Source organism: Lepisma saccharinum, chromosome 7 (assembly GCF_977018435.1).
Source record: "Lepisma saccharinum chromosome 7, izLepSacc3.1, whole genome shotgun sequence".
NCBI lineage: Eukaryota > Metazoa > Arthropoda > Insecta > Zygentoma > Lepismatidae > Lepisma > Lepisma saccharinum.
The window spans coordinates 8,945,800-9,234,157 of NC_139235.1; the positions used below are offsets into that span (position 1 = coordinate 8,945,800).

The window sequence follows — 288,358 nt, forward strand, 5'->3', positions numbered from 1 at the left end:
GGCCGGGCCAGGGGACGGGGCCCTCTCTGCCGATCCAGCGCTGTGGGTAGGTACGGTGCAAAAGGGTTCGCACTGTGCCATCAAAATGTGCAGGCGCTCCATCCAATTGAAACCACATACGATGTCGCACGTTGAGGGGTACATCTTCTAGCAGCTCTGGAAGGACTGATGCAAGAAAGGTGCGATAGAGGCGGCCATTTAAACGTGGTGGCAGCAGGTATGGACCTATAATCTGTTCATCGATGATACCTGCCCAGATATTCACTGCAAACTGGGTCTGATGGTGCACCTCGACTGCTGCATGTGGATTTTCATAATCCCACACATGGCTGTTTCGGCAATTGAAGATGCCCTCACGGGTGAATGTTGCCTCGTCCGTGAAAAGCACATGGCGCAAAAAACGGGGATCGTCGGTACAAAACTGCAACAGTCGTTGACAGAATTCCACACGTCGTGGGTAATCCCCAGCCTGCAACGCGTGGACTCGCTGTGGATGATAGGGATACAGCAGATCATCATGAAGGACACGCCACACTGTCGACTGTGATACTCCCACTGCACGTGCAATGCTACGGGTGCTAGTGGACGGTGTGTCGTCCACGCGAGCAAGTACGTCCTCCTCGACCGCCGCGGTGCGCACATGTCTTGGGTGACCGACATGATGGCCTGCACGTAACACACCCGATTCACCAAGGGTACGGTGCACATTCGAAAACAACCTGCTGTCGGGTTGTCGCCTCTCCGGATACCGTCCGCGATAAAGGCGTGCAGCTGCTCGGCCATTGCCATCTGCAAGGCCGTAGACAAAATGCATGTCCCTCAGTTCGTGCACCTTTCATTAGCAATAACGACTACGTACTATGTACTATTCCTATCTGTAAGTGCACCTTTGCGTGGCAATAAACCTCCTGTGCCCGTAGTTGCTGTGTTTGTCCTGCTGGCGCACGACCTCTGTGTGACATCCCCTCGGTGCTGCTACGGGGAATCCCTCGTCCCGCATTTGTTGTCTCCTTGGCAGGTACCATTCCCCGTCCGGTCCTCTTTCTCTTTTGTTGCACCGTGCTTTGTTCTTGCTGCGGTGTCTCCCCACTGTGTTTTGGGGACTCCCCTTGCGCTGCACCGCCAGCGCCGCCATTTCTGCCCTGAACCATGTACGCGTCTGTTGCCTGTCGAGTGTCACGGACCACTTTGCTTGCATTCTCGGTGTGTTTTTATATCCTACGTCGTCCTCCCGTGGTTCTGCAACCCCGCACTACTTTTCTCGACTGCACTGCTTCAGTCATGGTGTTTGTTTCCCGCTGTGCAATTGTTACTTCATGCTTCATAGCTTCTTTTCTCCCTACCGTTGTCGATCGCTACCCTTTCCCTTCACTTGTCTTGCGGGACACTCCTATTTCCTTTGTGGAACCCCATGCGCATGCGTTGCGCAGCTGCCGCCTAGTGTTTTTCGGATGGGCGACTTTGGTGTTCCTTTTGACTTCGTTTGTTCCGCCTTTCTATCTTCACTGGTACTGGCTGTACAGAGGTGTGAAGTTCATTTTCACACGTTTTCGGCGTTGTCTAGCTCCTCACGGAGGCATCTCTCGGCAAAGTGGAAGGGGAACTTTCGTCTCTATTTCATGGGAGGTATCTGTGGTTTTCGTTTGTACTATACCTTTAGAATCACCCTGTATATATATAAAAAAAAATATACTTTTAACATGAAGATATCCAATTTTTTTTTCCCCCAAAGTGAGGTTAATAATATGTACTTCAGCCATTTTACAATGAGCCCGACCCTGTGGCCGAGTGGTTAGCACATCGCGCTGCGACGCCAAGAGTCCCGGGTTCGAATCCCGGTCGGGCTTGGTTGTTTGTGAATGTCCATTCATCAATTTCATCATTTCATCACTCATCCCCATCTTCGCAAATTAGCCAAGAGGCACAAAATGCGAAGTAAAATAAACTAAATCAAATCCAAATCAAATCAAATCAAATCATTTTACAATGATGGCGCTGAAATTTAATTTATTATAATCAAGCTCTTAAGATGTAGATCTCCAATCTTTTTCCAAGTAAGGTAAATATTCTGCAGTTCTGCAATTTCCTGTTGATGGAAATGTCTCAAAAATATTAAAAAGTACAGTTATTTTGGTCAGTGTTGTTCATCTTTCCTATAATCTTACATCTTGACCATGTGCGTCGCCAGAATTTTTTGCAGTAGAAAACTAATAAGTACCTACATACCGTGGTTATAAATGTTATTATACAATACTAAATATTATAAACTAACAAAAATAAATTTTATTCGTAATAATAATAATCATTATTATTAATATATAAATGGGGGAGACTCGATCCACCAAACGAGAGGATACCAGCACAACTATTTTTCATTACTTCTTTGCATTTTATGCAGTTAGTATCTGAAATGCATTCTGATATTAACTTTTGCACGTCTCGTTCAAGAAAAGGCTTTAAATGTTAGGGGGAGTTTTCTTTCATAAAGTTTGTTGTGTGACCTCTCACCTACAACTGCAATTCTTAGAGTTTTATAAATTGTAGAACCATTGGATGAAATGGTAGAATATAACCTTGTTGGTGTATTTTTCACTCAATGTTATCCATCCAATGCATTTTTACTTTTACTATTTTCTTCGAATACTATCTAAATTAACTTTATTTCTGTTCTTAACTATAATAAGAGTATTAAACTTTCTTTAAATGAACAATTTCAATTTCCAGGGGAGGGGGTTCAACGACCGGTTCGACCCCCCCCCCCCCCCCGAAGCCCATGATCTCGACGAAATTATGGTATGCTTTGTGCCGATTTGCCAAATGCTGCGTGACGTTGCATGCGAAAATAGTCCCTTCTTTAATATTTGCACAGTAGTGTATCTGTTACAGATACCGTAACGTGAGAAAATAACTGTTACTTTCAACAGTGTTACAAAAATAGTGCTCTCTAGTTCTCTCTCTCTCATTATCTTGCTCCTTTTCTTTCTCATTCTATCCTTGTAGTTTTCTCTTTTCTTCTCTCTGTTTTCTTTTCTTCTTTATTCCTCTCTCTCCATCACGCATTGTTTCTTTCTCTCTTTCCAAGGTGCGCAATCATTGAAGACTGGTGGGAGAGGAATATCTTAACACAGACACACACACACGTTTATATATGTGTACATATTTATTGTTATTATATATGAAAGTAAATTACTGAATATTAAAAAATATGTATGTTTTACGTATACAAAAGAAATTCATTTTTTACTTTTATATACATATCAGATATTTATAAACTAATTCCTCTACCAACTGGTTAATCATTTCAATAAATTACAGGTTTAATGATGTATGAGTTTATCTTTAGTTTTTGCTTTCTATTAATATAAATCACATATATTTCATTGCCATAGCTGTCTTGCATTCTTGCTTTACTCTAATTGTGCACAGGCAGAAATCTCTCTCACAGAGACTGACAATATTCTTCTTTCTTTTGTGTGTGTGTTGTCGATATTATATTTAGTAAAGTATATCTGTATTTGAAGTCAAAGCTAATTGTTTATCTTTGTTGTTACAATAAAAACTTTCCCCCGGAAATTTATCGTGTGAAGGGGATTTTTAGGACAAGATTACTGGTGGGGAAATCAACCCTGTCTCCCCAGGATTTCACACCCTGTTTCTCTCTCTACTACATCTTTTCTTACATATTCTAGCCCTTTCTTGCTTCTTTCTTTCTGTTTCTGTTGCTTCTCTCCTCTCTCTCTCAACTAGTTTCCGTTCCTCTCCTTTCTTTATACTTCTTACTACTCGTACTTCTTTGTTTTCCTGCATATCTTTTTCTCCCTCCCTCTCTCTCTTAAAATTTGTTTATGATGTGACTACAGATAAATACGAGTGCAGCAAAATACGGGACGACTCGTGTCGCATTAACACTCCACCAGGCTACGCTGGAGACCCTGCTTCGGATCCAACCTTCAACCGGCCTTGAGGCTGGACTAGTCAATCGAGGGGTTCCGAGTTCGATACATAGTGGTTTGGATCCCATTTTAAACTGTAGGTTCAGTCCCGATTAGCCTATGGTTTAACATTGTGGCAAGCAACAGCTGGGGGGTGCTGTGTAAATTTTCCTCCATGGGTGATACCCCTTCCCACATCTTTCCACTTCGGACACTTCTCTTTGCACTCATGACCCAGTAAATAAAAAAAAAGAAAGAAGAAGCGACAAAACTGGTGCATTCACGTCAAAACTACTATGACCGTAATAAAGGAACCTTGTTTGATTGATTGATTTGGTGTTTTAAGTCCACTTTATGCACAGTAAGGCTAATCGGGACTGGACCTACAGTTTAAAATGGGATCCTAACCACTATGTGCCTCCACCGTGTATCGAACACGGGACCCTTGATTACAAGGCTACTAAAGGAACCTTGTACAGAATTGTAGACACTTAAGGAAGTGGGAAGAAAAATCCAAGAACTCGTATTTTATGAAATAAAAGTTATAACAGACCTATTGAGAGTGTGTTATGGTTTTTATTACCTTATATTTACATATACTTATCGCCTTCCTCAAGCCATCATTTTTATACAACATAATTGCGCTGTTAGAAAAAAGTTGACAAATACTGTTATTAAATACTTAACAGACTACAAATGAAAAAAAAACGACTCTTCCCTTGCAATAGGAAAACGAACTAATGCACAGATATTGTTATTATAATGAAAGTTCACTACTTGCTAACATCTGTTACTACTTCCAGTAACAAAATAGTTGACAGTATTGTTTACATATTCTCCTTTGTAATCAAAACAGCCATTCTCAACCGTACAAAATCCATCTTTAAAATTTCTCAAACTCAAAATTTAAAATCTGAAGCAAGTTCACTGGAATGAAATAATTATTTACATGAATCTGAACAACAATATACATAAAATAAATTGTTTTTAGAAATAAGATTTTACAAGGAAATACATTAAGGAAGTTGACAGATTACTAGTAGGTGAGTTTAAAAATCAACGTGTAATAAGTTACAGGTGTAAAGAATCGTTTAACAGAAATAGGTTTTGCTTGTTGAAAAATGCTACAATAGAATAAAGACAAACAAGTTAAGGCCTTTGGTCAGAATCAGACACTGAAGCTCGTATGACTAGCACAAAACAAAAATCACTATACATAATTTAGAGACAAGAATATTAGACATTTCAATATTACCTTGCATGTTTTAGGGTAAAATCTACATACTTAAATAAAAAATAACTTAGAAATGAACACGACAAGTGACAATAGTCGCCTATTGCCTACGTATAAAAGTTATTCGCCATTTTTTTCCTGCTTCGAAAGCACTCTACGATTATGAAAATATATTAAACTCGTAGCTTGGTGTAGCAGTTATCAACAAACTAAAACATGTAAAAAACTAAGAGTGGCTAAATACAATCTGTACATAAATAATTTGAACATTTGGTATTCAATGTTCCTTGTGTCGAGAAAGGTGCCTGAGCAGAAGCCCATGCACGCTGACGTCAAATGCTTCTTTAGCCTCGTTTCATACAGCGTTCCTGCAAATGAACGACTCCCTGTGCCCTTGCACAGTGAAGAGGAAGCAGCCTTGGGTGCAACTGAACGTTCATTAAGTTGATAAGCAGTCCGAAAGTCTTCGCATCCGTTGTGGGACCTTGTGAACCAGCACATGAACAGATCCTGATGCTATCTTTCGAATTGCATGCTCCGTAACCACAGGTTTTCCACCACAGTATCTCCACCGTTTGCCATCAATCCGTGGCGTTGGGGTTCGTGTAGCTGAATCCGTGAAATTGCGTCTGATCCATTGACTGGAGAATGTCCTTGTCGACAGGGGTCAACCTGGCCTTCTCCATAGTAAATGCAGTGTCGAAGTATTTCACATCTAACGGGTGTTGCTGAAATTACAAACATAACATCATTTCTGTTCATATCAATAGAACCCGAGAAAGATGCAAAAAGTATAATAATCAGTGCCATGTACCAAAAAAGTTTTGGATATGTAAATATACACCGTGTCCCAAAAGGTACTTTACAACTTTGATGTGATACAGCACAACTTGTAATTAACATAGAAGAATAAACTTTGTTGTAGGTGATTCACCAATGCCTAAAGTTGTTTTTGTCAGGTATTGAATAAGATGGTGCACCACTACACTGCGCCTTATACGTGAGAATGTCCTGGATGTACCGAAATTGAGTGGAATTATTGGTCTCGTATGAATAAACCACCTTCAGTGATATGTGGCTATGCTATAATCATGTTTTAGGTAGAAGACTTTTCAAGGAGAAGGGGCTTAGCTTCGATTGTAAGTCCATTTTCTGCTCAGATAAGCTAATCGAGACTATACCTACAGTTCAAGGTGGAATCGGAACCATCGTGCAATGTGCCGTCGCCGCGGATCAAAACCGGGATCCCTTGATGACCAGGCGACAGCGTTATCACTAAACCATCGGAGAGTGGGTATACCTTTCTACTTCTAAATGAACTGAGGTGATGAGGAATCGTGATCGATGATGACGAAGTGACAAACGCAAAGGTTGATGCCGTACAAAGGACTTAAACCGAAAACGTCTGGTTACACAGCCTGGCCTTTATGGCAACGCGAGAACGCCGAGGGTCATTGAAACACACAGGTATGGTGTAAACGTTGACAACGAAATTCACCAAGTCATGGTGAACGAAGGTACACCGATAACCTACCTGACATTGTTACGAATGCTTAACGTATCTCTGCGTGTTTTCTCTCTAGTCATCCGAGCTTGCGGGAAACAGCAATATGCCAGAATGTAGTAAAAGCACTTTCTAAGCCGAGAAGGTAACGAGGATGACTTTGCGAAATACATGAACACAGGAAAGTACGTGTTGTGATAACGCTCTGTCTGATCGTTGGTAATGTGTCTGTAATGTCATTTTAAGTGTTCGGTTTTTGTTATTGAATTTGACTTTCCTCAGACTTTAAATTTTCCGAACCGTTTATCATCCCTGTTGGGAGACAACAACAGTGTAGAGTTCCCTGGGCATATAGCACCGTGCCATGAAGGTACATTTAGGGGATGTGGGGGTAGGACCTCGTACATTCTCAATTCGGCCATTTTGGAGGTGATGTGATGAGCACCACGCTCCCCCCGAGTTGCCCCCAGGTACCCACTGAGGCTGGGTGATCCCCAGAGCCGCTTTAAGCGGATACAAGGCCAGATAAATTCCGACCTTAGATGACCCACATCGGGAATCGAACCAGGGTCTTCCTTCCACTCTCCCGCGTGGAAGTCAGACGCCCCACCGACTTGACCACCGCTGCTCTAATTCCATATTACAAAAAAATATTTTTCAGGAACCGACAAAGCATCAACAATGGATTGTTTGATTGCCAACTGCCAACTACAGTGTCTTAAAAAATATATTTAGCTTTTCGAGAAGAGCTGCTCTCTTCCAAATTTTCAGCCAGACGCAGTTAAACAAGCCATGTATCAGATTTATAGATTTGGTTTTCAAAGTGGAAGTGTTCCACCTCGTAACAACTGAGATTTGAAAGTATGCGTACGCGCGTGTGTGTGTGTGTCTGTGCGTGCAATGTTTTTATGATTTTTTGGTTGCGAGTTTGTGAACCTTAACGTCCGATGTTGGAATAAGAGGAATTTCCCAAGTAATCCAGGGGAAATTTATTAAGTGTCGTGTGAGCATATTTATCATTATACATTATGCCCTCTCCAATAATTTCGTGATAACGTACGTTTTCTCATACTTCTGAACTCTTTTTTTCGTTTTTGTTAATACACTTTCAAAATTATAATTCCCGTAAATAAGAAAGCTCTAAAATTTAGGTGCAAATTGTAGTCATGGTTTATGACATAAAAATCTCATTTTTGGAATTTTGAAAACTTTGGATTAAATGGTTCGAAAACATAACCTGCATTTTACACTCATTTTACATTCTTGGAACTTGAATGTAATGTCAATTTCAATTTCCAGCAACGTGGTGGGTGTGATATCCAAGACTCTAGTCCGTAATAAACAACTGTCATGAATAATGGCACACAGTATCAAACAATATTTCCATTGCATAATGGCGTGGGGCTTTGGCAGCCTGTGAAATATCATAAAGATAAAATAAAAATTGAAAAGTCCTTACCACACGGGGCTTGAAGGGCGGCTCGAGCTCCATCCTCTCCAGCCGGTACCAGTCGATGTGCTTGAAGAACGGCTGGTCGCAGACGTCGCCGTTGGGGCAGCCCGGCGTCCCCAGTCTCTTCGCAGCGTCCTTCTCTAGGAGCTGCAAAAGGGAAAGACCATTCAAGCGTTAAGAAATTGAAATAAAAACTTTCCCTACATGATTACTGGTATCAAGTGTCTATGGGTGAAGTACATTTTTCTATGACTACACACAATGGCAAAAGAAATTCTCCATCTCCATTTTCAGTCAGTCTGTTTTCAACAATGTGATGGTCATTAATTGAAATAAACATCTGCTTCACATCAATAGAATTCTATATTTTAAAACAACATAGGAAATAGAATAAGCAAAGGAATAACACTAGTGATGGACAATTTGCCTATACTGATGGATAGATTCTCTCGGCCTATCGACCAGGTGAGTTGTGGAAAGCTTTCGAGATCAAACGTCTAGAAATAGAAGTCTACCCTAAAGATGAGAGTGGCGTTAGCTGTCGAAAGCTTGGAATCCTTTCCACAACTCACCTAGTCGATAGCCTAAGATAACACGAGTTTCACCATTCGTTGTTAGGATACCTACTATTATCTTTGCCGTCGACACCATATAGTGTTCGCCACTGCGCACATACAAAACACTCGATTCCTTTTCTTTCTTCTCTTTTCCTCTCTCTCTCTCTCTCTCCTTTCTCTCCATTCTTTTTCCATTTTCTTTTCTTTCTGTTGGTCAATTTAATCCCAAAATTATCGGGTGTTTTAGTAATAAAAATAGAAACACGTGATGACTAGACAAACTACTAACTTTATTATGTTCTTATTTCTTGTTATTTAGCGTCGCTTTCCTGCCACCTTTGGCAATCGCGACGATGGGGCGGAGTGATGATTAATTGAAACAGATGAAGGGGCACCGAAGAAAGAACTCGCAGGCCAAGACGAACTCGGAAAAGTTGGTGGCGAGATAGAAAGCACACCGTTAGAAAGGTTTGCCTTCTTCCACATCAGATTTTGTTCCCATAAGGAATGTTCGTGGCCTCGGTAACCCAGATACTTCGGCATTGAGATCAGGAGTCAAGAACTTAACATGATTGGCCATCGAGCTTGCAGTATAATAAGAATAACGAAGCTTATCATTCACTGAAACGTAAAAGCAGCATGTGTAAATCTACTCACACTAGTATCATTTGGTCCAAAGTACGTTGTCGTCAACAGCTGTATTTTCCCTATGACGTCATGGCGATAACGTCATCGAGATTTTCAAAAGCACAGTTAATGTATAGTGTCTAAATGAAACATACAATTTATGCAATAAGTCCAATAAGAACAAATCACCAGGTAGAGACCCGATCCTTGCATACTCCCGACCGAGACGAGCTCGTTCTATTTTCATTCATTGATTGATTTGGTTCTTCGCTTTTTGCCACTTTTGGCTAATCGCAAAGATGAGGATGAGCGATGATATTGATGGAAGGACAATGACAAGGAACACCCATCCCTGGCGTCGAACTTACAGCTTGTAGAGAGAAATGTTCATTGTATAGACAATTTACAACTCGAAGAAATCACACCACACGTTTACGATGGGGACGGGTGAACGATATATGTTGCTGAGGCCAGAGAGTTATTCGACTATATAAATTTTCGACACCATCACAAACTATTAACACACATCTGTTCAGCACAATTACTCTAGTTTGCTTGTTATCGACGAGGATTTCCGCCCTGATTATATGTCTGTGGCTCTTTTGCCTTTTTATTTCCACTGAAAGGAAGTCAAATTTATAGCTGGCGGCGACTGGGATCCAAAAAACTGGGTGGCAGATGTCTTGAGGGATCACCCTACAGGAGTATGGACCGGGATACAATATAACAATAGAACTTGCTTTCAAAATAAAAGACGGATTTATACCAGGGAGAGCCAAATGAAAAAATATATATATATATTTTTTTATGAATGAGTCACTGCGAAGGTCTTTCTACCCATCTGCCTGCTAACTGGGGCCATTGTCGAAATTCCTCGCCCATTCGTAATAGAGATATTGAATTTTCATTTGCCTGAGAATTTCCGTAAGTTTTTGGCTTCCAGGGGGCAAGAAACCTCAGCTACTCACTGCTGCAAGTGTGTGTGGATGAGGCGCCATCTTTAAAATGATAAAAATTGCGTTTTGAACTTGATCAGTGTTGCAGCGTTGAGGTCGCTTTGTAAATAACAGTTGATGCCTCATGTAAATTTGAGCTTTTTAGGTTTTCATTTGACTTTTCCTAGTGGTGACTCAGTTGTTAGCATATGCAGATGATGTAGACTTACTGGGGGATGATGTGAATACAATTAAGAATAATGCTAAAATATTTTTCAAAACTGCTAAAGAGATAGGTTTGGAAGTTAACAAAGAGAAAACTAAATATATGCTTACAGGCCGAAACCAAGTGTTAGTTAATAATCAAAATCTAATTATTGATAACAACTCGTTTGAACCAGTTTCCAATTTCAAATACTTAGGAGTAATATTAACAAATGAAAATTATATTAAAGAGGAAATAAAAAGTAGGTTTAATTCAGGAAATGCATGTTACTTCTCTCTTCATAAACTTTTGTCTTCTCGTTTAATATCTAACAAACTAAAAGTTAAAATATACAAAACAGTAATTTTGCCTGTAGTATTATATGGATATGAAACTTGGTCCCTTACATTGAAAGAGGAACATAAATTGAGAGTATTTGAAAATAGGATCCTTAGGAAAATCTTTGGACCTAAAAGGGATGAGGAGACAGGTGAGTGGAGAAGGTTTCATAATTTAGAACTACATAATTTGTATTCATGTCCAGATATTATTAGAGTGATTAAATCAAGAAGACTTAGGTGGGCAGGCCATGTGGCACGAATGGGAGAGGAAAGAGGAGTTTACAGGATTCTTGTTGGGAAACCTGATAGTAAGAGACCTGTAGGAAGGCCAAGACGAAGATGGAGGGACAACGTTGAGATGGACCTAAGGGAAATCGGTAGGGATGGAAAAGAGTATATAGAACTTGCTCAAGATAGGGAAAGATGGAAGGCCTGTGTTGCTGCAGCCATGGACCTTCGGGTTTAAGAAGGCTAGGGAGTTAGTTAGTTTAGTTTTCCTAGTGGTACGAAAACAGCATGAAGGGAAACGAGAATGCAATTTCTTGTCAGTTAAAATATAAATGTGATACTCACCAGCACCAAGATGCCCTTGGCCTCCTTGGTGAGGAACCGGGGGTAGTAGGCCTGCTCGTTGCATATGGACCAGAAGAGCTCGTCCTCGTCCCCACCGTTGAAGGGCGACTGGCCAATCAGCATCTCGTACAAGAGGACGCCGAACGACCACCAATCCACGCACTGGTTGTACTTCAGGCCTTTGATTATCTGGAAAGAATTCATTGATTCTTTATATTTTACTTGGCATTTTTGGCTAATTGCGAACATGGGGATGACAAGTGATAAGATGGAAATGATAAAAGGACATTCGCAAACACAACAAAAACACCTACTTGTCTTTTGTCCAATTCTATCGTAAATTTTCCGAGACTTTACATTGGTTGATTTGGGTAGGTTTTCATCTTGATTTTTCTATAATTTTTATCAGTAGCGGCGGTTGGGTGCTAAAACTGAGGGAGGGGGGAGGACAGTTTATTTTCTCTTGGTAGACAAAACTTAGCATTAAGAGGCCATAGTGCGGGGGGAAAGGTGGCAAAAAGTGGAGGGAGGGCCAACTGAACCCTCTCGCCCCCCAAATCGCCGCCACTGATTTCTATCCGAAGGAAGGAAAGGGAAAATTTCACACCGTGCCATAAAGGCACATGGGAGGGGGTTGGAGGTAGGGCCCCCACACATTCTTGACCTCTGAAATTTTTGGAGGTTATGTGATCAGCAATACGTTCTTGTATTCATTTATTTGTGGCTGGGTGAACCCCAAACCCACGTTATGCAGGGACAGGGCCGGAAAAATCACAACTTTAGATAACCCATCCCGGGAATCGAACTCGGGTCTCGGTGGCAATCAGATGCACCATCTACTGAACCACCGCGGCTTCTTTTATGCGTATGCAGCCTATGTAATTTTGCAGCAAGTATTAATTGTGACGATAGAGATTAATGATTAACTGACGAAATAGAAGAAAAAACACATAAGTGTTCTTTGCGAGTGTCCCTTTATGACAATTCATAATTTCATTCAATCAGGCATTTGCATTGTAATCAAGGGGTGCTGGTTTCGATCCCCGGTTTGACACATTGCACAGTTGTTCTAATCTCACTGTAAACTGCAGCCAGAGTCACAGTTATCCTATCTGAGCATAAAGTGAAATTAAGACTAACTTTTTTTGTCGAGGAATGTTTCAGTAAAGTTGCCGCCGCATACAAAGCGTACGCTTGCTGCATTCACTCCGTCTGCCAGGCTGGGTTTCGAGGGCCGGAGAAAGTGCATCGTCGTGGGCCGAAGGGCTGCATGCCAACCTGGCTGTATTGCCAGCAGGTGCCAGACCTCCTCGGTATATTTAGGAGGATAGGACCTTCTAGAAACAATGACCGACTTCACGGGAGGGCATTCCAACAACGTTTTTCTTTGAAGCAATGTTGTTCGTCCAACACTACTATTATATTTACACGTTCAGAATAAAGTACCTACCGTGTTTATGTGTATTCAGGGTGTCTACCAGTCAAGAATGTCAAGAAAAAGTCAAGAAATCAACAGGCAGGTCAAGAAAGTCAAGAAATTATGCTTATGGTCAAGAGTTCTTCTTGCTATATTTTTACAGTTTAGTGAATTTACATTGTTATACAGTATACCTGTACTGGGATTTGATAAAATTGAATATTTCGAAATCTAAAATTGTATTGAGATGTGGTTGAGATTTGTTAACTTCATTTCTTAAGAATTGCATTCTTGTATGCGTGAAGTTTTGTAAATATAAGTGGCCGCCTTCTTCAGGAAATTCCCTTTCGAGTGCTCAACAAGAAGCACTCAACTTTTCGCTTCTCAGAAGCCGAGATTGTGTCTCATCCAGCGTTCTCTGTTCCATAGACTTCCCAGCCAATATAATAATCTGACAAGCCAAATATACATTTTTGATAATCTGGCACATTTTAGAAGACTGTTGACTAGAAGTATGTGTATGTGAGTCTCTTCAACAAATGTATATAAGTTTAGTTCATGTTATTATTTTTCTTATTTTATACTATTATTTTTGTTGTTATTTTCTGTTGTTAGTACGTTCCAATGTAAAATGGCTAACGCTGTATTTGGAATATTCTATTAAATAAATAAATAAATAAAGTAATGTGCCCATTCCCAATTTTTACATGCAGCAAGTCTAAATCTCTTGTTCAGTTTTCATCTTAACCGACCTTGTGGGAGGGGTTTTTCATTGAATAGAAATATATATTGTCTAAAATTCCAACTATACCTAAGTAGGGGTGGATTAAATAAGTGTTAAGAAAAAGGGGAGAAGGTCAAGAAAAAGGAAAGAATTTTGGGTTTGTTATTTTGGTAGACACTCTGGTATATCACGGTGTCTATAATTTCGTGAAAAAAATATACGTAGCTTTTCCAGACCATGAATCATTCTTTCCGGACCATTTCGTGTACAGTCCAGCGTTGCCACAATATGAGGGCACAATTTCCCTTTCCAGGGGCAAAATTTCCCTTTTTGGACCAATTTTTCCTTTCACCTAATCAAATCATACAATAATAATATAATAATAAATTAGTAGTGGTAGTAGCAGTAGTAGTAGTAGTATTTCCGTTGGTCCATGTCCATGTGAATAAAAAATGTTAAATTTTTCACATAATGTCACTTTCATTGCTTCCTGACCAGATGTCCCAGGTTTGGATCCTCGTAAGGAATCCATTTAATCGTTAATCCCCTCACCGTTACTATTATCCGAAGGTGCAGAAAAGCGATGTACTTACCAGAATTATAAATAGATACAGGCTATATTCAAGGGAGCAAAAAAAAAATGAAAATGTGGAAATGAAACTGGAACTTAACATATACTGTAATAATGTAGTCAGATGTCTTAAAATTTCTCTGAAATTGTGGTATTTTTAATCGAAATTCCCTTTTCCCTTTTGGCTAAAATTTCTGTCCGAATTTCCCTGCAAAAGGGAAATTTCCCTTCATGTGGCAACACTGGTACAGTCACCGCCAATAAAAATGGGACACCTATATCCTGAATTACTCGCTTTCCTGCAAGGTGCTATGTGTGCTCTAAGAAGGTCTATGAAAATTTGCTGTTAAAATCCACTTGACGCCGTAGAGTTAGGCAACATACACAACGCCTTGGAGAAAAGCGAGTGTCCCATTTTCATTGCCGGTGAGTGTACGTGAATGTGTCAAGAAGAAAATCACACTATTTTAGCTAAACACTCACACTTAGAATCCCGCATGTAAAGGTAATAATGTGAAGAGGAATTCCACAGTGATTGGCTCTTGGATAAGGGGAGGGAAGGAAGTATCAGGGGTGAGTTTGTATGTAATAAAGGGTGTCCGAATAAGAGCGACGGATTTAATATGCTTAAGAAAATACAGCATATTTACAAAATGACAAAATTTTTTACATCATTACAACGGGTAAATGTTCCGATTTAAGAATGCGAAGTTTGATTTTCGAAACATGTCTTGTGGTTGGGTTGGTAACACTGTTCTTGCCAGTTCCTTTATCAGTGATTGTTGCAGCTTAGTTGACATGGAGTGTTAAACAAAGGAATAATGAGTTTTGATAGAGAAAAATCATTACAAGAATGGCGAGTGTTATGCAGAGTGTTAGGAAGCTTCGTGCAATCCTTGGACGTGAAAGTGCGCCTAGTGAGAGAGTACATTTCGCAAGTTGATCAAAAAATTTGAGGAAACAGCTTCGACAGCAGACATTAAAACGCCGCTCTCTCGATCTAGTCGGGGGTCATATGCCGGCTGTCATCTTTCATTCTTAAATCGGAACATTTACCCGTTATAATGATGTAAAAAAAATTGGCAATTTGTATAAATATACAGTATTTTCTTAAGCATATTAAATCCGTCGCTTTTATTGAGACATTCTTACTTGAAACTTATTGCCCAATGATTAACACAGTGTTATTTTTCTTTAAAAAGATGCCACTGCCTCTTTACCTGCCTTGCGCACGCCTCTAGGATAGAAAATGCTGTTTTTCAAGGGTTCGTATCGTCGAAACGAGGCCTCAAATAGCAAAGAAACGTTAGCAAGAACAGTTTGTCTTCACCTGTACACACTGAAAGCTTGTCGATGTTGTTCGGCAACATCCTGCGTTCATTAGTATTGGACTTGATTGCCATGTGAGTATTTCCTCCAAACATTTATAAAATGTGTTCGAAAGCTTGAGCAAACGGAAAGTACATCACCCAGGAAGGTTTGAGAATCAATGGAACACAGTGATGTTGTAACGACGACAGTAGTTGTCAGATGTTTATCTTTCATTGTATCTCAAGGAGTTGCCACAGACGGCGATTAGATATGCTACTACGCTATACATTGAGAAATAATTCATTCTGTTTCCAAGTCTTTGGGCGTGACAGGGATCTGCGCATTGGGTATTTTGCAGTAGATAAGAAAAATAAATGTTGGTGGCGAGAGCAAAGCTTCTGACACCCATTGTAAAAGATGCAGAGCACACGTTTTCGCTGTTGCATGCAGGACTTTCCGAGACTGCTGCAGGGAGAGCATTTCGGTCGATCGTCTAATAGTTCGCACGCAAGACGCTAGATAGCGTGCGGAATCGAGAGCTTCTTCGCTCGAGCGAATAACGCTCGAACAAGCAAAACGAGCGGTATTAGTACTTGTATAACCGTAATTTGTCTGTGGTAGTGGGTTCTCAAATATGAATCGTGAAACGAAAGACGCAGTGAAATTGAAACTTAAGTGAACATAGTTATCATCTCCATCTTGTAGTTTAGTGTATCTTACCAATACACAGAGATATATATACTGCTGGACAAAAAAAACCGGACACCTTAATATTTGACATCTGAATTGGAATTACTTATGAATTACGCTCTCAGTTAAGTATTGAACAACTGAACATTCATTATTGAACATTTTCCATACTTTTTCCGTTTATTATTTATGTATTTATCTACTCGTATTTACTTATTTGGAACACCTACTAGGCTCAAAATCAATTTCATGCAATTTCGTTTTAATTTATTGATTTTCAATTCCTGTTGATGTTATTTTGTTTAATGTCTAGAGAGCCATGAATTTTGGTTCATAGTAACCATAGTAACAGATATTATTGACATTGTCATTGCTGGTGTTTTTCTTGCAAGTGTATTGTAAGTTTGCTAGCTTGAAAATGAGACGTGAAGAGGTAATAAAAGCAGTAGCTCTTCGTGATGATGGTCGTAGTGTGCGTTATATTGCTAGGGTGCTAAATATAGCACGAATTACTATCCATGAAGCTCTCAGACGGTATGATGCAACTGGTTCCTATGGTAGAAGACCGGGTTCTGGTCGGAAAGGATGCACAACAGCACCGGAAGATCGTTTCATGCGTATCATAGTCTTAAGAGACCGTCGTACGACTTCAAATATTGTGGCACGGCGTTTGAGAAATGTTCATAGAGCTGTGGTTTCTTCACGAACAGTTCGTAGAAGACTGAATGAAAGTTGTTTATCATCTCGGAGGCCGGCTACAGGTCCCAGGTTGTTAGCACGTCACCGGAAGCGAAGACTGGAATTTGCTACACAACACTTACATTGGAATGTGGAGCAGTGGGAAAAGGTTTTATTCTCCGATGAGTCAAAATTCAACCTACGTTCATCAGACGGGCGTGAACATGTGTATAGAAGACCTAATGAGCGTTATGAACAATGTTGTTTCGTTGAAATAACATCCTTTGGAGGCGGTGGTGTCATGGTCTGGGGAGGTATTTCTTTACAAGGACGTACAGAGTTGGTTCTTGTAGAGAATGGAGCAATCACAGCTCGCAGGTATATTACAGAATGTTTGGCAGATCATGTAGTACCATATGCACCATTCATAGGCCCAGATTTTGTTTTTATGCATGACAATGCGCGTCCTCACATTGCGAATATTGTCACGGAGTACCTGGACGAAGTTGGGATTACGCGATTAGAATGGCCACCACAAAGTCCGGACCTAAATCCGATAGAGCACGTCTGGGATCAACTGAAACGACATATCAGAAACCGCGCAATAGTTCCAGAAACAATTGAAGAGCTAAGACGTGCTATTCAAGAAGAATGGGAGCAATTGGACCAAGAAATGATTGCCAACCGTATTCGAAGTATGCCACGGCGGTTACAAGCTGTAATTGATGGCAGGGGAGGTAACACCCGCTATTAGACCCCACCAGTACCAGTTAACAATATTAAAAAAAAAAAATATTGCTAAGATTTTTTTTGGTAGTTTTCTGTAACTTTCGTTTATGTTCTAATTTAACTTATTAACAATAAATTTTAATTTGCTTTCTGTTGAATATATTCAGGTTTTCTTATTTCCAATAATTTCTGCAACATTTACTTAGCCTTCGAATCAGAATTTATGCCTTATCACAAAAAATGCAAGTGTCCGGTTTTTTTTTGTCCAGCAGTATATAAAAATGATATAGATGCTTATGGGCTTAAACTACCAAGATTATTGTCACATAAAAATGATATTCCATTGTATTCGTTCGAGGGTGGGAGGCGGGCACGAACTAGCGAAAGTGGTCTCATGCAGTACTCTCGTCCCTACACATTGGAACGTGCCGTGAAGGCACATGAGCTGGTGGAGGTAGGGCTCCGCACATTCACAACCTCGCCCACTTTTGGAGGTAATGAGCATCACTTTTCGGCTGCCTTTACTTCTCGGAGTCGCCCCCAAATATTCGGCAGAGGCTGGGTGAACCCCAAAGACGCCCCCGACAGGGACACTACTGGAAAAATTCCCACCTGAAATCAGCCACCCATAGAATCGAATCCGCGTGTACCCTGTAGCAGTCCTACTTAAAAAAAGAAAGTGTTTTGACATCTTCGTTTTTTATTTCTTAAATATTATTCACTTTTATTTTTTAATTTTCATCAGGAACACAAAAATCCAAGTTCTACTCGGTATTCGATTGATTGATTAAATTTATTTTCGCTTTTCTGCAACTTTTGGCTAATCGCGAAGATGAGGATGAGTGATTATATGATGAAATGGAATCCAGACGCCAGAGCCTAGTTAGTATGCAAAACGCGCCAAGGGATGCCTTCAGAGGAAGTCACCCCTTACACCCTCACAAAAGTAAAAATAAAATATCATCAATAAAATACATCAATTGGGCGGCGAAGCGCTGTTCTGCAGTCTTCTAAATTCACAAGGTTATGAAATCTGAACTCACAAATAATTCACATCGTATCAGTTCATACACTAGTATATTGTTTTTAAATTAAAAATTTAACCTTCATCCTACGAACAGCAAATTCCATCTACACACACACACACACACACATCTTTATATTACATCACTTCTCTTTCTACAGAAATATATCACCCTATTCTTTACTTTATATACACTGGTACTCTATGAGATTAGATTCTATGTATCTATGTACTCCCTGTATTGTATTTTACTTAGTAATAGTTTATTTTTATAGGTTATTTCTAAAGTTATTGTTTGCATTAATATTTTATACCGAAATATTGCAAGTCTTAACTGTACACCTATTAAGATAATAATTATTATTATTATATTATTATTTTTTATTATTACATATCTGCAGTGGAGTGGAAACGTTTTTGATTTGGGAGGGGGTTCTTCAAAGCTCAACCTACACACACACACACACACACACAAACTCAGATACAAAATAAAACCACGAGTCATTCCATTTTAGAGCATGCCACATAGTCTTGTTTTAAAAATAACATTTGCATAAACTTATACTGGCAATAAAAGAAGCAAAATTCAGAAGATAATTCTGACTTTCCTTTATAAATAATATAGTTCTTTCCAAGATAGTTTTTAAAAGGTCTTAAAAAAACATTTACAATTCAGGAACAGATAAGATCTAGGCTTTATTCCATAGTTTTTCACATATTTTAAACAGTTTTATTTGCTTATAAGTTTTCGAAGGGCACAGGTCAAGTGAGGTGATTAGTACCACAATAGTAGGTTGACGGTTGTTTTGATTCCTTTGAATAGGGAAAGGAACGTTTTTGCGTTGGGCAACCGCAAACAAGATTCCTTGCGTCTTGCGTCCGTCAAACAAAAGGAACCCAATCAAAAGATTTATGGAGTTAAGTACCTCTGGAACGTCGGTTCCTGCGCCACAGCATATTTATAAGAAATAAATAGTATATTAACTCGTGCAAAAATATACTTTACCTCAGGCGCCATGTAGTCCGGGGTTCCGCAGAACGTGTCCGCCGTCCGGTCCAAGTAGATTTGCACCTTGCACATCCCGAAGTCCGCTATCCGTACGTGGCCGTCGAAATCCAGGAGAATGTTGTCGAGTTTCAAATCTCTGAAACAACAAAGCGCAAACATGTTAACCTTAGCTGAAAATCAGAAATTTTTGTAGAGGTGGTCAAGCCATTTATATAAACTCGACTAGAGAAACAATCATAAAATAATTACTTTAAACTAACAAACTATTTTATTGTCATTTTGTCGTTGTTGCTGATGTTGTTGTTGTTATTACATCCTCATGGAGGGACTTCGATGCACCAGATGGGTGTATATCAGGAATTTTTTGTCTTTATTTCTTCAGATTTCATACATTGGTATTCTAAAATGAAGAGTAATTACAATGGGCGTCACCAGAAATTTTTGTATGAGAGTTCAAGTCGTTGATATAAAATTGAATAATATTGTGTCCAAACTATTATTAATGTTATAACTGGGGATATATTTCTGCTCAATAACCAGAGTAGTGAATATCCAGCGAGTTGTTCTTCTTCACTGTTTTACTTACACTTCACGCCTTTAATATACTAAAATTTCTGTCTAACTTTACACACTTCGTTAAAGGAAAAGCTTTAGAAGTTAGAGGAAAATGGTTGTTATGAAGTTTACGTTTTCTGACATCCACAAAAAATCTCAGTTTTGAAATACTGAAGACTCATGTGGTAGAACACGAAACATGAAATTCTCGCCTGGTTCCTGCATTTTAAACTAAATTTTTAGAGGTTTTCGGTAGGTTATTTTGTTTGAATACAATTTAACTATCACAATCATATGCCTTTTTTATAATTTGACATGGACAATAGCAATTTCTGGGGGTGGAATGGAGTTGACATACTTGTTCGACCCTCTCGTCATGTCCATGTGACCAGGGCACGGGCGTTTAACTCCCGATTAGCTTATCTGTGCATAAAGTTGACTTAATCTCAAATTCAAATAACACGCAAGGGAATAAAGGCAGTTCCAGTATGAAGCCCTCACCTGTAGACGATGCCCTTCTTGTGCAGAAACTTGAGGCCGGAGACGATCTCCGCCGCGTAGAACCTGGCCCTCTCCTGCTCGAAGCGACCGCTCTGCTGAATGTGGAACATGAGATCTCCGCCGTTCAGGTACTCCATCACGAAGAACAGGTGCGACTGCAAAGGAAAAAACATTCAAATCATGGATAAGCACCATCTAAGTGCAGACATCTGCAAATATGGCAATGTTCAGAATGCCTGCGTATGGTTCATGCTCAATTAAAAATATCCAGTGTCTACCAGTCTGGAAATATTGGAAAAAGTCAGAGAATTTAATTTTTCTGGATTGGTTGGCTAATTTGGTTATTTTACTTCGCTTTTGTATCACTTTTAGCTAATCGCGAAGATGAGAATGATTGATGATATGAAGTGCTCGTGTGTAAAATATGGTAAGTGACATTTTGGTCATTTCTGAGTTCATTAAGAAAAAAGGTTATTAGAAGCTATACTGTAGATAAATAGTTTTCGTGTTGTATTTACCAATTTCAGAAGGTCTCACTGAGTCCAATGGAAATTGTATGACATGACAATTTCACTCGAAAATTGAAGGATGGCACATTTTACTATGTAACTCAAACAATGACCAAATGCCACCATGTTTTACACCCGAGCCCTTCATATCATGAATTGATGGACACTCACAAAGGACACTGTGCAGGCCTGCATTCGAACCCGGGACCCCCGATGTCGTAGCGCGCTGTGATATCCACTCCGTCAAAGAGGCCGGCTACATTTTCTTGAAAAATCATGGGAAGTCACGGAAATTTTCTCTTTTCCTTAAAAATCAACCTGGTTGTAGTAGAGAATGCTTACAAGTCCGTAGTAAAAAGAAATAAATTCGCCATGGCAGGTTTCACTCATCCAGTGGGAAATATGCAAACGGATGTTTCGCAGTCAGCACAATCTTCTGTTGGACTTATGTGCTGATCTTATGTGTTCGTGATTCCCCATTCATCGATTTAATGTTATTGTCGCGAATATACAAAAGTTGCATAAAGCGAAGACCATTAAATGAATTCAAACAAACTAAAATCTCTGTCCACAAATGCTATTTAACTGCCACACCTTGGCTTATTACAAGATTTGGATCCTTCAAAATATTTTCAATACTCTTTTTTGGATTACTTCGAAATGCTTCTCCTCAATTCCAAATGGTTTGGTCATTAACATTTTTATTTGTATAACAATGATATATTCCCACCCAAAACAGCCTGGTTTGTAAGGGTTGATCCTTTCCGAAGATGCCCAAACGTCAACCTCCCTGCCACGTAGTACACCATTGACTGTATTTTGCAGACTAGCGAGGCTCTGGCATCTGGATTCACAGTCAGTATAATTATCTGTGAGACTCTTGCTGGGCATCGTCCATATAAGTTTGTGATTCTCCTCTAATCCTCATCTTCGCGATTAGCTAAAATTGACAGAAAAGAGAAGTAAAATAAATCAAATCAAACCAAGCCTACAATCCTAGCTACGATTAAAGAATATACGACGCAAATCAAGGAAACAAATAAACAAACCCATTGTCTCAGTTTCTAATCAAAGAAGACGGGCCCTAGCAACTGCATGAGGTTTATTTACGATACAGCGAATTGCAAGCAGCGTACCGAGGGATCTAGTTGAACGCTCCCGTGCCCAGCCGCAGTGGCAGGTTGCCATGCTCCGTCTTTCGGACAAGGTTGCCCACAGTTCCTTATCTTCGGCTGCAACGAACAACCAATAGTTCTGCGCAATTGTGCTACTCCCCTTTCGAGGAAAAATCCATACACTCGCGGCTCTGCTACACAGAAGTAGCTAGAGATCACTATAATACGTCTTGGGCGACAATAGAATTTGCTGCCTCCTGTAACATGGGGTACGCTACGACGCCAGGAATCAAACATTCGAATTCCGGCCGGGGCATGTGTGTTCTCTGTGAGTGTCCCTTCATAAATTGCATCATCCTCATTTTCGCGATTAGCCAAAAGTGGCAGAAATGCGAAATAAAGTAAAACAAATCAATCAATCCTAGTTTGCACTTCTTTATTTTAGATTCATGCTAAAATCATTCCGTGGGATAATTTACAACGTGTTACTGAACACAAATACTGGGTAATACAATACTATTTCTAATAGAACGACATTGTAAAAAAATTATGTATGTGCTTTATATTTTTGAAAACAGAAACGCGTATATGCGTGTGTTTAATCGTATATTTTTACGTATAAAACATGATCCGTTATTTAGGTTCCAAATCGGAGAATCGACAAAAGTCAGCAATTGAAGTGGAAAATGTTAATGATATGTTTGGTATAGCCTTGGGGTTTTCTGAGAGGATGCTTTGTAGAAATTTTGCTATCCGGTGAGATACCATTCCCCCAATTTTTTATTTTATTTTTTTATTTAGTTTATTTTACTTCGCATTTTGTGCCTCTTGGCTAATTTGCGAAGATGGGGATGTACACATGTACAAAAACATGTACTTATTCCTTTAGGCCCCTCTATACACCTGCCAAATTTCATGGAAATCGGAGTGGGACACAGGGGTCAGATACCCGCGCCAATTTGTCTTCATCTTGACATTTGATGGGGTTGCCCTCTAAAACAGTTTTTTAGCCGAAACAAGAAAACACGTATTTCTTCCTTTGGGCCCCTCTATACACCTGCCAAGTTTCATGGAAATCGGAGGGGGACACAGGGGTCAGATCCCCACTTCAATTTGTCCTCATCTTAACATTTGAGGGGGGGAGTGTTGCCCCCTAAAACAGTTTTTTAGCTGAAACACAAAAACATGTACTTCTTCCTTTAGGCCCCTCTATACACCTGCCAAATTTCATGGAAATCGGAGTGGGACACAGGGGTCAGATACCCGCGCCAATATGTCTTCATCTTGACATTTGATGGGGTTGCCCCCTAGAACAGTTTTTTAGCCGAAACAAAAAAAAACACATATTTCTTCCTTTGGGCCCCTTTATACACCTGCCAAGTTTCATGGAAATCGGAGGGGGACACTTAGATAACCTCCCTTGTAAGTGTATTAATTACAAATCGCGCACGCGCACTATATATATATATATATATATATATATATATATATATATATATATATATATATATATATATATATATATATATATATATATATATATTAGCAAGTAACAATATGTTATAATCCGAAAAATTTTAGGATCCGGAAGCAACCGGATCCGGATCTGGCCATCCCTAGTTTGAACCAGTCGAATAATAGTTTTGATTTAGGTGAAAGTCTGGATATTTAAAAGGTGGTATCGTCTAAGACGAAAGGCAGATTCGCCTCATGATAAACATTAAACTCAGCAGTGTCTGAATTGCCATCACAAAATGCTGAGTAATGCAGTTCAAATACCTCCTCCCAGGGAGACAGATAACGACACGGAAAATAAAGAAAAAATGCTGCGCACTGCGAGGTGCGCAGAAGCCAGCTCTCGTTTGAAGGACGTAACTCAACGATTCATAGTTGCTCTTCTGGGAACCTTCCGTGCACATGGTGATAAAACAACCAGGAAAAAAGCACAAGGAAATAAACGGGGAAATTTATGGCGATGTGGAAGTTTATTTTGCATTTCGTAACAACACTTTATCGCGTAATCCCATCACTTGCTGTCACGAGCTAAGCAGAATATCTTGAGTAGATGAAATGTTGAAAATCGACTTGCGAAACTTGGACTAAGCTTATGGCGTAAATATTTCAATTGAGAAAGGGACAAAAGATATTCACAATACCTTAACGAACCCAAGTGAAAGGTGACACGATATGGGCAAGGACGAATTTTGGGTGATGGTCCAGGGGGGGTCTGAACCCACCCCCCCAATACGAAATACTTACCAAATCCAAAATTAAATGAACAAGTTACTTGTTTACTGTTGTGTAATATGGAGTTGATTTATTTCCGCAGAATTTACATTAATATAAGTAAGGAGTAAATTGTGATTTGTACAACATAGCGTTCACAATGTCTGCGAAAATTAATGCGTACTAATAATAATACTAATAAAAATAATGATCAGGAACTTAACTTTACGCCAGCTGAACCCAACAACCTTAGGGGTATTCAATAAATAATTCATTTAAAATTGTTCTTGCCATTGATTGAAGCATTCCACCCAATAACGCTGCATGGCACATTTCAGTGAATGCGAGAACAACGGATAAAACATGTTGTATGTTACTGGACCACAGAAGAAACAACATAAAACCTTATGCAAACACAGTAGCAATCTTTATGACTGGCCAGCTTGTAGCTAGTAGAAGCAGGGCCGCTGCATGATTTCACTGGCGACTCAGCACATTCCCAAAAGTGCCATACAGCGTTATTGGGTGGAGTGCTTCTATTTATTTGGTGGGACAACTTTATTTATACAAATTTTAGTGATTTTAACTAGACATAAGGTATGTAATGAATACATTCTATTGTGATATCATCTTTATACTGGCTCAGCTAATAATAACAAAATAATTAACTGACCAATGTTATTATTAATAATAATAGACACAATAATGTTCTTGAAAGGTATGAGGTAGGTTTCCCTACCATATTTCGTCACAAAATGATGCGAAATGAACTCAAACACGAAATTTAGAGTTTATTTACCGACACAATACTTTCTGAATTGTCCTTTGAGTTATTCAAAATCGCGCAAAATTGATTAATTCTGCTGTAAATTATTGAGAAGCAAAACACTCCTTTGGTTAGGAGTAAATGTTACATCCTGATAACTACATAAATGTGCTATCAGAAAGGAAATTTGTATTTTTTTGTAATAAGTACATTTTTAAGTAAAGGGTTATATTCTCCATTTCAACACAGAAATGTTATTTTATGTACCGCTTTTCATCCTAAAATGTGCCCAGTTTTTGTTATCAAATTCTTGATATTTTTTATTCACCATAAATATGTGGCTCTACTGACCGCTTACAAACGACCTGATATAAATGTTTGATTGTTTTTTTTGTATTATGGGCACATCGACATATAGGCTATTTTTGCCTGTTACAAAATACAGGAATAAGCCCCTGAAATGAAACAAGTTGAAAACTTCCTCTCTCAGTTTTTAAATCTAATACATTCATGCATCACAAGAAATAAGACTATACTATCTCCGAGGATAAAATATCAATGCGCTAGTTAAAAGCTGAGGCTGTAAAGAGCAACTCGGTACAAATAAGGACAAACATAGGACAACACGACCCCAGAGATTATACTGACTGCTCTAGGCGCCAGTGCCTCGTTGGCCTGCAAGACTGTAGTTACTCGGGTGTAGTACTGGGAAGTGAGGTTGACACTCGGGTGTCTACACAAAAGATCACACCTTATAGCTTGAAGATAACAAAGGGAAGCCTCACCTCAGTCTGGAACGTACAGAAGAGGTGGCACAGGTAGGGGTGCTTGGTGCCCAGGGACAGCACCTTCCTCTCGATGAGGGTGCACTCCACGTCGTCGTCCTCCAGCACCACGTCCTTCTTCAGGCACTTGATGGCGTAGTAACACTCCGTCCCCTTCAGCTCCGCCAACAGCACCTGCCGCCAAAACAACAAAGGACTTAGTGAGACAAGTTGGTGGAGTAGCAAACATTTTACATGGATCATTATAACATCTGTAATATTTATACCAGGACGTAACTTTGGGGGGACAGAATCAAATTTGGGACTATACTTTCGGAGGACAAAATGAGAAAGTTTTATATCCCATTAAAATAGCGTCCACGGCTATTTTACTAATAACATAAATTTGCGAAATCATAAAGAATTACTGATTACTTTGCTTCTTAGGTCCGAGGATTAACAAAAGTACCATTAACATGTACTTATTAATAAACCTGCAAATTGTGTGATGGCAAGCGCCCCCTTGCGCCCGCCAAGTTCTCATGTGAGGGTTGGCACAATTTGTGTTTCTTTCAAGAAACATATAAAACAGTGTTTTGTCTTAAACATGTTTTAAACAGTGTTTAAACCAGGGCAAAACATGTTTTAAACAAATAAAACGTTTAAAGAAAACTTATTTTCTAAGAATAATGGTTGGTTGATATGGAATCTGTTAATAATCCAAGAAGGACCGTGTTTCTAGTTATAAAGTAAGCACTTGACGAACTTCTTAAAATGACTATTTACGTTACTCTTAAATCTCCCATGCAGTCTGTTCGAGAAGGTTCGACCAATCCAAGCATGCCAGGCCTCACTCTATTCCCGTGGTAGCCACTTTGTTTTCCTAAATGTCACATTTTATTGTGAATGCGAAAAAAAAAAGACATTAACAAAAACGTACGTTAAATTATAATATTTTATAGACTTAAAAAAGAACGAAAGACATAGACCCACTGGTACTCATTACGATGTGTTTCTTTGTTAATTGAATATAAGTTTTCGGCCCATAGCCGTGCGCACGGGTGGGGGGGAATGTATATTGTATATTGATGGACAACAATATACCATCGAAATTTCCCTTTTCTAAAAAAAAAATCCCTCAATTTGCAATGATGTATGGGTTGCCTCAACTCCGTCACACGATCTCCAATGGAATGGGTTTGCAACACTACATTTGCTAAAACACCGATCGCTGCGTTCACGGCTTTCCTAAATGATGCAACCTCCCTTGGCCAACCTCCCCTCTTGGCCCAAACCAAAAGACCCAATCAGCGTCCTCTACGCAACTCCTGCAACAGCGTCATAGGGAGTGAAAATAACATTGTGTTCAAGTCCTGAGCGCGGCTGGATCTACTCGGGTTGATATCACTGATCGCAGGATTCTCCACCATCTCCCTTGGTTGAGCGGCGTGGGAACACTTGATGTTTCGAAGGAGATAGAGTTCAATAAATGAGTATAATAATAATGATTTGCATTACAGATTTATTTGGGTATGCACGTGCGAATGCAGAAGCCGCTACTGGATGGGACATATTTAAATTGAAGAAAGATAATGTACATTATTAAGGCGAAGATGGACAATTACGCAACAGGCATGCATTTATTCCAATATCGTCGGAATGAGCAATGCTACTAAAAGGATCTCCGCCAGAAATGAAGAGTATGAATTTCTCCCCATGTGGCAAGTGGAAGCTGTTTCCTAAGTTGATTATTAAGCCTTATACGATTCTTGAAAAATATGATGAATTAGTATTTACGGAATCCCATGTATTCTTTATGGGACATCAACTTCAACTTCAAGTTACGGCTCATCAAATGGGAGTTTCGACTTTTCCTACTACTATGACATAGTTCAACGTGTCCTTTTCCGTCCATGTACTTTTCTACGTCATCGGATGTTTGATATTCCAGAGAGAACGAATAAAATAATGGTCCCATAAGCCTAGTGCATTTCTCCTTGCCTCCTACGGCCATCCTGGCAGTGTTGCCAAACCTGATGTGCATAATAGAGCTACATTTCACCATTAATATAGCTAAAGAGGACTTTCAAGGAGCTAGATTAACGAAGGCTGCATAAAGTGCCTACTAGGGTAATTTTAGTTGTCAGAGGGGTAGGGGTGCTGCTATTACCGTTAGCTTTAAAGTGATGGCAATTTATTCTTTCTTAGTTTTCACCGCCTAGATTTGGCGGCATCACCCATCTCAATAATCCAATGATGTTAATATAAAATCGAAAATAAAGGGTTCCCGGATAACAAAATTGTCATCTTCATCTTAGCCACAGCGCTATATATAAAAATACATGGGGAGGAAAGAAGAGGTGGGTGACGCAGCCTATAGCTATACGAATATCACGTCACGTGCAAAATGTACACTCATGGCAAAAGTTGGCATTTTTGGGCCGGAGCCAGTGGTGGCATCATAGTGGGGCAGAGGGCGGGTGCCACAGTTCACAGTCAAACGAGTGCACGAAAGAGCCAGATCTGGCTTCAAAAGAGCGAAGTTGGCAAGAGTGATCAGCAGCTGCCCCAGCGAGAAATACCAAGGGGAAATGTCCCTCCTCGCCTTAAAACACGGCAATTACACAAAATACTTTCAATATTATTTTCCCTTACAAACCATAGCAGTTTATCGGTATAGCGTTGTGAGTGATTTTTGTCAGGTCGTCGAATGCTGAATTTTCTATAGGTCACGAAAGAGACCAAACAACACATCTTCTCTCGTGATCGATTAAAAAAATCAATTAGGGTATTTAGATTTTGTAATAAACATTATTTTCTTTTTTTAAAAAAATCATGAAATATAACTCTGCGATCGTCTCATTACCAGGAAAAGGTGCGTCATAACTTGGATTGCAAATGCAATCAGCAGAAACGAGCAGGACTAATTGGGTGGGAATAACAACCCTTCTTCTGGACGAGAGTCCAAAGTGCACACCCATAGATCCAGACCACCAGCCGCCACTGGGAATGACTACTAAAGAAAAGTACACGCAACTTACACCAGCTTTCGAAAATCAAAAACGATTTAATTTGACTACTAAGCCAGAGATATCGGGTTCGAATCTTGGCTTGACCATGCGTGTTCCTTGTGTTTGTCGTTTCATCAATTTTATCGTATCATCTTCGCGATTAGCCAAAAGCGGCGAAAAAGCGAAGTAAAATAAACCAAATCCTTCAATCAATCAATGACTTAATTCGATTTTTGTTACTTAGCGTCGTTTTTTGTCACATTTGGTTAATCGCGAAGATGATACGATAAAATTGATGAAGCACGCTGTGATAACCACTTCCCAAGGCTGTTTGATTTGGTGTTTTAAGTCCACTTTATGCACGGAATTGGGACGAAATCGGGACTGGACCTACAGTTTAAAGTGGGATCCGAACCACTATGTGTCTCCACAGAGTACCGATCCGGGACCAGGGTTTTCAAAATTTGTGTTACTTTGAAAGGAACCTGTTTTAAACAGGAACCGAAAAAAACATGTTTTAAACAAATAAAACGTTTAAAACATACTGCCAAGAAGGCTTATTTTCTAAGAATAATGATTAAATAGAATCTCTTAATCATCCAAGGATGGTCTATGTTGTAAACGCTTGGTCTTTTTATTCCTGTTTCACCGTCCTTGAAAGTTTTACACGAGTGTTTCCGTATTTATGGACCACCCTGTAGATTGGTAGAAGGAAAGTTGAAACTATTTACCTTGGGTAGTTTACATTCACATATGGAACGTCACTGACCCCAGATAAGGGGTGAAGTCAACGTTCTTTCAAAAATACACATTATGGTGCTTGCTTTATTGAACGGTTTCAGTGGATAATGGATAATAAACCTCCAGGAAGGAGATGAGGCCTTGCTCGAAAAGGTTTATCCACTGAAACCGTTCAATAAAGCAAGCACCATAATGTGAACGGTTTCGGTAAATTTTTTTTGCCAAGGAAAAACACTTTTCTCTAATAATAACTTGCGAGAAATTCAGTATTAGTAGCAGTGCACTTTTAATTAGCCTCAGGATAAGTTCCTGGTATTGGAAATACGTTTTGCAGTATTAAGATAATATTTAATGTAGCCTAAGCTCTTGAATAAATTTTTTATCGGTTGGAATATATTTAAATATTAATGTAATAACTGCACCTGCGCCATCTGTTATTAGAAATTGAAGGTTTCTCTACGACCAGTTTTGAACGAAGTTTTGAAATCAATGCTGGGCCAGAAACTACATGTAATGTGTAAAATGGGCAAATATTAATTTTGGATTCGGCTAACACAGTTTTTGAGATATTTCGTTTACAAAATGGGGGAGAATATCACCAAGCAAAGATATGGAAATAAAAGGCAACTTACAGGAGCAACAATAGATAGCAGCACTCAACAACTTCGTAGCGGAACAACTATTTCGGTAATGAACATAGGCGTGCGCACGGGGGAGGCAAGAGGAGCAATTGCTTCCCTTAATCATGGACGTTCGTAGGTTTTTTCACGGAGGGACAAATAAAGTATTTTTCCATGGGCCATATTACCCTGATAATAGTGTTGCCCCTCAAAAAACACCACTTGAATTAGAAATTATCGCATTCCTGTATCCCCATTATATTAATGATTTTAAATCCCCCCCCCCCCAACCTTGGCCGGTAATCAATTCGGCCACTGAACAGATTTCTGAGACAGCAACACTAAATGGCACAGTTAATTCTCTTTTAGTTTTCGGTTCTTACAAGCACATAAGTACAATTTTTGTGGTAACGTTTCGGGAGAATCCTTCATCAGACATTTTTCTTGTTTGATTAATGCTACAGTTATAACAATATAACATTAATCAAACAAGAATAAACGTCTAATCAAGCGTTCTCCAGAAACGTTACTTAGAAAATTGTGTTTTATGTGTTTGTAAGAACCGAAAACTACATACATCTACAATGCAAGCAATATACGAGTACATACAAGATAAATGACAGATTGAAAGAAAGAGTTACCAAACACACGCATCCCGCAGATTGTCAAGTATCAAAATGTGTTCTAAAGAAGTCTTTAAAAAGTTTAAAACACTGTTTAAGATGTTTAAAACCTTTGTAAAAACAAAGTTGTGTGTTTTAAACAAGTTGTTTTAAACACTTTTGTTTTAAACATACCAACCCTGATTGATATGATCAAGAATAGTAAAATAATATTGAATTAAACGTTGTGATGGGACAGTATCCAACTCTAGGTCTTAGATTATGGCGGATATTTCAGTTAGAGGGGGATTGAGCATTAAATTGAGGGAGGTATCCAATTCTTGTGTAGGGTCTATTACTATTGTATTAGACTCTTGCGGAAATTCTGGTGTGGAGACTGAGAATTAATTTTTTGGAGGAGACAATATCCACTCTTCAATATCAACAGTAAGTCTAAAATTGGCATGGAAATTTTGGTAGGATTGAGTATTAAATTTAAAGGGGGAACAGCATTGTCGGCCATTGTGCGAACTCAACAGAAAGCACAGAACAGGCGTCACTCGTACACAAAACAAAGAAACCACACTTGTGCTGCACCTACCGGTCAAGTTATGTACTAAAATATCGCCGAACCACATAGAAACAAGCAAGAATTTTAATAATTATTTTTTTAATTTTATATAATAAAATATAATTTTAATCGTTATTCGCGATTTCAGCGCAAAAGAGGAAAACGTGTATATATACGTTCTCCGCGCCGAAAGGGTTAAGCCTGATATTATATTTGTGAACAAGCCTAGCCATAACTGACCTAGACATAATGATTATATCCCATAAATTATTTTTTAATATTTAATTTCAAGGGTACATAGATAATAAATTACGAAGGTATCAAGTAACATTTTTTTTAATTGAGACATCGACTTTTCTTATTACAGGAAATTACATGAACACGGTCTCAAGGAGGTTAAGAACCACAATAATATTAAAATGTAGTTTTGTTTTGACAATGATTAGGTAATGACACGCAAAACCAAAAAAGAGCCCATGGACAAACCATCGGTATAGAAGTGATAATGAGTTTTATTATATAAACATATACACGACACATAGATAAATAAAATAAATATTTACTTTAGCGAGAAAGTTATTCAGTACTACTTCTGATTGTTTCTAGAAATATTTGCACTGACCCAGTGAGCTGGGCATCACGGAAATTTCCAATGTTGGAATTTCCAATTGAACAATAAGAAAGGTATCAATGGGGAAGAATGCACCGAGATGATAAATATGTGATGTGGGATTTCCATGATAAGTGCTACTTCTAGGGAAATAACCAGCAATCGAATAAGATAAGAAAGCGACATATTTTTTTTAAGGGGGGCGAAGATCAAGAAACCTATATTGGCAACCAGGGCAATGCCAAGAGAGGGCCTTAGTGGGCAATGGTCCATCCAAAGTCAAGTTGGCCCCCTGTTGGACCAACCTGTCAGAATGTAATAGTAAACTTTCATGATAACATTAAAATAAAGAGTGTATAATGGGACCTCTGGTTTTGAGTTGCTCTCGATTGACCTCTGGAACATGAAGGTCAACGGTATAGTATGATTTTTCCACGTTTCCTATTAGCACAATATAATGCTAATTAGTTTTTAATGTAATTATTACTATATCGTGTAAAATAGGATAGTACCTAAAATTTAACACATTGTTCATTTGAATTTGTATATTTTTTACTCCAATACTTACATTTCATATTATTGGGAAAAATTCCTTGTTTGAATTACTTAATAGCAATACGAATACATTTTTTTGAATATGCGGTCCACCCGAATCTTTGACAGCCACATAGGGGTTCACCCACCAAGGAAGATGTGGCGTCACCGAGGGTGGTAACGGTGTCGCTTTGTAAGCAATGGTTCTGGATTCGATATCCAATGAAGGCACATAGTGGTTCGGGTCCTACTTTAACCTGTAGATCCAGTCTCGATTAGCCTATCTGTGCATAAAGTGAACTTAAAACAAACTTCCATAAACTTTGCGTGTGTGTTTCTGAAAAAGAAAAAACACAACACACACACACACACAGACACACACACAGACAAAGATAGAGAGAGAGAGAGAGAGAGAGAGAGAGAGAGAGAGAGAGAGAGAGAGAGAGTGTGTAAAGGAATAAATCAACCAGAAAATGGAAGAGAATAAAGAGTAAATGAAATAATCAACAGGAGAAAGAGATAATAATGAAGAAGAAATAGGTTCTAAAAAACAAAGGAAGGACAAATAAAATTTAGTGGAAAATGCATAAAAAGTAAAGAGACGGAAATAAATGCAAAGAAAGAAAATAAAGTGTGAGAGAAACATGTTTGCGTGTTAGTTAGCACTGAAACTTTCGCACAAATTAGCCGTGTATTTCCGACTGTATGTAAAAAATAAATGGTATAAGTAGCCGATGTTAAACTTGAAAATATATATGGTAATTTTAAAGTGATCTAAAAAATGTAGCAGCCTTCACTATAGAAAATGCTGAAGGGCAAAAAAAAAATGAAACAAAAAGTTTCTCGTCAACGATTTCCTTGTCCACATCTGGGGAATTCATTTTTGTTCATCTCAATGCGGAATGTTAACACCTTATTTCCGAACCATCCCTGAAATGTGTGGCCTGACCTTAAATGAGTTACTTTCTCAATGAGTAACTCTGTTACTTTCTCTCGGAGAGAAGTAACTGTAATTCAGTTACATTTAAAAATTAACTTTCCAAACACTACTAAACATTGACAGCCTGGTGCAGCATGATAAAGCTTCGTTTGTATGTATGTGGTTATTTTGCGACGCTTTTGGCTTTATCGCGACGATGAAGGAATAAAATTTTTACACCCTTCAAAGTATAGAAGGAAAACCTTATTATTTGCGTTCCTTAAGCTAAGAAAAGGGGTGTAGGTTGTAAAGGAACTTGGACAGGACAAACAGAACATAAAGAAAAAACTTGCTCAGAGAGTGAAAATGGTCCATGTTTCTCAAAATATCTAAAAACATTTGTTAAAATTCTATCATCATCTAGGAGATTGATAGTTGAGGAGGTTAAAAGTTCGTCTCAGGAAATAAAAATCGGCACATTTGAGAAGGATGTGCCGAACACTTAAAGTGAAGATGAATGATTTAGATGATATCAGGCGAGACGACAAACACATACAGAGGCGCAACACGGATTTTTGTCTGGGGGGGGGGGCAAGTACCAGGATAAACGTACCAATAATAATAAAAAAATAATAATGATTTTAATAATAATAATGTTAGTAATAATGTTATTATAACATTATTATTATAATTGATTTGCTTTATTTTACTTCGTTTCTTGTGCCACTTTTGGCTAATTTGCGAAGATGGGGATGAGTGATGACATGATGAAAATGATGAATGGATATTCGCAAACATACATGCCCAAGCCGGAATTCGAACCCAAGACCAACATTATTATTACTATTAGTAGTGGTTGTATCAAAGACGTTATTATCCTCGTAAATTACGCAAAAAGGGGGTAGAAGTTTGTACCAGAGCATTTGTCTTCGAACAAACGATTTGAATTATTTTTTTAACACCTTCTATTTCACTTTAACAACGGAAAATAAGCACATATACTATTTTTGAAAGACAGAAAATGTTTGAAAAATGCATTCCAAATATAATTCTTATTTACATTAACATAACTTTCATGCACGATATATGTTTCACATATATGCAAGGTGGAGTGACGTGGACACTAAATTGTGTACGTATTCAAAGTTTCTTTAATAAATATTATATCAGCATATATTATTTAACGGTGGAGGCACATAGTGGTTCGGAACCCACTTTAAGCTATAGGCCCAGTCTCAATTGCCTTTCTATGCATAAAGTAGACTTTTAAAAAAAAACACAAATCAATAATTTAATTTACAACTTTTCTTCATGTAGACCGTTCGGCACCCAGGGCTGTCTCCCACTGTCCCCTACCTACGGTTCTGAACTTGATAAGACTAAGAAAACTACATAGGTACTGCGAGCGAAGCGAGCAAGAACATATTACGAATTGTAATTTTATTTGCATAAAATTTGAAGTTATGGTCGGTAATTGCCCCCTGTAGGTACACTTGGTCGTCAATTTTTGCCCCCTTTGCCCGGGGGAGGGGGGTAATGCCTTCCCTGTGGTTGCGCCACTAAACACATATGGACGACTCCTGGCGCCCGAACTCGTTAGTCTGCAAGAATGCAGTCGAGGGTGTGCTGCGTGGAAGAGAGGTTGACATTTGTGTCTCAGCCCGTTAAATCCCAATAATAACTGTTGTGGTAGAATATTTGCACTTAACCTTGAAACATTCGCTTGGAGTCTTTGCCCTGCTCGACAGGAGCGGTGATAATGTAGCCGACAGAAAAATCAAGTCATGTTGTTATCGTTTGCCAGTAATGATTACTTTGCAAAAAGCAAGAAAAAAAGAAAAAAAAAGTCACATTTCGCATCACCTCATTTGCAGGGAGATAGAGTTGTGATATTTTCGTAAGATAAAGCACCTGTGAGTGCTGTAAGGATTATGAAAGCTTAAAAAGAAAGCAAAATGTATTTCATTCATTAATAAATGTAAGGTTTAGGAGTTACCATAAGGTAGAAATGTTTGAATAGAGATAGGGAAAAGGAGAGAGGGAGAGAGAGAATATGAATAGAGATAGATCGAAAGAACGAAAAAGAAAGCACGAGAGAAAAAAGGGGAGAAACCAATGAGACAGAGAATGAAAGAAAGGAAAAGAGATGAGAAAAGCGTAAGATAGAGAAACAAAGATAGAAAAACACACACAGAGACAGAGAGAGAGAGAGAGAGAGAGAGAGAGAGAGATAAATAGTGAAGCGACATAGAGAGAGATGAAATAACGAGAATAAAGAAGCAACATAGAGAGAGAAGCGAGACAGAAAGCCACATAAATTAAGAGAAACATAGAGACAAAAAGAAGCGAGACAGAGTGATAGAAATAGAGAAGGGGGATAGAGACAATAAAGAAGCGAAATAGAAAGAGAAATGAAGAAGCGAGACAGAAAGCTATATGAATTAAGAAGAGAGAGAGAGAGAAGTCAAACATAGAGAGAGATAGAAATACAGAAGTGAAACAGGGAGAGGTAGAAATGTAGAAAGAAATGAAGAGGCGAGAGAGAGAGAGAGAGAGAGAGAGAGAGAGAGAGAGAGAGAGAGAGAGAGAGAGAGAGAGAGAGAGTTGCTATTTCAAGTTCAGATTATGCACACATAGGCTAATCGGGTCTGAACCTACAGTTTAAAAGTGTAAGAGAGTGAGAGAAATAAAGAAGTGGGACAGACAGAAGAAGAGAATGAGAGATTGTACAGGAGAAAACGATGCAGAGAATGGAAGGGAAAAATTAGCACAAAACATTATCAAGAAGGAAGAAAGTAAGCAAGATTATATATAAAATGTTAGGGGTGTGTAAGGGTTGACCCTTTCCGAAGACTCCCGAATGTCAACCTCCCTTCCATGTAGTACACCCTGAACTGAATTATGCAGACTAGCGAGGCACTGGCGTCTGGACTTACAGCCAGTATAGTACACTATACAGTACAGTACAAAGTCTGCGAGAAACAGAATTTCATCAGTGGTTGACTGCATTTTCTTTGGGAAGTTCTCTTGTTGACTTCTAGCCACATTTAAAACCTTGCATTCTGTTTTCTTTCTTTTTTTTTGCCTTTTGCCTGTCCGGATTAAGCGAAGTCCGGCTTATCGGGGTCCGGATCAACAAGATTTTACTATATATTAAGAGTTAGAAATGAATGCTAAATTTTATAAAGAAGATACAGAGAAGAGGGGGAGAGAGGTGGAAAGAGAATACAAATACAGTAAAGAATGACATCATTTTTCCAGGCAGCAGGAACGTCTAAAAAAAATAATATTGTAAAAGTCAGTGCAGAAGCAGACGCGCGAATTTCTTTGTATCCAAAGTCCACCCAGATAAAGAATTTATCTCTGACAAGGGAAATTGGTCGATTAAGCCCTCATGATTTGTCAACCCATTCCTTTTATCTTTTCAATTGCATCTCCTCAACTCTATAAGTGCCAGAGCACTGGCAAAAACGCCGTGCACAAACACTCGTGTCATTAAATGACTCTGGTTAACCTCAATTTCTTCATGCATCTATAGTGAGTATCTGTGATTTTGGTTGTGCAAACTCTTAAGTGTTACGTTGCATTACTATAAACGATAGCAATGAATAGTTCATTAATTGGTGTATAATCTACCTCGCACTCGAGTGCAGCCACAAAAAAGCTCTTACTCAACCGTTTCTCTAAAAAGAAGTGTAGCACTTGATATGTACTCATTTTAGTTTTCTACTTGAAGTGTTACTATCAGTTACATCCACTACCTTACGCATTTTTTTCCCCCGAGGGACATAGAATTGTAAAGGTAGATGTTACATAGCTGTGTTCTGGGGGAGGGAGCGCGATAAAGTACAGGGTGTATCATAAGTAATAGCGCAAACTGACACAGTTGAAAGTACACGATAATAGAAGCAAAACATTCTCAGTAAACATGGGTCTGCAAACGAGCCGTTTTCGAGATAATTGCAAATGTGTGGTTACAATCCGCCACTGACTTCATTGTTTGTAAACGTTGTCCTAGTTGGTAGAATGCTAATAATAATGTTCTCTGAGGCGCTGATGTACCCTTGTAAATGTGCGACTCTCGGGGTGCTTTCGAGCAGGGCATTTTTCTTGGTAGTGCAAGCACAGCCTCCCGTGCTTTGATGTTAGCCAAACCATAGCCTACATGAAATGCATATCCGCCGCATTCTCTTCGTTGCTGTAAGGTTCCATTTTCACTATGCAGTACAGGACAAGTGACGTGACTCCCACAGTACCCTAACGCAGCTTACATCACTTAACGCAATGTTACTAGTAGTACAGTGGCCCCGGTTCAACGCCCGAAAATGAGGCTCGGTGAGGCTCGCAGTGTTGCCAACCCCTTACTCGAAAAAATCACCAAGGTTTTTATCTCGGTCTAACCTAATTTAAAGCAAAAAGCTGGCAATACTGCGAATCTCACCGAGCCTCATTTTCTTGCAGTTGCCAGCTCGAGCGAGGCGTAGCCTTTTACGGTGTATGTTAACGGTTTGCTCTCGTAAGGCATGAGCCTCATTTTCTCGCAGTGTTGCCACCTCACCCCAAGAATATTCCACCATGATATTTTACAGGCGAAGCTAACCTACAAATGGGAGTTGGCAACACTGGCAACATCAATTGCGGTTCAGTGTTGCCAACTTACCTCAAGAATATTTTACCATGTGATATTTTACAGGCGAAGCTAACTTATAGTAGTAGGTGGAATGGTACGTTCTGGCTGGGTCTTTTGACCTACTTTTGAAATGACAGTGTTGCCAGCTCCTCACTCGAAAAAATCACCAAGGTTTTTGTTTTTGGGTATAACCTAACCTCAAGCAAGGAGCTGGCAACGCTTGAGGCTTTCTCGCAGTGTTGCCAACTCACCCCAAGAATATTTCACCATGTGATATTTTACAAGCAAAACTAACCTACAAATGGGAGTTGGCAACACTGATTAGTGGGGGGGGGGTAGCCGGGATCACCAGCATCAATTGGCGATTAGTGTTGCCAACTCACCCCAAGAATATTTCACCATGTGATATTTTACAAGCGAAGCTAACCTATGAATGGGAGTTAGCAACACTGATTAGTGTAATCAGCTTAGTTGAGCGCCATCAATTGGCGATTAGTGTTGCCAACTCACCCCAAGAATATTTCACCATATGATATTTTACAAGCAAAGATAACCTACGAATGGGAGTTGACAACACTGACTAGTGGAGGTGCACGGGTTGACTGCCATCAATTGATGTTGCCAGTGTTGCCAACTCACCTCAAGAATATTTCACCATGTGATATTTTACAGGCGAAGCTAACCTACAAATAGAAGTTGACAACACTGGTAACATCAATTGCGATTCAATGTTGCCAACTCACCTGAAGAATATTTCACCATGTGATATTTTACAGGCGAAGCTAACCTACAAATAGAAGTTGACAACACTGGTAACATCAATTGCGGTTCAATGTTGCCAACTTACCTGAAGAATATTTCATCATGTGATATTTTACAGGCGAAGCTAACCTACAAATGGGAGTTGGCAACACTGACTAATAGAAGTGGCCAGGGTTGCGTCCGAATCAGCAGCAGATGTCACCTAGAGCGCTGTTCCATCCGGGACTCAGCCAATCTCTGTTGTCCGAATTTGCGGTAGACGTGGAGTCGGAGGGAAGAGCAGAGAGGCGCGACAGATGCACGCTTGAACTCGCTGTGACGCTGCGCTTGGCAGCCATATTCTAACTTTCACTTTGTACAGACAATATTTACTGATTAGAGGATGTAAAACTCTATATTTTAATATTTTATCGATAATACTGAATGCAGAAAACATAAATGATGAAATAGCGTGTTATATTTTTAATGTGAGTAGTTAGGTGGAAATCATTGTCATGTTTGTTTGCGCCCCAGAGCGCGGTGGGTGAAGTTCGGGCTGACACCTGGCGGGAAAAGTGACAGCCGTACTACAAGGGGACATGCAGATTCGGACGACTTGGACGCGACTTCGAGTGTACGCGAGAGCAACGGGGGAGAACGGGATGGAGCGCTTGCCAATGTATATTGTGATTTTTGTAAACCTCTCTCGCGGGAATGATGTGCCACACACGCGCGCGCGTGCTTCTTATTATTTTTGTATTGTGATGTAAACAAACAAATAAATAATTGTTTTTTTTTTTAGGATTTCTGGCCTCTATAACCTCGCCAGGGTGCGTGGGTGCTCAACACCAGTTCTAACGGTCATAGCTATCAAAAGCCCAATGCCTCTGTAGAGTTTTGTGAGTTATTATTTTTTTAATTTGCGCATCGAACTAACTTATATTGGATTTTGATCGTAGTGTGCAGTGTTAATTTGATCAGAGGTGTCTTATCGGCTGGATTGTTGTTATTCTGCAGCACTGTCGAGGTGAAATCCAAATTGTACATGTGCTTGTTGAAATGTTTTTGTATGCGTGGAAGGGTGTGCTTGGACCAGTGGGGAAATTTATTTTTCGCACCGAGGTTTGTTGCGGAAGTTTTTGTGCTTGAATTGTGCGAGGGGGTTGTTGTCGAAGATTTGTCCAATAGGAGTTGGCAACACTGACTAGTTGCTTCACAAATTTTTTGTTTTTTAAATATATGATATTTTACAGGCGAGACTAACCTACAAGTTACAAGTTGACAGCGTAATCTTCTATAAGATGATAAGTATGCAATAAGATGAAGAAGATGCTAACTGGCAATAGCGGTGTTAATGTTTCCAGCTTTCTACCCCCTCTCACCGGGTCTTCTCCTCTTATGGCACAGTGGTATTTAAGGATTCGATACTTGCACAAGTGGTTTTTGAAACTGTAGGTCCCCCCTCTCTGATTAGTCTTAATTACAGGGGGGTTTTTGTAAACACCATGGGGGTGAAAAAAAAAGCATATTTTTGTTTTTCCACATGTATGTATGTATGTAATGTGATTTGTGTGGGGGTTAAAATTTTGAATTTATGGCTTAATTAATCTGCATGAATGCTTAATGTTTGATTTTTTTATTTCTAGTTTGATATGAGATACACATAATTTTATTTTTTGAAGTATAGTTAATATTACCTAGTTTGGGTGAAGCTGTAACATACAACTAGCGATCGACACGACCACCTGACACACAGACAGAGAGAGTGTGAGCAAATTCAAAGTGTGATCTATTGTGAACTAAACTAACCTCACTCACCCACCCACATATAATCTTACAGGTAACTCAAAAAGCAGAAAGTAGCATATAGCATGACAGGTCGATCTATTGTAAACTAAACTAACCTCACTTGCCCACCCACATATAGCCTTACAGGTGACTCAAAGGCAGAAAGGCAGCTATATCACTTGTAAGGGTCAACACACAAGATCTATTGCAAACTAAATTAACCTACGACATAAGCCATGGACACATCTTCCAGATAGGGTATAAGCAACTCACCTCTTGCAACTGTATAATGGGGAAAATTAACCTACAGCTGGCAACACTGTTTGAGTTGTTTTCGACGTGCCAAACTTATATTTTGCAAATAGGCTAAAGCTAATCTTCTACAGCTAGAAGCTTGAAACATATACCCTCGCAGATTATGCCAACTTACCTCATGTAAAAATATTACCTAGTAATATTTTCAGCTGTGACATACAACTAACGATCGACACGACCACCTGACACACATACGGAGAGAGTGAGACTGCTTATATGCAATATATTCCTATACATGTACTGGGTTTAAAAGGTAACTTGCAACAACTATTTCACTCACCCCCTATCAAAATCTCCTAACCACATGTTTTTGATACTTGCTGCCAGAACATGGTGGTTTTAGACTGTAAATTCAACCCGATTATTCTATTTGTGCATGATGCCTGCATTTGGAATATTTTATTCTTGGCATACGGTATTTTGCGTGCTCCAGTAATTTTGCGCTCGATTCACGGAAGCTATGACGTGTATTTTCTGTTTCGCGAACATGCGAGAATTTTTCACAATAGATAATATATTGCAAGAGCGAGTTGTTTGTGTATATAAATCTAGTTTCGGAAATGGACATGAATATAATGTCAAAAATTATTGCATAACTTAAAAAATATTGATATTTATTGCACTAGCAAAGGTAAATGTGGAATGCCCTGCCCCCTCAGCTGTTAGGTTAAACACCATAAAAATTTTATTACTGATAGCAAGCATTCTCATATTGACAAAACAGATCTAGTAATGAACTGTCTTACAAGTCTCCCGAGTGAAGGAATATGATACCACTATAAACTGTAAACAAGATATGCAGTCCCTCGCATGAGATGTACGAGGCTTATGAACCTCGACCTATAGAGTTGTACAATGGATGTTTTTTTAAGCATAACGGTGTGTTTTTGCTTATTTCAATGTCATCGAGCGTGCATGTAAAGAAGGGGAGAGAAAAAAAAAGGAGGAGGGGTTATAACAGATAATTCATATTTCGATTTTAATATTTTTGCTAGTCACGATTCATCTGCTATCTAGAAGGACACTGGACGATGGCTAAAAGCGAGTGAAGGAGAGAAATGTTATTTTTTTTGATTGTGTGTGATGAAATAGTTTTAGATAATAATAGTAGGCTAATAGAATTGTAGAAAACGGCTGTATCGTGATGCGAGGTTGAAAGCAATTTCGAAAGCAGTCTCGGGCATCTTCGTGTTCAGCCAACAAGGAAAATGCACATGGAGGGTGCAATGGTATTGTCCATGGATGGTTTTTCTGAATAAACATACATATCAGTTTTCGCAGTCTCCAGATGGGACCGGAGCTTTTGTTTTGGTTGGACAAGGGGGTTCAGATAAATGCATGGACATCAAAATAAAAGAAAAAAATTTACTCCACCGCTCACATGTATTGAGTCTTCCAATAACATACCTCGCGGGGGCGTACCTACATGTATGCAAAATATAGTTAATGTTTTATTTCTCGAACCTGTGGTCTGTAGATTTGCTTTTGTTGGCAACAGAAACAGAAAAAATGGCACCATGTTATTGTATACTGATATGGGTGTACTGTAATCACAACAATTTTTCTAGTTAAAAATCTATGTCGAAAAGCAATGTTGGGTGACTTGTCTGTGTTGGGTCTTATTAACAACTTCACAGCTGTACCTGCACAACTCATCGACTACAAGGCAACAATGTTAGGAAATGTGTGCATGGCTCCGAGAATACAATTTAAAATCACTAATGTGGCATGAACCCCCTCCACTTGTGTGTATTTGAATATGCGAAAATTAGACATTTTGAATAATCGAGGAGAACAATCACAAAAACAGCTTGCACCGGTATGACGTGTTCAAACTTCAGACGATTTTTGTTAATCTACAAAAGCTAAGTGCGAACGGTGATCACTACGAAAATTGGTGAAAAAAAAAAGCGAGGCTATTTCGGCTAATGGCAACGATGAGGATGAATAATAGTTGTTTTGATAAAATTGACGAAGTCAATATGCCTAGCCTAAAATAAAATTCAACAATTAATGTTAAACATTTGCCACTCTGAAATGGCGACGGCTATCATCATAACATTATTTGTTTCTAACCTGTCCATATTGGCCCTCTCTCTACCCCTCCATAAATTCGATTCGAAAGGCACAATTATTCCAGTTTTTTGAATAAGACTTGCATATGCCCTTAGAAAAAAAAAACAAGAGAAGAAATAAATAAATCAAGTCATGTATATTTTTTATCCCCCAACTTTCTTCCACAACACCGCACGAAGCCTCGAGTTTCGGATATTGTTGTTGTGCGACAGGATAGGATAGATGAACCGTATGTTTACCGAGGACCAGACGTAATCAAATATTTTTTTTTTGAAAAGATAGTTGAAGAGGTTGAGACTATTGGCAGCCTCTTACGCGAATCAAAACCAAATGCTCCTATTATCCAGCGATGAATTTCAATCTCACAATAACATTGAAACGTGTCCGGTGTGCGATCAAAGGTTTCACCGGCGAAAACCGGAAAGTAATTTCATCATAATTATTTTACTGGAAACTACATCGGTGGAATCTGTAACATAATGTAATCATGTATGTGTTTGATAATCATATATCACTTACTAGAACAATTTTCAACGTTGAAACGTTTCGGTAAACGTTCTTATACGTTCTTAAACGTTTCAACGTTTATATAAGAACGATAAAAAAAACATACTGTAATACTCATCTTCACGATTAGTCAAACATAGTATTCATTCGCTGTACATATTTTCCGTACTTAAATTCTAATAGTAACAAAAACCTTCCATCTCTCATTTTATATTTAATTCTGTGCAAATCACATGCCTGGAAGCTTGCGTGTATCACCCTCACTGTTTATTCAGATTTTGACCTTAACTATTGATCATGCATTTTTTTATTGCATATTTCCCATGTCAACACAAAATATATATTTTCTCTTGAATTAATTTTAACAATAATAATGAAAATTAGAGAAAGAGTAGAGAGAGAGAGAGAGAGAGTCGTCCTCCGTAGCTGAACGAGTTACGGCGTTCACTCGTCTTGAGATTGTTCGCTGCGAGACGCCATAGGTTCGAATCCGGCTCTGCTCGGAATTTATTCGGCCTACGTATAGGGCCGGTGGCAACCCACCATCGTGAGAAAATTGGGGGAGCTATGAGTGACTGGTGTAAGCTGGTTTCAGATATCTTCTATAACGGCTGAGGGTTCGTCGTGCTGACCAAGATCACCTCGTTGCCAGTTAAAGATAACTCTAGGTAGGATTCCCCATCCAAATTTTTGTTTCGTGTTCATGGCGATGGTAGTGCCCAATGCTGCAACTTTTTCTCGCAAAGAAGCATCTTTGCTCATGACCCTCCTGAAAGCGGCATGCTCCAATTTCTTGTCTGCTTCGTGACGTGCATCCAAATTCGTGTGCGTGTTGTAAGCAATATCGTAATCTTTGCATGCGGCGTCCAACAGATTCACACCCTTGTCTCCTCTCTCCAATCTTTTCTCGAGTTTGGTACCCGGTCCGCAGTATTGGTAGCCAAGTAAATGCATCTCGAAAAATAACTTGTTGATGATGTCGTTCACGAGTCCCTTTCCTTCGGCAACGTTCCAGAATCTCGGAGGCAGCATGTTGATAATTTTGATCAGGTAGCCGATACCTTTGTCGTCGTTCACGATGAAGTTGGAAAGTTTGCCAACATTGTAATTGGAGAGTGATGTTACCCCTACAGATTTTACTTCACAATAGAGGTTGTTGACACTCATCGAGACACACACCCCAGAAGACGACGGGTGGATGGATAGTTGTGTATGCCAGTCAACAGTTGGGCCTACAATCAGTTTAGTTGTTTTAAATTGTGAGTGTGTGTGTGAATTGAAACACTACAATTTCTTACCAAGTGGTAATATATCGACATCTTGTAATCAGTGTGTCCTATTCCGAATTCCAGTCAGGTCGCATAATCAATGTTTCAGATTCCATTTTAAACATATCCCGAGTCGTGATTAGCCTATGTGTGCAAAAAATAATGTTAAAACAAACTCTTGACCTCAATAATACAAGTTGTGTATTTTCTTTCAGCTGTGGTTCCCTCTTTTTTTCGCGAGAAATAACAAATTAACCTAATCATTAACTCAACAAATAAAAAATGCATCTCTAAATTAATTAATAAAAACTGTTATTACACCCAAACCTCTATTTTATCGTAAATATAAATAAAATATCATCTCACGTAGTAAAAACAATGTGAAAATTGTTCTAGTAAGTGATATATGATTATCAAACACATACATGATTACATTATGTTACAGATTCCACCGATGTAGTTTCCAGTAAAATAATTATGATGAAATTACTTTCCGGTTTTCGCCGGTGAAACCTTTGATCGCACACCGGACACGTTTCAATGTTATTGTGAGATTGAAATTCATCGCTGGATAATAGGAGCATTTGGTTTTGATTCGCGTAAGAGGCTGCCAATAGTCTCAACCTCTTCAACTATCTTTTCAAAAAAAAAATATTTGATTACGTCTGGTCCTCGGTAAACATACGGTTCATCTATCCTATCCTGTCGCACAACAACAATATCCGAAACTCGAGGCTTCGTGCGGTGTTGTGGAAGAAAGTTGGGGGATAAAAAATATACATGACTTGATTTATTTATTTCTTCTCTTGTTTTTTTTTTCTAAGGGCATATGCAAGTCTTATTCAAAAAACTGGAATAATTGTGCCTTTCGAATCGAATTTATGGAGGGGTAGAGAGAGGGCCAATATGGACAGGTTAGAAACAAATAATGTTATGATGATAGCCGTCGCCATTTCAGAGTGGCAAATGTTTAACATTAATTGTTGAATTTTATTTTAGGCTAGGCATATTGACTTCGTCAATTTTATCAAAACAACTATTATTCATCCTCATCGTTGCCATTAGCCGAAATAGCCTCGCTTTTTTTTTTCACCAATTTTCGTAGTGATCACCGTTCGCACTTAGCTTTTGTAGATTAACAAAAATCGTCTGAAGTTTGAACACGTCATACCGGTGCAAGCTGTTTTTGTGATTGTTCTCCTCGATTATTCAAAATGTCTAATTTTCGCATATTCAAATACACACAAGTGGAGGGGGTTCATGCCACATTAGTGATTTTAAATTGTATTCTCGGAGCCATGCACACATTTCCTAACATTGTTGCCTTGTAGTCGATGAGTTGTGCAGGTACAGCTGTGAAGTTGTTAATAAGACCCAACACAGACAAGTCACCCAACATTGCTTTTCGACATAGATTTTTAACTAGAAAAATTGTTGTGATTACAGTACACCCATATCAGTATACAATAACATGGTGCCATTTTTTCTGTTTCTGTTGCCAACAAAAGCAAATCTACAGACCACAGGTTCGAGAAATAAAACATTAACTATATTTTGCATACATGTAGGTACGCCCCCGCGAGGTATGTTATTGGAAGACTCAATACATGTGAGCGGTGGAGTAAATTTTTTTCTTTTATTTTGATGTCCATGCATTTATCTGAACCCCCTTGTCCAACCAAAACAAAAGCTCCGGTCCCATCTGGAGACTGCGAAAACTGATATGTATGTTTATTCAGAAAAACCATCCATGGACAATACCATTGCACCCTCCATGTGCATTTTCCTTGTTGGCTGAACACGAAGATGCCCGAGACTGCTTTCGAAATTGCTTTCAACCTCGCATCACGATACAGCCGTTTTCTACAATTCTATTAGCCTACTATTATTATCTAAAACTATTTCATCACACACAATCAAAAAAAATAACATTTCTCTCCTTCACTCGCTTTTAGCCATCGTCCAGTGTCCTTCTAGATAGCAGATGAATCGTGACTAGCAAAAATATTAAAATCGAAATATGAATTATCTGTTATAACCCCTCCTCCTTTTTTTTTCTCTCCCCTTCTTTACATGCACGCTCGATGACATTGAAATAAGCAAAAACACACCGTTATGCTTAAAAAAACATCCATTGTACAACTCTATAGGTCGAGGTTCATAAGCCTCGTACATCTCATGCGAGGGACTGCATATCTTGTTTACAGTTTATAGTGGTATCATATTCCTTCACTCGGGAGACTTGTAAGACAGTTCATTACTAGATCTGTTTTGTCAATATGAGAATGCTTGCTATCAGTAATAAAATTTTTATGGTGTTTAACCTAACAGCTGAGGGGGCAGGGCATTCCACATTTACCTTTGCTAGTGCAATAAATATCAATATTTTTTAAGTTATGCAATAATTTTTGACATTATATTCATGTCCATTTCCGAAACTAGATTTATATACACAAACAACTCGCTCTTGCAATATATTATCTATTGTGAAAAATTCTCGCATGTTCGCGAAACAGAAAATACACGTCATAGCTTCCGTGAATCGAGCGCAAAATTACTGGAGCACGCAAAATACCGTATGCCAAGAATAAAATATTCCAAATGCAGGCATCATGCACAAATAGAATAATCGGGTTGAATTTACAGTCTAAAACCACCATGTTCTGGCAGCAAGTATCAAAAACATGTGGTTAGGAGATTTTGATAGGGGGTGAGTGAAATAGTTGTTGCAAGTTACCTTTTAAACCCAGTACATGTATAGGAATATATTGCATATAAGCAGTCTCACTCTCTCCGTATGTGTGTCAGGTGGTCGTGTCGATCGTTAGTTGTATGTCACAGCTGAAAATATTACTAGGTAATATTTTTACATGAGGTAAGTTGGCATAATCTGCGAGGGTATATGTTTCAAGCTTCTAGCTGTAGAAGATTAGCTTTAGCCTATTTGCAAAATATAAGTTTGGCACGTCGAAAACAACTCAAACAGTGTTGCCAGCTGTAGGTTAATTTTCCCCATTATACAGTTGCAAGAGGTGAGTTGCTTATACCCTATCTGGAAGATGTGTCCATGGCTTATGTCGTAGGTTAATTTAGTTTGCAATAGATCTTGTGTGTTGACCCTTACAAGTGATATAGCTGCCTTTCTGCCTTTGAGTCACCTGTAAGGCTATATGTGGGTGGGCAAGTGAGGTTAGTTTAGTTTACAATAGATCGACCTGTCATGCTATATGCTACTTTCTGCTTTTTGAGTTACCTGTAAGATTATATGTGGGTGGGTGAGTGAGGTTAGTTTAGTTCACAATAGATCACACTTTGAATTTGCTCACACTCTCTCTGTCTGTGTGTCAGGTGGTCGTGTCGATCGCTAGTTGTATGTTACAGCTTCACCCAAACTAGGTAATATTAACTATACTTCAAAAAATAAAATTATGTGTATCTCATATCAAACTAGAAATAAAAAAATCAAACATTAAGCATTCATGCAGATTAATTAAGCCATAAATTCAAAATTTTAACCCCCACACAAATCACATTACATACATACATACATGTGGAAAAACAAAAATATGCTTTTTTTTTCACCCCCATGGTGTTTACAAAAACCCCCCTGTAATTAAGACTAATCAGAGAGGGGGGACCTACAGTTTCAAAAACCACTTGTGCAAGTATCGAATCCTTAAATACCACTGTGCCATAAGAGGAGAAGACCCGGTGAGAGGGGGTAGAAAGCTGGAAACATTAACACCGCTATTGCCAGTTAGCATCTTCTTCATCTTATTGCATACTTATCATCTTATAGAAGATTACGCTGTCAACTTGTAACTTGTAGGTTAGTCTCGCCTGTAAAATATCATATATTTAAAAAACAAAAAATTTGTGAAGCAACTAGTCAGTGTTGCCAACTCCTATTGGACAAATCTTCGACAACAACCCCCTCGCACAATTCAAGCACAAAAACTTCCGCAACAAACCTCGGTGCGAAAAATAAATTTCCCCACTGGTCCAAGCACACCCTTCCACGCATACAAAAACATTTCAACAAGCACATGTACAATTTGGATTTCACCTCGACAGTGCTGCAGAATAACAACAATCCAGCCGATAAGACACCTCTGATCAAATTAACACTGCACACTACGATCAAAATCCAATATAAGTTAGTTCGATGCGCAAATTAAAAAAATAATAACTCACAAAACTCTACAGAGGCATTGGGCTTTTGATAGCTATGACCGTTAGAACTGGTGTTGAGCACCCACGCACCCTGGCGAGGTTATAGAGGCCAGAAATCCTAAAAAAAAAAACAATTATTTATTTGTTTGTTTACATCACAATACAAAAATAATAAGAAGCACGCGCGCGCGTGTGTGGCACATCATTCCCGCGAGAGAGGTTTACAAAAATCACAATATACATTGGCAAGCGCTCCATCCCGTTCTCCCCCGTTGCTCTCGCGTACACTCGAAGTCGCGTCCAAGTCGTCCGAATCTGCATGTCCCCTTGTAGTACGGCTGTCACTTTTCCCGCCAGGTGTCAGCCCGAACTTCACCCACCGCGCTCTGGGGCGCAAACAAACATGACAATGATTTCCACCTAACTACTCACATTAAAAATATAACACGCTATTTCATCATTTATGTTTTCTGCATTCAGTATTATCGATAAAATATTAAAATATAGAGTTTTACATCCTCTAATCAGTAAATATTGTCTGTACAAAGTGAAAGTTAGAATATGGCTGCCAAGCGCAGCGTCACAGCGAGTTCAAGCGTGCATCTGTCGCGCCTCTCTGCTCTTCCCTCCGACTCCACGTCTACCGCAAATTCGGACAACAGAGATTGGCTGAGTCCCGGATGGAACAGCGCTCTAGGTGACATCTGCTGCTGATTCGGACGCAACCCTGGCCACTTCTATTAGTCAGTGTTGCCAACTCCCATTTGTAGGTTAGCTTCGCCTGTAAAATATCACATGATGAAATATTCTTCAGGTAAGTTGGCAACATTGAACCGCAATTGATGTTACCAGTGTTGTCAACTTCTATTTTGTAGGTTAGCTTCGCCTGTAAAATATCACATGGTGAAATATTCTTCAGGTGAGTTGGCAACATTGAATCGCAATTGATGTTACCAGTGTTGTCAACTTCTATTTGTAGGTTAGCTTCGCCTGTAAAATATCACATGGTGAAATATTCTTGAGGTGAGTTGGCAACACTGGCAACATCAATTGATGGCAGTCAACCCGTGCACCTCCACTAGTCAGTGTTGTCAACTCCCATTCGTAGGTTATCTTTGCTTGTAAAATATCATATGGTGAAATATTCTTGGGGTGAGTTGGCAACACTAATCGCCAATTGATGGCGCTCAACTAAGCTGATTACACTAATCAGTGTTGCTAACTCCCATTCATAGGTTAGCTTCGCTTGTAAAATATCACATGGTGAAATATTCTTGGGGTGAGTTGGCAACACTAATCGCCAATTGATGCTGGTGATCCCGGCTACCCCCCCCCCACTAATCAGTGTTGCCAACTCCCATTTGTAGGTTAGTTTTGCTTGTAAAATATCACATGGTGAAATATTCTTGGGGTGAGTTGGCAACACTGCGAGAAAGCCTCAAGCGTTGCCAGCTCCTTGCTTGAGGTTAGGTTATACCCAAAAACAAAAACCTTGGTGATTTTTTCGAGTGAGGAGCTGGCAACACTGTCATTTCAAAAGTAGGTCAAAAGACCCAGCCAGAACGTACCATTCCACCTACTACTATAAGTTAGCTTCGCCTGTAAAATATCACATGGTAAAATATTCTTGAGGTAAGTTGGCAACACTGAACCGCAATTGATGTTGCCAGTGTTGCCAACTCCCATTTGTAGGTTAGCTTCGCCTGTAAAATATCATGGTGGAATATTCTTGGGGTGAGGTGGCAACACTGCGAGAAAATGAGGCTCATGCCTTACGAGAGCAAACCGTTAACATACACCGTAAAAGGCTACGCCTCGCTCGAGCTGGCAACTGCAAGAAAATGAGGCTCGGTGAGATTCGCAGTATTGCCAGCTTTTTGCTTTAAATTAGGTTAGACCGAGATAAAAACCTTGGTGATTTTTTCGAGTAAGGGGTTGGCAACACTGCGAGCCTCACCGAGCCTCATTTTCGGGCGTTGAACCGGGGCCACTGTACTACTGTTACTTCTGCGTTTGGGATCGAACCAAGAACCTTTAGATTGTATTGGGTGGTGTAGTTACTTATCATTCATCTTTCAGATGGTTATCACTCGCTTAGCCTAAAGTATAATGAATGCGAAAGGTTACATCCAAAGTTATGGCACAAGAATTCACACGTACAGTAATTAAGCTTCTGTACTCTCCATGACTGAACAGATATGGATAAGAGGATAATACTTGCCTCACAAATAGATGAATGTTATTCCATAGATTGTCCTCTCAATAATGGTAATTGACACACATCTGACCTTCCGGCCAGAGTTCACTCTCCTCATGCACCACTGTCCAATAATCGTCCCTCCAACTTCCTTGCTCTGTCCCGTCCACTCGCCAACTGTCCATTCTCTCTCCCTTCCAACTCTCATGCCACATACGCCTTCCAAGTCAATCACCCGACCTTTGCCTGATTACTTATTCAGCATTCCTTTCTCTGCTATGTTAAGACTTGACACTTCTTACCCAATACCTTGGGTACGATACGGTACGATTAGACTGTGTACTGATTGTATCCATCCTGTTTGATTACAACGCCACCTCTCGGAAATGTTCTGTTCTGTAAACAAAGAGCAAACCTCGGAATGCGCAAGGAGTAAAGCACTCGGTGTTTACAAAATGCAATCAGTGACGGCTTCTAACCACACATTCGCGATTATCTCAAAAACGGCTCGTTTGCAGACCCATGTTTACTGAGACTTCTTTTGCTTCTATTATCGTGTACTTTCACCTGCGTCAGTTTGCGCTATTACTTATGATACACCCTGTATAAAATATTTCGTAATTACCATTTTTAAAGTTCGTTTTAATGTTCAAAGACAAGAATGGTAGTCGGTGGTTACTTTAAGGGGAGTTTGTATTTACAACTTTGGATTTCCCCCGAGTTCTTTCTGCTTTCATTCAAAAATTTATATTTTCCCAAAATTTCGGGACGGGATGCAACCCCATCAGCTCACTCCTGAGTAGGACAGTGGTTAGAGTGAACAATAATTTTGACTTTTTCTTTGTTGTGGGAAGTTGCTTAACGCAAAATATTAAATTAGCTACAGTCACTGGCGTACGAGGGATTGTTTTTCGAGGATGGCTGAAATTGTAAAGGTACATACTTGCATTCTAGGAGATTAAACAGAATAAAATATTTCCTACACTTGGAGCTCTTCACTCTAAGCTCTAAAACTGTGCTCAAAGACAAAATAGTCATCGAGAATAATCTTGACGAGAATTTGCATTTAGCACTTTGGTTTTTCCAGCCTCTTTTGATTTTCTTTCAGTTTCGGGGGAGCTATAGCCCTACTAGTTCCCCCTGCGTACGGTGGCTACAGTATGGGGATGATTAAAAAAAGATCTTGATACATTCTCAATGCAGTAACTATTTAAGGAATGAACGGATTGGTGCAGACTTGCTGGAAAGTGTCTCAAACTTTCTTTGCATCAAGTTTGTCTCGCAGAACTCAATCACACCAAAAACATTTTTCTATGTGCGTCGTTATTTTTGCTCACATGAAATGCTACGAAATTAGACGAAATGAAAGTTTGATATGTTTCCTTTCCATTCATGTATGGTACGTTAATATATTGCAATTCCTTAAAGAGCCGTGGCGTTGTGAAAGTGACAAATGGTGCAAATTAAACTTTAGCTTTTGGGGAAGCGGATGTCACCCATTCCTGGGATCCAGTGTATCCAGTGTAACCAGAAAAAACATTATTATTATTATAATCATTAACAATAACTGTGAAGAAAACATTATAATATTCCACTTGACGCCCCCCCTCCCAAAATAGAGGAAATTTAAATTTAAAATTGAAAAGAAAACCTCCAAAATTATTTTCTAGAAAACTTTGCATGTAGTTCACAATCGGTGTCATCATTTTAGTTACTGTAATTGTTACACTCATGTATTTTTTGTGAAGAATGGAAGCATTTCATCTTTTAAATTAAGGTTTCCAGTATTCAAAGTCATTATTATTTATTATTTTTCTGGTCTGACATCATTGTCTTTGATCTTTCCTCTCCTTTCCGTTCATGAGCTTTGTGAAGTTATATTAACATATTACTACAGTAAATATATATTTAAAAAAATACATATATATCAAAATATTTCACCATTGAAGTTGTGTTTTAGTGAATTAAGGATTTTTTTTAAAAAAAATCTGAAGTTTCAAATTAAATTCCTTGCATATTTTTTTAAAAAAACTGCAAAAGTGGGGCAGTGTAGCGAGTAACCCACCTTTCCGAAGCTCCCCTTCCCCAAAACCTTGAGGAACTGGAAGTCCTCGACGATGTACTTCCGGAACCTGGGGATGGTCTTGGCGGGCGGCATGCACTTCTTGTACTGGGCGCTGGGCTCCTCCGTTTCAGAGTCGCTGCTCGCGGGGGTCTCTGCCACCGGCCCCTCCTCCGACTTCGCTTCGCTCGACGCTGGCGGCCCTGCAAGGGAAACAGGGCGTCAGTCTCTCGAAACACAATTCAAAAAAGCACTAAATAAGTTAAATTCATTCACGTAATACATGATACACTCATATACTAGATTTTTCACTTCCATTTGACAGATATAATATAAAAGAAGAACAAACTCAGTACAATATAGAAGAAGAAAACACTGATGGAATATAGATTGTTAAATATCATTATTTAACATGTGGTGTATGTGTACATATATATGTTTGTATGTTTGCATATAATTCGAATTGTATCAACAAAACGCAGCCTACACCTGAAATTGTAGGTTAATTCTGTAGAAGTACAAAGAAAAATAAATAAATAGGCCTATTAGTAAGGATGAAGAATGTAGACATGATCTGAATTGTCCATAAATTCTAATCTTGTTATTTTTGTTGTTGTCTTTGTAACTTATTTGATTATTTTTTGTTATGTAGCGTCGCTTTTCTACCACTAATCCAATGAGGATGAGTGATGATATGATGAAACTGATGAAGAAATACATACAAAGAACACCCATGCCAGGATTCGAACCCGGAACCCCTGGCGTCGTGCCCACCACTCCTTCACAAAGGTCGGCTAGGTAACTTATTATTGTTGTTTTTGCATGTGTAGGGTAAGTTGTAATGCAAATTTTATTTTGAAAGAGTTTTCAATTAATAAAATAATAGTTTATGAATAGTTCAATAAAAATGACATGCCTATATCCTGAAACACTGGCTTTCGTGAGTGGCATTGCGCATACAGCGGTGGAGGAACTTGCAATTGAAGATTTGCTACTGAAGTGTTTCATCGACATAGAGTTAGGCAACACACATTACACATTCGAGTGGAGAGGGTATTTCAACAAGCGGGGTGGATATTTTAGGATGTTTGTGTTCAGCTTTTATTGCCGATGTTCACTAATCATAACACGCCAATTACAATATAATTTTCATTAAGTCCAATTCAAAATTTCAAAGTATCTATCGAACCATATATGTGCATTTTCATCACAACGTGTTTGAAACAAAATATTCTTGAAGGTAATTACATGCTCAATGACCTCCCTCTAACGAAAAAAGTTGGTATCTTATCGACTAGAAGCTCTTTTTCGAAAATCACAGATCAACCATCACAAAAAAGGCAATGCATATATACTAGGTCTACTGTACAGATTTACTGAATCTGTACAGTATATAAGTATAAGTTTATGAGTATATAACACTTTCCACATACTTCAAAACATTCGTGTCCCCCATTTTAGAACACTGTTCACCCATATTGAACATGTCTGTCAATTCTTATACCTCCAAAATAGACAATGTTCTCAGTTTTTTTCCTCTCCATTGTTTGATTTAGAGTGCATTAGTCTACTGATTTACTATTGTTTTTTTCCTGTATAAAATAGCTGCTGCTGTACTCGAAATTTCATTAAACAATTTTAAAATTTTTATTGTTATTTTACAGCTTACTTTAAACATAATACATTCTGAAGCAGATGTTCTGAGGTAATGAATAAAATAAAATTATTATACTTGAAGAGTATATGACCATCCATTGCGTCGGTGTTTTATAAGAGTTATATTTTCAGAGTTATTTCAAATAGTGGTGATTTGATGCGATTATACGTATAATTCATGAAAAAAAATGTTCACTATACTAATGAAAAACCATGAGCAGTTGCGTGTGAATTTGATTCGTTCATCCAAGACAAGAATAATAAAAAAAAGGTTTTTCTTCCCGGATCCACTTTATTCTTGTTAGTCTATGGTTGCCAGTCACTCGTTCCGAAACTGAAAGCCATGCTTGTTTCTAGGAAGCAGCCTAGGCTCACTGAAGCAGCGTTCACGGCAATAAAGCAGACCTCTTCCGTTTGGCGAAAGACGCGGGAATCTGTTTATGTTTTCCCGTTTCAGAGAAAACTTGGCTCCCGCCGCGGCTTGTTTAATCCTTCCCTGTTTCCAGTAATTTCCTAACAAGCACTTTCAAACAGGGTTGCCAGAACCAGAAGCCACAATTCTCTTTTAAAGGCGCAAAAATTTCCCTTAATCATACAAATTTCCCTTCATCCCGGGGAAATTTAAATCGCCTTCACAACTGCTGTTCTTATGAGTAGCAGCAGTCGAATTGTTTATTATTGTTTATCTATACTGAAACGGAAAAACAATACTTCACAGAAATGTTAGGACTTACTGAATGGTTGAAAATAAGGAGAGAATATGAATATCATTTATTGTCGTGCAAATTGTAAACTTTGAGAGAAATATACTAAATAACGTAAATAAACGTTAGGAATAAATTAGTTGACTTACCAGGGCGGATAGGAAACATGAATATTATTTTAAAAATGCATTTCTGATGTTATTTATTTAAATCGAAGTTTTAAAAAAATCACAGTTCGTGATTTTTAACAAGAGAACATGAATGAAGTTGCTTGTATGTTTTTCGGCACAGTGTGTGTGGTTGTTCTAGGTGTTTTCTGATTATACCTTTCCTTTCTATAGTCCTTACAGAGAGAGTTGTACTGTGCATCAGAACTTCCCATGTAAAATTTTCACATTAAAACAAACAAAAAAAGCATATTTTTTATTTACTGATCCGTTGTTTGGACAACAGCATTCATTATGTTGCCTTGCTTCTCCTGAATCAATCAGTATTTGTACATATTTCAACACAAAATATTTGCTATTTTTGTTCATGAAAAAAAATATTGTGAAGCATCAGGAATTTTGTGTGTCACAGATGAGTTTACATGTACATTTTCCTATTGTATGAGCTATGAGCTTCAACTTTCAGTACTCGTTGAACTTTGAAAATGTTAGAGTATCTTAGGGTCTAATAAGTATCATTAAATGATTAGGATATTCATGTAGTTTCAGGAAAAGTTATTGTGAGATCTAAAAATCATTTTTGTACACAAATCTATAAATTATTATTTTTAATTTGAAAGTGATTTAAATCATTTATTTAAAAAAAATAGCACACGATTTAAACTTTGTATTAAATCACGATTTAAATTAAACAACCTTGTGACTTACTATTATAACTTTCAAACTTAGAATGATAATGGGAAGATATTAATAGTTGCACCAATACAAATAGAGGCCAGCATAGTCTGCCTTTTACCTACCCATTGCCCGCTTGCACGCGATAACAGGTTTACCTGCTCGCCTGCCCACGGCAACGAGTCGACTTGCGTCTCTACCCGGGTTCTTGGTCTTCAAGGCGCTCTGCGCTTACAAGGTACCTGGGCATTCAACAAGACCCGGGCGCCTGCAAAACCTGCTGGAAGGAAACAGCCCTCCGGCAGCGTGTCGCTCCAGGTGTTTCATCACCACGTGGACGGCTGCAGCCAGTGTTGCCTACTTACGTAGCTACTAAATCCTACGAAGTCCTAGGAGGAGCTTCTTCTCCAAGGAGCGATTTCAGTTCAGCGTAAGCAGTTTTTATCTTATTGCCAGGAAATGCACGCAATATTACAGTTTCATTTATCTAAATGAATGATCGAGCAAACAAAAATCTCCTCACTGAAAACTAATTGTTTTTCATTGCATGGTGCCTTAACCAGGCACGCAGTGGCGCAACCAGAGGGGGCAGGGTGCATTGCTCACAACCTTGGACGGAAATTGTCTAGCGGAGGGGTCAGGGTGGGGGTCAAACATTAAAGTACAAGTCTCATCAAGTTCAATGCCGTAGCAAAGGGGTAGCGGGAGTCGGCCCTGAGCGCCGAACGATCTAAGTGAGAAAAGTTTTAAAACAGAGAATGCTATGGCGGCCCGTGATATTATTTGCTATTAATGTTGGTTTGTTACGAGTTGGATGAATTAATTATGTAATACGTCGCTCCATGTGAAAAGAAAATATTGTAGATGGAAATTTTACATGCCATATGTATGTACATTCGGAATGCATTTATCATGCACTTTCTTTCTTTCAAAAATAGTTTGTGTGCTTGCTGCGACGCCAAGGGTCCCGGGTTCGAATCCCGGTCGGGCTTGGTTGTTTGTGAATGTCCATTCATCAATTTCATCATTTCATCACTCATCCCCATCTTCGCAAATTAGCCAAGAGGCACAAAACGCGAAGTAAAATAAACTAAATCAAAATCAAAATCAAAAAAGTTTGTGTGCTTGTTTTCCATTATTAGCTAATGTGAAATTGACGTGTTGAAAGAAAATATTTCTAATCCTCTGTTTCAACACAAATGCGTGAGAACCGACTTCTACCCCCTTTTTGCGTGATTTATGAGGATAATAATGCCTTTCATGCTACTTTATTACTATTATTGTGATTGTTGTTGTTGTTACGTTTATCCAAGTACTTGCCCTTCCCCCCCAAACGAGAGTAACGGCAATGCCCCTGGCTGGCTACGGCCCTGGTGTTCGCAGTAGAACAGTGTGTTGTTCGACTCGCGACCTCAGCGTCGAACGTGACATGTTTCAGTCCTGCCCTATATCACTATATATACGTATATTGGTTATTTACGACATATACTTATGGATCCTGTGCCACGGAAAACCTATTTCAATGTGTGTGTGTGTGGGGGGGGGGGTAGCAACATTCGTAAATCTCATTTCATTGGTGATGTGGCTTACGAAGCTTTGAGTTCCCTTTTTTAAGTAGTGAAAATCTATTGCAGTTGGCAACACTGCAGAACGGTGTGGGCCCGGTGCAGTTTCTACTCGAAGCAACTACGTCATGCAGAAGGAGGGGTCTGCAGTTGATGGAAAGAACGAACTGAGACCTACTAGGTATCGTAAGACTGCGGGTACCCGGCGGGTCTACAATGCCTGCCAGGAACGATCTGGGCAGGTGGGCATACAAGCTGCTCAAGCGAGGGTGTTGCGCAGGTTGCATGGCATTTCAGGAGCGATGTCTCGCGAACGGGTCTGCTCCAGGTCTTGTGCAGGCTTCTAAATACAAATTTATAATTATCATTATATGTAGTTCGTTTATAACAGAGAGAGATTACGCAACGAAAGAAAAGGAAACGTCTTTCAAACTTCAATCTGCTTGACTTTAATATGGAAGTCGGATATCTTCAAATTTACCTGCAAACCTTATATTTTTTCATGACTTTTCTGTTCTCCCCTTAAAATCCTAGAGAATTTTCTTATGTTGAGGGAAATTTCCCTTCGTGTGGCAACACTGCATGGCGCTGGGTGGCAGCCAATGAGGAGGCGGTTGTGAATAGTCTGCTTGATAAGAAAAAGAAAACAAATCGTTCCTGGCAGATTTCACACTTCCTGGGACCTGTGGCTTTGTAAAATGTTAGATTGACCACTCCGCCATAGAGCCATACTTTTACTTGAATAGGCTAATCGAGACGAGACTAACAGTCTATGGAATCAAAGCCTTTAAGCGTGCCAAGCAGGGATCGAACCCTGGACCAGAGCAAGAGAACGGAGAGTTAGGGAGCTTTCAGACCTAAGCGACAAGCGATATGTGTCAAGTTTGAAAGAAACATTCAGGATTAAATGCATTCAAACCGAAGCAACACGATAAGTTGCACCTGTCGCTTGTTGCTTGCCTGTCGCTCGGACTGGGCTGTTTTGTTAATATAGTGCATCGTGTCGCCTCGGCCTGGTGGTCGCGTATGCGCATTGAGTTTCTTTTAGTGAGCTTTCAGACCAAAGTGGCAGGCGACAAGCGACACATATGGTTCGGGAACGAGTCAACCAACAGCAACGTTTCACACCGTAGCGACATGACACGCCGCACAAGATTGCGTCCAAGCTGTGAAATCCTCAAGCGACACGTGTCCTAAATGCTCCCTAAGAAATGTAGGATTGAAGATAGAGGAGAATGAAGAGAGAAGTATGAATATAAGAGAAGGAGAGAGGTGGAGAATATGGAAAGAGAAAGTAAGAAGGAAGAGAATGAGAAATATGGATAATTGAGAGATATAGAAGAAACGGAGAGAGAGAGAGAGAGAGAGAGAGAGAGAGAGAGAGGAAGAATATGGAAAAAGATAGAAGGAAGAGAAAAAGGAATGGGAATAATAGAGAGAAAGAAGAGAGAAGAATGGAGGAATGGAAGATGAGAGACAGTGAGAATATGGAAAGAGATAGTAAGAAGGAAGAGATAGAGAAATGGGGATAATTGAAAGAAAGAAGGGGGAATGGGCCAGTTGATGCCTTAGGATCTGCTGACAATGTAGCAGCTGAGCAGTGGATCATTTAACAAAATCCCGAGTCCTTGGGTAGAAAGGAGAGAGGGCAACACCTGCTTCCGTGTCACAAGGATAAATTGAAGAGGAAACTGCATTCCTATTCCGCGTGGGTCTTCTCTTTGGCTCCAGTCTCCTGTTCCCTTGCAAAATATCCACCTCATGCCAGGACACGAAACATAAAGGAGCAGATGGGGACGGAAATAGAGCTGCAATTTTCATTTTAGCTTGTGTCAGCCATATTTTATTTATGATAATGTTGTCCAGCTATGTGCGGATCATTTGGACAGAGCAGGCCAGCCCGTTCTGTCTGTGCTCACGTGGCATAAAAGGATGTTCACCCTTGAGAACAGACCCCTCTGCTCACTCTCGGAAGACTTGTGAGGGTGAGTATAACTTCGCGAGGTGAGGATCAGAGTGTGAGAGGGTAAAGTGGAAGCATAAGGGTGAGGTAGAGATCGAACTGCTAAGTGTGCGTGGGGTGAGGAAGGGGGGGGGGGTCAAAGCAAGGCCATGAAGTGAGATCGACATCACGGCGTGAGAGTGACGTCACTTCGCGAAGGTAAAGGTGCATGTGGATGAAAAACAGGCTCAGTTCTAAGGGTGAGGCAGATTGTGAAATGACCACCTCTCGTCATGAAGAGTAAATAAACTTTTCCCCTTGTTTTTCTGCTTTTGTTTCCCCATTCTTTTTCTTTCTTCTTGTGTTTCTCTTTCATCCTGTTTCATTACTCTTTATATATCTTTCTCTATTCTTTATCTTTCTTTCTCTTTTCACTAGCCTTTCTCTTTCCTCCTTTTCTAACTTGCTTCCTCAGTTTCTCTTTCATCTGTCCTTTTTCTCTATTTTTCTTTCTTATTCTCTCTTTTCTGATTTCTTGTGTTTCTCTTTCATCCTGTTTCATTACTCTTTTATATCTTTCTCTGTTCTCTATTCTTTCTCTTTTCACTAGCCTTTCTCTTTCTTTCTTTTCTACCTTGCTTCCTCAGTTTCTCTTTCATCTGTCCTTTTTCTCTATTTTTCTTTCTTATTCTCTCTTTTACCCCGTTTCTCATTTTGTCCAGGGCTGTAGTCGAGGGTATATACCGTGTACCCTCTGGCTAACATTAAGGTAAGGTTAATGGTGCCCCTGTGCATGTGCGCACATATGGGGTGATGTGGAGGTAGAGCTCCACATATTCTTGATCCCCCCCCCCCCCAAGGTACCCACTGATACGAGGCTGGGTGGGCCTCAGATCCGCGGAGAAACAGGAAAATGACTGAAAAAAATCCTGGTCGAGATCACCTGTCCTGGGATTCGAATCCGGACTTTCCGCGTGTTAGTCGGATGCTCTATTAACTTTTCTTTTTGTTTCAAAAGAATACCTTTAAGCGGTAGTACTGTATCCCCGTTAAACACTTTTTCGCAGTTTTTACATACACGTGTATGTCAATTTTTACTAAATCCTCTGTTTCCGCATTTTTTTTTTTGGACAAACACAAACATTGATATCGGAACCGGGATTCAAACCTGATACCTCTGACTTCGTAGCTCGCTGCGCTGACCACTCCGCCACGCAAGCCGAGTTCAACTGAGGTTCCGCGGTCGCCGATTAACTTTAATCATTAGCATACACCTTCTACTTTCGTCTCGTTTATATTTATTTATGTTATTTGGCCATTATTCCAGTGAGATTAATTTGGTCAGATATGTACTTCTCGCGTGATGGGGAATATAATGTTGAGAAGACCAGCCAGTTGATCGGTTGAAGTCTATATGAAGATATGGCTGCTAGACTACTACGCTGTAAATGACACTGGCTCAGTTTGTGCAAAACGTTCCGAGTGACAAGCGTGGTGACGTGTCAGAAGACACACACTGGTTGGAGTGTTTTTGGAAACGAGTAAGTAAAAAATACTTTCTTGCTCAACTAAAGTATAGTGCGGCCTTCAAAATATTTCTTGCCCGTAAGTGTAATCAGGGGCGTCACCACCGGGGGGACGGGACGAGGGTGGGATCCAATCTGCCCCTCTAACCCCCACACACATACAGGGATAAAGGGACAGAGAGAGAATGAGAGAAATAAAGAGAGGTACAGAACCAGAACAAGAAAAATAAAGAAATGGAAAAAGAGAGGATAAGAGAAATAGAGGAAGATAGAAAAACTATAGACAAAAAGTGCTGTAGTCCTAAAACTTTTCAGAGGGTGGAGATCGTCTTTCCAATAGCTTTGGGTTACGCTCCCAATATGACTGAAATAATTTTTAACTTCTACAAAAAAATGCCATTGAAGCACATCTAAATGTGCCTGGGTGCTCATAATTGGGATAAAAGAAATAATCAAAGGCGCCAACCAAAGATAAATGTTCGTGGGGGGGGGGGGCACAATTTGTATTAACTAACTAACTTTCTAACCTTCTCAAACCGGAAGGTTTATGGCTGCAGCAACACAAGCCTTCCATCTGTCCCTAACCTGGGCAAGATCAATCGAATATTTTCCATCCTTACCGATTTCCTTTAGGTCCATCTCAACGTTATCCTTCCATCTTTGTCTTGGCCTAGATTGGTATGAACAATATTTTATATATTATATACACGTGTGTGTATAATATCTGTCCCTCTACGTTAATTTAGTTGGGGCATAAAGTACCTTGCACCTCTATGGACATATTATAATAGAGAGGATATTTTTAAAATAAAAAAAAATATGAAACGCATATTTTAATGACTCCATTTAAACATAAAGGCTACAGTACAGCATGTTTTGTATTTTATTCTCTTCTTGATATTGCTTTCGTGCATTCTCAGTTTTTGTCCGGGACTGAGGTTTCAATTGAATTTCTGATCAGAGAACGCCGTCGGAATCCTTTCTTACACTTCATCGCCTCATCTGTAAGTCACGTGATAAATTGGCAAAATGTTACTGGTTAATTTTTACACTACTCCTACACTCAAAATGAAAACTTGGAAATAAATACTTTAAAGACCGCGCTATACTTTAGTTGAGCAAAAAAGTATTTTTCCTGAAGTTGTTTCTACGCGTATCTGTCTACTCGAAAACATTAGGACGTCGAAGAAATGCTGAATCCAGGATGATACAACTTCGCAGTAACTTCTTGCACATGTGTGTTGCTGTGAACATGGACGGAAGCCAAAAATAATTCCCATACAAGTTGTGAGATAGACTTCCTAGTATCGGATCGCCAACACTTCTTCCACATTCCAAAGATAGCTCGAAGAAAGCGAGCGTGAGGTGCACAAACTGCATTTAGATGGTCTTCAGCTCCTGTGGGGCAGTGTTGCCATAACCAATGAGCACAAAATCCCTTTCCTAGGAAAAAGTCGCCATTGATGCAAATAAATTTTACCTTCATTTCACAAAACTTTGTAATTATTTAAATTAACCAAACAACATGTAAATTTGCAAAAATACTAGGATTTATTTAGAAGAAAGTAAAAGAAAAAGAAAATAACGGTAACAAAACCTTGCTTTGATTGATTGATTTGGTGTTTTAAGTCCACTTTATACACAGTAAGGCTAATCGGGACTGGACCTACAGTTTAAAGTGGAATCCGAACCACTATGTGCCTCCACCGGGTATCCAACCAGAACGAAACCTTGCGAAAATATATAATAAATATGAAAATTTTCATGACAACAATTAATATTGCGTCAACATTAGCTGTGTTATTACAATAATTTTAAGATGTGACCCTGATTGAGTTTTTGTTTTAAGTCCATTTTATGCACGGATAGGATAATCAGACTGTATCTACAATTTTAAGTGCCATCCGAACCAGCATTTGCCTCCACCGTGAATCGAACCAAGGACCCCTTGATTATAAGGCGACGATGTTATCACTACACCACCTGGGAGTCCTACAGGTGACCTAAGGACACGTAGTACACCCTGGACTGCATTTTGCAGACTAACGAGGCTCTGGCGTCTCGACTCACAGCCAGTATAATTCTCTGCGGAGCTTGTGCTGTGTCCTGTCGATGTGTGTTTGTGATTACCCTTTCATCAAATTCATTTTATTACTTTTCATCTCCATCTTCGCGATTGGCAAAAAGTGTCAGAAACAGCAAAGTAAAATAAACTAAATCAATTCAATTTTAAAAGTTGGGTAACGGAAAATTATTGATTGTTCTTAAGCCAAATTAGAAATTTCAATCAATCAATTTTTGAACAATTGCATTAGGTTATTTTATGTCGCTTTTCTGCTACTTTTGGCTAATCGCGACGATGAGGATGAGTTATGGTATGTTGAAAGGACACTCACAATGAACGCCCATGCCCAGCCCGTAATTCGAACCCAGGAACGCTGGTACCGTGGCGAGCTGTGCTAACCACTCCTCCACGGAGGTCGACATAAATTATGCGAGAAAAGACTTTCGCAGTTCGAAAGAGCTTGAATTTATACATGACACGGATGTCTTGAAATTTCCATGGAATTTTGATATTTTTCATTAGAAAAAAAAACCTTTTCACCTAATGCTTTACTTGAATTTCACTCTCAGTTGGAAATTTCCCTTCACGCGACAACACTGCTGCGTGAAGGGGATTCCGAAGCTATTGCATCGCTGGCTGTCGCGAACCGAGTAATGCAATGTCCTGGCGTCCGCTCAGCCAAGAACAAAGTGTTTGATTGCGGGGACGGGTGCCAAAAGGCAGGACTCCCGTAGATGCCGACAGCAATTTGTTCCTCTGAGACGTCAGAGAGGAGCTGAGAGATAAGATGTTCCCAGAAAAGAAATTACCCGACAGGACATTTTTAATTACTTACGTGTTTACTGCAGTTGACTGTGCAATTCGGTATATTTAGGATTTTCTTAGTATTATGTTAGGTGGATAGTTGTAATACATGAAAATGGCTTTTATATTAATTAGGTTAAGTAATTTAAATGAAACAATATTACTAGGTGATAGGTTAAAAGTACAGTAAATGTATGAAATAATAAGGTTAAGAATAGGAGAATTTAATAATCGTACCTTTTATATCAAGGAATATTCAATTTTAATTCGATATTCATTTGTTTTGCAAGATGGGGAACTACGTAGTATATTAATCTGAAGGTAAAAATAGTACATTTCTGTTAAGGTCTTGTTGAAGAAAAGTGTTATTCGAGCTCCATGATATCTAGTTGTTTAGCCTGCGCGTAATTCAGTTGTTAAATTACTAGGATATAATACTCTTCCTTATGTATTGGCATACTACCAACGTCGTCGCATTATAATGAAGGGAACCCGGGTTCGATACTTGGTGGAGTGGTTCGAATCTCACTTTAAACTGTAGTTCCAGCCGCGATTAGTATTTCTGTGCATAAAGTAGACTTACGAAAAACAAATTTAACACAAGTAAATTACAGAAGATGACGTAATTGTGTAATTTCCCAAAGCGGTTATTGACTAACCTGTAGATTCTCATTTGTTGTGCGTACATTCTGATCCAAATTAGTATTTTGATGAAGTGATTAATGGAAGTTGTTTTCATGGTGGTATCGTTTGGATTCTGTGTGAATAGCGTGTTGAATTGTTTGTTTTTCTAGTTTGAGATCTAATTAATTGAAGTTTGATTTGAGAATAATAGTTCTAGAGTTACAAGATTAAATCTCTCTATACATTTTACATTTGATATGTGAAAGAGAAAAGCGAAATAAAAACGCTTGTGATTTCCCAAGATGGCTCAGGATGTGAAGATTAATGAAGAAAATGTAATGCAAGCAATCCAGAGTGATATGAATGTGATTATACCTGAACAGTTAGCGGAAATGGAAGTTAGTGATAAGACTTCTTTCAAAAGAGGTCGATCTAACGAAGAATGCACGGAACCTGAAGTGGAGAAAAACCCAAAAAATCCTAAAGTAAGTGCAAGTACAAAGGTTGGTGTTGCTAAATATAGAAATGAGGCATATGATATGTCTTTATATTATGAGGGACATCAAGGCCCATATATCGTGTTGGTGGACAGTACATTACCTGGATCACAGAGCTTGAATACGGTAAAATTAGGTTATAATTTGTGTAAGGAGAAGGTTGATGTTGAATTCGTTAAACAAAGTGGTTTGAAGCAGGCAAAATTGACATTTCGTACAGCTTATGATGCAAATAAATTTGCTAAAAATGAATTCATCAAGGAAAAATACCATTTAGAAGCCAGAATTCCTAAAGGTCTTTTAGTCAGAGAAGGATTAATATATGGTGTACCTACCGACATCCCAGTAGACGAGATAATCGAAGACATTAGAGCTGAAGTTCCAATAATAGATGTAATAAGGATGAAGAAAACTTTTTTCAATGAAGAGGGGGAAGTAAGGCAAGAACCTACTAAACTGATTAGTGTAACATTCCAATCTCAACAGTTACCAAAAGAAGTGAAGTTGTGGAGACAAATATTTGAAGTGAAGCCAAAAGTAAGATCTGTGATTTTATGCAAGAAATGTTTCCGTTTCTCACACACACAAACACAGTGTAAATCCTCTCCCGTGTGTTATAGATGCGGTCAAGCGGAACATGGAATCTGCAATGCCAGTCCTAAATGTATTAATTGCAAAGGAAACCACTTATCTACCGATAAGTCTTGTGTAAGATGGGAGCAAGAGAGAGAAATACAAAGGCTGATTGCTTATAACAACATCTCCTATCAAGATGCAAGGAAACAAGTACTTTTTGGAATTGATCCACGAAATGAACAGCGAACATATTCGACCTCTGCTAAAGACTTTCCTAAATTGCTAGAGATAAGAAAGGAATCAATGAACAAGGAAAGCCCTTGCATATCAGAAAGTCCTACTACGATCAGATTAAATTCTGTTACAGATTGGGAAAATAGAAGAAATGACACATATCTGAGTAACCTCTGTTGGAAGAAAGTGCCACCAGAATCTGACCGGTCTTATGAAAGTTTTAAAAAACAACACGGGGAAAATTTTAGACTGCATTCTGCTTCACAATTGAGGAAAACAATTAAACCTGTTTTGATAAAGGACAAAAATAAACACAAGGAACCACAAATTGCGTCAACATCATCAGCAGTGGCTAATTCAAGTGAACCTGTGAGCACGACGTGTTCCTCTAAGGAACAGGATAGAAAATCAGATTCGATTGGACGCCGGACAACAGCGGAGAGTCCTTCTCAGAAAGAATCGCTAGTAAATCTGCTACATCTAATAGCTGAACTTACCACAACAATTTCAGTGAGTGATGATTTATTATATATTAGGAAAATAATCTTAAAATGTAACGAAATTTCTGTACAAATTTTAAAACTAATTCAAGACTTACAAGATTTCGGGGACACCCCTTAATTTAAAACAACAATGTGTTACCAGCAAAGAAAATACTTGCCATTAATAATACAATGGAATTTAAGATCCTTCTCTGCAAGGAAACTTCAATTAATTAAATTAATAGATGAGTGTCACCCGTTAATTATTTGCGTTAGTGAGGTATGGGGTTTAAAATCAGAAAATATTCATATTGCTCACTATCATAGTATATTAAATGATTATAATGTGGGAAATAAGGGTGTGGGAATTTTTGTTCATGAAAGTGTACCATTTCAGCAAATTCAGTTTAATTCAACACATGAATTATTTTCCAAATATAATGTAGAAGTGGTCGGTATAAAAATTCAGTTAAACAACTTACTTTATAATATTATTAGCTTGTATATTCCATCTCATTATACTTCGCAACAAATACAGAGCTCTCATCTAAATTCTCTTTTATCTGGCTTTCAACATCCCTTTATCATAACAGGAGATTTTAATTGTCATAATACATTGTGGGGTGATCATAGAATTGATACTTTGGGAAAGACAGTTGAAGATTGGATGGATTATAATAACTTGACAGTTATAAATGATGGATCTCCAACACATGTTCCACCAAATGGAAATAATATGTCCTCTATTGATCTAACTTTAATATCTGATAATCAGTGTTTTGATTTTGTGTGGGAAATAGACTTTGATTTAAGAACTAGTGATCATTTTCCATGTTTCATCACGCTAACATTATCTCAAAAATTTCCAAAATTAATAAAACAAAAAACAATTCGTAAGTGGAGCGTAAAGAGGGCAGATTGGATGAAATATAATTCAGTTTTAGACTTAAAATTTTCAGCTAAAGAATATCAAAACCAATATACTGTACAATATGAAAAATTTGTGGATATAATAACTCAAGTTATGGATTATGCCTGTCCCCGACTAAAACCGCAATATGACCGAAATTTTCCTAAAATAGATTGGTGGAATGAAGAATGTTTTCAAGCAAAAAGGAAGCGAATACAAGCATTGAAACAATTTGTAAGTGCTCCTTCACCTGCAACTTTGATAAATTTGAAACGAACTACTGCAAAATCTAGAAAAGTATATATAAAGGCTAAGAGATTTTCATGGCAAAAATATTGCGAAGAAATAAACCCTAACACAAAATTAGACGTCATATGGCGCAAGTTCAGATCACTTAGAAAAGCACATGTAAGTCGGACTTTACCTTTGTCCACTGAATGGAAAACCGATTTTATTAATAAAGTCATTCCTACACCCTTTACATCAGCCTGTGAACCTCCTAATATATTCTACACGTTCTCATCTACATCAAAATACTCAAAGGGGTTCACATCCTTTATCACTGTAAATGAAATTCATGAAATTCTTCAAGGGTCTAAAGATTCTGCTCCTGGCATTGATGGAATTACGTATTCTATGGTACGAAATCTTCCACAGAATGCACTAAGCATGTTATGTAAAATTTTCAATCAAATATTCCTATCGGGTAAAATTCCCGTTGCATGGACCTCTCAAATTATTATGCCAATTCTAAAACCAGGGAAAAACCCTTCGTTGGGTCAGTCATATCGCCCAATAGCTCTAAGTTCCGTACTGGCAAAAATTTTCGAGAAGCTTTTATTAAAAAGATTAGAGTGGTTTATGGAAGGTCAAAAGGTATTTTCTTCCAGACAAATGGGATTTCGTAAAGGTTATGGAACCCAGGATGCATTAGTAACATTATCTTCTCATATTTATAGCGTTATTAAAAGAAACCAATCAGTACTTTCAGCCTTTATTGATATTCAAAGTGCATATGACAACGTAGATATTACTATTCTATTGAGACAACTACAATTACTAAAAGTGCCACATTGTATACTCATAATGACATGGAAATTGTTATCTAAAAGACAACTTTATTTTCATTTTGGTTCACAAATGGTAGGTCCAATATATATTGGACAAGGACTACCACAGGGAAGTCCTCTTAGCCCATTATTATTTAATGTTTATTTATCAGATATTAAAACAATAATAGATTCCCCATTTCAGTTTCTACAATATGCTGATGATGTATGTATATATTTAGACTCAAACAATCACTTAAAAGATTTTTCAATGTTTGAATATAAATTAATAGAATTTAACGAATGGTTAAAGCAGAAAAAATTATCAATATCTTTAGAAAAGTCCAAAATAGTAGTATTTAAGCATAAGGGTCTTCAAAATATTTTCAACATTATTCCTAGGAGATTACAAATTCCAATTGTTTCACAAGTAAAATATCTAGGTGTATACTTTGATGCTTCATTATCATGGCAGTATCAAATAAATATGATGAAAAATAGATCCGATAAAATATTTCATTTATTTAAAGCTATGGCGAATACCAAATGGGGAGCACATCCTACCAGCATGCTTATGTTTTATAAGAATTATTATCGAGCAGTATTAGATTATGGATTAATGGTCTTGTGTAATCTTCCAGTAACAAAACTTTCTCCACTAGAAGTCCAGCAACGAAAAATTCTAAAAAGATGTTTGGGATTAATGAACAGTACTCCTAATGTAGTGGTATATATGGAGTCAGTAGAATGTTCGGTTTCTGTGAGGATAAAGTTAATCGCTATAAAAATGTTATTTAAAATTCAACATTCACCATGGCATCCTTTCAATGATGTTTTATTAGATCTTTTAGAGCTGCATGATTCAGGAATAACCAATGATAAATCAGCTACGCTTTGGGTACAACTATTTAGTAAATATCATCATGAATGTAGTCAAGTACTCATAGCAAGAACATTGCCAGTGTACTCGTTAGAATTTCCCACACAACCAATTCAAAATATATATTTCCCGAAATATAATCATTCAGCTGAGTTTAGAGAATCTTGGAAAGACTTTTATCACTTATATACAGATGGGTCTAAAACTGAAAGTGGAGTAGGAGCAGCTCTTTATGATACTGAAAGAAATATATCAAAAATGTTTAGGTTACCAGTGGAGGCATCCATATTTACAGCAGAAATATATGCGGTATATCAAGCTTTGATTTATATTGGTACAGTTCCTGAACAGAAATTTCTAATACTAGTTGATTCCCAAAGTGTTTTACAAGCAATACAATCTAGTTATAAAAACTTATTTAAAATATCACCATATGTCATCAATTGTATTCGTGCAACTAATAGCTTAATATGCAATGGAAAAGTAGTTCATTATGTGTGGGTAAAATCACACATTAATATTTATGGAAATGAACAAGCAGACAGATATGCAAAACAAGCTGCTCAATTGAATGAAACAATCCAGTTACCATTGCATTACACAGATCTTTTGCCGAGGGTTAAGAAGAAAATTTTTGAAGAATGGAACTTATGGTGTAATAATTCATTACAAAGTGTTGGTGAAAGTTATCGTCCTTATGTTGATTACACTAGGAAAAAACCTTGGTTTTATAATTGTAAAGGTTCAAGAAATGCAATTGTTTTAATAAATAGACTAAGAAGTGGTCACGCGAGAACATATCATCATTTATTTAAAATACACATTTTAAAATCTCCGAATTGTGACTGTGGTGATTTAAGGGGTGATGCTCATCATATTATTTTGGAATGTCCAATTCACTCAGAGAAAAGAAAGACCTTATATAAAACTTCGTCAAAAATTAATGTTCCTTTTCCCATTAATATGACTTCAATGTTGTATGCTCCAGATGTTAGAATTGGATATGTTATACTTGCTTTTTTGAGAAAAGCTGATATAAATTTATAATATATTTTTGTTACTGAATGAGTTAATGTAGTTATATAAAATTGTATTTAAGAGCGTTTATGAACTTTGTGTGTAAAATCTATATTAAAAATGTATCTTATGTACTTATAATGTATACTGGGCATAAACAGCCACCTGTAAAGCTGTAAGTCCAATAAATCTTAGTTGAGTTTAGTATTTTGATACGGGGTAAACTGAAGCGTTAGTCCGAAATAAATTATAACAAGATGTTATTAATTGATTGTGGTAGATTTTCAATCTCGCCACCGAAGTTCCTGGGTTCGAATTCCATCTTGGGAATGGATATTCCTTGTGAGTGTTCCTTCAATTTCATCTAAGCATCATCACTCATGAGTAGGGAACGGATTTATATGTAAATACATATTTATGTATGAAGCAGAAATCAGTTATATTTTGTATTATCTTTGTGCATCATGGCATTTAGACTCGAAAAATTCCGTTTTTATTGGTAACTGTCTATTATAGCCCGAACGGATTTCTTCAAATTTACAGGAGAAACTACTTACTGAAATAACTTTCTGTATTATTGTCGAGGTTCTTGAAGGTATTTTCTTTCACGGAAACTAAAAACTTCACCATAGAATGCTGCAGAACAATAAATAATCAGTTGTTACGTAAGGAACTTGCATCTTCTGTAACATTAGGCCGTTGTTTCCATTATGTACGTGCAGATGGAGCGAGCGTCGAAAGTCACGCGGTCTCGGCAGTGTTTCCAAACGTGCCTTTTTTTTTTTTTTTTACAAAAAAAATATATTTTTTTTAACTATGCTTACCTAACCAAACATAACCTAACCTTGCCGGAAATGGTCCGTGGGGCTATCGTGAATGGTTTTTGGGGCTATCCGTCAATGGTTTGTGGGGCTATCGTGGATGGTTTTTGGGGCTATTGTGAATGGTTTTGGGGGCTATCGTGAATGGTTTTTGGGGCTATCCGTCAATGGTTTATGATGACATAATAAACACGAAAGTAGGTATTTTTCGGTTAAGAACACTGCATTCCCACTCCAAATCGCACGACGCGCGATGATCCATGACGAGTGCATGCCATATTGTCTGTTACCCAAGCATAACAAGGAAGACAAATAATGACTTGTAATATGAAAAGTTGACACTATTTTATGGAAAAAGTCATAACCTCACCTTGAAGAATCTTCCGCGATGCAGAATAGGTAAGTATCAATGCTAAAAGTAAGGAAATAAACGAGCGACAGATGTTCGGGCTTTACTAGACAAGTACCTTTTTATTTTCTATATTTGTACATATATTCGGTTTTCGCTCATATTTTACATATTTTAGTCATTTTTACATATCATTTCCATATTTCAGAACATTTCTCAGCATATCTATACTCCATATTCACGAATAGCTACACGTCCCCCTGTGACCGAAAGAGAGTGTGTGAATTTCTTGCGAATAACTTACAATTTGAAATACACTCCCATTATTTCTTGCGATATTGAACGCAGTTTTTGTCAAAATAAATCCATCTTAAAGAGACAATAGAAGGAAATTCACGTTCGAACACTTAGAACAAAATGTTGTTATTCATTGTTTTGAAAACAGAAAATTAAAACACAATTTGTGTTGTTTTACAATTAATGTGAAAGGAAGCATATTGTATTTTATGTAACTCGTGTAGTGTCTTATATTATTAAAAAAGGTAATTTTTTTTTACAATTTTAAGTCCATAACTCGATATTTTTGGTGAAAATAACTAAATGTGTTACATATTTAGCACATTTTTACGACATATAAATCCGTTCCCAGCTCATGACGAAGCACTTCTGAACTACAGAAACAACAAGGAACAAGAACAACACGGCAGCTACGATGGATTCATTCACATTGCGATATCGCCTGAATTCCACTCCACTTTTGCTGGTCACCGTACAATCACGACAACCATCCCGACTATTTCGTTCGCGTGTCCACGGAAGCTGCTCGAAAAGACGCGACTAGAATTTTTCTCCCTGGACACAAACTGCCAACAGATTCCTTGTTGATCTTCCTCTCGCACCGCAGCTCTCTGCATTTGAAGAATGCGCTAAGGTTCGACGCCAGAAATTCCACATTGTGACGTCGCAAGGAATTGTGCGTCAGGTCTACGAATAGAAAGAGGAATATTTCTTTGGCGGTATATTCCTCTCACAACAGAAATTCACAGCTAGATCTTTAGTTAATAGTTTTTTCAAGTAAAAAGAAAAAAGAGAGTAGTCTTTCTCTCCATCTCTCTCCAGAAAGGGAGTGGGGTTTGTAGGGGTCCCTAGAAAGAAACAACCTGGTGAAGAATTGTCGGCCAGCGACTTGACAACGCCGAGACCAGACCCTTCTACATTGTCGAGACGATTGCTTCGGTATTTTACTTCGATTTTCTGCCACTTTTGGCTAATCGCGAAGATGATGATGTGATGTGATGAAGGGACACACAAAGAACATCCCTGTCGTCGTAGCGCACTGGGCTAACTACTCCAGAAAAGAAAGGCAGGAAGAAAGACAGAGAGAGTAAAAAAGAAAGAGGGAGAAAGACACAGAGAGGGAAAAGAAAGAGGAAGAGAGAGACAGAGAGGAAAAAATAAAGAGGGAGAAATACAGAGTAAAAAGAAAGAAATAGTAAGACAGAGAGGGGAAAAGAAAGGGAGAAAGACACAGAGAGGGAAAAATAAAGAGGAAAAAGAAAGAGAATGACACAGAGAAGGAAAAAGAAAGAGGGAGAAAGACACAGAGGGAAAAATAAAGTTGGAGAAAGACACATAGAGGGAAAAAGAAAGAGGAAGAGACACATAGAGAGAAAGAAAGAGTAAAAATAAAGAGGGAGAAAGACACAGAGAGTAAAAAAATAAAGAGGGAGAAAGACACAGAGAGGGAAAAATAAAGAGGAAGAAAGGCAGAGTAAAAATATAGAGGGAGAAAGACACAGAGTAAAAAGAAAGAGGGAGAAAGACAGAGGGGGAAAATAAAGAGGAAGATAGATAGAGAGAGTAAAAAGAAAGAGGAAAAAGACACAAGGGAAAAAATAAAGCTGGAGAAAGGCACAGAGAAGGAAAAGAATGAGGAAGAAAGACAGAGTAAAAATAAAGTAAGAAAGACACAGAGATGGACAAAGAAAGAGAACGAAAGACAGAGAGAGGGGAGAAAAGAAGGACAGAGAGAGGGAAAAAGGAAAGAGGAAGAAAGAGATAGAGGGGGAAAGAAAGACAGAGGTAGAGGGAAAAGAAAGATGAAGTAAGATAGAGTGAAAAAGAAGAACAAAGAGAGAACGAGAAAATGAACGTGAGAGAGAAAAGAGAAAGTATGAGAAAGAAAATAGAGAGGAAGAAATAAAGTAAAAGGAGAAGGAAGAAGTAGAAAGGGGGAGAGAGTGAGTGAGAGAGTAGTTGTTTAGGAATTGAGAATAGGAAGAGCCGTTCAGAGTCAGACAATGCCAACCGCCTCACGGCAGCCTGCGAGACAAGAAAGCGTCGCAAAGATAGACTTGAGGGCCGCCGAGAGCCACAAGTCACATCACCGCCAGGCTACTCTCGTCGGCCCGCGACTTGACATCTTCCTGAACGGTTGCACGACGCTCGCTCCGCATCCTCTACGCAGGAACCTCGAAAACTTAGAGAATGATTCCAAACCTGATCATACATGTGAAACGCTTATTTTTAGATTTCGGCGGCCATATTGACCACCATATTTAATGTTATATGACTAAGTGGGTCGTTTTAATTTGTTATTTTCTTAATAGAGTTTTAAGCTGTAACTTTCATGAAAGTAAGATGCCATGAATGATAAATAACTGCAATGAAGTAACAGGGTTCAGGAATGGAAATATTCGTGATGACCGAAATTTTGATGACGTCATTACCAACAAACGAGAGCTTAAAAACTTGTGGTCTTGAGCATTTCACATTCAGGAATAGAGAGCATGTTCTCCGCCAGAAGTGAAATAATCTACCACTTTTCCTTACGTTTCAACCGCACTAGTAGGGCTGTAGGTATATCAGCTAGCAAACAACCACTACTTTAAATCTAATAACTCCCTTATGGTTATTGGTAGGGAAAACGTCCAGGTATCCTCGTAAAGTCCTTAAAACGCTCTACAATTATAATGTCAGAATGTTCAATAGTATATTATAATTATTTAGTAATGTTATAATTATTTAGTAATTTGCGAAAGAAACGTTTAAACGGTAATGAAAAATCCAATTTTCTTCATTTTTGCTAATATATCTAGTATACATAATATACTTTATTTAATAAATTCCAAAATTGATTTTCTGTCATTTGGGGGAAAAACGAAAGTTCTATCACTATTATGTGAGAAGTTATACGCGTTTAAAGATTGCAATTCAAATTCTGAGGGCGGCCATATTGATGACGTCATATATCAGAAACCCGCAACGGGATTCTTTGGGACTTTTTCAGAGAAAACAACTCAAGTAGTACCACATGCTCCAGCAAGTTTAGTTTCATGTTTTTTAATGTCCAGGTTAAACTCTAAATGACTGTACTATTAGCATAAATACACTACATTTAACCTAAGAAAGTATTTAGCCTGACACCAAGGGCTTCTGAATTGGATAGGATAAGTGAGATCCGAGAAACACACAGTTCCTCCCAAATGAATACCGAATTACGGTGTCGTAACATGTTTGAACGGCTGTAAAACGCCAATTTCAGACGCGAGGTGACGTTACCGGTCATTCTCGCTCGCGACTTGCTTCTGTTCCAAGTCAATTGAGCGCGAACGCTTAAGAGAACACGAGTCTTACGTAAGGGAGCCCACGCTCGCCTATTATTGGTGCAGAGGGCAATAAAGCACAGTTCAGAAATAGTTTACACAATCACCTTACTTCCTTATGGTCCAACAGCCGCCATCACCATTCGGCGTGTTTGGAAACAGCCAGATTTTAAGAGACAAACTGCCAATTTCTCTGTTCGAATGAGGCATGAAAGATCGCTTGCCAACTCCGCTTTCAATAGACTCTTGCTCATTCTGTCAGCAAGTTTCTTCTGCCTTCATGTTTTAAATCCGCTATATGCATAGAAAGGCTAATAGGGACTGGACCTACAGTCTAAAGTGAGATTTGAATCTCTCGCGTGCTTCCATCGGGTGATTTGGTTAATTGTATTAACGTTTATCGATGCATAGTAATAATTTTAAGGCAGGGTGCATGGAGACTGACCCAAGTAGTCATTGAAAAGGTACAAGGCAAAACTAGTTGAAACTAGGTTCCCTATCTCATATTGGTACTTGGGTCAGTCTCTACCCACCCTGCCAGTTTCATTTAAGATCCCGGAGACACCCTGTATATTAAAATTACAACTCTATATGTTATTAAATTTAGTGTGGTAAATAAACTTTATGTGTATTATGTAATTAATTTAATTCATATGAAATCAATAATTAATTTATAATTCATATAAATTTTGATTAATTTGGTTTATTTTACTTCACTTTTATGCAACTTTTGGCTAATCACCAAAATGAGGATGACTATTTATATGGTGAATATAGGAACAATCACAATGTACACCCATTCCCAGGTCGGGATTCGAACCCGAAACTGCACTCCAGCTTGGAGGTCGGCAAACACGAAACTTAATTATTATGTATTTCGGTCGTAGTCGTGCTAGAAGCATTGTACATCGAGAACGGTGCATATTTTTAACTGTTAACTGTCTGACGCCATTGCAAGGTCTTGCAAGTCTTGCAATGCACTTGGCCTGGCTGCTCCAGTGGCCCCATTGCAGAAATTGCACCCTCAGCAGCGGCTGAGGTGGGAAAGAAAAATAAGGGCCTTAATTGCGGACAGACTCCCAGGTAGAGCGAGGAGAGGCGTTCACGGGAGGCTGCATGCACCTGTGACACACTTACAACAAGTGGGCCACCGCATTCGTCACCACGAGACGGAGCGAAGCGTCGGACACTGCCTGACCCAAACAGGGAATCTCTCCTCGCCTGGCACATTTGGGGTGGTGAAATGGGGGACATGTGGACATGGGCGCCAGTCGGTCGACTCTCTTGAAACTGTTATTATTAACTTTAAATTACGAAATAGCAATAAACTTATTATATTGATAGTCAATAACAGAAATAAAGTTCAATCAATTAGCATTCTGCCAGAATATTAAAAAAAATAAAAATTAAAAAAAATGAGCTCAAAGAATTGATTGAATTTCTGCCACTTCTGGCTAATCGTGAACAGGGAATGTTGGAATTGATGAAGGGACACTCACAAAGAACACAAAGAACCTTTGTCCAGGCCGGGATTCGAACCTGGGTCCCCTGGGTAAAGAATTGAGTGGAAAACGCAGGAGTCAAGTCAGAACTCCATGTTGGTAACATTTATTATTCTAACTTGGATGCATTTTTCTTAGTTTTTAAGTCAACTTTATGCACAGAAAGACTAATCGGGACTGGACCTTCAGTTTAAAGTGGAATCCGAACGACTCTGCAATGTGCCTCCACAAGGTTTCGAACCCGGAACCCCTTGAATACAAGGTGACGACGGTAACTTGGATGTATTGTTAACAATAAATGTAATACAAGACAGCCATTGATAACAATTAATATTGTTACTGCTATGATGAATGTAGCATGTATTGGTAACGTGTGTGAAAAGATACGCATTGTTACATATATCAAATATGAGTTCCATCGCTGGAAGCGCCAATTTGTGAAATATGGTGCTATTTTACGTAATGTTTTACATTGTTTTGTAGTATAAGCATCAGCAGTAACGTTTGCAGTTCTAATAACAGTTGCAATTGTTTAAGAGAAAGGCAATTCTGTGTTGCTAACCTATATTACCGAGCCAGGGCCACATGGTGTGTCATGGTCCTTGTGGAAGGAATTTAGGACTTCGTTGTTTCTGTTGGCAGCAACAAGTGCACCGCTCGTTCCGCTCCGTTCCGTCGAATGGCTACGTTTGCCACTTCCAAAGAGCTTTCTCCGCTCCTTCGTGTTACAGGCGTTCTAAGAAACGATTCGTCCGCTGAGAATATAAACGCTCTACACACAATTTTTCATTTTTTCAGAAGAGACTTATTTTTTTACCATTGCGCTGAAAGTGTGTATCGTTGCAAGGGCAGATACATGAAGCCTCTCTAGAAAGTACTAGTTGTTTGGTTAGGTATTTATAAAAAATAAGGTAAAGTTCCCTTGCACATAGCACCGTGCCATGTAGACACGTTTAGGAGATGTGGGGGTAGGGCCACACACATTCTCGATCTCGTCCATTTTGGAGGTGATGTGATCAGAACCACGCTCCGGCCGCCTTTACCCCCCCCCCCCGCGTTGTCCCCAGGTATCCATTGATGTGGGGGCAGGGCCCCACATATTCTCGATCTCGGCCATTTTTGGCGTGATGTAATCAGCACCACGCTCCGGAATTAATTATTGAAATTTCAGGTAGAACAATTGTACGCAATACTAACGTTGATCTGAGAGTGCCAGTGTTCTATATACCAGATAGAACATTACATTTTAGAAATGAGATTAGGTAGTTGTTCTGTAATGGAGATCAAACAATCTCATTATAAATTTGTCATTCGATAGCGATAAAATAAATGAATTCAATCAATCAACTATTTTGATTCCACTTTTATTCAAAAGTTTTGTCTGTTAACAACAAAACTAAGAACCGAAGTCCACTACTACTTCTAAGCAAGTCACTGAGGTTAGCATCCAAGTGGTTTATCTCATACTCAGAGGGTGCTTGTGGTTGGTTGAGGGAAATTTTAAGGTTTCATTTGCTGTTGAGGTTTACATTCTCGTGCCTGCTTCCAAATTTTGTAGATGAACAAAAACACTCTCAATATATCAATATTGATTGTATGTAGGCATCAGACGATAGCAGAGATGAAACAATTGCATCATGAATAGACCACAGCCAAAATATCTCTATTTATTTACAATTTGGAGCGTACATTCTCAATGGATGCATTCTTGAAGTCGAGCAATGCGTAGTATGTATGTGCAATGTGAATCCAGAAATTTACAATTTAGTTCCGTTTGTATCCAATATTATACGTTAACTTATTTTAGCATTATAAATAATATATATATGTGAATATAAAGTATTTTTTTGAAAATAGAACAGTCAAAAAATGAATTTTCTATTTATTATAATGTAATTGAATTATTCATATTGCGGTGTTGAAATTTTTCGGTATGTATTAAGCAAGGATAGCAATACAGTAGTTACTTAAATATATATTTTGTTCGATAAATTTCAAAGTCCTTATTGCAAAATACATTACAAACACTTCTCACGACACGAGAAGCTATTTACATCTTCAATAAACATAAAACTTCAGTTTTGACGGAAATTTGATTGTTCCATTTCTCTTGCACAACACGAACGTCGTGGTACTTAATTTTTTTCCTCTCCATTATACACAAAAAATCAACGGGCAATTGTAATACTCATACTAACAAACATCAATTATCATTGTTTGTTGGACTTACAGCTTTACATTTGGATGTTCTTGCCCAACATACAACAGAAATCGGTTATTTAATCTCTGTCTTTGGAAAGTTAATAGAGTTCCACAATGAATCGAATTATGACATTGGTATTTGTAAGGGGGGGGGGGGTGGAAGGGAGTAGATCGGCCATTCTGGTTGTAATTCATTTGTATAATTTATATAATATCGCGATGCTTCCCAAGAGGTCAGTGGGCTTACCTATCCTACTGAATAATGTTCAAATACAACGCTAAATTAGGATAACAATCAACTTGTTACATCATTAAATTTAATAAAAAGTTATAAATAATAAGACATACAAATAGTTCTGAGGAGGGAGGACGTATCAACGATGTCAAACTAATTATTTTAATATAACAAAACATTATTCGTGAATTATTTTTCTATAATTTGGCTAATTTAAAAAATAAAATTAATTAATTTACGAGTCAAGTTTCTGTTTTTGCAAATTTTAAATGATCCGTTAAATGCGTAATATTTACTGGTTGTGCGGTGCACTCGCTTGGACGATATTCTGTGTTTGTGTTACATGTATATCAATTAGCTTCTATGCATACTAATAGAGATTTTTTTTGGAAATGAACAGAACACATCTTGAACTCGAACCGCGCAAAGTACTGATTAATGAACGAGATTTGTTCTATATGCAGGAAAAGCAACATCAGCTGACGTGTTGGCACCCGCCCAAAATACGCGTATGACGTCATGTCCTCCACTACAGAGATGAAATTGGAGAAACGATTACCACATCTGTTTCATGCGTTGACACAGCCAGCTTCCTTACGGGCTGCTTGATGTTTTAATAAGATGTAGGGAGGATGATAAGTTACATGTGCTTACGGGTGCGTCAGCATAGATGTCATTTGCTCCTTTAAAGTGACCCAGACCTTTTCCGATGCAAATTGGAAGAATAAAGCTTATTTTGAAACGTTATTTTTCAAATAATTCTTCATTAGCTGTAACATTATTTCATTAAGTTATTTTTCGCCCGTTTATTTAGCGGTTAACATAACTTAGTAAGTGGTATTTGGGGATATAAGGAGGGGAAATGCCTGCCTTCCAAGTTACAAATAAATAATGTAGAGTCAATGAATTTTGAAGTACTGTGTACTTTATACAGGGCAATTTTTATAGACACCCACAGGGCACCCAGTGGCGGAACTGTGCCAGGATAAGCCATCCGGTTTATAAAGGGCGTTGAAAGTGTGTATAAGGCCTACAGACCTAGTGAGTCCCAATGCATGTAAGAGCATAGGAAAGAAATCCCCGAGCTTACCTGTCCAGGGGAATTCAATAAGGGCCTACCACGTGGAAGAAAGGATAAAAAATCATAAAGACGGGGGGGATTAGATCTCCTCCAGAAAATAAACATTCGCAATCAGAAAGGAGGATTCACCCTACGTTACCTTGGGAACAGACCCAGCTTTAGGGGGATCCTATGGGGACTACAACCTTGCCTCCATACCCAAGGGAGTCTCCACCGGGTAAAAATAAAAATATAACTGTAATTAGGCGACATAACTTGACCTACAAGCAGCGCTTGGAGTGGAAGATGTTAGCTGGGGGGGGGGGATATTTGCACAAGCCTTGGAGTTAGCTGGAGGGGCGGATGCTCCTATCAGGTGACAATGAGAAAGTTGCTTTGCGAAAATTTTGCTAGCTGGGGGATACCATCCCCCACATCCCCTCCCCCCTCACTCCGAGCATTGCTAAAAGTTATACTTCAAATAGGGGCACTTACGACAAGTGTGCAATGTTAACTGCATGGTCACTAGCATTCAGAGGATATTGTAAGTTCCGTATCAATCAATTGGAAATATCCACCAGCTGTTTCTCGTTCCATTGGGGGGACACTCCTCCACGCCCGGTGCAGTGAAACTTCATAAAAACGCCAACACAAAGCCATCTGCGCTTGTGCCAGCGCAGCACGGGCTATTTTGAAACCTCAGCGCCGCAGCGTAGAAGGCACCAGATACCTGCCCCACCTTGCGATACGGAGCTTTTAAGCGCCTGGCTGCTTTGGGATAAACAAGACAAAAGAGGCGTCATTTCCTGTCGTCACAAGAGACTGGCGCCTCTCCATAAAATTGTAGCTTTTCAAAAGTTACTTTAGTTACAGGTACGCTGTTACTTTTACCTTATGCGACATGTATTAAACAGGAATTACGGGCGGACTGTGTCTTCATTGACGACCGTAGAAACCTAATATTAATTAATATAATTTGATTATGTAGCTATAAAAATAAATCCCTCTACTTGAAAATTAATGTTTCTTTATATTTTTTACCAGCCCATAATTTTGCTAATTACTGTCGAATTCGAAAGACACGCATACATTAGAAAAATAATGAATAAACAAATATTTTTCTATAGAATTTTTAACTCTGGAGGGGACGCTTCAAAAAAAATTTCAAACCGTTATTGAAAGTTATATTGTAAAATGTAGTATTTTGTATTCGTACACAAAATTTAAGATCTGTAAAGCACATTTCAGAGAGTAAATAACGTTCAGAAAAGGATCAAGAATTGTATTGGCTGTGATATTGAAAATCGATTTTTTAAAACAGCTTTCGACATTCCATTGCATTGAAACTCGAGTGCGTCATATCTCCAAATTTATATAAGCGAAGTTAAGAAAACAGAAAGAAAATATGAAGAGTTCTTCACAAGAAATTTAGCTTCGTGCTGCACGCTGGCTGTTAAAGCGTTGTATTGGGTCACAGTTCGCTGTGGAACAGATTTTCTCAACCTCTGGGTGGAGCCCACTACCGGGTCCTTGTATCAATTAGTATACTTGACCGCGAGAGGTTCTCCTGAAACAGATTTTCTCTAGCCAACATCAATAAAATAAAATTAATAATTTAGTTATCATTTAGCAGTTCCCCCCTTTCACCCCACTTTCTACCCCGCATAATGGCATTAACATTAACATAAACATTAGCCTTGTCACTGTGAAGGACTTTTAATTCAATGGAAGCGTCACACTGTAAATTGTTCGCGACAACCATTCATAATGCACAGCTCTTCATGGATGTATCCGATTAAAATAATGTGCAATGGCATGCGAACGTCTCTCCATACACGTCACTTTGATCTCGATGCATTACCGAAGCGCTAAACAAATTTTAAGGCATTTTTCTAACACCTCGAAAAGGAGCAAATTGGTACAAGAATTCAGTCATAACTTTTTACTGGTTAAAGACACGTCGAAAAAACCTTCACCATTGCATTTCTCGTGAAATTCTAGCCCATTTTGATATGTCGCACGACCCCCTTCCCATTTAAAATTCTGAAGTTGAATTCAAGATGGCGGACATCAAGATGGCCGCCGACCGTGTGGGTGGCGTCAATGTGGTTCCCCCTTGGCCAGATAACGATTGGTCATCGCCAATTTCAAATTCCATGCCGCAGTGGCCTTGTACTGAGGGTGTTAAGGGACTTATTGAGCCACCCTGTATAATTGCGTTCCCAGTTTTGGCAACTAATCGCCCCTACTGTCAGTTAGCCATAGATTTCCCAATTAATAGTATTATTTCGAATTTTACGGTGTTCAAAATGTAACATGCCACTGAAAATCAGCACTTTTCAAATTTCCAAATTAATTTTATGACTGACCTGAGGAAACTAAAAGGTTTCATTGGATCTACTGGTTGACAACTAATTTAAACCCAACTTTATATTTGCCAAAACGTATAGACATAAGCTAACTATTACTCTTTATGATTACGCCACTATTTATTTACTAATATACAATTTGAAGGAAACGCGTTCATTGGAACACTTAGATTCTTGTTTAAATTTAACAAACTATTATCTTCAGAAATCAAAGAGCGATTAGTTGAAACACTCGTATATCCATTTCTAGACTACTGTGACGTAGTGTACTCTGGTAGAATAAATAAAACTTCGCAAGCAAAAATTCAAAAATGCCAAAATGCGTGCATGCGGTTCATATTTCGCATCCCAAGGCGTGAACATATTTTACCTTCCATAAATAATAAGAATATCCTCAATATGTACCGTAGGCGACTACTGCACACAAATTGCCTTATATATAGAAATTATTAATTCTGGCAGGCCATCGTATCTGGCAGACATGTTGATGCCTCGCACCAGTATTTACAGTCACCATACAAGAAACAATTTCAAATTTAACCTTCCACTCTGCAACACGCAGGCACATCAGTCGTCGTTTTCATATTTTGCTGCAAAAATATGGAGTGCCCTACATAAGAGCATGTCGAGTATATCTAAAATAGAATCTTTCCGTAATGAAGTAAAGAATTTTCTCCTATCCGAGCTATATGAAAGCCATTTGGCAAGAAAAAAAAATAGCTTTCTTATTACTTCTATAAAAGTAAATTACATACATTTTTCTTTATGGCAATTAGAAATTAAACTTAGTTATCTTCCTACGTGTGGTTTATCTTCTCAATTTCAAATAAAATTCTAAATTCTGTAAAAAGATCAAGATATTAACTCATTTCCACTACAGTAAAACATTCAGAAACAATAAAGAAACATGTTAGAAAAATACTCATAAATCCATAGCAAACCATATCCCAACATAGTAGCGATTTTTTTAAACCTATTTTATTTCAAATTATTCAGTAATAAGTTAAAATCAGACAATATTGTAAAAAAATTGTTAATATAAAACTTTGTAGAAATTATGTCAACTTGTATTCAATTCTGGAAAGAAAAAATATCAATAAAGAATGAGGTGAAAAATTATCATGACCACTATGGATACTTATCCAATATATATATAGCCCCAATCCCACCACTCACTCACTGACTCACTGACATAAATGTTCTCCATGAAGGAAGCCCCGGAGGCGAAAAACGCTCGATTACGACCCCCCATGAAATCGTCCCAAAATGCCGAGAAAATTAAAAAATCGCTCAATCGGCCCTTCCTTAAGGGTGAAAATGCCCTTTTTTCACGTCCTTGGCAACCGTTGCCACGGGCATTTCTTTTGCACACATTGTTTCCTTCAATTCTTAATTGTCCAGCTACATTATATTTCTCACAGATAAGTAACACACAGATGAATCAACTCCTGGTTTTGAAAAGGTGCCTCAAACAAGGGTGACATCTACATAAGGAGTTTCAGCCCAGAATCAATTACTTACGTATATATTGGTAAACTCAATGCGAAAATGTTATCTACATCGTGGTTCTTTTAACTAAATGTTTAAAGATATAATAACAAACAATTATTTAGAGTTTTTGCCGTGCTTGTTGTTGTCCATGGAAACGGACGTTGCTAGGGAACTTAAAGAACGTTTATTTTCACCCCCAAAACTACTGTAAGGGAATTATGCTAGACTTTTCGTATTTCAAAACATGAGCGTCAGAATTTATTATGGAGGAGAGGTAGGAATTTGGTGGGAACGACGGAAAACAATTATTTTTCTATTACGTTTACAAATGTGAAAATGTCAAAATACGTAAATATTGCATTTTCAATTTAATGTCGCTATTGAATTCATCTATGTAAGACATCCAACTAATAATCTTGAAAGGGTTATTACTTACTCAGTTTATTATTAAGAAAATATACAATAATACTTTGCATATTTGTACCTTATTAGAGCCCATACACACATAGAGTTACTTTCTAAACTTTTCAAATTAGCGTACTTATACACTTGTTCCCCTTCATCCAATACAACATGCAGACATTTTACCCTATCTATAATATGATTACGCCCACAATGTGGCCGAAGGTCACGCATGCGAGCGTACAAGACGTGGCCAAAGGCCACGTCGAAAGTACGCGAGTACTTCTAATAACCTTGGGATATAAGATGGCTGAGGCCTGAAATCGAAGAATTGTAAGTAGTATCTTATTTCTTTATCCCAGGTTGCGTTTGTGTTTTACCGAAGCAATGTGACGTGTAATATTCGTATATTTCGCATCAAGTGCTTGAAAAACGTCATAGAGCAGAGATTGTGTTCAAATACTATGTAACTTGTACGTTTATGTTTATGTTATGTATTTTGTCTACATATTTTTCTTTCATTTTTTATTTTACTTTTATTTTTATGTTGTTGTCTTTTCACAAATTTTGTATAATTTTATTCCTACAACATTTATTACAATTACTTGATCAACAATAGCATTCTGTAACTAAAATCGTAGGCTACATTTAATTGTATACTGCATTAATAATGTAACCACATGTGTATAAGAATTGTAGATTTAAATGTAATCTATGACACGGGTTAGGTGGCAGAACAGCCTCAGGCTGAACCTCGTCCACGCAAATAAAGAATTTGAATTACTATTTAATGTATATGATTTAAAAATATTGTTGGGATCGGAGCTACGACTTCTAAAAAAATAATTTACCGGGCGCGGTCTCACGAAGATTTGAGAACCACTTCTGTATAACATCAAATAACTAAATTGAGAGATGCTTGAAGAGAAAAATCTGCAGTGATGGTTATTGAAGATGAATATCCTCGATGTAACATGCTCCAGGGACCGTGAACTTCACATCCGTTTTCCCAGGGGACTCACCTGGAACACACCATCACATCTCACCCGAGCAATTATGCAGCCAAGAATGTGGAAAAGCCTCTCATGCGACGAACGTAAATTTCTCCAGATCACCCCCAATGGCAGTTGGCCAAATTCGCATTTACCCCCTGATTTATACCTTCGAATGAAAGCCGGCGGTTAGGACACGGCTAGTTCTTCCCACACGTTCAATCAACCAGCGAGTGATCTTGTTGAAAACCTAGTTTTCCCTTCGCGGTGAAATATTCCTGCGTTCAAGTATTTGGTTCATGTCAAACAGTGTTTCAAATTCCAATCGGAATGAAAGAGAAGATTGCTACACTGTAGACGTATACCTTGACAAGGGACATAAAAACCTAACTAGCACTTCATTTCACTTGCCGGGAGACGGAAACGATTTCATTTGAACAAGGAACTTGTGTGTTCCTCCGAGCGGGTGTTTTGCCAGGATTTTCCTTATTGAGGGTCATAAAAATTTGGAAGGATGTGAGTTTTCCTTCACATTTTGCCATGCTTTCAGGAGAAAAAAACATCAAAATTCAAACTTGTTCCTGTTAAAGTACTCGTGATAAAATATAGAATTCTAACCATAAATATTAATAAATATGACCTTTTGAAATATTTTATCTTATGATAACCTTATAGCGCTCTGAAAAAAGTCAGAATCAATCAGAAGGTAAACAAACATTCTAAACAGAATTATAACCTTTGATCACCCACTTATATTGGTGTTATCCAAAAGTTATTTTAAATTGAGTAAATATCCGTTCCTATATATAGATGGTGGTCAAATTAACATTAACATAATTCATCTCACATTTTTATAAAACCTTGACATTATCTGGCATCAAAACTATCGCTAAATCATTGATCTGAAATGTACAAATACTTCCATTGTGTAATAACAGCACAGAGTTCGAATCCCGGCCTGGGCATGGTGTTTTTTGCGAGTGTGTTTCTTCGTCAATTTCATCATATCATCACTCATCTTCATATTCGCGATTAGCGAAAAGTAGCAGAAAAGCAAAGTAAAATTAAAAATCAACCAATCAATCAATATATACAGAAAAGGTACGGCAAGTTTGCTTGTTTGTCTAATAACTAAATTAAAACAATTCGTAATGTATAACGTGCATCGCGTTTATTATATGTACAGGTTAATTTGTATTCTATCGATATATGAACAGTTTTACGTTCTCTATCATAAAATAAGGCCCTTCCGATGATGGTAACTTCGTTGCCTTGTAATCACGAGGTCCCGGGGTTGTTGCACTTTGCATAGTTGTTCGAACCCCACTTTAAACTGTAGGTCCAATCCAGATTAGCCTATCTGAACACAAAATGTGCTTAAAAGAAACAATGTAGCATGAAATTAAATGAAGGTATCTACTGATTTGCATGTGCAAAGGAACTCTCCTTCGCTGTTGTGGGGCAACATTGCAAAATTTGTTGGTAACAGCTGGTGAGAAATGGCGAACAAATGAAGATGCCACTCAAAGCAAAAAAGAACACGAAAGGGCCAAAACGAACTCTGTAATTTAAGAATGAAGTCCATCACATATAATTGATGATACTGCAGTTTTCTTTTCTCAGTGCAAAGGAATACTTTTTCCTCTGCTGTTTATCTCGAGTCCTCTTGAGGGAAGAGAAGCAGATGCTCCTTCAGATAGGTCAATATACCACCAGACGTTTGCATGCTACGCCTTCCTTCTCTTAGAGACACACGAAAATAGTGGAGCTAAAAATAGCGCTGACTCTAAAAGCTATTAAAAGGCGGTATGTACTCTGTGAGACAATGCACGGCCACAAATAAAGCTTCAATCATTTGACTCGCTAAAAATATGAGCCACCCATGACATAGGTTTCCAAATCTTGAAAATCAATAAATAGGGCATATTTAACTAGTTTTAACCGCCCAATATGTAAAAAATAATAATTATAGCTGTTGGTAACAATAATCATCATAACATTCATTGTACTTAGAAAAGCTCCATTCGTAAGTTGATATTTATATTTTATCAATACTAGCAACCAATTTGATTAACACTGGATTTTTATTCTATGACACATTGTACTCAAATTCTTCAAAATATAATAACATACCACAGACATTACCAATTGTAACTCTGTAGTTAGGGAGAGACATTCAGCACTATCAACTTATTTAGTAATATTTTTTTTTAAAACTAAGACTTGCCCATTGTATTATCAAACACATTCATGTTTATGGAAATCACTATAAATAACATGCAGATTCATACTCACCTTTATACATTAGGCATGTTTATTTTATGCAAGATCTATCATGCTAATTTTCACATTTTATAGAAAACACACACAACATGCTGTTAATGAAATTTGTAAAGCGTGAAAACTTCTAAATTCCTATTTATTCGTTTTCCTTTATGTATCCGTAAGAATTAATTTGCTTTGCGTGTTGAGACCATTCAATGTACCGGTGGGAAACGTAAATGCAGTGAAGGTTTCAATGAAATTGGTTCATGTACCTAAAGTACTTGTCATAACCTGAATCTCTCTGAAAAAACATCCACGCGCGAATGACTACATGACTTCAAAATGATCAATTGTTTCTGTTACTGCAATCAACGAGGAAAGTAAAATACAACGTCAAAATATAGCCACATTACAACCTTTATTGTTTCACAGATCTAGGGCAAAAGAAACTAGATTGACAACAAAGTAGTCACCAAACTTCTCCGCTAGATATAGTGCACGCTTCAAAAGCTTCTAATGCAAGGCGAATGGTAGAGATCTTGCACTTATAAATTTAATAATTTTGATTATGTTTAAAGATAATTTTAGAAATCATGATGCGATGAGAATAGCTTTTAATTTAAATTGCGCCACCTTGAATGGGGGTGGGGGGGGGGGTGATGTGGAGTGATACATAACATATAAGTGCGATCATTCACAGAAGCTATGAAGTTTGTGACAGACTTTGATAAGCCGATTTCAAGGGAAACTTTCCTATTGAATTGAATGCATTTTAATACATGGAATTACGGCGAAATTCATAACCTTTTCTCGCAGTATGATAACCTATGAAAAGTACTATTTTCTCCTTACCTTTTCGCAGCGACAAAAGTGCTTCCGCCAATAGCTTCTGGTTGACTCCGCAAAGGTTAGGCATATGTTTCTCACACTTCTTATGGCAGTTCACGTCGCATGCTAGAAACAGCAAACGGTTTTAGTAGCCTAGGGTTCCCATAGCAAAGCAGGAAAGAGTTACAAATAATGGTCTATTTCTTCCACGTTTAACATATTATGCTTACTATAATTAATACGTAAATTTCTAAATTGATTGGGCAGATTTTATGATAATCCTACTATTCAATCTGATAGAACTCAAAGGCGAAATCCGAATAATATGCATTTGAAGTTAACTGATAACATAATGAATAACGTGTGACCGTCCTCAGGAATCCAAAATTCGATGTTTTCTAATACTTTATCATGAATACGTTTACCTTTAGTCGGCGTTTGTTTGTTTTGATAGGTAACAGTTTTATTTAAATGGAAATAACACAAGCATGAAAGATGCATATGTACTGAAATAAAACTATTAATGGCGGCAGAACTAAACGAGTAACCCGTTGATATTTTAAAGAAAAATAAAATAATAATATTGTATTCGTACTCCTTAATTGCATGGTAAAAAAGGTAAATTTCCCCGTTCATATAGCACCGTGCCATAAAGACACATTTAGGGGATGTGTCGGTAGGGCCCTACATATTCTCGACCTCGGCCATTTTGGAGGTGATGTGATCAGCAGCACGCTCCGGCCGCCTTTCCCCCCAGGATGCCTCCAGATACTAATTGATATAAGGCTCTGTGAGCCGCTTTATGCGGGTACAGTCATGGACAGTTCTGGGTTGTAACGCTTCCATTGAAAGTCAATGGGATTGTTACAACCCAGAACTGTCCGTGACTGTACAAGGCGGAAAAATTCCGATCTTAGATCACCCACCCCACTACCCCATCGGGGAGGTCCAATCATATCACATACCGTGATGTATGCAGATTGCATAATAGGGCATATTACAAAACCCTGTCGCTTGTGGCAGTCAGAAGCCCTACCGAATAGACCACCGCAGCTACCTTAATTGCAAGACTTTGATTATATGTTACGTAGCTTTTCTGTCATTTTGGCGAATCGCGACTACGGGGATGATTCGTGATGAGACAGAGCAAGGGATAATCACGAACACTTGTAGACGACACAAAACAAGCCCCAAACAGGATAATACTGACTGTAGGTAAAGGCGCCAGAGCCTCGTTAACCTGTAAAAAATCAACACTGTGTGTGCTACGTGGAACAGAGGTTAGCATTTGAGGATCTTCAGCGAAAGCCAATCCCCTGTACACCCCCTTAATTGCATGAAGTTAAGCAATACTTTTAAATTTCATAAAATGTTTAAATCTATGATTATACTTTATAATTATATTTTCATGACTTGTGAAAAGTCATACTCGTTGACTGTGTAAAGAAAAGATATCCATCTATACAACTGATGTAATACATTATTGTAAGAAATCTGTCGTAGTAACACTAAATGTTATCGATTGTTTGGGCGTATGTGTTTCTTGTTTTTGTTGTTTTTAATTTGCATATTTATTAGTACAAGTGTACTTCACAAGTGTAAAGAACATGAATTCATGACAATTATTATAATGTGCATAATAGTTATTCAATTATATCATGAGTTTTGTTTTAAGTCCACTTTATGCATAGATAGGCTAATGGGGACTAGGATTGGAGTTTCAAGTGGGAAATGAACTACTATGTGCATCCGCGGGGTATCGAATCCGGGATCCCTTGATTACAAGGCAATGAGTTACCACTACCCCATCGGGGAGGTCCAATCATATCACATACCGTGATGTATGCAGATTGCATAATAGGGCATATTACAAAACCCTGTCGCTTGTAATAAGGTGGTAGTGCGTTCAGTACCAGGTGGAGACATTTGGATGGTTCTGCCCTATATTTACCTGTGGTTTAACAAGTCCCGGTTAGCCTATTCGAGCATAAAATTGAATTGGAAGGCACTGATCGTAAGAGGTTATACAACACGCACGAATACAATTTTACAGTCGCTTACTCTCTAAAACATGATTCGTTCTAGTTCTAGAAGATTTCACTAGGAACCAGTGCCGGCCATTAGAAGGGGGGGGGGCAGTTGCCCTCCACTTTTTGCCTCTTTTACCCTCTCACTATGCTAAACCTTATGTACCAAGGGATAATAAACTATAACTACCCCTCCAGTTTATGCACCTTGTCCTCCTAATTTCGGAACCCAATCGCCGCCACTGATAGGAACGAATACTGGAATTTGTTGCTCTTCGAGTGCGTGTTAAAGGTAGAGACGGTACTGAAACAATACAAGGATTGGTCTCTTTGTCTCGTCTAGACGAGACTGCGACCTTCGTGTGAAAAATTGAGATGAAAACAAGACGAGACCGTCTCGAGACTTGTCGCGACTAAACCGAGAACAAGACCAAACCGTTCGAGACTTGTCGCGACGACAAGACAACAACCGTTGTATATTCTCATTACGAGTTTTAATTCTTAACCATTTGAAGCACGCATGAAACTGATTATTTTCAAATGTTTCAATCCATGTATCTCCATGCTGGACTTTAGGCTTCTCCAGAACTAACGTTACAAATAAGTAAATACAGTAAAGAACGTCAGTGGTAACGGAAACTGGTACTGCAAAATATTACAGTACAAAATGTGCAGTGCACATTTTTTCGCACCTTGTCTAAGACTCTTATTCTTTCCCTTGATTTGAGAGCATCAGATTTTTTTTCAGAAAATATATTTAATTGTGGACTTCCTGTATATATTTGTCTATTTTATGCAGAAATATAACTCACAAACTAATTTAAATCCGCTTGGTCGTTGAAGTTTGAAAATCCCCGAGGAATAACCTAATCCCGAAATGAGGATAACTGAATGAACAATTTGAACAACTATACGTATATTTAATCTATTAAATACATTCACGGAACTGTTAAAATTTGTAACAGTGTCGGCACATATGGCCATTTTGCATACGAGGAAAAATTGCATTATCGAAAATCTTTAGCTAAGAGTTCAAAAGGGAGTGTTAAAACCCTTGACAGTGGATAAAAGTGCATGTTTGTAAAGAGACCGGCAGATGACGTACACAGCGCATTAAAAAGGCGAAAATAGACTAAAAATCTTTCTCGGATACGTGTTTCTCAAAAAGTTAAAAACATTTGAGGCGTTTCGGAAAAACTTATTAACAGCATATCGGAATGTTTCATGCGTGATTTCCGAAGTTTTTTGTTGAGTTCGCACTGTGCCTCACAACTTGAAACGCATTTCCCTCACAATGCACGTTTGTTGAGTTCGCCCTTCGTATCCACAACGCCTGATTTGTTAAAACACTCTCATCATCTCCCAACACGGATGATGAAAATATGGAAAGTTACAAAGTTTGTCTAAGGATACTAAAATCGGGACATTCGATAAGAATCTGCCGAACACTTAAAATAAGAATTTTATATATTTTGTTTCGCGGCTTAATAGATACGGGAATTAATTCCTTAGGTAGAAATACCTCGCGTAATATAATTCGGGTTAGTTCTGATACAACAAAATAAAATCACATGCAAAAGCGCCGAAAAAGTAAAAAAAAAAAAATCGTGCAAATATTTTGAAAAAAGTTTCTTTCCAACATTACCCTTCTTTTTCGAGCCGCAATTTCCTGAATCAGACGAAGGACGACTCTCGAACCCAGAGTCATCGGAGGAGGTGCTGGTTCTTTGGGCAGGTTCCTCTTCATCATCATCTTCATCATCTGTTTCTTCTTCTTCTGTCTCCTCTTCAGTTTCTTCCTCGGATTCGCCAGAACTTTCTTCCTGCGGACTTTGGACGCGTTTTTCATCCGTTTCTTTCTTCTGTTCTTCCGTTGGCGGTTTTCCCACTTCAAGTGAGGTGGGGGTTTTTCCTTCGGAATTGCCCTGAAGTGTATTTGGCGACGTTTGTGTTGCTGACAATTTTCGGATTCCTTCGGCTTGTTCGTTCACTGGAAGGTTATCTTTGTCATTTGGCTTTACGACAACTTCGATCTTTTCTTGTGATTTAACCTTGGAAACAGACTGGCTCAAACCTTCCGCGACGTTCTTTTCGGAAGAAACACAATTTTGTGCAACCGGTTCTGTTGTCTTGGTATTTTTTACGGGAACTTTTTCTGGTTTTGCGACGGTTTTTTCTTGCTTCTTTGCAAAAAGTGCGATTCTTTCATCTAAAAGGTTGCGTTTGAATTTCTTCGAGTCCACTCGTTTTATGCCTGTTATGGTCTTCGTTCTTCCATCTGGCGGTTTTTGCGCACCCGCATTTTTGCTTGTCTCTGCCGCAGATGTAGTGATTTCCTTGTCTTTAGATATTTTATTTGTTTCCTCTGCATTACTCACCACCTGAGTATTGTTAATCTTCCTCTTTTCGATATCCGTCTGTGACGCAACAGGTCCCGCTTGAACCTTCGGAACAGAAGATTTTGTTTCGACAGTTTGCTTCTGTTCATCTGTGACTTTTGAAACTGTGGAGTTGTCTTTGGTTTCCACCTTGGCAAGCGCTTTGTTTGTGTTTTGTTTAAGTTCTTGCTTTGGTAAACTATACTTCTTTCCTTTCCCTGTAGTGGCAGATGCATCTTCTTTCTCATTGTCAGGAGGAGCACCACATTTTGTAACTACCGGTTGCGTTGGTTTTGGCTTTGAATCGACACATTTTGGTGCTATCTCGTTTTCTTTCAGAGCAGAATGTTCATTAGGTTTAGCAGATTTCTCTGCTTCAGTTTCCAGAGATGGAACGGAAGAATCTTTCGATTTCTTTGCCTGTTCCTCTGTTTTCTTCAATGGCGTAGGAGGCGCGAATTTTTCTTTCAAGTTGAGGTCTTTCGCAACAGTCTTCTCAGCACTAGGAACGGCGGGCGTCTTGTTTGCATTTACTAAACCATCTTTGACCACAACTTCTTGCATCGGTTTTGGCCCAATACCTTTGTCCTTTTGTTGCTGCTCCTCTGGCTTTTTACATACTGTAGGTGTAAAAGTGGACGAGGCACTATTTACCTTACTGTCTTTTTGTGCTTTGTTATCCTTTTCCTTCATGGTGACAACAACTGCTTTGTTCTCCGTACTTGTATTATCTTTCGAGTAATCTACTTGTTTTGGTTTTTCCAACGTTGCTGGTTCGTCGATCTTCTTATTCAACGTTACGGGTGCATTGGACTGAGCGCCTTTGGGCACAACGTTGGAAGTAGACGTCGTAGGCACGGGTAGTGCTTTGCTTCCGGTACCAAAAGCACCTTTCACATTTGTTTCTTGTGAAGACGCAACCTTATTTTCTGTTCCAGCAGAAATCGGTGGCTTAGTCTGAGGAGGCTTGGGGCAATCCACGGGTGTTGAAGGCCGAACCTGTGGAGAGGCCACTGCGTGCGTTGAGTTCAACGGTTTGCTTTCCTCAGGAGAACTCTTTATATCTTGGCTCTTCGTGGCAGCGAGCGGTGTTTTCACTTCGGTTTTGTTTGCTGGAGAAACAGTGGTTTTTGACGTTTGCAGGCTCGAAATTTCTTCTTTGTCTTTTTGCAAAAGATTTGTTTTCTGTGGCTCACAATCCTTCTTCACGTCTTTCACAACAGTTTTCGACTGTTGTTTATTAGCGTCCGCAGTCTTATCTAAACCAACCACCAAAGTGCTTACAATGTCCTTTTTGTCTGTAGGTGTCACAATGTCTTCCGCGTTGTCAGAGTGACGAGATTTTTCCTGGATTACATCTGTGCCTTTCGTTTTTGGCGTACAACCTTTCTGAACCGCTTCGACTTTGTCATTTTTCCGCCTCTCAACATCCGAACATGCCTGAACAGGCTCTTTACGGGTCTGTTTGTCTTGAGAAATGTTTACCTTTGTTGCGGTAGTCGGGGGCAATTCTGATCCGCTTGTAACTTTATTATCTGTCGCCGAAGGTTTTGCAATTGTCGGAAGGATGGTAGACGTCTTGTCCTTTTGTGCGAGATTGGAATGTGGTTTCTCTGAAAAGCTTTCAACGCTCCACGAGATTACAGTAGCTTTCACCTGAGGTTGAGGTTCATTGTTTTTGTTTTCAGAAGCTGTTGTTTTATGCTTAGATGCAACTGGCAGTTTTCCTTTATTCGTATCAACAGGAGCAGAATTACCCTTACCCGTATTTTGTTGCTGCTTTTTTCCAAACAAATTTTTCATCACCCAGTTACTCTCCTTACCGTTTCCTTCCGGTTTCAAGTTCTCCCCCCCATTTTCTTTTCCTTTACCAACCTGAGGTGTAGGAGCAGGAAGTTTTGCATTTCCCTTTTGTGCCCCAGTTTTCTTTACCTGCTCCTCCGCAGTGCATTTGTTTGTATTTGGAACGTCCACTTTCGTAACTTTGTCTTTTTTTAAGTCTACCTGAGGAGCTGAGGCGTCCGCCAGGCTGGCTGGCTCGGAAGCTTTTGCAGACGGCTTCGACTTTTTTTGCACCGTCATGATGATGGAATCCTCCTCTCCCGCCAGCGAACTCTTCCGGCTAGAATCCCCGCTCTTCGTTTCAGGTTTTTTGCACTTCGATTTTCTCTTCGCAGTTTCATTATCTTTCTTGTTGTCGGTAGGTATTACATGACGATGGACAATGTCCAGTATTTTCTGAGCTTTCATGCGAGCGGCTAATTTAATCTCTTCAGCAGCGGATAGTTGTTTCTTTAGCGACGGTTTTTTCTTCTGTTTGTCGTTAGACGTATCGTGTTTCGCTTCTTTTGAGAGCTTTTCCAACGTTTCTGCTGGTTCTGTTTTGTCTTTAGGTAATTTCTCTTCCTCGACGAACACGTCTGATTCCAAAGTGTCCTCATCATCTTCCTCGCTGGAAGAACCGGTTTCGGTAGAGTCTTCTTCCTCTTCCTGAGAAATTTCTCTACCGGTTGGGGCTTGGTTCTTTTTCTGGGTTTGTTGGGGTGTATTGTCTTTTGGCAGTGACTCTCGACGGTCAGTTGAGGGTTGCTTTGTCTGTTTCTCTCCCTGCAGTTTCTCCTCAGCGTTCTTCTGCGTTTCTTCCCATTCTCTTTTCTTCTGCTTCTGTTCCTCGAGAACCTTATCTTTCGCATCGTTGTATTCGCGAATCATAAACTTCTCTTTCAACCGCTCCCCGGGTGTCTTTTTGGCCTTTTGCAAGGCTGGGTTATCCTTGAGCTTCTTCGTGTGAAGCCTGACGACGGTGCGTCCCCTCTTGATAGTCCCATCACGTGTCACCTCCCTGGGACGCATATTTCTCGGTGTCGTAACGTCAATATCCGACGTGTCGATGTACACCGGCCGCGATGGTGTGTACGACGGAGGGATTCGACGTCGAGGGGACAACATCCCGCGTCGAGTGAGGTTCGGCGAACCGAGCAGCGTGGAATGTTCCGATATCGTCGGCAGGGGCGAGTAGCGCGCCACGCGGGACGTTGGGGACCCGAAGAGGGTCGAACCGAGTCCTCCATAGTACGAAGAACTTCCGAAACCGCTCGTAACGAACGAAGACAAACCGTAAGATCTCGGAACGGGGATGGGGTTGTAAGTGTACGGCGGGGTGAAACTTGAAGGGCTGTAGAAGGATAACCCTCCGAACATCGGCATCTTCAATCACAGCACACACAACAACGTGTCTAAATACACACTGGTAACGGCGGAATACAAAAGTATGAAAAACACTACTTGTTCACTATTGTCACTGCGGTGTAATTTCTGGCGAAAAAACGCTCATTCCTCCAAGTCGTTGAAATTCTTCTTCTGTTCCAGCAGACACACGGACGCCAGGTAGCGTCGGGGGAACCTGACGCAGTGACTAAGGCAAAGCAACATCAGGCCTCGCACACAGACACTTTCCGAACGAGTGTCACACGGACGTACAAACCGCTCTGCACCACGTACACCGTTTCCTTGTCCGCAGCGACTCGAGATTCTTCACTAAATGAAGCGCCTGGCGGTGTTGGTCCGCTGCTGCGGCTATTTTCGTTTTGTTTGTGACGTCCTCGGCTCGGGTTGGCTAGGCCCCGCCTAGATGAGATGCAAAGCCGACCAAGGGCAAGAAAAGGCACCTGAAATAACCGCCCGCGTGCGACCGCGGAGGGAAAACAATTACACGGTGGGCGAAGCGATTCTTTCGATTTCGTTCAGTATGTCAATTTTCCGTCATTTCGTTCGGCTTGGTCCAGCGGATGCTGCTGCGACCAAGACGCTTCATGTCCCCTTTCTCCGATGCAGTCGGAACTTTTGATGGAGGACCGATGGTTCTCGGAACACCTGCTCGCGCTCGGATGATTTCGGCCAAGGGTCGTCGCCCTCGACAGGAGATGAAGAGCGAAGTCACCGCGACGTGAAACGTCTTGTGGATGCGCCAGCACCCAGGCCATTTGCTCCCGTCACACGTTACAGCACAAAGCTCTTTGCGAGAGAAAACGCGAACAGATGTCTCGCGAAATAAAATATGCTTAATCAAGCTAAGAAGACAAGGCCTTTATCCAGTCTCAGTTAACGTTACTTGAAAAGAAAACTGGAAGTTATTTTTACAGTTCGTGGTATAAGAGCCGTAGCAACTCCAATTTATCAATATTACAGGAAGGAAGAAATAATCTATTCTTAGGAGTATACCTGAATCTAGAAAGAGTAAATTGGAGATACTTGACTCCACCTTACTGCTAAGGATTAACAGTGAAGATCATGGACGTCCGCAGGATTTTTTCCAGGGAGGGGCAAGGAAGAATTTTTTTCCAGGGGGGGCAAACAAGGCATATTTTCCACAATAATAGTGTTGTCTCCTCAAAAAACATTGCTTAAATTTGAATTTATCATATTCATGCGATAATTAACACATATTATTGTGGCTGAAATGAAGTTATGTGTAAAAAATATATAATTTTTGGTTAACTTTCATTTTCCAGGGGGGCACGACCCCCCTTGCCCCCCTTCCGGACGCCCATGGTGAAGATATGTCCATCTAACTCCAAATGGAGCTCTACAGAGGAGTTTATTTAAACAAAACTGAAAACAGCATTTTTGGAGTTACGTTACTCTGATTCTCACACGACGACTTAATATATTCCAGACTAGAAAATAGCGGGCTGTTCCTTCCTTTACTGGTGACTAACTAATCAACACTAATTTTAATTAACTTTATAATGAGCCTCATCATGTAGAAATATGAAAATACAGAGGCACGAAAATCTAAAAAAAAACAAAAAAAACAACATCTTATACGAAAATTACATTGTGCAAAACATTTCCTTGCAACAAATGTTTGTACATGAAAAAATGAAAGTTAACATTTTACTTCTACTTCTTTACCTAACACTCTGGCATCCGGAACCCGAAGTTTTATTTCCTCATAAACTTATATTTTACGCCTGTCTGTATTTTGGGCAAAACTGTTGACAATCCATAATATTCTCCTTAGGTCCATATTAATATCGTCGTTCTTGGGTTTGTTCAGGTTCCCGGTATCTACAGGCCCCTGGCGTCAATTACATCAAGTCGCGAGAGGTTCTCCGGAAGTTTTCGACTTGCAGTGCAAGCAAGCAACCACCTGGAAAGGCGGCCTTTCGTTCTCGAGCTATAAGAGGAAATCCTTTCTCTCGCTTCCCGCCTTTAAATTTAAAGGTTCACGGAGGGGCACCAATATTTATTACGAGATATATTGAAATGGAAATATTCTGATTGATTGTAAATTTTCGGTGCCCGAAATGGAACATGCCAATGAAAATCACCACTTACCAAATAAATTTAATGATATTGGCGAGAGGAAACTAAAAGATTCCACACGTATGTGTGTGTGTGTCAACAAGGCTAGACAATCGAACTACTCTCTATGATTATGCCGTAATGTAATATTAATAAATTAAATTAAATTCTAAATTTTAAAAAAAGTAAAGTGCTCCCCTGTGATTTGCACTACACCATGAAGGCGTACAGGGGGTGTGGGGTTAGGGCCCCACTTTTTCTTGACAACGGCCGAAGGTGGGGGTGATGTGATCAGCACCACGCCCCTGGCCGCCTTTCCCCACCACCCGGGGTTCCTTCAGGTACCCACTTTATACGCTGCTTGGTGGGCGCCAGAGCCGCTTGAACAGGTGGAAAGAGTCCCGGTTCTCCCCAACCGGAAGAGAACCCGGGTCTCTCGCATGGTAGTCAGACGAGACTATTTTATTCTAAATAAAATAAATTATAAAGTTAAAAAATAGAAACGAGTTAAAGAAATGAATTTACCGGGCCGTAAGTTCACGAAGGTTGAGAATCACTGATCCAAAGCAGTGGAAAATAGAAGAAACAACAAAAAATTGTGAATTTCATTCTGGAACCTCCATAATGTGTACTGACATTGAGATTCTGTTATTTTAAATCGAAATTCCTTATTGCCAGAATTTCCACGAAATTTATCCTTCATTTGGGAATTATAACACCATTAAGCCTTGTTTCCATGATATGAAAAACTAAATATGCTGACCAAGGCAGTGATTTATTTTATTAAAAACATAAACTAAACGTAACGTTTCAACCTTCTAGCAAGGTCTTCTTCAGACTCTGCACAAAGTACAAATGTAACAAGGTACAAAAACAGGGCATTATATATACAAAAACATTACTCCCTCCAGACTATTAGAAAGTTGTACTGGAAAATTGAAGGAGGGCAAGGAAATAGAGAAGAAAGGTGAAGAAGACACAATGAACTGGAATGGGGGACTGAAATTAAACAAAGAATGGAAGAAGGTGTTAGAAAGAGTGGAAAGGACAAGAGAGAAAGAGGAGAGGAGAAGGAAGAAAAATGAAGGAAAAAGAGCGTGAGATAAAAAATCCAACCGCATTCTATATGGAAGTAAATATGTTTAGCCTTTTAGGTGAAAGTACAGTTGACAAGGGAAAGCCACTTGCTAGAAAGTTCCAGTACAACTTTCTAATAGTCTGGAGGGAGTAATGTTTGTGTATATATAATGCCCTGTTTTTGTATCTTGTTACTTTTGTACTTGATACAGAGTCTGAAGAAGACTTTGCTAGAAGGTTGAAACGTTACGTTTAGTTTATGTTTTTAATAAAATATATTACCTTGGCCAGCATATTAATTTTTCATTTGGGAACACTGGTATGACCTTTCGGCAATTCCATCCTAATCGCTGGTAGCGACGCCGCCTTGTAATCAAGGGGTACTGGGTTCGATTCCCGGTGGAGGCACATAGTAGTTCGGATCCCACTTTAAACTGTAGGGCCAGTCCCGATTAGCCTTAGTGTGCATAAAGTGGACTTAAAACACCAATTCAATCAATTCAGAACCATCCTCATCGCCACGTAAAGTGACAGAAAAGAGGCGGGAAATAACAAAAGTGCAAATACGTTCACCTTTGCTTCGTCTCTCGGCAGTTCCCTTTCGTGCCTCGTGCTCCCAGTTGGGCAACTCCGGAGGAATCTGTGTAATGGTGCCACCGACTGGTGTTGGTCGCCCACCCACGCGAGCCCAAGATAGCCAAACAGGTGGAATCCCGCTCCGTTGTGTTTCTCTTGGGTATTTACGCGGGACGGGAAGCGTGAGGTCACCAATAGACTCCCACATCTTCAGCGAATCGTAGCCAAGACCCTGTCGCTGTGGTGCCTCTCCTCTGTGTACGGGAGAGAGGGGCAACCTGTCGCAACGTTGCTGTGTACTTCATTGAATACATTTTGCTGTTAAATGAGAAATTTACAAAAATCTCAAAAAGTAAAACTTCTTTTATAATTGGCCGAGTCTGCTGACACGCACGTGTCACCAGTAAGAATGAGCGTCAAATTTGCTCCTGACACGTAATTCGTCTGCTAAAAGGATGTTACAAATCTTAAGAACAGATGAAGACGAGAAAAATGCAAGTTTATAATTAGTGGGAATGAATGTACAGGTAATTTAGAACCTTTTTCTTTAGAAAGCATTTAGCGATATTATTTTAATGCTAACGGAACCTAACCTAACTACGAGAGCATTTAGGTTTATTATTAGAAGAATGCTAAGAGACCTAATCTTAAAACATTTATGTGAAAGTAATCGCTAAAACTTCACAGTATGTGTTACAGACGTAATTGCATACATAGCATGATGAAATCACGATAAAACAAAAACTGAGTTTGCTGCCACGCGCATCTCTTTTTTAGGTTCTAGCAGAAAAAGAACGTGGCAGCAGACACTACCTTTATAATTATATAAAACAGCTCCTGCGTAGCCAAATGGTTTCCGGTGGGAGTCCCCCTCCAAAAAAAAGATGTCGACCTCCGTGGCGGAGTGTTTATAATCCCAGTGAAGATATGGATGCTTGTCCAAGTCCTACAAATGAGAAAATGGATATTTGAGAAAAAAACTGACGTGAAAACCTGAGAAATGGAGTAACGGTGGAAACTATCACTTAGGGCAGTGGTTCCCAAAGTGTGCGCCGCGCCGCCCTGGGGAGCCGTGGGTGGCTTACAGGGGCGCCGCGAAATGTTGCACTATTTTAACTGACACTTATACCAAATATGTGCTTATTTAGTACTTTTTACACATGAAATGTTTCTGACTTTGAAATATGTATTTATTTTTTAACTTAAGGCAAGCAACCTAACCACAGTAACTTGGCGCTGCAAGTGTTAGATAGGACTACATTCTGACTTGCGCGCCGCGGGAAAATCTTGAAACACTAAGGGCGCCGTGAAACGAAAAAGTTTGGGAGCCCCTGGCTTAGTGAGCACAGCGCGCTACGTTCGAAGACATGGATGTTTGTATTTGTCTGTCCTGTATAAAAAGTAGAGAAATTGAGTTACATCGATGTGAGATTGTTGTGTGGGGGAAACTGCCACTTAGAAGTTTATTAGTTTTCCTTTTAATTGATAAAAATAAATGGTTATCGTTCTTGCCTTTGGTGCTAGCGGTCCTCGTTCGATTGCCGGCGAGGTCAAAAATTTTCGGTGTTGACCCAGCATCCGAGGACAATTGGAGCGATACTTAAAAATAAGTAGCGGACTATGGTCTTAAAAGTCAGAAAACATCGGCAATGGGGCTCGATGTGTTGACCACGCTTCACCCAAAGACAGGATCTCAAAGGGTTGTTGCGCCACAGAACATACTCTTAACTAGATTAATAATGACTTCAACGTTTCTTCTAAATATTGCACTTAATTACATTTATTTCATGTTTATTCATGCCCCAGGTATCTAACCAGGGACCCATTGATTACAAGACGACAACCCCTACGCCATCGGGGAATTGTTTCTCTCTTATTCCATTGATGGGGACGCGGTGGTGAACTCGGTATGGAGTCTGATTACCACGCGAGAGACACGGGTGGGTGATAGGGATTTTTTCCGACCATTTTTCATGCTTAAAGCGTGACACTCAATCTGTAACATACTGGGGTAACACCGGTGCTAAAGGCTGCCGGAGTGTGATGCTGATCACATCACCTCCGCATGTGACCGAAATCGTGCATGTGTGGGTCCCTACCTACACATCTCTATGTGCTTTCATAGCATGGAAACGACCACGGGATAACGCATGCATTAATGGCAAGACTAGTTCCCGACGTTGGAAGCTGCAGCCCCGATACTCTTGCAAAGGGGTGAAAATAAATTTTAAAGTGTCACAGAAACAGGACACAAAATTGTAAAAATATTTTTTAAAAAATAGAGCTAACTATCTTATATAATTCTGTATAAGGGTGAGTCAAAAGTCACAGGAGACAGTTTATTTCGGATCGGAAACAGAATGAAAAATGACATATCTGAGTACTGCAGCAAAAAAGGGGTGAAGAGGGGCCCTACCTTTCAGGATATATCTGTAACATGGCCGCCATCTTGGATTCAGATCAAGAATGTCAAATGGGAAGGGGGCATCAAACCAGGTTAATACTTTCTGAGAAATTCATTTTAGATTTTCCATATGTGATATGATACAAAAGGTATTAACACAAAAGGTGAACATGATCTTTGTTTGCTTCAGGTAACTGGAAATTGGACTGTCGTCTTCTTTTACGTTATTTTAATTACATTCCTTAAAGGAAAATAAAGTGTTTCCAGTAATTTATCCGCGAACAAAATACTTAATTTCTCAATTCAAAAATCTCTCTCTTTCGTCTTAGCAATGCTTTACCCATAATCAGTTGCTACCCCAAACTGCCGAGGTCACCGCATGCCACTGGAATGCCAGAAGCAAAACTCACAAAATTTTCGAATTGAAAAAGTCAAAATGCCAGACTTTTATTCATTAATTGCTAGAATTTGCCACCAGGAGGTCAAGAAATTAAGAGCACTGCTAATACAAAAAGATTCTAGCAATAAAAGCAGCCTGGCAACATCACGTCAGACAGGTGGTCTGAGGTCCGTGCAAGGTAAATATATTCAGCCCCTGACGAATATTGGACAACAGACGCATCACGTGACTCCCAGACCAAGGTCCGCCGTAGCATTATTTTCGGCTCTTTTCTGTCTGACTTGGAATCATGTCAGACTTCGGGCGAGAAGGAATCCTCCATCATCAATTAAACCTGCGATGGTCAAAGAATATGACGCGGGCCGCAGAGGGGCGAGACAAGAGCGTGGGAGGGAGCTTTTTATTCCCATCTCGCGCCGTATAAATAGCCATGATGGAAACTGGGGTAACCAGAATAAGACGCTGGCTTGGCAGAGACTTAAGAGCTCTGTCTGGGTTCAAGGTCAAGGATATTTCAAGGCTAAATGAGGTGGATGTTTAGTTTCAACGCAGGATACCTCAGGACTATGAAGAAGTTTGGAAAATGGATTCCCAAACTCCCTTACACAGAAATATTTGTAATAATCAGAATTGTCTTGGTTTTTTAAGGCCGAATCAGGAATCACACGGAACTGGATATCCAGTTAGTTGGCGCTGAACCGGCTACCTGGCCGGATGTGATGGCTGCCTCCTTGACTGGTTTGGAGGAATAGGCCATGTTGTAATTGCTACTGGCTTTCCTCGACTGGATTTTGTGGAACAGCCAATCAGAGCAAAGTTTGGGTATGTGAAGATAATCTGTGAGTTTGCAAAGGGGAGCTTTTTGTCTGTGGTTTCCGAGTGTTGGCTGTTTTTGTTAGTTTCTCGATAAAAAATAAAAGCAACGAGATGACGTGAAGTGCATTCTTGTTCAGTTCAATAATATTTAGATATTTATGCAAAGCGACGATATGTGCACGTGACAAATAAAATTAGCTGAAAATGAAAATCCTTATTATTACAAATGTATTAAATGAAATGATTTTTTTAAAAATTGTGAATGAATCCTGCGAATCTCATGTATGAATATTGAATATGCATACCCAAGTTAGTTAAAAAGCTTGTTCGGTACACATTGATTACTATATTTTTTTCGAGGCAATCTCTAGTCCACGATTTTCTTTATAATTTTTAATAAAAGCACAAAGCAGTAATTCTCCTATAACGGTCTTTAAATTCCTCGTCCATCTTTACAGTACAGATTGTCTGCTCTGAGCAATGTCTTAAGGGAACAAAAGTTTATCGACAAGTACGATGTAACAAGTATCGTGTGAGGCGAAAACTAACAAATGGGTAGCCAGTCCAGCGCCAACTAAGGCATTCCTACTGGAAATCCAGTTCCATGTGATTCAGGCTTTAGTTATGTTATTCATTCAGTCAATGTTCTCTGTCCAGTCTTACGCCTTACGATTCATATCCATTGTCTGTATATTTGTACAGTGAGATGCATTAAGTATTACCGAGCAAATTGTCCATTACAATGTCCACACATGCACTTTATATTATCCAATGAGAGCTTCAATATTTGAAACAACTGACCAGTGGCGTAGCAACATATCGCGAGAGCCTGGGCGAGATTAGAATTCGAGGCCCCCATCATCCGGTCTTTAAATTTGGATTCTCAATGTGAATCAATACAAAATCTTCAGGGATACGTCAGCAAATTATCACATTTAAATAATAATAGATTAATGAAGAAAATGATATTTAATAACTTCACTCACCCTAAAATTGCATTTCTCTGTTTTCCGGGAGCTGAAATATGAAGCTGTAGGAAGGAAGGAAGAACTGCTTATATTATCCATTGCCTTCTTCAGTTGCAAACAATACAAGCATTTAAATGCCTCACACTTGCTTCGTGGCAGTTGGAGGTGCTTTGTTGATAACATATTAAGAAATAATAGTAGACTGCCAAACAAAGACCTCAATCAGGGAACAGCTAAGAGTAAGAGAATGGGGGAAAGCGAAATATATCCAGGTTGTGGAAAAAAATGAAAGATGCGCACTGGCATGGTTCAGATTAGGGGGATGGAAACAACTAAAAAAATATAAACGAAGCAGGGGAAACGAAATGTTCTTTGTGCGATGGGGAGGAGACGGACGAGCATATCCTACTGAACTGCCCTTCTACACGTGACCTAAGGGACAAATGGATGAAAAACTTAACAGGTAGGGAGGTGATAGAAGTGCTGGACGACAGAATAAAGATAAAGGAAGCGGGGCAGCAAGTGGGGAAATACCTTGGAGAAGTAAGAGAACGGCGGGGGAAAGCTATTAGAGAAGCCAGCGAAATGAGTGATCATGCTCCAGCCGAGCCATCTTTATAGGGTAAGTGTGTGTAAAGTAAAATGTATGCGTTTTTTGGTGAGAGTGCAGGAAAAGAGAAGTGAGGCGAGGAAGAAGGAAGAAAGACTGGAAGAAGAACTGTCGAGGGAGGGGAAGAATGTGTATATAGGGGACAAAATAAGAGACAGCTTAAAAGACAACTAAATGTAACAAAATATTGTAGAAAAAAATCAAAACTAAGTAGTGCGTACAGCCTATGGCTAGCAAAAAAAGAAATAAATCAAAATTTGGTATTAAAATCGTGAGTGCAAGGTCGAGAGAAAGAAAAAAGACAAGACAAATTGCTTTTTATTCCAGAAATTAATAAATGGGTAAAAATGTCCACGCAAGTTATGAATTTTTGCGTAAATTTTTCACATGAGAAATATGACAATAATTTTTACTTTTTCCGGGCCCCTTTAGGCTTAGAGCCTACCCGCCTGTATGTTACGCCCCTGATTTGACGTATTATAACGTTGAACTAGAATTTAAAGCCAGATAGTCTTTTCCATCTTTTTTCTCTTCACTTCTATTTAATTCATTTTATTGTATCAACCCCATGAGACGCGAGGGCCCGGGCATTCGCCCACTTCGCCCATCCCTTGATACGCCACTGCAACTGACTATTTAATGTTAGAATAGTATATTCACGAGTATTCCGTGAATCCTAATCTTGCACCGAAGACAGTTTAATAATAAATTATTTTTAAGTACCGGTAATATCGGCATATATTTTTTTAGAAACTTCACATAATTGTGACACACCACTTTTTTGGTTAAAAGAATTACATAAAATCTGCGGCAATTATGCCGTGAAATACGGTACTCCAACATGGGCGGATAAGATCCTCAAATCTTGAACCCCCTGTGGGCCCCTTCTATTTTCTCTTCTGGATAAGCTTCTGCTTTTTGGCCGATGCAGCCAGTGCCTTGTTTGACGTCAGAATGGCACTTGTCTTCCTTTCACCCATGTGTAGCCCATAAATCAAAGGCGCCGCAGCATCAAGGAACTTCAAAGATGAGCCCTTGCCTCTTATAACGCCAAAAATCCCAAGACGTGCATAAAACATCTGCGGAACAGAAGGCCCTGGAGTCCAGAGAACGTCAAAGCACGCGTTCGCAAGTTGATGTTGATGTTGGCGACAATATAAGGCAGGAAATGCGCCGTAAATTTCCTCAGACGCGTCTCCAAAATATTAATCCGTCAATCTGACCAGAACTCGAAGCATAGTTTGTCATAAAACACGAAATATATGTCGGAAGAAAGGCAACGACCTTGAAGTAGGATTTGTCAAAGACATTCAACATCCAGATTTCCATTATGAGAGGAACGAATAATTACAATTCGAAATTCGGATGGTTTCTTTTTATATTTTTGTTATTTAACGTCGCTTTTCGGCCACTTTTGGTTCATCTCGACGATGAGAATGAGATATAATAAGATAAAATTGATGAAGCAACTCTCACAAAAAACACCCATTCCCAATCCGGGTTGCGAACCCGAAACCTCTGTCGGTGTGCAAAGGAATTCGAATGGATCAAAATATCCGTTAATTCGAAATTCGGATGGATAAAAATATCCGAGACGCTCCCGCCTAATTCAGTATCAAGATTCTTAAAATGTTAAATTTAAACAAAATACTTTTCTAATAACATGATGTCAATTTTGTTATGACATAATTCTGTAATCCTTCTTTATGCTTACTTCTCTTATAGTCTAGGATTGTTACAAGCATAAAAACACAGTTTTTGTTGTGACGCTTCAGGAGAACACACGCTCCCTTCATCAGACATTTATTTTTATTTATAGTTTGATTAAAGATACAGTTATAACAATGGTTTCAAAAAATAACAAAAACGAATCAGTTATACAATGGATTCTATCAATGTTACATTGTTGAAACATAGCAACTTAACTGTGAAGTAAGCAGTCCATTTTTATTATTATTTTAGATTAAACTTTTAATCGCATTTTTTAATTGATAATTAATTTAAAATTAGCAGGGGAAAAATACATCCATGGCAATTCAGAATATTCTCGTACAACAATGGATATTTTTTTTCTTAATACTTTCATGAATGAAGATTTTCAATATAGCGAAAGAAAATGACTTTAACACTAACAGAATGAGTCAAATCAAAAGACAAGTTACAGGAAAACTAAAGGCAAAAAGAAAAGCGGACAAAGATGAGAAATCTTTTGCAAATAAATTAGTTTGTATTCCATTCCACAAGGGATTTTCACATAAAATTGCAAAAAAGTTTAGATTTAATTTCAAAATTGTTTTTAGATCACCAATGAGTTTGGAATGCGCATTTAATGAATACAAAATAAGAAAATCTGTACCACTTGTGGAACCACGGGAATATATAATATAAGTTGTTCATGTTCGAAAGATTACGTTAGGACAAACTAAGAAAAATGACAATAAGATGGCATGAACACGATTTGGACTTTATGAATTTAAACCCAACAACAGGCTTGTCAGCTCACATCATCGAAAGAAGCATTAAGAAGAGAAGGGTTTTGAAAAGAGTGACGGGAAACAGAGAATTGAATGTCTGGGAAGCTTCGTTCATTGCAGAAGAACACTGGAAGAAATTAAATAATGAAAATGGTAACAAAGTCGCAATATGGCGTTTTTTTTCACATGTGGAGTAGGCCACCATCTTTAAAATTTAACGTAACGGAAGACATTAAGAATCTCCGTTAAAGGGATGATGATTTTGAATTGCCTGATGATGATGATATTTGGGATTTATAATTTTAAAATGTAAAAAAAAAATCATCTATATTAATAATAAAAACAGACTGCTTGTTTCACAGTTAAGTTCCTATGTTACAACATTGACAAGATCCATTGTATAACTAATTCTTTTTTAAAGATTTGTAACCATTTTTATAACTGTATCTTTAATGAAACTAAAAATAAATGTCTGATGAGGGGCGTGCGTTCACCTGAAACGTCACAACAAGAAACTGTGTTTTTATGCTTGTAACAAGCGTAGACTACAAGAGAAATATATCTGCAATGCAAGGAATGCGTATATACAAGAAAATATACCTTATGGTTATTAACTATAGTGAAACTGCCGTATCTCCCGGCGCAGGACACGCCTTTCTGGCAGTGGCCCTCTGTTGCCGCATTTACCTACGAATGAACTTGTTTTCAAACAGCCAATTATACCTACCGCTGCCGCCATGTTTGGGCAACAAGCGGCAGCATTTAAAACCCTCCTCCCCGAAGCAGCTAGCAGGGAAACAGGATTTTGTAATAATAATAATAAAAAAAAAAAACCGTTCTGCGCTGTGAATGGAAACCGGTTCGTATGGCGGCAATACTATAACTTGTATGTTTTATTCTCGGTTGCTAGGAGATGTTAGTTGTTTACAGATATTATGATGTATGCTGATTAAAACATATATGGATTCTGTTTTTGTGCAATTTTAACAAGTGTTATTGAAGAAACGTTTTTCGAGACTAATATTATTACTACCTGAATCATTGTTTTCCTTAAAGTGCACTTGATGCAGTACTAACGTCAGTGGAAGTAAATTTTTAGTGTTGACTTACAGTAAACATATAAGTTAGTGTGGACGCTTATGCTATTCCATCCAGTGCCTTAAGGTTTATTCCACGTTTGAGGTGGCTGGCGTCAGAGTAAGCTGTGAACGTCTCACTGTTCTCCGAGTAAGGAGTGAAGGTAAATTTTTACCATGGTAAAGCCGGGTGACGTAGCAAGGAACTACTTCTGTAAATACTCCATTAAACGGTACAGACTCCAGATATTTTTTAATCGGATGATGGATGGCAACCAGCGGCGGTTCGTGGGTGCAAATTAGGTGAAAGGCTAGTAGGAAAAATTGGGTAATGGAGAAAATAGGTCAATAGTTACACATACGTATTAGAAAATGGGGTTTCCACAGCGGTGGATAGGAAAGGGTGGGTGGAAGGCACGGCCACCACGATCGCCGGACCTGACGCCTTTAGATTTTTATTTCTGGGTCTACGTCAAACAATGTGTGTATCGTGATCGTGTCAACGACGTTCATCATTTGAAAGAGAGAATGAGAGACGCTGTCCAGTCTGTTACACCTGAAGTTCTGAGTCGTGTTTGGCAAGAATTGGAATATTGATTAGATGTGTGTTGCAACGTCCGCGCGCCGGAGCACTGCAAACTACACCACGGAGCGGTGCAAAAGTGTACCCATATATGCTAGCTTGTAGCCAGCCGAAGAGATGGACTCCAAGTATCGCAGGGCTTGCGAGGTTTAGTATGGAAAGGTCAAAGGTCAACTTGTAAAAGTTTATTTATATTTATACACACATGTAAATAACCAGTTTAGCACATACGCTCTTAAATCCTTCTCAGTGAGGTACCTGGGCAGTATTAGTATTCTTATCTAATTTAGGGGGGGGGACCAACTAGTACAGGTAACCAATAGGAACCTGGGTAGCCGTCACGTGCCACGCCGTCTGGGGACAACATGCGAAAGCGTCAATAGCGAGGGACGGGCCAAGGGGCCCGCGGTTTCACAAAGGTGTTGGTGTGAAAGGACGCCGCAAAGTCAATCCAGCTACGACAAGGGAACGGTTCGGTCCCTTGGCATGTCCAGTCAGTAGCAAGAGACGGCAAGGTACAAGGGGTAGGTCTGGAAGCACCCAGGAGACTTGGGCTTGGGCCGCCGCGACCCAAGGGTAGCACATCAAGCTCTTATGGGGCAGACCAGGTAGGTAGGAAAACTGCTTTTTTTATTCTCCTCCTTCCTTCTCAAGGAAGCTATTGGATCCTGGTAGGGGAAACTTCCAGACTAGATCTGGGAACAAGGTCTTTCGCAGTCGGCATCTGGCAGTCGACTGAGCTCCGGGCCTCGCTGCTTTGTTTATATACTGTTTGGTGGCAGCACTGAGGCGGGTGGAGAAGATCGGAACTAAGCCGGCTGCAGCGTTGCAAACTCCCTTCAATTCACGAGATGCAACTCGTGCGTTATAAAATATCAAGTTTAGCATTGTAAAAACCACTAGCATGTGGCGATATAAACTTAACACTTGTGTGCTAAACTGAACACGTTACATTAAAGAAATTACAAGATAAAGAGATTCGACAATGCAAGTTACAAATTAAACAACAATTACTGCACAAAAGATAACTGAATGCTTAAACCACGCAGGGTATTTAGCATGCTTTCTTTAACCAAAACGTGTGTGCCATAACAATATATGCTTCATGCTTAACAACAATGCACTCAAAATTAGATAAAAGATAAATCAAAAGCGTAAGCCTCGCAGGGCATTTCTCAAGCATTAATAATTATATATTAAAGAATATGGCTATCACGCAGGATAGCTACATGTGATGACCACGCAGGGTCGTTACATATGCCCCTCTCTCGGGCAAAAATTTTGAGGAAAATTAAAAAGTTTAAATTTTCAGAAAAATTTTTGGTAAACCAGAGTCTATATCTCTTTTACTCTTCAATCACTAAGTCTTTTCTTCATTCACTATATGTCTTCTCCGTTCGGGGGAACACCTGAAGAGACGAAGGTTGTCAAAATTCACTCGGTCGACTGGGTTCTTGGTCGTCGGGTTCAACAGCAGGGCAGTGTTGCTTCGAACATCCGAGGCGACATAGGGGCCAATGTATACCTCAAACAATTTGGCGATAGTCCTATTCTTTCGGGAACTTAACTTGTGATTCCTGACAAGAACCAAGTCACCTTCTTCTAATTGAAGAGCGTTTCTTTTTACCCTAATTCTTCTTTTCTTCCTTTTGGTGCTTTCCCTAGTCCTTGCCATGAATAGTTTCTGATTCAAATTAGATATTTGGGAATCTGCTTCATTGATGGGCCAGTTGAAGTGGTCCAAAACTTCATTAGGCACAGGCCTGTTAAAGAATAACTCGGAGGGAGCGTAACCGGTCGTGTCGGAAACAGAGTTGTTTAGAAGCCAAGATATTTCGGTTAAGTATTTTGACCAGGACTGGTGCTCTCGATGACAGAATAGCCGGAGTAATCTTACTATTTCCTGATTCATCCGCTCGATGGTATTGCTGCTAGGATGATAAGCGGTGGTGAAATAATACTTTATTCCCTTTTTATCCAGATATTCCTTCCACAAGCCTGATGTGAACTGCGTTCCTCTGTCTGATAGAATGGCTCTGACTTTAAGAAAGTGGGTAAAATATCCTTTCTCCATCACATTAATGATCTCTCTGGCCGTGCCTCGCCTCAGGGGATAGACAGAGACAAACTTTGTTCCTACATCAACCAAGGTGAAGACGTATTGATAACCCAAAGACATAGGTAACTTTCCAATTAGGTCGATGGACAAAAGTTCATGCGGGTCTTTCTGGTTAATGTGTAATTTGTCTTTGATGATTCCAAGTTTATCCATCTTGGTCTTCGCACAGGTCAGGCAATCTCTAACATGTCTGGCTACGTCTTGTTTTAATTTAGGCCAAAAATATCTGTTCTTCACTCTTTTCAAAGTCTTAGCCATGCCAAAATGTCCTAACTCATCATGGTTCTCTCGTAAAACCTTATCTTTTAATTTCTCAGGAACACACAATTTCCAGGAGACTTCGTCGCCAGTAGTTTTTCTAAACAGGAGATTTCCGTACAACTGATACAACCTTCTCACCTTGAACTCAGCAGGGGAGTCTTCATCTTCCTTCTGTCTCAGTACTTCCAAGATGGAAAGGCAGAAAGAATCGCGCTCTTGAGCTTGCATCCAATTCTCGACATTGTCTACTTCTCCTCTTTCCTGCCAAATGTAATTAACATGGAAAAATTTTGGTTCTTCATCTTCCTCACTGACTTCTGCAGGATAACGACTGAGTACATCTGGCACTACGTTTTCCTTTCCCTGTATATAGATAATTTCGAATGAGTAGGATTGTAATTTGAGAGACCATCTAGTGAGGCGACAGTTCCAATTTCTAGAATTTTGGAGCCAGACCAATCCCCGGTGATCTGTATATATCTTGAAATGTCTTCCTCGGAGATAAATTTCGAATTTACTTACACCAAAAAGTATGGCTAGGCATTCCAGCTCATGGATGGAGTAATGCACTTCATTATTCTTCAGTTTCCTGCTCGCATACTGGATTACAAACTTTTCTCCATCTAGTTCCTGAAACAGGACACATCCTAATCCCTTGGTAGAAGCATGGCACTGTATGCAAAACTCTTGATTTAAATCTGGCTGAGCTAGAGCAGGAGCGGTTACTAATTCTTGCTTGAGCAGGTCGAAAGCTGATTGTTGAAAAGTACTCCAAGTCCACTTAGCACTTTTGGAAAGCAATTTCAGCAAAGGTTCTGTTTTAGCCGAAAAATCCTTTATAAATTTTCGCCTCCAATTGGCTAGTCCTAAAAACTTCCGAATATCCTTCTTGTTCTTTGGCAAGGGAAAATTCAAGATGGCTTCATTCTTTTTCGGGTCTATTTTTATCTGGTCACCCGAGATCACATGTCCTAAATACACTAGTTCACTCTTTACAAAATTGCACTTTCGAAGTTTTACTTTTAGTCCTACTTCTTCTAGTCTGAGTAATACTGCTTTTATGTGTTGAAGGTGGTTGCTGAAATCCGCATCAAAGATTAGAAGATCATCTATATAAACTGTCAAATAATTTTCTGTTTCAGGGCCAAAAACTTGATGCATGACAGATACGAAAGTAGATACAGCGTTAGATAAACCATACGGCATCTTCAAAAATTCGTATTGGCGACCTTTGTATGAAAACGCAGTATACCTTCGGCATTCTGGCTTCAAAGGAATTTGCAAATAGCCAGAGGCCAGGTCCAAACTCGTGAAGTACCGTGCTTGTTTAAACTTCTGTAAGGATTCATCAATGGGTGGAACCGAACTTTTGGGAACTATCATCAATGCATTCAATTGTCTAAAATCCAGGCATGGTCTCACACTTCCATCAGGTTTGTCCACGACTAGCAATGGATTCAGGTAGGGTGATACAGATGGTTGAATAATGTTCCAGGTTTTCCATAAGCTGAGTTCTTCCTCTAGAGCTGCCCTCTTTGAAAGCGGTACTGGATATGGCGCACGATGAACTGGCTCATTACTCTTCAGAAGGATTTCACACTCTGCACTTTCCATTGTTCCGGGCTTCTCTGAGAATACTTCCAAAAATTGAATCAGCACGTTTAACAACTCCTGCTTCTGGGAATCTTTTAGAATATCTACCGTGTCGACCTTCTCCCTGAGGTCCGCGGGTTTATACATCCATTTCTTGTCTTTCTCTTGGACATTTTGGATATACCTCACAAGTTCAATATCCAGTGGATTCCCTTCCTCATGTTCAGGAGTTTTCCCGAAATTCAGCTTCACAGAGTTTTTCCTGAAATTTATCTCTGCTTCGTGCTGCCTCAAAAATGGCATGCCCAAAAGAAGATCCGTACTAAATCCCTTCAATATAAATACTTCAGTACTGAAAGTCATTCCACCTATTTGTAGCTCTACTCGCCTACTTCCAAAAACTCGCTTTCTGTGGGTACCAGAGAAATCAACTAATCTTATTTCTGGAACCTTTTGTACCTGAATGCCTGGTATTTGATCCTTTAGTTTAGTCCAGATCTTATGACTTAGAATTGAACATTCGCTTCTGGTATCAATTATACAGTTTATCGGTATTTCCATTAATTTTGCAGACACTGCTGGTGATTTGTAACTAGTCTTAGATGCTCGTGCAGATTTCAGATCACTTTGCAAATTTATTTCTTCTGTTTCGGACAATTGAAAATTTACTTTTAGTTCCTGGATACATCTTACTGGTCGCTCCTCCGAGGCCCCTTGCCTAAATGGGAACGAAGCACCTAGACAAGGCTCTAGTTTGTTTGACTAGACTGTGACCTTTGGTTATGCAGGAAGTCCCGGGTTGTCTCTAGGGCTTCCTCCTGCTGTTACAAACAGTATTTGTTTTTTTTGTTCTTTTTGTGATTGTGTATGATTTTGTATGCTTGGGTTTCTTCCATGGTTCTGTGTAGCTTATAAGAGCCAATAAGGTTTGAACTTTCAGCCCTCCCCCATGCGACGCGGGAGGAAGTATAAATATGGCCTGTGTCAGAGGACCAGGGGAGTGTGTTTTTGAACTGGATAGCAGAAGGGAGAGCGATCTTCGGGCTCCAGTGGCCTCCCTTGAGAAAAAGCATCCCGAGGCAGTTCTGCCGATGCTCAGCTTTCCACTTGGCAGTTCTGCCGTGGGGCTCACATTAGAGGAATGTAAATAATGTAACTTAGAGAATTATTGGAAGAATCCGAGCCTTGTTTTGTTAAATTGTAAATAAATGTATAAAGCCCATTTCTGCGAGTTTTCAGCAATCACCCTGCAACATTAATTCAGTAAGTTCTTGCCTGTGATTGATTCTTTGGTTCCGAGCGCTCTGGTGAGGAACGGGATGGGAACCCAGGACTAACGAGCCTATTTAGTTGTTTATTTGGGTTTTTCCTGCCAGAAGCGGCCCGGTAAGGGTGGAGTGTTGCGGAACAGAGAATTATTGGGGGCTCGTCCGGGATTTTTGTGTGAAAGGACACAGGCAAAGAAAGGGAAACGGTTGCTGAAAAAGGGTCGAAATGCTGACAAGGGCTCAGTCTGCGTTGTCGTCCGTTAATGGGGAAACTAGTTCGACGCCAACAATGGGTACAGAAAATAATGCTACAGTAACAAACAGGCCGAGGATTCTTCCAGACGACATTAGAGTACAGTTACCGACTTTTAATGGGGAAACAAAAGGGATGGAAGTTTATAGCTTTTTGGATGAACTGGATGCATACAGGGATCTTTTGGGCATAAATGAAGAGGAATTATTGCTTTATCATCTTCCGTTAGCGTTGAAAGGAGAAGCGAAGGAATTCTTTCATTTTGCAAGCCCGTTTGAAGGATATGTGCAATTCAGGGATTTGTTGCTCAAGAATTTTCATGGGTTGGATCACGAACGAGAATTAGAGCGATTCTTGGATTCTCGCTTTCAGCTAAAGAGCGAGTCATTGGCAGTCTATATTCGCAAGATAGATAGATGGTTCGAGAGGGCAAAATCCACCGCTACGGTCGAAGAGAAGGTTAATTTTATTCGGCGTAAATGTAACCCTGTGTATCGTGAGAGATTGAGATGTCAGAATTTCAATAGCAAGAAAGAGCTTCACGCGTATGCTTTGAATCTGCAGGGAGAGATGTTGGAAAACGCTATGTTTCGTCAGTATGAGACAGAACAGGAAATCATTAACTTTGCCTTGAAAGGCGCCACACCTCCTCAGTCCGAGGGGCTGGTGGCCGTTAGAGGGGCGAGCAGCGCCGCGGGCGAGGATCTATTACATGTTCTCGATCCTGCGAAATATTCTAGGTTAGGGAAGGAACCCCCTGCTGTTTCGAGGGAGACAAAAGCGACTACTGACCACCCAAGAATGTCTGGCAAAGAACGCAAGTGTTACGTTTGTCAATCAACTGCACATCTGGCAAGTTTTCACAGAGCTGCAAGGAAAGATAATGTTTCAGAGTCAAGAGAACGTCATGGACAGGGCGTGACAGTGAGACGTGCCTGTAATTCGACAATAAAGATGTCAAATAGTAAAATTCAGGAACCTTTCGTTTTTGGAGAAATAAATGGAATTCAGATCCATATGTATATGGATACCGGGGCTAATATATCCTGCATGAGTTTGTCTTTATTTCGGAAATTGGAAGGAAAGGGGGCGAAATTACGTCATAACAAGTTGAATGTACAATTAGCTGAAGGTAAAACATGCACTGTGGGACATGTCTTTTTTAATGTTACTTTCTATGGTCAACGGGTCCGAGAGAATTCTTTGTTTTGAAGAATCCCCAGAATGACCTGATCGCCGGTAGAAGTTTTATGGCGAGGGCGAAGATTTTAATTACACCCGCGTTGAACGGTTGGGCTTTTCTGAATGAAAGGGACGATATTAATATTATTCCTTTTGACACAATTGGGAAGAAAGAGAAGAAAACTAGTAACCTCCTGTCTTCCACTGTCATTCACGTAGAAGAGAACCGCGACAAAGAAGTGTTGCAAACCCCCAGAACCGAAAAAGTCAGGAAAATTAAAAGGTTATCGGCGAGGAAAGAAAAAGAGGATCATATTCCGATTAGCGACCTGAAGGATGTGAATGAGAAATTCAGCAAGTTTCAGAAAAAAAGGAAGAAGAAAATTCCTACTTGCCTAGTAAGAGAGGACTCTGGTTCGAGTCCTGGTACTTCGGCTGCGCAGGGAACGGATCAAGAGAAAGTAACCTTAGTGGACATTAAGGAGGATGTAATGTCACTTGCTACTTCGGATGATGATGGACGGAACAGCGAAGATGAAGAATTGTATTGCTCTGTTTTCTTTAAACGTCTTTTGAGAGACAACCCTGACACCGCTTCTGTTGAACTCCTTGGTGATGTAACACCTGAGCCTAGTGGCGAAATCAACAGTTGCACTCAATCAGCAATAGAACCTAATGCAAAGAAGTTGGAAGTAAATGAAATAACAACCGGCAATATCAACTTGGAAGATAAGCTATTATGGGCAAGAGAGCAACGGAAGGATCCATATTTGTCTTCGTTAATTGCGTGCCTTAAGGGAGAGGAAGTTCAATTGGATGAGAAATTGAACAGGAAAGTTTTCGATTTTCATCTGAGCACTTCTTACCTGGATGAAGATGGGATTCTCTACAGAAACATAGAAGAAGGGAAGGGGATGTTTCCCGTGTTTGGACAGCAGCAAAAGATTTGGACACCGGATTCCTTGAAACCGGAAGTGCTGCGAATATCCCATGACGAAGTTCACGCCGCACATCCAGGGGCAGCTAAGACTCTGTTCAAGATTTTGGAACAGTTTACGTGGAAAAATGTTTACTCTGATGTTAGAGATTACTGCAGATCATGCCTCACCTGTTTGAGATACAATCCAGATTCTTGTAAAAAGATGGGATTCATGAGAAGTCGCAATCAGCCACGCCCAGGAGTGAAATTGTATGGAGATTTGTTTGGACCATTTCCGACCAGTTCTAAGGGGCGTCATCGCTACGTATTTCTCATTGAAGATTCTTTCACGAGACACATATTCTTGGCACCTTTGACTACAGTGACAGCTAGGACAATTTCCAACGGTTTATTGAAATATTGTCACCTTTACGGCTTCCCATCGATATTTACCAGTGATAATCGAGGTGTGTTTCGTAGCCGCCTGTTTCGTCAAGTACTGAGAACCATCAACTGCAAACCCGTGTACATTAATCCATACCGCCCACAAGCAGATCTTGCAGAAGCAGCAATTGAGACAGTAAAGAGAGCGATAGCCAAGTTTTGCACAGAACACAGCAGGTGGTCAGAAAACTTGAATTCGATCGCATTATCAGTGAACAACCAGGTGAAAAGATGTCCGAAGCGTGACGTACAGTTTCTGGTGGAAACGAAAGGCGCCGGGAAGAATGGTCAGCTGACCCAGAGACACCCCATGGAGCTTCGGGGGAAACAGCTGGGTAGACCATAACAAACCAGTATTTTCTTCTTTGCCGCATCCCTTACAAAATAGTTCTTTAAAGGGACAGTTCTAATTGAAATCTCCATTAGTTAAAAGTTTATTTTTATTCGGAGGCACATATTTACTCGCGAGTGTTTGCACGTTCTGTAGTATTTAAGCAGAGAAGTGCCGCGAATTCACGTGCTGGATATTACTCCTACCCTAGGAGTGGATGGAGAGAGGTTCGATCCCAGAACCTCACAAGAAGGAAGCAGCCTGGAAGAGGACGTCCTTGCCATGGATGTCAAACAGTCCACACCTGGAAATGGACTTCACGACGATGAATTAGGATGTCACCGGTTCCAGAGATCACAGGATGCAGTGAGGAACATTCGGAGAGACTTATTGCGGAAAGTGTAAAGTCAGTGAAGTGAAGTGGACGGTGTTAGTGTTTAATTTTATTTTCAGGCAAACCTCACCAGGACATTGGACTCACAGACTTACCTGGGGTAAGCCCTTTTTTTTCGGTGAGGGGAGTATAATACTGTTACAAACAGTATTTGTTTTTTTTGTTCTTTTTGTGATTGTGTATGATTTTGTATGCTTGGGTTTCTTCCATGGTTCTGTGTAGCTTATAAGAGCCAATAAGGTTTGAACTTTCAGCCCTCCCCCATGCGACGCGGGAGGAAGTATAAATATGGCCTGTGTCAGAGGACCAGGGGAGTGTGTTTTTGAACTGGATAGCAGAAGGGAGAGCGATCTTCGGGCTCCAGTGGCCTCCCTTGAGAAAAAGCATCCCGAGGCAGTTCTGCCGATGCTCAGCTTTCCACTTGGCAGTTCTGCCGTGGGGCTCACATTAGAGGAATGTAAATAATGTAACTTAGAGAATTATTGGAAGAATCCGAGCCTTGTTTTGTTAAATTGTAAATAAATGTATAAAGCCCATTTCTGCGAGTTTTCAGCAATCACCCTGCAACATTAATTCAGTAAGTTCTTGCCTGTGATTGATTCTTTGGTTCCGAGCGCTCTGGTGAGGAACGGGATGGGAACCCAGGACTAACGAGCCTATTTAGTTGTTTATTTGGGTTTTTCCTGCCAGAAGCGGCCCGGTAAGGGTGGAGTGTTGCGGAACACTGCTCAGAGGTCAAGTCTTCTCTGGTTGGTGACTGCCTTCTAGTCTGTTCTGCATCCCGAGGTGAGTATCGTCTAGGGGAACTCCCATCCTGATAATTCCTCATATCAGGGAAGCTTCGACCTCTTTCTGGATAAGGTCGATTAAAGTTCCTCTGACCATCCTGTTGGCTGCGTTCCGCTCCTCTCCAGTTTTGTCTTCTAAAAACTTTGGATTCCTCGCAGCATTCCTTTCTCTACCGCTGGTTCTGGTCTCGATGTTGCGGACTTTGGAGCTCTTATTATTGATTCCAGGTTCTTTACTCTTGGGGTCTTCCTTATTTCTCCAGGCATCGGGATCGTCATAGATGTCGAAGTCCTTGAGAAAACTGGTCAATTCATCCACTGATCTCGGAGCATGCGCAAGGCAGAGGTTCCGGATACGATACGGCAGCTGTCCTATTATTAGATTCAGCACTTCACTTTCGCTGAAATTGTCACTCAAGTTTCGATAGGCAGCGTAGATGCTCCAAGCGAAGCTCTCCATATTCTTGTGGACTGGGCGAAAATATCGTCGATTTCTCACAGCAGTTAACTGTCTCTGTTTGGCTTTCTCAGAGGCAAACTCCTCCTTAAATCTTAGGCAAAAGTCGGCATAGTTGACAAAACTATCTATGTTTCCCGCCAGCCAATGTTCAGCCTTGCCTGCAAATACTCTAGGAAGTAACTCAAGTCTATAGTGCTCAGGTATCTGCATAAGCTCGAAACTGACATTGAGCTCTCTAAGGTACTTCTCTGCCGATTGGGCCTCGATATCGCCTTTGAATTTTAGTATGTGGGCGATATCAGCCATCCTAGGCATCTTGAAATCGGCTCTACGTCGAGGAGGAGATCCATCAGAACTGTCTCCCTCTCTAGGTCGCTTACCTCTATCTGTTCGAACTGTTCTTTCGACGCAGTAGGGACTTTGCAGTACTCTAGGAGGTTCAAAGGTGACCGCTTCCGGGTTTAAGCTTCCACCCCGTTCAATAGAATCCGGGAGTACATCTGAAGTGGCTTCGGTTTGCAACTGCAGTCTTTGAAACTTATCCTGCAGCTCACCTACTCTTCTAATTATAGTTCCAGTTTGTTCATGGATCTCTTTTCGAAGGGACACTTCCAGTCTCTTGGTCTCTTCACGGAGAGAGCTCACTTTTTCTCCAGAAGTTGTTACAACTTCTTCCCGGAGATTCCGCGTCAATGCGTCGGCAGCCTCCTTCTGCTCTCGTACAGTTTTTTCCATCTGCTCGGTCCTTTCCCCAAGGGTTTTTACCACTGAACTCATTGCTTCGACAGAGGCCTCTATATGTTTAACCCTCTCGGGATCTTCATTAGTAGCTTCCCCTCTAGACTGGACCAGCTCTAAGCAGGTATCTAGATTGCTCTTCATCTGCTCATGTTCTCTTTCTATCTCTCCACGCCACTCAGCTAAGGGCTCTAGTTGTTCTTCTACTACCCTTACTACCTCCTGTTGGCAAGAGATCCGGATTTTCTCCAACTCTTCTCTAACACTATCTCGTTGGTCAACCTTAAGCTGAGAGAAAAGCGTCGCAACTCCTCTCTACCTTTCTCGGCTTCTAGCTGCCTTCTTTCTTCCTCTTCTTCCTTTTCTTTCTTTCTCTTTTCTTCTTGACTTTCCACCAGGACACGGAGAACTTCTAACTCCCTTTCTCTTTTCTCTTCAGCTTCTCTCTTCTCCACCTCTCTTTTCTCTTCAAGAGACTTTATCAGAGTCCTAAACTCCTGTACCTCTTCTTTTCTTTTAGCTTCTTCTTCTGCTTTCTCTCTGGCCCTTTTAGCTTCTTCTTCTGCTTTCTCTTCTTTAATACGGGCTATCTCCTCTTCCTTCTCAAGGAGTCTCCTCTCCTCCATGGATTCGACCACCTGTCTCAGCTCTAACAACTCTTTCTTTCGAGTTTTCTCTAATTGAGCAGTTTCCCTTTTTCTTTGTTTTTCATCAATCTGTCTACGCTCTTCCTCTTCTTTCTTTTCTTTCTTACGTTCCTCTTTATCTTTCATCAACCACTCCAGCAGCCAATGGTCTGATTGGGTCTTACTTGGAAGACTTGGTTCAAGCAGGGACGCTACCAAGGGTACTGATAAGCATGTTTTACACCTACCCTCTGCAACAGTCTCTGAGGTCTCTTCTTGCCCCTCGCATATCCAATGGAAATTCTTGAGACACTGGAAACACTGGAAGGACTCCATCTCGGCTCCAGGATCATCACAGCATGCGAACCCAGTCTCACCTTCCGTGGTTTTTCTCCCCTGCTCCGTAGACTCATTCCGGACGTTTCTCTTTCCATTTTGTCACACGCGAATATGTCACAACACTTTACCTTCGTGAATTCTGTATGGTTATCCCAAACCACTTTACCTTCACTACCTTCGTGAATTCAATAGACGAACACTGTCACTAGCACTTGCACTTCAACCAGTGAGCCACTTCTAGTCCATATACGGCTTCACTATGTAAACCAATCCGACCCCACGTTTTACAAGTCGAGCCCTGTGTTTTTTGCAAATTTGGGCCCCACGTTGGGCGCCAAAAACTTTTGCAACGTCCGCGCGCCGGAGCACTGCAAACTACACCACGGAGCGGTGCAAAAGTGTACCCATATATGCTAGCTTGTAGCCAGCCGAAGACATGGACTCCAAGTATCGCAGGGCTTGCGGGGTTTAGTATGGAAAGGTCGAAGGTCAACTTGTAAAAGTTTATTTATATTTATACACGCATGTAAATAACCAGTTTAGCACATACGCTCTTAAATCCTCCTCAGTGAGGTACCTGGGCAGTATTAGTATTCTTATCTAATTTAGGGGGGAACCAACTAGTACAGGTAACCAATAGGAACCTGGGTAGCCGTCACGTGCCACGCCGTCTGGGGACAACATGCGAAAGCGTCAATAGCGAGGGACGGGCCCGCGGTTTCACAAAGGTGTTGGTGTGAAAGGACGCCGCAAAGTCAATCCAGCTACGACAAGGGAACGGTTCGGTCCCTTGGCATGTCCAGTCAGTAGCAAGAGACGGCAAGGTACAAGGGGTAGGTCTGGAAGCACCCAGGAGACTTGGGCTTGGGCCGCCGCGACCCAAGGGTAGCACATCAAGCTCTTATGGGGCAGACCAGGTAGGTAGGAAAACTGCTTTTTTTATTCTCCTCCTTCCTTCTCAAGGAAGCTATTGGATCCTGGTAGGGGAAACTTCCAGACTAGATCTGGGAACAAGGTCTTTCGCAGTCGGCATCTGGCAGTCGACTGAGCTCCGGGCCTCGCTGCTTTGTTTATATACTGTTTGGTGGCAGCACTGAGGCGGGTGGAGAAGATCGGAACTAAGCCGGCTGCAGCGTTGCAAACTCCCTTCAATTCACGAGATGCAACTCGTGCGTTATAAAATATCAAGTTTAGCATTGTAAAAACCACTAGCATGTGGCGATATAAACTTAACACTTGTGTGCTAAACTGAACACGTTACATTAAAGAAATTACAAGATAAAGAGATTCGACAATGCAAGTTACAAATTAAACAACAATTACTGCACAAAAGATAACTGAATGCGTAAACCACGCAGGGTATTTAGCATGCTTTCTTTAACCAAAACGTGTGTGCCATAACAATATATGCTTCATGCTTAACAACAATGCACTCAAAATTAGATAAAAGATAAATCAAAAGCGTAATCCTCGCAGGGCATTTCTCAAGCATTAATAATTATATATTAAAGAATATGGCTATCGCGCAGGATAGCTACATGTGATGACCACGCAGGGTCGTTACAGTGTAGGGCAACAAACGGAAACCACATCGAACTGCACTAAACATGTAAGGAAACTCTTTGAGTTACTCTTCAATGCAGTGTATAATAATAATAATAATAATAATAATAATAATAATAATAATAATAATAATAATAATAATAATCCTTTGTTTTTGTTTTGTTTAGATATTATAGGACTCTGAAACCCATCATGACTTTAAGGACATACTGTATGTGTAAACTAATGATCAAAGTTTCTCTATTACCCTATTTTCGTCTTACTAGCCTTTCAACCAATACGGACTCACCAGCAGCCGCTGATGGTAACGAAACGAGAATAGGAAGATCCTCGTCTCGAGCAGTGTTGCCACAATCTGTAAGCACAATTTTCCTTTGCAAGAGGTAAAATTTTCCTTTGTCGCCCATTTTTTCCCTTCATCTAAAGAACTAATAATAATAATAATAATAATAAATATTATCGTTGATCCATGTTCGTATGTATGTATAAAATGTTAAACAATTTAACTTTGAAATTCTACGATGCCAGTGGTCCCTGGTTCGAATCCCAGCCTGGGGTGGCTGTTTGTGAGTGTCCATTCATAAATTTCATCATATCATCACTCATCCCCATCTTTGCAATTAGCCACCCACTCCCAAAGCCTGGACATAAGGGTGAATGGTCAATAAACTCCAGTCCCAAAAAGTAGCCAGATGTGGACCAACCCAAATTCCACCCTTCCTCTCAGAACAAAGTATACGACATTTTCTTTTAAAAAAAATTCTCACTTTCAAAACTGGAATCTCTTATAATGTTTAATATAATTCTTAAAATTTCCCTGAAAATTCACTATTTTTCATCGAATTTCCCTTTTCCCTTTCACTTAAAATTAGCTCCAAATTTCCCTTCAAAAATGGAAATTTCCCTTCATGTGGCAACACTGGTCTCGAGTTGCAAATGCATGTCTTGTCCTCGGTCTAGTCACGATTTATAACCCCTCTCACCCCCCTCTATTTTTTTCGGCTTGCGCATGGATGTTCTTTGGGAGTGTTCCTTCCAGTGCTGGGTCTACAAATTTTGGGCCCTCCCGCAAAACATTAGCAAAGACCCCCTTCTATTTATGAGCGTGCGTGATAGACAAAAAATGCACGTACATGTGAAAGAAAATGTCAAAGCTTTTGCTGTTATTCAGTTTGTGTGTGCGCCCCAAACTAAATAATAATTTTGTTCCATCCTAGGGTTTCTCGTCCCTTGTTCCGCCATGTTGGACTTCCACTAAGATCCGTTTCACCTATTTGAATCCTACGTACGTATAGTTTCAACTAGTAGCCCCATACTACAGAGCTAGGGAAGAAAATAACTTGTGATTAGAAAATAATTTATGTTTAGTTTGTGGTATTGAGCATTAAGCAAAGGCATTAACCGAAAAGTATACTCCATGATAGCCAACCTAAAGTTAATAACAAATCCTTTTACCTTTCAATATTTAGGTGATCGTTTCTTTGCTTTTCAGTGATGGATAAATTACTACGTTTATTGTCTTACATACACGTATTCGAGTACTTATCCTGTGTAATATGAATGGAAGGGCCAAGTGGGGCTTCCCTCCTGACGCTAGGTAGAACTATTTTGTAAAATCTGTTTGCAGTGGCAGGTGAAAATGTACAGAGCGGATTTTCGCTTACTAATAAGCTGATCAAGGATAAATTCACAGAAGACGAAGAGCAGCTATCGCATTCGTTGATCTTGTTTATCAGCTGAAGTCTAAGCAGCGGGAAGTAATTAAAAGATTCTCTCAGCTTCAGTTATAAGTGGGAAAATTAGTGCGTGTCCGTGCGGGTGTTTGTCTGTGTGCAGGATTTTGAAAATAAACTGTATGTATTTGTTTGTATGATATTTCTATATTTTCTGCATACCATATTAACTTAATGACCCCCCCCCCCCCAGAGGCCTCACGTGAACTCATGCGGTGCATGCTGCGCATGCGTCAATTGTAGGAAAAAGGACAGGTTGCTCTACGACGACATTAATGAGCGTTTCTACATACTAATTTCTTCATAAAGGAGAAGTATTTACGTTACACGAGAGCGCTCAACTAAGCTTATATTAGCTACATTTCTTGGATCTGAAGTGGCGAATGCGTCAATTGTGGGAAAATAATTATTACTTTCTTTCACTTCAGATCCAAGAAATGTAATATAAGCTTAGTTGAGCGCTCTCGTGTAAAATAAATACTTCTCCTATATGAAGAAATTATAATGTAGAAATGCTCATTAATGTCGTCGCAGAGCAAGCTGTCCTTATTTCCACAATTGACGCATGCGCAGCATACACCGCATGCGTTCAGGAGACGCCTCTGCACCTCCCCCCCCCCCCACACACGCATACAATACACATAATTTACCTGTTAAAATTTTGAAAAACAGAATTGGTTTATAAAACTAATAACTCGTGAGTCCCCCCCTCCTCCGCCCCCCTAGAGATCAATTCTAGCTACGAGTCTACAATGGTACCCTGAAGGCTTGCTCACCCTCAACCACCGCGCACTGTTAGGTGTTTGTAGATCCAGCACTGGGTCGTTCATCAATTTCAACATATCATCACTCACCCTCATCTTCGCCATTAGCAGTGCCAGAAAAGCGAAGTAAAATAAACCAAATCAATCAGTCCTCCCGAAATATAGTTCAAGAAGCGTGCCTGGTGGTAACCTTGATCGTACGTGACGGATCATGACGTAACAAGCAAAACGCGAGCACCCCGACCTACCACACGCTAACGAGTGATTGTTTTCCCTGGACCCATGAAAACATTCTAAATATCCCCTCGTGAAGTTTCCGGGACGACATCTATGAACGGAACCAGAAATAAGCCTTGAAAAGAAGTTTCCGTGGGTTATTGTCTTCGAGCCATCAAGAAAGAGCCTATGGAAACTTTACTTTGAGAAATTTAAAAATACGTGTAAAGTAGGGATCGAAGGAGACTAAATATAGGGCCGAAGGTTATTCACGGCTCGTCTATCCATAGCAACAGCGAAATAGACAAGAGCTGGGCGTTCAAGGTCAGGTGGACTTAGCAACCCCCTTCCTCACCTGGAAATTGGCTTCTTTCATTTCAAATTATATATATAAAATTATTATTATTCTAATCGATAACCGAAATAACGTTGAGTCAATTAGTATTCGACCAGAATAATAAAAGTAAAAAAATGCGTTAGACGGAAAAATTGATTGTAAAATGCATGAAACAGGTCAATAATACATTTCCATATGATACCATTCGAAGTACTAAATGCATTTCAAAATTCCAAAAATAAGATTTTGATGTAACATCTTAGAAGGGGTAAACTTTATTAACTAAAATTTCCTCTGTATTTTCTGGAATTAAGTGTGTAATTAATAAGAAAATAAAATAATTATACATTTCAGTATATTTAATGTAAGAAATATAAATATTGAAGTTAACACTGTTAAGCCTTGTTTCCATGTTAATAAAACATTAAAATGCTGATCAAGGCAAGCTTTTATAGTATAAAAATACACATAAAGACGTAACGTAAATTGATCAATTTATTGTGAAGTTTCGTCTGAAGAAGACCCTGTTAGAGGATGGAAACCTTACGTTTTTATATGTATTTTTATACTATAAAAGTTATCTTTGGTCAGCATTTTAATGTTTTATTTAAAGATTAAAGAAAGCAGTTGTTTCGGATTTTCATGCATGCATGTATTGACTCGAGATGTTTTTTTTAAGTCCACTTTATGCACAGATAGGGTAATCGAGACTGGACCTACAGTTTAACGTGGGATTCGAACCACTATGTACCTCCAACGGGTATCGAACTTAGGACCCCTTAATTACAAGGCGACAACGTTACCACTACGTCATCCAGGAAGCCATGTAGTGACTCGAGTATAGGTCTCTCCCAAGGTTATAATAATTGATTGGTTGTTGATTTGACTTGGCTTTTTAGCCACTTTTGGCTAATCGCGAAGATGTTGATGAATTGGATTATGGGACAATCACAAACACACATGGGCAGAACACAGCCCCGTAGCTCATACGTAATAATTAATAGACTTGTGTATTAGTTGATAAAGTTTTTGAACGTGATTTCAGATTTTATTAAAGGGAAAAGGGATATTTTGTACGTTTAAAACTGTAAGTTTACTTCCTGCTTGTGGCAACATTGATTATTCGTTTCGGAACCTACAGTCCGAACAAGAGACGATCTGCTTTCTACTACGCAATTTGCATTCAGGTGAGAACCTCGTGGTCTCTTTGTTCCCTTGAGCTGCGAGGGTGGATTGGACACAAACTGGCGCTCCCCCAAGAAGGAGAAGGAACAAGGGACTCGCTCATTACGCCTCTGGAAGTGAAGCCACGAGGGAAATGCCGCTCTTCGCACACTCCTATTTTTATGCTCATCCATCACCGATTTCCACGAATACATCTACGTCTGGCAGGTAAACATAGTAGGACCAGGGGCGTCGTGAAGAAGTGGAAAAATATCACCCACCCGAAGAGAACTCGTTCATTTCAATGTAGAAAAAACTTATGCTTATTGCAATGTGCGAAATAAATAGTAAGTGGTGATCCAGTAGGAAAAAACAGAACAAAAAACTTATTCTCAAGACACGTAGTACATCCTGCCGACCTCCGTGGGGTAGTGGTTAGCACAGCGAGCGACCATTCATCAATTTCATCATATCATTACTGATCCTCATCTTTGCAATTAGCCAAACGTAGCAGAAAAGCGAAGCAAAATAAACTAAATCAATTAATCCAACGGCCAGCAGACGACAGACCATTGCTTGGCGGGAACTGTACCCAGGATAATGCTTCTGTGGTATACATAGTAACGCATTGTAAATTGCACGATAGAATAAAGAGATGAGTAAGTTCAAATACGCATGTCGAACTTTTTTGCCGTGTGGCACATTTTTGTCTTAAGAGAATTTCGTGCAGTTAAAAGATTGTTGATTTTTATCTGATGGGCGCATCAGCACATAGGGATATTGTCCATCACGCAATAAAAACTTCCTCACTAACACATTCATTCATTACTTAACAAGAACCAAAACTATACACTCTTTCGGAGAACTATAATCTCCACACCCTAGTTAAAAGCTGAGGCTGTAAAGAGGACCTCAGCACACACAAGGACGAACACAGGACAACACGACTCCACAAAGGATTATCCTGGCCATGGGTCCAGTCGCCAGAACCTCATTATCCTGCAAGAAGCAGTTACCTGGGAAGTGAGGTTGACTTTTGGGCGCCTTACCAGAAGGCCACCCTTACAGTTAAAGACAAATGACAAGAAAAAAAAGACGGTAGCAAATGCGGAGATCAGACGGAGATCTTTGTCTCATGTAACTTTTCGGCTAGCTTTTGCGATTACAATGTACATATAACATATACAGCATGAAAGGCACGTCGAGTTACACGATCTATGATGAGTGCACGCTGTTTACATTTGAAACAACTAAAATATTCTTCCATACGTGTACAGTAAACGTTGTAAAGTAGTATGTATTCAAGCAGCGCCATTGTTTTGTACCTAATAAGGTTTTACGCGAAACGTTATTCTTCTCCGTTGAATAGTTATCGGCTTTTAAAAATGTGAAGTGATACATTGTTTACATCTCACGCGGCCGCCATTACAACTGCACTCGTGACCTAGAGGTCGCTTCTGATTGGTTACGCTACGAAAAATGCTACAGAAATAGGACCGATCCTATCATTAAGAAATACCATGAAATATGCCATGGCATCTAAAATACCATGAAATGTTTCTTTTTACACGATAGCATTTTGGTCATGGAGTAAATGTTAAGAAAAATGCTAAGGAAATTCTTTCGTCCAAAGCGGGCTTAACTGTGACTCTAGTGGAGAGGTGGGAACTTCACAATTCTCATGCCCAATATTCCGAGAAAACCTCTTCAGTCTTTATGTGTGCATTCATGTTGTTATTAGTCGTCGTCCAAAACATTCCATTGCGAACGGAAGTCAGCAGCGTGGACTCGAGACGGCAGAAGGAATGAACCTCGGGATGAAAAGTGAAATGGGTGAGGTGCTGGAATGACGGATGGGGCAGCCAACCGATCACCTGCCGCAGGACGTCACCCTCCGAGAAGACAACTATCTTCGCGAATTTCCATTCAGTGTTGCCAAATCATGGTAGTAGAAAACAGCTAAATTACACCCCAAAATCAGTGCTTGAAAGAATTAGGCCCGCTTAACATTTCTACTAGATCGAAATTCTACCGTGTAAGGTGAAGAAATATTACACCATTTTGTATGACATATATACCATGTATGATTAATATATTTCATTATATTTTCATGCATATTAACAGAGTAATTCTGATCGTTAAATTCTAGTTAGGTTTCTTGTTCTACATTCAAAATCAAAGCAGCGTGACAGGGACGTGATGTGTTTGGTGGCAAATTTATATAACTATCCATAAATATTATAAATTCTATATTGTTTTATACATATTAGTAATATTTAATACGTAATTAAGTGTATGTACTGCATGAACAGCGAAATGCGGAGTCACAGGTCCGTGTTTATGAAAAAAACGCACGTTGATTATTTTTTAATACTTGCAAGAATCATATCGTTACGTTTTTATTCAACGTAGTCTATTTATATCCCGACAAGTACGGGCACGGACACTACTAGGTTCCGCTGGAAGTCAATGGAATTGTTGTAACCCAGGATGGTCCGTGACTGTACTAAAGCTAAAAAAAATGAAACAGATTGTGATCTACATGGAAAGTTTTATAAATAAATAATTTCGTGGGTCTTTACATCATTAAATTAAAATTTTCCTCTAACCAAACTTTCGGAAGGGTACTGTATCCCACTTCCCCTCATCAATATCGTGGCTGTATCGTGGTATATTGTGCATTCAAACTTACGGAAAAAAGTTTAGAAATTTGATTTGGCCCCCTGTTCCGTGAGACAGAAGGTCCCAGATTTGGAGCTCGTTGCTGGAGTAATTTCAGAGATCTAAGTTGGCAACTGTGCATTTCCTCCTGTTAATTATGCTCCTCGAGACGCAATGAATTCCGTCACCAAAGCAGCGGGCAAATGCGGAACTCGTGGGGAAGTGTTTGCCAGATGTACGTACCCTGTGCCTCTCTGCAATCCCTTAATCGCGCCAGAAATTTGTTACGGTAGATTTAAAGTCCGCCATCTTGAAGTGCGTACACCGATTTCGCTAAAATGCACTAAAATGCAACGCGAGTAGTCCTATAGTTATAATTTGAAAATGCAGATCCGGCATACCTACCTGACTGCCCCCCCCCCCTCGATTTTTTGAGGGAAAAAGTCCCACATAAAGATTTGGTGTAAACGTACTTTTAGGGGTTAGAATGTATTCATTCCGAAAAACAGTACGTTTTCCGTACAATGGGGTTGTAAAGTTAGAATTTTTATGCTAATTTTCGTGTCATTTCACCAATTGGCACCCAACTTCCTTACCTACTCAAGTACAACTTCCTATCTGAATATATCGTCGCCTTGTAATCAAGAGGTCCCGGGTTCCATTCGTGGTGGAGGCACATAGTGGTTAGGATCTCACTTTAAACCGATTAGCCTTACTGTGCATAAAGTGGACTTAAAACACCAACTCAATCAATCTCAGCTGAATAATTTTACAGAGACTGAATCCAACTGCAAAACTTACTCACGTACATTTTTTTTGTGAATACTTTTACAGAGATATTGAACATAACTGCCTAACCTAATCACGCATGGCTTCCTCGCTTAATAATTTTACAGATACATTGAACCTTACTGCCTAACCTACTCACGCACAACGTCCTATCTGAGTAATTTTGCAGACACTGAACACAACTGCCTAACAACGTCTTCCCTGAATATTTTTACAGAGACAGACATTTAACTTAGCTACCCAAATTAACAACACGCACGAAAAAAGTGGTTGAAAGTATTTCCATCTCGTCTGTAGACAACAGTAAGATGTTTTGTCTAGCAAGAATGCAAGGCAGATTTGCTTTATTACCGCAGCGCAATATGCCATAGATCTCAGCGTCAGGCTCCATTCTGAGAATACAGATGCAATGTTGCGTAAAGTCACTGCTCACGTCACAGTAGTCGTAAGTGACGTCAAAGTCCGGCTCAACAAAACATCTTAATAGACAGTAGATCAGCAAGCAGGACTGGAATGGGATGGCTTACTATTTGTTATTAAATGGAAACGTAGGGACTTGAGCACATCGTGCATAATTTAACATGTGTAGAATTCTATACATGGTAAATAATAAAACTACATGAGAGGTGTGAACAAGACAGAAGCAAAGGCATGTTTTTTTACTTGTATTCTTACCTTGCATAGCTTTTCTGACCTCTCATTAGAATCGCGACGATGGGAATGAACGATAATTAGACGAAATTTGCTCCAATGCCCAGGGCGGGACTCAAATCCGGTTGCAAGATGGGGAGTAGATCACTGAACGCTCTAGGCCACCTAGTTGGGACACACCATATTAGGTTCTGTGCATGTATCGCACAGTATGCGTGTGTGTCATTATACAGTGCGTTCGTTTTGTCTCTGGCCCGAAATAGCACGTGAACAACTTTGAACAAATCTTATAACACAGGTTAGTACTCGTTATGCAATATAAGTATAATTGTCTACATGGTAAAGATATGTGCGTAAATAAGCGAGACGTTACGGGACGAAAATGCCGGCATCTGCGTCATGTCCGCGCTATCTTGGCCCAGAGCCTAAACGAACGCACTGTATATAAAGCCATACACTACGGATTGGTAACGTCCCCATGAGGAGAAGTTTGTAGAACGATGGTATTCCACACATATATATTTGCCCATAAATATGAGGAATAAATTCAAATTTGGAGTGAAAATTCTTTTAATTATCGACATGTTGTTGTCTTATATGTGGAGATGTAGCTACTACATAGAAATTTCAGCAAATAAGTAGGCTCGGCGAGTACTCGAACCCGTGTCTTTGCCATACAGTGCCATTTCTCTTCCAACTTTATTTGTGTTTTTTTAATGGAAAACCCCTAGGCGGTAATATCCCCTGTCATTCTCTTTTATCTGTTTTCTCAATATCAGTTTTTACTTACAATAATATTTTCCATATTTCTTATTCAATACAAACAGCGACGTCTTATCCAGGATTCTAACCCGGGACCCCTTAATTTGTCTCTGTCAGTGCTTCAAAGGTAACAGAATCAGTTGTGGTAGCACTAATGGAGACAATTCCACAGGTAAATCAGCGATGGCGAACGAAACCAGGGCCGGCTGTGCTTTTTCTTTTTCCAGTCAATTTGTGAATGCGGGTTCATTTCTTGCTCTGTGATTGGCTGTTGGAAAGTTACGGTGCTCTGATTGTGAGAATATCTTATTTGCGCTGTACGTTAGGTTAGGTTAGGTTAGATTAGATTAGAGAGCAGCAAATTTGCGCTGAAAATAGGAAATAAGATATTCTCAGAATCAGAGCACCGTTAATTTTCCAACAGCCAATCAGAGAGCAAGAAATGAACCCGCATTCACCAGTTGACTGGAAAAAAAAATCGCGGGCCGGCTCGATAGCTCAGTTGATGGAGAAATAGAGGTTAGAGAGTATGCCAAAAGGCCCGGGTTCGAGTCCTGCATATTTCGCTGAAATTTATCTGTTTTCTGTCTGGGTGAGAGACGGTAAGAATGGCAGACGAATGAACAAGGGATAGTCCCTATCAATCGCACTTATACGAGTTTAAAATGTTAATTAATAGGCAAAGCTAAGCATAAGAATAAGAATTAGGGCTGAACCAATACTCATACCGATACCCTTATTGATTCCAACCGATACCTGTAAGGATGCATGAAGAATTTTAACAAACAAAAGTAAAATATTTAATAATACTAGTGGATCAGTATTCCAGTACAATTATAAACATCATCTTACAAGAATTTCACTATAAAATAATAATAAAAAACTACATCAGAATACAATAATGCCTGATGTAATCAAAATATATGGTTTTCTCACATACTATTGATACAAAATCAAACCTCTTCAAGATTGTGCCTAATTTTAAAAAGTACAAATTAATAGTGATAAAAATATAAATTAAAAGGCAATATAATAGAGTAACATTATAAGAAAATAGAAACAATATGAACAGTAAATTAAGAAAATAAGAGTAAATAAGCTGAATAAGAGTGTATAAGTATAGTAATATGAGTAGAGCTTACCTTCGCACTTGAGTCCCTGTCTGAAGAGGCCATAGAGGAGAGAGCCGCAGTGATCACAGAAGGTGGGGGACATGAAGTTGTGCGTCTTGAATCTATGCGGCACGTCTATCTTGAACCTTTCCCTGAGATACTGGAAGAGAAAGGAAAAGTAATCATTCGTTGCCGCACACCAAAAACACACCAACTCTCCCGTACTACTCACGAAAGAGTATTCCTGGCAATCGAAAGCTAAGGGAGATTTCAGACCGAAGCAGTGGCGGATCCAGAATTTACAGTTGGGAGGGGCGAATTTCAGTCTGGTGTACACTGGGATCCATGAGTATTACCGTGTAAATTGTCCATGACTATTTTCATTAATTTTACTCTTACATCCTATGTGTTTTTAAGCGATGCATGTTTACGTATGCTGGTGCAGAAGTTGTCTGCAGCTTGTTTTGATATTTATCTTAATTCGTGAAGATCTTATTATGTCAAATAAAGTGCACGAACATGGTGATGGACAATTTGCACGGTAATACTCATGGATCCCACTGTACATCACCCTCGCTGAGAATCAATTCTAACCTACACTGTTTTGTATAAACAATATATCATACTGTAAACAGGAACCAAGCTGATTTCCATGTTCTATTCTTTTAGAAACGGGGCCCATGACTGGAACAGATTGTTATTATTGTATCTTTATTAGTAGCTGCGATTGGCTGCCAAAACTTTAGGTGACAAGGGCAATGAACTCTCATATATCAGGAGTAAAATGAATAAAGAGAGAAAGCAAAAACCTATTCTGTCAAGAGGTCTTGGGTTCGATTCCTTTTTAAAGCATATTGCAAAATGGGTCGGATCCAAATTTAAACTGTAGGTCCAGTTTCGATTAGGGTATCTTGAGCATAAGGTGGACTTAATATTCTCTAACCTGATGATAGAAGACCGAACATTTGGGGTCTTCAAAAATATTAGGCATAATATATCCAAAAGCCTGGCAGTAGGGAGGGGGGATCAACCCCATCGGCCTCCCCGTGGATCCGCGGCTGGACCGAAGCGACGCGTGATAGGCGATACGTGTCACTTGGAAACCATGAATAAATAATGAATAATGTATTACAGAATTTTCGTAGTCTTACATCCTCATAAAGTCCGCTCCGCTTAAATCGCAGTGCGAGAACCAGAGGGACGTAAATCCTATTTATCAAATTTACAGGAGAGAGGAAATAATGTATTCTTAGGAATAGTCTGACTCTTAAAAAGAGTCAGTAAATTGGAGAACCGTTACTTCACCTTACTGCTAAGGATTAGAAGTGAAGATGTCGACCCGACTCCAAATTCAGCTCTTCAGAGGAGCGTTTATTTAAACAAAACTGAAATCTACATTTTTTGGAGTTCTTCCTAATTGATCGTGAGCTGAACAGACCTTTGAACAGAGCGCTAGGTGTAAATGCTTTAATTTAAGAATCACTCAGTAATATTTAATCTTACCATAAGCTGAGCGTTACTTGAGCGCTAATGATATCCTAATTCAGCCCCTCACCATGGGCGTCGCCAAAAATATTTGCAGGGGGGGCGGCAAATGATAAAAGTTGAATAGCAGAAAAAATAACAATGAGCATTATTATCACTGTTATAAATGTCATTATACAATAATAAATATTATAAACTAATAGAAACAAATTTTATTTGAAATAATAATAATAATAATAATAATAATAATAATAATAATTATTATTATTATTATTATTATTATTATATAAATATGGAGACACGATCCACCAAACGAGTGAAGACCAGCAAAACTATTTTCCATTATTTATTTTGCATTTTATGCAGTTAGTATCTGAAATGCATTTTGATATTAACTTTTCCACGTCGCGTTCAAGAAAAGGCTATAAATATTAGGGGGATCTTTTTTCGTAAAGTTTGTTGTGTGACCTCTCACCTACAACTGTCATTATTAGAATTTTGAAAACCGTGGAACGATTTGCTCTTTGGATGAAATTGTAGAATATAACCTTGTTGCTGTACTTTTCACTCAAAGTGTTCGATCCAATGCATTCTTGCTTGGATTATTCTGTTCGAATACTAACTAAATGAACTTTATTTCTGTTTTTAACAATAACAAACTTTCGGCTTTCTTCTATCTTTAAATGAATGATGTCAATTTCCAGGGGGGTCCACCGACCCGTTCGACACCCCCCCCCCCTCCCGACGCCCATGCCCTCCCACTAAACTATCATTTCTCCTACCCACTAAACTATCATTTCTCCTACTGCCCCTAGTGACGCAACAGCCTAGGTGAAAGGGGGGGAGTGCATGTCGGAAGCTACAACGGCTCTGGTTCAGAGATCTTAAGTTTTGGGTAACAATGGCCAATGGAATGTCACAAACGCACCGATGACTGGCATGACTGTCCCTCGTGATACGTGGAAGCACATAAACAGTTCTAGGGGGAACAATGTAATGCTCTCCTGCCTATTTTCAACAGCGTGCGTCACGTGCATCAGGCAAGAGGCCAGTGTGTCTCCTTACAACAATATTCGGCTTCTGAAGCGGCCAGGACGCCTCGCCAAGTTCGTAGATGCCGCACAAGATTCATGGTAATTAACTGCCTTATTCTTAGCCTGCTCGTTAGACAGAGTCATGTGCTGCCATGATGCAGGGCCTGTGTATCTTTAATCTTTCTCGCCATTTTCACTTTTTACTTATACACTCCGCGGCAAAAAAGAATCGCCCCCTAGTAAGAAAGTGTAAAAATTTTCTTGCACTGTTGGAACCGTTTCATTAACCATTTTCATCCTTTATGCCAATTTAGTTTCCTTCAAAATATCAACTTTCTTTCTATTGTTTCAAGTACGTTTACGGCAGTTTGGGGGCATCCATCTTTACTTATTCTAAAACAATGAAGCTTTCTCTTCCATTGTTGGCACCTTTTAACAATGGATTTTCACACTTTATCCAAATTTATTCTCATTCCGAATCTCAATTTTCTGCATTGTTTGAAGTATGTTGTAACCAGTTTGGGAGCATCCATCTTTACTTGAAGAAAATACATTGTTAAAAGGTGCCACGAATGGTCGAGCAAGCCTCGTTGTTGGAGAATAAGTAATAATGGATGCCCCCAAACAGCCGTAAACGTGGATGAAACAGTGCAGAAAGTTTAGCTTAGGAAGTCCAATAAATTTGGATAAAGTGTGAAAATCCATTGTTATAAGGTGCCAACAATGGAGGAGCAAGATTCATTGTTGGAGAACAAGTATAGATGGATGCTGCCAAACTGGTTTCAACATACTTCAAACAATGCAGAAAGTTGAGATTCGGAAGGAGAATAAATTTGGATAAAGTGTGAAAATCCATTGTTATAAGGTACCAACAATGGTAGAGCTTCATTGTTTTAGAATAAGTAAAGATGGATGCCCCAAACTGCCGTAAACGTACTTGAAACAATAGAAAGAAAGTTGATATTTTGAAGAAAACTAAACAATGGCGGAAGGCAATAAAGGCCATAAAGCTTAACAATTAAATCAACTAACCGCTTTCTTTGTTGATTTCTTCATTATTACCTTCATTGTTAGAGTAAGTAAAATATCAGAAAATGTTAAAATTACGTACAGTATGTACAATTGTCAAAATAATTACAAAAGAAATAAAATTTAACTGCTCGAAAGAAAATATTAGATTCTATTACTAGGGGGAGATTCGTTTTTGCCGCGGAGTGTACTTCCAATGTTTCTCAGAGAACGATTAATGGACAAGGTAATGATGGCGCTGTTAGCAACAACGATCACTATACATGAGTACTGCAGCGAGAGGATTTCGTTCGTGCGCCAAATAGTTCGAACGGACAACGCTAGATAGCGTGCGGAATTGAGAGCTCTTCGCTCGCCACGAGCTAGTAAAGTTCGACCAGGCAAAACGAGCGGCATACACTCGAAGTAAGATACTACTCGTATAACCGTCATTTGTCTGTAGTAGTGGGCACTCAAATATGGATCGTGAAATGAAAGACGCAGTGAAATTGAAACTTAGGTGAACATAGTCATTATCTCCATGTTAAAATGGAGCTTGATCTATATTACCAATGCACAGTGATCTATGAAAATGAAATAGATGATTATGGGCTGAAACTACCTGGGCGGATATTTTATATGTGTTTCCACTATTATTGTCAAATTAATGTTCGATTAAAATGTAGGCTAACTGGTGTATAGCTGGAAAGTTAAAACAAATACAGGGTGTCTCATAAGTAATAGCGCAAACTGACACAGGTGAAAGTACACGATAATAGAAGCAAAAAGTCTCAGTAGACATGGGTCTGCAAACGAGCCGTTTCCGAGATAATCGCGAATGTGTGATTACAAGCCGCCACTGACTTCATTGTTTTAAAACGTCGTCCTAGTTGGTAAAATGCTAGTAATGTGTGCGAATGTGTGGGTACAAGCCCTACCAACTCTCGGAAATGTTCTGTTTGTTTGCAACGCCACCTCTCGGAAATGTTCTGTTTTGTAAACAAAGAGCAACCCTCGGACCGCGCAAGGAGTAAAGCACTCGGTGTTTACAAAATGCAATCAGTCGGCTTCCAACCACACATTCGCACACATTATTAGCATTTTACCAATTAGGACGACGTTTACAAACAATGAAGTCAGTGGCGGCTTGTAATCACACATTCGCGATTATCTCGGAAACGGCTCGTTTGCAGACCCATGTCTACTGAGACTTTTTGCTTCTATTATCGTGTACTTTCACCTGTGTCAGTTTGCGCTATTACTTATGAGGCACCCTGTATATATTTAAGAAAAATGTTCGATTGACTACAGGGGGAAGGATAATTCATTTTGCATATATACCAGAACATTCAGGGTTACATTATAATGAACTGGCAGATAAAAATGCTAAAGAAGCAAGAACAATGGATCATAGAACGAATATATTACTATCACATACAGATTTGGTACCAAGAGTTAAAAACAAAATCCAACAAGATTGGGAGATATGGGTTAAACAAAAATTTACATATATGGGTCATTCATACAAAAATGTACTGAATGTAAAGAGCAAGACTCCATGGTTTTATACATTTAATATTCAGTACTAAGATTGAGATCAGGTCACATCAGATTAATTCGCCATTTATATAAAATGAATATACATATCTATGTACAAATGCAAACTACGCTACGAAAATGCTCATCATGTTATATTTCAATGTCAACTTTATACCAATCAAAGGGAGATCTTATTCAATAATCTATTGAAAAAAGGAATGCATCTTACAACATCTATATCCTTTTTAATATCGGCACCAGATACAACAATTCTATTCATAACTTTAGATTTTTTTATGATATTAATGTAGACATATAAAAACTATGTACTGTATATTCAAAACTTGTAATTTGATGTACCAATATCGCGTATGACTTATTATTAATACTTACTTTCAATAAGGTACCTGAACCCAATATGGCCTATGTAAGGTTTGCAATTGTTTCTAGCGGTGTACAAAGTCAGAAAGGTAAAACTAGTGGCATAATTCAAAAGAGGGAACATTTCTGGACGTTTACTGAAAATTAGAGCCAATTCCAAATAATAACATGGGTGTAGGGAATATTTTATTAAAAAGTTACGTTTAGGCCATATTGTGTACTTTTGTACCCAATATGGTCTAGTTATATTTTGTTCTTCCACATCAAAATATGCAACAGAAATTACAAAGAAAGTTCAACTATGTTGTTTTTATAGGTAATTAAGTATATTGATACACTTACACTTTATTTACGCGTAGATAATGACATGAGATTTGCACAAAGAAATAACATTGTTTACAAACCAATAAACAATGGAGTGACATGTCACAGTTTGTTACCAGAAGACCATGGATTACATATCACAGTCCTTTATCACCCTTAGTGATTTCCACACATAATACGTGAACATAAGAGTAACAAATGTCACATTTACGCATGTCCTTCACGATATATTCCTATGTAGGCCATATTGAGTACACCTTACATAGTACTTTTCTCCTTCGTTATATACTTTAGATTAAAGTCTAAATTAAGTTCATTTGTTGTAAAGTACAAATTATGAGCTATCATCCTTGCAATAACCGTAGACTACAAGAGAAATAATATCATAACATGTACTAGAGATATAAATACCTATCACTTGGAAGACGTAGTAAGTAATAACTTTACTATGCAATATTAAGTCACGTAGAACATATTCATGAGGTTCAGCTATTTCGCTTCTTTCTCTTCAAGTTACTGTACTATAGGCACAGCCTACAGGTTCAATCACGTCATTCGGACAGTCCAAATGGCATACCAACGTCATTTGTTGAAGTAACCATGTAACTAACTACCTGCAAACAGCAAATAGGCCATATTGGGTACTAGGCCATATTGGGTTCAGGTACCTTACTTTCAGTTTCAATTCTTGTTCGATGCCGTTTATGTAGTTTGGAGATTTGTTGGATACATCAAATATAATAATTACTTTTACAAACTTTTGTCCTTTACGTCTTTGCTTTCTTGAAGCAAGTTAGTGGTAGGTTGACCATATATGTATATTGTCATGTGTGTACTGTTTTAATGCTTGTAAGAATCTGGTCACCCTACGTTATTTTGTTCGACATGGGAGTTAATTGCTGTAACTTAGAGCCTGTAAATCGCAGAAAACAATAGCTATTATTTGTAGAAAACATTGCTACAATTTCACAATTCGAATTACATGAACTTTTCCCAAGTATCGCAGGGGGACAAGTGCCCCATCTGGCCCTCGTTGCGGGCACCCTTGTTGGTAACACTGCTTTCTGGTTAATCGGCCCGAGACAGCATGAACAGTGCATTCTGCAAGTCCTTGTAGTGTGACATGAAAATCCGAATCAGCTGCATTTGGACCTTACCAAGTAATGAAACAAGAGAGACACTAAATGCATTAGGACGAAGGTTATGCAAAACAGCGAGATGGTATTTGGCGTTTCGGTCGTCCTACGATAAAAGAGCGAGTAACGACGTGGAAGGCCTCCAGGCGACCACGCATTGTTGCCCTGCCAAAACGTTCTCTATTCGCAGAACCAGCTCCTGGTCAAAAATGTCGATTGTGTGAGGTAGGATTTTGTTTGGGAATGAATCACAAGGGGTGTCCAGTGAGGAGCTCTCGGCAGTGGTGTACTTGCTTTATGTAACCACTACTCACCCCTCTTCACAAAATGACAGTAATTATTTAGTTTCAAATTAGAATCATTGAACATTTATTTCTTCTATGGTCTATCTAAACAAATCCTATTGTAGAGCAATGACTCGCTATGTGTAACTAGTTATATAAAATAGAATAGAATGGTCTTTTTGTCAGGGTTTTTAAAAGTCCAGAAATTTAAAATAAATTCAATTCCGGTCCAGGAAAGAAAATTAGCAAGCGTAAATGGATTCTGGACCGTACATAACCTTTTTGTCTGTAAGGTATTTCAATCGGTCCTGGAACCTTTTCCCGGATCAATTTAAATACAGTCCAGGAACCTTTTCTCCGGATCGTTTCAAATACGGCCCAAGTTCCGAATTGAAATGAAACAATACGCAACTTGGACCGAATTTAAATTGTGCGAGGAAGAAGATTTCGGTCCTGTTGCGGAACACAATAGGGCCCATTAGAATTTATGGGTTCATGGACCTCTAACAACCCTGCTTTTTATTTTCTGCTGAGGGAGGTTCAGCCTAGGGCTGCTCTACTACCTACCTCAGTGATAATGATGATAATAATAATAATAATAACAATAATAAATATATAAAATAATAAACATAATGTTAAAAACCATTATGACACGATACAGTTTGTCCTATCGTCTATTTTGTCAGCTGGCCATGTACCCTCATCCTCGTCATTAACCTTGAGGTATAAATTCACCGAAAATAGCGAAATAGAAATAGGTCTACTTACTATTGTGCTTTGAGATTCCTTGCAAGAGCCCGGACACTTCCCCAAGATTTTGTCGTGGCATTTCTTGTGCACCGCTGTTTGGCAGCCTGGAAGTAAAAGAGAAAGGTTTTACTGAGAATAACTGCTTTGTAACGTACTTATTATTAGAAGAAATTTCTTGAGGGGGGGGGGAAGGAGAGAAGAAGTGGTAGAGAACGAAAGAATGGAAGAGATGTAAAGTACGAAGGACAATTAATTAAAACATTAATTTGTTTTTGTTTATTATACAGGGTGGCCCAAAAGTCAGTTTCCTCTAGGACAGAACAGAATTATGATATATGTAGGATAATTCAGCAGTCTCTATCCAGATAACGTTAATGCTTAACATCGCTTGCCCGGTGGAACTCTTAACAACACATTAAATTTTATTCTTAGTCTACAGCGCCACAGGGATGTTCTTACCTTGGTCAAGCTGTATATGTTCTCTCAGAGGAAACTGACTTTTGGGCCACCCTGTATAGTAGATTTCTGCATGTACGGTTGCACAAGTTTGCTGAATTTTAGCATAGACCCATTGCTGACCCACATACCTAGGTATATGTTCAAGTTTGAGTAACTGTCCGTATATCACAAGAAGAAGAATCTTTGTGGTGGATCTGTGGTTACTTATGAGTAGACCTCGGATTTTTAGGTTCTAAAAAGTGTGCTTTTAGGTTCCTAAAATAGGCTCTAAATATTCTTAAAATAAATTCTAAAAATATTAAAATAAGTTCCAAAAATCTTAAATTAGGTTCTAAAATACTAAAATTGGTTCTAAAAATCTTAAATTAGGCTCGAAAAAAACTGAAGTAGGTTCCAAAAAACTTAAAATGGTTCTAAATTCCTGAAAAATACTGATTAGGTACAATCGTTAAAACCAAAATTTCGAAATAACAGTTAGAAATTTTATTAGGTAGCAAAAAAATATTAATTTTCTAGACAAATTTTCATTTGTATACATCGTTTTCAAAACTATCCACAAGCTATGGTAATACTGTACTTGTGCTGTTAGCAAAAAATACTTCTTAATATGATGAATGAATTACGTATGTATAATTTACTGCACAATACCAGGATGGCTACTCAAGGGGAATTCCTTGAATTTCGGGATTGGAGGGAGAGAATTCGACAGAGAGTATGTGTCAAACACGTTAGTCATTGCATTTTTTCATCACCAAGCAGAGCAAATGCCTCTGTGTGATATAAATATCGTGTAAAATCTAAAAATATATGTATAAAGACCTAAGAAAAGGTTTTATTTAGGCGCATAAACCTAAAATAGGTTCCAACGAGCAAAATAGGTTATTTTAGGCACTATAAGACTTCATCAGTTGTTGCGTTTTTTTAATGAAACTCGGGCGTAACTTGTTACTTCTTTACCTGCAAAGGAAAAAAATAGGTTAAAAACCTAGAATCCGAGGTCTACTTATGAGCCACCGCGAAGGTCTTTCCACCCATCTGCGTGCCAGACTGAGGCCATTGTCGATAGTGTTGCCCACGAGACGAGACTTTGGCCTGTCTCGTCTCGTGGAAATGCTGTCTCGTCTCGAAAATATTCATTTGTCTCATGACACATGGTCAATCTCGTCTCGTCTCGAATTTCTAAAAGCCTGTCCCGTCTCATCCCGTGGACAACACTAATTGTCGAAATTCCTCCTCTTTTGGTAAGCTTGGTGGTGTGGTAAGCATGATCAGAGATATTGAATTTTCATTTGCCGGAGAATGTCTATACGTTTCTTACTTCCAGATGGCAAGAAACCACTGCTCTTCACTGGTGCAAGTGTATGGAGGAGGCGCCATATTTAAAATGACAAAAATGGCGTTTTGAAGCTCGCCTGATCAGTGTTGCAGCCCTGAGATCATTTTGTAAATAACAGTTGATTTCTGATGTAAATTTTACCTGTATTCAGTCTGTTCTGTAACTTTTATCAGACTATTAAGGTTATTTTGACCCTCCCTCGTGGTTGTACACAGAGAGATTGATTGATTGATTTTTACATTATGGACACTTCAGCACATAGGCTATTTTTACCCGTGCGGAGACAATCCTCTTAACTAAAGCAGAGTTGAGGACAGGCCCCAAAGAAGAAAATAAAACATATTATGTTAAAAGCTTTTTCTCAATTTTCGAAACCCTTCACTACTAATCAAGAACTACTGTTGGGGACCAAAATTTCCTTACTCAGGTTAAACGCTGAGGTTGTAAATTGGCAGTCAGCACACACAAGGACAAGCATCGGACAACACACAGCCCTACATGGCTTGCAATATAGTGTATAATGTACTGGCCGCTGGTGCAGACGCCACAGCCTCGTTGGCCTCCAAGAAGCAGTTACCAGGTAATGAGGTTTACTTTCTGGTGCCTTACCAGAAGGAGAGACAAAGAAAAAAGAAAGAAACGACGGACCGAGGCCCAGAGAATAAAAATCAAAGAATCACAAGAAAGAGGTACAGATAGAGAAAAAAGAATAAAAATTAAACAAATGCGACACAGCGAAAAAATAAGCAAGAGGGAGAGAGAAAGATAGACAAGGGGAAGCAGACAATGAAACACAACATTGAAGAGAGACAGAAATAAAGAAGCGTGAAATGATGAGCGAAGAGACAGAAAAAAAGAGTGACACAAAGGGGGGAATAAAGCAACGAAACAGAGGGTATATGTATGTATGTATATATATATATATATATATATATATATATATATATATATATGTGTGTGTGTGTCTGTGTGTGTGTGTGTGTGTGTGTGTGTGTGTAAAGGAAATTAAACTTACTTTCTGATAAGCAGAAATACAAAATTATTTATCTATAAAATTATAATATTACTTGTGATAACATGTAGTACAAAAAGTATGAACAATGAGCCTAGAGCATGAACTATGATAATAATAATCAGAAAATATAGGGCCATTCGAGGAGAGTTGCCCCACCTAAGAAACAAATGGCTAAAAAAAATATTCATTTTTTGGTCTACTGGTACGGTTATATTTTTGACCCAACACTAATTTGGTCTGGTTTCAATGGATCACGTTATAATTTCGGTAAATGAAATACGACCTGAAATTTGAGGAATTTCTTACATTGATGCTTTTGGCCATTTCTCCTGAGAATTAAAGGTGAGATTCCCCACTTGATATATATTGTTTTAAGCACACCAACATAGTTTCAAGTGGCGTTTTATTGTGAAAAACAAGTAATTGTCAAAAGCAATCTTTTCTTGAATGAAAAGCAAATTATTTTAAAATTATTACATGACATATAAACCTAAGAGAAAACTTGAAAATTTATCGACAAATTATTATTTTTTTAAACAGAAAACGTTCCCTAAGTATTATTATACTTCTTCATATTCCTCCCATACCTATTCATAGTTTTGTTTTCCCTTTCTCTCACAAATATGACACCTGTCACCATACAACGTGCATGTTTTGTGCATACACTTCTGACAGTCTGCATGTTGCCTTTTCCCAGACTTCCAAGCAATCCAAACACTTGAATTTCTTTCCTACTTGTGAGTCCACGTTTTCCTTTGTCAGTTGAAAATTCCAGAGCATAGATTCCTAGGCTATCGTCATTATTTATTTGTTCAACTTGTATTCTTCATTGTGCAAGGTTTCTCCGTAATCGATGATTTCTTACTCTTTATTTATAATTTCTTAGATTTTAGAATGGGAGAGGAAAGAAGAGTTTACAGGATTCTTGTTGGGAAACCTGATGGTAAGAGACCTGTAGGAAGGCCAAGACGAAGATGGAGGGATAACGTTGAGATGGACCTAAATGAAATCGGTAAGGATGGAAAAGATTGGATTGATCTTGCCCAGGATAGGGACAGATGGAAGACTTGTGTTGCTGCAGCCATAAACCTTCTGGTTTAAGAAGGCTAGAAGTAATTTAATGGGGCCTTTTTCATTTCTCTAAAACGGGGTATTCGTTCATTTGTCTAAGGAGAGATTCGACCGTGCAAAGAGGAGGGGAGAAATAACTATAAAGGAGGTATAATAATTAAAAAAAGTTACGTGTCTAATAATTGATTGATTTTATTCTATTTCCTACCACTTTTGGCTAATCGCAACGATGAGGATGAATGGTGATAGGATGAAAAGACAATCACAAACACAAATGGACATCATACAAGACGAGCCCCATAAAGGATTATAATTGCAGTGGGCTCAGACGCCAGAGCCTCGTTATTGAGCAAAATGCAGTCACGGTGAACCACGTTGAAGATAAGTTGATATTTGGGGGTCTTCACAAAGACCCCCATTACACCCCACGGGAAGAATAAGACTTCTTATATTCTGGTGGGAATAAATGACGCTCCGTAACCCTCCCCGTGATTGTGACACGGGCTCCAAGTCAACTGCGCAGTATGAGAACGCTTGGATGTGTTAAGAGGGATGGGATGTGTGTTGTGGTGTTCGGAATTCTTTCTAAAAATTCCCCAGACGGCTGCAGTGAGCGACAGAAGTCTTCGTGCATCTTCTTACCCGGAAGAAGCGGCTGCCAATCTCTACTCACTCGCTGCTTGGCTTCTGTTACAGGAAGAGCATCAGACGCGGAGGGTGGTAAGGTATGTTGATTTCAGAGCGACAGCAGGCAATAATAAACGTGCATGTAAACGCGTCTTCGTAACGTAACCTGGTTCGCTTCCAGGAGGAAGACGTGATTGGTGGAGTTTACTATCGCTGCGATGTAGTTTCAACTTACAGTCTAGGTGGCTCTGCAGTCAATTTTATGGCGTCACAGCATACGCACAGATTACATAAGAAAGATACGAAGTGTTCCATCCTGTTAAATGTGTACATACTTGTCGAAAGCAGTGGTAGGTTAACAACAACCTCTCTCACTTTTAGTTTTGTATCTCGTCTGCGAAAGACGATCGTGGAATTTTAGGCGTCACGAGATAATCACTATTTACCAACTGACGATTTGTTTAAGTCCACTTTATGCACAGATAGGCGATTCAGGACTAGATCTAAGTTCGAAGTGGGATCCGAACCACCAGCAGGGAAGCCAACAACAGCATTCTAAAACATGACATAAAGCAAAGAATGTACGACGACTATTGTCTGCTAATCAATCAAAGTTATAGACCACATGAAAAGCTAGTCCCGGAAATTTAATAAACCTTTTAAATACTCACAAATTGATAAGCAATAAAGAATAAAAGTTTTTAACAAACTTGATGTGATTTTTGTTATTTAGATTCGCTTTATTGCGAATTTGGCGTCGTAGCGAGCTTTGATAACCACTCTGCCATGGAAGTAGACATTAACGAACTTGAAAACAATCACATTTCACTGCGAGATGTAAGTGTGGCCTCTTTGAAATGCATTCAAGTCAATTGGTTAATGAACTCAAACGTTTTACTCTATATTTTTTAGTACCAATTGCACTATGCACAAAATTTCAAGCAAATACCTTTTTTTTCTTGCCCATACCGTTTGTTCTTGTACACACAGACCGTTTAGCAGACCAGCCTTTTCGTTTTGCCAGAGGAGATACAGGAACGAGAGCAACGATGGAACGTGTCAGGGGCAGGAAATATTATATACAAAGACTGGATGAAGAAAATAAACATTTCTGAAGAGAGAATGGAAATGAATGGTTGTAAAGACACATGTTACAATGTGAACAATACAATTTGTTTATAAAGTCCTACTCATCGGAACTACAATTTAAAGTGGGATCTGAACAACTGTGCAATGTACGTAATTCCTCCGAATATCGAACCCGGGACCCCATGAATCCAATTTGACATTGTCTACGCCATTGTGAAGACCCGATTTGTCTAGTGTTAACCTCCATGTCGTAGTGGTTAGGACAGAGCGCTATGACGCCAGGAATCCCTGGTTCGAACGTGGGGAAAACATGGCAGTTTATGTTAGGGTAGGAAAACAAGAAAAATGAAAATAGGATATGAAAATGATTTTTAACTATCTAAGTCGCATGACTGCCAAGCCGGAGACCCGGGTTCATTTCCCGGTCTGGGTGAAATTTCCCAGCAGTGTCTCTGCATGGAGAAGCTCTGGGGTACCTTATACTGTAAATGTGGACAGAGACTGCTGCTGATCACACCATTTACATAAATGGCAGGAATTGTGAATATGTGGCCCTAGCTTCACATATCCCAACATGCCATCCATGTGCATACATCACTGCTATCAGCATTGTTGCAGGCTAACGAGTCTCTGGCGCCTGAACCCACGGTCAGTATAATCCTCTCTGAGGGTTATGCTGTCCTGCGTTTGTCTTTATGTGTGCCGATTGCCTCTTTACAGCCTCATCTTTTAACTAGTAAATGGTGATTTTATCCCGGGGACAGTATAGTTTTGGTACCTGTTAAGGAATGATGACTAGTTTTCAAAATTTGAGTGAGAAAAGTTTTAACAGACATAGTTTATTCTCTTGTTAGGGCCCTGTTTTCAGTTCTATTTTAGCTAAGGAGCTTATCACCGTATTATGTCAATGGCAAAAATAGCCTACGTGCTGATTTACAGTTATTCTGATTGGTATTTACTCTATTGGGAACATCATAGTTCATTTTAATCACATTTTATGAACAGTTACAGCCACACTCGTCTTGTGCAAGTGCTTTATATCACTGTATGTTTATATTATACAGGGTGTTTCCGTAACCTTGAATCAAACTGGCAGGGTGGATGGAGACTGACCCAAGTGCCAATATAAAAATGAATCAAAAATTGATATACACGCACACAGACAGACAGGCAGAAAGAGAGAGGGGGAGTGAGAGAGAAAGAAAGAGAGAATACTCTAGCAAAGCTTTCTTTTGAGAAATAAATATAATAATATACTATTCAACATCGGAAAATGGTTTAGCAATCTTTCATTTATATGGTCATATCAGTTCACTTAATATTGCAGTATTTTTCTTATAATCCCTCCAACGTTTTAATTTGCTATACATACACACATGCAAGTGTATATACTGTAATATTTCGGACGCAACTTCAAACGATAGGTCCAATTCGGTTTAACCTATCTGACGTTAAGTGAAATTAAAATAAACGTATTACATGCACACACAAACTTTATGTACACATAAACCAGGTTTCTTAAAAGTATATTTCAGATAAAAGATATGAACTTACTTTGACACTGGTATCCTTGCTTTCCGAAGCCCCTGCAAAGAAGAACAAAATGAAAATTAATCACTGAAACGTAAACTCATAATCAAAGATAACCACAGAAAGAAAGTCATTTGAAATTCACTCAAAATAACTTCACCTAGTATTGAATCCTCAAATGTCTTAAGGTTTTCAAATTTCTTGACAGAATTGATGTTCTGAGAAACACTACGTAAGACATGTTTATGTTAAAAAAAGAGCTATTATCGATAAAGTTACGGCTAAATAAATAACAAAACATGTATTGTTATTATTTGTCAGAGCCTGCCTCTTGAAATATTATTTTGAAGTATGTACCTAGGTAGATGAAAGTCACCAAAACCGACACACTATTTTGTTTTTTACTCTTAACTCTAAGTAGAGGAGGAATTTTCCGAAGTGGGAGAATAAATCGATGTATGCATCAACTCCATACCCAAGAATAAACTGCGTAACAATGTATACAGGGTGATTCAAATAGGACTGTAAAACTTCGAAAGCATATAGAAATTTATTAACTTACAGAGTCGGTTGAGGTGCCATTGCAAAGCAAAACACATCAAGTTTGTCATACAACATTCATATTGGGTCGATGTGGCTACCATTTATAATGCGGCATACATCCCACGTGAAGTCGATTTCATTACAGACTTTCACCAGTAAGTCAGGCGTCACTTCTGCAGCGGCGGCGCTAATTCGAAGTCTCAGCTCAGCAAGATCAGCAGGTAAAGGTGGTTCAAAAACCCGATCTTTAATGAAACCCCACAAGAAAAAATCTAGCGGGGGCCAATCTGGGGAGCGAGGTGGCCATGCAACCAGTCTCAACGAAGGTTTGGTGCCAGGAGTAAATTGTAAGCGTACTAGGAGGCGTCTTACGACACTCCGTACGAAACTTACGTTGCACTGCAGTTGCTGATTGCGTCTCGTGAAATCACGTTCCGCACCAGTAAAAGTAGCCATTTTCAAGAACAATACTGACAGCGCTACTGGTGGGTGAGTTCGGTACTAATGGACTACGTGAGTCAAAACTTGATGTGTTTTGCTTTGCAATGGCACCTCAACCGACTCTGTAAGTTATCTGAATAAATTTCTATATGCTTTCAAACTTGTAAAGTCCTTTTTGAATCACCCTTTATTCCAAAATCATTTTGTTTTACAAAATAGATTTTTGACGAAAAGTACAACTATGCCATCTGAGGAAATGGGTTCCTAAACCGACATACCTGTTTAAAGAATGAATTAAATTACAAAGCAACAAATAGAAATATGGAGAGAACTTGGTGAGGCTGGAGATTCACTTTTTGCAGGTCTAGGAGAAGAAATATGGCTATCTGTGTGTGTACCAACAGCAAAAAAGTCAGCATCAATAAGCATATTAATGGATACATACCACATACGAGTACAATATCTATGAATACATACAGCTCCGTGAAATCTATTTACTGCTATTTACCCTCACTGGAATTTTAAATAGACTTTGCCCAACAGCCCCGTTATATCATATGGACAGGCCTTCCATTTGACCTGGGTCACTGCCTGATTTCTTCAGCATAATGAGCCTTTGAAGGACACAAAGCTAGGGTTACCAGATCGCTGTAAGGGAAATGTAGGACATGCTGTCCCAAAATGTAGGACATTATGTCAAAATGTAGGACGCAACACATTCTCAATAAATAGAACACACTAGGAAGTAGTTGAAAAATGACACTTTTCAGTTTTTAAAAAAATATTTCCCAACGAATGTTTAAATGCAAAATTTCAAAACTTGCAATCATACTAATCAATGCATCTCTTACTACTTGATTTAGTGGTACTTCTCAGACGAGACAATTTTTATCAAAATTTCAGGTATAGTCAAACTATATTTATTTTAGAGTGGATAAGTCAAACTCTTTGACATTATACGGACCAATACCAAACATTTTACAGACTTTATGAGAAAATAATTCTCTCGCGAGTCTGTTGTGTGGATGGTAATGAAAGTACTCTCTCAACATTTGAATTATGACCTGTAATGGCAAACAAATATTCAGCAATTACTGTAATTTAAAATGGTTTCATCTTTGGCAATAATACATCCAGAAATCTTGACTTTTTCTGGACTTTTATAGATCCTACTTAGGTAAAGTTGGAAATTAGTAATTAAGAAAATAAATATTTATTTAATGAAAATCCCTACCAAAGGGTCAGTTAAGATTAAAACTGAAGCTGAATTTAAGAAGAGAATTAGATCTGCTATTTCGTATTAATGCATCCTGAACATTGTCTATAGTTTTCGTTCGGTTCAGACGTGTTATCTCGAGGCTCCCGTGCTCAGTGAAGCGTGAAGTGTGCGAAGATGGGAAATTCCTTAGAGCAGTGGCGTTGTGCGATCGGTGCTTGGAATGCATCGGCCAGGAAGTTGCCAGAGACAAAAGTGGAAGCAAAAACTGTTCTCAATCTAAGCGGCTTGTTCTTCCTGGGATTGGTGATCGTAATGACATTGATTATTTCGGGTGTGGAACAGAATCCCGGTCCATACACTACTGACGATATTATCCAAAAGTTGCAATCGATTGACGGAAAACTTGACAATATGGCTCGAACAACATCAAACGTCCAAGATGACGTAAGGTCGTTAACAATGGAACTGCGAGAATTAAAGGTAGAAAACGCCATGTTAAAGGAAAAACTTCAGTTTTGTGAGTACAAATTAGACGATCTCGAAAACCGATCGAGGAGAGATAATTTGATATTTAGAGGGTTCAACGAAATGCAAGGTGAAACGTGGGAATGCTCGGAACGTCTAGTGCGGGATGCTTTGTGGGACCTATTGGAAATAGACACCGGCGATTTCGATATAGATAGAGCTCGCAGGCTAGGGACTGGGTCTAAGAGACCAATAATAGTTAAATTTTCTAACTATAAACTCAAGCAGTTGATTCTTGCAAGGGCTCGCTTATTTAGAGGAACAGGAATTAGTGTGCATGAGGATTTTTCAAGGGGCGTGCGCGAAACCCGGAGGGAATTGGCAAACTATTTGCAACAGGCAAGGGAACAGAACCTATATGCAGTCATGAGGTTTGATAAGTTGGTGATAGAAGGCAGATCGTTATTTGAGTGAAAATGGACTTCCTTGTGCAGCGTGTGACGTAATAAGTGAAAGTGTTGCCAATTCTCAAACTTCAAATCATTTAGTTAACGACAAGTGTGTCGTCTCTCCTAGTGCTGGTCGAGAAACTGAACATCTCCGCACCCAGCCCCTTCTCCCCGTTGAATCACCTACGGAACCAGCATCAACATCGTCACAGAACTTTGCTGATCAGCATCCACCCCCTTCCCCCAAAAAAGCTCAAACCAAGAATAGGAAATCGTACAGTGAAGCAACAAGGAAACTAGACGCACCACAATCAGCGATGCGGAACGGCGCCCGCAGGTATGCAGCAGGAATCGAGGACAGAAGAGTGTTCAATCCTCCCCCTCCCTCGACGAGTCACAATAACTTACCCCCGAGGCACAATAGAAGATTTCCCTCCGCGTACCAGGCTAGAGGTCAGCAAACCCGGTGACAAAAGAGATCTCACCAAAAATAACGGCCAAGTAAGTACAGGCAACTCCAAATGTATTTCAGAAGAACTTGACACTTCGTTGTTTCAATTATGTTACCAAAATGTTAGGGGTCTCCGAACCAAAACAAGAGAATTTTACACGAATGTCCTTTGTAATAACTTTAGTGCAATAATGATAACTGAAAGTTGGTTAGCAGATTCCCACGAGAATAGTGAAGTTTCGATGAAAGATATGTACATAGCACCTGGTAGTAACAAAGACACATACACTTTATTCTTTAGGTTCATAGAAAAGCACTGTCAACCTGGTGACGCTAAACTCCTGATAGGTGGGGACTTTAATCTGACAGATATAACTGGTAGCAATTACAATCTAACGTATTTCGATTTAAACAACTTTATCAATGTATATCAACTAAAAAGCTTGAACGACATTAAAAATAGCAGGAAAACACTCGATTTGTTTTTGATAAATGGGCAGGGAGTAACACGAAACACACAGCCACTAGTTCCTGAAGACACACACCATCCCTCGCTGCTAGTAGATATTAATTATGTCAAAGAAACCCGCGACAAAACTTGCCATAAGCTACAGTACAACTTTAGTAAAGCCGACTTTCCATCCATCTATCACAAGCTGCTTAAAACGAACTGGGATGTATTGAAAACAAAGAATGACGTTGATCAAGCTACAGACGTGTTTTATGAAATTATATATAAAATATTCGATGAATGTATCCCCTTAAAGAAAAGCCGCAAAAGACAGTACCCGTGTTGGTTTACGAGCAGCATTATTAAAAATATAAATAGGAAACATTATCACCACAAGAAGTGGAAAAAACAGGTGGGAGACTTTCGATACCACTACAATAAATTTAGCGAATTTCGAACATTAGTGAGGAAAGAAATTATTGATGCATACAACAGTTATGTTGCCAATTCGGAAATAAATATTGCAAAAGATAGCACCCAGTTTTGGTCGTTTGTTACAAATAAACGCAGGAAAAGTAACAAAGATCCTGTACTGTTCAAAGATAAAGTGTTGTCAGACCGACTATCAGTAGTCGAAGCTTTTGCACAGCATTTTCAGTCGGTGTATAAAAAAGAGCCCCCTAGATATGACATGAAAGTATTGCCTAACCATAAACAATATGAAACTTTGGATAATCTTAATATTACAGAGATACAAATTGAAGACGTAGAAAAAGCAATTAAAAACTTAAAACCTAAGAAATCAGCCGGACCGGACAAGATACCGCCCTATGTAGTCAAAGGTTGCAGTAATATATTAAAATACCCGTTATATCTCATTTTCAATTTAATTCTTGCAAAACACAAATTTCCCGAAAAATGGAAAGCCACGGCAATTTGTCCACTTCCCAAAAGCAATAACACTAATGACGTACAAAACTACCGACCAATAAGTATATTATCAGCCCCAGCAAAAATATTCGAAAAAATCATCCACCGTTACATATTTACCCACGTAAAACCTGTAATATCATCGTTTCAGCATGGCTTTGTACCACGTAGATCGGTGTTGACCAATCTCTCCGATATTACCAATTTTATTAGTTCAACATTGGACGAAGGAGGTCAGGTTGACGTAATATATACCGACTTTTGCAAAGCGTTCGACTTGGTTAACCACGATATTCTATTAAGTAAATTAGCATGCTTCAATATTTCTGAACCACTGCGTCAATTGTTCGCTTCCTATTTGCAGAACCGTAAGCAGTACGTAACGTATAAAGGCCGAATTTAGGTAAAAATGGCAAAGGAAAAAATGGCAACGGAAAAAATGGCAAAGTGAAAATGGCAAGCGGAAAAAATGGCAAAGGGAAAAAATGGCAAAAGGAAAAAATGGCAACGGTAAAAATGGCAACGGTAGAAATGGCAATAATAAAAATGGCAAATACAATATAGGCTACCTATTACGATTTTACGTGAAAATTGAGAAATTATGTGTCTTGCATTTCACAGTTTGAAATTAAAATTTAATATAATTTAACGTCTTTTAACATTAATTTGTCTTTGAATGGAAACATTTTATTTGATGTTTCCAAAAATAATGCCGTTTATTTCTTTATTTCTTTTGGCAGGTGTTACTGCCGCTATAGAATCACATACTAATAAAAGTTAACCTTTGTAAATAATTTGAAACATGTGTGATTGATGTAACTTAAGAGGAGTGCAGCATTGAATGGGTTTTCATCTTGACTGAAAACAAGTTTATGCTTTGCGCGCACCTGCTGACCAGTCACACAGTAGGACTTCAAGTCAGCCCTTATCTACCCCCTCCCCCCCCCACTAAGAGGGACGAACTTGTTTACTTTTTTCAAATGAAAATTGTTAAATCTTGGAAAGCTGGAGATAAGCTCTTCTTTCTACAAGAGTCTGATCTGAAGAATGTTATAAGGTGGAGGAACAATTTCAAGTGTCGAGGAATTCTAAAAACAAAATTATTGAAACAAAATCCTGTGTGTTCCTATGACCATAATCATTCGTCTGAATATGATGCTGTGAAGGTTTAAGAAATTCAAAATATTAACCCTCCCTTCATATGAAATGTCATTATATGCGAGAAAAAATATTGCGCTACGAAGTTCAATAGAATATACATATAACACCCGAAATAATGAGCTTCTAAAGCCATACTTCACAACACGTTGACTGCCATGAGACCCAAAAATGGGTCTCAAGTATCGTCATTCATGAAACCGTGATACCCACTTGTGTGTCTCACCTCAGCAATTGCTTCAGGCCGCGATATTTTTTCGAGACATTCGAGACGAGACGAGACTTTTCAAAAGCCGTCCCGTCCCGTCTCGTGTCTCGTCTCGAAAACGAGACGAGAAAGGCATTCCGTCTCGTCCCGTCTCGAATTTCAAAAGGCTTGTCCCGTCTCGTGTCTCGTCTCGAAAATTTGAAATTTGTTGTATTTCAGGAAAGAATTAAACAAAGAAGGAGAAAAATAAAGGAAGAAGAAGAAATTAATACTGTATTCAGTGTGATTGAACGTGTAGATTGCATTTCGTGCAATATTTTATGGAAGAAGCACTTCTGTTGTAGTATGTTCTGTTGACGATGTATGAACAAGCAACAGAAAATATGCGTGCAACACTGGACGAGCTTGATAGTTCAAGTGATTGAATTTCGTTATTTGAAGAAACGAAGTCATTTACAAAAAAAAGTGAGACACAGAAATGGGTCTCAAGGCCTTCTGATCAAAATTCTCTTCTCGAGGCCACGATACCCAAAACTGGGTCTCAAATTTAAATTGAATTTTCAACGGTTTTTTGGATTGTTTTGAAATTTCTTGTGCTTCACAGATCTAATGACACCAACTTGATCCATTTTCACATTTTTTTTACTTGGCCCCACTATGTCATTCAGACAATCTGGCCTTGGCAGTCAACGTTTAACATTAGTTCAAGAGGAACCCGAACATATGGCAATTAAAATATTCAATAACCTACCAAATGATATTAAAGCAGGAAATATGACAAGTTTCAAAAACAAATTTAAAAAAAAACCTATTAGTTAATAACGAATATTATAGAGTAAATTGTAAATTATAGAAATTTTGTAACTATATTTTTTATCTGAACTGTACTGAACCCTCCAAATACCAATGTGTATGGTTTATATGGAGTAATGCAATTCAAATTCAAACATCCTACAGAGTAAAGACTGTAGGCTTTATTGTGGAAGCTAATCAGGTGCATCCAGCAAGAAAATGAAGCAGTGAAAGCGATCATTCTGCACCTGGGAGAGGACAACTGCCAAAGAAGAAAACTTACCATTTTCACTTTGGCCATTTTTTCCGTTTGCCATTTTTACTTTTGCCATTTTTTCCGTTTGCCATTTTTACCTTTGCCATTTTTTCCGTTTGCCATTTTTACTTGGCCATTTTTTCCGTTGCCATTTTTTCCTTTGCCATTTTTACCGGACACCATAAAGGCCACACATCCGACGAGATAAGAGTCACCTCAGGAGTACCTCAGGGGTCTAACCTTGGGCCACTTCTTTTCACATTACTTATTAACGATATGCCGGATTCATTTGAAAACTCACACAAATTGCTGTTTGCAGATGACCTGAAATTTTACAGGAAAATAAGCAAACAAGATGACAGTGTGCAACTTCAAAACGATGTTACAAAGTTAGAAACGTGGACAAAAATCAATGATTTAACACTAAATATCAGTAAATGTCATTATGTAATATATACTCGAAAGAAAAACCCAGTTGAATTTCAGTATCAAATATACAACAATACTCTAGCAAGAAATTTTACAGTCAAGGATTTAGGGGTTATTTTTGATTCAGATCTTACTTTTAATAAACATGTAGAACAAATAATTAGTGGAGCGTTCAAGAACCTTGGGTTTATTCTTAGAATGGGGAGGGATTTCAAGAGTATAGAGACACTAAAAGTTTTGTATTATTCATATGTAAGACCAAAACTCGAATATGCATCTGTTATATGGAATACAGACACAGCAAAGTACAGTGTAGCAATTGAAAGAGTCCAATCGAGATTTCTTAGATTTTTAAAATACAAATTTCAGAAAGTTTACCCCACATTTGAACACTACGACAACCTAATATATGAATGTCGGTTTACAAAGCTGTGTCACAGAAGAAGGTTGCATGAAATAGTATTCTTGTGGAAATTGTTAAATCACGAAATAGATGCTGAACATCTACTCTGCCAGATTAATTTTCGAATCCCGTCGTCGAAAACTAGACTAAAGAATGAAGTTTTTCTTATAAAGAAGGCTAGATCCGAAATTAAAAAGAAATCTCCATTGTGGAGAATGTGCACCAGTTACAATAACTTGCTAATCAAGAATAACACCATTGACATCTTTTCTATGAACCTAAGGGACTTCAGTAAAGCCAGTATTAACACAATGGCCTAAGCTTAAACACATAAGTTCGTATTTAAATTGTGTGATAAAGTGTATATATATAAAAATATTTTTAATATATATATATAATTTCTATCTCTATATTACAGAAATATATGTAATTGTAATGACTATGTATCCTTCATATGGGCTCTGTAATTAGGTATGTACCTGTTGAGTTCAATAAATAAATAAATAAATAAATAAATAAATAAATAACTGTGTTTGGCAGACAAGCGAGGCTTTGACGTCTGGACTCACAGCCAGTATAATCTTATGTGGGGTTTGTGTCGGTTGTCCCTATATGTTTATGACTATCCATTCATCCATCTTATCTTCCCATCATTCATCCTCACATTCGCGATTAGCCAATGGCACAGAAAAAAGTGAAGTAAAATAAACTAAATCAACAAATCAATAGCAAAAATTCTTGACCACAAGAAAAATGTATTGCCTTTTTAGTGACTTCTTGACCTACCTGTTGATTTCTTTAATTTTTCTTGACTTCCATGACTTTCTTGACTGGCAGACACCCTGAATATCTTTGTTCTCTATACCCCTGCTTTACAATCAAATTATATTGAATATTGAATAAGAATGGCAACAACTTGTTCCGTCAGTATAAACCCTAAAGCAAGAAATTCTGCTCAGGCATTGAACAGTGACGTTATCAGAAAGTGGTCCCAATACTTTGTTCATTAAGTGTTTCCGTTTTCCAGTTTGTTTAATAACAGGACAAATTTTATTCTTTTTGGGCAATGACTGAATCAAAATAAATTTCACTATTGAGTTTGGAAGTGCAATCCATAGACTTGTAATTTTCATGACTTTTTTCTGTTACGTATTTTCCTATTTAATGTTATGTGACGCTCAAAATGTAGGACGTTTATGATATTTTTCAAATTCCTCCCGGACGCCGGACATAAGGATAAAATGTAGGACATGTCCGGGAAAATCCGGACGTCTGGTAACCCTACACAAAGCTTATCAAAGAGCTGCAGCTTGAGAGTCGAGTGTCGTGGTAATGAAATAATTTTCCCAAAATTTACTCTTGCTAGGTCAATTAATTCAATGTTATGGCTATGACTTAACAGTACGTCGCTTTAGGAAACCCATATTTCGGTTCAGGAAACGACGCCATCAATAATAATAACCTAAAAAATCTAATAACACACATCTTCACAACTATAAATTAAATACATGTTCGGAATCGTTATTCTCTACAATAAAGTGATAAAACTGCAAATCTTTACTCACCCTTCCAGTATGAATAATATAGTAATATTCACAGGCACACAAAAGTATTGAAACCGCCCCCCCCCCCCAAATCTCTCTCTGTACAAAGAAAACCGTCACCAGCAGTCGTTTCCCTGGTCGCACAGTATCTTGGGGGCCTAAAGAATAGAGATACCCTGTTACCGCAAAGTGAAAGAAAGCACTTCTCGGTTGTGACATGGAGGAGTGTCAGATTAGGAGCCCTTTCCTCTATGCCCTTTACAGCACTTGATAATAGTACTGAGCAGTTGATAGTTCATTTTATCTTTTATTTTTGTCTACATTTCATAGCTATTTTGGGGGCCTCCCCGATGGCGCAGTTGTAGCGTCGTCGCTTTGTAATGAAGGGGTCCATGGTTCGATTCCGGTGGAGGCACATAGGAGTTCGGATCCCACTTTAAACTGTAGGTCCAGTCCCGATTAGCCTTACTGTGCATAAAGTGGACTTAAGACAACAACTCAATCAATCAATCATAGCTATTTTAAAACTGCAATTACGATTTCTATGTATGCTCTCTAAAAATTACACTAAAATTTATATTTAGATTAACGATTCTAATGATATGTTGTTGTAAAAAAGATCCTTAGGAAAATATTTGGGCCTAAAAGGGATGAGGAGACAGGTGAGTGGAGAAGGTTACATAATTTAGAATTTATATTCATGTCCAGATATTATTAGAATGATTTAATCAAGATGACTTAGGTGGGCAGGCCATGTGACACGAATGAGAGAGGAAAGAAGAGTTTAAAGGATTCTTGTTGGGAAACCTGATGGTAAGAAACCCCTAGGAAGACCAAGACGAAGATGGAGGGATAACGTTGAGATGGACCTAAAGGAAATCGGTAAGCATGGAAAAGATTGGATTGGTCTTGCCCAGGCTAGGGACAGATGGAAGGCCTGTGTTGCTGCAGCCATGAACCGTCGGGTTTAAGAAGGCTAGACAGTTAGTTATGATATGTTGTATTTTACGTATCTAATTCTGTAATAGTCTTAAACAAATCATCATTCATTTCTACTATTATTGTGGTTATGTTGCATGTAATCAATTAATATTGATGGTTGTAAAGTGCACAAGTGATGTACTCAGGCTTTTACCGATAGCAACAATAATAAACAAACTTCAATTTCATTAAACAAAACAAGGGCTTCACAACTCTTGTTCTAGTAGCTAGTGAACCTAATAAAATAATATGTAACAACGTAAGAATCTGCAGATGGGTACACGCAAAGGGTACGTGAAATTGGAACGGATCAGAGCGTGGAGAGGAAACACTTACATGACTTACCAGAGGAATTCCCTGCAAAAGGCGCAGAAGGTTGGTTGGCGGAAGAACTTGGCGACGAACTTGTGTCCCTTGACCTCGTGGACCTTGTGGTGCTTGATGGCGCCTCTCCGCCTGGTGATCGCCCGGCCCCTTCGGAACTCCTCATCATCCGCCACTGGCGCTGGGGAGAAATACAACAAGTTAATTGCAACTTTCACTAATTCCCTGGAAAGAACTTCGGCATTCTCTCTTCCTATTTTCATAGCATCAGGTGCTATATGAAAATCATGTTTAAATATTTCAATCAAAGATAGTTAACGTGTATACTCTGTCCTCGTTATCTCTGGAGTAAGCGAACGAAAATGAGTCTCTGGGCAAGTAGTGACGCGAGACGGCTCCACCAATGAACACGTGAGAGGGAAGGGGAATGCGTGGAGGGGAAAAGCGACTGCGGTTACCAGCCTTCACAACAGCGTGTATTGTTTCGCTCTGCCCACTCGATTTCCCCCCATCTCTGCCACTATGCTCCAGAGATAGTTGACAGAGTATAATATTCAGTTAATTATAAAATGAAATCATGAAGTGAAAAATATTATTTTATATGAAATAATGTAAATTCAATACAATGTCGAACTACAATGAAAAGTAAAGAACATATTATAGAGAATGTTGTAGATTTGGCACACACAGGAGATGTACTACGTAGAAATTTCTACGTAATACATCTCCTGTGTGTGCCTAATCTACAATAATTAACATCTCTACGCTGGGAGGAACCAGGCAACGTCGAAGTCTACTGTGATTCAAAGGCAACAGATCCCGTTGCGGTAACACTGGCAGAGAAGATTCCACGCAGGTAAAACAGCGATAGCGAAAAATCAGGCGAAACCAGGCCGGCTCGGTAGCTCAGTGGTTTGTCGACCTCCGTGGCGGAGTGGTAAGCACAGTGCGCTACGACGCCAGGGGTTCCGGGTTCGAGTCATAGAATTCCTTCTTTGCGGCATCTTCAGAAACCTGACATCCTGACTACTTTGAACATTCAGTTACTGCAGACCCGACGCGATATGGCCGATATGAATTTTTTCTATAAAATCATCAATGGGAAATTAAGATCTGAATCTCTTCTTACAGAATTCAACTTCAGAGTTCCCTCTCGATCGACCCGAAACACTGAATTGTTCCACACCTCCACAGCTAGGCTTTCTCTTATACAGCGCGCTCTATTCCACAGGCTGCCCCAGTTCTACAATAATTTACCCATAAACATAGACATTTTTGCCCCTGAAAGCATTTTCCGATCTTCCCTAAAAATGAATATGTAAATCTTTGTTTCCTTGTTTATGCCTTATGTTTATATTTAACTTTTCTTGTTTTTACCTTAAACCACCTTGACTTGTTCTTGTTATTTGTTAGAGTTTTCAGTGTAAAATGGCCTTAAAAGTGCTGTATCTGAAACTTTGAATAAATAAATAAATAAATAAATAAAATGTGAGAGACTGAAAATTGAGAAAACCGAGAAATGAAAAATTGAGGGGTATTCCTTAAAAAAAAAAAAAAAAAAAGTGGTTAGAGCAATGGCACGGTAATCCAGAGACCCGGGTTCGAGCCCTGGTCGAGCATGCATTTTTCGCTGATAATTTCTATATAGAGAATGTTGTTTGATATGATTAAAAATTGCCAATTTGATAGGGAAAATTACAATGAACACACTTTGTTTTGTAATTAAAGACCATGAACGTCATATAGCAGTGGTACATCGGAAATTAAAGTAAACAATAGTTTAGAAATATTTCCTAGCCTTCAACACGTTCTACTTATTCCTCTTAGGTAGTAATACTAAATATAATTGTTTATTATTGTAATAATGTTTAAATTGTGACCATATAGAGCACCTATCTTTCAGACTAAGAAACAAAAAATCCTTGATTTTTTCAAACCTCTGAAAAACCTTTGGTTATAGGTCCTGCGTATACCGTATGCCCCAGACACCGCACCTTACATAAGCCCGGCCCTATCTATTTCCACCGCTTCATTTTCAATTTTAAAAAAAAATCAGTTTACTTACATTCTGAAGCCGAGGGCCATTTGGTTATGCGCGCCATCTTACCACAAATCACAAAAACAAAGAAACACACGCTAATCGCCCAACACTCTACTACATTCTCATAAGAGTTATACTTCCTCCCAACATACACGTCATCCACATAAATAGATGACGAATAACAATTCCGCGAAGGTAGGTAGGCAGAGCGCGAATTGCTAAAACAGCAAGTGACACTTCCCACTCTCGGGCGAGGGGAAAATCACTTCCCAGCTGATAACGCCTTTAACATCTGTTCCCTGTCCTTCACGCGGCTTCCCTATCGAGGCCCGACATGTCCCGGAAGGATATCAATCACACGCGATTAATCGCCAGCTAAAAGCCCTGCTCCTCTTATTATGAAAGTATCACAATATAGCCCATGAGGAACAACGTTAGTCTGTTGCCGCCAAATTTTTGACGTCATATCGTGCACGTGACTCAAGCAACCAACTAGTGTTGTCCACGGGACGAGACGGGACAGGCTTTTAAAAATTCGAGACGAGACGAGATTGACCATGTGTCATGAGATAAACGAATATTTTCGAGACGAGACAGCATTTCCACGAGACTTCCACGAGACGAGACAGGCCAAAGTCTCGTCTCGTGGGCAACACTACAACCAACCAGTTTCAGTTATCTCATTTGATTTGATTCTACCTGTTTTCTAAGTGGCGCTTCGTAGCGAAGAAGAAAAGTTACACCTTGTGAACTATTATAGGAACTTTAGTTACAAACGCCTACATTTTCAGGCTCGTGTGCATTTGATACACGGACGCCCTTCAGGGGGCATTGGCTCCTCCGAAAATTTCACGTACGCTTAAGATGGAAAGTTCTGTATAAACTCTTGTGTGATAGGCCCTTTAATGCGTATGCAAACTCTTTTAATGAAGGGGTCCCGAGTTCGATACCCGGTGGAGGCACATAGTGGTTCAGATCCCCACATTCAAGTGTAGGTCCATTCCCAAATAGCCTATCTGTGCATAAAAATGACCTTAAAACAAATCAATTAATTCATGTGCAAACACAAGCATACATGCACAATCCCCCCACTGTAACGCTTGTACAAGCCGATCACAAAATTCCCTGTTTTATGCATAACCGTAATGGCAATATTAGAAATTTTATGCACAATCTTTCAGTTGTTCCTACTAATCTTATATACCTTACTTTCCGAACAACCCTCGTACTCAACATAAGCTCTATATCATGAGAGATGACCTGAATGGACTATATGCGGTGGGAGTATCATATTACTAATGATATCCAGCAATGAGCATGGCGTAACCTACATCGAGATGTCAAATCATATCCAAAGAAAACAGAAGCTAAATATTCACAACATTTCCCTAATGCATTCTGGCAATATATCGCCCGCACATATCTGTCAGAGAGCGGCGGTTTCCAAATATGTGATCTGCAAGTGGTGTTGAGAGTTAGGCCTAATTTCTACTCGCGTAAGGGTGGGCTCGTTTCAGGAGTTCTTCAAGGGCGGACTTAAAACCCGAAACCCTCCAGGACCTACGGCCTTTCAAAATATGATGTATGCAAACACTGATGTCGATGTCCCAAAGCAAGTTTCCAATACATTACCACGCAGCACAATCTCACACGAACACTGGCGTACACAGAGGGAGGGCTGATGGGGCTACAGCCCCCTCCGAAAGTTTGAGGAAATCAACATTTTCAAATAAAAACAGTGAAACAACTCAGGAAAAACCATAGTGGTGAATGCAAACATCCCTTTAAATCACTCCCCCCCAATTTTCATTTTTTGAATTTCTAAATATATGAAATATATTACTGTGTATGCCGCCCCCTAGAAAACAGCGAGCACTATCCACAGTTACAATTCCAGCCTCCTCGAAAATAAATTCAACGTACGTCAATGCAGAAATGTACATTGGATATCCACATGTATCCATTGGATGTCTATTAGATGTCTACTTTCTGGGTAAAAACGGGTCATTTTTGGATGTTTAAAGAAGATATCTAAAACATATAAAATGACGGATACGCATTATCTATCTGCAGCGTACAAAAAATTAACTTTTAGTATTTTATGCTCTTTGGATGTTTTAGTGCATATCAAAAAACGGATAACATTAGATTTTACATTCTTACATTCTCAGTTCATCAGTTATCACAGGCCTCCCCGATGGCGTAATGGTAACCTCTTCGCCTTGTAATCAAGAGGTCCCGAGTTCAATAACCAGTTCAGGTATGTAGTGGTTCGACCTTTCTGCACTGAAAGTGGACTTAAATATACAAATTCATCGGGAATCACAACATAAAATTACATTTTTATTAAAAGTTTGTATCATGTATTGACAATTTCGAATTCGAGTTTACTCGAAAGTACACAAAGTGTACTTATTCTTTACTATTTAAAGAAACAACAAGTAATTGGAGGTTTTTAAAAGATCTTTCAATAGGTAGACCGTCGTGACACTTACTGTGATTTATCAAAACTGTCAGTTTCAAAAAAGTGTCATCTGCAAATCCCCCCAGCCTGGTCCGAGAAAACAGTTAATCCGCCACTGGTGCATAACAGAATTCAGTGGCCTTTCCGTATTCCAGAATCCAGTGGCGCAAGAACGTTTCTTGATTTGAGAGATTACATAATTCGCAAATGATACCTACACATATACACACACCGGGTATCGAAGAAAGAAGCCTTTGATTACAAGAAGAAAACTTTACCACTGCGCCATCGGGGTGGGGGGCGGACCTACAGTTTAATGTGGGATCCGAACCATTTTGTGCCTCCACCCGGTATGGAACCCGTTACGTGCACGTGACAAGTGGAACTTAATCTAATTTCTTCAAATTTCTCTGAAATGTTATTTTCCATCAAATTTCCCTTTTTCTTTAAAACTCGGCCAGAATATTCCTGCAAAAGGGAAATTTCCCTCAATGTGGCAACACTGAAGTAGACTGAACCTTTTGGACTATAGTGGAACCACAAGTAAAAAAACCTGCGCAGACCCGCGACTCCTGTGCACCGTACTCCCGCGTGGAGGGGAGGGGCAGAGTGGAGCATGCCTTCTAATGGCCCGAGCCGAACGGAGGAAGGGAAAGGTGCTCGGAGACGTTTCGTCGAAGGTTATTTTACTTGCGGTCGCTCTATACGTTGTTTGCACTGCACCTGAACGAGTTCCGCAACCTGCCACCAGACGGCAATAGTAAAGGTTTCATACTTGGACAAGCCTCCGCTCAAGAGCGCCACACGCGCTGCAGCGGCAACCGGGGGAACTTTCTGCAGCTACAGGCAAGTTAATTTGTGTAGCGACACATTCCCCACGGTCTTGGCGGATCTCCCGTGTTAAATTAGTTTCCATCAATTGTTTAACTTTGAAGCATTTCCCTCGTTTCCAGAGACACCTCGCACACGAGCTGTTTACACGAGGACAGGGAGGGAGAGGATACTTTATCGCTAATAGGCGCGTCCGAGGGAACAGGGAGGCACTATCTCCTCTTCCGTACATTGGAGGTAAAATTGTGGATACAAAATCATTTGTGAACACAACCACTACTAGTAAAATATATTATTTAAACAACTCCACTCGCAATACAAGCAATAATTATATAATAGAGAAGTATCCTGGCGTATTGCAAGGGTGGAAACTATTTAAGTGGTTGAAATTAATGATTTAACTGACCAAATTAACAAACCCCTTACTGACCTATTTATTTTCACCATATCAATACATCATCATCCTAAAAGTAAAGAGTGGGATTTTATTTGCTAAAAACTTCCTGACTTCCACCATCCCACATTTTTTATTGACGATAAAAGACAACGTTTTCATTATTGTGCGAAATTTTGGAAGACAATAAAATGATCCTCTTAAAAAAAGACTAGTATGTAACGGATATTAAAATGAAAGCATACGTTATCTATACTTTCAGTTTGTGTTTGTTTTTTGCTGGAAAAGTATTATTTAAAACTGTTGTATTTCTACAGTTTTCTGCACTTCTTTTCTTCTCTTCTTTCTCCACTCTTTCTAGCATGAGCTGTGCCATGTTGACTCTCACCAAATCTTTCTTTCCTCAGCAATGTTTGAGCAATCAACCTCTTTTCATTTTGTTCTTGTCTTGGTTTCTCCAGATTGGCTTCCTTTCCTTGTGTATTATTCGTCACATTTACTTTATTCATCAGCCTTTTATCTTTTATTCATTACTTTCTCTCTTTGCTGTCTTTAACTGCACAATGGTCATTACAGCATTGATTGTAATGAATAGGGAACGGATTTTGAGGTGCAGCGCCATTCCGAAAATGTAGCTGTTTTCATACCGATCGTTCGAGATATGTATTATAGGGCATGAAATCAAGTAAAATGAACACACTTTGTTGCAACTTTTCGTAAGATTAGCACAGTTATCCCCTTTCTAGCCCCTCTTTGATGCTTCAGCACCTTTTCCTTCCTTTTCTATCGTGTTGTGTTTAAAAAAATTGGACAGAAAAATAAATAATTTTCACTCTTCTTGAGCAGCTACATAAAATCCTGTAGATTATTATGTAATCCTCATTTTGTAGAGCAGAACGAGAGCTATAAAATGACATAATATAATCATTGCAGCCCCAATAGTTTCCAAGATAATGTAGCAAAACCACGAGAAAAAACACAAAACTTCAACAAAACCTATTCGGCTTAACGACAGTTCTCTCTGCGGTCCGCGCGCATTATATACAGAAGGCGTAGAAAAAGAGCATTGAATAAAGGCATTTTAGCAGCACCTTTTTGAAAACATTTTCAGACCCTTTCTTTACCCTTTTCCGACCAAACATGGGGTTCCTTGATCCAGTGGCGCAACCACAGCGGGGGCAGGAGGCGCATTGCTTAAAATTTTCTTGCGTTTTCTCAGTTTCGTCAAGTTCAGAGCCGTAGCTAGGTGGTGGCTCGAGTCAGTCACGGGCGCCTAATGATCAAAATGAAACAACGTTGTGAAAGAGAGAATGCCTTGGCACCCCGTGATATTATTTGCGCCCTATTAGGGGCAAATAGGGGGACAAGGGGGTGCAAGCATTGACGGCAAAGGGCACCTGCAAGGGGGGCCCAGATGAGAAATTGCTCCCTTCGATTTTAAATTTTATGCAAATTAAAATATATTTCGTAAAATTTTCTCGGTTTCGTCAATTTAAGAACCTTAGCTACGGGGCAGCGGGAGTCGGCCACGGATGCCGAGCGATCTAAATGGAAAAAGTTGTATAAGAGAGAATGCCATAGTGTCTCGTGAAATTATTTGTGCCCTATTAAATCAATATTGTTACAAATTGCAACAATTCGATCTAAGAATTTCATTGTTCGCTTCGCTGGCAATATAATTGTTTTCTAATGTAATGTATTTAAATAATGTGTTGTATATATGTATTGAATAAACTTTCAATACGTACACGACTAATGTTAGCATGTTGCAAATACATTTTCTTATTTTATGTCGCTCCATGTTGCATATGTGTAAGGCATAAAAGTTATACATGTTATATGTACAAAAATTATTATCTACGGAATGCATTTATCATTCATTTTCTGCCATTCAAAAATACAGTGTGTGCGCTTGTTTTCCATTATTAGCTAATGTTAAATTGACGGTGTTGAAAAAATATTTCAAATAGTTTGTTCCAAACAAATGCTTTAGCACCGACTTCTACCCCCTGTTTGCGTAATTTATGAGGATAATAACGTTTTTGATACTACTACTATTACTACAATAATAATAACAATAGTCATAACTGTTGTTGTTGTTATTATTATTATTGTTGGTACGTTTATCCTGGTACTTGCTCCCCCCCCCAGACAAAAATCGTGGTTGCGCCTCTGCCTTGATCTCATGTACATCAATGTTTTCCAACCGCCAGGCCACGACCCTGACATTAATTATACCAGAGGCTCTCCTGAAGTATGCAACTTGCAGCCCGAGCTGACAACCACCTACATAGATAGCCTTTCGTTTAGGTTTCCATTGCGAGAAGCAGAAAATGCTTTCGCGACAGTCGAAGCGACGGATCAAACAATCTAAGCAAAGTGCGACTTCCTTTTCGTCTCCAAATCTAGAGGCTGACAAAAGGCAGCAGGGTCAGTTAAATTTCATTAATTTCACATATTGAGGTGAATTAATTAGATTAATTAGATGATTAATTAGAATTTTCCGGTGTCCAAAACATGTCAATAAAAGTCAGCACTTATCTAATTAATTTAATGATATTGGCCAGAGGAAACTATGAGATACCATTAGATCAGTTGTTGTCATCTAATTTAAACAAAATTTTATGTTTGTCAACAAACCTACACGTACTAATACTCTCTATGATAATGCCATAATTTATTTATTAATATAAAATTTCAAGGGTAAATATTAATTAATGTGTAATGGTTTAAAAAATCAGAAAGATGTTTACAATATTAAAATTCTTGGGATCGGGGCAAGGACTTTTAAAACAACGAATTTACCGGCCCGCGGATTCACAAGGGTTGAGAACCACTGGCCTAAATCATAAGTTATATTTTCCTTTCATTTTGATTTGCTTTATTTTACTTCGCTTTTGTGCCACTTTTGGATAATTTGCAAAGATGGAGATGAGTGATGACACGATGAAGTTGATGAACGAACACTCACAAACATCCACGCCCAGAGACCCCTAGCGTAAGCAGGGTGCGAAATCTTGGGGGGGGGGGGGGGATGGGGGGATTTCCCCCCACCAACAATCTTCGCCTGAAAAATCCCCCCACCAAACATTTCCGGGGGGGGAGAGCTTTTGTTATAACAAGCAAAAGATAAGGAATTTCTTCTAATTTCAAATATACTTTACTAAGAATAATATCCAAAACACACACAAATTGTGAGTATTGAATGCATTCTCTCTCAAGAGATCATTAACAAATCTACATCAATATGCACAATAAAAATAAAACAAGAATGCAAGACAATAATATCTATGAAATCTAATTGATTTATATTAACATAAAGCACAAACTAAACAAAAACTTACACATAATAAAACCACTTCAACTATTTCAAAATTTATTAACATCTTTAACCAGTTGGTAAAGAAATCAGCTTCTTTGCAATATCTGATACGTATAAAAGTAACAAATTAATTTCCTTTATGTAATTAATAATAATATTTTTTAATTAAGTAATTTATTTTTACTTTTATTAACATTACAAATATGTATATCGTATAATATACACATTGTGGGGGAGGGGGTTTGAAGATTAAGAACTTTCTCCCTCCCACCAGTTTTCAATGATTTCGCACCCTGAGCGTAAGTTATATTTTCTAATTGATTTCAAAAGTTACACTGATTTCATCAAATGTTGATGTGATTATTCAATTAATGCAAAATGTTTATTAATTAGGGGTGGTGGACCCGTTAAATCCTTGTGCATAAGTAGCTTTTTCTGATCCACCCACAGCAGATGATATCAGCAAACAAATTATCTCAAACTATTTCAGGGACGGGTCTGGTTTAAAATTATGGCCATGCATCGTCAGCTTTCCCTAATCTCCCCTTCCGCAAGGCAGAGTTTCAATATTCTTGTAGCAATTCGCTTGCTTCTTGGAATGCTGCAGTAAAAGCGATGCATTAAAAAGACTTATGGCCTTTTCACATGTCAAAGCAATCTGCCACGATTAAGCAGAAAGGGTCCAGCGTGGAGGTTTCGCCATCCTTGCCAGAAGGAATTAATGGAGATAGTCTAGTTGAGAACCAGTGTTGCCATAATCTGAGGGCAAGATTTCCCTTCACAAGAGGCAAAATTTCCCTTTCCATGGGACAAATTTCAATTTTTCCCTTCGTCTAAGGCAATCAATAATAATAATCATAACAATTAGTTGTTAGCAGTTGTTAGCAGAAGAAGCATTCTCGTAGGTCCGCAGGCCTCCGTCAGGTTACAACACCGCGCTACGACGCCAGTGGTCCCGGGTTCGAATCCCGGCCTACCATGGGTGTTATTTTTAATTTGACTTAAAGTTTTGGGTGCATAGGCTAATTTGCACCCGTCACGTTACACGGGGTCCACCTTATCATAACAAATAACATAACTGTAGTGTCGCATAATAAAATCTTAAAATATTCTGACTGGTTAAAAGCTGAGGCTGTAAAGGGGCACTCAGCACACACAAGGACAAAAATAGAACAACACACAGAATTATATTGGTCCCTGGACCAGTCGCCAGAGCCTCGTTCCTCTGCAAGAAGCAGTCCAGGGTGTACTACGTGGAAGTTATTGATTGATTGATTTGCTTTATTTTACTTAGCTTTTTATGCCGGTTTGGCTAATTTGCGAAGATGAGAATGAGTGATGACATGATAAACTTGATGAATGAACACTCACAAACATCCATGCCCAGGTCCGGATTCGAACCCGGGACTCCTGGCGTCGTAGCGTACTCCGTCACGGGGACCGGCACGTGGAAGTGTGGTTGACAATTGGGTGTACTACGTGGAACCCATGGGTGTTATTTTTGAGCATCCTTCATCAATTTCATCTTATCATCCTCATCTTCGCGATTAGCCAAAGTGGCACAAATTCGAAGTAAAAAAAATCAATAAATTCTCGTTGGCCCGTGGTCATACGCATGAAAAATGTTAAATACATTCCCTCGCCACCAAGCCAGATGTCTTACATTCGAACCCTGGTCATCCATGCATGCACAATTGTGTTTGTTACATCAGATATTTCATAAGTTCATCATTTATACTCATCGCCGCTTTGTATCAAAGATGTAGGCTTCGCAACTTCTTATTTGACAGCCCCGAAGTCCTGCATTTGTAAATTTTGTAACACAGGACTCTAGAATCAACAAAAAGTCGCTAACTATGAGATAGGTCATTGAACTGAATCAAAAACTCTGTCGTGTAAGATTTACATTGTCGCATTTCCATCAAGTTAGGGTTGATGTAAAAATAATGTTTCGGCTTGTGTTTTCGGAATAATTTACTATAGTACATCTCATTAAATATATTTCTTGTTATGTATCATTTTAAAGCTTATTTATTGCTTATTGTATCTGCCTAAAAATAAATTTTCTAACGCTTTCTATCTCGATTATAGGCTATTTACAATGACACTGCCAAAGCAAGACATGTGCACCGTTTTGCTTCACGAGTTCAAACTTGGTCGCAGTGCCGCGGAAGCAACTCGAAATGCCACTAAAATGTCGGGTGAGGGAGGAGTTTGAGCTTACAGTACGCAGGTGGTTCGAAATATTCCGTACTGGTGACATGAGTATCTAAGATTAGGAGGGTCGTGGGTGTCCAATGGAAGTTGACAACTAACAAGGCGATAATCGAAGCTGACCCGCTCATAACAACACGAGATGCTCCAGAAGAACTCAGCGTTAATGAATCGATTATTGTTCATAATTTGGGGCAAATTGGAAAGGTGAAAAAACATAAGTGTGTACCTCATGAATTGTACGAGAACCGAAGTGTTTTGAAGTGCTCTCTGCGCTCCTTTAACGACCCATTTCTCGAACTTGCGACAGGTGACGAAAAGTGGGCACTATTATAGGTACAGTGTTGCCAAACCTGGTGTGCATAAAATAGCTAAATTTCACCTTAAATGGAGTTAAAACTGACTTTGAAGGAGCTAGATTTACGAAGTGTATCCTAGAGTAATGTTAGTTGTCAAAGGGGTGTGGCGCTGCTATTATCGTTAACTCTAAATTGATGACAATTTATTCTTAGTTTTCACCATCTAGATCTGGCGGCATCACCCATCTCATGGTCGTACGAAATCGAAAATAAAGAATTCCCTGATATCAATATTCTGCAAATTTCACGTCAATACGGCGCTATAAAAAAGTAGCTGGGGATATAAGAGGGAATGGGGCGATGCAACCAATATAACAATATCACGTCACGTGCAAAATGTATAATCATGGCAAAAGTTGGTCTATGTGGGCCGGAACCAGTGATGGTATCATAGTGAGGCAAGGGGCGGGCGCCCCAGTTCACAGCCAAACGGGTGACGAAATAGCCAGATCTGGCTCCAAGAGAGCTAAGTTGGCAACACTGTATAGGTACTACAATCGACGTTCAGCACAATGGTTGGACCACGCCGAAGCTCTTAAACACTTACCAAAGCCGAAATTGCATCAAGAGAAAATCATGGTGACTGTTTGGTGGTCTGCTGGTGGATCATCCACTACAACGTTCTGAATCTCGGTGAAACCATCACAGCAGAGAAGTATTGTCAAGAATTCGATGAAATTCACCGGAAACGTCAGCACCTGTATCCGGCATTGGTCAACAGAAAAGGTCCAATCCATCTTCACGTAACGCTCTCCACCAGTGAACAAGTGCGAGGAAACGGGATTGGGTAAAGCGGGAAAAGAGACTGCAGCTACCAACAGTTTGTAGTTGCGTGTGTTGCTTCGCTCTGCCCACTCGCTTTCTCCTCTTCTCTACCGTTATGCGCGGCCTTGCTCCAGAGATTCCCGGGATAGAGTATAGGTACACGTAGGACCAAAAGTGTGTCAATTGACACAATATGTTGACTCCGATTGTTCATAAACTAGTGATTTTTTTTTCACACATTCCCCTGCCCCCGCAATAACCCCAGTAACACCCTCCCAAACTTTTCACTAATGGCCAATTTATGGCTATTTTGTGCTATATATTTATTTGCACTCTCTAAAATCGACCTTACAACCCTTTCCCAGATGGAAAATTCTTGATTGATGAACCCTTGATAATGCATCAGTTGAAAAAAAACAACTATCATTTCAAGGAAACCAAAATGAAGAGACCTTAGCACCTAAATAATCAACTCCGGGTTGAGAGAACGAAAGAAAGTCTCTGCGCAAGCAGTGACTTGAGAGGTAGTGGTGTTTATCTCAATACAGTTTCTTTCTTTATACAGGGTGAGTCAAAAGTCCCTGACCATCCCTTATAAAATGAATGGGAGTGTAGATTGCAGCAATTGGTCATGGTAGTAATATGTTAGGCCTAGGGGGAAACTTTTTGGTGCATGTCATGACAATGTCCGCCATATTGGTGACCGCCATCTTGGATCCAACTTCATTTCTTTAAATGGGAAGGGGGGCATGTGGGGTATGGTTTTGGGCTAGAATTTCACCAGGAATTCAGTGGTGAAGTCAGATTTATGAAAATTTAATGATAAGGAAGTTATGTGCATATGAAAGTTGCACAATGAAAGGTACACAATATGTTTAATATGCTGTCCTTCTGGATACCTCTGTTTGTACATTCACCGGCAATAAAAGTGAGACACCTAGATCCTGAAATGGTCGCTTCCCTGGAAGGCGTTGTGTGTGTTGCCTAACTCTACGGCGATATGTGGATTTTAATAGGATATTTTCAATGGCAACTTCTACCACAGCAGTAGAGGTAGGCAACACACATAACATGTTGTGGGAAGCGAGCATTTCAGGATCTAGGTGTCCCATTTCTATTGCCGCTGACTGTACATACATACATTCTATATACATAGCCACACTGAACACTATCACTATCTCTTGTATTGTAGGAAGTCATTGAATCCCCTCTGCCAAACACTCAACAGAATGGAAATGTCCAAATGCCACACTGGTTATACATAGTATTTTGAACATCTGGCTCATAGATATAATTAACTAATTGACACAATTTTAAAGATATCCACTGCACATTTCACCGTGCCATTGAGGCACGTGTGGGAAGCAGAGGTAGAGTTCTACATATTCTCAATCTCCTTCGAAAAGATTCCCACAAGAGTTCAACCAGCCCGGGAATCGAACCCGTGTCCCACGCGCGGCAGTCTATAACCAAATGCAGTGGCTTTATAAAATAATTGTTACGTTGGTTTGCCACTAGATGGCCCTGGTTATGTTCTGTTTTAGGCTAAGTTCTCTGCCAAAATTTTCTATCTAAAAATGGATCTTGCCCCAAAACATTTTTTTTCGACATTTTCCTTGAAATTTTCGATTTTTCATCTACAGATACTCCTTATACGAGGTAAGAAATACATAATTTTGATGATCGATCACTTTTTCATAGTTTTTTTAGACGTATGAAATACCATACGCTGGGCATTGAGGGTGACAAATACACATTACTGCCCAGAGTATGATATATCAAACGTTACAGGCTTTTAGAATAGTTCTGTTGACTGTAGGACACACTGAGATTTTTTGTTCATAAAACACAAATAAATATATTGATTTTAATTGTTGTATTATGATTACAAAACAACATCAATGTTAGAATTTGACACGTTATCATGTGAAAACAATATTATAGGCTTTCTGCTGTTTGGAAGGAATACTGAAATGATAGTTCAGCAGCTTCAATGAGCAAAATACAAAATGCACTTTAGGGGGTAATCCAACTACACTTTACACACACTGTGCATATTTGCCGCACTGCCCACACCTATGCTCACTATGCTCGTCATGAACAAGATGATCTCTGCCTTAACTGCTCCTATCTCAATGTGTGTGTGTGTGTGTGTGTGTGTGTATAGAGAGAGATAGATGTGTGTATGTGTGTGTGTATATATATATATATATATATATTGCAAAATCCATTTTACTAATTCTGTGATTACACTCACTGTCACTTCCTGCATCTCACTATCAGCACAATAATTGATTTATGTGGTATATTTTTGGTCGCATTTCTGCCAATTTTGGCTAATGGCGAAGATGAGTATGATATGATGAAATTGAAGGGACAACTCACAAAGAACAAACATGGCCATGCCGGGATTCGAACCCAGTACCTATGGTGTCGTAGAGCATTGTGCTAACCACTCTGACGTGGAAGCCAGCACAGCACCATCAATTGCACCAGAAAACAGAATCACTAACTTCTAAGACCCATCCAAGTCTAATATAGAACCATTCTTTTCCTCTATCACATACAGAATAATGCAAGTGACAAGCCGTGGTAGTGGTACTCGTAAATGCCCAGTGTATGAAATATACGCTCTTATCAAACATCTCCTGGAGCATATGTACATACATAACTGAACATAAGACATGGTTTATAATATAGCTTCAACACATATGAAAGAGTAAAATGAATTATCTTTACCTAAAACAAAAATCGTTCATAAAGAGAATAAATATCAATCATAGATGATGTATATTTTTGAAGAGAAATCGCTATGCTATTTTACAACTTCTCTAATCAAGCAAATGAGTGAAGAATGCAACAAAGAATGGTCGGTTACATTTCTCTAGGATGTCTTCTGGTATTTGGGCACGTAGGTGAACAAAAGAAACACCACAATGCACAAATATTTAAAAATAATTCAACAACATTGTTTAGCGTATGAAATATCATACGCTGGGCATTAATGGGTTAAATTGAAATGAAGGGAAAATACTTTATGTTAAATAAAGCCAACTGGATGTTGTTGGGATATTAAATGCATAGTACAGAATCATTATGTAAAGATTTAATGGTCATTTTGTTTCTCCGGCAGGGGTCCTATGTTCGAATCCCGCCCTGGGCATGGATGTTTGTGAGTGTTCATTCATCAATTTATATCATCACTCATCCCTCTTAGCAAAGTAGCCAAAATTGGCACAAAAGCGAAGTAAAATAAATCAAATCAATCAATTAATCTATTATAATCTTGTTTATGGAATACAGGTACGTCAGTTACTGATTGTCATTTGGATTTTATGTTTTCTATTCACACTGTCTGTTATCTACAGCCCGTCAGGCAAAATGTCAAGTAAACCTAATAGTATTAACTTAGTCCTTGGCCTTCCCGATGGCGCAGTGGTAGCGTCGTCGCTTTGTAATCAAGGGGTCCCGGGTTCGATTCCCGGTGGAGGCACATAGTGGTTCGGATCCAACTTTAAACTGTAGGTTCAGTCCCGATTAGCCTTACTGTGCATAAAGTGGACTCAAAACAACAAATTAATGAACTTAGTCCTTATGTATTTTTTATAAAACCTACAATTTTACGGCTTAAGTCTTAAACCTTTTATTCTACTGTCTAATTGAGTTAATTTCTCTGCTTGGTTATAGGACCGACTTTAGTTGTAGTCCTTTAAAGGAATATTTCTAAAATTAGATAGCACTAAAGGTCATACAATTAGAAGCTGGTCACACGCCTTGCCGACTGGACCACCGTGGCTGTTGTCACAATTTCAGGACCCAAAGAGCCCTACAAATAAGTAACCTAAAATAGTTGGCAACACTGTCAAGATCACAGCGATGGCACCTAGGTCGTAATTTCCGCATGAAACATCCTCTTGGAGGTCTGCCGCGAACAGACGCCTCCTTCGGAAAACAAACACAGACTCTTCTGCCACATTCCTGAAGAAAATGTGCCACACTGAATGATTCCACGGCAATTGGCACATACACGCTCCGGGGATGAAAGAGAAAATAGGTAGACCATCTTTCGCAAAGTGGCAACGTGTGCATGTTGCCCATGACCACGAGAGTGGAGGACTCCACCAGAAAGGATTCTTTCTGCTCGAGATTTTGGTCAATGCACACGAGCTGATATCTGGCGAAGTGGCGTACCCAAGGGGGCGGGGGGGGAGTTGTGGGGTCATAACCCCCCTTTTTAGCCCAGTATTCCTAAAAAATAAGAATGTCAAATGGAGGAAAAGATGGCAAAATGACAACTGACTACTAAAAAAAGATATAAGTAACCAACTCTGCCTTTCGAATAATCTTCGAACGCCACTGATCTGGCGCAGCGATTTTCACCCCGTTGCCAACCTCAAACCTAGCCACGGCATTAGTTTCTCGTTAGTTTTCGATGGTTCTGAAAATCATTTTGTTAGTTCCGCAAATATAATGATTAAGGAAATAAATTGTCTGGGCCAACTTCATTATGCAGCGCACTACGACACCAGGATTCTAGGGTTCGAATCCAAGCTTGGGCACGGGTGTTCTTTACGAGTGTCCCTTCATCAATTTCATTGTAAGGTAGGGGGCCCAAATATTGTCCCCTAGTCACTTTTGTACCTGGAAACCATATCAAATGACGTAAGAGCTTAAAAATTTTATACAACCTTGGTCAACTATCTCTTTACCTGGAAACCAAGCCAAAGCGCTTGCATAATCTATTGTTAGTATCAAAACAAATTAATTTAATAAGTACTCACATATAGCAAAATTAAAAATAGCGTGCTAATTTCGTCCTCCCAAATAAGATCGAAAAGAAAGAGGGTAATAATGATTTGCCAAGGTATTCATGTTAGGGCCATTCCACGCCAAATCAACAAAAAAAAGGTGTCATTTCTGACCCGACCATCTCGAATTTTTCTGAAACTCTTCTATTTGGTAGTCTTCATGAAGATATGAAATCCTGAGAAATTGTAGCTTCCTGTGTGGCGTAGTTATGGAGTTTTGGGGGCTTCAAAATATAAAAAATTGTAGATTTTTAGTCTGGATAATTTCTCTTACCCTAATTGACGTACAGAGCTGGTTGTAGTTGGGTTTGAAAGGACATGAAATAAGCTTTCCAATGGTGTATCACATCACTATATTTAGAATAAAATATTTTCAAGGTCATCCACTTTGGCTTTGGACCTTGAACTTTTGAAGATGCATGTCTGGGATTTCCTTCGAACTGAAATATATTGTTATCACAAGGTTAAACTATAACATAACTGAATTTGAAGTTGGGACGATTATGGGATAATTAAAACAATTTAATTAGTATCGGTGTATTTTTTCAGCCTGTCATTTCTAGTGGGAGTTTAAAACACTGCACTATTGCATTGCAGACTTGCCAATGTGCAATATTTCTGCAACTACAAAGTGAAGAATGTGTGCAGGAGTCTTGTTTGAAACAAGTGTGGTAGAATGTTGAATAGATAGTGTGTTTAGTGTGACAGTTTTAATTTGAGAGGATTTTTTTTTAAAAAAAAAAAAATAAGATACCTTGATCATCAGCATCATGGCATCATCCAGATTAGAAAGCCTTGAAGATTTTGAGATCCGTGGAAACCTTGACAGTCCATATTTTGAAATTAACACCAAAGCAGGAACAAACAGTGGATATCCACAGACAGATCAACACTTGAAACATCAATGAGGCCTGCAGAATTCATAGAAATTCTAGTCGAAAAAATTCGTACCTGATCGGAAATTCTTTCATGCCAACAAGCTTAATTTCTCAAGCATTGAAAAGAAACAGTTCTTGATAGGCACTACATTGTACTTTATGATTCTGTAGAAAATTACTCCTGTGTGTTGCAAGATGCCTCACAAGGTTTTCACTGGAATAATGGTCAAACAACAACAATACATCCATTCACTATTTATTATTCTTATTATTATTATGGAAATCCCAATTCTTTGACGGTCATAACTGAAAATTTGGTTACGGTGATTTACAAATTAACTTTCTTCAACCTCATGGACCATCAGGATCATTTTTATGTCCACATTTGGTCCAACTGGACATTTGTTGGGTCCCAACGTGCAATGTTCTAACAAAAGTGGACCGTTCCACTTCTACAAGAAGAACGTACACTTTAACAACGGACGAAATCCAGCTTGCCATGCAAGGACTGAATGAATGAATACTAAAGAACAACCTGTGAACTATGGTGCACGTAAGTTATTTCTCAGGAAACAAAAACATTCTTGTGCATTTTCACTACTGTAGATATTATTCTTAAATGTAAATAACAACAGTGTTGAAAACTACCACTAGAAATGACCGACTTAAAAAAAATACACTTACTAATTAAATTGTTTTTCTTTAATTATCCCATAATCGTCCCAACTTCAAATTCAGTTATGTTATAGTTTAACCTTGTGATAACAATATATTTCAGTTCCAAGGAAATCCCAGACATGCATCTTCAAAAGTTCAAGGTCCAAAGTCAAAGTGGATGACCTTGAAAATATTTTATTCTAAATATAGTGATGTGATACACCATTGGAAAGCTTATTTCATGTCCTTTCAAACAAGACTACAACCAGCTCTCTACGTCAATTAGGGTAATTATCCATGAAAGTTTCGGGTGCAGTCTAAAAATCGACAATTTTTTGTATTTTGAAGCCCCCAAAACCCCATAACTACGCCACACAGGAAGCTACAATTTCTCAGGATTTCATATCTTCATGAAGAATACCAAATAGTAGAGTTTCAGAAAATTCTGAGATGGTCGGGTTGTGGACTTTGTTCATTTGGCATGGAATGACCCGTTACTTTCAAAAGGTCATTACAAAAGTGAACATAATGAATATAGTTAGTCGAATATAGCAAACTGAAAACATGAATTTAGCACAAGTCAGAAACAATATTATGTTTAGTTGAAAATATATTTGCAAGATGAGCGTATATTCTTCCAAGCAAGTATAACAACAGATTTTGGTGCCGGAGTATGTTTCGTGGAACCATATGAAACATTTGTGGAGCGGATCCCGTAGACGAAATTAGGAACATGAAGGGGGATGAAATCAGGAACAACCCTCAATCTAACATGGCGGTTCCTACCTTTTCAACAAGTGACCTTGACGGAACGCAACGCACACACCCTCCTATATTGATAATGTGCCTACGCCAATGACATGCAGCGAATATAAAACCTACACTCACACTGGACGTAAATTACTGCTAACAATGATATTGCAAGGACTCGCCTGTTCACGAAACCGAAATTTCTCCTTAACACCGGACCATAAATTGTCTTGAGCCCAAATTTTCACAGCACCCAATCCTGGAGTGCCGGCGCTGATCGTGCTTCTAGCTACAGGGCCGAGGTACCGAGGGGGACAAAATTGGGCGCGGGGAGAAAATTCGGGTCCCCTACCTTATCATCACTCATCCTCATCGTCGCGAATAGCCAAAAGGGGCAGAAAGCGAAGTAAAATAAACCAAATCGATCAATGAATCAACCAACTTCATTAAAAACAATCTTATTTAATTTTGAAAAAAAAAATTAATTATTTTCCAACTGTGAAATTGGTACAACCCATTTTTCGATTTCAAACCTAAAAGTCTCCACATCGGTTGATTTTTATTCGTTTTCGTTTGTTTTGATAACATTTTTGTTAGTTCTCAAAATGTATCCAAATTCCCCTGCGGGGCCTGCAGGTTCCTTATCGGGGACACTGCTTATCACCCACTGTGTTAATAACACGAAAATGTTTCCCGTGTGATAGCAAAACCCCTCCGTTCAATTCCATCTATCTCTGTCACCTAACTACATGTCAATGGTTCCAGTTTCATTTCTCCGTGGTTCGTGTCCGGTCTGATCCCCGTGGACAGTTGGAAACAACTTGACACATGCTAATACGATGTATAAAAAAAGACACAGTGTACTTACACTCCTCCTCTCGATGGTTGACGGGAATGTTTGGTGCTCTCGGAAGGGGCCGGTACTTGCACTGAAATGAAAAGATAGGATTATTAGAAGAAATGCACAAATGTTATCAAACAAATTGGCCATCACCATGATCATCTAATCAAAAACAAGTATAATATGAGGAAGAGTCAAATGAAGAATCTTACGTTTTAAAATTTTCTATCTGATTTCTACATATATGGTTTCACAAGTTTTTCTGAATTTTAGCACAGACTCACTGCTGATCTACATGTATTTTCAAGTCTGAGTTTTCTCTGCACCTAAAGAAGAATATTGTTTGGGATATGTGGTCACTTTATGAGCCCCTGCGAAGGTCTTTCCAACCATCTGCTTGCAAACCGAGGTCATTGTCAAAGTTTCTTCTTCTCAGAGCAGTTGTTTATTGCATTCTTGCTTTTGATAGGATACATAATTACGTTATATGACATAACCAAGTACTAAAGCTTTTTAAAAAAATCAAATTTGAAGGTCAGCATTTTTACGTGCAATGGAAATACTATATCAGAACATTCAAAACGGGAGGCGTAGTTTGCTGGCAGCCATTTTAAATTTTTCGGTGCAGACATGGAGATATTCTTAGGACTACTAGAATGTTATTGATGGCCAATTATTCTAACCCACTTCTTCACCAATCTTTACCTTTTTTCAAAGTAGAAAACGTAAAATCGCTCTGCTAGAAGAAAAGCTACAGTTTTGTCTCTATCTGAGTCGCTGAACGGTTGAATCCAGCAATGTAAGCACTGGGTGGGCTCGAGCCCTCCCGCGATATAATCTTAGCTCATTTTCTTCTGCTCATCCAAACGGCACTTTTTAAAAAAGCTACGTTCCTGCAACGACCTTATACTCGTAAGAATTCTGTGACAGAAGTGAAATTATATGTGTGAAAGATATGTATAATGTTAGTTCTACAGTCATTTTCCGGGGGAAATGCCGTGGCTTCCACTGACTCTCCTTCCGGACGCCCATGTAAAGACAAAGAGATGAGGATGGAGATAAAAAGAACGAGACAGAAATGGAGAGGAAAGTAAACAGAGAAAGAAAGAGTCTACCACAAGCACAAAGAGAGACAGAAAGAAATGAAAGGAAATAAATTAGGAGAGACGTATAGAAAGACAGAGAAGCAGAATTAAAGAAAGATATAAAGGGAATGAAGGAAGCGAGAGAAAGAAAACAGAATACTACCTTGCTAAGCAAAATTCTAGTTACTAAAACGTCGCCTTCTACAGTTCCTTAATAAACGCAACACACTATCAAAAGAACAACATGGATTTATTGAAAATAAAAGCACAGCAAGTGCAACACATACATTAATCGAAAACATCTTGCAAGGTATAAACGATAAAAAATTAGTTCTCGGAATATTTTACGACTTGACAAAAACCTTTGATTTAGTAAACCAATTTCTAAAATTGAACACTATGGGATAAGGGGTAACGCGCTTGAAGTTATGAAATCACACGTATCAAACAGAATGCAATGTGTTGAAATTAGCCACGAAAGAGAAGGAAACGTAAGAAAATACAAATCCACTCTAAAGACATTAAAATATGGAGTTCCCCAAGGATCAATATTAGGTTCAGTACTTTTTCATTTGCACATAAATGATTTACCATTAAATATACAGAATACAAAGATTTTGTTGTACGCAGACGATACTAGCGCAATAATAAAGGGAAATGATGTGAACGAGTTAGAAGCCAACATTGAAAGTACAATGGAAGAAATGAAATCTTGGTTTGACAGTAAAAATTACTATTGAATGAACAGAAAACAAATTACGTGCTATTTCACACTAAACAAAACAATAAAATTAAAGATGTATAAAGAATAGCCATCTTCCAGTAATATTAGTTAGCGAAACAAAAAAACAAAATTTTTAGGAGTTACTATAAATGAAAATCTAAATTGGTCAAACCACGTAAAAATACTTGTTAGAATACTAAATTCCAAAATATTTGCACTGAGGATTTTAAAACAAACACTTCAAACAAATTCACTAATTCAGGTATACTATGCAATGTTTCATTCACTAATAAATTATGCAATAGAATTTTGGGAAAACTCGCCGGCAAATTTAGAAGCATTTAGAAAACAAAAGCAAGGCATTAGGATTATAGCAGGAATAAAGCCTAGGAAACCGTGCAAAACGTTGTTAAAGAAATTCAAAATATTAACCCTCCCTTCACTGTACATATATGAAATGTCATTATATGCGAGAAAAAATATTGCGCTGCGAAGTTCAATAGAATACACATAACACCCGAAATAAACAGCTCTTAAAGCCTTATTACGCCAGGCTAACATTAGTTCAAGAAGGGCCCCCAACAGATGGCAATTAAAATATTCAACCATTTACCAAATGATATAAAAGCAAATTAAAGAAACAATTAGTTAATCAAGAATATTATAGCGTTAGTAAATATCTAGATTGTAAATTATAGAAATTTTTTAATTATATATTTTTTTATATGAACTGTACTGAACCCTCCAAATACCAATGCACATGGTTTATATGGAGTAATAAAATTGAAAAAAAAACATGGAAAAAGAGAGAGAATTAAAGGGAGACAATGAAATATAAAGAAATAGGGAGACCTGGCAATATTGTGCCTACCCTTGAATCCACCAGAGTGGAAATCTCTTTCAACGACTCGAATCGAATGTCAGCTATTTTCCAACCAAACCTACCGTATTATATATTGTTGAGTTGGTGTTTTAAGTCCGCTTTATGCACAATAAGGCTAATCGGGACTGGACCTACAGTTTAAAGAGGGATCCGAACCACTTGGGCTTAATGTGCTTAATGGTTTTTTGAAAGGTACTGGATATTATTTGCTCTAATGTTAGCTATTCGTGTTCAAACCAATTTGTAGCAAATGTTATTTCATAAAGAAGAGAAAGGAAAGGGAGGATAATAAAGCTGGAGAAATTACAGTTCAAGGCGAAGAGTGACTCTTTCGCCCCAGGTGTGCATTCATTTCAATATCGTCGGGATGGGCACTGATACTAATAAAAAACGGTGAACAAGAAAATGTGAGTTTCCCCCATGTGAATGCGTTCCCCAAAGTTGATGCAATATTTGAAAAATGTGATGAATAAAAATTTTCAGAATCCAATGTATTCCTTACGGAGAGAAATTAGCAACTTCAAGTTACGGCTAATCAAATGAAAGTTTCGACTTTTCAATCAAATCTTTAACCTGTCCTCTTTCCGTTTATATGTTTTTCTGTGCCGCCCTAGGTTTGATATTCCAAAGAGAACAAGTTAATTAATACTCCCATCAGCTCGCCGCAGGGAAAGGTCGGTGGGAGAGGAGCAGTTTGGTGTCTTCGCGTCTGGTTGGACATAAACTGTTCCTCCTGCCATTAAGATCGTAAATACCCGTTACCATCTGATTACCGTAATAATCATTATATATCTTTATGCATGACGAAACCTTCAAATTTTCAATCAGAAAAACTTAAATGTTAACGGTAGATTAATGTAAATTTTATGGCATCATCTAACAGTGAGAGAGACATGAGAAGAAAGCACTTTGAATTTGAAAAAAAAAAAATCTTTCATCAATAAGTTTCATGATTTTGAATTCCAGGGGTGTTCGCCATGCAAATATTTTTAAAAACCGTTAAAATTACATTATTTAGGTTAACTATGTAATAGACATGAATACGTTAAAAACTGCCATGGTCATTCTTATTTGCGATAGTTGTATGGCAGTACTTAGTCCGTCATTCCTCCAGCCAGCTGTTTACAGTGCTACTGGATGACAGCGGAAATTATTGGTTTTAGACCGTCGTTTCCCCAATCAACTTTTTATATTGCGGTTGGGATAGCAGCGGAAGTTGATGACCTTAAACAGACTCCAGTCAACAGTTTACAGTTTAGTTGGATGGCAGCGGAAGTTGTTGGTTTTTAGCCGGCCTCCGTGGCGTAGTGGTTAGCACGGCGTGCTACGAATCCCGGCCTTGGTATGGGTGTTCATTGTGAGTGTGACTTCATCAGTTTCATCATCCCACTCACCCTCATCGTCGCGATTAGCCATAACTGTCAGAAAAGCGACGTAAAATAACAAAAATAAAATTTTCTGTTTTACACTCATCTCTTCATTCAAGTTTTTGCAGTGCAATTATATGGCAGCGGAAACTTTCTGTTTTAGATCTGATTTCTTCAATGAACCTTTTAGAGTGCAATTGGATGACAGTGGAAATTGAGGGTCTTAGTACGTCATTCCTCCAGCCAACTTTTTACGCGTACAGTGTGCCTCAAGTTGGAAATCACTGCTGAGTTACTATGGAAGTGAATTTGCTGAGGATTAACAAATGGAACACCTAAGCTGGCTTATCAATAGTCATCAGTTCCAATTTTGCTCGCGAGTATACTTCCCAGCGTTGTTTAGCTAGAACCCTTGTTAAATAGGCCAAGATCAATTACCGTGAAGGCAAAACACGAGGCAAACATCCCGTCGCAAAGTCCAAAGCAAGCACAGGTTCAAAATCTGCAGCTGCACAAACGATCTTATTTCGATCTACCTCAATCTCGAATCCAAAGCGCCCATTGTCCGCCTGCCCCGAAGCCCCTGGCCCTCTCCCAAGATCCTCTCAGCGGCCGTGTCAACAAACAGGAGCTAAATACGAAGAGTTATCGCATTATTACGTCTCTTTCTCCTCTGAATCAGCCAGGGCGTGCTCGATAACTCTTTCACGTCGCGTGCCTTCGAGAAATAACTTGTTCCAGACTTACGGTCCACGCCGCACGAAGACAAAGTGTGTGCAATTGCAAGCTAACTTTTTGGATAAGCGTGGTGCAAGTAATACATAAATCGAGTGCCAAGGTGGGCCATATCCGAAGTGGGGGCTCGTCCGGGATATTCGACGAACAGAGATAGGGCCAATTCTAAGCACGCGAGGGGGCCTGGGGGCGGGGCCTATACCAAAAACTTTAAAGATGAATTTCGGAGGTCTGAAAATACATGGTTTCTGAGCTCTACCGTACGCAGGATTTTTTTTTCGGAGGAGCTGGAATTAACATAGCTGCTTTCTGGGAGTGGTGCGATACACAATACCATTTTCCGTAAATTCATTTTAACCTTAATTCTAAAAGTTACTGAAAGACAAAAATGATAATCGGTGGATCATTTTAAGGTGAGTTTGAATTTACCATCTTCATATTTCCTCGAGTTCATTACTGCTTTCATTTGAAAATTTTAATTTTCTCAAAATTTCAGAGGGAGCTGCAGCCCTATGAGCCCTCTCCTGCGTACGCCAGTGTTTCTGACTCAAGCTCATGTGTCCTGAATAGTCATGATAAATAGTAGCATGATTAAAACGATAAAGTTATATCATGTAATGACTTTCAGTTGTAGCAGTTACTTATCTCCTTACGAAAAATGAAAATCTGACTTTTTATCCTGTGTGTAATATCGTACGGTACACTTGTATATATTGATTTAACACAAACACACAGTATATATGAGAGACACAGGCAGAGGCAGAAAGGGAGAAATACACACATATGATGTGTGTGAATATGAGTCAGTATGTTGCGTTATATTTTTGTTCACTTGCATTTCACTTTTTTTAATAAAAAAAATGATATCGTGTGCTTTTGGGAGTGTTCAAATGATGAAATCAGAAATTCTTAGATATTAGAAAACTTTAATTCATGGGCAAAGTTCAGTCTCTGGCTGCTCTGCTAAAACTTGTACAATGAATCAAACGAACATTTAATACGCGTACTACTGTGATAGACATAAGTATTCAATTACATTTTACTAAGTATTTCAGTAACTAATACAATAAAAATAGCTAAAAAGATGGTCTATTAAGTGTCTGCCTTCACCTTTAAGGAAGTGAATAGTTACTTATGCGACCATAGGCCGGCAAGACGTCATAACTTTGCACACTATTTGTAATTATCCCAATCTAACATTCTCTCTTTGCATAAATTGCACTGCAGACTATGGCTCATCCCTTACCCACAAGCTTATTTTTCTTATGTTGCTAGAAACCTCTCCTCCCCCAAGCCTTGACGGCAATGAAGGGTTGGCTGTCGTCTCTCTCCTGGCAGTCAAAATATTTAGACTCCGCTCGTCTGCGCCAGATGTTCAGCATCCAGCATCTACAGCGCACAACTGCAACACTTAGCAACATCTTAGAGACGATCCAGAAAGTTCATTACATGTACCACGTTTTCATGTTAGCGAGCAACTTAGTCCAAAAGTCATAGTATGTTTTATAGGAAAACCTATGGCAGAAATTATAATTCAGAACGGAAATGCTCATGATTATGTAATAAGGGGGGGGGATCAAAACTAAACATGTGAACTTTCCGAAACATCTTTTGCCTTTATGCCAACTGTAACAACTTCAAAAATCAACTCAAGAGGGTTCAATTAGATGAGCAATATTTATTCAAGCACTTACGACTTGCAGCTAATATCAATAAATGGGAAAATTCACTACAATCGAATGTGAAAATTCTCGACAATCAAATGTGGGAAATCTCGACAAGAAAATACGAAGATTCTCAGCAAAAAATGGGAAGATTCACGAATCAAATATGAAGATTCACGAATCAAATATGAAGATTCATGATTCTGGACAATCAAATACGAAGATTCTCGACAATAAAACACTAATATTCTCGACAATCTATAACGAATATTCTCGACAATCAAATACGAAGACACTCAGCAATAAAAGGGTAGAATCACAACAATGAAATACGAAGATTCTGGACAATAAAATACGAATATTCTCGCCAATCAAATACGAATATTCTCGACAATCAAATACGAAAATTCTCGTCAATCAAATACGAAGACACTCAGCAATAACAGGGTAGAATCACGACAATCAAATACGAATATTCTCGACAATCAAATACGAAGACACTCGGCAATAAAAGGAGAGAATTACAACAATGAAATACGAAGATTCTGGACAATAAAATACGAATATTCTCGCCAATCAAATACGAATATTCTCGACAATCAAATACGAAAATTCTCGTCAATCAAATACGAAGACACTCAGCAATAAAAGGGTAGAATCACAACAATGAAATACGAAGATTCTGGACTATAAAATACGAATATTCTCGACAATCAAATACGAAGACACTCAGCAATAAAAGGTTAGAATCACGACAATCAAATACAAAGATTCTGGACAATAAAATACGAATATTCTCGAAAATCAAGTACGAATATTCTCAACAGTCAAATATGAATGTTCTCAACAATCAAATACGAAGACACTCAGCAATAAAAAGGTAGAATCACGACAATCAAATACGAATATTCTCGATAATCAAATACGAAGACACTCAGCAATAAAAGGGGAGAATCACAACAATGAAATACTAAGATTCTGGACAATAAAATAAGAATATTCTCGAAAATCAAGTACGAATATTCTCGAGAATCAAATACGAATATTCTCGACAATCTAATACGAAGACACTCAGCAATAAAAGGGGAGAATCACGACAATCAAATACGAAGATTCTGGACAATAAAATACGAATATTCTCGAAATTCAAGTACGAATATTCTCGACAATCAAATACGAAGACACTCAGCAATAAAAGGGTAGAATCACAACAATGAAATACGAAGAGTCTGGACAATAAAATACGAATATTCTCGACAATCAAATACGAAGACAGTCAGCAATAAAAGGGGAGAATCACGACAATCAAATACATAGATTCTGGACAATAAAATACGAATATTCTCGAAAATCAAGTACGAATATTCTCAACAATCAAATACGAATGTTCTCAACAATCAAATACGAAGACACTCAGCAATAAAAGGGGAGAATCACGACAATCAAATACATAGATTCTGGACAATCAAATATAAAGACTCTGGACAATCAAATACAAAGATTCTGGACAATCAAGAACTAAGATTCTGGACAATCAAGAACAAAGATTCTAGACAATCAAATATAAGATTCTCTACAATGAAATATAGAGATTCTCGACAATCAAATATAGAGATTGTCGACAATCAAATATAGAGATTCTCGATAATCAGATATAGAGATTCTCGACAATCAAATATTGAGATTCTCGACAATCAAATATAGAGATTGTCGACAATCAAATATAGAGATTCTCAACAATCAAAAATAGAGATTCTCGACAATCAAATATAGAGATTCTCGACAATCAAAATAGAGATTCTCGACAATCAAATATTGAGATTCTCGACAATCAAATAGAGATTGTCGACAATCAAATATAGAGATTATCGACAATCAAATATAGAGATTCTCGACAATCAAATATAGAGATTCTCGACAATCAAATATAGAGATTATCGACAATCAAATATAGAGATTCTCAACAATCAAAAATAGAGATTCTCGACAATCAAATATAGAGATTCTCGACAATCAAAATAGAGATTCTCGACAATCAAATATTGAGATTCTCGACAATCAAATAGAGATTGTCGACAATCAAATATAGAGATTATCGACAATCAAATATAGAGATTCTCGACAATCAAATATAGAGATTCTCGACAATCAAATATAGAGATTATCGACAATCAAATATAGAGATTCTCAACAATCAAAAATAGAGATTCTCGACAATCAAATATAGAGATTCTCGACAATCAAAATAGAGATTCTCGACAATCAAATATTGAGATTCTCGACAATCAAATAGAGATTGTCGACAATCAAATATAGAGATTATCGACAATCAAATATAGAGATTCTCGACAATCAAATATAGAGATTATGGACAATCAAATATAGAGATTGTCGACAATCAAATATAGAGATTATCGACAATCAAATATAGAGATTATCGACAATCAAATATAGAGATTCTCGAAAATCAAATATAGAGATTCTCGAAAATTAAATATAGAGATTCTCGACAATGAAATTCGGAGACTAAACTAAACTTCTCACCAGCTCTCGAGAGACCGAGGCCTGTCAAGCTGCTTTTACATTGGGTGACACGTGGTTAGTGCACCTAGTTTCATTACTGCTGTTTATTGACTTTCGAGACCGGAATGCAATACTTCTATTCAAGTAACTCCTTATTGACCTCACTGCGCTGGATCAACACTGAAATTTTGGAGGCTCCCACCGGGAATCGAACCCAAGATCGTTCGCACCAAAGGCGAGAGCACTAACCACTCTACTTTGTTACGTCCGTGGCGGAGTGGTTAGCTCTACGAACCCAGGGGTCCCTGATTCTATTGGCGGCCTAGAACTGGGTCTTCTTTGCGAGTGCTCCTTCATCAATTATATTACATCATCATTCATCTTCTGGATTATCCATAAATGGCAGAAAAGAGACACAAAATTGCAAGAATCAAATCAAATCAAATCAAACCACTTGGTTACGCGGGAGCCCAATGTGGAGGTTCTGGACAATTAAATCAAATACGGCGAGTAAGGACAATCAAATATGGAGTCTCTGGACAATCAAATATGGAAACTCTGGACAATCAAACAGAGATTATGATTATCCAACATCCGGTTTCTGACCAAGCAAATACTCAATCAGATAACATGATTGTAAACAGTCAAGTACCAAAAATCTGAACAATTGCATTATGGATGTGCCCCAAAGGAAGAATTTTAATTAACACACCGAATCAAGCCTCCTACAAGGGAGGCTCAAATGAACATCTTAAAAGTCAGATAAAAATTATATAACAGACTGTATCCAGGTCAAATTTACATCAGGTATCAACTGTTATTTACAAAACAACCTCAAGGGTGCAACACTGATCAAGTAATCTTCACAAAACCATTTTCGTCATTTTTAAAGATGGCGCTACCTTCACACACTTTCATCAGTGAAGAGCAGTGGTTACTTGCCCTATGGAAGCCTAAAACTTATAGAAATTATCTGACATATGAAAATTCAACATCTCTATGCATGATTGCCAAGCCAGCAAGTTTCCGAATGTAGCAAGAAGTACGACAATGGCTTCAGTTCGCAGACAGATGTATGGAAGGACCTTCGCAATGGGTCTTAAGTGACTGCGGGTGCATTCTTCCTGAGATATACAGGCACTAATTCAATACTTGAAAATATACATGGATCAGCAATGGATATGTACTACGAGTAAAATGCAGTAACTATACATGCAGAATTTGAATTGTGAATTTAAAATTTTGGGTGCGTCAGCACTTAGGCTATCTTGCACCCGTCACGTCTACATGCAGAAATCTACTACATAAAAACGAAAACAAATTAAGGTTTCAATTTGACTGTCCCTCCTACAAGACGTTGTTTATCCGCCACTGGACGGTATAATGATCGCGGCTGCTAACTACTTCCTTTCTTCTGCATTTTTCTCGAACAATTCATCCGGTACGTCGTTTTCACACGTTCCCCTCCCCCTGGCAGAGGGCCAATCCTCGGAAGCAGCTCCAGGCACATGTTTACCCGAGAGAGAGAGAGATTTCGAATTCCTAGCGACGGCTGCATGCAATCTCGCTCATCCCTGAAGTTGGTCGTCACAGCCGAGAACAGCTCATAACGCCGCTTCATGGTCACTACCAGACAACGGAATTATATGTCAAATACATGTATCTATGTATGAAGCTGAAATCAGTTATATTTTGTATTATCTTTGCGCATCACGACATGTAGACTCGAAAAATTCAGTTTTATTGTCCATATTTGTACATATATTTGGCAACCCTGTAAACCGTGACATCAGCCGTCCGATGTTACTCGGAAGAAACATTAAAGAATGAACGCCCAAAAGTAAAAAAAAAAAATAATAATAATTTTCTGTAGTCTATTCATCCCGTAATCACTTCATTCGCTCAAATTGTATTCGCTAGTGTATTGAACGTTATTTTCCCTAAGTAAATCAGTATGTTATTAAGTTGTTAAAAATATTTATTGCATTTTTTATCAGCATGTCAGCATTTCACGGAGCATTCCGTACGTTTAACATGTGGTGAATCGTCGAATATAATAGATATACAATATTGATGTCATTAATGTTCTTAATTATAATGTGAAAAATAAATTAGGGACGTCGAAGAGGTATAACCATGACATAGAGGCTTCAAACATGTTTACGCAAAAAGCAAATTCCACGATGAGAAAAGTTGTGTGTGCATGAGGCACCACACGCTAAGCTTTTACTTGTATTAAGTAGCTACAAGGATTAAACTAGAACACTCAAACAAGAATTCGGGAAACAATACAAACTCAAATAAACCTCTAAGAGCATAAAACTGCCTAACCTAACAGAAACAGTAGAACACAAAATCACAAATTCCTTTACTGTAACATATCTCTGCAAGAGAAAAACAACGGAAATCTCTAAGTCCTGCAAACTTATCCACTTTCTCGCAGGGAGTGGATAGTCACCAGCACTCGGCATTTAGTTTTTAGCCTTGTACATACATGGGCTATATGTTTATCACATCCACAACTACTTTGTACGTCTTACTTTTTGAACTTTAAGGCCAGTGTGTTAGATATTCCATCATTTAAATATTTAGTTGTTAGATTCGAATATCCTTCCGCAATGCTAGCGAATAAAATAAGGGTAAACTACACATTATTGGAAAGTTCCATACTGCGTATGAAATGCAAAGTTGGCATTGTATTTTCTGCTTATTTCAAGTTAGTTGACCGCAAATTTATATTTCTATTCTTAATGTATGATTTCCACTTACATCGTAATGTCAATCTTCTGTCCAGATTTGGAAAAAGAAAATCATTTTACAGATTCCCGTGTTTCTTTAGAAGTCAACATCAATTTTGCTATTCGCGCCCATGCTATGTAGCTTGATGTTTAGGCCGGCGAGACAGCGTTGCCATATTTCAGGATTCCGGCCTTAATAAAGCTGGCCATGTCCACATACATTGACAACAGCATAGTAAGAAGTGGACTCGTATAGATCACCCGAAAACAGCATAGGAAGACTTCAGAAAAGGTTTGCAAGGTATCTGTTTTACAAAAAAAAAAATGTTAGAGCAGGTGTACTTGTATAAAACAATTATTGGTATCTTAGATAACAGCTCCTTTCTCGGTCAAATGCAATTTAATGTACGAAAATATAATCTGCACAATAGAAATATTCTGACTTCTAAAATTTCAAAAACTGAGAAATATAAAAACTCACCAATATTTAGAATGTGTCATAGTTATAATATCCTTGTTGCAAACAACCAGTGTGTAGATTTTTCACTTCCACTTGATAGATATAAAAGAATAATAAACTCAGTACTATAGAAAACGAAATTCTGATAGAATATAGATTACTAAATATAAATGTTACCATGAATTACTTATAAACTTCTTCCCTAAATGTATGTGGATAAGTGAATCTATGTTCTCACGTATTACGTGTGTTACATGTGTTGTGCGTGTATGAATATGTGTTTGTATAACTAACTAATTCTCTAGACTTCTTAAACCCGAAGGTATATGACTGCAGCAACACAGGCCTTCCTATCCTGGGCAAGATTTATATACTCTTATCCATGCCTACCGATTTCCTTTAGGTCCATCTCAACGCTATCTCTCCATCTTCGTCTTCCTACAGGTCTCTTAACATTAGGTTTCCCTACAAGAATCCTGTAAACTCTTCTTTCCTCTCCCATTCGTGCCCCATGGCTTGTCCACCTAAGTCTTCTTGATTTAATCATTCTAATAATATCTGCACATGAATACAAATGATGTAGTTTTTAATTGTGTAACTTTCTCCACTCATCTGTCTCCTCATCCCATTTAGGTCCAAATATTTTTCAAAGGATTTTATTTTCAAATACTCTTAATTTATGTTTATTATTCAATATAAGGGGTCAAGTTTCGCATCAAAAAAATACTACAGACAAAATTACTGTTCTGTATATTTTAATTTCTAGTTTCCTAGATATTATACGAGAAGATAAAAGTTTATGAAGAGAAAAGCAACACGCATTTCCTGAATTAAGCCTAATTTTAATTTCCTCTTTAATATAATTTTCATTTGTTAGTTTTACTCCTAAGCACTTGAATTTGGAAACTGGTTCAAACGAGTTATCAATAATTAGATTTTGATTATTATCTAACACTTGGTTTCGGTCTGTAATAATATATTTAGTTTTCTCTTTTGTAACTTCCAACACTATCTCTCTAACTGCTTTGAAAAATACTTTAGCATTATTCTTAATTGTATTTACATCATCCCCTAGTAAGTCTACATCATCTCCATATGCTAATAACTGAGTCACACCACTTAATTTTAGTCTTTCATTAGTTTCTTTTACCTTCCTAACAGCATATTCTAAGGCAAAATTAAAGAGCAATAAAGACAATCCATCTCCTTGCTTTAATCCATCATGAATTTTTAATTTGTCAGACACATTAATATCCACACGCATCTTACTTTCTGTTTCACTGTTGCGTACTTTTATCATATTAACGAGTTTCTTAGGTATTCCAAACTCGACAAATACATTATATAATTTATCTCTTTTAACCGAATTATATACTCTTTTTAAAATCAATGAATAGCTGATTGACATTGTGATTATATTCCCACTTTTTCACTATAATTTCATTAGCATATGGGGTTAGTCTTGTTAAAAGAATGTTAGATAATATTTTATATGATGTTGAGAGTAGAGAAATTCTACGATAATAATTACAGTTCATTTTATCACCTTTTTCAAACACAGGAACAATTATGGATTCTTTCCACTGTTCAGGGATTTCTTCTTTATTCCATATGAAACAAATTAATTTATGAATTTGACATATTAATGAATTTCCACCATATTTAATTAACTCAGCTGGTATTAAATCAATGCCAGGTGCTTTGTTATTCTTTAGCCTTTTAATAGCATCTTTAACTTCAGTCAAGTTAGGTTCTGGAACTAAAGGTTCTGCTGTGTGTACTTCATTTACTTCTGATTTATCTCCTACACGAACATTTAAAAGGTCATTAAAGTAGTCCTTCCATCTATTTAGAATATCGCTTGGGTCAGCTAGAAAATCACCGTTTTTATCTTTTATCAAGTTTACTTTAGATTGCCATCACTTTCTAAATTCATTTACACCATTATACATATAAATCTGATATTTTTATTGTTGTTGTTTATTTCAATTTCGTTAATTTTGCTTTTCAAGTAATCTCTTTTTTTTTACTTCTAAACGTGCTGTTAACTTCTCTCTTTATTCTATTACAATTTCTTAAATTTGATTCATCAGAGTTATTTAACCACCTAAGTCTAGCCTGATTTCTTATTTCTATTAGATTATGACTAGACCTCGGATATTAGGTTTTTAACCTATTTTTCCCTAGCAGGTAAATAAGAAATAACAAGTTACGTCAGAGTTTCATTAAAAAACGCAACAACTGAGAAAGTCTTATAGTGCCTAAAATAACCTATTTTGCTTGTTATAACATATTTTAGGTTTATGCGCCTAAATCAAACCTTTTTTTAGGTTTTCGTATATACCAGGTGGTTATAATTAAAGTGACGGTGTTCAGAGTGGTACAGCACGGGCTGTAATGAGAGTAGCAGTAGTCTGAAACTTCGTAGATATGCTAATGAAGCAATGCGCTCGCGAATTATGAAAAAAAAATATCAGTTCCAATTCTCGCCACCAGGGTACAAAATGGCGCTGTAAGCAGTCAAAACGTGGAATTTTCCGTAACTCTGACGTCAAAGTCGGTGACATTGCTTAACCATTGTGTGAGCTCCCTGGTTGTTGTTGGTGACGCTTGTTGCTTTTTTTCCTTTAGTGATGTGAATGTTCGCCGAACGTTAAAAAGTTTGAATTTTTCTGCGTAAAAAGCATGGCTATTGCGAAGAGAGACCGTGCCTCAACTTCTGCAACCAGTGCTAGAGCTGTGGCACGTGAATTGTCACTCCCCTGGTCAACAGATCGCAAGGTTTTGCGGTGCATTTTACACTGGTATCCCTACAATATTCAAAGTGTGGGGCGTTACCCCCACACCCCCTATACGCCTTCATGGCGTGGTGCTATGCACAGGGGAACACTTTACCTTTTTTTACAAGATTCAAACTGTGCACCAATTGAAACCCCAAGATATTCCACAACGCAGTGAGTTTGCCCATCGGTTTTTGGCACGCATGGAAGTGGGTGACATGTGGCCGGGGAATATTCTGTGGTCTGACGAGGCTCATTTTACTCTGGACGGTGCAGTGAATACTCAGAACTGTCGCATATGGGGTTCCACTCGTCCACATGTTGTGCAGGAACAACCATTGCACTCAGTTTACGTGACTGCTTGGTGTGGGTTCAGTTGCTCCTTCATTCTTGGTCCGTTTTTCATAGAGGAGATGACACCTCGAGGGTCTGTTAGGTGTACAGTGACACCTGCACGTTATAGGGACCTCCTTGTGCAACACGTGATTCCAGCTTTGCAAGAACGGAACTGTGAACACACCACCATTTTCATGCAAGATGGGGCAACACCACATGTTGCTCGCCAAGTGAAAGATTAGCTGCGAGAAACCTTCACTAATTAATGACCGCATCATCTCTAGGCAGTTTCCAGATGCATGGCCTTCCAGATCCCCCGACCTTAATCCATGTGACTTCTGGCTGTGGGGATATTTAAAAGATCGTGTCTATCAGGAACATATCCGGTCTCTGCCTGATCTGAAGGCTAGCATACAACGACATGTCGCTCAGATTTCACCAGACTTGCTGCGAGCAACCGTCGACCATGCCGTGTTACGAATGCAGCATGTTGCTGAAATGGGAGGCCATATTGAACAGTTCTTGTAACCATAGTTGCTAATAAACATGCCAGAACCATTGTTCTCATATGTTTGATCTTTCCTGTCTTTTTCCTGCAACTATACCACGTTTTGACTGCTTACAACGCTATTTTTTACTCTGGTGGCGAGAATTGTTTTTTTTTCCCTTCATAATTCGCAAGCGCATTGCTTCATGAGCATATCTACGAAGTTTCAGACTGCTACTCTCATTACAGCCCGTGCTGTACCACTCTGAACACCGTCACTTTAATTATAACCACCTGGTACTAATGTCCAAAATTAAAGCAACAAACGGAAATTCTTAACCATGTGTCCATTTGACCACATAATACGACAAGGTGATAGTAATATTTATGATGTAATAGACAACTGGTTTAAGATATAAAATAAACTAACCTTAATGTGCCAGGATTCAGGGGTGCCCATCCCCCCCAAGGCTAATGGTGCATCCCCCCCCCAAAATCATGTCATGCGTTTCCCCAAAATCATATCATTCGTGCCTTTAAACCATATCGTAATCCCCACAAAATATTTAATTACGACAGCGTGTCTACCGAAAGTAACTTTTTCCTTAGCTTTACTGAACATTATAATTGATCTACCCCTCCTCCCTAAACAGGGATGCCATCACTCAAGACCACCCCTAAAATCGTTCATCATAATCGAAAATATCGCGTGGATTCCACTTTGAACTGTAGGTTAAGTCCAGATTAGCCTTAGAGTGCATGAAGTGGACTTAAAAAAACAAATCAATCAATCGAGAATATCGCTTGTCATGTAATGCAGCTTTAGTATAAAAACTTCATATCCATCTCATTAAAGCGCCAAACGCACATCGTAGCAAGAAACTACTGCGAGCGAAGCGAGCAAGAAAATTTTTACATCCATTTCTTTGCAGGCTTTGAAGAATATTCATTTAATGGGGTGTCAGTACTTTCTTCAGATCCCGAGATATTTAGTCTTTTCCTTTGGCACATTCGGGGTCGAAAACGTGTGGATGCCTTATTGCTAAATACAGTCTCCAAAATGTAATGTTCGAACTCTCTCTCCACTACAGAAATCCCTTCACAATCTAAGATTTAATACTTTATCAAGAGAAAGCTCCCCCCTTAAATTTCATACTCAATCCTATCACCAAAATTTCCATGCCAATTTTAGACTTACTGTTAATATTGAAGAGTAGATATTGCCTCCTCCAAAAAAATAATTCTCAGTCTCCACACAAGAATTTCCGCAACAGTCTAAGACAATAGTAATACACAAGAATTGGATATCCCCTTCAATTTAATGCTCAATCCCCCTCTAACTAAAGTACTCTAAGAACTAGAGTTTCATACTGTCCCCCCCCAAAGTTTAATTCAGAATCCCCCTCAGAACCCACGTGTCAATTAAGGCCTAATATATAGGAACTTGATATCCCCACCCCCTTCGATAATGACCTAAACACTTTCATTTCTTCATCTAATGGATTAAATATAGAGCATTTAAGGTGTAAAAATTTACATATATTTTGGAAAAGATATAAATGTTGAATTTTATATTATTTGAAGGGAAAACACCCCCCAAAAAAAATCTCGATGGAAAATCACGATAGCAACAGGATAAACTTGGCAAATTTATCGACAAGAAAAATCACACGAGGAAAGGATTTCTGTTTGTTGCTTTAATTTTGGACACTAGTGTATATTTTAAGATTTTTCTGGATTTTTCTGGATTTCTTGTCACACAGGTATTTGCTCAGTTTGATACCAAAAACATCAATGACTAATGTATTTGAAACACATTTTCTGTCGATTTCCCTCCCTTTATTTTCCACGCAACTTCCTTTTCCTTTTCTTCTTCGATAGAAATAAAAGCTAAACTGTGATGAGCGTCAGGGCAATTCAATGAGATTTGGATTAATAAAAGTCGCATTTTTTCACGTCTATGCAGAAAAATTCACGCAGAATTCCCGGAGCCAATAATTCACGGACAATTTCAGGAATTCAAGGAACATGTTGTTAGAAATTTAATATTTGGTTGTTACCTATAGCTATTAAAATTTTTTACGGTTCTTTTGAAATTTTGTTTTTGAAGATGTGCAAAATCAGTATTTTTCAGGAATTTTCAAGAAGCATTTTAAGTTTCTTTTGGAACCTACTGCCTAATTTAAGATTTTTAGAACCTATTTTAGGATTTTTAGAACCTATTTTGGAATTTTTAGAGACTATTTTAGGAACCTAAAAGCACACTTTTTAGAACCTAAAAATCCGAGGTCTAGTTATGACATTCATTATCAAACCATGGCTTACTTTTTCTTGGTTTAAAGTATCCTATACTTTCTATAGCTGCTAATTCTATTGTATTACGTATATGTTTCCAATTATTATTTACGTCTGTTTCATTTATATTTTCATTATCATTTAAATCCTGGAAAACATCTAATCTATTTGACAGTTTGATTTGGTAATCTTTCTTAATTCTTTCATCAGCTAATTTTCCTGTATTAAATTTTAGGTTTTGCTGCTTATGATTCATCACTGAGAGTCTTTCTCTTAATTTAGCAATTACTAAATAACGGACACTGGCACAGTCAGCACCTCTATGTGAACAAACGTCAATTATACTAGTACGCCTTCTCTTATCAATGAGAATATGATCTATCTAATTATGAGTTTTACAATCTGGAGAAGACCAGGTATATTTATTTATGGATATTTGTATGTTTAAAAGTGTTACTTTCCACAATTAAATTCTTTGAGGTTGCAAAAGTAATTAATCTTATACCATTATCATTACTTAATTCATGAAGACTTTCTTTACCAATCGTGGATTTAAATGTCTCTTTTTTACCACTCTGTGCATTACAGCCACCTAACAGAATTTTCATATCATACTGGGAAAATTTATCTCACTCTGCATAGAAATCATCTTTAGTATTTTCATCTTTATCTTCCGTTGGTGCATGTATGTTTATTAAAATAATTCTACACCACCTACCCTGTAAAACTGCATATGATATCCTATCATTAATAAATTCTACTGTTTTAAGAGCAGAGATAATTCTATTATTTATGAAGAAGCCTGTTCCAAAATTATGATTTTCAGTACCACCATAGAAAAAAGTATAATTTTTAGTTTTACAATTCCCTTCTCCTGGCCACCTAACTTCCTGGACAGCTACTACATCCAATTTATACTTAACTATCTCATTAAGTGTACACTGAAATGCTCCAGACCGGTAAAGGCTCAGAACATTCCAGGTGCTTATTTAATATCCTTATTCCTAATGTACAACCTATCCTTAGTCCAGGGACCTCCCAAAGTAGTCCCCGTCCGGAGATCCGAATGGGAGACTATTTTACCTTGAGAACATCCTGGCCTCATATTGCTGATTCTTGACATATCTTTTTTACAGTGCAGAGTTTTCAGCTCTACGCCTAACCCCGAGTATGAATGGAGGACCGCTCCTGTCGTTGGTCAGCGGATCCCTCGGATCTAGCTGGGAGGATCACATGGTAGTCCACCAACCATACCCCCCCTTCTGCCAATTGTGGGATGCTTATAGAGCCATGACAGGACAGCTCTGTAAATCCCAACAGAGCAAAATGTTGACCATTTCACTCTGTTGCTTGACTAACTGCAGTGAACAAGCCACTGGACGATGGGGGTTGTCATATCCCTACGCCAGGTCTATCATATTTAGCTTTGTCTAATCATCATTCATCTTCATTGTCACAATTAGTTGTAGAAAATACAGGACGATCAACAATTATACTCTCACTTTCAAAACGCTTTATTCTGTATTAACTAAACGCAGTCTACGCGTTCTCTAATTGGAGGTTTAATACTCTATAGAAGTGCAAAAGAATAAATAAATAAATAAATGAATAAAAATATTTTACATATTAGTCCAGAGGCATATGTCAATATTTCTATAGTCCGTGGGATTTTGAATGAAGGGAATATATGACTACCGGTGATAAGTTGCTAGTGTGGTACACATCATGTACTACCAAGTGTTTTGCCCACAATTGGGGCATATGGCCTGTGTGTCGTCATAAATCCAAGATGGCTGCCGCTTCATGCACTAACAAAGAAAATCGATCATAACTTCTTTAAGAGTGGTTTTTGACAAATAGAGACTTTTTTGTTCAGAATTGAAAAGGAACAAAATTGATTCTTACAGTTTTTTTATAACTCGCAATGTTATGGAGATATATCCAGTTAAACTACAGATTTCGTGCTCTTTTCTGCATGTTTTCTAAGCGTTATTTTAGACTTTATTTGACATTCTGGCATATACAGGGGGAGAATTACTGCCTGTGATATTGTGTTGATGCCTACTATTGTGGCGCATGTCCTGTGTGACGTCATACATCCAAGATGACTGCCTCTACAGACATTAACAAACAAAAACAAGCATATCTCCTTAACACCTTTAGGAGTAATTTTGACCATTTGTAAGTTTGTTGGGTTTTTGCATGAAGGGAAGACATGTGTATGGAGGATGCTTTCATTTGGAGGCATGCAATCATATATTACAACAGGTATTTTGCTGGAAAATGTGTCAGAGATCATACATAACGTCCGAAATCCAAGATGGCCGCCATGGAGGTTCTGCACATAAAATAATGTCGATATTCTGATTTAGACTGAAGCGACATTGTTTTTTCTTTTTTTTCTTCCCAATTTTACCCCTCCCAACTGTTTGCTTTTGCTATTGTAAAACACTTGAAATTCCTGTTTGTTTACAATTGTTGTCAAACACAGAGAATGAGGGCTCAAGCATCGGCTCCTGGTTGTTGCAAACGTTATTTTGGCAACGTTGGAAGAGGGTCCCAAGTCGAGCAGCCCATTGCTAACCCCACCCTCGCTACTAGTTGCGCGCCAGACAGCAGTGCCAGAAGCAACGATTTTGTGGCGCACGTGCGGGATTCGCTTCTGCTTTCTCTTTAAGACAATCACGGTAATTGTTTACAATTACAGGGGTCCCAGGTTCGAATCCCGCTCGGGCATGGTTGTTATGTAAATGTCCATTCATCAATTTCATCATTTCATCACTCATCCCCATCTTCGCAAATTAGCCAAGAGGCACAAAACTCGAAGTAAAATAAAAACAAATCAATCAAAGTATCTTACGTATATTATTAAAAATGTATTTTTTTACAATTTTAAGTCCACATTTAACCCCCCATATTTTGGTAAAAATAACTAAATATGTATTTACATATTTAGTATACCAGTGCAGTAAAAAATAAACCAAACTTTGGCCACCACGGCGTTGTATCTGGAATGACTGACCTACAGCTGCGCACTGGGTTAGCCGATGTGGTATGGCGTGTGTAGCATACATTTCGTTCGTGCAGCTCTCAAGGTAAACACGTTACGGCGAAGGCTATCTGGTGCTGATACCGAAGTTCGTCGGGATAGTTAGATGACGCTTCAAGAGCAGCGAGTGAACATCAAATTTTGTATTAAACTGGGTAAGACATTTACGGAAACCATTACTCTGCTACGTCAAGCGTAGGGGGAGGAAGCAATGACGCGGACCCAAGTTCACGAGTGACACAAGCGATTCACAATCACAAGTGGTCGCGGATAATCCACATCCAGGAATGCCCAGATCAGCAAGAACGGAAGTAATGATTGCCAGAGTTCAGGAAGAAGTCCGTCGAAATCGCACAGAGTCGATAGATGACTTGGCAAACGTGACAGGACACACTCATGGATCGGTTCACGCTATCCTCACGAATGATTATTTGCAGACTCAAAGTGTGTATGAGCACGTTGTTCCCAAGGTTTTTTTTTAGTTGTTTTTTTTAATAAATGTATATTTGGTTGTAGCTTTTCAGCTATGCAGCAGTTCCATTTGTTTTACATTTCATAATTTTGCAATTTCATAATTTTATAATACAATATTTTATCTCACAATATAGTTGGTTTCGTACATACAGTATATTATTTTCTTCGTTGGGTTCCTCAAAAGTACTGACAAGGCGTATGCGCCATTATATCCTGCTTCTTTTAGATCTCTTAAGAAATAATCACGCGTAGTTACATTAAGGCGACATTCAAATATAATGTGATCAGGTGTTCCTTCAGTTGCACCACACTGACAGATTGGGGATTGAATAATGTTCCTAGTATACAGGTCTTTAGGTGCTAGGGTGTAATTTAGCCGACATCTAAGAAGACTTGTTAAAGAGTTTCTTGAGAGGTTAATGTCTTGATACCAAGGTTCTTTAGGTATAAGTGGTTGAATTGAATAATAATTTTTCCCATTAGTCTTCCCTGTAATTGTCCATTGTTTCTGCCAACTTTTCAACAATTCTGTTTTAGCATGCGACTCTAGCGATTTTGCAGAAAATTTAATCCGAAGCGATCGGTGACTTGATTCTTCAGCTGCGTACTTGGCTAATGCGTCTGCTATGTGGTTTCCTTCTATGGATGTATGCCCAGGAGTCCAGACAAAAGAAATATTGTAACCTGGGTTGGTTAGTTTGTGATGCAAAATTTTATGTTAACAATGTACCAGTCTACATAGTAATCAGCTGCTATCGACCCCAGGGAGTGTAAGACTGATGCTGTATCAGTGGCGATCACTACCCTCTTGAGATTTTTCTCCTGTATGTACAACAATGCTTGACGAATAGCAAACGCTTCCGCCGTGAATATTGAAAATTCTGCTGGTAATGGGTAGATTTTGTATTCCATTAGATTATTGCAATATTTTGCCGTTCCAGTGTTACCAGCTGCGGACTTTGATGCGTCTGTATATATATAAAAATCTTCATGTACTACAGAGTGTACATATTCCATGAATATGTTATTCACCATACTTGGCATTGACGTTCGTGTATCTTTATCTGGATATGGAGGAAGTGAACGGGAAGTATTGTTGCTAATTTAAAATAGCCTGTCGTAAATCACGGAGACGTTGAAAATCTAATAACTTTCGGTATGAAATCCTTAATCGACTTGTATGCTGTGAATAAGATTGGAAGATTTAATTTATATTCAGCTGAACGGTTTGATGACATTAAGGCTTGTAAATGTGATAATTTTGGTATTATCGGACTGGATATGGAAGACATCTTTTTCATTAAGAATTTTCTCGCAAGATATTGTGCCCGTAGATAAAATGGTGGTTCTCCTACTTCAAAACTGATGAGTAACGGGAGTAGCGCGCACTAGTCAGTGGAGAAATGATTGACAGAGTGAACTAGGTTTCAGATCTTTGGAACAGAGTGATTACAGGTAATGAGACATGGTGTTTCCTGTACGATCCACCACAATCCAAACGGCAGTCGTCATCATTCTCACTCCGACAAAAAGTGATTTCGTGCAGACATAGTCAAGGAAAAGGTTATGCTGGAAGTTTTCTTCGATATCCAGGGATTGGTGAATTTCGAATTTATTCCTGAAGGTCGAACAGTCAATCGGGATACGTATGTTGCTTTCTTCGTCGTCTTCGAGATACAGTACGTGGGAAAAGGCCTCATTTGTGGAAAATCAAGAACTGGCTCCTCCACCACGACAACGCCCCTCGCACACCGGCCGCTCAAGGTGAAGAAATATCTCACAAAGCACAATATTCAAATCCTTCCGCAGCAGCCTCCGTATTCCCCGGATTTGACCCCAGCTTATTACTACCTCTTACCGAAGATGAATCAGTTGCTCAAAGGACGGTGATTCGCTTCAGCTGACGAAGTCAAGACGCATGAAGGAGGTGACCAAAGATTGCCTCCAGTGCTGTTTTGAGAAGTGGTATGAACGCTGGTAGAAGTGCGTCACTGCCCAAGGTCATTACTTTCAGGGTGGTGTACTGTAAAAGGGCGTATTGTATGTAAAATAAAATGTACTGTAAAAGTTTGGTTTATTTTTGACTGTACTGGTATATTTTCTACATGTAAATCCGTTTCCTGCTGGTCACTACCATAACCGGAAATATATATATATATTTCCAATAATTTCGAAATTCCTCGAAATATAATATAGCCCTGTTTGTTAATTAAATACAAATTATTTGGTAAGATTTATGGGTGATGACAGGAATGCAAGAAACTGAAAGTGGTTAACACATCTGAATTGGCGTATGCTGATGAAATACCAACAGGGTCATTTCACGTCAAATCAACAATGTCCTCAACCTTTACATTTTTTGATTCATTTGAAATTGGGCATACTGAAAGGACCAAAACGTTACGTGTACGTTAATTCAAACAACAGCGTGGTTACAAATTATTGGACGATTTTATAAGGCTATATTTTTACTAATACTGAACATCAATAAACTATTTTAGTGTCATTTGAAAGAGGGAAGTTTGAAGTTTTCGAAGTTGTCATGTGGTTTTCATTTGTTTTCATTTATCTTTTTTTAGCGATGTTGGAGAAATGGCTGCGCTGCCAACCGATCGTACCTGCCAGCGGGTGTGTGATTGAATATGCACGAACGAACTGTGTTGTTGCTGTTCGACGGGCATTTACACGGCAATTTGGACGTCGTGCTCCCCCCGCGTCGTCAATCCGTAGGTCGTTTCTAACAATTTCGCGATAGAGGATGCATTTGTCATCAAGGAAAAGGACGCGGAGGGAGGCCAAGTGTAAGTAAAGAGACCGTCGACAGAGTCCGTGAAAGTTTCACACGGAGCCCTCAGAAATCAGTGCGGAGAGCAGATACCAACACGCGCTGTCATTGAAGTAGAAAGTGACAGCCCAAAAGTAAACGTGTTTTGTGCCGTTTCTAAGAGACGTGTGTTTGGCCCATTTTATTTTATTTTTTGATTTATTTTTGCCAAGAACACTATCACGGGAAACGTGTACCTGGACATGTTGGAAAGTTGGTTAATGCCACAGCTCACGGATGAGGAGGAACAGGGGTTCATTTTCCAACAAGATGGGACCCCTCCACATTGGCATACGGATGTTCGGGAGATACCTAAATCGACACCTGCCAGGTAGATGGATTGGTCGTGCAACGGCCGCAGACGACACATTCTGCATATGGCCACCACGTTCACCGGACCTCACAGTGTGTGATTTCTTCCTGTGGGGTTTCGTCAAGGACAATGTTTACATCCCTCCACTTCCAGCTACACTGCCAGAATTGAGATGGCGCATTAACAGAGCCATCGAGAACGTCACACCAGACATGCTTGAGAGGGTTTGGCAAGAATGGGATCACCGCATGGACGTCTGCCGTATTCACGTGGGGCTCACATCCAGTGCATCTAAAGTCAGTAAAAAAAACTTCAAACTTTCCTCTTTTAAATGACACTTAGATAATGTATTTATCTTCAGTATTAGTAAAAACATAGCCTTATGAAATCGTTCAATATTTTGTAACCACGCGGTATTATGTTTATATTTAATTTTCATTTCTGTTATACTTTTACTTTTGAATTAAAGTGATTTGTCTATCAAAATATGTTATCATAGATTACCTAACCTACCCTAACCTAAATCTAGCATAACGTCCGGCCCCATTGGCGTCCCATTATAAAATTTTGTACATTTATTGAGTAATTGTGTATGTATGACATACGTTTTTGAAAAAAGAAATAAGTCCCGTTTTTGAGAATATCTACCAAACTTTCTTGTACACCACCTTCAATTGTTTCTTTGCCCTGACATAGGCATGCAATATCTCGTGTGAGAGAGCACTTCAAGACCTTTCCAACGTCGTCTGAATCACTTCTATAGGTGCCCTGCTTGCTTAAATATTACTATTTAAAGTTAACAAGATGTTGAAAAAAGTCTAAATCGCACATTTTGCACCCCTGTAATTTCAAAAAATGCAAAAGATATGGACCTGCAACTTTGCATATTTTCCTACCTTAGGTGGCCCTTTCAGAAAGCCATTTCTTAAATGAATCAAAATATGCGACGTTGAAAAGTGCCTTTCATTGGTTGATTTCACATGGAATGACCCAGTATTATGTTCGGATTCTACTTTAAACTGTAGACTTAATTCAGGTTAGCCTGTCTAAACATAAAATGCACTTGAACCAGGAGAGTACCCTGTAGACAGACACAGGGATTAGAGGAGCATAGGGGGCAGTTTCCCCCTCACTTTTCCCGCACAATGACTTTTCATTGCTAAGACTTGTCTACCAAGAGGAAGTAAACTGTACTGGCCCCTCAGTTTTGGTACCCAATTGCAGCCTCTGCTCGTGGAACTAAGGCACGGATTGGCTGAGTGTGAGATGATGGTATTATGGATATCCTCACCAGTATGGTACTTCGTGGAAGAAATGAACGTAGTCAGCTGAACATGAACTGGTGGCACAAATTTGAATTAAATTTTTTGTTACAAGTACTTTGTGCACAGATAGGCTTAATCAGGACTGGACCTACTATCAGATTCCAAATTATGGATACTCGAGTTTGAACTCCAATTAAAAATTAACAAGTAGACCTACACGTATGCGAGTTATATCAAAATTTAGTTTATTCAATTCTGCGTTAATCTATGGTAACCAATTTTTTTCGAGTATGCCTTCAATTTTTTATTGTCGGGAGAACAACAAAAGTGCTTGTTTCTTTGTGTTTTCCAAACAACCGCTCTCTTTTAAATTCTATAAATTAAAACTATGATCCAATCCTAATGACATTTAAATACAGAGCAGGTAGAAAGGTTTTTAATACAATTATTAATTTCGGATTTCTTTAAATCGGCCAAAAAAAGGTTCTTATCAATTTTGTTGACATGAGCTGCAACCAAGAAGTTAAAATGAGAATCGAAATAGCAAAAGAAGCTTTCAATAGAAGAAAAACATTTTTTGTGGACCCATGGACATAGGTCTAAGGAAGAGATTAGTGAAATGTTTTGTGTGGAGTGTAGCACTATATGGTGCAGAAACCTGTACGTTGAGAAGAAATGAAGAAAAACGACTCGAAGCTTTTGAAATGTGGACATTGCGAAAAATGGAGCGTGTAAAATGGACGGACAAGGTAAGAAACGAAGCCGTACAGAAAAGAGTTGGTGAAAGAGACCTATACTGGAGACCATTAAAGAAGAGGAAAAGAAACTGGTTAGGACATTGTCTTAAGAAGGAACTGCCTGCTAAGGGATGCCTTGGAGGGAAGGGTTGAAGGAGGAAAAGTCCGTGGAAGAAAGAGATATCACCTTATGGATGATATTAAATTAACTGGGTCGTATGCTATTACGAAGCGTAAGGGAGAGAATAGGTAAAGCTGGAGATTGCAGTGAAAAACCTGCCAATTAGGCAGAAAACAATGAATGAATGAATCAATCAATTTTGTGAAACAACTTTCTCTTAGTATTGGGTAGTCCTACAAATACGCTTTTTGGTCTTGTTTAAAGCTGTTTTTAAAACCGATTATCACTGTAAATTACATTCCGAAACAGACTCTATACAGATTTTTATTCAAAGCAGTAAACATGATCGTTGAACGTGGCAACAACGCACGCAATGTCCGTTAAACCTGGAAACAGCAGGCTGGCGCTGCGAGAAGTGTTGCCACGTTCAAAATACGTCTTTCATCCTTACTACGTAATGATCACTGAATGCAGTGAACAAAATCCTTCACATATAGGTTATTAAAGGCCATCAACGGAAAATAAATAAAATGAGTTTCCAGCGTAAATCCTCTCAAAAAGAGCAAACACTTATTTCTTTGAATATGTATTTTTAAGAGACTGCTAAAGGCAAATATGTTCAATTTTTGCTCCTTGAGAATGACTTGTAAAGAATGTTCACGTGACAGGTCTAAAATCATTTGATGTTGACATAAGAATCTTTGCAGTTGTCCGACAAAGGGTGTGGACATGTGCAAGAAACTTTAGAACCATTTGCAAGCAAAATATTTCAATCCATTCAAAAGTTTGGCCAATTCTTCTATAGATACGATTTGTGCTTTTTAGCACAGACTTACAGTCTGTAACAAAGTAACTGCACCACAGCTAAAAATTAGGGGAATGTTGAAATATTGAAATATGTTTAAATTGCCATTGTAATAATGCGTAAAACAATGGCAAATTACACCTGGGATTGTTCCTTGGTGAATATTGATTCCTTTTTTGTTGTTATTTTGCACTGCTGTCTTTCATTCCACTCTCTGCCAACAGGTGTCTCTGACGTCTGTGTGCAAATGGCTGACGTGCAGCCGTGTTTACTGGTGGAAATCATGTGAATAGTGAGTGGAGAATCTGTTTAATGGATTTCACTCTATCGCTAGATTACAAAAGTGTATTTCAGCCGCTCAATTACTAAAGTGCAGTAACTGTGACCAGTGTACAGGCATGGGGAAAATCCTAAGTGACACTTCACCACGAAAACAAGGCAAGATTATGGCCCTGAAATCAACTGGTTTTTCATATATAGACATATAAAACAAGGGCCAGGATTAATCTAAAGTAAAATATGAGCGGTATAATTGTCTACATATCACCTAAAACAGTTTGGTTTCCATTGTGTTAAGTGGTGCAGTTATTTTGTTACAGACTGTACATTGGTTATCAAGATTTCAACGTAATACTAGCACAGCAGCCGTTCAAATTACTCTCTGGACTTTTGATTGGAAAGTACTGTATCATAAATCTCCATGATGGTGGACAAATATTTCGTCTAACGCTCTCTACCTTCTAAAGGAAGTTCATGCCTTATTAATTAGGTAACACGACTATAAATATAGAGTTGAAGGAACACGCTTCTGTACACTTTTATATGTGCAATCTTTTAGTATATTATATCCCATGAGAATTGCTATTTTTGCTCATTTGCAACTGAGAAGTCACAAGGGAATAAACAATGTGCTGTTTTTTTTTTATCACCATAGGCCTTTATTAACTGAATGTTGACTTGGAGGGGTGTCTTTTCCCTAAGCACTCAAACGTCAATATCACTTCCACGTGGTATATCCTGGACTGCATTCTTGCAGACTAACGAGGCTCTGGCGTCTGAATTCACAGCCAGTATAATATTGTGTGTGCCTTACGTGTTTGTGATTCACCCTCATGCACTTCATCTTATTGCCATTCATCCCCATCGTCGCGATTATCCACAAGTATTAGAGAAACGATGTAAAATAAATTCAACTATATTACGGGTAGCACTTGTTCTAAGCATTGTGTAGACCAGTGACTTTCTCAAAAGGGGCAAGGAACAGTTTTCTCTGTAAAACCCCTTTCTCCTAAAACACCTATACAACAGATAATCAAATTTTGTAATCCATGGGATTGCATGAATGCCACTGTACTTCTGATGAGATTCTATGAGACGCTATGGAAACAATATCATGCCCGCCCTCTCTGATCTTAGGTTTTTTTTTTTCAGATAGTGCATTCATCACAGCACGCAGATATGTTGCTTATTGTATTTGATGTGTTTCAATAAAAGAAAAAAATCATAATTCTACACAAGATGCCTAGTCTATCCGTGTTGTTCTACAATTTTTCACTCTCCAGTGACAGTGGAAACCGAATCTTCTCATGTGGTTGTATACATATAGGATAGAAAATGTAGTTTTTCTAGAATTCGTAACATTGAAATGACCAAAGTAAAAAGTCAACAATACATTCTAGCAACTCTTCACAGGTCGAGGAAAACTCTAAATGTTTGGGAAATAAGACGAGGTCTTGTATGCTGCTGCTTCTGTTGCGGCAATAAGAGCTCTGCAGATCCCGTGGTGCGTGGATGGGAGGGGGGAGGTAAAGGGGAACTTAAACACTTAGTTTCGTACCATTGCCAATATGGAACAAATGTTCCATAATATAAAGAAAATGCAAAATTTCCATCTCAGGAATTTAATATGAAAATCTATATGAAACATCAATGAATAGAAAATCAAACAAAAAATTATTCATTATTCAAGGGGTTCTCATTTCTTTATCGAGTGTTAAACAATATGTTTTAACCATTATATATATATATATATATATAAATGTATGTATATATGTTTGTTCCGGCATAACTCTCAAACACCTGGAGCAATTTCAACCAAACTTGGTACACATAGACTTACAATCTGGAAAGAAATACTGTGGGGGTAAGACACCCCTGGCACCCCTAGGGATGGAAGTGGGAAGGGGATGACGTAAAAAAACGACCAATATTAGTGTGGAATCCATAGTTTTCGGGGTCGCTAAGATGAATATTGACACTCCCAATGCCGTTCAACTCCAAGTTAATTTTACACTATAGTTAGATTATTTTCCTGTCTAATAGAAGATTGGGATAAATAAATACCCGTCCAACGCCGGGTAATCAGCTAGTAAAATAATATAACAACGGAATTATAACAATGAACACAATATTCTGCAAAGTAATCTACGTAGTCAGTACAATGTCTGTAGTGCTACAGTGTCTCTCAAAAGTTTTAGGACAACGACATTTTAAACTAGGCAACCCAATTTACACAAGGCGTTGGTGGGTTGCGTGTAGAGTTAGGCTCAATTTCAGGGTTGCCACATGCACAATAAATATTTATAAGATACGCGAAAGAAATAAAAACAAGTATTAGTGTATAAAAAGTATTAAAAATATCAATATTATATCGCAAGTGACAAAATTCTTTCTGAAAGAAAAGGAATAGGTTTTCTAGTATTTCATCGCTGATGAGTCTACAGAAAGGAGAAGAGGTAAGAGAAAACGAGAGGTGACAAAGGACAGGAGAAAGAGAAAGCGAGAGGAGAAGAGGAAAAGTAGAAGAGAGAAGAAAGAGAGGATAGACGAGGAGAGGAGATGTGTGAGGAGAATGGAAAAAATATTCGAGGAGAGATGAGGAAAATGGAGCAAAGAAGAGAAAAGAGAAGTAAAACGAGATGAGAGAAGAGTGGAGAGTAGAGTAAAGGAGAGAAAAAGATAAGAACGAAAAGAAGAGGAGAAAAGTGCGTGGAGTCGGAAATCTAAGACAGGAAAGGAGATACGGGGAGTGGAGATGAGTGGGATGAAGATAAGATACGAGAAAAGTAGGGAAGGCGATATGAGATAAAAGCAGAGCAGAAGGAGGAGAGAGAAGAAGGAGAAGGAGAAGAGAAGAACAGAAGGGACTGAAGAGAAGAGGTAGTTGCAGAAAATATCGTCTCAGCGTCAAGAATTGATGAATTGGTCAAATTATCGACATGAAACATTCAATAACATTTTGAAATGTATTGGAGAATGTATTAGATCGGTGCGAAATGCCCTTTGGCTTAGTTCGGAGCAAGCTAATATCTTCCATGTAAGATCTTTGATTTTACCTGCAATAATACCACTAAAAACATGAATGTAATTTTAATATTTATAAGAATTATCCAATTTTTGTCCACTTCTCGGTTCGTTGAAATGGAGATTTTGTAATTTAATATTTCCCCTCCACCCATCGTTAATTCCAAACTGAATCATTCCGTTTCACACGGCGTGGACAATGAACACAATGGGATAGGTCTAAAACTTACGAAAATTTTCTGCTACCGGAAGGGTTTGAACCTACGACCATCAGATTGACAGTCCTGAACGTTAAACACTACACTACAAGCTTTCGTTCTTGAAAGTAAGTAGAAGGAGCTAACCAATGAAATGTAGATGCACTCTCCTCCTACATGTAATGTGCAAATAATACTTGTTTGTAACAAAGAAAACGAAGGTAGTACGACTCGGCGAAAACATTTAATGGAGAATTGCACATGATGAGAACTTTTCATTCGATATTTGCGGAGGTATCCTTGCATTGAACTCGAGTGGGAAAAGGGGTAAAATTAGTATGTCCTGAATTGCCACAAATATAAATAGTTATTTCATTAATATTTGTCAATGTCTTTGAAGCAGTACACAATTATCGTTAAAGTATTATAATTCACGATCTTATACCATTTGAACGTGTGTCAATTCATTTATTTGTTTCTTTTTTCTATAAATTCCATTTGCAGAACAATGTAGCTACTATACACTGCTATTACAATTAATGTTACCATGCTCTTGTTTATAATAAAAGGAGAATTAAAAAAAGAACACCTCCTAAGGAGGATCGAACCTGGGACCATAATCAATGCTTTCAAGAACTCCAACCAATACACTACGCCCTTTGCTTCCCTTGGAGCAACAGTTCTTAATTATTCTGTCGCGTCAAAATTGTAAACGTTATCCTGCAAAAAGAAGTTCAATACTCTGATATAGCTCTGTACTTCTAGAATTACTCTATACACATGCATTTGAAAATTAACTCTGAATTTATTTCTTCGTTGTTAGTATATCTAAGCTTGTGAATATATTTTATTTGTAATTTTGTAACGGTTACATGAACATCTATGAAATAGTTCCTTATAATAACCTCAGGTTGACCAAGTTGCCAATACAAACAAATGGAATACAGATTGTCTTCGAGCTTACATTGTTAAAAATAAGCGGGTACGCTTATTACTATCCCAATACTTATTCAATAAGGTTTCTTGGTTGTCAGAAATTATCACTTAAACTATTGCATGTTGAGCTAGTGCCCACCTAGCCGCCTCTGATTAAATCTATCATTCTTCAGATTTTCTTTAAAATTCGACTCTGGTCACTCGTAACTTGCTGGGTGCATCGACGGACAATGTTTTGCGATAAGAAGCGGCCTTGAATAGCGTGAGTGAGTCACTTTGAACGCGAGCAAGCTACGCTACCAAGGTTGTCTGCCTTTGAAAACCAAGTCATTTTTTTTCACCGTTTCCGAACGCGATTGCTATTGTAGAAGTATATATTCTCACAAAAGAGCAAGAAAGGAAATTCGACCAATGTTCTCCCGTCGTTTAAAACCAAATATTATCTATTAAACGAAAAGTTCAGGATTGTCAATAAACCTATCTGAGCATAAGGTGGATGTAAATAATAAATTTAATACAAAGATTCTCCAAAATTTCTCTTCCACTGTCTACGTCACTAACGTCAGGCCAGTATCCAGGGGGGCATAGGGGCCATGCCCCCTTCGAACCCTGAAATATTTAAATGTGAACCTATCAATAACTACGAAAATAACATCGTCGATTTTAGAAATGTGTAAACATTTCAATTTTGAAAAACTAAGTATGCTGACCAAGGCAGTAATTTATTTTATTAAAAACATAAACTAAACGTAACGTTTCAACCTTCTAGCAAGGTCTTCTTCAGACTCTGTATCAAGTACAAAAGCAACAAGATACAAAAACAGGGTATTATATATACACAAACATTACTCCCTCCAGACTATTTAGAAAGTTGTTTGGGACTTTCTAGCAGGTGACTTTCACTTGCCAACGTTACTTTCACCTAAAAGGCTAAACACAATTACTTCCATATAGAATGTGGTTGGACTTTTAATCTCACGCTCTTTTCCCTTCATTTTTCTTCCTTCTCCTCTCCTCTTTCTCTCTTGTCCTTTCCACTCTTTCTAACATCTTATTCCATTCTTTGTTTAACTTCAGTCCCCCATTCCAGTTCATTGTGTCTTCTTCACCTTTCTTCTCTATTTCCTTGGCTTCCTTCCATTTTCTCACTAGCATTCTCTTCTCCCTTCCTATCTGCTTAGCCTCATCCCACTCTATGTCATGTCCTGTTTCTCTCGTGTGTTTAAATATTGCATTTTTCTCTCTCTTAAGTCGTACATCATCCCTATGTTGTTTCAACCTGTCTTTCAGCCTTTTTTTCGTTTCTCCTATGTACACACTCTGACATTCTTTACATTTCACTTCGTAGATAATCCCTTCCTCTTCCTCATCTCTGTTTTCCTTTTTCTTGTTTGCATTCCTCGCTATTCCTAAGATGCTTCTCCCTCCCTTCCTGTAAGTTTTAATTCCCGCTTTCCTAAGCACTTTGCATATCTTTTCTGTGGTCTTCCCCATACTCCTTATTCCAAACCTTCTCTCTTTTTCTTTCTCTTCCTCTTTTTCTTTCTCTTCCAATTCTTCCCTTTCCGTTTTCTTCCTTCTTCTGTTTATGTCCAGTCTATCCTGCTTCTCATAGCCATTCTTTTCCAGCTGTTTCCATAGACTATTTATTTTGCCTTCTTTTTCACATTCTTTCATGCATACTTTCTTGATTCTGTCCTCCATATTCTTTATAAAATTTATTTTTGTCACCTCACTTACATCACTTCTTTTGTGGCAGAATACCCCTGCTGCACACTTCTTCTGATGCCAAGCGGTTTCAATTTCTTGTCCTCTCTTCCTTTTCATCAATATATCAAGATAGCTTAACTTGTCTTCTTCTTCTATTTCAAGTTCCAATAATATCCCTCTTTCTTCATCTTGTATTTCTTTGGCAAAAATGTCAAGCTGCCTCTTCGTTCCCTTCCATATGCCAAAACAATCGTCCACATATCTGCAAAACAGAATTATTTTGTCACCTCCTTTTTCTATCACTTTCTTTTCCCATTCATTCATAACCAATTCAGCCAATGCTGGGCTTAGACTGGAAGCTATATTTAGTCCTTCACTAACATTCTATATGGAAGTAATTGTGTTTAGCCTTTTAGGTGAAAGTAAAGTTGGCAAGTGAAAGTCACCTGCTAGAAAGTTCCAAACAACTTTCTAAATAGTCTGGAGGGAGTAATGTTTGTGTATATATAATACCCTGTTTTTGTATCTTGTTGCTTTTGTACTTGATACAGAGTCTGAAGAAGACCTTGCTAGAAGGTTGAAACGTTACGTTTAGTTTATGTTTTTAATAAAATAAATTACTGCCTTGGTCAGCATATTTAGTTTTTCATAATCATGGAAACAAGGCTTAATGGTGTTATAATTTCAATTTTGTTCTTACATAAATGAATCTCTTTCTTGCACAAAAGTCTTGAGCTGCAATATTGGATGGTTTTAGTTTTATAATGCAAGGATAGCAGACGTCCGGTTCACCGATTTAGTCAGGACAGTGAGCTACTTTCAATCCCTGTCCCGACTTTTTCGAACTGCAATCGTGATGTTACAATGTCTCTTTGTTATTGTTGTTTTCTTAACTCACAATTAGACATGTTCTTTATTGTAATATTAATTCCTAGTACGCAGCATTTAATTTATAAATATATTATTTTCTAAACATAGAATTATCATGACTTTTGAATCGCGCTCGCACTATTTGAACTATTTTGCAATATATATATATATATATATATATATATATATATATATATATATATATATATATATATATATACACACACACACACACACACATTTGGGTCTGGCCACTCCCTCAAATAAATCCTGCGTACTGGCCTTGTCTACGTCAATGACAGAAATTCAAGCAATATTTTTATTTATATTTAACCCAATGAAAGGAATGTGGAAGAATATAAAAGAAATAAGAAAGAGCGGAACTACTGTTGCTCTACTATAAAAATTGTTGTCCTTCGAGGAAGAAAAATAAGAAGGATTTACTCCAGCACCTTCACACAGTGTCCCACGAGTCTCTCTTGATTAATACTGTCAAGTGTGAAGAATAAAATTTTCCGCCTGTTTACGTCTAACGTTGCGCAGATTTGGTAGTTCGCAAACGGTGTAATTATTTCGTGTTACCTTACGCAACAGCAAATACATTTCATAACAGTGTTCTGAACACCAGACTTGCGTCAGTAAACAAGCATTTCGTCTGCTGCAGTATCACAGGGAAAGAACATCGTCCTGCAATGTTCAAACCTCTAGATATTTTTCATTAATAATGTCTAATCACAATAATAAGTTAGAAGAAATAACTCGCATTTTCACAACTGCCAATATTCTCGTTTATCTTCATCACTTCGAAAATTATTTCTCGAAGGTATCTGCTATACTACAAGAAAGCAATCCAAAATTAAAGTAAAAGTTCAACTACATGTATACCCAACGTCATTTACAATATTGGAGAGTCAGAATACTTAAAAATTGTTGTTTCAATCGAAAGTAAGGGCGTGGTGTATTGGTTAGAGTTCTTGAAAGCATTGATCGCGGTCCCAGTTTCAATTCTCCTTAGGAGGTGTTCTTTTTTTAATTCTCCTTTTATTATAAACAAGAGCATGGTAACATTATTTGTAATAGCAGTGTATAGTGGCTACATTGTTCTGCAAATGGAATTTATAAAAAAATAAACAAATAAATGAATTGACACACGTTCAAAGGGATATTTTCATCTATAAGATCGTGAATTATGATACTCTAACGATAATTGTGTACTGCTTCAAAGACATTAACAAATATTAATGAAATAACTATTTATATTTGTGGCAATTCAGGACATACTAATTTTACCCCTTTTCCCACTCGAGTTCAATGCAAGGATACCTCCGCAAATATCGAATGAAAAGTTCTCATCATGTGCAATTCTCCATTAAATGTTTTCGCCGAGTCGTACTACCTTCGTTTTCTTTGTTACAAACAAGTATTATTTGCACATTACATGTAGGAGGAGAGTGCATCTACATTTCATTGGTTAGCTCCTTCTACTTACTTTCAAGAACGAAAGCTTGTAGTGTAGTGTTTAACGTTCAGGACTGTCAATCTGATGGTCGTAGGTTCAAACCCTTCCGGTAGCAGAAAATTTTCGTAACTTTTACACCTATCAAATTGTGTTCATTGTCCACGCCGTGTGAAACGGAATGATTCAGTTTGGAATTAACGATGGGGTGGAGGGGAAATATTAAATTACAAAATCTCCATTTCAACGAACCGAGAAGTGGACAAAAATTGGATAATTCTTATAAATATTAAAATTACATTCATGTTTTTAGTGGTATTATTGCAGGTAAAATCAAAGATCTTACATGGAAGATATTAGCTTGCTCCGAACTAAGCCAAAGGGCATTTCGCACCGATCTAATACATTCTCCAATACATTTCAAAATGTTATTGAATGTTTCATGTCGATAATTTGACCAATTCATTAATTCTTGACGCTGAGACGATATTTTCTGCAACTACCTCTTCTCTTCAGTCCCTTCTGTTCTTCTCTTCTCCTTCTCCTTCTTCTCTCTCCTCCTTCTGCTCTGCTTTTATCTCTTCCCTACTTTTCTCGTATCTTATCTCCATCCCACTCATCTCCACTCCTCGTATCTCCTTTCCTGTCTTAGATTTCCGACTCCACGCACTTTTCTCCTCTTCTTTTCGTTCTTATCTTTTTCTCTCCTTTACTCTACTCTCCTCTCTTCTCTCATCTCGTTTTACTTCTCTTTTCTCTTCTTTGCTCCATTTTCCTCATCTCTCCTAGAATATTTTTCCATTCTCCTCACACATCTCCTCTCCTCGTCTATCCTATCTTTCTTCTCTCTTCTACTTTTCCTCTTCTCCTCTCGCTTTCTCTTTCTCCTGTCCTTTGTCACCTCTCGTTTTCTCTTACCTCTTCTCCTTTCTGTAGACTCATCAGCGATGAAATATTAGAAAACCTATTCTTTTTCTTTCAGAAAGAATTTTGTCACTTGCGATATAATATTGATATTTTTAATACTTTTTATACACTAATACTTGTTTTTATTTCTTTCGCGTATCTTATAAATATTTATTGTGCATGTGGCAACCCTGAAATTGAGCCTAACTCTACACGCAACCCACCAACGCCTTGTGTAAATTGGGTTGCCTAGTTTAAAATGTCGTTGTCCTAAAACTTTTGAGGGACACTCTACAAGACTGTCCCTTTGTAACAAACGAAGTCCGAGGTAGATTCTCAGATCCATGTTTTAGCGAGAAAAAAATATTTCTACCTTACCTAGATATTTATTTATTCAATCCTTCTTGCGTATCAATGGTGCTATTAAATTCTCGTTATTTTTTTACTTGCAAAATCTAGCGTACTGGGAACTATTAGGAAAATTATGAACCTCGGTGGCCTCCTTATTTATTTTTGCAAGGGGAGAGGGGGAAGGCACACAATTGGTATCCTGCTACTGCCGTATGTAGCTGGTGTGATTATACCGCACGGCCTAACTTACTTTACACGTCTAAAGTGCTAATTGAACTGAAAATATTATCTCTATTTTTCATATGTTACTGGCTATGTTATATTATTCTACATATTATTAGTAGTAGTATTGATCCGCCTAAAATAATGTAAAAATTTTGCGCTTTTGGCATAAGTGGGTGTAAATTAAAGTAGCCGATATCCTGGACTACGCTGTAGGTATCTGGATAGTTAGTGTTATTTGCATAGGCGGAGTTCTGGAGGGGCCAGGGGGCTGCCCCCCCCCAACTTAAAAAAAGACTAAAAAATAACACATGATTAAGCTCAGTTACTACATTTTTTTTATTAAGCCATACCGCAAATTTTGACGTTTGGCATGATGACATGATGGCATGTGCGGTAATTGTGCCGCAATAGCGGGTCTTAGACGATTTGATTGATGTGTACAGTTTGAAGAAAGAAAAACGTAAAATGGCTTCGTGTTGAGTCAACAGTTACTGCTAGGGCATCAAAGAACTTTTCAATTTAATGTTTCTAAAATTTCTGAAGCTTACTATTGTACCGTAACTTTTTTAAAGTAATGCGAGTATTGTATCAATTAAAAATAATGAAATGCAAAATGCAATAATCGTACTGTTTTGCTTCTCTTAAAGCTGACAACCAATATACTAATTAATATTTATTTACTTAAGCTAGGAAATTTAACATTTTCAAATCTAAAAGGCCTAAAACTTAGTGTTTTTAAGTTGTAGTTTTTTTTAATTTCCGGGGGAAAGCCTCCGGACCTCTTATAAACTAGGGGATATTCAATAACCCTCAGGTACATCATATGCTTCTCCCAGAATCTGCCCCCCCCCACCCCAACCAAAGCAAAAGCTCAAACTCCGCCCATGCTTGTTTGTCTTCGAGAAGTTGATTTGAAGGCTATGACTGCATATTCTTCTGTTGCCTTGTATTATGTAGGAGCATTATTCCAAGTGGTCTGTACCTAACAACGTTACAAGAAATAAGTGGGCACAAAATTAAGGAATTCTTACAAAAAAGTATAGATATTGAATATTTTTAAGTAAAATGCCTGTTGTTTACAAAACTTCCAACTGGAACATATAAATTTCTTGCATCATATTTGAGAAGCGTTAGAGGTTTTTGAAAAAGACTTAAGCTACATCTGCACATTGCAACGTTTATGAAGTAGCATTCACCATCTCGGCCATTTGTGGAAGTAATGTGATCAGCACCACTCTCCAGTCGGCTATATCCCCACCACCAGGTACCCAAGTATACAACTGTTGTCAACTGGCACACGGGTTGGGGGGGAAATCTGAATAAAAAGCGTATATTTTTGGAGAGCTTATGAAACGAGGAAGTTTTTTCCGTTATTTTTACGCTAAGTGTGTTACCAATTTTTTGAGTAATCCTCTTCGATTTAAACGATAATTTCCAAATTTCTTCAAGACACCAATGGCTGTTTCTTTCTGTGGGTATGGGAATTATGGGCATGAATTTTTTCCCCAGTAGTCACTCATTCGCAGCTGTTAGCAACGTGTCGATTAAGTGTCCAGGGTGTAGTAGTTTTTTCACAATTATTAGTTTTTTGGTCGCAAGTCGGAATATTTCACGAAAATCTACAAACTGCAATAACTCGATACCCATTGATTTCCGACCCCCGGTGCATAGGATCAAATTGGTTGCAAATGTGCTCTAGTATTACCCCTTTCCTGGAATAGGTCGAATTACCAATCACCCTGTATACACAAACACACGTAAATATAAAACTTTAATGTTTGAATACAAATATCTTATTTCGGTCCCTTCATACTAATCAACCCATAGTAGTGGTACTTGTGCTATTATAAACCCAAGAAAGGAAGAGCTCTCCTCCAGCAGAATTGTCTACACTTAAAACTAGCTCAACATGCCTATATGAGCTTTTTGCTCTAGTGTGGAACCCCCTCTAATCCAAGATTTTTGTAAAAAAGCCCTCATGGATTCCATGAGAAAGGAAGAGCCCCTCAGATTGATGTGCCTATACTTACAAAAAGGCACTTCTGTGAGATTGTTGTCCATAAACTTGTCAAAAATTGCCCACACTTAAAACTAGGCCAAGACACACACACATACACACACATACACACATATTTACTTCCAATTTAAGTTTAATTGGACCCCAGCCTCAATCCAATATTAAAACAATGCAATATGCAGAGCTCCTCTAGAATTGCTCTGTGACTCTCTCATTTCTTACATCATAAACATATGATTTTTCCCCTATGAGAATAACACTACATATGGTGTCATCAGGTAAAGCCTCATGAAATTCACAGATAATTTTAATATTTGTTCTGTCATTCACCACAACCTGTTTCCTTTTTGAAGTGTTAATTACAAACATGGGTCTCTGTGCCTTGAATTCATCAGGTGTGTAGTACATGTCAGTATTGCCAGTAGTGACCCTCTTGAAAGCCGAAAAAGCCTCATATAATTTGAGGAAATCATTCTTGGACATGTCTAAATTATAATTTTCTCTAGGAAAGACCTCATTTCTGCCATTTTTAAGATATATGTTCTTGATGTTGCAGTTATCAAATTTACTTGAATTTTTTTCCTGATTATTGTGTCTCCCAGTCTGAAACAGTACCACCACAAAATCTGGCATGTCATATTGAATACTGGAGAATGAATTTGTAGCATCAAACTCATAATATGTACCAGTTGCGGGCTTCTGTACACATTGATATGTATAAAATTGTAGAGGAATTTGTGGATTTTTTATTATATCAGCTTTGTATTTAAGACCATAACTGGCTTCATACTCAACAACAGGGATTCTTAGCTCCATAGTCTGAATAATGCATTTGCCTGCATCTGGTAGGGTATTAGGCAGAGCTTCCCCTGCAGGGTTTATTGCACTGTACCTCATCAAAGCATTTTTATCATTTGCAGCTCTTCTAAATGTGATTCTTAACCCACCCTTCCACATAATTTCTTTGTAATCTGAGAAGAATCCTGGCAACAGGCGCATGGGGAACAGTACAGTGTGGTTTTTAGATAATATCTTATCACCAGCCTCGAATCCTCCTATTTTGTAGTATGAAGCCTCGGTTTTGGATAATTTTAATGTGGCCAAAGCTGTGGAGGTAATACCGGGATAATCCACTCTGTTTATAACAACGCCATGCTTTCTGATCTCAATTTCAGAGAACAGATGCGGCACAAAATTATCTACAAGTCTTATATTTGAATTTGCCGGATAATCTGTACCATCGAGCTTTACAACATCAAATTTGATGTATAAATCTGCTCTGTGGGGGTGTATAAATCCATCCCCTACATCAAGATCAACCTCAACCTCAGTGTTGGGTTGATTTAAATTTGCAAATGTCCTCCTGTTTGGGGGGAATGATTGTAGCTCATAACTCTCAATATTTTCCATTGTATGTATTTTTATTTAAATATTAATCTCTATGATTGCAGTTGTTGTGGCTCCAGCAAAATCAACTAATTCTTCTTTTTCATTAGTGACCATCAATTCAATATAATCTATTCTATTATGACACACAGGAAAATATAATGTTGGGGATGGATTGTAGATGATGGGCTCCATGAATTCAGAATTAGGCTTGAATGTTGCAATGATGCCTGTTTGTTTGTGAGTGCCTATGCCATTTGATTTGGTGATCATACCCTCAGCCACATTACAGTGAATATTTAGAGTCTCTATGGCTAAGAATTTAGGTATATTCATAGCAGTGTGTTTGATGCCTGGTTCAAGTTTTGTGTTGTTCTCAAATCCCAACAGCTCCCCAATAGTACCCAGATCCACTGTTTCTGTGGCAGATACAATCTCTACTCTGTGAGTGACAGAATTTTGACTTAACACTACACCTCTGGGTAATTGAGCATTTAGAGTGGAGAGATTATACTGCCCTGGAGTGATGACAATTTTTTCATCACCAACTGCAATTGTGTTGTTGTGGTGTGTAATATTAGGGATCAAGTACATGCCATAAAATGCTCTGAGAGCTATTGTTTTGGGATACACTATGTCATCATGCAATTTGAGTTTCAATATTGAATTTTGGCTGGTGAGATGGAATACCCCCATGATGTTTCAGATACCACAAGGCTTTTTGAAAATCTTCAATTGATGGTTTATTTATTTGAGACATATATCTAAGAACAGATAAACACAAATGTCCACAATTAACATCTTTGAAGTTTTGAACACGGGCATTATTGTAATAAAGATTAGTTGATTTTAGATATTTTATTAAATTTTCAGGTAGAACACCTCCAAATGAATCAAACACAAATGCCTCATTTTTTAAATATTTAAGATAGCAAATCCAGTGAGTGCCCTGATTTTTGTACTCATCCAAATTAACAATGCCACACTCTTTGTTGAGTGGTTGTTCTGGCAAAGAATCAGACATGTACACACCTCTAAAATGTTTGATGCCCAATGGCTTGATTAAAGCTTCAATATCTTGGTTTGTAAGCGGCTCTTGTTTTTTTTAAACTTATTCATGGCTCTCTTAACACCTTTGCCTTTTTTCTCCATTACCAGGTTATGGCGCCTCTGCTCATCTAATTCTGCCCTATTTTTCTTGGCATCTATTACTGTTTTTGCTATGGCGGCTGATCCCCCAGCCAAGCTCCCAACAGCCCCGAGAGCAGCTAAGATGGCAGGGATGGTAAATATAAATCCCCCCACATGTGATTTTTTTCTTGATTGCTGTAATTTTTTTAATTGGGGGGTACTAAGCAACAATTTCATACCATGCCCTTTTGCAATACAAGAATTTTTTTTCTTGCGCTGCTTTTTGGTCAAAAGACTGTCAATAGTTTTAAGAGATTTGAGACCTGCATAAGGTATTTGATACATAACACCCTTGGCCTTCATTGTAGGTTTATTATATACATATTCACAACCCCCACCCCAATTTTTGTTTGGTGCTCATAGCTATGGTGGTCCCCAATGCTGCTATTTTTTCACTTAAAGAAGCATCTTTGCTTACAAATCTGCCAAATGCAGCCTCTTCTAATTTCTTGTCTGCAACATGTCTCTTGTCAAGATCAGAATGTGTGTTGTATGCAATATCATGGTCTCTACAAGCAGCATCTAAGGGATTAACACCAGGATCCCCTCTGTTTAATCTATGATCCAGTTTTGTGCCTGGACCACAATACTGATAGCCTGGAAGATGTAGTTCAAATGGCAGCTTGTTTATAATGTCATTAACCAAGCCCCGACCCTCAGAAATATTCCAAAATTTGGGGGGTAGAGTATTAATAATTTTTATGAGATATCCAATCCCCTTAGTGTCATTCACTATAAAATTAGACAATTTGGTGCTTATCATGTCCATAATTCCAACCTTTTCATTGTAAAAATTGTGGTTCCCAGCATTTTCCTCCCCAGCTATCACCAATAACCTATCTACAAGTTTCCTGACATCATCAACCCACACAAATTCTTTGGGCAGGGTGTTGTATTGTTTGATTCCACTGCCAGTCTTGATCTGTGACCATATGGGCTTGATTAAATTGTTGTATTTTGCTCCACTGCTAGACTTGACTCTTTTTTGTGTGGGATCATTGTTCTGGTATAGAGCATCTGATTTTATTAATATTTCTTTGTAATCCTCATAATCTTGATCTGTATAGCTGCCAGGCCTTTTCCTGGTCATGAGTTCCCATAATCCAGGTGTGCCGGTGTACTTAACAAAAGCACCTTTTTCTCCGAGACGAGATTCTGAATATACAATTATATCATCTCCCATAAATGTTACTCTGAAATTGCCAATTCTATGTATGATGCTGCCATCAAGCTCTGTGTCAACATATAAGCCAAACACCTCATCTTTATTGTCTTTAGGTGTGGTTAAATATTTTTGAGCAAGAAGACCCAATTCAATAGGATCCTGACTGGCTTCAATTCTTCTAGGAGCAATAGGACTAGGTGTATGAATGCTGGAAAGTGGGGTGAATGGATAATCTAATATGTTCCTTGCAGCTACAGGTACAAGCTCTGTGATCAAATTTTGATTTTGCTCTGTAACAGTTTTGATATTCTTACCTAAATTATTAATAGCATCAATTACAGGCTGTTCTGTTTGTTTGTGTTTTTCATAAATTCCTCGGTTCTCTGATTTCCATCCCTTAAATCTTTTTACAAGATAATCTCTTAACTTAAGATCATCAATGATTGGCCTTTTCATGGTTATTTATTTATGTTTCAATGTCTAGAAAATTGTTGATTTTATTTCTGTATTTGCCACTATTGGGTGTTCTTGTCATATCAATTGTGACAAACCCATAACTGTCCTGGCTCCAGCACTTGCTGCAAAATTTGGAAAAATCATTGTAGCTCAAATCCCCACCTACATATTCATCATGTATGTGTTTGAGGTTGGTATGGTCTTGATGAAACACACATATAAAATTGCTGTTGTCCCGGATCAGTTGCTTGGGTATTTTTGAAAAAGTCTGTGCCAGGTAGAAGCAATCAATGTTTTTGTGCCGGCCCTGTGTAAAAAAGTTTCTAACCTTGTTTTGATTATCCAGTATAATGTCATCAAACACAACAACAGAATTATCGAGACATTCATGAAGTGGCTTAACATCTGATTCAAAAGTGGCAATATCCAGTCCATCATATAGCTTCATCAGCTGCTGATATTTTAATTGTTCCAAGCTCTTAGAGAAGATATACAAGTGCCTGTTTTTCCAGTCTAACCAGTTGGGTGCCAATAAAAAATTATCAACCATTAGTGTAGTTTTACCACAAGCAGATGGCCCAACAATAAGACACCTAATATTATCAGGCAGCAAGTTGCCATTTCTCTTATTCTGCTGTTCAGGTTCTGGCAGCCTTTTTATAACATCCCAGGTGTTCATATTATTATTTTGTTTGCATCGATCCAGCTGTTTTCCGGATGACCCAGCCATTTGACAAGTAACTTGTTGCCTTTTCTGCGGATGATTTTTTCTATGAGATATGTGTCAGGCTGTTTAGTTTTGCTGATCTCTTGTTCATAGAACCTGCCTTTGAGAATTTCTCCTCGGTGATCCTTTATTATATATGTGTTAAGGGTCCCGGGTTTAACTTGAACCACTGTAAATAATTCTGTGCTCCAGTTTCTTGTAAAGCCTCTCTTGAATAAGTGCTTATATTTGCTTATTCTTACTTGATCACCCACCCTGTATTTGGCCCTTCTTGTTGTTTGCTGATATCTAGGATAATAAACAGTACTGATCAATTTTTGCTCATCAGATGAGCTCATTACTTCAGAGGGTTTCATGTTGATTGTGGAATGGACCGAGTTGTTATATTTATGTAGAAGTTCTGGAAGAATATTAACCCATTTATAATTACCTTGAAGTGTAAATTGTTTATACATAAGATTTTTTAAGGTTCTGTTGAATCTTTCAACAATAGAGGCCTTGAGATCACTGTAACTCGAATAATGTTTTATTGCCTGGCTTTTCATAAATTGTTGAAACACTGAATTATAAAATTCTTTGCCATTATCTGTTTGCAAATAGCGCGGGGATCTTCCACTCTGATTGATGATTGTTCTCATGGCTTCTGTAACACATTTCCCAGTCTTGGATTTGAGTGGCACAGCCCATGCAAATTTTGAAAATGTATCTATTACAGTGAGTAGATATTTGTAGCCCTTGTTGATTTTGTCTAAGTTTTTCAACTGTCCACTTGCCATTTCAATCAAGTCGCTCTGCCATAAATCATCTATGCCTTTTGTGACTACTGGGAGTCTCTTAAAATTATGTCTGGCCTGTCTGTGTAATTCATCAACAATAATTTTTCTAGACATAATATGTAAACAAGAATATTGCAACTATGGGGTGTTCAGCAGCTGAGACTGCAGGATTTTCTAAATATAATTTGTCCCCTATCTGTATTTTAAATTCCAGAGAGCCATCATCTTCAGTATAGGCTGTTTCTAATGTATTGGGGTCTGTAAAATCCTGTAGCTCTACACTGGTGATTTTCACTTTGTTATCAGCATTTGTTATTGATAAGGTAGGGTAGTGATGTGCCTGTGGCTGAAGCCAATATTTGATCTTGATTGGTCTCAATGTGCCCCCAACAAAAAATTGGTAATAAAATTGTGCAGGGGACAGCATATATATTTTGCCACCTGGTGTAAATGGAGAATCATATTCTTTGTTGGGGATGCTGTACAATTCAAGAATTACTGTATGTTTTGGATTCTCGATTATGCCTGTTATTTCTTTTTCTGCTGTTAGCAATCTGCTTGTTACAGATTCAAGGTGCTCATTGATAGTTCTAACAATCTCATCGTGCCCAGGCTTGATTCTTATGTCAACAGCAAGTTTTTTGTATTGTTGCACAATATCTTGTAGCTGGGTGGCAAAAACAGACAGAGCATTTGCTTGATTGGATTCCATGGTCCCTAGCTGTTGCTTGATATTAGCAACAATTTGTTGCAAATTTTCAACAACTGCCAATTTCGAATTTTGAGCAGTAAGATCATGGACTTGTCTTCTGATATCCTCAAACAGGGCATGCAGTTCATTAATATGTTGATTAGTTGGAAGAGTGGCCACTGTCTGAGTGAGATGTTTGATCTCTGCTTGGATATTCTTGATATCTTCTGATTTCAATATCCTATTTACTGCCCTCTTAATATTTTTAAGTTCCTGTGATGTAGGCAGATTTGACACTGTATTTTGCAAAGATTCAAGTGCCAATTTCACAGTGTTTAATTCAGAAGCAGCAGCCACATTTTGCATAGCATTTTGGAGCAGGGCTATATCTGCCTGAGAGGGTGTGGATTGTTGTAAAATTTCAAGTTTTGTTTGGATATCATCAATCAAGTGATGAAAATGAGATAGTTCAGATTCAGTGTTGAGGTTTTCAAGCTTTGTGATTTGTTGCTGGACACTGACAAGTGTATCTACAATCCCAGGCAATCTGGATTCTAGTACATTTGCCAAATCACTTTGCACTGCTGCTATTGTACCTTCAAGATGGGTTATGGAACTTTGAATTTTTCCAAAATCTTCATATGTTTCAAGTTGCAGCTTAATATTTGCTACACTCCGAGTTATTGCACTTAAAGCATCAGAAGAGGGCAAGTTGTTCATAAAATTTTCAAGTGTCTCAATTTTTTCTTTAACCTCGGCTATGGCATTGTTCAGAGGGTCCAGATTAGGTATTTGGAGTGACTGAATCTGTTCTTTTAGAGTGGAAATCACTAGATCAAAATCTTCTTGTGATTTTATGCTTTTGACAATTGTTTGGAGCTGTGCCTGGACATTATTTATCTGCTCTTCCAATTGCTGTTTCAATTGCTCAGAGTTGTTAGCCTGGGTCTTAAATTTGGCTTGAAGAGCTGCAACAGCCTCTTCTAAACTTTGAAAATTATCTAATGTAGCCAGGTCAGTATATTTCTGAAGCAGCAACTTGAGTTCAGAATCAATTTTAAGAAGAGGGTCCATGCATTGTGATTGTAAATTTGTAATTTCTAATTGAAGACTGGCATTGAGTGTTGTTTGTAAAGCTTGTAAATCACTTCTTAATTTCTTGACTCTGACATCAAGCATCAGAATCTCATCACTGTGATCTTCATGTCTTGTATGGCCAAAAATATCATTAGGCATTTTGTTTAGTAGTTATTTATTATAGAGTATCTGATTCTTAATTCTATAAAAAAAGGTATAAGCTTGTCATAACATCCAGGGACCTCAATATATAAGCAGTCACCAGCAGAAACAGTATAAACAGTGCCAGAAATCATGTTTGAGTGCTTAATTCTGTAAATATTTCTCCCTACTGAAATTTTAACATCACCCTCAGGGGTTGTAATAAATTGCAATTGCCCACCTACAGGTAATTGGTAATGATTTAAATTATTGTTAAATATGTACAATATTTTGCCTGTTTCATCATCAATATCTGTAAGTATGCTGTTCAGATGAATAATTAACAAGCCACTCAGTTTAGACAGCATATCAGAAGAGGGTTGTGGTGCTGGCAGGTCCATAATACCTTGTTTTTTAAACCCAAATAAGTTCATAGGCATGTTTATTTATTTCAAATCATGCTCTGTAATTGGGCATTGATTGCCATTTTTCAAATCACAATGACCCCATGGTAGAGTATGTATGCCACATGATAAAATGCATCTCTTATCATCACGTGGGTCCAGAGCCACTTTTCTTACAACATTTGAAGTCAATAAGTGATCCACACTCTGGATTCTGGATTCTGATGTTCTGATTAAGCTCTGGGATTTGAGGCAATTTTTGTAATCTTCAAATTTAAGCTCTTTTTCCACAGCTACTTTGCCAATGCCCTTGGCTTTTTTGACAACAGCATTACATGTTTTAAAACTGTACATCTTGGCACTTAACCCAGCAAATTCCACAATAACATCACCAAGTGTCTCATCTTTTAACTTGCCGGGCACTTTTTTGTTGTGGTGTTGTTGAATCTCTTTATGTTCACTGGTATCAAAGTATTGAAACAATTCAGGCTGGGTCATATCTTTATAAACATCTTCTGTTTGAATATCAAGAATAAAACTATCCGTGTCCATGTACATCAGTTTTACATTATCACCATAAAAAGGTTTCAGCACATCATAATACAATGTTAACATATGTAATTTGGACAATTCCAATATTGCAGCCCCTACATAAATAGGTTTATCAAACTTAATCCTTGTTTTTTTCATGTTGAAAAGTGCCATATCTTCATCATAAATTCTTCTGTAATTGAAATTAGGCTTTGCAACCAATTTTTTACTCAGGCTGGGGTCAGTAATTATTTTAACATCGGTATGTTTTCTGACATTTTCAATTGTTTTGCCATATACAGAATTTACCATCAATTTAAACAAGGTCTTATCAAATTCGCTCTTTGCAGATGTTCGAAGCTCCGTGTTTGTATCAATGTATGGTTTCAACCATTCTGAGTGCCTGAATCTCAAGACTTTGCCAAGTTTGGTCACTTGGACACCATGTTTCATCAGGAACTGGAGGTTCTTGTAATATATAACATAACCCTGTTTTGCCTCCAGTGTCATCATGAGCTTCTTCTGTTTAGAGCCAGGTGAGCACTGAACCTCGGGAATTGGGGGCAGATCAGAAAATTTGTTATGTAAATTATCTGGAATTGTCAAATCAACCTCTAAGAAGAGGCCATAGTTACTGTCATCATAGTTCTGAAGATCTTCAATATTGAAATCTTCAACCCATTCAAGCCCTGCATATGGCAGTTTTTGCATCATGGCATGACCATAGAGGCTGTTTGCATCCACATACAATATATAATTTGATGGCAATTCTGGATCATAATCAGGCATATATTTGTTATTTGCTCTGGCATATCTCTGAGAACATTGCACCATCCCTCCTCTTATATTTTCCTCCATAAACAAGTACATATCTTGATCCTGGATCAGATCCAATTGCTTTTTGGTGTTTAAAAACATTGCAGACCATGCTAGGCCCGGGGCACTGAAAAAATACACTGGGTCCAGTCCATAATTTTGCATACAAAATTTTCTGAATGCCTGCATTATATCTGCTGAGATGGTCACATCAAGTTTCAAATAAGCCATGTGATAATCACCAAATGTCTTGCATTCGAAATTGTCCCACACCAATTGGGCATGGTGATAATCCTCATCAGTGATTCCAGATCCTCTGATTTTGCTGTAAAACTCTTCTTGTGGTGGCAGGGAACACTCATCAAATTTAGAAAAATCTGTGACATAGTCATAAGGATATACACCCTTCCGCCTAATTAATTTCAGGTCCTGATTTGGAAACACTGCACGTGTGATTTTGAATTCACCATCAGATAATTGAGTGGCCAGTGTAGCCAGGCTATCAGATAAAAATCTGTAAGAATCAAGAAATCTTATTTGAATAGAAAATCCATTAACTTTAATTATTTTGCTAATAGATATATATTTCTCATCATTTTCAGCTAAAATATTTAAATTCTGCTTCTCAAACCCCTCGTACCTGATCAAATGATGGAAATCATAATTGGATGCTCCATGGCAAAATATGGGGACAAATCTTGGTCTCTTGATCTTAATATTACAGCTATTACACAGGGCCTGTTTATATCGACCATCGGTATGAGAATGGTGATGCACCTTGATATTTGTATTTGAAAATTCAGAATCACATACCGGGCATTTTTCTGCATTGTTGAAATCTTCAATCTGTTTCTCTGTTAAAGGCAACATGGGTTTTGATTTTAATAAGATGTTAGATGCTATGTCACGGCACTCATTTTCTATTCTATGTGCAAATATTTTGATGGCATCTGGCCCCATGTATGAATCTATTTTGGTAACAACACCATCCTGTACAACCACATAACAAAAGCTGGAAGGTTCATGTAGCTGGTATGGTGTAATTGAGGATTCTTCAGGATCTGGATTGCAGAATGCAAGAGATTTGAGGTTCGATTCAAAATCACAGACAATATATGCTGGGTGTTCCAACAAGGCTTCAAACTTTTTGAATTTGCAATTCTCACTTGGCATTGGCATCACCATATGAACAGGTTTATGATTGCCACAGTATTTCAGATGCTCAATTAACTTGTTTTTGGCAATTTCTGCACTCACTTTACAAACCCCATTCACTGTTTTTCTACCATCAAATACCCTTAAACATCTTCTGCATATTCTGAATATTCTATTGGATTTATCTAGTTGTGTTCTCACTAAAGCTAGAAGATTATGTATCAGAGTGTAATGATTTGTGCCATTCTCTTCAATTAAGAGCAGATCAATCGGAACAGTAGAATCATCATCAAGTATACTGATTCTGAGAGGTGCTATCAAGCAATCGCCACGGCCAGTGGAATAAATATATACATTAATAGATAATTGTTTGCCATTGATATCCCGGGCCTTTTTCTCAAATTTATCAATATTCTGAACAGTCATTGGATATTCTAAACCCTCCATTGCATCGTCAAAAATATGTTCATATTGTTTATAATAACTTATTCGCTCAGGATGCCTTGAAACTGGATACAAAGCAGCTAAAATACACCACAAAAAGCATTTATCATCATTATTTTCAATATTAACCACGGCTCTTCTGTTTTTAATATTTGCAGGTAATAGCAGATATGTAGATCCTTGTAATGGACTGAATTCAGAAATATTAACATATAACTTGTGTGGAGAGCCGCATAGGCTCCATCCAGACTCTCTTGCTGCAAATTCAGAGTGCTTAATGTTCAATTGATCTATCAACCTGCTTATTATTCTGTCCGAATTTGCATTTGAATATACAGGTACAGTTTCTGTTATGTGGGGCTGTGTAAATTTTGTGCCATTTGACTTCTTATATTGTGTATACAATTTGAGGGACAGCTTATAAGAGCCATTTTGTGCATTTAGAATTGCCTGCAGATCAGGTTTTACACTGTTCAAGAAATTCTGAATACCACATCTTGGCTCTGATACAAACCGGTAATCCCTAAGTTGGGCATTAAAACTGCTATGGATAGGTGCAAAGCATGGCTGCTTTGCTACTCCGGCATTAAGAGGTGCTTCATGCTTTCTTTTCAGACCAGATGTGGATGGTTGTGGGGGCAATATTGATGACTGTGCAGAACAAGTATTTTTATGTGTATATGTGAAGTATTGCATGCTGTATTTTCTATGGCATTTGGGGCAAATTTTTGTGGGAGCTCTGCATTTGTCTGGGTTACAAATCTTTTGGTGTCTAGCCCAATTAGAGCTAAATATATTTTTATTGCACTGATTGCAATATTTTTGTTTTGGCATTTTTGCTATTGTTTATTATATACAATTTCCCGGGTTTCAATTCAAAACTTTATACTGGATCAGTTGGGTTCAGCACTGTGCTGTGTGTATGTGTGTATGTATGTATGTGTGTTAATATTTCTCGCTTTGGTATTTATATAAAATTTCCTGGGTTTTAAATCTAATCTCTATGCTTAATCAGTTGGGTTCAGTGCAGACAAAAAAACTGCATAGCTCTATGTCAATTAGTTCTTGAGAATTGTATTTAGGAACCACTTTGGCCTCCCTGCCAAAAATTGGCTTTTATTGTATCAGTGTATATTGTTTCTATGATCAAAATTCTATGCTTAATCAGTTGGGTTCAGTACAGAGAAAAAAACTGCATAGCTCTATGTCAATTAGTTCTTAAGATATTAATTATTTTGTATTTAGGATCCACTTTGGGCTTCCCCCCCCCCTCTTCCCCCCCTGCCAAAAATTTGTATTAGTATATATTGTCTCTATGACCTTACTTGGGTTATTCCGCCAAATTATATGCTTCAAGTCTCCTATACTTTGGTGGAGCCTGTTCAGGTTCTATCCCCCGCGATGTGGGTTCCTCTGCCGATCCAGCAAAGGTGAGGAATCTGCTCTGTGCCCTGCCTTATATAGTTTTACAGAGCCAATCAGAAAACACCACATCAGCACATTATGTCGTAAGCATTTAATCAATTAATATTGCAGAACATGATGCAATAGAACTGGACTGGGAAGTAAATATGTATGGATGTAGGTAGGTGGGGGTGGGGGTGTGTGGGTGGGTAGGTGTGTGTGGGGGTAGGTGGGGGTGTGTGGGGGTGTGTGGGGGTGGGTGGGGGTAGGGGTGGGTGGGGGTGGGGGTGCATCTTGGCTTAGTTTTAAGTGCTGTGTTCAAAATAAAAATATAGTGGCTGGTAGCTGTATCCAAGCCCTATTATAATTTTTGTTTCTCTATTCTGTTACTAATTTTGATCCTAGGATAATTATATTTATGGGGGTGATTCTGCATAGCTCGAGTATTTTCTCCTGTGCGTACATCCCGTTTCTCTGCTGAGTGTACATGCAATCAACACGCAGCGCCATGCCCCCGGGACTCTCCGGAACTAATCCATCAAGGCAATAGAACTGCTAATAAAACCGCAGGAGCTGCTAATAGAATTGCTGGAAGGAGAATTGCACAAAATATTGATCGGCACCACTGTGTAAGCTCCATCATACAGCGCCACGGGAATTAAAGGAACTAATGCTCCAAGTATTGATCCGCTCTTCCTCTGGCAGTTAATTGGATGAACTGCCGCTCCAGTATTGACCGGGCAAGGGAAACCTGCCTGGAGCGCCACGATGCGGGACTCGGAGGAACTGCTGCACAAAGTATTGATCCGATGCACCCAAAAGAAATGCTCGCAGCGACCCGAACATATTTTACATGCAATAGGACTACCGGCGCTGCTAATAAGACTCGCCGCTAGGTCACTGAGAATCAATATATTGATTCTCTCCTATTAGAGAGAGTTGAGAGCTCTTCTATTCATATAAGCGCTGGGACAGAGCTGTGTTTTTAGATTTGGGGCTCATATCCAACACCTATTCGGCCCTATGGGCAACATACTGAAATTTTGGAAAAAATCGATAATTTTGTTTCTCTTATATCTTCGGAACCATGAACCCTAGAGACATGGGGTTTGTTGCTTTGCACTCAGCACGGCAAGATGCAACTTTTTGATGTCTATAAATTTTTCAAAATATCTTGTTGTTCTCTAGATCTTGAATAACTTGCCCATTTTTCAAGATATCAGCATGGGGGTTGCATATTTGAAATCTAGAGGCTGTTTAGAAGTTTTGTTAAAAAATCGATAATTTTTTTGAATTTGAGATTTTTCAGAAACTATCAATACTGGAGACTTGAAATTTTGTAGACATATTCTAGGCATAATTCTCTATATTTTATGTCTCTATAATTTTCCTGATATATGCAATATTTAAGCTGCAAATCTCTGATTTATGTCTGTTCTATAAATAGAATTTTCTGAAAAGTGCGATATTAACAAAGTTGTTAATATCTTCGGAACCATGAATGCTAGAGACATGGGGTTTGTTGCATTGTCCTCGGCATGGCAAGATGCAACTTTTTGATCTCTATAATTTTTCAAAAATCTCTTGCCATTCTCTAGATCTTGAATAACTTGCCTATTTTTATTGAATAACTTGCCTATATCATACAATATCAAGAGGGGCATATTTTTGACAAGTTTATGGACAACAATCTCACAGAAGTGCCTTTTTGTAAGTATAGGCACATCAATCTGAGGGGCTCTTCCTTTCTCATGGAATCCATGAGGGCTTTTTTACAAAAATCTTGGATTAGAGGGGGTTCCACACTAGAGCAAAAAGCTCATATAGGCATGTTGAGCTAGTTTTAAGTGTAGACAATTCTGCTGGAGGAGAGCTCTTCCTTTCTTGGGTTTATAATAGCACAAGTACCACTACTACCCATCTACGTTCTTCGTTAGAGTCCAATAGCAGATCATATTGAAGGGCAACTTGAAAGTAATATGCAGGGGACGGATTTATATGTACTAATAAATTATTAGATATGTAAATATATAGTGCTAATCAAAATATGGAATTAAATGTGGACTTACGATTGTGAAGAAGAGTAATTTTTATTAAGCAAGCGGCTCGCCAAGCAAAGAAAAGGCGTTAGGCTTACATGGCATTAATTTTAATGCAAATTCCAGTACAAAATGCGTTTTTTTAGTAACAAACCAAAATATTGCCAAGTGCTGATACGTGAATCTCCTACTGTTGTCCATCCAAACTACGTTCATTTTCGCATGACGTAATGGGAGTGCATTTTTTGACAAAAATCAATGGATTTCACTTCAAATGCTAGAGCTTGCATTCTCCATTGTTGACAACAATGTTAGAATAACTGTTGCATTGTCTATTGTCAAGGTTTAAAATAAACAAAGAGTACAAACGAACAGAATACAGATAGACTGAAAACGTTTGCTAGTTGACACAAGAAGGGAAAATGTACTAACAGCATGAAGAGGGTCGCCTGCCTTTTTTATAGGAAGAAGGTGGAACATTGAGGGAACGGGGAGAAAGTGAGGAGAGGGGTGGCAGGATGACAAGTAGAGGCTGTAAAAATCCTCCTCTCCCAGGTGAAAAATTTATCTTGAACCGCTCCTGGGGATCAATATGGAATATATGTCGGAAAAAGTTCGAAAATATGGAAATTATATGTAAAAATAACAAAAATATGTACTAAAATCTAGTATAATGTAAAAATATGGAAAATAAGAATAGCATTTTTCGAGCTTACATACCACAATTCGCAAAGATAATACAAAATAGCATTGATTTTAGCATCAATTGAAGATATACACGTATATTTACAATAAATCCGTTTCCTGGTAATGTGTAACGAACAGAGTTCTAAAGGATGGCCACGGTGGCTCAGTCGGTAACGCGTCTGACTACCATGCTAGAGGTCCCGGGTTCGATCCCCGGCCGGGAACTTTTCTAACGATGGAAGCGGCCCCGGCGCCCAACCAGCGTCGAATAACATGGGTACCTGGGGGAAACCCTGGGGGGTAAAGGCGGTCAGGGGCGTGATGCTGATCACATCACCCCCACGCACGACCGGATCAAGAAAGTGTAGGGCGTTACCCCCACACCCCCTCTACGCCTTCATGGCGTTGCACAGGGGAGCAGTTTTTACCTTTTTTACCTTTTTTACAGAGTTCTAAAATTGAAGAAAAAAATCATCTTTTCTCCTATTCGGGGCCTTGATGACAAAACTAAACATAAAACTAGATCGTTTCTCTTAAGTAAGAACCAAACAACAATGTTCTAGTTTTGCATATTTGGCATTTTCTTACCTTCTTATGGTGTTGTGAAGGTTTTTATTACATTTTTAAGATTATTTTTAAATATTTTGTAACAAAAAATTACTCCTCCCGATCGTTAGTGTATCTTACTCGTTTTGCTTCTCTCAAAGTTTTACAACTGAAAATTAACCTTTTATTTTGGTGTTAAGTACACAAAGACAGATGGAGACAGAGAGCGGCCTCTTTGGTTGGAGGTGACTGAAAATAAATACAGTAAAACCTCGTTAATCCGGACCCCGATGAGCCGGACTTTGCTTAATCCGGACAGGCCCAAAAAAAAAGCAGAATGCAAAGTTTTAAATGTGGCTAGAAGTCAACAAGAGAACGTCCCAAAGAAAAGGCAGTCAACCACTGATGAAATTCTGTTTCCCGCAGACTTTGTACTGTACTGTATAGTGTATTTAGGCCCATGCCCTTTAAATACACCATAATAAACGTGTTTTATTGCTATAAACGGAGTTTTAATGCACTTTCTACTGTTCTTTTAGGTTATTTCAGTTAATCCGGACTTTCGTTAAACCGGTCAACTTATCCCCTCCATTAGTCCGGATTAACGAGGTTTTACTGTAGTACAATTGGACTAATTATTTCGTAGGTTCAGCAATTTAAATCACTAAACATCTACATCTACGTGGAATTATTCAAGTATTTTCCCAGTGTCATTATTTCTTTGTTATTCAAGCTGCTATGTTAATATATAAAGTAATTTTAGAGCCACAGTAGTTCAGTCGGTAGGGTGTCTGGCTATCACGCGTAAGACACATGTTCGATTCCCGGACTCACTAGCTGTGTAGTCTCTTATAAATGGAACCCTGAGAAAAAGGTGGCAGAAGCGTGTTGCTGATCACATCACCTCTACAAATGGCCAATATTGAGAATCTGTGTGGCCCTACTCCACCCCTCCCCCACCCCGGCAATGTGCACGGTGGTAGCAAAATAAACAAAGAAAAAATTAAAGTAGTTTTAAGTATAAGTACAGAAATTTAGAAATTTGATCCGAGGATAGCAATTCCACAAAGAGCAACAGCAAAAATTGCATGAAGAGTTCAAACCAATAAAAGAAGAGAAAATGGAAGAGAAGATAATTTAGAAGTTTCGCTGTTATGACTGCAAGAAAGAATTTCAGAGCTAAAATATGTTGAAAAAACCGTGACGGAGTGGTTAGCACAGCGCGCTACGAAGCCAGAGGTCTCGGGTTCGAATCCCGGCCTGGGCATGGGTGTTATTTGTGAATGTATTTTCATCAATTTCATCATGTGATTACTCAATCTCATCTTTGCGATTAGCCAAAAGTGGCAGAAAAGCGAAGTAAAATAAACCAAATGAATCAATCGAAAAGTATAAAACAGAAGATGCAATCAGTAATTGTCTATGATCCTTAAGAAAAGGATGAAAACAGCCAGAATTGAAATTTTGATTTGTAATTTTTTTCTAGGTCATTTTATTAAAATTTAGGTCATACGTTTCCCAGTCGTAATAAGATATAAATACAATGTTTTTACTATTTTCATGCCTTATGTATGTCGTACCTCTGTAACTGCATTTTTCATTTGAACTAGTGCGGTATTTCGTATAATGTTGCGCTTAGAGCTTAAAAATAAACTTTTGTTATGTCCTGGAAGTGTTCATTCTACAATCGGCAAGATGTTGACCAAAATAAAAATGAAAGTGAAGATGGCACGACATGAAGGGTCACGTGACGACTCCTTCCATCGTTTTTCTCAATGAGTCAGCTGGACAAGCGTAGCGCCGCCACTTCTTGACTTTCCCTGACTTTTCTCTCGCGATGAGTCGTGGGGGACATACCACTCCGCTGAATGGACGCCTTTTTACGCCAAATGGTAAGCGCGATTGCTCTGCGTGACGTCACGCGAGACAAGAATATCTCAGCTGCTTCCGTAGAGCATGTACAGAACGCGTGGCGCCATCTTGAAAAACCGACCGCCCCGTCCTCTAGCGGCGGAAAAGGAAAATAGGCCGAGAATGCCTTTGTACATCTCTGAAACACTCAACAACTTCCGTGCAGAAAAAAAAACTGTTAGTAATCCTTCTGTTAGTAACAAAGCACGGTTCTTCTAAGGGTAAAACAAGGAGGTGTGAGTGGTTAACGTTGCGTCACGCACACAAATCTCTCTCCTTTCCTACCTCCTGGTAGCTAATCCGGCCTCTATTTTCCTGTGGTGCATAGCGTCTTGGCCCAGTACTACTGCTTCGCTTCCGTGCATGGGCCCCTCCCGTGAACATCATATTGTTGGCTAATATTCTCATATCTTATGCACCGAGGTAAAGTTCCTTATCCACAGCTTGCTACGTCGCTACGCACAAAAAAATCGCATCTGACACGCACATCGAAAGTCATGGCAGGCAGGCAACGCACAGACCATCCTACCGCTGCTTGGTCGAGATTGGCGGACCGCTCACGTGACCGGAAGTGGAAGGTGTAGCGTGGAGGCGCGAGTGTAGAGTGGTATTTCGAGGTTGAGAGCTGATAGCACGCCTCTTGCGTACACTGAATGGAGCCGCTTGCTTTCGCGATTGAAATACTCGCCTATGTACACTACACATATGTAGACACTATCTTGCAATATAGCTATATCGAGAGCGAGTCCTTGAACATTATTTCACATTCAATAATAATAATAATAACAGTTATTGAATGAATGAATGAATGATTTGTTTTACTTTGAGTTTCTGCCACTTCTTGGCACATGTGAATAGCGTTAGTGATCAATCTTTTTAAAACTTAAAGCTAACCTATTCATTTTATATTTTCGTGAAATAATAACAGTTGTTAGGAGTGTAAGGTATGACCTTTTCTGTATACAATCAAATATCAACCACACTTCCACGTAGTACATCCTAGACTGCATTTTGCAGACTTAACGAGGCTGTGGACTCATGACCTCTATGGGACTTACGTGTGTGACTGTCCATTCATATATTTCATTCTTTTACCATTCATCCACATCTACGTAATTAGCTAAAACGATAGAGTTAAAATACAGAGGCTAGTCCGACAAGTATTAGAAGCCACTTGTATCATGTTTAATCTCGCTTCCATCGTCTTACAGTGGGACCATAAACAAAAACATTCGGCCAGAAGCCTTCACGCATCTTCCCCTCCATCCCTTCAGCTCTATCCCTCCCCTCCAGACACGAGTACGATGCAAAGGACACGTGGTTTTGTATAGGTTTATTTTTTTATTGTGTTTCCAACTACAGCAACCTTATGTTTCCAACTACAGTAACCCACCGAGTTACGTAAGTAATGCGTTCCGTAAACTTTTACGTAACTTGAATTTTACGTAAGTCGAATTTGTAAATGCTTAACTGTAACTTCGTAAGAAACTGCAATATATATATATATATATATATATATATATATATATATATTACTCGGATATAAATTATAAAAGTATGAAAAAAGTATTGTGACAGGTACCTACAATTATTACGTAACTGCGAATTTACGTAAGTTACTGTATACACCTGTGTAGCAAGTTTTCCGCTGGTATTTTTCCATTACATGCTGACCCTGATATTCCGCAACCCAGATGACATCAGTTGTGTGGGTTGTATAACCTGCAGGGTGTTGCCAGCTTTCAGGGTCAAAGATCCACGATACACACACACACATGCCCGTTTGCACCAACCAACCTTACTCGCGGTGTAAAAGGACCGTCAAATTTACCGTCACAGATCGGCAAGTAAAAGCAGAGTTAACCAAGACGATGCAGTACTAGTTGCAAACTGCAATCGGTAATAAATGACTTCAGAATTACGAAAGTAAACAAGTGATAATAGAAAGAAATAAACTCAAGATACACAAATAAAAAGCTATAGTTACGTACTCTTATATTAAATATACACTTTTGTTGATTTTTGTGCACGTTCCGCAGTACACAGTTTTTTTTAAAAAAAGACCCGGACATAGTGAGGTAGTGTGATTCTTTATAATATGTTTTATAATACATTCATCTTTCACCTTGAAGTGGCGTAAAAAGCAAGAGAGAAGTTGGCAAGAAACAGCAAGGCAGCTCTCAGACTGGTGTGATAAGCGACACTTCACAAACAAAGGTAACCCTTCGTAACGAACTGACACGGCAAGTTGCACGTCTCTGGTCGCTTGCGTCTCTCTAGGACCGGTCCGTTTTCTCATCGTCACGTCTCTTGCCTGTTATTCGCGCATGCTCAATGAAATGTTTCTTTTACAGACTGTAGGGGAAAGTGCCTATTACGGTGCGGGCACTTTATGACCGTGTCGCTTCGGTTTGAAAGCTCCGTAAAGCAACAATGTTACAAATGTTAAGGAGCTTTCACATCGGTATTATACAGGTGATACACGACACGGGGATTCCACATCGAAGAGACACGGGCCTCTCCAATCTGAAAAAAAAGGGGCACTTCACTTATCGCACACCGTATTGAACACCATCGTCTACTGACGTCAGCGCGGAATGCCTTCGTTGTTATGTTAGGTCTGTTAGTTTTAGTTATTTTAGCCTAAACACGCTGTAGTTTTTCGGGCTTGACCAAGAAGCATTATTTATGCTAAGAGTTCTAAACTTAACATGCTTAACCTAACAACGAGAATATTGATCGTGACGTCAGTATACGACGGTGTTCAATACAGTGTCCGATGAGCGAGATCCTCACTGTGCATGTGCGACAGACAGAGGCAACACGATATACGCTATTGAGAAAATGGCCCTGTCCGAGCAACACGTACAAGGGATACTGAGGATTCGCTTCCGAGCACACCGAAGTGACAAGCGACACATGTCGCTAGTGAACGAGCCAATCAACAGCAACGTTTCACACCATAGCGACATGATAGACCGCACGAGCCTGCATTCGATTAGTGAAATCCTCAAGCGATACGTGTCGCCTGTCACGGTGTGAATTCTCCCTTAGGTATTAATTGCCTGAATACCTTAGAAAATTTTGTTACGTCATAACCAACGAGTTAGAATAAATACTCTACAGTGGTTACTCCGGTTTCTAGTAATTTAAATTTAATCTCTGCCCGTCATGATATAAGCACCTAAAAGGCCGAACTGCAAAACGAAACGATGTTAATTAAGACGAAGATGTTCGCCCGAAGATATAAAAAAACATTGCGTGGAGAACAGACGGGCGTGTGTACAGTAGGGATGGCCAGATCCGGATCCATTTGACCATCCCACATGAGCGCTTCTTTGGAAAGTAAGAATGTGTTTATAACATATTGTTACCTGCTTATATATATATATATATATATATATATATATATATATATATATATATATATATATATATATATATATATATAGTGTGTGTGTGTGTGTGTGTGTGTGTGTGTGTTCGCGCGTGCGCGATTTGTAATTAATACACTTACAAGGGAGGTTATCTAAGTGTCCCCATCCGTCTGTAGAGAAGCCCAAAGGAAGAAATAGGTGTTTTTTTGTTTCGGCTAAAAAACTGTTTTAGGGGGCAACCCTCCCTCAAATGACAAGATGAGGCAAATTGAAGTTGGAATCTGACTCCTGTGCCCCACTCCGATTTCCATTAAACTTGGCAGGTGTATAGAGGGACCCAAAGGAAGAAGTACGTGTTTTTGTGTTTCAGCTAAAAAACTGTTTTAGGGGGCAAAACCCCCTCCCTCAAATGTCAAGATGAGAAGAAATTGAAGTGGGGATCTGACCCCGAAACCACGTAAATATGGCATAGGAAGAAACAGGGAGCATAGGGCCCCTCTATGTCTACACCTGCCAAGTTTCATGGAAATCGGAGGGGGACACAGGGGTCAGATCCTTACTTCAATTTGTCCTCATCTTGACATTTGAGGGGGTTTTCCCCCCTAAAACAGTTTTTTAGCTGAAACAAAAAACACGTATTTCTTCCTTTGGGTCCCTCTATACACCTGCCAAGTTTCATGGAAATCGGAGCGAAGAGGGACACTTAGATAACCTCCCTTGTTAGTCTTACACTTTGTAATTATATAACACTGCATATATTATAATGTTTTATTCTAATTTTTAAAACTGTAACTGTAGAACAATTGTATAATTTTTGTATAACATTTCTATCTTGTTAAATGTGTTATAAAGGTTTCATCCTGGAACGGAATGTCTCACATTTATGTGTGTTTCCATTTCCAACACATTCGAATGAATACATATTCGTTTCAATAGCATTTACAAAATCACCTCTGACATTTTATATTAAACAAGTAAGATTTTTTTGTGCACGAGTGTGTTAGCTGATGCGTAGCAAAGTATTTTAGGAACAACACTTGAAAAAAAATCTTGTAGGACTAACTAATGAAAAATTTCTTTGTAATCGAAGATCAAAAACCCTTTTAAGGTGTGGTAATATTATAATGGGATTGAGATACGAAACTCTCGGATCCGGAAAGAAAAATCCGGATCCGTTTTGCCATCCCTAGTGTACAGTGGGATCCATGAGTATTACCGTGCAAATTGTCCATGACTATTTTCACTAAATTTTTCTCTTATATCCTGTGTGTTTTTAAGCGATGGATTTTTATGTATGCTGGTGCAGAAGTTATCAACAGTTTGTTTTGAGTTTTCTTTTAATTCTTGAAGCTCTTATTGAGTCAAATAAAGTGCATGAACATGGTGATGGACAATTTGCACGGTAATACTGATGGATCCCACTGTACGTTATTTCTAATGTGTTATGGTGTTTATATCGGATTTGTATTGCTACATTGCACAGTGATCCAGAATGCCACAAAGATCGGCAAAAATGAGGAGCTCGCTATTTGACCCCTAAATCAATACGAATGTGTAAGATTAGCATTTTCAAGGAAAATTTGACACTTTGGGTCCACCGAATTGACATAAGATTGATTATTTAGATTTTTATACAAAAAATATAATTTTGACTTATTTCAACATACGCTTGGGACCACATTAATACTAAATAATACACTTATAAGACTGGAATACATTCTCAGAAATAAATGAAATAATAATAACAACAACAATAATAATGATATTAATAATAATAATTGTGAAAAGTATCGTCAAAATGAATTTATGCACAAACACTGTTTAACGCCTGGAAAACAGACTTCCTATCAAATCACTTTCAAGAAAAATTAATGTATTTTAAGGCATTAAATAATATTTATCCACTAGTTATGCCTTTCCTTATCCTTCCTCCTTTAAATGCACTTTGTTTGCGAATGTGAGTTCCGTGGACGTACTTTCCAAGCAAACTTCTTCAGCTTATAGCTTTTTACTTCTCTCGCTACTTTCTTCAGAACTGACATTCTGCTTTTGAGAGTACATAGAGTAGAAGAAAAATCAACTACAAACATCTAATTTTTTTTTAGCCAACTGAAATTATTTTTAAGAAATTTATCTTCTATTCGGCGACAATTTTCATACCTTTAAAATAATTTCCTGCCATGACCTTGAATCAGATGTGAGGTTTTGTTAGTTTCCCCCACAGCGCCGTAGACACACTGCCTTTGTAAATTTTTCCCATACGTTCAGTTTGGTATTTCAACATGTTCTTTTTTTTCTCATTTTTACCAATTGGGAAATGCAATAAAGATGTTCAAAAATAGTACAATTGGTATAACCAATAAGGGTATTGTTAACCAAATGCCTTAAAGTAATCTTATTTCCGACTTACTTGTACGAAGTAATTTTGCTTCTGGGTAATACTTACACAGCGCAAGTCTTGAGGGAAATTTTAGGGAGGGTATTGATGAAAGTTTTGGCGGGTGTTGTGGAGTGTTGGGGGTGTTCGGATAAATCACTGTTACACTGCACTACTGCTACATGTATTAAGTATCAGCTGATACCGAAATCGGACACCTCTCATTCCACAGCGCTCGCAGGTGTGCGATCACGTTTGGTTCAGGGTTGCCAGCTGACCCATTAACAGCGGGGAGCACAGGTTTACATGTAAGCTAAATTTGTCAAAAGTAGCAAAACTTTTCTCCAGTGCCGTTTTCAAAATACTTTAAAGTATCCTTTGCTTTAGAAATCGTCCCGGGAAATAGCGGCGAAAGCTATGTTAACTCAAGATAAATTATGTATATTCAAGTAAAAAATAAAAACATTATATCTTATTTTAATTTCAATGTGGGTTATATTTCTGTGCATCACTGAGAAGTTGTGAGTCTACCTACAAGTCTTAAATGTAAGTACAAAACATAGTCCGAAAATTCAATTTTTACGAACCGCCATTTTGAGGCCAGAAAACAGAAACAAATAATCGGTTTAGAGAAACATTTCTCTGGCAGTTTCATGCCGCATTTAGTTGTTTAGAGAAGTGTTTATGTTTATCTCCTTACCGAAAAGTAAACATTAATATTTTTGCCGACTTTTGTGGCATTCTGGATCACTGTGCATTGGTGTAAATACGTGCATTCCGATGCTGATAGAAGCGTTGAATATTATTTAATCTATTGGTCACGTATTGCACTGAATGTGACGTTTTAGTAAAATTCGCACGTGCAGATTCGGGGAAGTTCATGGGGCAATGTGCCCAATTAATTCCAAGACCTTATAAGCAGCTTTTCATTGAGTGACACGTGGTCAGAACATCCAATCAGATCGCCGCTGCTGTCTGTATTTCGAGACTGTATCCCACTACCTTTCAAGTAGCGCCCTAATATTGCTCACGATCCTGGGTCAGCAAAGAAATTTTGGAGCTTCCACCGAGAATCGAACCCGGGACGGCTTCCACCAAAAGGTGCTAACCATTAGAATGCACTGGAGTTCGCTACATCCGCCACTGCCCTAAATTTTTCTTTAAGAATAGGTCGGACAAAATAAAAATATATTATAAAATATTGCATTGATCTTATCGTTTGGCACACACAAAATTTCTGCTAAGCACTGATTAGCCCCCCAAAAAAGGAATATTAGGGGCCGGTGACCGAACCGTACACCCTCGAAAATGTTGCCTTTTATAACTTAATCTACAGATTTCGATTTTTTACAAAGTCTAAAATGTATTTCAAGACGCGGAAATCACACATAACTCAGATATTTAGTATTTAGCATCGAAGTGTGATCAGCCAAATAATCCGAAACGACTGACACGATAATCGTATTATTATGTACAGTGAAACGAGATAATCACGTACAACTTGTTTTCCAATAGGTCATAACATTCAGAACTAGTTACATTTGATACACAACACTATAAAAAAACATGTAACGAGTAACTCCTCACGTGCAGTTCACATCACGCGGAGTTGGCAACGATGTCGTGACGTCACAAATGATACCACATATAATCACTAATTACTTGGTTATAACCAGTGATGTGCGTCTACGCGTAAACAACGATAGTCTACATTCTACATGTAGACTATTTTATACACGTAGATTACGTAATCTATGTAACAAAACATGGCGAAAGGTGATAACTTAGCAAAGGGCGCCGTGGAATTAAAATAAAATTATACTACGTATCAGTTGCTGATGTGTGAGAACTTTTCATACTCTTTCTTCCAAATTCGAACAATTTCTTACCTAGGAAGAAACCTAATATAGGAAATATTCTAGTGTTTTATGGGGAAAAGACCACTCTTGCCTCACGACTGCCATCTGATGTTGTTTTTTGCATACTATTTATCTTCTTCCATAGTTGATGAAAGAAGAGAAGAGAAATTTTGTTGTAAATAGGATTCTTTTCATTTCGTTAGGAACAATATAGTTAAAAATGTCACTTTCCTTTCATGAAACCCTTGAAAATTAATTTTAATGCACTTTAGATTGTGTATGTAGTCTATGAAGACTACAACCCAATGTAATCTACGGGTAGATTACGTGCAGACAACGCATGTAGACGTAAACGTATAGTCTACGGCACATCACTGGTTATAACGCAGCTCCGCGAGATAAAAACTACGATGCACATTCTTAATAAACCACGCAAAATTTTCCACTTTCTCGCAGGTGTACCGAGGGTCACCAGAAGTTAAGTTAAAAACGTATCTCGGAGTACTTTTGCAGATTTTTATTCATAAATGTCCCTTGTATGCAAGTCCAAATAGCGAAAAAAAACCTGAAGAAGATGAAAACGTCACTAAACTTAGCAATGCAAACCTAACAACGTAAAATTATAAACACCATTTAATCTAATATTCTTACCGATAGTTTCACTTCTATTTTGGTTTCGTACGTGTTGAGCCTATCGTGTTTAATTTACTTTATTTTATTATGTATTTTTAATGTAAATTTATTGGCGACCTCTTGGATTGTCGTTTTCGGTTGTATTTACTTTCGCGAAGCCTGCGAGCTGTGCTGCTTCAAGCTAAGGAAACAATCGCACTACACGTTGCCGTAACACACTTCCCCGAGCTAAAAACAAGAGAAAACGTACATAAGCAACAAAATCTTCATAAACCATGCAATTTTTTTCGCTTCTTAGCAGTGGCACAAAGGGTCAAGGGTACCGCCCCACATACTGGGCAACCCTGAAAAGTATAATTGGGAAATTTCGTGATAAATGCAAGACACGAAACAAACCGGGCGAGAGAATCTTTCATGCAATGAATTGTGGGTCATATATATTTCGGTATAAAATACATCATCTTTGGTTCTTGTATCTTAAAGCAATTATAAATTACCCCAAACAAGATACGTAATCTTCCCTCGGCGCTTAAATTGTGAATAGCAACCTCGGTTCGAGCACGTTAATTGCACGACTTTCGGCCTTGCTACCGATAGTCCTTAGTTTAAGTCCAGATCTTGGCAAATGTGTCCTTTGTGACCTTCCTCTTGTCAATTTCATCAAATCATAATTAATTCTCATAGTCACAATTATCCAAAAGTGGAAGAAAAGCCACGTAAACTTTAAACAATTGTGAGTACAACTTGTATCACTTACCACCTGCCATAACCCTAAACCACGCCAAACCACGCAGGATTTTTTCTTCCGCAGTCTAGTCAACCAGGAACGTAACACTTACAAATATCTCCTCAGTCAAATTTAATTCACAAGAAATACACGTCGTTGCCTTGTAATCAAGGGGTCCCGGGTTCGATATCCGGTGGAGGCACATAAACTTAAAACACAAACTCAAACAACCATTACAAATTCCTACATTCTTCTCTCTCCTACTGGTGATTGTGTCACGTGATCAAGGAGAACCAGACTCGTCCAGTGCTCTGCGTTTCGTATATAGCGGTCAAGGTTGAAAAAGAGCAACGAAGAGCTGAGCTTCCAGCCGGGTGTCGTATGTGGCGCTGAGGTTGTTCGAGAATTTAAATGGAGTGTCCGGTGCGATCCATAAGTATTACCAATCAAATTGTCCATCACCACGTTTATTCCCTTTGTTTTATGCAATGAGAGCTTCGAGCATTATATATTATATTATATTTTTTTCAGATAACTGTAGTTTTAAGTTCAAATATGCATAACTTTTTCGAGTTTTGAACTTGCGTTACTTATTCACTAAATGTATGTAATATTCTTAATTTTCCCACAAAATTGTGTACAATGGCTCAGATCAACAAACGAAATCGATTCAGCATAGAACTTGAAAAGGTTTTGGAAATTGTTTACCCCAACCTTCTACAGATTGACTGCCATAAAATTTCCTCACGAACAAAATCGGGCAGGATAAAGAAAAGATAGAGGATGTATCGTGGCATGGTTGTAAAAATCTTGTCGCTGTGTATGCATATAATCCCTTTTATTTGAAACATATCCGCTGGTGAAGTAGAAATTAGATTTTTACATAATTTTATTTTTATTTCCCGAAAATATATTGCTTTGAATTAGATTTCCCTCTCCCAGAAACTCACGTTTATAGGTGCCAACAAAGATAAAACTGTGCAAGGTTTAGTTCCATTTTGCTTGGGTTGGCATCACTGATTGAGGAAAGGCTCGATGCTTCCTTGCTGGGTGCTTTAAAATCGCAACCTACCCCCTGACCCTTTCCCACTCCTCACCCATCAATTGTACGTACACTGGCATCAACAAGTAGTCCGGCAGTTTGTTTCTTTATACATAGAGTTACCAGACGTCCGGGAGGAATTTGAAAAATATTATAAATGTCCTACATTTTGAGCATCACATAATATTAATTAGGAAAATACATAACAGAAAATAAATCATGCAAGTTACAAGTCTATGGACTGCGCTTCCAAACTCAATAGTAAAATTTAATTTGATTCAGTCATTGCCCAAAAAGAAAAAAAGTTTGTCCTACTATTAAACAAACGGGAAAACGGAAGCACTTAATGAACAAAGTTTTGGGACCACTTTCTGATAACGTCACTGTTCAATGCATGAGCAGAATTTCTTGCCTTACGGTTTATACTTATGGAAAAAGGTGTTGCCCATTCTTATTCATATTCAATATAATTTGATTGTAAAGCAGGGGTATATAGAGCGAAGTTATTCAGGGTGTCTGCCAGTCAAGAAAGTCGTGGAAGTCAAGAGAAAGTAAAGAAATCAACAAGAAGTCAATTAAAAGGCAATAAATTATTCTTGTGGTCAAAAATTTTGTTATAATAATGATTGATTGGTTGATTTAGTTTATTTTACTTAACTTTTTTCTGTCACTTTGGCTAATAGCGACAATAGGGACAACCGACACAAGCCCCACATAAGATTATACTGGCTGTTAGTCCAGACGCCAAAGCCTCGTTTGTCTGCCAAACACAGTTCAGGATACATTAATACGAGAAAGCATATCTACTAATTTCCAATTTTACCTAAGTAGGGGTCGAATAAATAAACGTTAAGAAAAACTGAAAAAAGATCTAGAAAAGTCCAGAAGAAGTCAAGAATTCTGGATGTGTTATTTTGGTAGACACCCTGTTATTGAACTAGAACTACACAAGATGAAACTTCTGGAACCATTTTAAATTATGGTAATTGCTGAATATTTGTTTGCCATTACAGGTCATAATTCAAATGTTGAGAGAGTACGAGTACTTTCATTACCATCAGCACAACAGACTCACGAGAGAAATTATTTTTTCATAAAGTTTGTAAAATGTTTGGTATACTGATCCCTATAATTTCAGAGAGTTCGATGACTGTCCAGTCTAACATAAATATAGTTTCACTAAACCTGAAATTTTGATAAAAATTGTCTTCTCTGAGAAGTATCACTTAAATCATGTAGTAAGAGGCCCATTGATTAGTTTGATTGCAAGTTTTGAAATTTTACATTTAAAAATTCATTAAAAATTCATTTTTTTGAAACTGAAAAGTGTCATTATTCAACTACTTTTTAACGTGTTCTATGTATTATTTATTGAGAATGTTTTGTGCCCTACATAATGACTTAATGTCCTACATTTTGGGACATGTCCTACATTTCCCTTACAGCGATCTGGTAACCCTATGTATACAGTATATTTGCAGAAGATACAATTCAATCTACAGGTGTATCAATATACGCTGTATAAAACACAACATATTACTAACTTCGTTGACCCTGTACATTGCTCCCATAATTTTATAACTTGCATTATTATTATTATTAAACTCCTAACAAGTATAGAACTGGCACCAAGTATAAGTGAACTGTAGGAAGTTTCCTAACTTCCTACATGGAGGAATCATCAGTGACGTGCACTGAGGAGTAGCAAGTCCAGCAGAGATGGATCAATCAATCACACATTTCTAATTATTTTCAAATCACAATATTAATTGTCTTGTTAAAGCCACAGTTCATATTCAACACTTTCTTTTCCAGGCGCTTCTCGTCCCTCGGTGTGATCCGCGGACAAAACTGGCCTAGCTCGCTCTTCTTCCGCCTTAGCAGTTCCAGGTAGAAACGGGTTTCCGAAGGAAAAGGGAAGATTTCTGCCTCTACCTCCCTCGCCCCCGCTGCAATGGTTGAAAGCCCGTGCATACAGGTCCCCCAGTCTATCTCCTATAGCACAGATAGGGGATTGGTTTCCGGGAAAATTTTCTGCAGTACCTACTTATGTTCTCTGTATTTACACAACCTTTTACACGTTGTACAATACGTAAGTATAATATGGGATGTAGTTTTATTTATGAAATGAGAAAGTGTTATGTGCAGACAATAATGTTATGCTTTCTTTATTTTTTTTGTTTTTCAAATATTGAATATATAATGAATAAATTACAAATATTTGCTCAGGTTCTCCCTGGCTCTCGTTTTAGTAGTGTTTTTTTTTTTAAATATACATCCAACGGATGTATTTATTTGGGCAAGAGATCGCACATTCATATTGTTGTTTGTTTGGTTTATTTTACTTCGCTTTTCTGCCACATTTGGTTATCGCGAAAATGAGGATGATGTGATGAAATTAATGAAGGGGCTTCGAACAATCCAGGCCGGGATTCGGATCCGTGATGAGCGTTCTTTCTTGTTCCTGTGGTTCCTGTGTTGTACTCTGCAGTGAATAATGAAATAATTTGAAATGAAATATATATCTCAGAACTCAAGAAGCCAAATGAATATTATTGAATAAACTACAAAAATGTGCGTTTTGTTACCTGTTTTGTTTCTGTGCATAAAGTGGACTTAAAACACCAAATCAACCAACCGTGGGGGAGCGGGTATCATAGCCCGCTAGGACACCAGGAGTTCCGGGTTCGAACCCCGACCTGGGCATGGGTGTTCTTTGTGTTTGTCCCTTCATTAATTTATCGTATCATCTTCGCAATTAACCAAATGTGAGAAAAAAGCGACGCTAAGTAACAAAAATCAAGTCAAATCATTGATTGGTTGCTTGATTTGGTTTATTTTACTTCGCTTTTCCGCCACTTTTGGCTAATCGTGAAGATGATACAATATAATTGATGAAGGGACACACTCAAAGAATACACATGGCCAAACCGAGATTCGAACCCAGGATCAAATATTTTTTATTTCCAAATGTGGGTGGGGGTTACGTGTACTCTTTTTAGTACTCATTCATCATTTTGCAATCTGTTCCTGTTATTGGCGTTCTATTTTTAGGAATACTGGGCCCTAAAGGGGGGGAGGGGTATGAGCCACACACCCCCCCTTGAGCACGCCACTGATTGCTACTCCAAGTGTCGACGTCACCGCACGTCACTGGGAATCATCCCTGGTCAGTATTGGATATGTATCCCTCAAAAGAAAAGGTAAATTATTTATGGAGGAAATTATACGAAAGAGGAAGCAACCGTTTTTGCATTTTTCGTGTTTCTCCCTCTGCAGGCTAATCGCAACGAAGAGAATGAATGATTATTAGATGAAATGGACCAAGAGACACTCACGAATTCAAGTCTTTTCGGTTCGAAAGATTGCATTGATTATCGAGGGTCGGTTTCCAAGAAATACGTGTCGTTTGCCCCCTGTCGCTTCGGTCTCAAAGCTCCCTTACAGACACTTCTGGGTTGTAACGGTTCCATGATTATTGCAACCCAGAAGTGTTAGTCACTGTACAGGGAGGTGAAGAAAGGAATAAAGTAAAACCCAACATGAGTGACTAGGGCGGAGCAAATTGACAATACCGGAAGTATCTTCAATTGCTTTCAAATTTTGCATACTCTCTAATTTTGGCCTCGTAATCACGAATCTGCACTTAAAATGTGACGGTCACGTCTAGAAATTGCAAAATAAGTTGAAAAAAGTGGGCCCGTGAATGGAGTAAACACCGTTGATTTATGAAGAAAACAACTATTTTTTGCAATGATTAGCTTTGAAAAACTATGTTTACGATCCCCGTTAATTTTTACTATGCTTGCCTAACCTTACCGTGAATGGTTCGTGGGGCAAACATGTTTTCCATCTTTACGCAAGACGCCATTTTCTCACATGCAAATGAAAGCCCCATGCAACAGGTCACACTTATTGCACAACACTTGAGCAACGTTGTTTTATGACTATTGTAGCAAGACCGTTGTGCGGATAGGAAGACGTCTTCATTAGCGTATGGAGAATCATAGCAGTAATTGACAAGCTTATTTTGGAATTTCTAGACGTGACCGCCAATTTTTAACTGCAGATTCGCGATTACGAGGTCAAAATTAGTGAGTATACCGAATTTGAAAGCAATTGGAGATACTTCCGGTATTGTACATTTATACCACTTGGGGCATCGCAGAGGTTTGAAAACGAGAGGTAGGTCAGGAAAAAAAGGTTGATCTTACTGCTACGAATTTTTCTCTTCGTGCGGCCCGACCCTGTGGCCGAGTGGTAAGCACATCGCGCTGCGACGCCAAGGGTATAAGTAGGTGCATAAATCAGCGTTTAAAAAAATATATGGTTAAACTTATAGGCAATTTACAGTTCGCTTGTAATACGTCCCAAAGTATACATCACTTGCTACAAACGATAAGAGACGTAATTATTACCAAACAAAATAAGAATGCATCAGAGGCAATTCTATCTTTAGATTTTTCTCAAGCATATGACAGAGTGAGCCACGAATATCTGTACAAAGTCTTAGAAGCATATGGCTTCGGAGACACTTTTCTTAATTGGATAAAAACATTATATAATCATATGCTGCTAAAACTCAAAATAAATGGTTTCTTGACAACAAGTTTTAAAATGCGATGAGGTGTACTACAAGGTAGTCCCTTGAGTAGCACATTGTACGTCCTCACAATAGCCCCCTTTTTGTTTAGTATCCAACATCATTTACAGGGCATTTCTATGGCTTCCACCACAATACAAGTTGGCAGTTTCATGGACGACGTCACGATTTTTCTCAAGGATGAAAGAGATCTGTACAGTGTTAAAAGCCATATACATACTTTTGAGCTCACATCAGGAGCAAAACTAAACAATCGAAAGTCATTCCTGATGTCCCTTGGCAAGGAGAATCCTTTCACAAACAATACGGAGATCCCTGTAGACAAGAAAATAAAAGTTTTAGGTATAAACTTCTATGCAAATATCGATGAAACGATCGAAGCCAATAGTAATCTCACGTGCGAGAGGGCAATCTACGTCCTCAGAGCGAACAAGATGCGCTCTCTGAGTTTAAAAACACGAGTAAGATTTATCAACGTTTTTGCTCTCTCTAAACTTTGGTATGTAGCAAAAATCCTGCCCTTCAAAACACAGCACTTAGCCAAGGTCAACAAAGCTGTTGGCTGCTTTTTGTGGCACGATACAATTTTCCGGGTGGCAATAAATGAGGTCACGTTATCAGAGAAGACAGGTGGTTTGGCACTAATACACGTGAACACACAGGCAAGAGCATTGTTTGTACAGACTGGCCTTAAAACAGCTTTCTCACTGCACGAGTCAACGACCCAAGCATGTATACAGACGATAATACAGGACATTCCATTAGAAGCTCCCATCAATATCCAAAGTATCCCCAAAAGATTTTCGTTTTATAAAGACATCGCTTTACAGGTATGCTACCAGTTATTACGACATGAGACAATTACACCATCTGTTAAAAAGTTATATAGTGAAATCAATAGTTTCAAGCACACAGTACCACGAATAGTCAGGGATTTCAATACACATAATTGGCCACAAATATGGGAAAATGTCTCCGCCAAACACCTTTCAAAAGCGGGCCAATCAATATGGTACAAAGTGGTTCATCGTGTTATAGTGACAAGAGATAGGACATACCAATATGGAATCAGCGACTCTCCTAACTGTATATCATGCAACATGCCTGACTCTTTAGCCCACAGGATAACGAAGTGTCGCAACTCCTCCACGGCGTGGAACAAATTGCGAACAATGCTCAGTCGTATATGCCGCACCTCATTAACAAAGTTTACGGATACAGATATAGTTTTTCCTGCGTTCAATTTTTATCCACCAACAAAACAACGAGCAGTACAATGGTTGATAACAGAATACTTATTATATATATTTCACAATGACGTGAGCAGTTTTAAGAAACAATTCAGTATCTTCTTGCAAGAACAATATGAAAAAATTCCTCTCCAAGCAAGGAAGAAATGGTATGCAAATTTCTTATTAGTGCTTTATACTTAATTTAGGTCAAACAAAAATGTAAAGGTTAACCAGATAGAAATACGAATTGTAATAGCAGTACTACACTTATGTCAAAAACAATGTAATTCCATAACTTGTATATCAGAATGAGACAATAAAAGAAAGAAAAAAAAAAGGGTCCAGGGTTCGAATCCTGGTCGGGCTTGGTTGTTTGTGAATGTCCATTCATCAATTTCATCATTTCATCACTCATCCCCATCTTCGCAAATTAGCCAAGAGGCACAAAACGCGAAGTAAAATAAACTAAATCAATCAATCAATCAATCAATTCTCTTCGTGCGTGAAAACTATGCATGGTATAACAGATACGTATTTGGCATGGGACGATTGGTTCTAATGATGATGTAATGATATCTCAAGGCGAGACATTGCTTGATAATGCTTTTCAATACATTCCTGCTACATTTTATTGAAGAATCATTCCTACTAAGTAGCGCCATTATGGGAAAATGTCTCTTCTATGTGGGCTGACATGACTGGTAGCTGCGGAATCCTCAATATTAATCAGCTTTTACTAACAAACTTTTTATAATGCAGTGATATCATTATCTTAATCTTAAAGTTTGTGATGTTTGAATATAGGTGAGGTTTTCCTTGTTAATGTTTTATAATAAATTATCATTTTCTTTTTACTAAATATCATAATACGTTGAAACAATATGTATGATGCCATAGAAACACTCTTCTGTCCCGTAAGCTGGTGCAGTCTTTCCAGTTATATACATATACTGTACAAATCAAGGGGTGGACGTATCAGTTTTCTAAGGTGCAGTTCAATAAATGAGTTAGACTGATGTTGGACAAAATTGCTGTATAAAGAAATTAATTGTATTACTAACTTCTACTCTGCCATCAGGGATGCCCTCTACTGGTTTATATTCAATGCCCACAGCTCCCTCTCCTGGCATACTACTGCTCTCATCCTAGGAGCAGCTAGTTATAGCCAAGTCAATAAAGGTTTCATGTCGGGAATAATTCCGTAAAAGCTGAATTTTGGTCAGTTGTTAGAACACTGCTAGTAGTGCAAAATCCCAAAAGTCCCCGCCCCTCCTTGGGGTGCTTCCTCAGCCCCCGCCCCCCCAACATCAACTTTGCAGACTCTCAGATATTGAGTATCTCCGTAACCAATGGTGGTAGACAGGAAATCTTTCTTTAATCTTAATCCACATTAGATGGGCTAGAAAACAGATTCTGGTTAATTTTTCCATAATGTTGGTGGTTTTGGCGCAATTAAAAAAATAATCATTAACAAGTGATTTTTTTCTAGTATTTTCTAAAGTTTTTGCCTTGTAACTTTTGAACAAATTAAGTGACAAGAAATTATTTCAAATTTAAGTTGTAGTCTATTTTATAAGCTTTAAAACGATGTTCAGTCGAGTAGCCAATCGCCATCTTGAAAAGAGTCCGCCATATTGGATTTTTTTTTTGGTTTGATATATCTCGGGAACGGTGACATCTGTCAACTTCAGGATTTTTCAGATATGCTACAAATAGTATAAATTTTCATAACATATCAATAAATCTATTTTCGAAAAATAAAAATAGAGATTTTGTAAAAAAAACTCACTGTAGTACTGTATATGAATAACTGCCAGCTAAAATGTCTTAATAATTCTCAAACCAAACATGTTACGAAATGTTTGTTAGAAAACTTTAGATGAACTGAAACCTCAAAATACTTTTTTTTATATTTATAAATCTACCATAAATAACATTTTTAAGAGAAATACAATTTATATACAACACAATTTGATTTCTGAAAGTAGAAGTAATTGAAATTCTGTTCAATTGTTGGAAAAAAAAACATTCATTGTAGTTTATGACACAAAAACACTGAAATTTGTTTCTAATGTAATATTTTGTAATGGATTTCTTATTACATCGGTTCCCGTTTTGATCAGATTTTCAATTGAAATCCTACACATTAATAATGTAATTTGGATAAGATTTCGCATTCAACACCAAACACCTATACACTATCTCGAGAATCTCTGGAGCAATGAAGCTCATAGCGGTAGAGAAGGGGAGAAAGCGAGTGGTCGGAGTAAAAGCAATACACGCTGATACAAACAGCTGGTAACTACAGTCTCTTTTCTCCCTCCACGATTTCACGGAAGTTTTCATTGCTCGAGCCCCTCTTGGGCAGGGACTTACTTTGGTTCGTTTGCTCCATAGATTCCCGGGACAAAGTATAGTACTTCGTGCTTGGTTGTAATGGTCTTGAACGTAAAAAACCCACTGCAGATTGTACAGAATATTTATGTAGTGTATAAAAATAAGTTTATTTCATGAAGGCTCTTTCCCAGTTTTGGCCCCTTTTTGGTTTCTTGCTTGCACTAGTCTTCAAAACTAAGATATCTGTTGTACAATTGACAAGGTATACATCATCATGCAGTTTGTAGTTTAAAACAAGACCAGCAGTGCTGAACGGGTTGAAGTTTGAAGTGGTATCCAAACTGTTGCACAGTGTGATTGCTATTAACTCATCTAGTTCATAACATGCCAACACCAGGCGGTTTCTTTACTTGCAAGTTCTTAACCCATCCGATCTTGAAGGCTGAAAGGTTCTGAGTTCAAATAACTCACTCACTCTCTATCCTTTCTAAACCCGAAGGTTTATGGCTGAAGCAACAAAAGCCTCCCATCTGTCCCTATCCTGGGCAAGATCAATCCAATTTTTTCCATCCTTACCGATTTCCTTTAGGTCCATCTCAACGTTATCCCTCCATCTTCATCTGGGACATCCTACAGGTCTTTTACCATCAGGTTTCCCAACAAGAATCCTGTAAACTCCTCTTTCCTCTCCCATTCGTGCCACATGGCCTGCCCATCTAAGTCTCCTTGAGTTAATTATTCTGATAATATCTGGAGAGGAATACAAATTGTGTAGTTCTAAATTATGTAACCTTCTGCACTCACCTGTCACCTCATCCATTTTTGGTCCAAATATTTTTCTAAGGATTTTGTTTTCACTTACTCTTCATTTATGTTTCTCTCTTAATGTAAGGGACCAAGTTTCACATTCATGCAATGCTACAGGCAAAATTTCTGTTTTGTTTATTTTAACTTTTAGTTTCTTATACGAGGAGATAAAATATTACGATGAGAAAAGCGTTTTGAGCTTAAGTACATCCGGAAATGTGTAGTTATTGGGAAACAGCCCAATTATTTTTACTCGTTTTGACATGGTTGGAATGGGATATTTTGATCCACTTTCGTCAGCATGGGGATGTTAGAATAATAAAATTTCGGTATTATGAAAGAACCTCCAGCACGTATAGTGATGGAATTTTACTGTTGTCAACCCAGCTCCACTGATTTCTGATAGACAAGTACAGTGACAGTGGTCCTTGTATACCGCAATGGCTGACATTACTATGTATTTGCTGGTGATAACTACAGAGAAATCATAAAATACGCCGAAAGTAAGAAGTGCACTTGACGTTCCAAGTGTTGAATTGGAAATCTTGCTTCCAGTCATTATGGGAATGTAAAGGATACGATTTTGAAACCTGATCAAAGATGGGAAACGAAGGTCTAATATTCATAACAAAATATTTTCTAAATAATTTTCACTATTTTCGTACCATCAATTACAAATGCTTATGTGTTTTTCTTTCCGTCATATTTTCAAAAATTAAATTGGGTGATATATATAATAAATAAAATATAATCTTGAAGTCTGCCATATTGGATCGAGGTCAAATTTTTCAAATGGCAAGGGGGCCATGTGGGATATGGAAACACATTAGAACTTTCCAAGAAATGCTAGGCTGTAATTATTTTTGTGATAGCTGTAACGGTATAAAAGTTATTGACACTGAAAATTGTTACATGTTCTGTTTGTTGATGGTAACAAATGATGGCACTAACACTGCAAGAGAGGATTTAGGTGATCTGATACCTGGAGAACTCCCCTTGACTTTTTTCTACGGGGTTACGTGAAACAGCTTGCGTCCTCCGAGAAAATCTGCGACGCACACCACCTTCGCTACCGCATCATGTGATCAAATACCCCCACAGATGCACATACGGGTCCATGCAGAGTGGATCTCACGCCTCGAAGAGTGTGTTCGGCACGACGGGAACCACATTGTTAATGTTTTCTTTAAGTCCACTTTATGCGCAGTAAGGCTAATCGGGACTGGACCTACAGTTTAAAGTGGGATCCGAACCACTATGTGCCTCCACCGGGTATCGAACCCAGGACCCCTTGGGGAACCACATTGAGCACATCCTCTAGGACATACTGGTGGGTACCGCAGCACTACATATAGACATCAAAATAACAGTCCTCTTCATTTCGCAATATACTTGTTATGTTGTCCATCACTAACTTGAATTAATTCTTGTCAATAATTAATCCAACTCCTTTAAAATGGAACCGGTAGAGGTACACAGTGGTTCGAATCTCACATTCAACTGTAGGTCCAGTTCCGATTAGCTTGTCTGTGCATAAAGTGGACCTGAAAATACAACTCTAGCAAACAAAGAGCCACGCTTATGTAATGAGAAATAAGGTTTGGTGCTAATCAAGAATGCCTAGGTTTTGGCACGCTCCAAGATAGAAACTGGACCACTTGATTACAAGGTGACAGATTTACCATTACGCCATCGGGGAGGTATTTCGTATTTTCTATATTTTGCGTCGCTCTTCGGCCGTTTCGTTCTGGGCTAATAGCGACGATCAGTCTGAATGGCGAAATTAATGATGGGATACTTACAAAGGAACTCCCGAGTTCAGGCCGGATCTCGAACCCGAGACCTAGAGTGGTAATAAAATTGTGAACCAATAACTGAATGCGCTCGGCTACACCTCAACCCTGCAACCCTGACCAGAATATCACTTAGTATATAACTCATTTTGGAAGTTTGCAACACTGTCCACTTGTTTCTGGAAGAGTGTCGCCAACCATAATGAATTTTCTTTAAGAGGACAATTTAGTGTTGCCACAATCTGAGGGCAAGATTTCCCTGAAAAGGGGCAAAATTTCCATTTTTGGACCATTTTTTTCCCTTCACCTAAAGAAGGGATACATGTTCATATGAATGAAAAATGTTAAACAAATTTATCATGTATCATATCAGCCTCATAGCTTCCGAGGCAGATGTCCCAGGTTTGAAACCTGGTCAGGCATGAATGTACAATTGTGTTTTTACATCATGCATTCATCGTTCATCCTTGTCGTTGCTACTAACCGAGATGCAGAATAACTACGTATGATAAACAATAACGCTTATATACTCAAAGGAGCATAAATAAGAAGCAACAATAAATAAATTAATAAATAAAAAATAAAGCACACTGAAATCTAATAAAATCTGGACTAATATTTCATCTGATTTCATCAAGTTTCAGTGAAATTTTGGTATTTGTCATCGAATTTCTCTTTTCCCTTAGCTTAAAATTCGATCCGTATTTCCCTTGAAAAAGGGACATTTCCCTTCTGATAGGGAAATTTCCTTCAAAGAGGGATTATTTTGCTTGTGGTAACGAATCACACGTTTCACTCCACAATAAAAATAAGGAAAGCATAATTTCTTCCATTCCAGCAATAATCTCGTTTTCTGACGCAATAAACGTTTCTCTCCTAAAGAGAAAAGGCACAACGAATCAGTGATACTCGCGGCTGATTTTCTAACATTGTAACTGATGCTCAGAAAATCTGAGGAATTTTTCAAAAGTGAAAGTACGTTCCTTACGAAACGAGAAAACGAGCATAAAGATTATGAAATTCAAGTCTTCACATACACAAGTGAACCACACAACACAACAGGTGCGTTGAAAGAATCATTACCAGAAAGACCTGGACATCAGAATCTGATAAAACGATAACATTAATTGTCAGAGAAGATTTCCGCTGTGAAAATAACTGGCCATATGAATTCGATGGAGGAACTTATTGAGTTGTTCTCTTACGATCTGGTTACCTAAGGTCACCGGTTCCAATCCTGACCACGGATAGGGTAAAAGTTGGTAATATTGTGACAATAGTAATATTGTGATAGTTGCTGTGTACAATTGTAACAGTGTTACTAAGCGAGCTAGAAGTTTTCTCTCTGCTTGCCTGCATTCCTCGAGAAGTGAACTTGCATTGAGTATAATGGTGTCTCGCAAGAAGAATGCGTGCAGGAGCCAGTCTTCAAAGAAAATGAACAACCAAAGAAAAGAGGTAAGTTGATACAAAAATGTTGTATTTAAGAGAAATAATAACTGGTTAGATGCTGTAAGTAATATGAAAATGAAATTCCGTTTTCTAATACTGCATATTTAGACGTATTTGTTTGTGTGTGAGAATTCCGTTGTCAATGATTCATGTCCCTGCTATAAGCTTCTGAACATGGCGTTCTTTCTTACAGGAGAGTGTTGCAAGATCGAGCAGTGGAGGACGGAAAGGTTCGCAAACGGTGTGATTACGACCCCCGTAAACTTAAAGATGCCGTAAAAATGATAATTCATCATCATTGGACAATATATAAGGCTTCAAAAGAGTTTGGGATTCCGTGGAGTGCCCTCAAGCTCCATGTAAAGCAGCATACCTCGGACAGTTCTTCAGATGTAGAAATTGACATTCCTAAACTTGGGCGGCCATTCGTGTTATCAAAGGAAGTAGAAACTAAGTTCGTGAAATATCTCATTGAGGTGCAGGAACTTGGTTTTGTTTTATCAATTAGTAATTATCAACAAGGAAAACCACCAATGTTGAAGACCGTCGAACTTCTAACGACCGAACTCATGGGACTGCACCTTCTACCCTTTCTTTTGTATGGTACCACGAAACATGCGCCAACATTGAAGAATCTCCACAGTTTATGTGCAAGAAATGTGAGGATTCTGTGGACGATGACAGTGATTAAGAACAGAACGTGAATTTTGCCAAAACTTTTATATCAGACACTTAAAATATTGCAACTTAAGTTTCTTGTTTATTATATCGATTGATTATGTGAAATACGTACGGAATTTGGGTTTTTAAAAGTTTATCACGATATTAGCAATCCTGTATCACAATATTACTCTATGCTGTGGACATAAATATATTAATTGAAAAATATTTAATGTAATTTTGCAGTGTCTTTCTTTGATAATGACATTACTTAATGAAGCTGTGTACATGTCTCGTGTCATTGCCAATTAGTTTTCTCTTATTTAGTTTGGAAATAAATAGTGTTTTTCATTAAAATATCACAATATTACCAACCGTTACCCTTTATCTAATCATCGTTCATCTTCATTGTCGCGGCTAGCCAAAAGTAGGAAAGTGATGCCAATTAACGAAAATTTACTCATAAAAATGTTTTACCCCGAAATGTAAAATATATATTTTAGCTACATTGTACTTTCTTTAATTTTTTTGAAAAATAATGCTTCACTTGTCCAGATTTAGTCCCTACGATTTCCACTCACCCTCCCCCCACACAAAGATAGATTGATTGATTTTGTAATTTCATATCTATTTTCTGCCACTTTTGACTAATCGCGCTGATGAGGCTCAATGGTGATAAAATGAAATTGGTGAAAGGACATAAGTCCACTTTATGCACAGAAAGGCTAATCGGGGCTAGGTCTACAGTTAAAGTGAGATCTGAACCACTGTGGCATGTGGATCCTTGGGTATCGGTGCTGCAAGCGGTGTTCGGCACCTTCCGACCCGAAAGTAACCGATGTAAACCGAATGGAGCCGATTGCTTTCTACGGTAGTTGAAAGCTACGTACGCATCATCACTTGTAACCAATGCTTGTAACATTCTTATTTGTGTATATTTTTCAGAGGAAGAAGACATGGTAGCAGTGGCTTACGGAAAGGGGGGGGGTTACGGGGTTTAACCCCCCCCCTGAGCTTGTGAAATATTATGAAAAGTGCTGTAGAAAAGATTCAAAATGGCTAATTTATGACAGTCAAAGATATGCGACAATAATATTACTATTACTAATAATAATAATAATAATTTGAATTATTATTTCCATGCAGCAAGGAGAAAAGCACAGCATTCCAAACACACGCGTCTTTCAGAGTGAATGCCTTGAAAATTAACACGAATTCTTGAAAATAAAATATGAGGGCAACTATGATGTAAAAGAGAGAAAAGTATTTTTGTATCTCAGTTGCAACAATGTTCAATACACTGGCGTACGCAGGATTTTCTTTTACCGGGATGGGCTGGAGTAGAAAATGTGGATAGCACATGGCTTCGTTTTGGAGGGCAGGATGCATAATAAAATATATTTCGTATTGTTGGAGCTTTTCAGTCTATTAAAATTGTATTCAAAGACAAAAATGGTAATTGGGACTCACTTTAAAAGAGGTTTCGCATTTACCCCTATTAGCCACCCCTCTATATATGCCAGTGTTCAATGAACATGCATTTTTTTGTGTGTACAATGAGAATTAACTAAAGGAAGTTATTGGTTCGTTGTAAGCGACTAATATAGACAAAAGCTAGATGGACAAGAATACAGTAACCAGTCCGCCTTGCTATTGTTTACCACGGCACGTTTGAATGTCTCTCTTTAAAATGTCTCCCCTCGTTGACCAAACAATTATTTCGTAAAAAGAAAGAAAAAAAAATGCTCCCAGAATTTGATAAAAATCGAATGACTAGAAAGTAATTTGTTCTCTTGCATTCATAAATACTATATTTATGTAGATCTCTACTACTTAATAGTAGTAGTGGTATTAGTAGTATTATAAGTAGTAATTCAGCAAATTAATTAATTATAAATATTATTAATTAATTATGAGTATTATTATTTAATAAAAGTATAATAAAACAATGTTAGTGTGAATTTGGAGAAAGTTTTATAAATAACCCCCACCCCCTTGATAAAATCCTCAGTACGTTACAGCATGGTAGACCAATTCAGTGAGGAGGACAAGCTTATTCTTTGGTTGAAGAAGAATGAGGACTTGTCTCTTGGACCTTTCTCCTTCACGGTGGAGCCCGACGGTAATTATACCAGTGTTGCCAGAGAATTATAATCGAGCTGGATCAAAAGTGGATTAAATATGCGATGGACTCTGCTCTGATGGTTATTGCTGCTTCTCTCGCTTTCTCACTCTTTCCCTTGTCATCTTTCTATTTCATTCTTCCTTCTCTCTCTTTCTCTTTTATTCGTCTTCTATTTACATATTTCTTTACCCTTCTTTCTCTCACCTTATTTTCCTGCTGATCTGCTCTCTCTTTTTCTCTTTCACTCGCCCTTTTTATCTCTTCTTCTTCTTTTTCTTTCTCCCTCTTTCTTCTTCTCCCGTGATTTCTTTCTCTTTTCTCTCGCCCTCTTTATCTATTTCTTTTTTATCTCTCTTTCCTCCTCTGCTTCTCTCTCTCTCTTTCTCTTTGTATATCTCTATCTCCTCTTATTATTTCTTTGTCTTTCATTTCTTTCTCTCCTTCTTCTTTCTCTCTTTCCTCTCCTCTACTAATCTCTTTCTCTCTATTATATCTTTCTCTGCCCCTAATTTTATTTTTATCGTTTTATTTCGTTCTCTCTTCATTTTCCTCTCCTGATATCCCCTCTCTCTCATCTCTCATTTTATCTCTATTCATTTTCTCTCTCCTTTTTTGCTTATCTCTCTCTCACTTCCTCTGTTCCTGTTTTCCTTTTCTATCATCCTCTTTTTATCTGTATCTCTCATCTTCTTCTTTCATTCCTTTCCGTTTTCCCATGCATATCTCTCTCTCTCTCTCTCTCTCTCTCTCTCCCTTCTTCTGTTCATGCATTTCTGACTTTTCATTTCTCACTACTCTTCTGCTTCTCTTTACTTCTCTCGGTTTTCCTTTCTCGTCCTTTCCCCACTCTGTTCCTACATCTCTTTCTCTCTCATTCTTTCTATATGCTTCTTCCCATCTCTTTATCTCACATTTCATTCCTGTGTGCGTACTAGCCTTACTACATGGTGATTCTTATAGGGGAAGGTTGGGGGAATGGCGCTCAGCGGGCAATGGCGCTCACCCCTCTGTAGTCGTTACGGAGGGTGTTATTGAAGAGTAACCCGTGCTAACATCTAGAACCCAGTACTACGAGGCACCAAACAAAAGACTGCACATGTGGAGTTGACTTTTAAGAAGCAGGGTGCGAAAAACGAATTTGTCATATTTTGTTATAAAATTGGGAAGGAAAAAAGTGCAAGGTAAGTAGACGGAACGTTTAAGCTAGAGTCTTGAAAATTTTACAGATATAATAATAGTATCTCCTGTTTATTTCTTAATTATTATAAAGTAAACATTTGAGGTTCTTCATGAGACGAGGAACAAAGAACATAATATGGCACCTATTGGGTAATGACGCTCACGGTGTTTGTGATGGGTACATGAAGGGTGCAAAGACGTTTCTCATAATAAGCGTCCCATGTGTGCATTTTTGTGCAAAATTGTGCTCAATTTAATTTGTATCTGCATATTAATAAATATAAGTACTTAAAGATATAGTTTCTGTATAGTACAAAAATGGTATTGATTTACTGTTAGGATGAGTACTGAGTGCCATTACCCTACTAATAGGGCAATTGCGCTCACACGCACATTGTTACTTTTTTACGTTTACAGAGATAACTATTAGTGACAGGGAGCAAAGTAATACGCAGAGATGTACTACAAACATTGCTTTTTCAGGCCCACATTTCTTTTTGTTTTACTGCGTACAGTTTTTGAGATTTTTAAAATCTCCCTTAGGTGGTCGCAATTCCCCCACTTTCCCCTAGAACCGGCTCGACAAAATGAGCTGTAATATAAAGTATACCATGCAGATATTAACGTAATTGATACATGACTTACCTTGGATAGTGTGCCGTTGATTGTGATCAGAGCATGTGTTGAAAGTGTCCGCCTTTTTCAAGAAGGCACGCCTCCATCCGCGTTTGCATATTCGTCGTGACTTTCCGCAGTGTTTCTCCGGTGATGTTCCTGATTTCAGCCAAAATGTTGTCCTTTAAAGCTTATAACGTACGCGGGTTTTACTGAAGGACAGGGTATATGCAAACAAACCGCGAACGTTACAAGGTTTAAAGTACAACATTTCGGCTGAAATTAGGAACATCATCGGAGACACACCCTGTACAAGTCATTCTAAAAAAAAAAGACGATGTAGCTATTTGGATGAGCTGATTATCTCATGGACTTACAGACCCCTCTCACATGAAGTAACAATAAACAATTATTAGCATATTATTATATTATATAGGTATAATATAGGGTCTCCTTGAAAACTGTGAATTGAAATGTAAATATGTTGCTTTCACTACATCTTATATAATATATTCGTGTAATTTTGTACTTTCTTACTTGACTTAGTGCTGTATCAGGTTTCACACTGTGCTCTGCCCTTATAATGAAGTATTATTATTATTATTTGTCAAGTCAGTAAGTGATAACCTTGTATGTTTATTTTGCAGGTAAACCCGTGACCGAATTCTACACCCACTGGGCCACGGGCGAACCAAACGATGCAGGGGGAATCCCAGATGGCGCAGTGGTAGCGTCGTCGCCTTGTAATCAAGGGGTCCCGGGTTCGGATCCCACTCTTAAATTTTGGTCCAGTCCCGATTAGCCTTACTGTGCATAAAGTGGACTTATAACACCAAATAAATCAATCAAACAATGCAGGTTACTCGGAGGATTGTTGCACCATAGAACTCAGTGGCCTCATGAATGACGTCAACTGCAACTGGAAGAGGATCTTCATGTGCGAGAAACCTTTGCCTAGGCCGGAAGTAAGGGGCAATCTTGAATCAACTGTCCCTGAATATGACAACGATGTAGACTCTTTTTTAGTGGACCTAAACTAGATTCTTTTTCTGTACGGTGTATCTTTATTAAAACTAACTAAATTGCTTCCTTAGAATACTTATAATGTATAGGCTAAGTTTCAAATTGTGGAGCATGGTGTGATATTTTCTGAACGCGTTTGTTCAGATTAACAGCAGATTAACTGCTATTTCTTATTCTTATTATTTCTACAACTTTTAAAGATTTTCTTTTATCGTGTAGTACGTACAAAACTGGGGCAAGAAAGTTAATAAACTTTGCAGATGCTAAAATATACGTGGTTAAACATAGACATGTGGATAAACATAAGAACTTTGATACGAATAAATAATTATTGATGCTTAATGACTATCATATGTACATTCACTTACACTCTTTTGTTTTAGTATGACCCTTGCATAACTATTGAAAGAAAACACATATATCTGACATTATTTGTAATTTCACATAAATTATAACCTCACGACAAGTTCATTTTCACAACGTGGAATTGCTTCTCTTGGGATGTAGGCTTGGAAAAATTCTCTGCCACAGGAGTCTGAGCACGAAGCTATTCACGATAGGTTGATGTTTCAATCTTAATGGAGTTCAAGGTGTTCAAGCGCGCTGATACGTGGAATTTTCCTCAAATAGGAACAAGACAAGTATTAGAAATATGCCATATAAACATTAGAATGAATACTGAGGAAGAGGTGGTGTTAACGACACAATGCTGAAAGGGATGAAGCTATAGGGAAATTCCCCTCTCTGCACATTTTCTCTCCTAGCTATTACATCCTTAATTTAGTTCCCATGCGTTAAAAGAATTTCCCCTTCAATATTTTATATATTTCTTGTCATTATTAAACACGAATAACTCAGTTTAACGTCCCAAGATGGAGAACTCTGTAGGAACTGCTGTGTATGGAGGCCTATAAATGTATTCCAATGTCTGATTCTTGTGTCTATTGAGAAACAGTAACGCGTTTAATACGTCTGTACAGTACAATAATAATAATAATAATCTACGTTTATTGGATAACCTACGTTCCGATAAATGGAAATAACTTGGGATACGTGTTTGAGATTTGGGATTCTAGACAACCCGCAACATGGGAAATTTTATCTACTTACTTCACTTGAGTCCAGAAGTAGGCTACTTCATACTAGGTACCAGGGGGGGCCACTCCGCGACTTGCACGTTATTGGCTAGAGCTTGTGACGTCACCAAGCGGACACGAGCGGTTGAAAGCTATGCGTAGAATGTAGCAGATGGCCCATGAAACGCTGTGTTTTCATGCATCTTTTGATATTATACACCAAAGCTGTTAATTTGATTTGACAGCAAGAGATCAAATACGCGATAGAAGAATACATTTATTCCAAAACAATGCATAGTTTATTTTTTGCGTGATATCTTGTCCCTGCAGGCTGTAGTCCACTGCCGGCTTTTCTTTCCAGCTAACCTATTGCATTTATTTTAAATGTCTCATTCTAAGGAAAGTTCTTGTCCGGGCATATTCTGATATGTCTTTTTACTGAATGTCCTGGAATTTCCCTTTAATATTTTTACGCTACTTTTAACATTCTCCAGTTGATCGCCACGATGAGGATAAATTTGTTTTTGTTATTTATCGTCTTCTTCCACTTTTGGCTAATCGCGACGAACAGGATGAGTGATGATTAGTTTAAATTGATGAAGGGACACTCGTAGCAGGCACGTATCCAAGGGGGAGCTTAGGAGGCTCGAACCCCCCCAAAAGTTTTCTGTTTACAATAGATAAAATGAGGTATTTGGTTTCTTGTGGTCGGAAATAAAATAATGTGACGATAATTTAAGGAGAGGAATAATTATCGAGTCAAGCACGTATCCAAGGTGGGAATCATGGGGCTCCAGCACCCCATTCAGGAAATTACGCTACATAAAATTACGTTCATGGCTTCTTAAATAATGTGATGATAATTTGAGATAAATAATTTTCGAGCCAAGACACAGAATGTTCTAGAACCCTGTTATTGTTAATAGTGCGCACCCAAGGTGGAATCAGGGGGCTGGAGCCCCCCTTAATTTTTTCAGTTTACACTACATAATTTTTTTTTTTTTTTGGGATTTGATTTATTTTATTTTACTTCGCGTTTTGTTCCTCTTAGCTAATTTACGAAGATGGGAATGAGTGATGAAATGATGAAAATGATAAATGGACATTCACACACAACCATGGCCGAGTGGGATTCGAACCCGGGACCCTTGGCGTCGCAGCGCGATGTGCTAACCACTCAGCCACAGGGTCCGGCAAAATTAGGTTCTTGTTTTCTAAAATAGTGTGCCGATAATATATAAGGAGAGATATACTTACCAAGGCAACACGGAGAATGTTCTATAACCCTGTTGTTGATAATATTGCATTAAAACTTTTTGGAGCTTTCGGTGTTGTCGCAACACTATGCAAAGACTTGTCAGCATTTGGAAGCTGTAAACGTAGCGCCACACGTAGGACGATTCATTATAATTTTTTAATCTCTGGAAAGCGCGAGAGGGAACGTTCTTGAATAAGAGAAGGAGTCGAACTACTGGCAACATTAACGAATCGTTTTATCTGTGGAACGTTCTAGAATATAATGAGGTTAAAATACGCGGCTTCAATTTCCAAGTTGATCTGTACAACAGAATCGGTTAATGAGTATTCAAAGGTAAGTATGACAGTTCATACTGTCGATTAGTGTACAGTCAGTGTCCATTGGTGGCTTTATAAGATCTAGTGATTCGAAGATGAAAAGGACTAAATACCGTAAAGTAACGAAGTCTACTACTAGTTCCAGTTGGGGTCCAAACCAGAAGACATTAACGACAGCGGAATTTCCGGAGCCTCAGTGTAGTGCTAGTTCGGGTCGAGGGCTGAAGAGATCGAAGGTCTCTCTCTAAAGTGAATATTTAATCAGTAACGGGTATTGGAGCGGTTAATTAAAAAAGAAATAAGCTGCACAGATCAACTGAAAATCAAAGTTTTGAGTGATGAGTTAGTTGTGCCCGGACCAAATTTTCCCAGAATTTTAGAAGAGGAGGGTTATGCATACTATTTTTGGTGGTCAGTCCTCATTTTGCCATCTTTTCCTCTCTTTGAAGTTCTTTATTTTAAGGAATACTTGGTCAAATTTGGTTATGACCTCACCAACCTTCCCTTGGGCACGTCACTGGAGATAAATGAGTAAGCATTTAATCATATTGGGAGAAGAAACACTAGATGTGTTGGGATCGGAAGGGTTTTCATTGTGAATTAATTGTTTCGAACTGTATTCGAGAAGACTTACTCTGTTTTGTGCCAATATACGACAAGACTGCGGAAGTTGTGACAGACAATTGTGAACACTTGCGAGTGCTTAGGCCTCAATATGAATAATTTGGTGGGTTTCAGCTTTTATAAGAACTGTAAACATGGGAGGACAAGACACAGTAGTGGTGTTCAGGCTCGAATCAGAGAGAAATATTCGAGAAATTTCTGCGTCCAGTTCTCAGCCCACAGTTTGAGTCTCGCGTTGTCGAGTGGATTGTCCATCCCGTGCGTGTGTAACAGCTTCGTAAAAAACACTCGAAGACGCCATAGATGTTTTGATGTCTGATGATAAGAAATGGGCAAACACACATACTGAGATGGTTCCGGCACACAATGTTAATGCATGGAAACAGAGGAGTTGAGTGGTAAAAAATGTTCCGATTTCACGTTCTGAATAATTTGGCAGCCTTGAACAGTGGCGACGATTTTGGGGATAGTTGCTCCCCATTTTTTTGCCTTCACACTATGACCTCTTTATGCTAACCCTTGCATACCAAGGGAAGAGAAAGTAAACTTTTCTTGCACCCCCCACTCCCGTTTTGAACCCAATTGCCACCATTGGCCTTAAACATACAATTGTGAGGTTCTATATATACCCCTTAAAAATATGGTGTTTAGCCCACCACGAAAGGAATTCCTGGATACGTGCCTGACTCGCAGAGAAAACCTATGCCCATGCTGGGACTTGAACCGGGAACTTCGGAGGCGAAATCGAAAGTCGACCACTTAACGCCCTCGACTACCGAGCCGGCGAATGAATTAGATAATGGCTATTGTATAAATGGTGTATTTTCGGGAAACATTCAAATAGCAATATTTCTTCCAGGTAATATATCCTAGGAACTTCAATCTTGCGGGCTTACTAGGTTCTGGCATGTGGGCCAACAATCTGTGTAGTACTCTGTACTGTTTGTGATCCACATGGATTTGTGATCATCCATTTCATCTACTCACCATTCATTTTCATCTTTGCGATTAGCCAAGGGGTAAATTATACTTGAAATAAAACAAAAGCAATACAAATACAAAACAAAAATAATGGAACGATTATGCTGTTACGTTTTCCTGTATTTTAGGCACGTCGCATTTATCAGCCAACAGTCAGAGATTGCTTTTCGGTCGAATGATACTTCTAATAATCGGAAGTAAATGCAAGCTGAGAATTATAATTTGATCTCTTATCCACCTAAGTTGAGGATCTAAATTTCTCGATTTTATTTGTAACAATATTTACTACTGCGAGGAATTAAAAAAAAAACTTACGGCTAATTTCGTCACTGGCTTCCTATTCTGTAATAGTTACATTTGTTGTAAGAACATAATGCGTTAATTTACTTTGTATAAATATTACATTATCCATCGCTTTTCCTAATTAAATCTCATACCATATCCAACACACACATAAAATGTGTTTTACTAATAATAGAGTGCGCAATTAGAAAATAAGTCTTGTCAAGCAACACAAATATGGCCTCCACGATGGTCTAGTGGTAGCGCCGTCGCCTTGTAGTCAAGGGGTCCCGGGTTTGATACCCGGTGTAGGCACATAGTGGTTAGGATCCCACTTTAGACTGTAGGCCCAGTCCAAATTAGCCTTTCTGTGCAAAAAGCGGACTTAAAACACCAATTCAATCAAGCAACACAAATATGAAATATTAAATCTATTTTTTTATTTGGTTTATTTTACTTCACTTTTCTGCCAGTTTTGGCTAATTGCGAAGATGAGGATGAGTCATGATGATGAAATTGATGAATGGACACTCACAAACATCCATACCCAGGCCGGGATTCGAACCTGGGATCCTTGGCGTCGTAGCGCGATGTGCTAACCACTCTGCCACGGATGCCGGCTATTAAATCTACATGGAAATAGTTTCTGCAGTATGTTTGAGTTGATGTCTGTGCTAAAGCATTTATTTGGAACAAACGATTTGAAATATTTTTTCAACACCAGGAATTTTACATTAGCTAATAATTGAAAACAAGCACACAAACTGTATTTTTGAATGGCAGAAAATGAATGATAAATGCATGCCAAAGATGTTTGTTTGTACATATAACATGTATGTTTTACACATATGCAACATGGAGCGACATAAAATAAGAAAATACATATGCAAGATTCTAACACTAAATTATGTACGTATTCAAAGTTTTTTCATTACATATATTATATACAAAACATATTATTTACATACATCACATTACAAAAAACAATTATATTACGAGCGAAGCGAGAAAGAAAATTTTTTGATCCAATTTTTGCAATTTAAAACAATATTGATTTAATAAGGGACAAATAATATCACTTGGCGCTAAGGCATTCTCTCTTTCACTTTTTTTTTAAAATTAGATTATTTGGCGCCCATGGCCGACTCCCGACGCCCCCTAGCTACGTCTCTGAACTTGACTAAACTGAGAAAAGCTGGCACTGCAAGCGAAGCGAGCAAGAAAATTTTACGAAATGTATTTTTATTTGTATAAAATTTGAAATAGAAGGGGGCAATTTCTCCTCTGTGCCCCCTGCAGGTGCCTTTGGCCATCAATGTTCCCCCCCCCCTAGAATTGACTTCCGTCGAAGGTTGGGGGACAATTACCCTGCCCTCCCCTGTGGTTACACCACTGAGTAAGTCCGAAATTTGGAGGAACAAATTGAATCAATCCTGCTACAGCAACTTGTTTTTTGGGAAGCGATGATGACTTTATTCCAGGCGATTTTCTTCTATTATTATTGCACGTGGCAAGAGCACAAACAGGATGATTTGTTCTCATTCTACCGGCATTCAAGAAAAAGTGTGTATAAGTAAATAATAGACCCATTTATCTCAAGCTTCCGTATACGATAACGAAGTAAGTTCCATTCTGTCCGCTTAATGACGTCATAGCGCGCACAGCATCATGGGAATAAATCTCGGAACCTCGGGAATGGCATACCTTATAAAGGTACCTTGCTAGGTACAGCGTGCGGCAACTTTAATGACAGGCAAATTGTCTATCAGCAGGTTCATTCATTCTGTTTTCCGCCACGTGGGGGTTAAAGAACTAAAACAAAAAGCCCGATTAAGCAGATAACAACCTTTGCTGCAAAACAAGTGCAGCCTCATTCCCTAAAAACACAGATAATATTTTTTTTTAAAAAAAAGGAAGGAAGGAAAATATCGGTGGACAATTTGCCTACTGTTATCGTTACGACAAATTGTACGAATCTCAAGTCAAACTCAGACGCTCTGAAAAACCCATTCTCTACATTTTCTTCAGTTAGCATAGTAACATCTGTTAGAATAGTATCAATTTAGAATTTGTAGTTAGTTCTTGTCATGACTCATGACACCATGAAAACAGTGGTCCAGACGTAATCAAAGTAATAACATCTTCAACTCTTGATCAGCCTTTATAACAAGTTTGGAAAGAACCACAAAGAACCACGACCAATTAGTTTAATTACTTTATCTAACTTTCCAGGTGTCACCTTGATATCTTTATTCTCTATTAAACTCATATCTAGTTTAAAATGGCATACATTACTGAAAATCGTTACTACAAGAAAATAGAATAAAATCTCAATACAATGATGAATCTACTTACTACAACACAAACACTAAGTAATATTTTATAACTGATGGCATCAATACAGACAGTATTTCTCTGTCTTGTAATGCAGCTGTAGTAGGTAAGTTACATATTTTCAAAATCAAAATCATCAATCGCCAAACACTCATTTCCCCGATTTTAACGGTTTCGATTTTCGAACTACCCTTGCACATACTTTTAGTCAAATCGTTTACAACAACTGTTCTAAGCAATAAGTATAAGCTAGACTTTCTGTAAATACGATAATATTGCGACTGAAGTAAATGAACAAAATAGGGAATGTATGAAGGTGTCAGAATTCGACAGATCATTTACGAAATTATCAGATTGATAAAATTGTTAGCATACCAATACTAATGTCTGAACGACACCTGCTTCCCGCTGATAAGTTTCGTTTCAAGTCTAAAACATGTATCTTTTATTAGCAGTCAGATTTGTACATAAAATGTATTCCACAAAGACTGGGGAAAAATGTATATTTCTTTTTTAATAATGAGGCTTTCAAGTAATATAAAACCTTCTCCGTGCATTTCAATAGTATAAATTTTGTCAACAGATGGCGCAGTTTCTATTTTATATATTTATTTTAATAAATAACATTATTTTTAAAAGAAGTTAATGTAAAAACAATTTTCAAAATCTTCATTGCAGTTAAATGCACCAAATGAAAATAATAAAACATATTAGTTTTTCAGCTATCCTTATTGAGTAATTTGAAAATATTATGAAGTTCTCTTAAGTTCGTTGTGAGGAATATCCTTTAAATATAACCTCAATTTGCAATAAATCGATCCGAAACTTGTTCTTCCATTTTTTCTGTACGTTTTTCTTCACTTTTTGAAGAGGTAGAATGGGTCCCAGCGGGCTTCATTTTCTGCCTAATCAGGAAAATAAAAACATGTTTGTTCACAGCTCCGGTCTCGTGTGAAAAGTGTCTTGTCTCTCTTTCTATGAAAGTTTCACAAATGACACGAGGTGTTATTTTAGAATGGTCGATTGATTGATTCTAAATTGGAAGCAACTTTCACAAATACTAAGAGATACAATGATTCATTTTAAAAGTACAGAATTAAATCTCTTACCGTGTATGATATTGTAAGACTGTGTGTGTGTGTGTGTATGTATGTATGTATATAAAGTACAAGGAGAGCGTTTCTTTCGAAGAGCACCGTGGTGATATTCGAAAGGAAAGAGGACAAAACAAACATGTCATTACTCCCTAACTAGGCAGTCATGAGAAAATTTAAATGTCTTCTGTTCTCCTTTGGTAACTTCTCTTCTTCAGGGTTTCTTCACTCTGTGTTCTTAACTTGTTTTGTGTCTTTTGTCGTGTTCGCATACTTGTGTGGGCAGTAACTCTGTGTCGCAGTCTCGTCTCGTCTCGTGAATGAAGAAGGTCTTATCTCGAATCTCTCAGTTGTCCGTCTACCTTCAAGTTAAGGTTAAACGATAGAGAAGTTGAATGTACAACCATTCTCATGTCTGAGTAGGTTCAACACCAGGGCAGTCCTCACTTTAGAGTTTCCTAAAGGCTCCATCGAAAGAGACAGTCGGGGAATAAGTTTCAGTCGGTCCTGTCCCTTCTCTACAGTCATCTGTCTCTTTCTCGTCTCGATTTTTAATCTGTGTTCTCAGTCTCAATCCCTTCTCTAATTCAGAGATGAGGTTGAGACTATAGTTTCTTCTCAGTACAATACCTTCAAGGTATTCAAGGTTGAAAGAAAAGCGGATTAGGTATCTCTGGCTGTTATGCATTTGCAGCTTTGGAACGAGTCTTAACTCCCAAATCCTCCAATCAGCAAGTGAGGGGCTGACGTCATCTCAACGCACCACCAATCACTAACCCTTTTGCTAAAGCTCTACACTGTTTGTAGGCTCACTAGCTAGACTTGAGTTATTATGGAGGATCACATTGTGCACAAATTAAGCCAGTGTGGAAATTTTAATTCGGAAGGTCAGGAATAAAATACATGACAGAGGAAGAGCAACAAGTGAGCAGTTCCTATTTCTTGGAAGACTCATTATACTGTATAGAGCTTACTATACTGTTCGAACTTTCTGGATTCTTTCCCCATTAAAACTCACCTATCTTAAGTTTGGTGAACGTAAAGATAAAAGACCATTACTTTTAGAGATAGCTTAAGAACCTCTCTCTTAGCTAAAAACGGCTGATAAGAAAAAGCTCACACTGTGATGGATGTTAAATTATATTGAAATCGTCGTCCTTATGAAGAACTTCGGACTTGACACCTTCCTGACTTTATATACCGTTGATAGACAAAAGTTCTTTAGAGTCGAAATGCAAGAAAGTGAGTATAAATCAAATGTTTGTCTGACTAGTGCAAAATACAGCGCCTATAAGCTTATCTCTAATCCATGTTGTACTCACCATATCGCCTGCTGTACTCTCGTATGTAGATGCTGATGGAAGTTCGTTGCCACAAAATTCATGTTGCCAGTTTACTTACCTAAGGGCGCTTTCACGAACACTACATAATTATTTGAAAACAAGGTTAAATACTATTTCTTACTGTTCAAAAAAAAGAGCATCGCTAATACCATACATTACGCAAATCAAACCTATTTATAATTTTTCACGGCAGAATTATGTCAGGGCCATTGTAGTTGCCAGCGTGACCCCTCCCCTTTCACCTGAGCTGTTGCGTCAGTGCCCCGTGATTGGTCACTTGCGGTGTTGCATTTCCTGCGTGTCATAGCTAGCGCTCTAAACAGCCAATCAGACGAGCGTGCTCTTGGAATGTTCCCTCGCTCTTATGCTATTGGAGGCCGGGAATTACGCCGACTGTACTTTAACAAATCTTACAAAAGCTTCTCAGAGTGTATTAAGTTTTATACGTAGATTTCATTTCTGCTTATAGTGTTGCATTTCTCGTTTAAAAAGATATGTATAGAATTTGGTACAAAGATTAAACAACAAAGAAACCCAGATGTATGACGTTCTAACACATTATATCTCTCTCTCGCTGTATATGCACATATATAATCACCTCCTATTAGAATTTGCCTCCGAACAACACTGTCAGAACATCACAGTGTGTGGAGGATAAGGCGAACACCCCTTCTAAACGAAGCCTTTGCTTTTTGAGGACTGCATGTGTGGAACCATGAGGACAGATTCTCCTAGGAACGGAGGATCGAACTAGGGACTTTCAGATGCCCCAAAGGGTTGATGTAGCTCTATCACCATTCATCCTTTTGACATAAAAGCACTCGCCTCTTGGTGATAGCTCAGCGGTAAGGAGCGAGAGGTGAAACACACATTTAAGATATGGCAAAACACACTTAATAGGATTTTACACTTTCAAGTTTGGATCACACATGGTAAGAAAGGTAGTTAGTTACCTGTCTTTGCTGATAGCTCTGACCTTCAGAGCTAACACTTAGGCGTGAGACTGTATAGCTCTCCCAAAACTCTCCTCCTGCTTCCTACGGTAGCTACTGTCTGCTGAAGCAAATCGAATCGAAAGACACGTTGCACTCAATACTTATTTTCTCTCCTTTCTCCATAATGCCGAGTCATTACCTTGTAATACCTTTTGGGCCAGCACCTTATTTACCTGTTTGCAATACCACTCATTCAGGAAGGTTTGTTAATGTCTGACATGGCATTCCTTAGATACTTATGAGTGCAACGGCTGGTGAACGAGTTTATGAACTTCATGTCTGATGAAGTTTCTCAGTTTTATGTGGGGATGTTACGAAATAGGCTATTCGCGGTTGGACCTAGAGTTTACAGTGGGATAAAAGCCTACACCGGGAATAGAACCAGAGTTCTGTTGATGAGAAGACACGACGTTACCACTGACCATTGAGGAGGTCCTGAAGTTCTCTGTCGGATAACATATTAAAAAGTACCCACATGCTATGGAAACATCGCCATGGTAACACGCCAACAAGGAGAAGTCGCTATGGTTGCATCTTTTCAACAAAGTAACATTTATAATTATATGCATACATGCGTCACTTACCGTATTTATGCTATTGCATTGAAAACAGGCTTTGTGAATGTTGTCCAAATGAACGAATGTTCTCACACTGCAGTGTGGGCGTTCACTACTCCGGGGTTCCTGGATAGGGGACCAACTTTGATGAAAAGGGAAAAACAGTGTTAGGGGGGGGGACACTCAAATAACCATTTAATGTAACCATCACTATGCATATTTATTGTGAACTGTTTTGTTCGCCGAGTGGGTGGCCCGCGTAGCCTATAACACTCTCGCCATTGATGCAAACGGCCACTGGCTTGACTCCTTGCGGAAGCCCTCCCCCCGAAAAGTCGGCCTCCGCGGTGGAGTGGTTAGCTCCGACATTCAAGGTGCTCGAGTTCGAATCCTGGGTAAGACATGGATGTTTGTCTGTTCTGATGGAAATTCAAGAGTAAGAATGGGAAACAGAGAGAAAGACAAATGAAAATAGGTAAAAAGAAGACGTTAACTGATCAACTTTATATCTCGCCTGAAGTTCCCGGATTCGAGTCCCGGCCTGGGCATGGGTGTTATGTGTATCCTCATCGTGTCGTTTAACCAAAAGTGGCCGAAAAGCGACGGTAAATAACAAAAAGACAAAGAAATGCAAGCGACTGGTTTAGTAAATTAGTTAAAAAAGGTAGGTGCCCCTAATATGGCCATGCTAAGGTTTGAGAATTTTTCTAGCCGCCATTTTGGAAAAAATCAAAACATTTTTTTTAAAAATCGTTCTCAGGCTAGTTGACCTTCATAAAAAAAATCCATTCCCCATGAAAATAGTTTTACTGGTCCAAAAAAACGGAATTCCAAATGTCTATCTAGTGGCGATATCAGGAACATGTGCACATGATATGGCCACCTTTGTTACATGTTCTACAAATCGTGATTTGTTTCAGTTTCATAGTGCAGTTCTGCTAAAATTAAATAATTTTGGTGTAAAAGGAATAAACATGATACTAAATAATCCTTTTTGTAATCCAAACGTGGATTCAAAACAGGATTTTCCATTAAAAATGAAGTTGTTTACAAAACTGACGTTACAATTTACTTATTTCAAAACACAAAAATGTGAAATCATTCAAGAGAAGAATACAAGACAAAAATGAGATTGTTAAAACAAATTACTGGTTACAAATCACAAGTTTGTTTTTGTTGCTATGTTAACATAAGCTTATTTTATTTTTTAAACACCTGGGTGGCCATATCAGGAGCAGGACAGCTTTCACGAAAATCGTGTGATTATGAACAACTCGTAAGAGACACGCCATCAACGACAACACCAATCGAAAAAGCATTAAAAACTTAATAGAGTACGATGGTTTTCATGAAAACAGTCTTTGCAAAATGTGCATAAAACAAAGGGGACTTACCAAAGAAAAACAGGAAGAGGTCACACGAAAAACACAAAACAGGCAACTGACGCCATATTGCTCAACCTGGCTGGATGGGAAATGATCACGTGACACATCACTGGATGCTGATGCCATCTAGCGGATTTTTTCTTAGCTAGCTCACAATAGGGGGTGGCCATATCAGGAACTCCTTTTTGGCAAAATGTTATCGAAAACATTAAACTCGCATAGCAGATCATTTACGATTTTGTGACGAGCTATACTATGTGCCAAATGAGGTCAAATCTATGAAAATGTGTTTGTATCCACTTGTACGCAATTTCGGACAAAGATTAAAGTGTTTCGGTGTTATCGGGATTGTGAAAATTAAGTTTATTTAATTCAGGTTCCACTTAACCTTTCCTGTGCAACATGAAAACAAACAAAAAAAAAACAATGAAAAAATAATGGTAAGATTCTTTTGTTTTTGTACAAAACTACATTTCAGAGTAACTCAATCTGTCAACATTTCGAAAGGGGGCCAATGTGTTCAGACTAAACTTTTGTGTGTACTTTTAACATTATAGTTAATATATTCTTTATTATTTTTATATTTATTGTATGCACGTTCTTCGTTTCATTGGTGTGGAAAACACCTCCCTTGAGCCTTCATTTGGTTATTGTGCCACTCAATCGCTGCCCGTGTAGCGAATGAAACTCGCCTCTCATGTGCAACATTTATGGAAATTTTGACGACAACTGGCTTCGGCATTTTTAGCCATTTAACCTTATCTTCATTGTCTGTTCTTCTTTTCTTTACCTTGATCAATTGATCGATTGAATTGTTGTTTAAGTCCACTTTATGCACAGAAAGGCTAATCGGGACTGGACCTACAGTTTAAAGTGGGATTCGAACCACTATGTGCATCCATCTCTTTATCTTGTATTAACTCATGTTTTAATCTTGACAAGAGAGCATGCACATATCCTCATAAGCTCTAGAGAGTAATAACAATATTTCTATCTTTGGAACAGATGGATGCGGGGCCCATAACAAAAATATTTCAGAGGTTTCAAAACTTAAAAATTTTTGTTCCTTAGTCTGAAATACGTGACTACCGACTTGTGCATGGGTGTTCTATGTAAGTGTCCCTTCGTCAATTTCCTATCACCCATCCTTATCCTCGCGATTAACCAAAAGTGGCAGAAAAGCGAAGTAAAATAAACCAAATGAATCAATCAATGATATTATACTTCTCTTACTATCTAAGAGCATTGAAGGTTAAATGGAAGATTTATGGAAGGCTATGGGATTCCATAATTGGTGCCCTGAGGATGGGGGGTACAATTGCTATTTCATGTATAAACACAAAACGGATATATTGACTGAAAATCTAGTATTTTGTAGAGATGATGTAATGCGTATTATTATTATTATTATTATTATTATTATTATTAAACTAAAATAAAATATTTAAATATTGAAAATCGTACAAGGGTTCATTTCGTGGTGTTAGAATATCGTCAAAGGCACGCCCGCAAGAAATAAATTTGCCCCCCCCCCAATCCCAAGTACAATGAGCATAAAAGTTTGCTTCTAGAGGTTTAAATGTTTAATTTGAATTGCTGGTTGGAGCTACACTTACATAATTGTGCGAGTCGAGCGGGTAACTGTTAAATATCATAGATTGCTATTTATATTCCTTTGACACTTATATATTCAAAAGAAAGAAAACAGCTAGACGGTCTTCTCACAGAAAGCGAGTTCGTCGTCTAATTTTTATGCTGCAAAAACGGTGGGCTGTTACTTTACTAACATGAATAGATCTTGCCCATTTGAGTTTATTTTTATAACCATTTTCTCTGTGTAAAGTGGACCTACAGTCCACGTTACTGCACGGTATCATCAATGGAAAATGGAAATAGAAACCAAAACTTCCTGGATCCAAGGTGACAGCTTTATCCACTTTGCTATCAGCAGGCCCTGAAAACACTTTAATGGTTTCTCTTCTACTTGACTCACGTACCTTCAAAATTACTACAGTCCCTCCAGCAATCTTGGTGTTGAATCTTTATTGTCCTGTTCGTCGTTCATCTGGCTTCTTTACAAATATTTTTTCCTTGTTCAACACTCACAGTTCCAGAAAAATGTCTTTCTTAACTCATTTGTAATTTGAATGTTAATTGTCATACACCTACACCATGATAATCATATACTTTAAAAACCTTAGCAACAAGATAAATATTGTTTAAACGCAATTGTTGATGTCATTATTTAATCTCAAAACACACACTCACATGTACAACTATATGTGTATGTATATATAGAGCATCTTTTAACTAAAATGCGTTCAGTACATATGAGTGTGTACATGTAAAATCAGACTAAGCATCACCTTTGTGAAAAAATGTACTACCTATATGCTGTAAACTATCATTATTATTATTATTATTATTATTATTATTATTATATTGAAACGAAACATTTAAATATTGAAATCGTACAATGCTTCATTCAGTGGCGTAAGAAAATCGTCAAGGACCCTCAAGAAACAAATTTGCTATATCACGTGACTTATTCGGACATAAGTGTATTTACAGATAGGTCATGTCACATGTGCATATTTTATTTATCGTAATTGAAAAGTTAATTCATCAGTGACAGCCGTGATCTTATGCAGCGCAGTTTCATAAATTCAGGGTAAAAATCCCCTTTTTCGAGGGTTCGTAGCGTCGAAATGTGGTATCAAACAAAATATATTATTAACAAAAGTTATTTGTGTTTATGTCCTCTATACCCTGTGGAAGATTTGTGTATTGATATGTTTCTTATACGACACATTTCCAGACTCGAGACGAGGCCTAACTTGCCCTTCGAGATCGACACGAGAACGAGCTAGAATCTTGTATCATCTCGATACCAGCCAGAAAGAGGCACATTTATCTCCTCAGGTTAGGGTTAGTAATATTTATGTATTGATCTATTCAAGTTAATGAAGATTCCTAAATTCCAATTAAGAATTTACCATACCTTTGTGATATATTGAAGAAAATTGTTATGACATATCGAATAATTAATTTTTACTAAGCAGAACGACTTTTAGTTCCTTTCACTCTGAAAATGACTTCTAGAGAGAGCTGTAAGGATAATTGTGAAGTTTGTCATTGTGCGAATTAACAACGGGAATGCCAGAAGTCCCCTCCTAAAAATATCACTGGCAAAAGAAAAAATAATATGGCAGAGATGTTTTTATACTCCCTCCCCCCCCCCCCCCAAAGAAAGATTCCACTTTCCTCCAACAAAAGACATGACCATCTTATATATTTACTGTTTTGATGACGAAAAATAATAGCCTTATTTTTAAAATACTTTATTACTGTAAAAGAACACGTTAATTGTAGGTATGTGTTTATTAATAACTACATAATAATATCAAAGTAACAGTAATATCTTAGCTTAAATTTCTACATGATTTTATAATATAGCTACTTATGTAATGCAGAAGTAACTTCAATGAATTCTTGTCAACAAATCTCCAAGCCTTTTAAAGATAAATACAATAAATAAAATCAACTTTAAAACCTTAGCAAAAAGAGAATAATTGTTCACATGCAATTATTCATGTCATCAATATTTACTCAAAACACACGTAGTACAATACGTATGTGTGTATGTATACAAAGCTTTTTTTTAATTAAAATGCTTTGAGTACATATGAGTGTGTGCATATGAAATCAGACTAATCATCACCTTTGTGAAAAAATGTGGTACAGTGGGATCCATGAGTATTACCGTGCAAATTGTCCACCACCATGTTCGTGCACTTTATTTGACCCAATAAGATCTTCAAGAATTAAAAGAAAACTCAAAGCAAGCTGTTGACAACTTCTGCACCAGCATACATAAAAATGCATCGCTTAAAAACACATAGGATGTAAGAAAAATTAATAAAAATAATCATGGACAATTTGCAGGGTAATACTCATGGATCCTACTGTACATGCTGTAAATTTTGTCGCCAGATGGACTAAAGGCAGGGAAACCTGTGTAAATTAATTCTTATAGCTACAGGCATGCATATTTCGTTTTTGACGAAAACGCGAAATGTGAAATTACACATTGTAATGTTATTTTTTCATGTTTCTGAACGGAGTGGGGTGCATTTTCCTACCCTGTTTTGTCACGAAATGATGCGATATGAACTGCAAACACGAAATGGACTCTAAAACACGAAATTTAGAGTTTATTTACCGACGCGACACTTTCTGAAGTTTCATTTATCCTGAGAGTTATGCAATTCACGGAAAATTAATTCATTCTGCTGTAAATATTTGAAAAGCAAAAATGGACCCCTTTATACAGGAATAAACATAATACTCCGGTAACTACATAAATGTGTTCTTAGAAGGGATATCTTTAATTTGTAAAAGAAGTGCAGTTTTAAATCAAATTTAGGATTACATTCACAATTTTAAAAACAAAATGTCATTTTATATACTGCTTTTGACCTGAATTTTCACTTACAACACCGAAATTTTATTTTATTTACCGCTTTTGACCACAAATTTATTGTTTTTTACCGAAATTTTACCTCTTTATTTACCAAAAATATGTGCCTCTACTTATGACAAAGCGTCATTATTAAGTAAAGTTGATTACCTAAAAATGTAAAAAAGAAAGACCATAAAATTATTTTAAAATAACCTACAAATAATTTTTGCTCTTAATCATAAAATCAAAGCTTGATTTTTTTCATAAATTACAAAAGTAATTGAATAATTCGATATAATTGTTTAGTGTTTCCAACTCCTTAAGCAAAGGGAGAAAGCAAAAGTGCTACTTTTACTTCAAAGTTACATAAATTACATCAAAGGCAGAAAAAAGATGCAAAATGAGGACTGGCTACTAAAAAGAGTATACGCAACTCCCTTTAGAGAATATTGGGCAAGACACTGATTGCAGGCATTGCTTACAATTTGAAAACTGTACTGGATGTTGTAACATCATAGCCTCTCCATGATGGGAGGCTCTTATTAGATGTCTTGATGTGCTGGACATTCAACTTTCTGCATTTTGGAAACACACATTCATGAAGAGAAAGAAAAGTGCTGCATTGCAAACAGCAAAAGAAAGCTGTGATGATGATGATCTTGCTGATAGACTGCAAAAAAATGTAATTCACCTCATTTCAGTAGGCCTTGCAGGATACAGTAGTCGGATCAGCTTCTGAAAATACAGTTGTGTTTCGCCTACATCGGATCGTATACGAGGGCAATTCGAAAAAAAAAAAAAACTCCGTTTGCGCATGTGCGAGAAATAGCCGGGGATAGCGACGTCCGTCCTGTGGCGCTGTGCGCAGTACATCAGTAGGCCAGGGGGATGCTATTCCGGCTTCCCGCGCTGCGGCGGTACGTGAAGGTCTTCTGCTAGAGTGACGTCAAAAAGGGGAACCCTCAGCTGCGGGCCGCTTAATAACATGTAAAATCATACAAGTTTATCGCCTCATGGAGGCGATTATAACTCTTGGGAAGCAATGTTGATAACATGTAGTTCTTCTTCACTGCTTTCCCGTACCTTCTCAAGTTAACTGAGGATGCCAAACTAACAAATTCATGCTGAATTCAGCAAAAAGGGAATCCATGTCTTTGGTTCTTTAACACTATTTGTGTACATTTCTACACGCAGCAATAAAGTTGGTTGGTTGGTTGATTGGTTGATTTGGTGTTTTAAGTCCACTTTATGCACAGTAAGGCTAATCGGGACTGGACCTACAGGTTAAAGTGGAATCCGAACCACTATGTACCTTCACCGGGTATCGACCCCGGGACCCCTTGATTACGAGACACAGCAATGAAGTTAAATGTTTATTAGATGAGAGTCTCATCTTGAGACGAGCACAATAGATAGAACACCCTTTGGGGCCTCCCCGATGGCGCAGTGGTAGCGTCGCCGCCTTGTAATCAAGGGGTCCCGGGTTCGATATCCGGTTGAGGCACAAGTGGTTCAGATCCCACTTTAAACTGTAGGTCCAGTCCCGATTAGCCTTACTGTGCATAAAGTGGACTTAAAACACCAACTCAACCCAGATAGAACACCAGAAAAATCGTAAAGTGAAACAATTTTAAATGCCTGTGTGTGCTGGAAGGGGGGGGGGGGTGGGAGTAGAGTCTCGTGAGCATATTTTCATGCAAATAGTTTACTAACTTAATTAATTATAACATGGACGTAACTGCAACAGGATCGAGAGAGTAAGATTGAACGGAAAGGATTAAGCAAGTCCCTCTATATGTATATATCCGGTCTCCATGACAGCATAACGCTTTAGGAAGCCATAGGCCCCAGTTTGAACAATAGTAAGGCATATAGCAATGTTTGTCTCATTCTCCACTCATTAGTTCATCATTCATCCTCAAAGTAGCGATGAACCCAGTAGAAATTCGTCTTTAAATGAACGACACATACACACATATTGATTTGTTATTATTTCGTTTTTCTGCTACTTCTGGCTAATCGCGAAGATGAGGATGAATGATGATAAGATGAGGTAGATGAAGAGACAATCATAAACATGTAAGGACAACACAATATGAGCCCCACCAAGGATTATACTGGCCACGAGTCCAGACGCCAGAGGCTCGCAAGTCACTAGTACGTAAAATGCAGTCCAGGGTGTACTACGTGGAAATTAATACAATTGGGCTGTCCTCAGGATATATACATTGTGTGTGTGTGTGTGTAACGACCCTATATTTAGGCTTTTTTGTAGTCTTTGGGTCCTGTCGAGTTGCATCCACGGGAAGCTCCAAAATGTCGGTGTTGTGTGTGCGTGAGTAAAACTATTATTATTATGAAGTTACAGTTACGCAATAATAAACTTCTAAACCGTATGAATGCAAATATTGCCATCAGTTTCAATAATACGAATGTCTATAACAGTATCCTTCTTATTTAATTTTTATTTAACACGTAGTGTTTTTTTTATATATATACGGAAGGAACATGCATCAAATTATGTCAATATATTGTACATATATTCAGGTAGTGTTGTATTTTAAAAATTTCCAGCAGTAGAATTTCAGCAACTTCTTTGCAGGGGCGACTTATTGTTGACAAGAATTAATTGAAGTTACTGCTGTATAACATAATAAGTACGAGTATATTGCAAAATCATAGAGAAAATGTAGTGGGCGGAGGATGTCTATGCAATTTATCCTAGTGGGGGAATTTTCTTTAAGAGCATTTTCTTAACTAGAGAGATAGCATTCCAAAACCTTTCCCTCTTTGAGCACTGCTGCCTCTCCTGTGAAAAAATCTTGCTAGCGTCCTTGTCAAATTGCGTCATTACGAGGCAAATATTTTTTTTTCTTATTTTTGGGTTGCTTTCCTGTAACTTTTACCTAATTGGAAGGCGAGGATGAGTAATGAATAGATGGACACCCGCAAAGGGACACAATGTCCAGGCGGGACTCGAGCCTTAAACCTTCGCTGGGTAGCGAGATCGTTACTGAACCAATTAACGTTCTCATCTATTTCTATTTTGAGGGCTTCCCGGATGGCGTAGTGGTGGCGTCATCGACTTATAATCTAGGGATCCCGGGTTCGGTACCCGGTGGAGGCACGTAGTGGTTCGGATCCCACTTTAAACTGTAGGTACAGTCCCAATTAGCCTCAATGTGCATAAACTGGACTTAAAACGCCAAATCAATCAATCTGTTTTAATATTTCACGTCGCTTTTTGATATATAGAGCAAACTAGGACAATGAAATGAAAATGAAAGATGAAATAGATAAGACACACAATGATACACACACACGCCTCAACCAAGGTTCGCTTCTGAGTTCATAGAGCGTTACGCTAGCGATTTCTCCAGGTAGGGATATACGATAGACGATTTGACGTACACCGAGGGGGTTCATACCTGCAGTTAGGAACATTCAAATGGAAAGTAATTGCTTCCAGTTTCCGAAAGCGACATGGCTTTCATTGTTCGGTATAAGCCAACTTCGAGGCACAGATTTCTCCCAGATGTCAGAAAAATCTGCAGGTCTAGTAGTAGCAATCAGGTATTCGTTTACAGAAGTGCTTGTGCTGTTTGTCTTGAATACGAGTATTAAAGCGAGTAATTTTAGGTCGTATTACGTGTATTCGGTGTCTGTACCATGAATAAGCGTGCCAAAGGTAAACATTCTTGTGCTCCCCGATGGCGTAGTGGTGGCGTCATCGCCTTATAATCGAGGGATTCCGGGTTCGGTACCCGGTGGAGGCACGTAGTGGTTCGGATATGGAAAAAGTTATTCAATTTGAGATTGTGTTTTCATCCTTCCATGAGTCAACTGTTTCCAAGCAACATAAAGTTATGGAAACTCTAAAGACAGTACTTCAGTCAAAATTTCCTGAAGTTACCTAACGAAAAGATTATTTCCCTGTATGTCAGAACAAGAACTTTTATTAGAACTCGCCATTTGAATAAACTAATGAAACTCAAGTCCATGGAAGCAAGTGCAGCGAGAAAAAGACGACAGTGGGTAGCATCGTCTTCAAAGTCATAAGTCTCCAGGAAGGGTAAGTTGTAATGAATTTTTATTCTTACTGATATTTATTTCCGCCTCGGCCTCCACCGTATAGTGATTAACAAATCACATTGCTAAACCAAGACAGAGGCCAGGCCTATTGTTCATGTATTTGTTATTTGACGTCGCTTTTTTACCACTTTTGGTTAATCGCGGCGATGAGTGTTGATCACATAAAATTGATGAAAGGGCAGGCACAAAGAACATCAATGCCCACGACGTGACTCCAAGTCGGGAACTTCAGTGATGGGATTCAAAGTCGAACACGCGGTTGACCAAATTCGCCATCGAGCTGGCACGCTTTCCAACGACATTGCATTTTATCCATTTATTATTTATTTATTAATTTCTAAAAAATATATTTTGATGTTACGGTATTTTAAACACAAATCATTTTAGGTAGAATATTTCTGTAATTTTACCATAGTGTAAACTACAGCGCTGTAGTGTAAACCTTAATGTAAGCGAAAGCATGTGTGCATCACTAGTTACAGATTTTCACATCTACAAAAAAAAGATATCCAAAACCTATTTCCACCTCACTCAAGGATTATGTTAATTCAATTCAAATTGTACGCGGGTTCAGTGCCATGAATCTAACCTTTACTCAACATAATGAGATTGGTTCATAGAATGTATCGCCGAAAATCAATTTCGCTGATATCCCGTTGTCGCTGTTCTATTTTCATTACATACGAGCTCCAATTACCATTTTAATCCTTCGTTTTAAAAGTTATTCAAACACAAAAAAAAATTATCAGGGGTCATTTTAAAGGTTTTTTTTTACTTCATTACTGTCTTTATTTGATTGATTTTATTTTCTAAGAATTTTGGCGGACTGCAGCCCCTTAAGCCCCCCTGCGTACACCAGTGCTTGCCACACTCATCTAGCCTACGCTCAGGCCCGTAGCCAGAAATTCTTAGTAGGGGGGGCGAAGTCAATCCTAGAGGGGGCAAATTTGTAATATATTGTGTTGCATTGGCAGATATAGCAAGGCATAGAGGGGCACTTGCCCCCTCCTCCAAAAGTGATAAGTAACAGGAAAGGAGTGATATCTTGAAACTCCAACGAACAAAAAAAGGTCGAGCAACGTTAAATAACAATATTTCGATAATGATCTATCGGACTACCAAAGAATATAAAAATAAAGTTTAACATAAATAGGCTAATCGGGACTGTATCTACTTTATATTTACAGGTCAATAATATTAATAGACGATTAATATGTACCAACAGCTTTGGGTTTCTCTGCAGAACTGATCAAGGAAGTCCTTTACATACACTCATGCTCATAAATTAAGGATAATGCTGAATCTTGTACAAAGAAATATTTGATGTGCACTTTGCAGCTTGAAATGATATCTGGGTACTGTACCAAAGAACCTGTGTTGACTATGACTTTGATCCAGTGTGTGGTGGCACTGTAAGCAGACAAATAACTCGCAGGAGCGAAACTGCTGACCAGAGTACAGTGCCTAAACGGAGGTGTGCAGTTGTGTTCGGTTGTGCGAATGGTGAGTGTGTGTGTGAAATGGCTCAACAAACACATATTGATGATGTAATGAGGGGAAGGATACTTGGGCGGCTAGAGGCGGGCCAAAGTCAGCAGGTCGTGTCACAGGTGCTCCATGTGCCACAAAGTGTCATCTCACGATTACGGCAACGATTCCAACAGACTGGAAACGTGTCTCGGCGCTACAGCAGTGGACGTTCGCAGTGTACAACACCACGAGAAGACAGGTATCTCACCGCTAGTGCCCGGAGACACTGACAGAGTACTGCCGGGGGCCTTGCTCGAGACCTTGCAGCTGCCACTGGAACAGTTGTTTCCAGACACACTGTGTACAGACGACTCAACAGGTACGGTTTATTCGCCAGGAGGCATGCAATTTGCATTCCACTGTCACATGGTCACAGAGTAGCCCGTAACAACTGGTGTAGAGAACACAGGACATGGACAATGGAAGAATGGTCTCGGGTACTCTTCACTGACGAGTCCAGGTATAGTCTCAACAATGATACTCGTCGTGTAACCATCTGGCGTGAACCAGGAACCAGATACCGACCCGGTACCATTGTCGAAAGGACCCAGTATGGAGGTGGTGGTGTCATGGTGTGGGGTGGCATTATCCTGGGTTCACGTACACCCTTGCATATCTTCGACAGAGGTACTGTAACAGGTCAGGTGTACCGGTATGTTATTCTGCAAGACTACGTTCGTCTTTTCAGAGGTGCAGTCGGTCCTACGTTCCTCCTGATGGATGACAATGCCAGGCCACACCGAGCTGGTATTGTGGAAGAGTACCTTCAAACAGAAGAAATCATACGAATGGAGTGGCCTGCCTATTCCCCTGACCTCAACCCAATCGAACATGCTTGGGATGCTCTAGGCCGACGTGTCGTCGCACGTGTTGCACCTCCTCGGACTCTTCAGGAGCTCCGACAGGCACTGGTGCAAGAGTGGGAGGCCATACCCCAACAGCTGCTCGACAACCCCCTCCAGAGTATGCCAAGCCGTTGTACTGCATGTGTCAATGTGCATGGGAATCACATTCCATACTGAAACCTGTGCACATGCTCAAAGAACTGTGGAACAACATTTTACAATCTCCCTTGATTTCTATCATATGTGCGCTCTTTGGTTTTTCTCACGTTTTCTGCAATAAACAGGGTTAAACAGGGTATGTGGATGTCTTTCTTGTGTGTTCAACATGTGTCTGTGCTACCACAACTAGTTTGTTTCAGTGCTGTATCGTGGGGCACCAAAACCTGTATTATCCTTAATTTATGAGCATGAGTGTATAAATCGTGCTTCATAATGTTTCCCTCTAGTTTCCAGTATGCAAGATTTTTACGCACAAGGAATCTAACAAGAATCCAACAGCACCATTGTGTTGTGTTATGCAAGAAGAATCTAATTAATTAAATAATAATGGTTACATATTATCTACACTTTGATGAATTGTGTAAAAATTTGTAATACATATTTTGTAGGCCTACTTGCTAAAATATTAAAACATGGGTCCCTTAGTCCACCACGGATTATATTTGCTTCAAATGAAAGACTCTTGCGACAATGTTTGCCTACTGGTTACATTAACCATTTTGCAAAATATTGTGTTGTTGAAATACATGTG

At 38.5% G+C, this 288,358-nt stretch overlaps 2 protein-coding genes across 2 annotated transcripts; both read right to left on the reverse strand.

The window, feature by feature from the left end:
- Nucleotides 1-4,488: 4,488 nt before the first annotated feature.
- LOC145989719 (uncharacterized) lies at nucleotides 4,489-96,742 on the reverse strand. Its single transcript, XM_083124983.1, has 8 exons — nucleotides 92,482-96,742; nucleotides 53,319-53,518; nucleotides 25,972-26,145; nucleotides 20,571-20,725; nucleotides 19,512-19,650; nucleotides 11,362-11,550; nucleotides 8,130-8,270; nucleotides 4,489-5,894 (listed from the first exon to the last, which is right to left on the reverse strand). The coding sequence occupies exons 1-8, from the start codon at nucleotides 96,419-96,421 to the stop codon at nucleotides 5,748-5,750; spliced, it is 5,085 nt and encodes a 1,694-aa protein (XP_082981109.1). The 5' UTR covers nucleotides 96,422-96,742; the 3' UTR covers nucleotides 4,489-5,747.
- On the reverse strand, nucleotides 88,835-237,111 carry LOC145989721 (uncharacterized). Its single transcript, XM_083124984.1, has 7 exons — nucleotides 236,877-237,111; nucleotides 179,436-179,496; nucleotides 159,106-159,265; nucleotides 148,065-148,096; nucleotides 140,932-141,017; nucleotides 133,003-133,132; nucleotides 88,835-88,935 (listed from the first exon to the last, which is right to left on the reverse strand). The coding sequence occupies exons 1-6, from the start codon at nucleotides 236,954-236,956 to the stop codon at nucleotides 133,108-133,110; spliced, it is 444 nt and encodes a 147-aa protein (XP_082981110.1). The 5' UTR covers nucleotides 236,957-237,111; the 3' UTR covers nucleotides 88,835-88,935; nucleotides 133,003-133,107.
- Between the last annotated feature and the right edge of the window lie 51,247 nt (nucleotides 237,112-288,358).

What these genes read in the sequence shown, in the direction of transcription:
- LOC145989719 (XM_083124983.1), bottom strand. Translation starts at nt 96,421, where the DNA reads ATGCCGATGTTCGGAGGGTTATCCTTCTACAGCCCTTCAAGTTTCACC. An exon ending in TCTGTACGTTCCAGACTGAG is followed by an intron (nt 20,726 to 25,971) that starts GTGAGGCTTCCC and finishes TTTCCTTTGCAG; the next exon opens with TCGCACCTGTTCTTCGTGAT. An exon ending in AAGAAGGGCATCGTCTACAG is followed by an intron (nt 19,651 to 20,570) that starts GTGAGGGCTTCA and finishes TTGTTGTTTCAG; the next exon opens with AGATTTGAAACTCGACAACA.
- LOC145989721 (XM_083124984.1), bottom strand. Translation starts at nt 236,956, where the DNA reads ATGCACGGAAGCGAAGCAGTAGTACTGGGCCAAGACGCTATGCACCAC. An exon ending in GCCGGATTAGCTACCAGGAG is followed by an intron (nt 179,497 to 236,876) that starts GTAGGAAAGGAG and finishes TTTTCATTTCAG; the next exon opens with TGCAAGTACCGGCCCCTTCC. An exon ending in TTTTGCAGGGAATTCCTCTG is followed by an intron (nt 148,097 to 159,105) that starts GTAAGTCATGTA and finishes TCTTCTTTGCAG; the next exon opens with GGGCTTCGGAAAGCAAGGAT.